This window comes from Cyprinus carpio, chromosome A12 (genome assembly GCF_018340385.1).
Source record: "Cyprinus carpio isolate SPL01 chromosome A12, ASM1834038v1, whole genome shotgun sequence".
NCBI lineage: Eukaryota > Metazoa > Chordata > Actinopteri > Cypriniformes > Cyprinidae > Cyprinus > Cyprinus carpio.
In genome coordinates, this window is record NC_056583.1 from 18,562,232 (window position 1) to 18,779,828 (window position 217,597).

General features: G+C 36.2%; 6 protein-coding genes across 23 annotated transcripts; 2 read left to right on the forward strand and 4 right to left on the reverse strand.

The window, feature by feature from the left end:
- Positions 1-4,666: 4,666 nt before the first annotated feature.
- LOC122147042 lies at positions 4,667-9,886 on the reverse strand. Its single transcript, XM_042767964.1, has 5 exons — positions 8,836-9,886; positions 8,659-8,763; positions 6,976-7,098; positions 6,595-6,720; positions 4,667-5,685 (listed from the first exon to the last, which is right to left on the reverse strand). Exons 1-5 carry the CDS (start codon positions 8,879-8,881, stop codon positions 5,210-5,212), a joined length of 876 nt encoding a protein of 291 aa, XP_042623898.1. The 5' UTR covers positions 8,882-9,886; the 3' UTR covers positions 4,667-5,209.
- Positions 9,887-9,971: 85 nt separating this feature from the next.
- Positions 9,972-13,742, reverse strand: LOC109073689. Of its 2 annotated transcripts, none has more exons than XM_042767963.1 (4): positions 13,564-13,742; positions 11,488-12,177; positions 11,058-11,187; positions 9,972-10,968 (listed from the first exon to the last, which is right to left on the reverse strand). In XM_042767963.1, the coding sequence occupies exons 2-4, from the start codon at positions 12,125-12,127 to the stop codon at positions 10,557-10,559; spliced, it is 1,182 nt and encodes a 393-aa protein (XP_042623897.1). In that variant the 5' UTR covers positions 12,128-12,177; positions 13,564-13,742; the 3' UTR covers positions 9,972-10,556. The 2 variants fall into 2 exon arrangements, with proteins under 2 accessions (XP_042623897.1, XP_042623896.1); XM_042767962.1 differs by having other exon boundaries at positions 13,579-13,733.
- A 5,708-nt stretch (positions 13,743-19,450) lies between these two features.
- LOC109099857 (neurotrypsin-like) lies at positions 19,451-61,252 on the forward strand. Its single transcript, XM_042767976.1, has 14 exons — positions 19,451-19,829; positions 23,052-23,094; positions 29,478-29,720; positions 31,581-31,719; positions 32,158-32,336; positions 34,461-34,608; positions 39,346-39,524; positions 39,948-40,089; positions 40,940-41,151; positions 52,891-53,032; positions 53,189-53,470; positions 54,709-54,831; positions 57,110-57,390; positions 58,533-61,252. The coding sequence occupies exons 1-14, from the start codon at positions 19,770-19,772 to the stop codon at positions 58,865-58,867; spliced, it is 2,508 nt and encodes an 835-aa protein (XP_042623910.1). The 5' UTR covers positions 19,451-19,769; the 3' UTR covers positions 58,868-61,252.
- LOC122147045 (cannabinoid receptor 2-like) lies at positions 42,438-43,774 on the reverse strand. Its single transcript, XM_042768004.1, has one exon. The coding sequence runs from the start codon at positions 43,526-43,528 to the stop codon at positions 42,572-42,574; it is 957 nt and encodes a 318-aa protein (XP_042623938.1). The 5' UTR covers positions 43,529-43,774; the 3' UTR covers positions 42,438-42,571.
- A 1,196-nt stretch (positions 61,253-62,448) lies between the features above and the next one.
- Positions 62,449-120,127, forward strand: LOC109079785 (bifunctional heparan sulfate N-deacetylase/N-sulfotransferase 2-like). 2 transcript variants are annotated; one of them, XM_042767974.1, is made up of 14 exons: positions 62,449-62,684; positions 108,359-109,763; positions 111,319-111,406; positions 111,487-111,641; positions 111,737-111,922; positions 113,115-113,243; positions 113,352-113,534; positions 114,655-114,751; positions 115,045-115,168; positions 116,239-116,413; positions 116,800-116,970; positions 117,879-117,988; positions 118,198-118,297; positions 119,357-120,127. In XM_042767974.1, the coding sequence occupies exons 2-14, from the start codon at positions 108,729-108,731 to the stop codon at positions 119,480-119,482; spliced, it is 2,679 nt and encodes an 892-aa protein (XP_042623908.1). In that variant the 5' UTR covers positions 62,449-62,684; positions 108,359-108,728; the 3' UTR covers positions 119,483-120,127. The 2 variants fall into 2 exon arrangements, with proteins under 2 accessions (XP_042623908.1, XP_042623909.1); XM_042767975.1 differs by lacking the exon at positions 62,449-62,684 and adding an exon at positions 62,721-62,891.
- Positions 120,128-122,274: 2,147 nt separating this feature from the next.
- camk2g1 (calcium/calmodulin-dependent protein kinase (CaM kinase) II gamma 1) lies at positions 122,275-198,986 on the reverse strand. Of its 16 annotated transcripts, none has more exons than XM_042767978.1 (23): positions 198,769-198,986; positions 197,437-197,531; positions 159,502-159,561; positions 152,487-152,541; positions 149,842-149,907; positions 146,462-146,534; positions 142,904-143,006; positions 141,742-141,825; positions 141,395-141,489; positions 138,334-138,456; positions 137,416-137,499; positions 137,275-137,317; positions 136,721-136,783; positions 132,201-132,241; positions 131,763-131,849; positions 130,410-130,454; positions 129,617-129,671; positions 128,158-128,262; positions 126,823-126,966; positions 126,361-126,436; positions 126,008-126,102; positions 125,648-125,894; positions 122,275-125,002 (listed from the first exon to the last, which is right to left on the reverse strand). In XM_042767978.1, the coding sequence occupies exons 1-22, from the start codon at positions 198,894-198,896 to the stop codon at positions 125,662-125,664; spliced, it is 1,953 nt and encodes a 650-aa protein (XP_042623912.1). In that variant the 5' UTR covers positions 198,897-198,986; the 3' UTR covers positions 122,275-125,002; positions 125,648-125,661. The 16 variants fall into 16 exon arrangements, with proteins under 16 accessions (XP_042623912.1, XP_042623913.1, XP_042623916.1 ...); XM_042767979.1 differs by having other exon boundaries at positions 129,626-129,671; positions 198,769-198,985; XM_042767982.1 differs by lacking the exon at positions 131,763-131,849 and having other exon boundaries at positions 129,626-129,671.
- Between the last annotated feature and the right edge of the window lie 18,611 nt (positions 198,987-217,597).

Below are 217,597 nucleotides of genomic sequence, written 5' to 3' on the forward strand. Positions count from 1 at the left end.
TAGCGCTTAAAAAATGGCGGCGGACGAGAGAGAGCCTCGGGAGGATGATGTTATATCTTTAACACTTTCTGATACTGAGGTTAGTGCTCTGCTGGGTTTTTACCCAGGAAAAGCAGGAGATATTTGAGGATGGTGAAGAAGCTGAGGCTGAGCCTTCTCAATTCTCCTGCCCTGCGTATGTAGAGCTGTTGGAGTTTATGGATCGCGCCTCGATGAGCGTTATGTTTCCGACCATAGCCCTCCAGCTCAGGTGAGCCTTCCATTTCTGCCTGATCTCCGTACAGAGATCGAAAGGAAATGAAAGAGGCCGTTTTCTTCTCGCATCCATTGGTTTCGGCATAAGAGTTTTTGGCCGACATCGAGGCGATGCGCGAAAACGGCTATGAGAGGATGCCCCCTGCAGAAAGAGCTTTCATTCTGCGGGGGAGACATCCTCTCTTAATCTCCCTCCTTGCCATCTAAGCCCCTTCAAGCAATGCATCTTGCTTAAATGGCAAGGCATACGCAGCAGCAGGTCAGGCTGTGGCTTTATTACAAAATAAATGCTTCAAGCATATCAGACTGATCTGCTAAGAGACCTGGATAAAGGCGAAAGCCTTTTTCCTGATCAGGTAGCCGAGCTGCGCCGCACCACAGGCTTCTCTCCAGGCTACCAAGCAGGCCGCCTCTGCCAAGTGCAGGACTATGGCGGCCATGGTGGTGGCGGAGAGACATCTGTGGATGAACCTGGCAGGCATCGGGAAGAAAGAAAAGGCTTTCTTCTCGATGCTCAGGTTTCGCCCTCTGAACTTTTCGGTATTTCCGTTGAGACGGTGATCGAGAAGTTCGGGGAGACGAAGGCGCACTCCGCTGCTTTCAGATCTTTCGTTCGTTCCACGAAGGTCCAGGTCTGAGCCCGAACAACATAGGGGTCCTGGCCTGTCTCGATCTGAGGATCAAAGACGGGCACAGAAGGCTAGTGTCGCGACTCACGCTCCTCCCCCACCTGCGGCAGGGTTAAGAGGAATGGTGGGTCACAAGGGGGTAAGCAGAACCTAAGGGATGTGATCCAGACGAGGCAGCGTTCTCGTCTGAGTCAGAGTGATACTGAGGTATCTACTCGTTCCCTTTAAGGATTTTTAACTTCTGCTTTTATCCTCCCCTTCCTAATTCCCCTGTAACCACCAGCTCTCCACCTGATCGAGGTTAGGTGGAAACCTCTAACGCATAACAGTCTCCTATGCTGGACCTATAATGTTTTTGGCTGGTCCTATGTTCATAGCAACCACCTTACTGATGGTCCGGACTAAAAGGAGGCGCCCCTTGAGCGGGGCTCCAGCGCAGGAGGGTGGGAGTATAAAAATAACCCTTTCTGTATATACTTATGTGTAAATTGCTGGTGGTTATGTCTACTAATAAACTCTGTGAGTTTCCTTTGCAGTGCTCAGTTACAGTGTTTACTAAACACTCGTCAGCACCAGCCATCCGGCTTCATGTTCCGGTATTAGGCGGCTGAGATCACAGGTTTCTGCGGGAGCCTCCTTGATCATCAGGCCTGGCACAGCACTGCAGGGAATTTCATGGATGTCCGGCCAGGTCACCCTGAGGGGTCTCCTGGCCGCTTAGGTGCTGTCGCATCCAGCGGGAAGTGAAGGTGGCAGTTACAGAAGTCTTCTTGTATATGCTGCCTCAGGTGATGCTCCCCTCGCTAGAGGTTTATAAAATTTGAGCTTGCCTCTCCCGTGCGGTTCAGCGCCTCTGCGATGCTTAGGAACCTTTAGGTACACACGCTAAGCTCTGTGTACTTTCTGAAAACCACATGGTGGTCAGTGTGCACGTGAACACTTTGCGCACTTTCTAAAAATCCACATATTGGTAAGTGTGCACGCAAGACTCTGCGCACTTTCTGAAATCCTGTATGGTAAGGGTTACGCGATCCGCCTCGTTCCCTTTCTTGAGATGATTAGACCTTGGTTCCTTGGGCTCCATTCAGCCAGTGTGTATTTGTTTATACACTTCAAGCATCGCTTCCCTCAACATGAGGGGCTATTGGGGCGATTCTCGTGTGGTAGTTTAGCAGCGCTCCCCTTTTCCAAGAAGGGTCGCCTATGAGCGTGCTACTCTGGATTCAGGAGTTCTCCTCTCATATGAGACTGAGTTCACTGTTTTTTTTCCCAGAGCGCTCCAGCATTATTTCCACAGATCGAGTTGATGACTCTCAAACATACTTTTTTGAGATGCACCATTCCATCTATGAGCTGCTCTATCAGAGTGCCACGAAAGCCCTTCCTTAGAACAGTATTTGAAAATCCATGATATGGTAAGTGTGCACGTGAAGTCTTTGCACACTTTCTGAAATCCACACTGTGGTAAGATCGCACGCTAGTACTCTGCGTTCTTTATAAAATCCTATATGGTGAGGCTTCGCGCGGTTGCTTCGTGCCCTTTCTTGAGTTGGTAAAAGCCCTGTTCATCTTGGGCGCCACTCCACCCATGTATCCTCGGATACCTATCTAAACAGGGTGTTGCTACTGGAGATCTGTTGAGACAGCTCCTTCAGCAAGCTTTTGCGGAAGCAAGCTGTAGCCCCTGTGTGACAGGCAAGACTTAGTATAAAATGCTAGGTTCCTAGCCGTATCCCTTTAAAGGAATCTTTCCTGATTCCAAGCCTTTAGCTCTACCATCGGGCCGAGGCCCTAACAATCAAGTTGGGTATGTAGCTTAGGCCTTTGGCCGTAAGGGGTATTGTCACAGACAGCCGTCTAAACGTCCCAGGGGGCAACTCCCATTGAAATGGTAGAGTTGGTACTTAGTGTTCGCCATGATTCTGGCCTGCACTCCCCTCAGCATGGGCGGCGTGGGTATACTGTTCCCCATAGCGACCCCTAGAGGACGCAGTTCGAAGTTCCCTTGAAAGGGAACGTCTCAGGTTACGAATGTAACCATGGTTCCCTGAGTAGGGAACGAGACACTGCGTCCTCTAGCTCCCTGCCATGCTTCGGACGCAAGCTTCAGACGAAGAAGTGAATGACGTGTTTTTCCCGATGCCTGTTTTATAGTCGCACCGGTAGTGACGTCAGAGGCTGTCGCCGGCCAACTCGTTGGTGTTTTTTTCATTTGTATGCTTCAGACACGGGTCACGACGAGGTGTTCCCCATAGCGACCCCTAGAGGACGCAGTGTCTCGTTCCCTACTCAGGGAACCATGGTTACATTCGTAACCTGAGACGTTCATCCAGTAGAAGACTGATGTCAGAAAATCAATTGGAATTAAACAATGTTTAAAGAAAAAGTTTATTGATAGCAAGTTGTGAATGAGGTTTGCATTTAATTACATAATTTTAAACTGTTTGCTCTTCAAAGTCCCTTCAGAACAATTGTGTGACTTGATGCAGGAGGTAAAAATACAGTCCAGTTGTACCACAGTGTTCTCACATTTTTAACCCATGAATTTCCATTAATTTTTTTTGTGATTAATGGAGAAGGATTTTGTTTCATTTGGATTCATTTGATTTGCATCTATCCATCCATATTTCAATCCTATTTTTCTTATGTAGGGTCGCAGTGATTGTTACTAAATTGTTCAGACCAATTTGTAAACTGGTTTGATTGATATATTGAAAATAATTATTCACTCACTAATTGGACATATACTACCATTCAAAAGATGGGATCTGTAAATTACTTAATTGATCAAACAAGACAGTAAAAATATTTGTAATGTTACAAAAACCTTTTATTTCAAATAATTGCTGTTCTTTTAAACTTTATCAAATAATCTTGAAAAAAAATAACCACATTTTACAAAACATTAACCAGCACAACTGTTTTAAATGACAATAATTAGGAGAAATGTTTCTTGAGTGGCAAACCAGCATATTAGAATGATTTCTGAAGGATCATGTTCTTTGCTATCAACGGAATAAATAACTTTTGAAAATTCTAAATTAGAAACCGTTATTTTCAATTGTAATACAATTTCAAAACATGACTGTTTTTACTATATTTTTGATCAAATATATGAAGCCTTGGTGAGAAAATTCAAAAAAATAAAAATCTTAACAACCCCCAACTTTTGAATGGTAGTGCAGCAAACTACACAATAGCAAAATCTAGTCATACAGTATTAACAAGCCTAATAATCCCTTAATATTTCCTCATTTTCCATGTCGGAGGGAACCCTGCACACAGTGTGAAATCCCCCTTCCCCTACTAAGCCTACATGCATGTAATATGGATTTAGGTCACTTTGACAGGGGTTTTGTACATGGTTATTTTTGCAGTTTTCAATCCATACTGAAATTTAAAACACAAATATCCTAAACACTACACAATAGGACACCTGTGTGAAGGAAGTCATGGCCTAATGGTTAGAGAGTCGGACTCCCAATCGAAGGTTAGTTAGATCCACTCTCCGGCAGGAATTAATTGTGGGGGGAGTGCATGTACAGTACAAATATCTCTCCACCTTCAATACCATGACTTAGGTGCCCTTGAGCAAGGCACTGAACCCCCAACTGCTCCCCGGGTGCCGCAGCATAAAATGGCTGCCCACTGCTCCGGGTGTGTGTTCACAGTGTGTATGTGTGTTCACTGCTCTGTGTGTGTGCACTTCGGATGGGTTAAATGCAGAGCACGAATTCTGAGTATGGGTAACAACACTACGCAAAACAAAAATTAAATTTTTTTTTTTTATTTGGTACATTAGGTAAGTCTGCTTTAACCTGGACTGTGTTTGGACCCAAAGTCTGTAAATATAAGACACAATTTTCATCTGTTAATCTATTTCCATTGGTGCATGTAGCTGCTCTGACCCTGAGCGCTGGGTCTGGATAATCCACTACTGTAAGGCCTCTTATAGACTAATCACAGAGTTCAGAAAGGCTAGCAGATTGCAGCACGGCGTCCACCTGTTCTCATGTTCTATGTACAGTCAGCGTAGATCTATAGGACTTAAACTGCCTGGACACAACATGTCTTGTGACCTGGCCTGTGATTTTGGCTCTTTTTTGGTACCCTCGGGTTCAGGTGGAACGCATTCAGACATGACATCTGAGCTATTGGAAAACGAGAGCAATTATATTCTATGTTTGTGCTTTCAGATCCATTCTTTTTACGAATGGCTGAAATGAGCTCCTTAAATGTTGGGACATGGTTCACACCAGATCACCAGTTTAGGCCACCTCAGATGTTCATTATTATTGTGAGTCCAAAAGCACTACAATGAAGCCTCACAAAAGGGTATGAAGCACTGCTGCCCTCAGATTCCTCTTTCTCGGAATGTTCTTCACTGAGCATCTGATAACTTTATACAATTTGGGGCAGCTGCCTAGGTGGGCAAAGTTCGGTAAGCGGTGTCCAGTCTGGTGGCCACTTTTTGCGCCCCACAGCAATGTGGGGCACCTTTGAAGCACTTCTACTGCCACAGAGTACTGGCCGTTAGTCCACTGTTTCAGCCTGACCACCATCACAGCTGAAGAGAAGCTGAAAGAGTACCGTGAGGTGCCACGGAAAACCCGCTCCCCCTCAACGAAATACGCCCCTTCTTCCCAGGAGAGCATGTAGCCATCTTCTTCGCCCATGTTGGCCAGGTTACAGACGGCCAGAAGGCAAGAGCTCAGCAGTGCCTCGTTTTTACTGTACTGGAGAAGAACCGACACCAGTCGTGGGACAGCTCCAAGCCTCAGGAATCGCTCTTGTTGCAAGTCTGGCAAGAAAAAAAAATCACTCTTACATTCCAAACTCAAGAGTCAGCATCGAGACACAGATTGCTAGACTCTACCTAGCTCCCTGTTTTTCCTGAAAATCTGCAGTGAAGTTATCAAAGGGACACTCCACCCAGAACTGAAAATGTCATCATCCCTCATATGGTTCCAAACCTGGATTCATTTTGTTTTTCTGCAAAACACAAAATAATATAATTAAAAAAATATTGTGAACCAAACAGCACCGGAACCCCTTTGATTTCAATTGAAAAAATAAAATAAAATAAAAAAACACTGAAGTAATTCTCAAAATATGTTCTTTTGTGCTCAACAGAATTAAAAAAAAAGTCACAGGTTTTAAACAACATGAGAGTGAGTAACTGATGACATAATTTCGGTTTTGGGTAAAGTATGACTGTAAAAGTATGTGTTTATGTTATCTCTCTCGATGTTTTTGAGCTATTTGAGGTTATTTGGTATCGAATCCTACCATTAAATGTTTTACAGTTAAATTATATCTGGCATTATTCACACAGCTCTTGCGCACTCTACTTTTCTATCTCTCATATGAATGTCACCTCTTCCAGTGAAATCACAATATAAAAGGCGTTCAAATACGCTATCATTTCCAATGACAAACTTGTGCATTTTCAAAAGCTTTCAAAATGGAAACTATTTTAAAACTTCATCTTTATTTTTTAAACTATACGTTGTTGTCTCAGATTCAGGTTTGAAGCTAAAATCAAAAAATAACCTCTTATACAAATCAATTCAGATCAACCTTTGTTATGGCAAATAGTGTGCTTCAAATTTTACTAAAATTTGTCTTGACATACTAAAGTATGACCAATTCCACTCACAACAGTAACACTGGGGTTAGAAGAATAGGGCAAAAGTTCAGGTTCACTCACTACTGTCATAGCAAATTCTTGCGATGGCCTGGCTAACGTGAAGGAGAAGGTCCTGGTCTTGGCTTAGCAGAAAGGTCACAAGGGCAGACACAATTCCTGTCTCAAAGCATTGCTCTCTCACAGGAGCTAAAGAAAGATGGAATTATAAAATAATCAGTAGTCAGCCAGTGATCTTTGACTATGAATATTAAGTTAGATGCCAAGCTCCTATTATTTGCAGTTTATACAGCTTATTAAAGGGACAATCCCACCAGCAACCTGATCTTGTTGTAGCTAAGGTCTTCTTCAACCTTTTCGGTTACAGCTCAGCCCATATTTTAACCACAAGGCTATACCAACATACACACGTATTATATTTGTACATAAAACATTTGTTCTTACCGTCTCTGGCCAGTTCAGCTACCAGTCTGGCTGTGTGAGTAGTGAGCGTGCTCTTTATTCTTAAAATCTGAGCCAGAACAGGCAGAATACCGCTTTCTACCACCTGCTCTGATGCACCTTTCTCTAGGTCAGGAAAAACACATTACACAAAGTTTGGGGTCAGGAATATATATTGATGTTTATGAAAGAAGTGTCTAATGTCTGCATTTTTTATGATCAAAAATACAGTAAAACAGTAATATTGTGAAATATGATTACAATTAATAACAGTTCACTATTTTAATATATTTTCAAATGCAAATAATTTCTATAATGGCACAAACTTTCCAATATGCTGATTTAGTGGTCAAGAAGAAAGTCATTTCTTATTATTATGTTGAAAACAATTGTGCTGCTTAATATTTCCAGGATTCATTGATTCGTTAATGAAGAAAAACGTCAAAAGAACAGTATTTATTTAAAAAAGTATTTTTTTTTTTTGTAAAATTATAAATGTCTTTACTGTATTTTTTTGATCCATTTAATGTGTCCTTGGTGAACAAAAGTATTCATTTTTTAATTGTAATGACCCCAAATCTTGTACGTTGATGTATATAAAACCCATCCCTCTGAAAGTACAACACATTGGATAAACTGTGTACATCATGCTAGACTATTCTTGTCTGTAGTGAACATATGGATGTACTGTACGCACAGATTAACAAATGATGTTTCCACAAACTACAGAGGTCACTCACAGCTGCCCACCTGGTTGCTTGTGTACAAAGGAGCAATCTGGCTAATTGTTTGTGTCACTTAATGGCTCTCACAGAGACAAATGCGGATTACAGCATCTCTGTTTTCAAATCCACAGGAGTTGAGTATCCTTCTCACAACCATCCCGGTTGATGTGTTAATAATGGTTTCTCACCTGTGCCTGGGTGTTTCGCGATATGTCAGGGAAAATGCACAGTCAGCTGGTCTTTATCACAAAATAAACCTGACAGTACATTATCCTGCTTTTTACACATAAAACATTGATTTAAGTCTGTATTATTTAACTATGTGAGAATAAAGTTAATGCAAAATGATCCCAAAGACATAAAACTAGCATAGCTATAAAAAAAAAACCATTTGCTTAGGATGACAGCTAATTATACTGTTTGGAGGTCATTATGCAAAAATATTCAACCTTCAAGTGTTGCAACTGACCAGGCAAAATCACATTTTCCAGAGAGACACATAACTTATGATAGTAGCCTCAGTCATGTCTAGCCAAAGTGTAAATGCAATACGCACTAAGCAGCTTTCAGAACTCACTCAAAGTGCTGGCACATTCTGCATTATCTAGCTCATACCAATTGACAACAGTTAAAATTTACTTTATAAAGGCATAATCTATTAAGAACTGTCACAAAATATTATAAATATTATAATTATAACATAATATTGTTATAGCAATATTATAACGATTATTATAACATAACATTATATTATTATAATGCTCAGAGGGCCTGGTTTTTTGTTACATAAGTGCTCAACTAGTCCTATGCATGTCTGAATTGACTCTGCATTGAAGTTTATTTAGACATTTACACTTAGACACACAAATACAACCACATGTAAATTTTTCATCTGGGCTTATCCTGTCTTAAACAAATAATTTAAATCTTAAATTATATAACAAAAACCTGAAATACTCACTTCTTTCTATGGCAACATTCAATACGGTGTCCAAATATGGCTTTAGTTCCTCCTCGACAAGTTCTGTGCTCACACTGATGGCCTCTATTGCAGCACTTAGTGAATCTGAGAAAAGAAAACGTACATAAAAATGCACATCCTTCAGACAGTCTTCGCATTGTGCCTGTTGTTACTTACCCTTGGGCGCATTGGGCAGTGGACGACTGGCCCCCATCATGTCCATATGTCTATGTGAGGTTGTGATGACCTGTTTAGTTCTCAGCACTGCCTGTGTCCCAGATTACCACGGCAGTCTAAACTGTGTTTCTGATCTAAAATCTCACACTGCTCCATCTCTTGCTCTGTATCTGTAAAGTACAACCATTTGTGCAATATTGTCCTTTTTTGTCCTCCACCTGTTTTTTTTCCACTCTTATCCGGGCTGTGTATATTTGCGACTCCTCCCTCCCACACTCATCACATTTATTTTCTTCCTCTCAATCCCTGTCTCTCCACCGCCTGCTCTGATTCAGACCTTCACTAATGCACTCCAAATCCTCAATCTGATGAAAGCCTCACAGTGGACAGGACACCTGTAGGAAACACTGGGAACTGCAGAAAGCCCACATCAAATATCTCCAAGAGGGCAGAAGAGAGAGAGGAACAACAAACAGACAAACAATATCACTGGCTCAGTTACAAATCTAACTACATGGTGAGGATTTTCTCTGCTTTTTCGCGAGGGCTTCAGAAAAGTGGCTTTGTGGGGAAATCTTTTGTGAAAATACAAAAGATTACAAAGTAGTTGAAGTGAACATAATTGAAAACAAACCAATTAGCCATTATTGACTTCTTAGGGCACTTATAAAACAGACAAATTACTACAGTAACTACATGTTATTAAATTAAACAGTTTTACATGTTCTGAAATACTGTTGCCACCACAATGCTAGTATGATGCTATGTGGCTGCAAAGCTGTTCGGAATGGTTGTAAACGTATTGTTACATGTTACTTACTGGATCATATAAAAAATATCTCTATGATGTTCTGGATTGTGTCCCTCCTGCCTTATTTTGTTGTTTAAGAAAAATTGCAAGATGCTTCACAAAAAATCCACCGTTTCAGATATCTCTGGCTCATTGCACAAATAATGTTTTTTAAATTTTAACACTCGTAAAACGTTAACACTTAGGGTTAAGGGTTTGTTTAAATCCCTAACCCTAAATATGTGCAATAGCAATTGCAATAAATCCATTTAATAAATTTTAATCTTACATTAGAGTGGATGCTTTCACGCTCTGCAAGCAATAAAAAAGTAATAAATATACAAACTGCTTTGTAAAAAGGTAATGCTTTTAATACAAGCATATGATGAGCAATCTGTAAAACTTACAGAGTACAGGCTACAGTCATTCACATACACTACATATCAGACACAAACAGAAAAAGTAAATAAATAGTCTGAAAAATTAAGAGAAGGTATGTTCTTACTCAAACTAAATTGCTAGGGGTTTGTAGGATTAAGTAAAACAGAAACAAATAACACTTCAGAGATAAAATTCTAAAATGAGACTAAGAGAAACTGATATTGTGATTAATTTCATGAGAATACAACATAGTGCTTGAAAAAACAAATGCTTGCCTGCTACTTTAATAGCATACGCTGTCTGTGTACATTTGTTCTTTACCACAAATGACAAAACAAGAGATTGAGAGCGACACATGATTGGTAAAGTATAAATCAAAACAGCTTCTCAGACCCACATTATTTTCTTGATCAACCAGTTTGTGAAAAAAAAAACCCAAAATATATTCAGAGAGAAGGAGAAGTCTAATGTTTATAAAAGTAAAATTTTCTATGAAAAACTTTTTGCACTCTGAATTCAGTGTCTCTCAGCACCTTTCAGGCATGTGATGTTACACGAGACCTGCATTGGTGGCGTTAAGTCCACTGGAAATAGTTTCGTATCCTACAGAGACTAGTGTTAACACACTGCTCTCCATCTCTGTGGACTGCTGAACTTCAGGAACAACAGAATCCAGCCGCATCTGTTTTCCTTTCTTCTGTCCCCTTTTGCCCTTTTCTTTAGGTTTGCCGTCTTCCGTGGCGGCTTTGGGCTTGCGGTTGCGTTTCCTTATCCTTCTCACCGGAGGTTGGGGTTTGGGGTCAGTGTTTCCTGAGAGGATTCGGATTTGTCGGTCGATGACGGTATCTATGATATCGAGAGCCACGTCCATCATGCCGTTACCAAGACCATGTGTAACATTGGAGAACAAACGTGTATTCACTGGATCATTAAAAGTCTTCCGCATCTCCTCTAGATAGTTCCTGTTTAACAACAATAAACAACCAAAATTACTGGTTGAATCACATCAGAACCATTTATTATTCTTTTTACAGGACTACTAATGCTTTACCTTGTTTCAATGATTTTTGACCAGTGCTGTACTTGGTTCGTTTCAGGTAGCAACTGTTTCGCCATATTCTCATAATCAACATATTGCAGTGCAAAATCCTTCATGTCTTTGCAAAGGGCAGCTGTGTCACCTGAAAATAATGAAAATTCATGTAATTATGTAGAATTAATTTGCTTCAACCAAGATTTTAGGTCATGATTAAAGAGTACACCCAAAAATTACAAGTCTGTCATCATTTACTGACTCTCAAGACTTCCTTTCTTCTACAAAACAAGATCTTTTAAAGTATATTTCAACTGATTTTTCCCATAAACTGGACGTCAATGGGGTCCAAAACAACACTGATGACTTTCATTTTATGTACAAAAAGCCATTTTATGTTCAAACAGGTTTGAGTTTTCATTTTTTGAAGTATATTGTTCAGACGTACCTTCAATTAGTTTAGAAAAGGAACTGGATACTGCTGTATTGGTGCTTGGTGACAGTCCAAAGACATTTAGGGACTCCAAGAGTGTTTTCTTACTAGCAGGACCTCGACTCACTCTTGTATAGGCAGCCAGAGATCGGAGAGACATCTTCTCAGGCGGCTCTAATCTCCTCTTCACCTCTTCGTAATGGATCTGATACTTGCGGGCCTTTGAGCTCTTCATGTTAGGATCCAGGAGGGAGGCTACCTCTGCAAAAGGGACCTGCAGTGAGTTCACTGCACCATCTTGAGATGGCGCGGCACTCTGGCCTTCTGATGGACCTTGTGTTGATAAGTGGTCTTGGGTCTGAATATGAGCCTGTGCCTCCACGTGGCCTTGCAGTGGAGTCTGCAGATGTGGAGCGGGCTGGATGTGTGACTGAGTCTGGATGTGAGTTGGCATCTGGACGTGCGATGGGATGGTGTGCGGTACAGCGTGACAGGAGACTTCTTGAGGTACCACGTGCTGCGTGATGATCTGTGCGATGTTTGGAGGTTGCGGTTGTGGCTGATACATGGTTATAATGGGGTTCCCGACAGAGACGTGCACGATATCACTGTTCTGGGGAACAGCGGACATGTGCATACCGGCAGACGGATCCATCTTTTTCTCACAAGCACAGTGATGAACAGCTTTTTAACGCAAATTTGTATCTAAAAAAAAAAAAAGTATAGTTAGATAAACACACACACGTGCACACACATATACATACATACATACATATATACATATATATATATAACACAAATTTTGAGATTGTGAGTTAAAATGCTAACATTTTAGGAACATGCATTAGAAAAGTAAATAGTCAATTTAGATATTATTTTGACTGTTTTTTTTTTATTAATAATTCATTTGATCACTTTATTTTTATTTATTTATTTTAAATTCACACTTTGCTAATTTTATAGAATTTTTGGTAGTAATAAGACTTTATACTAAATTAAATTAAATTAAACTTATTTTTTATTCAGTGCCACATGAACCAGAGCTAACACACTTTTACAACATTAACTGCCAGACAAAAAACAAACAAACAAAAAAAATGCCTTACATTAATTTCGGTGTCTTTAAAACACTAGATTTATGATTTATTTTTTTTAAAACGAATTTCTTTAACATATTGATATGCTAATGTTATTTTCATTTCTATCACATTTCTATCATACACACTAGTTTTCTGTTTATTTTTTTAATCCTTAAGAAAAAAAGACAATCTTGAGTATACACAATGATAAAACATGCAGAATTGTTTCTTTTTCCAGTCCACAAAATTCACAGGTCTATGAAATGTTCTTTTATGTTTCCAAACATGCTAAACTTTACGAATCCTATGTAGTATTTTGTAGGATTCAATTCAATTCAATTCAAGTTTATTTGTATAGCGCTTTTTACGATACAAATCATTACAAAGCAACTTTACAGAAAATTAAGTTTCTACAATATTTAGTAGTAGCTTATCAGTGATGACTGTCAGTATGCTTCTTTAATTTTATGCAAGATTTGTTTAGCATTTCCATTATTTATTTCAAATAAAGAAGACCACAAAACCTTGCTGTAGGAAAGGAGACAGAACAAACAGCATTTCTCATGTCCTTATTGCTTTTATCACATATTTGTTCAAAGACACAGGTGGGAACGCGAGCCGATATGACGTTTTTGACAGCGTCACCGGGGCGCATGACGGCTGAAGTTTGGAGCGCGCGACTGTATGTATCTTATACACTCTGTGCATCCAGTAAATAAAACTGGGTTGAAGCCCCTGCGTTTGATAAAGAATGTGTATGTGATGTAATGTTTCGTTTATTTCACATGAGGAGACTGTATATACACAAAGAGCCGAGTACAAAGTCTGAGCTGACTTTGAGAGGAAAGATAATCTACTTGTTTTGATGAATAGTAGGACAGGCCAAAGCCACCATTATGTTTGTAACGTGATATTCCACCGTAATTATGTGCTCAAAAGCATCCAAACCTCCGTTTAATTCGGACTGTTCTGGTTACGAACGCTAACCTTGAATCAGACACAAGTTACTGACCGTATTCTCACTTACCGCTGTATGGTTAGAGTCGTATTTAAACCGCACTGATCCTAGAACAGTCCATGGCGAACCGATCGAAGGTCTCCTTCTTCACCGATCCTGTTTCGGCGGGTTGCAAATCAGCAGACGGGACACAGACGCCATAGCTGCCGGAGCTCGAACGCTCATTGGCCAATGTCGCTGTCAATCATGTTCACTGGAAGCGCTTATTCGGGGAGGCCCGTGTCAGTCATGTTACGTCAGTGTGAAAAGGCGGAATATCCGGAGCTTAAAATGGTAGGGCGTGAACAAAGCTTCCAGGTGTCTGTCAGTTTGGTATGTAATGTTATTGACAAAAACAAGCAATGGAATCTATTTGGCTTGGATTTATTATATTGAAGTGATCAAGTCAAACACACTGTGGATTTATAGTTGTTTCCTTGTCAAATTTGGCATGAAAATAAATACGTTTTCATGTTCAAATAATAGGTAACCTCTTTGCACTACGGTATACTGATCACAGCTTACTGTTTTTCTTGACAGATATGAAAACTTAAAAATCTACATTCTTGGACACGGGGTATTATTTTTGTACAGTTCACTACTTATTTTCTGCACTAGATGGCAGTATTTCTTCTTAAATGGCTTTCCTTCACCATCTCTAATGAACTCATTAGATGCTGCCCATCCCAAAGCTATAATGTTTATTTGCGTTTTCAGCTAGTAGGAAAATTAGTCTTAAGTGCTTATTATTAAAGCCAAATCCATTATCTTGATAATCTTGCTAGTGGCAGACAGAAAGAGGAGACCAGGGAGTAAATGAGAGTAATTGTTTAGAGATGTTTCCATGGTAAGAGAGGTGGTGTCTCACCATTTTCAGTTGTTGTCTCTTGACACAGAGAATTCATTTATCTGCCCATTATCAGTTGGTCACAAGTGTCAGCACAGTAGGCGTAAGGGGACCAGAGATGGAGAGAGGGATAGAATATGTGCTGGAAAAGCACAAATATCTCCTTCTTCAGCAGCCTCTGCATCAGTGTCAGGTCAGATTGAAATATAAATCAAAGGTCTGCCAGGACTCATTACTTTTTTTTTTTTTGTATGCCCAAGCTATAAATCTTGCATGTTTTACATGCATCAGATTAAAGACTTAGTATGCATTTTTTAAGCTGATGTTTTGGCTTATTTTAAAGGTGAGGTTTGTTTATTATTTTTCTTTGATCAGCAGACAAAGGCTCTCTGTGGTGCTCTTGAGAATACTGTAAATGCAAAGAGATTTTAATTAAGCTGCAAAAATCTATCTGTCTATCTGTCTATCTATCTATCTGTCTATCTATCTATCTATCTACACTTATATTTATAACAAAATTATAAATGCAACACTTTTGTTTTTGCCCCCATTTTTCATGAGCTGAACTCAAAGATCTAAGACTTCTCTATGTACACAAAAGGCCTATTTCTCTCAAATATTGTTCACAAATCTGTCTAAATCTGTGTTAGTGAGCAATTCTCCTTTGCTGAGATAATCCATCCACCTCACAGGTGTGGCATATCAAGATGCTGATTAGACAGCATGATTATTGCACAGGTGTGCCTCAGGCTGGCCACAATAAAAGGCCACTCTAAAATGTACAGTTTTACTGTATTGGGGGGGTCTGAGGGGGGGGGGGGGGGGGGGGGGGGGGGGGGGGGGGGGGAGGGGGAGGGGAGGGGAGGGGAGGGGAGGGGGGGGATCTTTCTATCTATCTATCTATCTATCTATCTATCTATCTATCTATCTATCTATCTATCTATCTATCTGTCTATCTGTCTGTCTGTCTGTCTGTCTGTCTATCTATATCTATCTATCTATCTATCTATCTATCTATCTATCTATCTATCTATCTGTCTATCTGTCTGTCTGTCTGTCTGTCTATCTATATCTATCTATCTATCTATCTATCTATCTATCTATCTATCTATCTATCTATCTATCTATCTGTCTTTTCTATATATCTCAATCATATTTAACTGGTTATTTCAAAGCTTTAATGGAGCAAATCAGTTTAATTCGCATTCTGAACGTATTGAATGTGAAACAAGATTGATGTTTGGTACATTAGCAATGTTGCTGAGATCCTCCATTAACAGAAGCCTCAATAAGGCTGCTTGCATCTTCGACAGCATGCACCACTTCAAACACTAACTTACAACAGCAGCCAGAGTGCCTGCGGCAGCCAACACTTTAGCGTTCCTAATGTTGTCCCACTGCCAAACTCTGGGGAGGGATATAGATAGAGGAAGCGAGGAAGTCTGAGTATTTTAGTACACAACTCTAAATATTTACACCAATAAGGAAGCCTGTATCATGTTGGAAATTTGAAATGAAATTTATAAATGTAGAACACACTAGGTTTGCCATCTTTTTTATGTGTATGCTGAATGCGAAATGTGACAATAAACATCAACAGTTTAATTATGTACAAAAAAAAAAATCCAAAATATGATGCAATAGGACTGGTGCATTAGTTCAGACCTGTCTGAATAAGCAAGATATTTGATATGCTGTAAATATCTAACACTAATATCTCACCTTCATGCTCTCCTCTGTGGTGTGATTTGTCACTTTTATTCATTGCCTGTAATGACTGCAAGACTAGTAATACTTCATAAAAAAAAAAAAGCAAATTCTATCATTATTTATTTAACCAGTAACACTTTAACTGACAATGACCAGTTACGGTATTTAACCTTTGATAACATTATTTAATAAAATTACAACTTGTCATTGTTCATTGTTGGTTCATGTTAGCTCAGGTCTATTAAGTAACATTAACAGATACAACTTTTTATTTTAATAATATTTTAACTAAGATATAAACTAAGATTAATAAATGCTTTAGGATTTTTTTATGGTTAGTTCATGTTAAATAATAATAACAAATGGAACCTTGTAAAGTGTTACCATTCAACATTGTTCCAAACCTTTTTAATTGTTTGTTTCTTTTTTTTCCCCTGTTGAACATATGTGTATGACCTGGAAATGTTTTGGAGCATGACAGTTGCTAGTCACCATTCACTTTCATTGTTAGGAAAATTAAAATAATAAAACAACAAATGTTCATATTTTGTGGAACTATTACTTTAATATCTGTTAATAGTATGTGGAGAAGAAAAAAGATTCTGATTACTTTCTTCTTACTTATCTGTTTCCATACCAACTGGGTGGGGATTGGCTGCTTTAGAGGGGGTTAATGAAACTGAGAGCTGTTAAGACAGTTCTGATAGTCATACAGAACCCCTAAATCGGTGTGTGTGTGTGGATGTGGATTTTTACATTCCTGAATAAAATAGAAAGACTTTGTGAAGCATTATGACTCACCGAGGTATTTGTTGGCAAGATAAAACATGCATCTCTTTTAAAATCGTCCTTTTTAATGTCATTTCTAGTCAATACCACTTTCAGGTTCTTACTCTCTCTTTTTACACCCCCCACCCCTTTCATGACCCAATTTTACAGAGAGCACAAAGACAATTGTCTCTTAAAAATCCTTAAGTGTGGTGTTAGAGTTGGAGGTACTGCTGGCAGTTTAACCATTGCGTTGCCATGACAACACTGCATCCATCAAAGAAGTGCACCAGTAAAATTCTTATTTCCCCCATTACAACCACAGATCATCATGCAGCAGGTGTCTCTGCGGCACAGAGATATAACACGACTGTAAAACACGTCAGTGCCAATGATCAGGTCATGAGTGTTGTGGGAGAAAGGGAGGATTGAGAGGGTAATGTATGCATGCTTGTGTGGGTGCGAAGACTATGGGTGACTGTGCATGCCACCGGCAGAAGGTCACTCATGCTGGGCTTCCCAGCTGTAGCTTTATTATTATGAGCAAATATAAAGCAACAAAATCTATTATGCTCTGCTCTGTTTGTTTTTATTGAAAGTAATTGAACTCGTGCCATCACATAAATGCTTCAGAATGAATAGCTGTGGCTATAGAGTGGATGGATATATATATGGTAGAATATTGTTTTGTTTTTTGGGGGGTTCCATGTGAAACACTGCTCAGATGTAATTTTCTAAATTGCTACGTTTTCTGGAAATATCCAATCAAAAAATCTTTTTAGGTGTTTTTTTTTTTGTTTTTTGTTTTTTTTGTTTTATATTACTGTGTGTGTTAATTATGATAATTTGGGAGGAAAATATTCTGTTCTTCCTGTCTAACACCCACACAAAAAATAAATGTTCTTATTTTTTCCCCTCTAGATCTTTTCTGCAGTTTATAATGTTCCCTCTGCTAGTTTTATTCAAAATCCCTCCAGGTGTTTTTCTTTTGTGATGATTCAGACATTGGTTTCACCTCTCTACTGCTGCGTGTAAAACAAACATTTGTTGAGAAAAATCCCTTTCTTATATGTATGCACATTTAGAGGTTAAATATACAATAATAATAAAAAAATGGGGAAAATGGCTTTTGAAATAATCTCTTATATAACAAAGCAGATTATTTATTATAAAGGGTTTTATTCAGTTTATGACTTTTAACAATAGAGATTATTTCAAAGTGGTTAGACAAGTTTTAGGATTGAACTAAGGACTAAAATTGGTGTTCTGAGATATCACACCTGTCTCTATGACATCCTTAGGCTCTGTGAATAACAAAAAAGAGTCATTTTAAATGCATATATGCTGTATTCTAAGTTGTTGTTGTTGTTGGGGTTTTTTTGTTTGTTTTTGTTTTTTGAAAATCTTTGCATCCAGCCTTGCTCTCCATGGAACATTTATGAGAGTAGTTGGGAGAAGTAACAATTGGATCTTTTCAATGAATCAGTTGATCTGATTCACAAAATTTATTGGAATGATTCGCTCACAACTCAGACTTATTCGGTTATAAAAGTCAACTCACTGACTCAACACTGAATAACAAACAGTGAATAATTACTTATTTTAGTTCCTCAGAACACTAATATATGACTCCATTGTTGGAAGGCAAGCCCGTAACCATGCCTTGGACACTGGAGGGGACCAGCTTACATTATATACACACATACATAAAATCGTTTAATGCACAGGTTCCAAGTCACACACACACACACACACACACACACACACACACACACACACACACACACATCACTCACCCACAGATATAAAAAATCACGTAAACACAGACACAGAAACATTAGCGACTTTTATTATTAAAACAGCTTCGATACTGAATTGCTACATTACTATGAGCAATGAGGGGGTAAAATCACTGTTTTTGAAGTAACTAAACTCACAGCTTCACCTTTTGTAGAGAGAGATGCACTGATATGCAGGTAGTGTTCACAAACACACACACACACACACACACACACACACACACACACACACACACTTGTCCCTCTCAGTGTCTATGGTGTTTATGGCCCTGTTGGAATAACCACTGTAACATTTTACAATTTTACACATTGTAAACTGAACTGATAAAAAATATTTTTGAAAGAATTTTCTCTCAGAAATGGCTAATAAATCTCAAAATTAATTACAAAGAAACAGCAAACATTGAATTAAACAGAATTTTGTAGTTCTTGTAAAACTTACTCCAATAATCTTCGATATATATATATATATATATATATATATATATATATATATATATATATATATATATATATATATATATAACAGAACTTCATTATTTATGTCGGTATATAAAAATTTAATAGCATAGTTGGGCAAGAATAATAATATTTTACTTATTATTGCACTTAATAATAATAATAAATAATAATAATAATAATAATAATAATAATAATAATAATAATAATGATAACAATATAGAACAGTACTTTAATTGTCAATTTAGACACATATTTCACAAATTGTTATATGTTATTATTATTATTGCCAGGACTGCACTAAGGCAGCAGTGACGCCCAGTTTGTTGGCTGCCGGTTCATCAGTGCGGCGCGCGCGGGGTGCGTGAGCGCTTGGAGACGTAGCGCTGCGCGTGGGTCGCTACGAGGGGTGTGTGCGTCCGTGACACTACTCTACAACACCGATTAGACATCATATATCAACCTACGGCGGGTCACGGAGCATCGCATCACTCACCCTGGAAACCAACGCTCTTAAACGGCATCAGCGCATTTCTGCCATTCAATCCGTTTGAACAGCGCTCATTCGCGAATACACCCTGCTTCGGAGGTGGCTTCTAATACCGGACAATGACACTGACCCATAGCCGGAGATAGGGATGTATCCAAGAGTGTGGAGGATGCTCGCCCTGCTCGGTGTGTTTGCAGTCTTGCTGGAGGTAAGATACGCCTTTAGGGCTGTTCAGTAATAGCGCGGAATAAATACACCTAAATGGCTTTATTACATTTGCTAACACAATGTGTGCTTTTGCGTGCTCTTGCTTGTATTGCTTTGAGCCACTAACATTAATGCAGCATGATTTCAAAGTGCACCTTTTGGCCAAATCTAGTTCAGCATATTATATCTGTCATTGTGCAATAAAACACTGACATGCTGTTAATAGATTCAAGCAAAGCCACCTCCCTCTAATAGAGGATCTGACATGCTGTAGGGAGGAAATGTCGCTTAAATGATACACGTTTAACATGGGATTTGTACGTGGAGGATTATTAGATGTTTAAATTCAGTTATCATTTAATAACCTTATTTTTCGTTTTATTTTTCTACTGTGAATGCACAAAGCTCAGAGCTTGCAAACCACAAGGATTCAAAAATACAACACACTGACCCATATTCTGCTGTAAGGCTAATGAGTTTGATGAGCATGCTAAAGTATAATGATTGACCCACACACATAATGGTATTTCAGGGGATGTGGAGAAGAATTCTGTATTAGGATAGTTTGAAAAGAATGGCTGATTTTGGGGGTAATAGAGCATATCTCACATACACTCAGGATTCTCCAAATTCAGGTTCAGCACAGAAGACAAAGAAAAATTCAACAGAAGTGCTTTGAACAGGATTTTCAGTTTTATTGTGGCATTACCTACTAAAACACTCCTAAATGGCTTGTTTTTTTTTAGCATATCATAAGGAAATTTACAGAGAAAGGCATCAGCGTTATTTAACAGCTATAGACAATTGTACCTTCATCTCACATCCACTACAGAGCTGGAGTATCTTAACATCTGTTTGGGCGGTGAAACAACAGCACTATTGGAAGGAATTAATGAGTAATATGCCTGCCGTGCTCCATTAGAGACTTTATGCTCCTCTTGATTGTGAAAATTTTACAGCACAAACAAATCTGTTGAAGGGCTATGCTCCTGACATGGTGTCATACCATTAATGGATTGATGCACCGGAATGTGCATTTGCAATTAGACTCCTGGGATACTATAAAAACAGCAGCACACTGGATGTGTGCTATAGGCTAGACATCAAGGTTGGTGTGTGCCTTCTTGTGTTTGCAGCTGTCAGTAAGACACACCTGGTCATATGTTCACTCATCTGTGCTATATTCCATTACCACAAGCTGTTTCTTGTATAGGTGACATTTGAAATGGACAGCCAAATGGGAGTAAAAAAAAAAGATGCTGTTTAAATCAAGGGTTTTGTTTAATGTATATTTTAGTATTATGGGGAAGGGAACATAATAAAGGACAGTGTCAGTCTGGCCCCAGTTGCTGCTGTGGAATGAGAATGACAGATGCAATTATGGCTGTAACTGACCTGAATGTGTTGATATGAGCACAAATATCAGAGCGCATAACTGGAGCTTGTTATCTATAATGCAATTAGCCTTGCTGGTGATGCTAAATCCCCAGATCAGTTTATTGGTCATAAATTAATGAAGTAAGTCAATAGCATGTTTTCATCTATAGAGGTGTTTGAAAAATTACTGTGCAGTGCAGCATAGAAACAAAGGGGTTTTGATAGAATAGTTCATTTAAAAATTTAAATTTGCCGAAAAGTTTCTCACCCTCAGTCCATCCCAGATGTAGATCAGTTTGTTTCTTTATCAAAACAGATTTGGAGACATTTACCATTGCATAACTTGCTCACCAGTGGATCCTCTGCAGTGAATGGGTGCCATCAGATTGAGAGTCCAGACAACTGCTAAAAACAAAACAATAATCCACAAGTCCTCTATCCATAATATTGATTTCTGCAGTCTTGTCTAAAGCATAAAAAAATATGCACCTATCTAGGACAGTTTACAAGCGAAAACATTTCAAAACAAATATGTGGGTAGATTTTGGTATGAGAGGACAACAAATTACAGACTTTATTGTGACGTTTTAGCTGTTTGAACTCTTATTCTTCATAGGAATAGTTCATTCAAAAATTCAAAAATTGTTATTTACTCACCTTCGTGTTATTCCCAACCTGTATTTTTTTCTTTCTTTTGTGGACCTCAAAAGAAGTTTAACAGAATGACTTGCTCTCTTCCATGCAAAGAAAGGACTGTCACACTCAAGTGTTCCATATGACTCATGCTGGAAATTTTATATAAGTCTTCTGAAGCCATATGATAGCTCTGTGTTAGAAATAGACTGGAATTTAAGTCGCTGAAAATCTTGTATAGAAAGTATTGCTTGAAAACCATCAAAACTCACTGTCATTGTATGGATAATGGAGCTTGGGTTTTCTGCTATAAATATCTCATTTTGTGTTCCACAGAAGAAAGAAAGTCATACTAGTACTGAAAGACTTAAGGTTGAGTTTTTAGGTTGACTCTAATCCTTTTTTGTAGAACTGGTAAACACTATAAAAGAAATGTTTAAATATTCTTATGGATCAGTGATGAGTGCTAGGTCAAATTTAGGATTACAAGCTTCATGGTTTCTGTATGCTCAGCGAAAAATCAGTTGGGAGTCCAACTGGTTCTGGAAAACGTGGACTGCAAAACCCTTTACAGCCATTTTCCTGCCTTCAATCGCTCATTGCATTTCAAGTCACAGAAGCAGCTTTAGTTCCTTACTACTGCCAAAATGACTCTATATCAGCAATCCTCAGATTTCTAGGGTGTACTCAGCCTTGACAGCTGCCCAAATTTTAGCTGAATGGTTTGAAAACCTAGTAAAATTAATTTCATGATTGTGTCATGACTAATGGTTCCTCTATTTAAAAAATATTTGTGTGATGTGTGTTTAAATATGTAATTTGGACTTAAAACCCTGTTCATATCATACTATTCGCATCCCAGTCACGTTTCATTGTAAGACAGCAGTTACTTTTAAAGATTACAATACTAACTCATCTGCTAATTGCACTTCAGTCGCAGTGCAGAAGAAGGAAACGCATAAATAAAATGTCAGTGAAAATATTAACAGCTATTATCTTGGTTCCCTGTCAGAAGTGACTCTCACAGCTTCCTCTGAGGCAGGCAGAAGGGTAGGCAGAAACGGAATGTACCGCTGTTCAAATGTGTGTCACGTCTAAGAAGATAAAACATCACTATTCTGGAAAAACAGACACTTTAGTGTTCTGAACAGATCAATTCATAATTCTGTCAGCTTTCTGCATTTGAACTCATTTCCTTTTTCCCTCTCTGCAGGTGAATGGTGATGACAGCTACCTGAATGCAGTGCAAAATACAGGTGAGTCGATACGAGTCTTCTCTGTTTTAGACCCTGGATCGCTTGATTTCGCCAGTGTAGCTGGTTAATAAGGGCATTCACCCTGTGTTGGTCTCCCATCTTTCTGAACTCAAGAACTCAGTCCTGATGAGTCTTGGACAACATTAAAGAACTGGCTTCTCATCTGTCAACCACTGTGCTAAAATAAGTTTTAAATTGACTTAAAAGAGAATTATTGTATATTTTAAAAGTGAATATCTACTGAAGGTCACTTTTATAATTTTTCAAGAGTAGGCCTACACTAGCAGATACTGTAGATGGCTTCAAAGTACTAAAAGCAACAAAATGTTCATTTCGTGCATTTACAGAGATGCATGAAAGAATAAAAACAAATGCTTGTTTAGAGTTACATTCCACTACATCTCATTCTCTCAATTCTGCCTGTGTTTGTAATGAGCTGATGAAGATGGATTTGCGATGGGTTGTCTTACATAAATAATTCATAAATTCCCTAGAGCTCCAAAATATGACATTTACGCCACATCAATGTGCGCTGGTCGCTGGATATCGCCAGTGTGGCTGGTTAATAAGGGCATTCGCACTATGTTGGTCTCCCATCTTTCTGAACTCTGTCAGATTTTCTCCCTCATCTCATTCTCATATACTTCGACAGCGTGAAATTCCTCAGTACCAATCCCAGAGTGCTAATGACTGTCAGCGCTTTGATGTCACTGCATCAAGACAGATAAACAGCCTGGCCCAGACCAACCAATCAGACGGCTTTATGATGCCGGGAGCCGAAAGGACTTAGATTGAGCGATTTGGTTTTCGCTTCTCAATGAAAACATAAACTGTGCCAGAAGCATCCATCATACATCAAAAGAAATAGGTCAGTTTATGATTCTATAAGTTGTGTGGTTATATTTCTACCTAGATCTAATATGAAACATGCCACAGTGGTGGTTGGAGATACTTGGACCAAATAAAATAAAAGTTATTTTGATATGAGTTGTATCCTACGACACAAAGTCTTTGTTGTGCAGCACAGAATGTCTGAAGCTTTGTAGATGAAACAGTTGCGATAAGAGACCTCATTTCTGTTTTATTTTGGAAAAAACCCCAAAAAACTGCCAATGCTAATGTGAATACCCTAATGCACTCATGTCACTCCCTGGCACACCATGCGTCTGCTCTCACATTCGCTTAACACGCCAAAGCACGTTATGTGAACCGTATCAAATATTCATTGTGGTGGAGAAATGGATTATTTGGGGAGGGAGAATGAGCTCTCCTATGGCGCAGAGCTGAGAGTGTGTGTGTCCAAGTACGCCATACGGATGCTTTGCGTAAATGACTTGATTTCTGCTGCCATTCGTTCTGCCAGTGTGCTTCCATTAGCTCGGAGCGGCACAGAGGGTGTCAGTGGCTGAAGGTGAATGAATCCCAGTCAAAGAGCTCTAATACAATGCACTGCATTATTTATTTTTCTTCTTATGATTTTTTTATGATTTTTTGCTTATTTTTGCACACACTGTTAACTGCATATTGTATAGAAGTTCTGTTATATCTAAGCTATTTTATCTGATTGTTCAGATTTGATTGCCTGTAGGTTTGTTATTTGCTTTTAAAATAGTTTTTTGTTGTGCAAGAAAATTAAAAAATTTTCCACAGATGGAGGACACGTTGGATGGCTCTCTTTGTGTTGCCCAAGCTTTGAGTGAATCACTTATGTCCTTCAATTTTGATAGTTGACTCATAAGGTCATTTTTAATAATTCTTTTTGGAATACATCAAAACATCACAGAAAAGACTCTCTCAGTCTGTCTTCTTCTTCCGTGCATCTGTGCCAGTCTTTACTTTCTCAAACAGCTTTGATGTTTCATCCCCAACCTTATGTGTCAGATCTGTGTGTTTGGTTTAGAAAGGAGAAGAATGTCAATATAAGATGATTTCACAAGAGTTGATCTTTCAAAGAATGGCTATTTTTGGAATGAGTTGGATGCATTGCATTATTAAATCAATGGTAGAGCATGCATCCTACATGCATCTCTCTCTGATTTCCCTTTGTGTCCCTTCCCCCAACCTTTTCCATGTCGTAGGAGTCATTAACACCTGGTGATCAGCCATTTTTTCTTGCATTGTAATGGAATGGGTTTGAAATGTCTGAGCCTTTCCTAGTTTAGTGTTGTTGACCCTTGGTGCTGGTCCTGATGCTCTGACTGCTCTGTTTTACACCCTTTTACTACCTGACTTTCCCTGTCATTCCTGTTAAAATTCTCTCTGCTTCTTTTTATCACCAAATGTACTATTCCATCATGCAGAAGATGTCTATCTCCTCTGCTCTCTTTTAAGGATTCAAATGTAAGCTGAATGTATCAGTCCTAAAGGGATAGTTAATTCTGTCATTATTTACTCATCCTTATAACATTCCAAACCCATAATGTTGTTGTTGTTGTTTTCTTTTGAGCACAATTGTTTTTAAAGAATCATTATGGAGATTTCCATATAATGTCACTTTATCATGGCCAGGGGTGGTAAAATTCTAAAAAGAACAAAAATAAAAAATAAACCAAAAATAAACCAAAAAAAAAACCAAAAACAACAAACATGATTCAAGAGCTTTAATATAGGTAAAGAAGAAGATTGTCATTGAATAATAAATACATATTTTTATAGATTACATTTATGGTCTACATTTAGTTCTATTTACTATAAGGAAAAAAAAATACATTGTGCATATTCTAAAGAATCTGTGTTGTTCTTGCCTATACAGAAGTTGTTTTTGTGTTGCTGGGGTGTTGTCAGTTGTTCCTAGGGTGTTGCTATGTTGTTGCTAAGATGTTCTGGGTGGTTGTTAGGCTGTTGCTAAGGTGTTCTGTATGGTTGTAAAGTTGTTACTTACTGGGCCAAGTCAAACAATCCACACCAAGATTCTATGATATTCTATACCATTCAAACGTTTTGACACAGTATTTTTTTTTTTTTTTGAAGAAGAAGAAATTAATACTTTTATTCAGCAAGGGTGCATTAAATTGATCAAAAGTAACAGTAAAGACATTTATTACATTACTGAAGATTTCAGTTTCAAATAAATGCTGTTCCTCTGAACTTTCTATTCATCAAAAATCTTGTTAAATTATATTACAATTTCCACAAAAATATTAAGCAGCAAATACTGTTTTCAGCATTTATAATAATTAGAATTGTTTCTTGAACACCATTTCAGCATATTGCAATGATTTCTGAAGAATCATGTGTTGCTGAAAACTGGAGTAATAACTGTTAAAAGTTCAATAAATTAAATTTTAAAATAGATTGTAATAATATTTCACATATTGCTGTTTTTAGTGTATTTTTGATATACATAAGTATAGCATAAGAGACTACTTTCAAATAACTGAAATAATTTTACCAACCCTAATCTTTTGAACAGTAATTTAATTATTATTTTTTTAACTCATTATTAGAGATATTCTTAAAACAAGATTGCTAGTGGGGTAAGAAAAAAAAGCCTTAATTAAAGAAATATTCTCTGAAAACAAACCTAATTCTCTAACACAGTTTTGCTTCTCAAGTAAATTGATCTGGTTTAAAAGGACGTTTAGATACTTTACTGTCAAACAAGACAAAATACTAATTAAAATGAAAATGAATGTAAAAAGCAATCAAATGCTTTTTATTCTGTGTCACTCTCTACGGATGAAATATTTTTCAGTTTGTTCCAGACACTTTATCGACAGCATTATGGCGTTTCCAGCCCACACATCTTTATGCATCCAATTAAGCAGAAACGCAGAGAACAATTTCCCTGAGGTTGGCACAACTCTTTCTGAGAGTGCTCTCTGTCATCCTGTTTTAATATGTCTAATTCAGCTCTGCCCTGATTGCACTGAGTCTGTCTGAGCTTGCAGATGGAGACATTAATCTACTGCTGCTCTTACACACACTCACACACTCACACACTGTTCCTTGGTAATATATGTTTTTCTGAAATCACTCGAACGCAGAAGCCTGGCTCAGAAAGTGCAGTGGTATGAGTATGCAGACAATGAAGACTGCAGATGTGCTAGTCGTGACTGTGATTAACAGCCTGTTCTTTCTACTGTCGGTGATGTGATTTCAAAGGCAAATGGAAGGTGGAGGACCCTTCATATCTACAGAGCTTTATGGTGACAGGCTGGGAATGACATTCTGCTAAGTCATGTAGTGCTGGATTCTGGGACTTAAGGAACTGTGGCTGTCTTTGGGTCCAACTCACAACAAAGATCCTTAAAAATTGCAGACAAACGTGGAAAATCTGCTGGCATCTCTCGAAGGCTTTTTTGTGCAATGTCTGCAGCATTTCACAGTCCATATGGACCTCACCATCTAAACTCTCCATGAGTGCTTCCCATAGTTCTGCTCTCTCCATGTGTTCAGTCATCCGGCGAGAGATGCATCGGCACAGTACTAAACTCAAACGCTCAATCCCCCCTTAGCAAAGTAAAGTTGTGTTCAAACTGTTTAAAAGTTTAGAACAGCTCCACTAATAATCTCTCCGACACTTTATCTTGCCATACTAAGCGTGTATGATGTTACATAAGAAATGCAACTTGATCCTGATTTTCACAGTGGTACAACACCAAAATTGAGTTAATATAATTGAGTTTGAATTCTGGAAGAAGACCAGCTCTGATTTTCCATCCAGCTATCTATGATCCAGGCATAATCGTGTGAGGACTTCTGTTTCCTTCAGTCATTTTCCCAATCATTTCTTCTTTTTTTAATTTCTTCTTCTTTTTTTCTTATGTGCTTAAACAACATCTTAGTGATTTTTTTTTTCACTGTCGCCTTTAGCTATCTCTTCTTTATACTGCTGCCATGGAACAATATGCATTGTGAATATAATAGTTGTATAAAATTAATTGTATTTTTTTGTGTGCATTCTTTTATTTTCTGTGTTTGTTTTTGTTGTGCGCTCAGTAGCCCTGCCCACAGTAAAATCTTATAGGTTTAAAATCCTGGTCTATATTAAAAATCAAACATACTCAATTTAGCTGTGATTGTGCCACGTCATGCAGATTTTTTTCTTTCAGTTTGGACAGACAAATCACTTGTCACTGGAAGCTTGTCAGCTCATACCTGCTGGGACTCGTTATAAGTCACAGTATAATTGCTAGTCATAGCAGATGTCTATCCATGAATAAAGCCTTGTGATAATTTTAGTTTTATTGACTTCTGCATTGCAAATGGGTCTTGTAGCTTGAATTTAATCCAGAAATATCACATTAAGGGGCATATGGTGTGATGATTCACTTCACGTCCAGAGTTTGTCGAAAATGCATGTGGCATAGTGTAAACACTATTTCATTCTGATGCATCCCTGGTGACATAAAATAACTGCCTACTAGGACTGCCTACTTGTCAATCAAATGCTGCTTTAAAACAAAAGGTTACATGAGCGATGTATAAAAGTTTTTGTGCTATTGTTTTGCAAACATTATTAAAGACCAGACAACTTTGCTATTAATGTGACTGGAAGAACGTTTGTTCATTACTTTGAGAGAACCTTAACAAAACATTAGTCAAAGTTTTGAGAACACTCCCTGTTATCTGTGTAGAAACCATAACTTTTCCTTAATAAAAGGTGCAAGTTTGAAATAATTGTGCCTTTAAATCCTGTACGGGTGATGTAGCTCTTGTTGGTGAGTCTCAAGTAGGGCAGGTCAGTGAGAGTTCGGCTCCGTGCCGCTTTATTGGCTGCTCATCTCAGCTTCTCAGCACCTGCTTAGAGCGCAGCCTTGTCTAATCCCTCATCCTTTATGCTGGAAAAGGAGGCTGCAAGAGGGATCCAGATGTCCACTTTCTCTCTCTTTTAACTCTCCTGCCCAGGGCCTGAGGAATTAGTGCTCATGGCTTGGAGGAGATGTGGAGGCCAAGTTGGGTGTTCCGGAGAGATAAACAAAAGGGCCGCTGTTAGATACAAGATGCTGGCAGAAAAACCATATTGAAAAGCTGCATCTGCAGCTCTACAGATTGCCAATTTATACAACAGGGATTATTATTTTGGACTCTAGTAGGGGATTTAGGAAGGATTTTGGTAGATAGTGAGCACTCTTGGAACTAAATCTAAAACTTTTTTTTTTGTGCATGTAGAATAACAGTTACTTCTTTAAATGTTTCAAGATAGATAGATAGATATACACTGCCAGCTACTTTCCGTTGTTAAATAAGAAATTCTCTTGGCATCATGCTGATACTCATATTATGTAGACACACTCGATATTGACTACTGTTTGAACAAACAAATCAGCCTTCATCACTTGCAAAATGTCAGTTTGAACAGTCACCCTTGAAGATGGGATTTGAAAACTAAATGGGATTTATGCACAGTATAAAATCCTTTTTCTCTTTCTTCCCCCCAGTTCCTCTGTCCTGCTCTGAGGGCTTCACTGAGCTGGGCTATTACAATGGCACAGTTTCTCAGACTGACTCGGGTTCACCCTGTCTAAAGTGGGCCGAATTCCCAGATTACGTGCAGCAGTATCCGGGCAGGGGACTTGGAGAGCACAATTTTTGTCGAAATCCTGACCGTGAGTCCAACCCATGGTGTTTTTTCAGGCAGAGCTCAGGGGCCATTGGTTGGGCCTACTGCGACTGCCATCAAGGTGAGTACTTCAGCATTTGTGACACTGGACCACAGAAACAGTCTTAAGTGTCAATTTTTCGAAATTGAGATTTATACATCATCTGAAAGCTGAATAAATAAGCTTTCCTTTGATGTATGGTTTATTAGGATCGGACAATATTTGGCAATATTTTGAGGGTGCAGAAAAATCTAAATACTGAGAAAATCGCCTTTGAAGTTGTCCAAATGAATTCTTAGCAATGCATATTACTAATCAAAAATTAAGTTTTGATATATTTATGTTAAGAAATTTACAAAATATTTTCATAGGACATGTTCTTTACTTAATATCCTAATGATTTTTGGCATAAAAGAAAAATATATAATTTTTTTGGCTATTGCTAAAAATATACCCCAGCGACCTAAGACTGGTTTTATGGTCCAGGGTCACATTTAATTAGAGGTGGCTACACTCCACTAGTGAGTAAATTCAAGTATTAAAAAATTTTTTGTAATATGATTTTTTTAAATAATATTCCTTAAGGCAGCGTCCTACTAGCCAAGTCGAAACAATATTTTTCTGTCTGAGATCCGTAACGTTCACTGATTTCAAATTTGATGTAAACAGCAATCTGCAGTTTCCTGTCATAGATTGCAATACCTAATTTTGGCAAATCAATGTGAAACTCGCCAAAATAACAACAGAAAAAACAACAATTCACATCTACCCCATGAATCCCTTCGGATTTGGCTGCGGAATATTCATGCACAGCTTCAATGAAAAAAAGATGTGCTTTCAATAAACAACCCTCACCGTTTTATTTTATACATTTTAGTGTCTGAGAATTCCAGAAAAACACAATCAGTCTTTGCAATATGTAACTTTGCATCTGCTAAGAAAAAAGTTTGGGTCAGATCCATTAACTCATCAGGGAGTTGAGTCTCTGGGGCTGTTAACGCTTCCCGCAGAGAAAAACACAGGAGCTTATGACTGAAAATCAGCTAGTGGGACGACAGCCTTAGATGTTAGAATATTCTAACATTCTTCAGATGATAAATAAGTGTTTTAGTATCTCTATGTGTACTGTTGCCTTACTTTCCTTTTCCTCAGTCTCTTGGAAGACAACTTCATCATCTTTACGAAGAATATTCTGTATATATCTCAGGATAATTAGAAAAGGGTTATTCTTAAAGAAAGAAGAAGCTTGTGTAAAAATCATCTTTGCATTCTGTGTGCAGTTGAGACAAAAGGTGACTGTGACTTTGCTAAGTAGGACATGCTCCTGGATCAACATTCTGTTCCTGTTATCAACCAATCACATATTACTCTTTAGGTTTAGGGCTGGGATTAGGGGGAAAAAAAGGAGATAAGAACAAAGTTTTTGATCAGAATTTACCTCCAATTTTAGGAGCTTATGCCAAGGATCTGAATAAACTAATTGCACCTCCAATAAACTGGATGGTACTGGATCTCCATAAAAAAATCTATACTGTTAATTTCCATGTTCATATTCAGTTCTCCAAAAGATAAAATTATATGTAAATACAGAATGAACAATGCTGTTTTGGTTTTGGTTTAATAAATAAAAGATAATCTAAATCTTACAATTTTGTTATCCTCCCTGTAAAGAATAAAATGGCCTTGTCTTTTCAGTAAGATTTTATAATTTACTGTTAATTCTTAGTAAAATCTAGAAAATAGTGAGGAGATGAGAATGCTGGTTGTAAATAAGTTTATTTAGGGGTTTACTGGGATGTGGTCTCTTGGGCGAATGCTGTAAGCAACCACCCTGAACTCCCTAGCAACAACATAGCAGTATGCTAAAAAAATAAAAACCCAAAACAACAGCTTAATATATAATAATAATAATAATAATATATTTATCTCTCACTTGTTCAGGAGCAGTCAGGTTAGCAGGAGGTTCATCCCCAAAAAGTGGCCGACTGGAGGTCTACCTGAATGGCCAGTGGGGGTCGGTTTGTGACAGACACTGGACAGACCGTGATGCTAGTGTGGTTTGCCGACAGCTTGGACTGGGGTATGGGAATTTATGTTTAATTCTAATTAGGGCTGTCAATTTACCACATTAATTTAGAACAATTAATTAAATATAATATGAAAAATTATGCTTCAACTGAAACAGTAATGTAATGTCTGTGAATTATAGTTTATTGTTTTTTTTTTTCAACAAACATTTGATCATTTGCAGTTCATTTGAAAAATTTGTAATGTAATTCAGCCCTGCTTTAATTTATCTGTGAGTATCAGATCTGATTTTCCAGATATTTATGGATCTGTGCCTCTCAGTGTGGACAAAGCAGGGGTACTCATTTATATATTGAAATGATTAATTAAAATTCACAGTGTCTTTATTTTTTACTATGTCTATTTTTGATTTAGCCTTTGTTAAATCATCTAACAGTGGGTGGAAGGACTCACGTCGCAAATATTTCATATTTCTTTCCGTTTGTTGTAGTGAGATTGGCACGGCTCTCCAGCATTCATATTTTGGCCCCGGCTCCGGGCTTTTTCACTACGCCCGCCTTGGCTGCCGTGGTGATGAGAAATCCCTGCTGGATTGCAGAAGCAGGAAGTTTGTTACGAGTGACTGTAACCATGGAAACGAGGCCGGAGTGGTGTGTGCACCACCTGAAGGTCAGTGTGCTTTCTGTGACAGTGAAGCTAATGACCTTAAGCAAAAAAAATAAACACTCCTGCATCTAGATGCCCTCGCAAAACCACAGAGATGCCATAAAACAGAAAAAATGCTTTTAAATTGGATACAAAGATCATCAGAGTTATTTAAAGTCTGGTTTCAAGAATTCAGTGTCTGCATCCTAAGTGAATGCTGCAGTACGACAGCTAAGATTGCTCCCATTATAATAAACAAAGCTGATGTCTACAAGTGCTTATAATGTGAGTGTCTTGTTTTTTTCATGATGTGTCGTGCTGCACCTCGTTGCTTCTAGCAGTGAAGACCGGCTGTAAAACCTGTTAATTAAATGGCATCCAGTTGCAATTTTAGGTGTTAATTTACTCGTTTTTATAATCTTGACGCCAATCATTACAATATCAAAATAATGTCATTGTTGATTGATAAAATTCTATAAACAAACCCCCTTTATGCTTTATTATGCTTTCAGCTACCGATAAGAATGGACTATTCTCAGCTCTGTCAAATTTGAAATCAGTTCCACAGATTTTGCCCTAAAAACTGCTCTGAAGATCTAAAAAAGTGTCTGGATAATAACTTGTGACACTATGATTTTTCTTGAATATTGTGATATAAATATGAAAAATATAATTAGAAATTGCTGTAATTGTCAGTTTCTGCACATTTTGCTCTATTATTTGTTCCCTGTTCACCCTGCATTTTCTAAAAGTGGCCCTCGAGCGATGCCATTTGAGTATGTCTGATCTACCTGAATACTAAGACAGAAAACCGTGGGGTGTGTGATGGAACATCATGAGGATGATTATGTTATCTTTGAATTGCCATTATTGCTGCTTCTTTGTCCATTCATATTGACTTATTAAACTGGCGCTTACTGAGATTAGAAATTTTAATGAAACATTTCAGTGGGGGCTTATACTTTCTTTTGTGGAATCGAAAGAGCCATACTTTCTCTTGTAGAATGGTACAAAGGGGGAAGAAATGAGAAAAGAGTTTGAAAAGCAAATCAATGGCGTCTGAACACATGATTGCCTACTGAGAGCTTTATTGAAGACACAATCTGAGGACACACGGACAGATGTGCACTGTGCTGCGTTACCCAGACAGCAAATTATGTGTTTTAGCCATTGAATTGAAAATTCTACATATAATGTGTTCCTGATATGAATTATTATTATTATATGTGAAATATTACCGGCAACTGTGCATATATCTGATCATAGTGGTTGGTTTTGCTTGCATGTATGTGTGTTTGCCTGACGAAGGTTATTTGTTATTTTTAACTTTTTTGAATTATGGGAGAATAACAGTGTGCAGATATTTTTTTATTTGGTTTTGCCTCAGGACCTAGTTTTTAAAGTGGACATTAATTGATGACCCAACACATTACAAATTGTCTACTGAACAGAATTATTATACTAAAATTATAAAATTGCATAGAACCCAAATATGCAAATATACATCTGGGGATCGGTAAGATGTGAAATATAGGGGGGTAGTCGTGGCCTAATGGTTAGAGAGTCTGACATATAACCCAAAGGTCTCAGGTTTGAGTCTCAGTACTGGCAGGGACTAAACCCCCAACGAAATCAATGTTAAAAATGATTTTGCTGCTTTGTATATGTACTGTATATATGTCTGTGATGAATAGAAAATTCCACCATGATAGTAATCTTTGGTAACTTTATAAATGTCTTTACTGTCACTTTTGATTAATTGAATGCCTCTATGCTGAATAAAAATATTAATTTCTTTAAATAGAAAAATCTTACTGACACTAAATTTTAGTATATAGGCCTATATCATAAAGCATATATATCAACAGCAGATTTTTCCATGAACCAGTATTTAATGTAGCCTGGGTTGTATTTTTATTTTATTTTTTTTTATCTAAAAGGTCAGATTTTATATTGTTACTCTAACTACGCATAATTGTATGGTTAGTTGTATTTAGCATAATTGTTTCCACTGCCCTCTGCGACCCAATTAAGAGAAGACCTGCAACCCACTAGAAAGAGATTTTTGCATGCAGAGCATTCTGGGTGTCACTACATTTATTGATGTGTTTGTGGCTTTGGGTCATGATTCCTGGCTTGCCTGCTCAGGTAATGGACCGCCGCTGCGGTTGGTTGGTGGAGAGGAGGACTTTGAGGGACGAGTTGAGGTCTTCCATGATGGGCACTGGGGGACCATTTGCGATGATCAGTGGGATGACATGGATGCTGAAGTGGTCTGCAGGCAGCTCGGATTGGGGTGAGTCCAATATAGAACTAATACATCAAATACTAATCATTCACACACCCTGTCATAAATATACAGTGGATGGTTTCAGAGTAATACAACATACTTTTAACTCCTACCTTTTCTAAAATGCCTTTTGCAAACATCTTGGCAAGGTTTTAAAGAAGCAGTAGCACATGTTGTCTCTTGTGATGTATTTTCAGCCTTCAGTGCTCTTATCTCGATGAGAGGAAGATTGAATTATTTATTTTGCGCTGTTGTATTTTTTGCTCTCATACACCATCTCCATCATGTTGCTGTAACAGTTGTAGAGAATAAAGACTGTGAGATGTCACATGAGCGCGGACTCCCACCGCCGCTGCAGTGATGATATGCATGACTTCAGTTACTGCAGCATTAAAGCAACTGAATGATGTGTTTGTTGGTTATAGTTAGAACATGTTAGCTTTCAAACTGAATCTGTAGTAAGAAGCATTTTAACGGTCTTTCAAGTCAAGTCAAGTCACCTTTATTTATATAGCACTTTAAACAAAACAGATTGTGTCAAAGCAACTGAACAACATTAATTAGGAAAAAAGTGTCAATAATGCAAAATGGCAGTTAAAGGCAGTTCATCATTGAATTCAGTGATGTCATTATCCAGCTCAGTTCAGTTTAAAAAGTATCTTTGCAATCATTTGCAATCAAGTCAACAATATCACTGTAAATGAAGTGTCCCCAGCTAAGCAAGCCAGAGGCGACAGCGGCAAGGAACTAAAACTCCATTGGTGACAGAATGGAGAAAAAACCTTGGGAGAAACCAGGCTCAGTCGGGGGGCCAGTTCTCCTCTGGCCAGATGAAACCAGCAGTTCAATTCCAGGCTGCAGCAATATCAAATTGTGCAGAGGACTCAACTGGTTCCTGTGGTCTTGTCCCGGTGGTTGTCTAAGACAAGGTATTTACAGGGGATCTGTATCTGGGGCTCATCTAGTTATCCTGGTCTCCTCTCACTTATCCTGGTCAGGGCTGTCGAGGTCCTTTCTAGGTGCTGATCCACCAGCTGGTCTGGATACGTACTGGATCCGGGTGACTGCAGTGACCATCTGATCTGGATACAGACTGGATCTGGTGGCTACGGTGACCTCGGAATAAGAGAGAAACAGACTAATATTAGCGTAGATGCCATTCTTTTAACGATGTAGCAAGTACATTGGGTGTTATGGGAAGTGTTCCCGTTTCCGGTTTACCTAATTAATGTAGCCTAAAAATCTTTTAAAGGATTTGGATATTAGAAGCGTATTAGTGTGTTATGTGTAAGCTAGGTTAAAGAGATAGGTCTTTAATCTAGATTTAAACTGCAAGAGTGTGTCTGCCTCCTGAACAACGTTAGGTAGGTTATTCCAGAGTTTAGGTGCTAAATAGGAAAAGGGATCTGCCACCCGCAGTTGATTTTGATATTCTAGGTATTATCAAATTTCCAGAGTTTTGAGAATGCAGTGGATGTGGAGGACTATAATGTAACAAGAGCTCGTTCAAATACTTAGGTGCTAAACCATTCAGGGCTTTATAAGTAATAAGCAAGATTTTAAAATCTATAAGATGTTTAATAGATAGCCAGTGCAGTGTTGACAGGACCGGGCTAATATGGTCATACTTTCTGGTTCTAGTAAGAAAAGTTGCTGCATTTTGAACCAGCTGGAGTTTGTTTATTAATCATGCAGAACAACCACCCAATAAAGCATTACAATAATCTAACCTTGAGGTCATAAGCGCATGGATTAACATTTCTGCAATTGAGATTGAAAGCATAGGTCGTAATTTAGATATATTTTTGAGATGGAAAAATGCAGTTTTACAATTGCTAGAAACGCGGCTTTCTAAGGAAAGATTGCTATCAAATAGCACACCTAGGTTCCTCATGAATCGCACACAGACAGGTAGATCCATTTGCAGTGTTTTATTGGGATAATCCAAAATACATGCAGAGTTTTTAGGTCCTATAATTAACACCTCTGTTTTTTCAGAATTTAGCAGTAAGAAATTACTCATCATCCAGTTTTTTATATTGACTAAGCATTCTGCAAGTTTTTCAAATTAGTATGTTTCGCCGGGCCACGAAGAAATATAGACCTGAGTAACATCAGCATAACAGTGAAAGCTAACACCATGTTTCCTGATGATATCTCCCAAGGGTAACATGTAAAGTGTGAAGAGTAACGGCCCTAGTACTGAGCCTTGAGGTACTACATACTGCACTTGTGATCGATATGAAACCTCTTTATTCACTGCTACGAATTGATGGCGGTCATATAAGTATGATTTAAACCATGCTAATGCACTTCCATTAATGCCAACAACATTTTCTACTCTATGCAAAAGTCAGTACTATGATACGGTCTAAATCCTGACTGGAAATCCTCACAGATACATTTTTTCTCTAAGAAGGAATATAATTGTGAGGATACTACCTTTTCTAGTATCTTGGACAGAAAAGGGAGATTTGAGATCAGTCTGTAATTAACTAGTTATTTGGGGTCAAGTTTTTGATGAGAGGCTTAATAACAGCCAGTTTGAAGGTTTTGGGGACATATCCTAATGACAGTGATGAATTAATAATAGACAGAAGAGGATCTATGACTTCTGGAAGCACCTCTTTTAGGAGCTTAGATGGAATAGGGTCTAACATACATGTTGTTGGTTTAGATGATTTAACAAGTTTATACAATTCTTCCTCTCCTATAGTAGAGAATGAGTAGAATTGTTTATCAGGTGATCTATGGCATGCTATCTGATACGATACTATAGCTGACAGCTGCATGGTTACAGTTTTATCTCTAATAGTATCGATCTTAGAAGTAAAGTAGTTCATGAAGTCATTACTGCTGTGCTGTTGGGAAATGTCAACACTTGTTGATGCTTTATTTTTCATAATTTAGCCACTGTACTGAATAAATACCTGGGGTTATGTTTGTTTTCTTCTAAAAGAGACGAAAAGTAATCAGATCTAGCAGTTTTTAATGCTTTTCTGTAGGATAGGTTACTTTCCTGCCAAGCAATACGAAATATCTCTAGTTTTGTTTTCCTCCAGCTGTGCTCCATTTCCCGCTCTCTTTAGGGTGCGAGTGTGCTCATTATACCAAGCTGTCAGACTGTTTTCCTTAATCTTCCTTAAGTGTAAAGTAGCAACTGTATTTAAAATGCTAGAAAAGAGAGAGTCCATAGTTTCTGTTACATCATCAAGTTGTTCTGAGGTTTAGGATATTCTAAGGAATTGGGATAAATCAGGAAGATTACTTACAAAGCAGTCTGTGTGTGCCTTTTTGTGTGATACTGTACTCATTGCTTCACGGGGCCTCTTGGATTCCCACTGAAAATAAGCAGTGTTGAGGCTGGTCAGCACCTGGATGGGAGACCACCTGGGAAGTTTAAGATTAAGGCTGCTGCTGAAGAAGTGTTAGTGAGGCCAGCAGAGGCAGCTCACCCTGAGCTCCCAGAACATTGATGGGAACAGTGTTCAGCAAAAAGGCACTGTTTTTAAGATAAGATGTTAAATTGAGGTCCTGACTACCTGGGGTCTGTAAAAATCCCAGAGGCGTTTCTTGGAAAAAGAGCAGGGATGTAATACTGGCATCTTGGCCATCAGCCTTTTTCCATCATCGTCTCCTAAACAACCCAATATACTCTCTTATTGATTGATTGATTGATTGATTGAGGGAAGCTGAATAAAAAAAAAATTATAATCTAGTTTTCTTAAAGTCAATTCAAGCTTTTGATTGCCATTATATAGGTCCAACAAAATATTATTGTATTAATTTATACTGTATATTTACTGTAGTATTACAAAATTAATAGAAATAAAGTAAAAAAATTAATAAATCATTTTCATTTTTGTGTATATAGCATTACAGCAGTTGTAACGAATGACATTTAATATTCAAATGTATTCAAAATCTAATTGATGTGATTATAAAATCATCAAATTGAGATGTAATTTGTCAACATCAAACTGACATTTAATATAAAATTATGATAAAAAAACACTTTACAATAAGGTTCCATTTGTTAACATTAGTTAGCTACATACTGTAAGTTTAACATGAACACTTCTAAAGCATGTATTGATCTTAGGTAATGTTCTAAAAACGAACAGTTGTATTTCTTAACATAAATACAGTAACAACAAATTGCTAGCTAATATTATTTTACGCATTAAATAACATTAATTAATAGGACCTGAAGGTAAAGTGTTACTTAAAAAGTAGTCTCACAATACAGACAGCAGAGATAGAGCCGGAAATGATGTAGAATAGGATCAGGAAATGTTGCAAGCCAGACTAAAAAAATATAGCTGGGTTCTGAGTGACAAGGTCACAACGCACTGTTCCCTATTCCCCTGTGCACAGGATAGCTGTTGAAATTCACTTCACTTGACAAAATGACTAATTAAATTCAATAAACTGTACTCAATATAAATGCTGTAATCTCAGTTCATTTCAATGCATTTATTTTAGTTAAACTTCTTGCAGTTCCAGGCTGATGCACAATTACTGGTGGGTAAATTTCCCTCTCCGTTTCATGTGAATTATCGATGTTCCCTTATTCTCTATTCACTATTCCCTTCGAAAAGAACATGTTTGCTTTCTTTGGATTTGAATCTTTCTTAAGATGACAAAAGTCCAAATCTTCTTTGACCATATATATATATATATATATATATATATATATATATATATATATATATATATATATATATCTTTGTGTGTGTCCAGGGGTATCCCTAAAGCCTGGTCATGGGCTCATTTTGGGCAGGGCAGTGGGCCGATCCAATTGGACGCAGTACAGTGCACAGGCAATGAGCTCTCTTTGGACGAGTGTCGTCACAGCGGATGGGAACAACACAACTGTGACCATATGGAAGACGCTGGGGTGTCATGCAATCCCTATACAGGTCTCAACCTACACATAAACACACACGTACAAACACTTACAGCCTTCACTCTCTGGAATCTGATTCTGATTGGTATTTCACAATATTCTGTGCAGTTTACCCTAATATACACAGTTTTCAACATAAACTGACTGTCCTAGTTTAATATCTCTTGTATTGTTACTTGGTCTCTTTGTTCTCACATAAAAAATTACAATAATTTCGACTCAAATTAATATTTCATGTCCACTTATTTATTTATCTGGTAAATAGTCATGTAAATGGGGTGGTGTACAGCAAACAGGTTTTAACACAAAATAAACCCCTTCAGGATGACACTAGACTTTATTTCAGTTGACTGTATGTTATCACTTCCATTGGCAATACAGAAACTGCCCAGAGATGCAATGTATGTATATAGTATGTGTTTACATATGCATTCAGATGGTGTAGTGAGACTGGTAGACGGTGATAACCCATGGGAAGGTCGTCTGGAAGTATATCACTCTGGGGACTGGGGCACGGTGTGTGATGACAGCTGGACGGAGCAGCATGCACAGGTGGTCTGCAGACAGCTGGGATTCAGGTGTTATTCTTTAATCCTGCCAGTAGCTGTGTATATACAGTAGCTGTATTACTAAAAACTGAGGAATGATGTACTGTCAGAATAATTCAGACAGTTGGGCCTTGATTAACTAAGATTTCATATAAAAGATTTGGTAATGCAGTCATGTATATACATTTTTAATATACACTACTTAAAAAAAATCTCATTAAATTAAGATTTTTATTTTAAAACTAAAATCTGTTGCATTTACATAAACAAAAACAAAAATACAGTAAAAACCACATTATTAGAATTACAATTAATTATAATAATTGTAATATTTTAAAATGTAATTTATTCTTTTGATTGCATAGCTGCATTTTCAGCAGTCATTACTCCAGTCTTCAGTGTCACATGAACCTTCAGAAATCATTCTTTGTAACACTGTAAAATTCTTCACTGTCACTTTTGATCAATTTAATGCATCCTTACTGAATGAAAGTTAGTTTAAAAAAAAATCTTACTGACCCCGAAATGGTAATTTTCAAAACAATTGCCAAAAGCTCACAATAAATAATTTTATATCATAGCATTTTTGCATACATTTAAATATATAGGTATAGAGAAATAAACAGAAGTATATAAAATGTTAATATTGTAGATCAACTCATCAAAATTTTCCAGTAAATCTTCAGTAAATTAGTGCCCAGTATCAAATGCCTTAAGTTAGGAATATTATCACTAAGAGTTTGTTTTGCAATCGGCTGCAGGGATTTAGTAATTAAATTCACTTAGAAGTGTCATACACAATAAATTAAGTATTTTGCAGGAGAATTTAAAGTGGCTTTATGTTTTTGGGAATTTATCATGAGTGTGTGTGTCCATGTAGGGGTGGCGCAGAGGTCGCTCCTGCTGGCGCTTTCGGAGAAGGAACAGGGCTGATTCTGCTTGACGATGTGGAGTGTGAAGGCAGCGAGAGCTCTTTGCTGGAGTGTAAACATAGCGTGTGGGGTCGACACGATTGCTCTCATAGCGAAGATGTTGGAATACGCTGCCACAGGGAAGAAAACAATGAGGTCCCACTGGCTCCAGAAAGTACTGGTAAGTTATCTTGAACCCACACCAACATAGACTTCAGTGTGTGAGTAAGGCTTTGTGTGAGGTGCAGATACGTTTTGCTGATAGACTTCTCTGTGTGTGCACTGCTTTGACCCTTTCTGAATTTCAGAGGGGATCTAAATGTCACTTGTTGACAGAGGCCAGGAATAAACACAGCCATTGTAGTTTCCCAAGTGCTTGCTTTTATTGATAAAAAAAAACTTCCATTTCAATTTCAATAAAGTATTGTGTAGCACTTGGCATCCACAATGCTACCTTTGACATTTGACAGTGTAACATTAGAGAAACATGATTTATTTTCCCCAAACAAACAAAAATTCAATCTAAACTCTATTATCATATAACATCAGTAGTCTTTTTGCTCACAGTCAGTGACATTTTGAGTATGTTTGAAATGTTAGGTTTGAATGGCAAGATTTGTCAAAATGTTGTGGCTGTGTGTCGCTTGTAATGTTCTGCTTGCATTGTTTTCTAAGAGATGAAAGATGACAAAGTAATCAAAATTCATGATTTTATTGATCTAAAAAAAATTATACATTAGAGCCTTTGATGTAGCATTGGATTTTGCACGTTCAGTAGCAACGAAGTTTTCAACTTACAGGAAAAAATAAAAAATAAAAAGCTACTGTAATTGTCACTTTATTCTAATAGGCTTTATATATCACAGTTATGAGTATAATTGCAACTTTTTACACTAGTACAATTACTGTCAAATGAAACTTATAATTTTATTCAGCAAAGATACAATAAATTGATCAAAAATTATATTAAAGATATTTATGATGTTACAAAAAGATTTAAAATAAATGCTGTTCTTTTGAACTTAATATTCACCAAGAATCATGGAAAAGAAAATGTATCACGGTTTCCACAAAAATATTAAGCTGTAGAACTGTTTTTTTTTTTCAAATTGATAAAAATAAGAAATATTTCTTGAGCATCAAATCAGCATATTAGAATGATTTCTGAGGATCATGTGACACAATGGCTGCTTAAAAATTAGCTTTTTCATCACAGGAATAAATTAAAATATTTTAAATGCAAAATATATTAACGAAGAAGAGTTATTTTTAAAATAAATAAAAAATTATGATTATATATCACAGTAATCACCTGTGTATGTCTCATAACAAACAAAAACCAGTGAAAATGAAAATTATAAAAGCAGATTGTGTATCCTCAGATCTTTTCCTTGTTACCTTCATTTTTTACAGATATATGTATATGTATATGTATATGTATATAAAGCTCAATATACAGCAGACATTATATTACATTTTAGGCAATATTTAATCAAAATTTAAGAAATGATAACTGAAAACAGAAATAAAGCTGCTGTTGTTTAGAAACCTACACTAGGGGGAGATAACACTTCTGTTCATTAGCCAAATGTTGTTAAATGTCATACACTGGTATTAGTCACTAGCTGTGAACTACAGCCTTTGCATCCCCTTAAACCAACTACTAATGATTTAAGTGCTGCACGTAGTTCACGACAGCGCAGGGTGTATAGCAATGGGTTGATGCCTGAGTTCAGCAGGCATAGTGTACTGCAGAAGGCAAATGCCTTTTTCTCTGGTGTTAAAAGCTTTGTCCCAACTGCATCTGTCATCATGAAGGAAAGGACAGGCAGCCAACACACTAACAGAATTAGCATAACACAGCTAAAAGTCTTTGCCAAATGGATGTCCACACGCATGCGTGCTAGTTCTGGATGTTCAGCGGACATATTGGCTTCATGTTTGTGGGCCATCCACACTATCAGAGCATAGGCTACCAGTATGAGGACGATCACCACCAACACAAGACTGGCAAAGAATGCCAGGTAGTAACGATCCACATATGGAAAGAGACTGGAGCATGATTCACAAGGCTGACAATTCCAGCCCATCAGAGGAAGGAAGGAAATGAGGGCAGCCATAACCCATAAAGTCACAATAGCCATAAAGGCTCTTTTACGTGTCAGCAGCACCTTGTAGGTTGAAACCTTGTAGATGGCGTGATATCGGTCAGCTGCCATCACAAGCAGACTTCCAACTGATCCTGTAAACGCCATGGTCACGCCACCCAGCTTAAGCAGATACTCTGTTTTCCCAAGCAAGTTGTCTGATTCAGAAAGGTGGAATTCCAGGAAGTTGATTGTGTAACAGCTGCATGCAATAGTGTCCGCCAATGCCAAGCTGCCCATAAACAGGTATGACGGGTGTTTTCGTAGGTTCCTAGAGCAGCCTATGACAACCAGAATGAGCACATTGACCAGGAGGCTGAGAGGTGTGATCGACACACAGATGGTGCTGATGGCTACCTTTTCTGTGTAGTTTAGCACTGTGTAGACATTTTTGCAGGAACTATTCATCATTTTAGTTATGGAATCTGTGAAAATTCAGTATATTGTATCATTTTAGATTTCCACAATTTGCTTTTGTAGTTATTTTGTAGTGTTTTACTCACCTGTACGAACCGGTTATGAATTGTGCTTCTTCCTTGTTGTGTTGTGTGGTCTAACCCTGTGTTGTCGCGTCTAACCCTGTAACACTATGTTAAACAGAAAGAAAAAAAAACTTTAAAAACTATATACATACTTAATATAGACACATACATACACATAACAATAATAAGTATAATGTTTAAATTAATAATAATAATTCATTCATTGCCTTTCTTAGGAGAGTAGAAGCTTTACAGACCCATCTGTCACAAAAGCGTTTTTTTGAACAAGTGGCAGATCTGTGGTTAGAGTGGTTGTCAACATGAAGGCTTACACAACTACAATATGCTATTTATGTGTCTGTTCTGCCTGTTGAAAAATGTATTTTATTAATTTGACTTGAACATCTTTACACGAAAAGGCATGCACAATCCAATATACTTTTATCCATTAGGAGCTGACTGAATTGTGAAAGTTGGGACATTACATATTAGAGAATGAAGGGACAGAGGGGTTGAAAAATAACAGATATTTAAGTTAAGTTGATATTTAAGATATTTAAGTTATTCAAGTTAACTGAAATAGAAAGTTTTTTTTTTCTGTAAACGTGCATTTGTGAATTGCATACAAAAAGATCATGAATTTGAATTAAGAATATAAATAAATAATAAAAGGTCTATTTTGATTTCATGTTGATTTTAAGATGCTATAAAACACTGACTGTTCATTCTGAAAATAGAAACCTTATTTTGAAGTTCTTCCTTTTCACTGACTGTTAAATTCATGTGCTTACATGTTGTGGTTTAAGCTACACTGCCAGTAACAGAGCCTCTGTTTCTTTTACTCCTAACACCAGTTTCACACATACTCCGTCTGCAGTGTGTATGCGGTAGTGCAGAAGCAGCATGGACTCATTGTGCTTTCACACAGGATGCGTTTGCAGTCTGCTACTGATCTGCGGCTGTTTACCACAAACATTTTTCCATAATTTTGATTTAAAATCCAAACGTTGTTACTGAAAATGCTTTTTCAGCATCGTGATCATCGTGATCCTCTTTTATCACATTACAGTAACAATCTTTCATAGACATTAGTTTAAAATCAATAAATATAAACTAGGGTGACCATATTTTAGTTTTCCAAAAAGAGAACAGTGGGGGACTGGATTCATGGCTAGGAGGCAGGGTTTCACCTAACGTAGCATATGTAACGTATGCATTTTTTTTTGTTTGTTTGCTTGTTTTGTTTTTAGAATAAATAAAATGAAAACAAGTAGATAGAATAGAAAAAAGAATAGGGAATGCTAATGTTAGAGGTTCATTTTTAAATAAAAATAAAACAATCAGAATCAGAATGAGCTTTATTGCCAGGTATGTTTACAAATACGAGGAATTTGTTTTAATGACAGAAGCTTCCGCAGTGCAATAGAATGACAGTGACAGGACAAAAACACAGATAATAAAAGAATAAAAAATGGAATAAGTAAGTAAGGAATAACAATATACAAATTGACAGTTGTATGTGCAGGTATATTACAATAGACAGTTTTGTATGTACAGGTATATTATGTGAAAATTTGAAGTGTAGACTAAGTATGTGTGTTAGATAAATAAGTGTATGAGTGTATAAATAGTGTTGTGTGTTCCACAGTTATTGTCAAGTGTCCATGAGATGGATTGCCTGAGGGAAGAAACTGTTCCTGTGTCTGGTCGTTCTGGTGCGCAGAGCTCTGTAGCACCGACCAGATGGCAACAGTTCAAAGAGGGAGTGTGCTGGATGTGAGGGGTCCAGAGTGATTTTGTCAGCCCTTTTTCTCACTCTGGATGAGTATAGTTCTTGAATAGAAGGGATGGTTGTACCAATAATTAGCTCAGCTGTCCAGACTACCCTCTGTAGTCTTCTGAGGTCAGATTTGGTAGCTGAGCTGAACCAGACATTTACTGAAGTGCAGAGGAAGGATTCAATGATGGTGGAGTAGAACTGTTTCAGCAGCTCCTGTGGCAGGTTGAACTTTCTCAGCTGGGGAAGGAAGTACAACCTCTGCTGGGGCTTTTACACAATGGAGTCAATGTGAATGTCCCACTTCAAGTCCTGAGAGATTGTGGTGCCCATGAACCTGAATGACTCCACTGCAGTCACAGTGCTGTTCATGATTGTGAGTGGGGGGAGAGCAGGGGGGGTTTTCCTGAAGTCCACGATCACCTCCACTGTTTTGAGCGTGTTAAACTCCACGTTGTTAAGACTGCACCAGACAGCCAGCTTTTTAACCTCCTGTCTGTAAGCAGACTCGTCACAGTCCTGAATGAGGCCAATGAGTGTGGTGTCGTCTGCAAACTTCATGAGCTTGACAGAGGGGTCTTTAGATGTGCAGTCATTGGTGTACAGGGAGAAGAGCAGTGGGGAGAGAACGCAGCCCTGAGGAGCTCCAGTGCTGATTATATGGGTGATTGATGTGTATTTTCCCAGCCTCACTAGCTGCTGTCTGTTTGTCAGGAAGCTGTAGATCCACTGACAGATGGAGGTTGGCACGGAGAGCTGAGTTAGTTTGGGCAGGAGAAGGTTTGGGATGATAGTGTTAAAAGCTGAGCTGAAGTCCACAAACAGGATCCTCACATAAGTCCTTGTCTGTCTAGATGTTGCAGAACATAATGCAGTCCACAGACTGGTGTAACACAATCTGGGCCTGCTGCTTTTTTCCTTTTCTGCTTCCGGAAGACCTGGCGCACCTCATCTTCACTGATCTGAATCGCAGGTGTGGGGGAGAGTTACATTACATGAGAATTGAATGGTGTGAATTGTTGTTCAGAGCAATATTCAGGTCAATTTTTGGGTGTTCAATCAAACCTGCAGTAAAACTCATTCAGCTTGTCTGCCAGTTGTTGATTCTCCGCGGTGCTGGGGGATGGTGTCTTGTAGTTGGTGATCTCCTTCAGACTTTTCCACACTGATGCTGAGTCGCTGGAAGTGAACTGAGTCCTTTTTTTTTTCAGAATAATTCCTCTTTGCCACTCTGATCTCCTTTTCCAATGTGTATTTAGCCTGTTTATACAAGACATTGTCCCCCTTCCTGAAAGCATCTTCTTTGGCCTGACAGAGCTGTCTGAGTTTTGCAGTAAACCATGGTTTGTCATTGTTGTAAGTTAGATGAGTCCTGGTAGGAATGCACATGTCTTCACAGAAACTGATATAAGATGTTACAGTCTCTGTGAGTTCGTCCAGCAGCTTCAAAAACACTCCAGTCAGTGAGGTCAAAACAAGCTTGTAAATCCTGCTCTGCTTCATTAGTCCATCTTTTTACAGTCCTTAATACAGGTTTAGCTGATTTTAGTTTCTGCCTGTAGGTCGGTATAAGATGAACCAAACAGTGATCAGAGTGCCCCAAAGCTGCCCGTGGAACAGAGTCATATGCATCCTTTATTGTGGTGTAACAGTGATCCAATATATTACTGTCTCTGGTGGGACATGTGATGTACTGTGTGTATTTTCCAACAGTGAATAGAACGGCAATAGAACAGAAAAATAATAGATAATGCTTGTGTTAGAGGGTCATTATTTATAATAAATAAAAAGAAAATAAGTAGAAAGAATGGAGAAATAATAGAGAATGCTAGTGTTAAAGGCTCTTTTCTTTTTAAATAAAACAAGTAGTTTGAATAGAAATAGAATAGAGAGTGCTAGAGTTAGAGAGTCAAATGAAGATGAAAGAGATGTATTTTCAGTAGTTTCTTGAAAATGATTAAGGACTCAGCTGCTTGAATTGAGTTGGGTAGGAGGGAACAGTTTATCACAGGTTGAATGCAAAATGTTTCAATACAGGCATTTCAGTCAAATGTATTTTATGCAATATTTCAAACATTTGACCCACTTGGGAAAATCAACCCATGGCAACAGTTTAAAAGTAGCCTAATTCTGTGAAAAAAAAAAAAATGCGGACATGGCAACCCTGCATCCAAGAAGAGCTGCCGGAGTCAGATTTGATTGATCACAGCCAGCTCAAGAATAAGGAGAGATGACTGACAAGATCATGCTGGAGTATTTGCTGCTTAACAGATCCTGAGCTCACTGACAATTATCTCATCTTGCAAGATGTGCTCCTTTTACAACAGAGTGTGTGTGTTCGCGAAATCGAAAGTTTACAGAGCGAACGCTCATTCAAAAGACATTTAAATACTCTGCATATTGAAAGTGGCTCCCTACTGCACCAAAATTATACACAATATTAGAATGTTTAAAAGAGTGGACATGAAAATCGCGGGACACATGTTGCGAACCTCTGACATTTTGGGTGATTAAGTAATCCGACTGGGCGCTTTATTTTAGCTCCAAAAAGAGGACATGTCCAGGGAAAAGAGGACGTATTGTCACCCTATATAAACAACGTATTATTCATGCATTTGACTTCTAGGTTTGTATATTGTTGAGCTTGAGTGTGCAGTTCACTATCACTCAGATACGAAGACAAAACGTTGCTCAGCGTTTATTCACGTCTTCAGCATGCTCTTTTTATTCAGCATGAACTTTTCACAAAAACCTCTGCATCAGCTTAGTACAACATTGAGACGTGAAACACGTAACAACATATGTCATCACTCCCATACCATAATACCTTCAAATAAAACAATAGGAAATTTGATTGATAACGTAATAAGAGTATAAGAGTATAAGAGTGCAATCCTTAACACCCCCACTCACCCTTAGCTTATTGCATTACCAGAAGAATAACAAAAACAAATAAGACTTCTCTTTTACATAAATAATGTAAACTTACATACAGTACGTCTTAAGTGCCAAACATGTCTCGAGCAAATCTCTTTAGTTTTTGCCTAGTGGCTGGCTTTGTCATAATGTCAGCAATCATTTTCTCAGTGGGACAATATTCCAAGATCACCTTACCATCATTTACATTTTCCCTTATAAAATGGTACTTTATGTCAATGTGTTTGCACCTTTGCCTACAGATTAGGTTTCTGGCTAGTGCTATGGTACCTTGGTTGTCTTCGTACACCCTTGTTTGTGTATATTGCTATGTGTCCATTCCCCTGAGTAGCTGCTCTAAGTAGATACATTCCTGCATGGCTGATGCTAAGGACATGTACTCTGCTTCACAAGTAGACAATGCCACTGTTGGTTGCTTTCTGGTTTTCCATGAAATCAAAGAACTTCCTTCACTCAGATTTACACAGTATCCTGAAATACTACGCCTGTCTTTTGCATCTGATGCCCAGTCAGCATCACTATATACTCTTAGACATAGTTTCTCTGTGTCATTTCTTTTGAAGAATAATCCCTGTCCTGCTGTATCTTTAAGGTATCTGAACACATGTTTTACTGCATTCCAATGTTGTTCTGTTGGTTCAGCAAAATGCTGAGATAATTTACTGACAACAAAACTTAAATCTGGTCATGTGCAAGTGGATAAGTAGATTAAACTTCCCACTGCCTCCCTGAACTTCCTTGGCTCTCTTATATTTTCAGAATCTTCTGAATAATCAAGCTTTAGTTCACATGGTGTTTCTCTTGATTTACAGTTCTGCATATCAAATCGATCTAGTATTTTCCTTGCATATCTCTCCTGCGACATTTTGACTAGACCATCTGCTTGTTCAAAATTTTGAACCTCTCAGTCAGCATTCCCTTTACAGTCTCCAGTAAGCTTTCACTGTTAGCTGCTTTGATTAGGTCATCAACCCATACTATCAGGATTACTTTTGTCGTCCTACTTTTCCTTTGTTTAAATACAGTTATCAGCTGGGTTTTGTGTAAAAACCATTCTCAGTCAGTCATTAATGTAATACAGCATTCCAATTTCGACCTGATTGTTTAAGACCATAGAGAGATTTTTCTAACTTGCATACTAGCTTTTCACCTGTTTGTTTCAGAATTTTGCTCATATCCCCCTGGCTGTTCAGTATAAATTTCTTGATCAAGTGGTGCATGCAAAAAGGCTTTCTGAAATGTCCATCTGATGCAAGATCAAATTTTCTTGCGCTGCTTTCTGTATAACCACTCTCACACTTGTCATGTCTGTTGTGGGTAAGAATATTTCATCATAGTCAGTCCCCAATTTCTGACTGTAGCCTTTTGCAACAGACCTTGCCTTAAACTTTTCAGATCCATAAAGTGAGTGTGAAAGTCTTGTTTTCTTCCAATGAACGCATTTCTTTGTCCACGGCATTTTTCCATTGCCTTGACTTGGTTGACGTTATGGCATCCTGGTAGGTTTGCGGTATATCGCATACTGCAAAATTCTATGCATGTTTGCAGTTTGTCCTCCATATTTCCAGTCTCAAAATCCTGTAGATGAGCTAGTCTCCTCCTATTTCTTGGTGGGTTCCTTCTGATTACAGTCTCAGTAGCTCCACCTGGCTGTGTGGATTCAGTCTGTTCAGGCAAAGTCTCAGAAGCACCACTCTGATTGTCTTGGCCTGTTACATCTTTCACACTTTCATCAACATTTTCCTCACTGTTAATGATATTAGGATTCTTATCCTCATATTCTGTGTGTCTCTCAGATGTTTGTGTTTCTCTTTCTTTGGTTGTTCTAGTTGTGAACTTCACCAACCTATGCTTTTGGACCTTCTTTGTGTTGGGATAGAACACTAGATAAGCCGGACTGTTTTTATCATAGCCAATGAAAATACCCTGTTCGCATCTAGAGTCTAATTTGCCTATCTCTTTTTTTGTAAGCAAAACTTTCTGCATTTTGGAAATGTCTGGCTTTCTGTCTGTGAATAACTCATATGGTGTTTTCTTTGTACGTCTACAGTAGCACCTGTTTCTCACTTAAGCTGATGTTTGCATAGCGTAGTTCTAGAACTCATCTGGTAACTTGCTTTCTATCAGTAAGCACCTGCTCATGTCATAGAGTGTTCTCCAACCTCTCTCTGCTGTGCCATTCTGGTGAGGCGAATAAGGTGCAGATGTTTCATGTCTAATCTTATTCTCTGTAATCAGTGCCTGAAAGTCTCGACTCATAAATTCAGTTCCATTATCTGAACGGATGCACTTGACTTCTCCATAAGGTGCTATGCCTGCCATGAACATTTCTGTGGCTCGTTCTGTGTCTGCCGTAGGACTTTAGAAAATACACTAACATAGTACCTGAGTAGTCATCTGTAAAAGACTGTGCATACCTGTACCCTTCTTTGCTCTGTTTTGGCATTGGGCCGGCCAAATCAATGTGAATTATTTTTAAAGGTTTCTCTGCCTTTCTGTCTGGCTCTCTGTTTCTTGTCTGAGTGAATTTTCCCCTCGTACACACTTCACATAACCGGTTTTGGCTTACTGTGCTTCCTTTTATCTCCATGCCTCTAACCACACCTTGTAACTTTCGTATATCTTCATAGTTACAATGACCCAAAATTTCATGCCACATTTGTAAATCATGACATAATTTGCACTGGTCAACACTTTCTTCAATAGTTGGCAAATAATACAAATTTCCACTTTCGTGGATGTCAAACCTGCTACCGTCTTTGGTAACCATGTGACTGTTACCCCTTTTAAAGGTAATTGTTACTCCTCCATTTGTTGCCCTTGCTACTGAGAAAATGTCATGTGGGTATGAAGGCATGTATAGTGCGTCCCTTAGCTGAGCTCTGTGATGTCATCCAGTGTCTTCTAGGAAATAAATCACCGCTGTTCCTCTTTGTTGTGACATTCCGCTGCTCTTTGTCCCGTGGCTAGTTCCACTGAATGAGTCTCAGGTTGAAAAGAGCTGTCAAAGTTTTAGAACTTTCTGATGCCTTTTACAATGTGAGATGTCGCTCCAGCATCTACCATGATGTCGTTCTTCGTTACGTGGCTTGCGGTCTTTCATACTCTTGAGTGTTCAGCTTTGAAGAGGTGGTCCTGGTCACTGTCTCGTTCATCTGCAACCTTTCTGGCACCATCTTGGTCACCCTTTTTCTTGCACAGGAATTCAGCATGTGTACAATTTTTACAATGGTTGCACCACACCTGCTTTTAACAATTTCTTGCTTTGTGTCCTTTTAATCCACATTAGCGGCATCAGTGGGCTCATGCAAAATAGTTTCTTTTAGCTTTAGAGTGTGCATATAACCTAGGAATCCCAAAGGTCATTTTTATCTTAGGATCCATCAAACAAAAGCTGCGGTATCTGGAATCCTGCCACTCTGCTTGCCATTTTGTAGAGTCGCTGTCTTTTTATGCATCTTTTAAACAAGGCCGTTAGCTTTTACTGAATAACGGGTAATACGTCGCGTATAACTTGCTCAAAACGCCCACTTGCTTCCGTGACTGGCCCCATCACCTGTTGAGCTCGAGTGCGCAGTTCACTATCAATCAGATATGAAGACAAAACGTTGCTCAAGGTTTATTCACGTCTTCTGCATGTCAGCATCTTTTTATTCAGCATGAACTTTTCACAAAAACTTCCGCATCAGCTTAGTACAACGTTGAGATGTAAAACACGTAACAACATACGTCATCACTCCCATACCATAATACCTTTAAATAAATCAATAGGTAATTTGGCTGATACCGTAATGCAATGTATAAGAGTGAAATACTTAACATACATTAAGTTGCTCAAGCAAGTGGCAACACATTTAAACACATCATATAGTCTACTTTTCTTACGGTACAAGTAGGCTATCACAAACATTTTAAATTAAAACTCACCACTGACAGAAACAGTCGACTCTCGTGCCTTTTCTTTTGCATTTAAATCTTTATTGCAAGCAATCCCATGCTCTTAAAGAACTTTGTTTTTCTACCATCACAAGTGCATCTATTATGTTGCCTTATCTAAAAGTGCACTTTTCCTTGTTTTAAACCTAGCCAAAAAGCCACGTGTTGACTGTGGAACACAGTAGACTTTAATCATATCAATTTATTGTGAAATTACTACATTTTCAAGTCAATCTATGTTAATTTTTACCACGAACAATGCGCTGTCACTTTAATTCAGCATGTGCAGCACAGCAATAATAGACCCGGTGCGTAAACAATCGCTGCACTGCTGCAAACCGCTGCTGGAATGCAACGCTTACGCACTGCAGACGAAGTATACATTATACAAGACTGAGGTGGATGTGCTTGTTTTGTTTTTGTTTTTGTTTTTGTTGGAAACAAAATAAATTGAAGTTTGCAGTCACACCAAATTTCTCAAATCATTCATGTCTTTCGGTTCATTCCGTGTAACTGGCTGTATTATAATAAGCTTTAATAGAAAACTACTACTGAAAAACTACTTTCTGAAGATGCACAGTACTCTAAGTGACAAAATCTACACTGAATTCTCTATTTTGCTTGCTGTTCTGTGGTTTCAGGACCTCTGGTACGACTGGAAGGTGGCGACAATAGAAAAGAGGGCAGAGTGGAGGTGTTTCTTAATGGAGAGTGGGGCAGCGTCTGTGATCATGGCTGGAATGATGTCAATGCTGCCGTTGTCTGCAGACAGCTCGGATTCACGTACAGAACCATTTGCATCAGTTTAAAACAAAATAGCTCAAAAGCATCTCATAATCAGTACTATGGAATATGATTTATTATTTCTCAGGAACGATGAATACAGATAGCTGAGTAGAAGAAAAGTACTGAAATGTATTTTTTTGCTCTCTATGGCAGTGGGGTGTCAAAAGCAAGGCCGATGGGTTATTTCGGAGCAGGGAAGGGGACCATCCATCTGACCAACGTGAGGTGCACTGGGAAGGAGTCGCTCCTCGGAGAGTGCCCTTCTAAAGGACAAGACAGCCACACTTGTAAGCATGGACAGGATGCAGGTGTTGTGTGTGATTATTTGCCAGAGCCAGAGGCTGACATAGCAGTGGTGGGCACACACACCTGCGGTTTGAGAGCTGGCGCTGAGAGACGCAGCAAGAGGATTATTGGAGGTTATAAATCTCTCAGGTAAGCAGTCATCTAAATTTTACTGCTGTTAAATCAGTTCTAGAACACATGTTGTGGACATTTGTTCAGATACAATTTATTTTATTGCATATAAAGATCACGCTTAATTTAAGATGTAAACTATTGTCATAAAATGAATTCATTAAAATGTTTGAAATATAGCTATAACTAAAATAGCTATAACTAAAATAGTTAAAAAAGTTAGCTATAACTAAAATAGCTTCTAAAAACTTTCCAGATACCCCCACACTGTACAAAAAGTACTTTGAAACAATTTTCACTCAGAAATTGCTAGTATATTTCACAAATAATTACAAGGAAACAGAAATTATTATTATTATTTTTTTAAATAATTTTTTTATAGTGCATATGCAATTAAACAGATTTCACCCCAAACTCATGCCATTGCGGTGTTGTTATTGTCAACCAAATCTAAAACTATTAAAAATTTGTTTTGGTAATCATAATAAAGTTTAAATAAAATGAAATATATATATATATATATGTATATATATATTAAAAAAAAAAAAAAAAAAACAGGATTCAAATAATATGAAAAACAAAAATCTGAAATGTTCAGCAAAAGTCAAAAACTTTTCTTTTCAGCAAATTGGAATAAGTTGAAGTTGAAGTACCAAAACTAAAACTGTAATCAAAATAAAACTAAATAGAAATATACATATCAGTGGTGACTGTCAGTTTATGTGCAACCGGCAGAAGAACAACAAAAATACTAAAACCTAATAAAAAAAAATTGAAAATATGCAAATAAAAGCTAATTCAAAATATAAATAAATACAGCAATAGTGTTTAAATACAACAATAGGTTGAGCCAGTGTTTCTGTTTTTTTTGTTTCTGTTTTTTTAATTGCACTACAAACCCTCAGTGATTGTACTTTTGTGTTAACCGACATAGAAATAGCCTACTTTGCCAGTTGTTTCTAAATATTAATCTAAAATGATTTATTAATTTTAACATCTAAAAATTAATATGCTTTAAATTAGAATTGTGTTTATAAGTTCTTTGATTGTTAAAATTCAATGCTGCTACTCTCTACTTTAAACTGCTCTTTTACTGCAGATAAATATGACTCTATTTCTCCACCACATCCATTGTGTTTGTGTCTGTATGTGTTTGTTTGTGTGTGTGTGTGTGTGTGTGTGTGTGTGTGTGTGTGTGTGTGTGTGTGTGTGTGTGTGTGTGTGTGTGTGTGTGCGCACATATGTATACCCCACAGGGGTGACTGGCCCTGGCAGGCGTCCCTGTGGCTCAGATCCCAATCTAAAGGGAATCAGCCTCTGTGCGGAGCCACTCTCATCAACTCCTGCTGGCTGCTCACTGCAGCTCATTGCTTCAAACAGTAAGAGAGACACCTGCTGGACATCAGTGCTATTAACTGCTATACTTAGGCTCCTCAACTCCTGAATCCAATTCCATAATCATTTTTAACTGATTTTGATTGAAATGAAGTCACTGAGAGCACAAAAATAAGTGGCCAATTTAGAAGCATTGTGAACATGTTTTCCAGATATCATCAGTTAACATATTAAGCAGCACAACTGTTTTCAGCATTAATAATAATAAATGTTTGTTGGACACCAAATTAGAATATTAAAGCATATTAAAGTGATTTATGAAAGATCAAGTCACACGGAAGACTGTAGTAATGACTGCTTAAAATTCAGCTTTGCCATCATAGGGATTAAATTATATTTATTAAATAGAAATCAGTTTAATACAGGTCCTTCTCAAAAAATTAGCATATTGTGAAAAAGTTCATTATTTTCCATAATGTAATGATAAAAATTAAACTTTCATATATTTTAGATTCATTGCACACCAAGTGAAATATTTCAGGCCTTTTTATTGTTTTAATACTGATGATTTTGGCATACAGCTCATGAAAACCCAAAATTCCTATCTCAAAAAATTAGCATATCATGAAAAGGTTCTCTAAACGAGCTATTAACCTGATCATCTGAATCAACTAATTAACTCTAAACACCTGCAAAAGATTCCTGAGGTTTTAAAAACTCCCAGCCTGGTTCATTACTCAAAACCGCAATCATGGTTAGACTGCCGACCTGACTGCTGTCCAGAAGGCCATCATTGACACCCTCAAGCGAGAGGGTAAGACACAGAAAGAAATTTCTGAACGAATAGGCTGTTCCCAGAGTGCTGTATCAAGGCACCTCAGTGGGAAGTCTGTGGGAAGGAAAAAGTGTGGCAAAAAACGCTGCACAACGAGAAGAGGTGACCGGACCCTGAGGAAGATTGTGGAGAAGGACCGATTCCAGACCTTGGGGGACCTGCGGAAGCAGTGGACTGAGTCTGGAGTAGAATCATCCAGAGCCACCGTGCACAGGCGTGTGCTTTTGAACCAGAAACAGCGGCAGAAGCGCCTGACCTGGGCTACAGAGAAGCAGCACTGGACTGTTGCTCAGTGGTCCAAAAGTACTTTTTTCGGATGAAAGCAAATTTTGCATGTCATTCGGAAATCAAGGTGCCAGAGTCTGGAGGAAGACTGGGGAGAAGGAAATGCCAAAATGCCTGAAGTCCAGTGTCAAGTACCCACAGTCAGTGATGGTCTGGGGTGCCATGTCAGCTGCTGGTGTTGGTCCACTGTGTTTTATCAAGGGCAGGGTCAATGCAGCTAGCTATCAGGAGATTTTGGAGCACTTCATGCTTCCATCTGCTCAAAAGCTTTATGGAGATGAAGATTTCGTTTTTCAGCACGACCTGGCACCTGCTCACAGTGCCAAAACCACTGGTAAATGGTTTACTGACCATGGTATTACTGTACTCAATTGGCCTGCCAACTTTCCTGACCTGAACCCCATAGAGAATCTGTGGGATATTGTGAAGAGAAAGTTGAGAGACGCAAGACCCAACACTCTGGATGAGCTTAAGGCCGCTATCGAAGCATCCTGGGCCTCCATAACACCTCAGCAGTGCCACAGGCTGATTGCCTCCATGCCACGCCGCATTGAAGCAGTCATTTCTGCAAAAGGATTCCCGACCAAGTATTGAGTGCATAACTGAACATAATTATTTGAAGGTTGACTTTTTTTTGTATTTAAAAACACTTTTCTTTTATTGGTCGGATGAAATATGCTAATTTTTTGAGATAGGAATTTTGGGTTTTCATGAGCTGTATGCCAAAATCATCAGTATTAAAACAATAAAAAGACCTGAAATATTCAGTTGGTGTGCAATGAATCTAAAATATATGAAAGTTTAATTTTTATCATTACATTATGGAAAATAATGAACTTTTTCACAATATGCAAATTTTTTGAGAAGGACCTGTATTTCACAATATTACTCATTTCTGTATTCTGTATTTTTGATCAAATAACATTTAAATAAAACATTAGTGAGCATAAGAGACTTCTTTCGGAAACATAAAAAAATCTTATCAACCTCTCTTTTGAATGTTAATGTACATATTAATGTGTACAAATCATTGCTCTGTAATCAACTCGAGCAGAAGTCGTGCTCAGTTTTAGAATGATTAACATAAGACAGCTCCTGTAAATCAGCACTAAAGTAACACTCAATTAAAATGAGATTAGCAGAGGAATGATTGAAATGGTAGTGTATCATCTGTAATATGAATGAATGTCTTGATTCTACAGGTTTGGAAGTGATGCTTCACGGTACATGGTGAAGCTCGGGGATTATAACACACAGGAGCAGGATGATTTTGAACATGTCCTCTCTCCAGAGCGCATAGAAGTGCACAAGAAGTACCGAACAGAGAGCTGGGAGCATGACGTGGCTCTGATCCGGCTGAAGGGCGCTGAGGGGAAGTGCGTGTCCTTTAACCCTCATACTAACGCCGCCTGCCTGCCTGCACCTGGCAGCAAGTGGGGCAAGAGACCTGCATCATGTGTCATCACTGGCTGGGGAATGACAGGTAATATTGTGTTGTTCTTTTCTTACAAGGGCACAATTTTGGCACAACATGAAATGTGTATATATATATTTTATATAAAAAATCCTTTGAAAAGTTCTTAAAGAATCTTAAAGATTTTTTATGTTTTTGAAAGAAATCTCTTATGTTCACCAAGGCTGTAAAAAATACTGTAAAAACAGCAATATTTTGAAGTATTATTACAATTTAAAAGAACTGTGTTCTATTTAAATATATTTTTAAATGTATTAAGTTTGTTCCTGTGATGCAAAGCTGAATTTTTAGCAGCCATTACTTCATTCTTCAGTGTCACATGATCCTTCAGAAATCATTCTAATTTGCTGATTTGGAGCTCAAGAAACATTTCTTACTATTGTCCATTTTTAAAACAGTTGATGCTGCATTATATTTTTGTAGAAACGGTGCTTAAGAACCTTTTAAAGGTTTATGCTTTAAAGTAAGATTTTTTCAAAGAAATTAATACTTTTTTTCCCAGCAAGGACACACTAAATTGATAAAATGTAAATGATTCTTGTATTGTTACAAAATATATTTATTTCAAATTAAAGCTGTACATTTGAACTTTCTTTTGAATCAGGTAATGTTTCTTGACCACCAAATCTGCACATTATAATGATTTCTGAATAATCATGAAACACTAAAGACTGGAATAAATGGCTCATGAAAATAAAACTTTGCCCTCATTTTACAATTTATTATATATAATAACATTTCTTATTTGTAATATAATTTCACAATATTACTGTTTTTACTGGATTTATGATCAAATGTTTGCAGCCTTGGTGAGCATAAAAGACTTCTTTCAAAAACATTAAAAAAAAATAAATTACGATTCCAAACTTGAGCAGTCTTCATTACATGTTATTCAAAAAAAAAAAGAAAAAAAAAAAGTTTCAATTTTTAATCTTTTATCAGTTATTATTAAAGTTAAAAGAGATAGTTCTTCCAAAAAAAATTTAATTAACTTTCATTGTATGGACAAAAAACATTTTTTCAAAATATTTACTTTCATGTTCAACATAAGAAAGTCATACCGTTTTGAAAAAACATTGGGACAAGAGTCATTTTTGAGCAGCTGTCCCTTTAAATGGATTGCAACATTTTGTCTTTCCCTTATTTTTCAGACACTGAGCATCCCAGCACTCTTCTTCAGGCCTGGGTACCTCTTCTGCCCTCGTGGCAATGTAAGAAGCGTTACGGCGAGCGTTTCACTAGCCACGACATGCTGTGTGCTGGCAGTATGACGTCTGATCTCAGAAAGCATGCTGACAGCTGCCAGGGCGACAGCGGGGGTCCGTTAGTGTGTCAGGGTGAGGCAGGGCGCTGGGTACTGACAGGGGTCATTTCCTGGGGTCACGGCTGCGGTGACCCCTCGTACCCAGGTGTATATTCACGGGTCAGTCGTTACCTGCCCTGGATCGAACAGGTGACGCACAGCACCGCCCCTCTCCAACACTGAAGCACAACTCTTTCCGAAAACCACCTGCACGTCACACTTCAGAGAACTAGGACTCTGTTAAAGGAAAAACAAGATCCTGAGAGTGTTTGACACCTGCTATAATCTTTGAACACCCTGGATCTTAATTCCTCTGTATTCTGTAAAGTTCAGTTTTATGTCTTTAGCATTTAGAGATTAGGATCTATTCTTACTCGCAGAGTCTGTGAAGGTTGATACTGTGGAATGATCAGTGTGATGGTAAATGGACAGTTTACTTAAAAATTAAAGTTCTGTCATCATTTACCCACACTCTAGTTCCAAACCTATATAAACGATGACAGAATTGACATTTTTGGGTGAACTGGCCCTTTAAAAGAGTGTGATTCTACCATGCATTTAAAATGTTTGTAGTGCCGTCCAGAGGCTGCAGTGCATGTCAATGTATGTATTGTATTTAAAAGCCATTCGATGCAGCTGCCCAGGCCTTCTGCATGGTAGAGAATGATAGTATAAGCTCCGCAAAAGCAGGTTTATTTCTTATTCTGTGGGGCGGAAGAAAACTGAATGGATTCCTCTGCTATCCTTATTTAACAGAAGGCTTGAACTGCTCCTCTAATTTTCAAGGAAACATTTTCAGTGTTGTGGATTAGACAAGTAAAATGAATCACGTAGGCTTTTTTTAGATAGCGACAGTCGAAGTGATCTTTAAAGCCATGTGTCTTCTAGATGTGTCATACATCTAATGCAGTAATTTGATTTTAATCATGTACAGTAAATCATGATATTTAACACATTGGTTTACCAAGTATGCTCTGTATCAGTTTTGATGCATTAACATACAGCTCTTGAAGATAAATACTCAGTATGTTTTGATTTGTCTCAATCTTAGTAGACGTTTTATGACATCAATGGCATTTTAAATTCATAATAGTGGAACACCTAATGTGACTTTTCTCTTATTTGTCATTGTGATTTACAATACAATGTGTGTCATTCTGTAAATGCAGTATAGCAGGTGATAATGGATTTTATCCGTTCAAAGGGTAAAATCAAGAGGAGTTTTTCACTTCTAATGTATTGAAAGAGCACGTGACTATGTTTTGGTTGACAGTCAGTAAAGTCGTTCCTGTTCTTTGTTCTATGAACTTTGTGTTTTCATCCAGTGGGTGGCGATATTGTGTGTTTTTTGTTTTACTCAGATCTGTTCAGCGCTGTATCTAGAAAAAGATTCTTCAGCCTGTTTCATATTTTAAACCCATTTTGACTGTTTCTTCATTACAGAACATAATTTCAGTGATATTCATGCAAATAATGGTAGATTTCTGTAGAAGAAAGAAAAATGTAAATATCAAGGGCTCTTTAAAATTGGTCATTAAAAAAGGCAATAGGCATCTAAGATGATGATGATGCATGGCTGAGAATGTAAAAGCCAAGAGTGTCAAATACAATCAAATTTGTATGGCCAGTTTTATTGATCGCACATTTGGACTTGAACGATTTCCATTTGTGTAAAATATAAACGGCTGGGGTGAAAGTAATATGACATTTAAAAAGTCTAAATGATTATCTTTTCAGGTATATCTCATTGGCTGATATTTTCATATGGGCATGAATGTCCATTTTTATGGGTGCAACAAAAACGAATTGCTCCCTAAAACACTGACTCAATTTACTTGCAAGATCTGAAATGAAAGCTAGTTCTTAACATTAGAAAGTTATATTCAGCCTGCTTTACAATCAGTGTATATTGTCTTACAGATTCCTCTAATAATCTGGTATTGCCTGCTAAATTAGTTAACAGGCATATATTATTCATGTATTCTTAATGTAAGTGGAGCTATGCCTTCCGATGGGCCTTCATATTTCTACAGCATTATATTGCTATAAAAACCATTAGGCCTACACATTCATCATGGATTTGCAAAAGAAAAGAAAAAAAGAGTGGTTTGGTTTAGATCTCAAATTACAACTTTTTTAATTAATTTATTATTTATTTATTTATTTATTTGCTTAGTTGGTCTTGTAGGTTAATTCTGGAGATGTATTAAATGCAAACCGCGGACTGTACTGAGTGCTCCTCCTCTCTAAAGGCTAACGTCTTTCTGTGTTTTGGATGGTGCCTGCTTAGATCTTCAAAAGCCATTCTAAAAGTAAACTACACAGAAGACTGTTCAAAGCAGCCAATCACTGCATCAGAGCTTTGGGACTCTTCATCAAGGGCCGTGATAAGAGCTCATCTCCCTGACACACTGGAGAGGGCTGATGTCTGTTGCATGTCATGCAAGCATCTGTTTGTATGTTGATGTTCTCAGTCATTACCAAGTCTTTGATTTTCTGTAAAAAAAGCTTTGAATATTTAATGTGTGACAAGTGCCAAAATAAAGTGACCTCTTCTTGTGGCATTCACATGGTTTTATTATTTTATATATTTATTAGAAATACAGTTTTGAAAATTATTGGATACATTTTAAATGGATTATAGTTAGAATTTAGGACATTCTACAACTGAACTGTTTTGTGCTGCAAAAATAACATGCTAAATAAAAAAATCCAAAAAATAAATGTTGTTATAATAAATGATAAAATAATCTTTGCCATAAAGCAATATGAGTTTTAACTTTTGCTTGGATTCTACTGTAATTCAAATTTACTGTACCTCATCAAAATTTACATAACTGTAAATACTGTATTGGCAGAAAAATACCATTGTAAATTTTGTAAGGGTTATATAGTTTTTAATTTTTATATATATAATATATAAATAGTATATAATTATAGTATATAATTTTTACTCTCTTTTTTTCGTTGTTGTTGTTGTTACATGTAAGAACTTGATGTAAAAAATAATGTGACCCATACTCAGAATTCATGCTCTGCATTTAACCCATTCAAAGTGCGCACGCACGCACGCACACACCGTGAACAGCCATTTATGCTGCAGCGCCCGGGGATTAGTTGGGGGTTCAGTGCCTTGCTCAAGGGCACCTCAGTCGTGGTATTGCCGGCCCGAGACTCGAACCCACAACCTTAGGGTTAGGAATCAAACTCTCTAACCATGAGGCCACGACTTCCCCATATATATTTATTAATAGTAATATGTTTTATTTATAAACTGTAACTATGTCCTTCATAAAAAAAAATAATACTAAAAATGACGCTAACAATGAATAGCTGATGCCAGGTTAATATGGTTATTTTTCTATAGATTTTAAGAAAAATCAAATAACTTACTTTTAAAAATGTATTTATTTTGCACATTTTGATTTAGTTATCACAGCTATGAACCATGATTTTGTACTTGGTGATTGGTTTGCAGGGTGCATTGCTCAATATAGACAGCATCTATTCGACGACATTGACAATTTTTTTTATTTTATTTTACTCTACAATTAGTTAAAATACATTTATTTTTGCAAGTATATAATTTATTAACTTAATCCTCAAGTCACATATAACATTATATATATACAAAATACAATATGCTATTTAAAAAAAAAAAAAAAAATTATTTAGCTATCACCAAAACACATTGTTGATCTGATAGAATGTTTCATTAAAAAATCACCTTATTAATCTGCAAAAACAACTAGTAGCCTAGGTAGCACACAACGACAGGGGTGTAGTGCATGGATGGAGGAGCTCAGAACTTCGGGCTGTTGTGAAGAACCCTCCCCGACCGCGCGCCCGTCAGCTGCTCTCGCTCATTCGATCTCGCACGCTGAAGATGGCGGAGCAGCGCGAGCGGCGAAGGATGCGCTCACGAGACATCAAAGTTCTTTCTGTGGCGTTCAGATGAATCGGATTTTCGCGACCGCTCTGAAAGTGGACATTTCAAACGGTAAGGGGATGCGTGTATGCGCTATGATTGCTGCGTTACATGCGCGGAGTGTATAGGGCTGCTCTAGAAACACACGAGCACACTGGTTTAGCGTTGACTTCAGTTGCAATGTGGCAGTCCCGACAGATGCAGGAACATCTCGCCTTCAGCCTTAAGCAATGCAATGCACGAGGACTAGAGTGTTGCGTGACATGTTTGAAGAACTAGGTATGTACTAGGAGATTGCTTATAGATTGGAGACAAATCAGTGCTATTGTTTGCAAAGTTGTAATGTTTACAGTTTCCTTGAGACCATCAAATTCTCTACAGTCAGTACAATAGCAGGGGAGAGACCTGTCAAAATGTTTAAATGCCTCTTGAAATGCGTTTTGTCGTTTATTTTTTGTTTTTGTTAGGCTTTTATAACTCAAGGGACTGTTGCACATTTATGCGGTGGAATGGGATTATTTATTTATTTGTAGCAGAGATTTTCAGATGTTGCTTATATTTGACCGATAACGATTATTTTTATATTAAAGTGTTCGATTAATTTTATACATAACTGATTTTTAATTTTAGACAGTAATGTTGATTAAAATACAAAACATGGATATATTTATTATGAATGTTTGATAAATAATATTACCCTAATAACTACTGTTTTGTGATCTAAATGTTCACAAACATTTATTATTGTTTGTAATAATTTTGCTGCTAAAAAAAAGCCTTTACCTGTGAATGCCATTTGCTGTGTTGTTTTTAAATACTGACCAAATAGTGGCATTTATCAGTAGCCTAAAATAAAGAACCGATAACCAATTAAGTTTGTAAATGTGAATATCGGTTACAAAATAACATTTAAACCAATTACCAATCTGTGTCTATTATAAAGGACTTTTTGTCTGAGTTATTCCCATGTAATTCAAAGGACAAATAAACCTGTTGATGTATCTTTTTGCTAAAACATGACTTACAGCCTTTAATTGTTTTGCTCTGGGCATTTGCGGTATTGTCAACGTGCATTCTGTGACATTCTGCCAAGGTGTGTGGGAAGTTTTCTCTTGATGTGTTTATTTTGTTTGTGTCATGCACATCGAAAATGTTTTCAAGAGAAAAGCCAAGAGGAAGGCGTGCAGTTGAAGTTGATATCATTTGCTGTCATTCTGACATAAGAATATCAGTTAAGTGACATATTTCATAGCACAAGGGCCTGTTTGCTTTTGAGATGCTTGTTAAAGTTCTACGTTTTCAGGGAATTGCAGGACTGTATGATTAGGAAAGCATCTGTTTTCTTCCCTGTGAAGCCTCACCGCAAGATAGTTTCATTGGCTGTGCATCCAAGCACATCAATTTCTGTGATTTAACACTATAAATTATAAGTCAAATAAAAATTAAGTCTCATTTAATGTGCTTTTGATATGATGTTTGTGGTTCCATATAAAAATGAACCTAGAGTGGAAAGTCACAGAAGGCTGTATTGAAGATTTGAAAGAAAAGACTACTGTTGCTGGTGGAGTGATGGAACATTTGAAATGAAATTATGAAAGTCGTTTTTTAGACCTTTTAGCTTCAACTCAAAAGTAATTACATTCGGCCAGTATTGAAGTAGGAGAAGAGAATAATAAAAGAGCTTTCGTCTCCTTTGAAATGAACCTATTAATGCCTCTCATTCGACTGAGGAACCCAATGAGTGCTGGTCAGAGAGCTGAAGATGAATACTAGTCACTGAGTGCCTCATTGATGTCCTTGATGAGTCAGATATAATTAAACATTGTTGCTGGAAGGCTTCATTCTCCTGGCTGTAATTTGCTTCATGAAGAGATTAATCAGTGCTCGATGAAAGTGGAGCCAAACCTGTTTATGTGCTTACTGTGTAAATAGACCTACCTTATCTGCTCACGACAACCACCTCCTATCTGTCATATACCCTGGATGCACATTAAACACAGTCACACATGCACACACACTCTTATAAACTAGAATTAATTAGGCTACCTTATTTGTAATGCACTTTCATGCACATATAATACTGCGTGCTGGACATCACCAGCTTACTTGTCAAGTTGACATCAAGTAAATTGTAAGGATTTTTCTACAGTCTGAATAGGTGAGTCAACAAAGCTGTTCTTTTCTTAGGAGCCAAACGCATACTTTATTACTGTATATGAAAGCTAATTCTTGCAGTGCAAACCAAGGCCATGGTATATTAGTGGCTGATAACACAGTGTGTCAGACCAATTCAAACACAATTGGCCAGTGTTTTTTTTTAGCATGAATAATTGCTATATTTAAAGGAACTAAACAAAGTGTGGTTGGTTTGTACAGTACATGTCTTGTTTTATTAATTCATGTTCAGTAGTGTAGTAACCACAGTGCACCCATTGTCTGCTAATAATTTTAGTGTTCTGTTGTCATTTGGCTGTTCCATAGTTTAGACTTAATGTAATGCTTTTTCATTATTGTTTCAGAGTTTATTTTATAAGGGGGCTTGCGTGGTGGCGTTCTGTTTGTGGTGTGGAATGCTGCAATGCCTGGTTGCAGTCCTAACCAATATCTATAAAACATTCCTTCTTCAATTCCCAAGGACTGAGTTGCTCTGAGTCACTGAATTCTGAGAGTACTGATTTCATTTTGAATTTATTAACTATAAGATGTTTTGTTGGATTCTGTCTCTCTGTTAGAAGGAAGTAGACAGCAAGGTGGCTCACTAAGTTTGGAAAAAAAGCCTCTGTCTATGTCTTAGGGCTATCAGCCTCTAGAAATATGAATAAACACCCTGATATTTTGTGTTTCAGCTAGGTTTGCCGTGATAGACGGTGCTGACGGTGAAGCCGTTGTTTTGATGATTTATAGTAATAAAAGTTAGCATTGTTTAGCCAATATTATCGGCTGATATGAGCCTGTCGCCGATATATCAGTATCGGCAAATTTGCCACCGATATGATTTTTTTTTTTACAGAACATATAACACAGATTAAATGCTTCTGAATGGTGTTATTACTAAGCCGTGCCTCCAAGCTTTCTTATTAATTTTGCTAATAAACATTCTGCGTTTCTTATTTATTTAATTATATACAGTATATTGCACAGTGCTTTTAAGCTATTTGAAGGAAAGCGAGGAAAAGAAGGAAGATTCAAACAAACTAAAAACGAACAGTTGCTTTACCCCAAATTGCTGCTATTTGAAAGTGAAAGTAAAATGCGCATGCCACTTTTATAAGCTATTTAAACGTTTTTTATAAGCTATTTAAAAGTGAAGGAAAGTGAGGAAAGGAGGGAATGCCCCCGCCCCCATGGTGATACCGGTATTACCGGTGTTGTCACACGCCGATTAACTGGTGGGAAAATTTCCTCACCATCACGACCCTAGTTTCATCATGATGTGTTTAGTAAAATGACAATGGGGAAAATCACCCAGAATGTCTAATCTGTATTTTAGTTGCCAGTTGTTTTCCGTAGGATGACATTTCATTGTAAATCTAACTGTGGAGGTTTCCAATTAAAGTTGGATCTCTTGGTAATGTGCACGATGACGCTCTTTGTAAATGGCTGAGGGTACTTCTTCTGGTTGTAAAAAATCCTTTTGTTTTCTTATCAGAGCTGCAAACCACTCATGGTGGAGTCATCATGATCATCTATGTGGGAACATTCACATTTAAACCAACAGGTGCAAATGTCTGCTCAGTTTAAACTAGGATCAAGATGCTAACAATAGAATGCATAAAGAAAGTCAAAGGTAGTGTCTTCAGGTCTCCAAGACGAGTACGTCCTGTCCCCAGGCAGTAGTCTCCAAGTCTCGCAAGCCGAGAGTTGCTGCTCTCTCTCTCTATGAGAAGGAAGTTAGGAATGGATGCAATGTTGAAAAACCTGGTGGGGGGAGGGTGACGTGCTGCTCCACGGGGAGCCAAGAGCTGTCTGGTCAGGGATCAAATTCTCACACTGTTGGCTTGCTCGCATCCATAATTCATGTGCTTTTTTACTTGCAGAGGAAAATGTGCTGTGCTTTTTCTTCTACTCTCTCCTGCTCTCTTTTGCTCTTGTATTTGCTTTTGTCCTTTCATTTCATCAACCCGTAACAACTATTCTCTCTGACATGAAAGAGTCCGCTTGAAAGCAGGCATTATTTGCTGGGAAATCTGTAGATTTTGGGGGATTTTCATTTTCATTTTTCTGCCTGTACTCCTTCCTGTGGCTCTTAGACTTATTTTTCTTCACAATGCATTTTACATAGGTTAGGGATGTGAAAGCTATGTATTTTCGAAATATATTAGCCTGTGGGTTGCATGAATGACTAGTTGAATAGTCATCTGACCTTGATAGCATGTGTTTCTTCAAATATCAATTTTTACCAGAAGCACCTGGAAGTTTAGGTGTGTTCACTTCACGTCATGTAGGAATTACTGTAATTATGAGATTACAACTTGTAAACTTTGTAATTAAAATTAAAAAGGGGTCAGTCGTGGCCTTTGGTAACCCAAAGGTCACGGGTTCGAGTCTTGGTACCAGCAGGGATTGTAGGTGGGGGGAGTGAATGACCAGTGCTCTCTTCCACCCTCAATACCATGACTGAGGTGAGACCTTTGAGCAAGGCACCCAACTGCTCCCTGGGCACCGCAGCAAAAATGGCTGCCCACTGCTCTGTGTGTGTGTGTTCACTACTCACTGCTGTGTGTGTGCACTTGGATGGGTTAAATGCAGAGCACAAATTCTGATTATGGGACACCATACTTGGCCACACGTCATGTTACTTTCACTTTAAATTAAAATGCATTATAATGTTGTTAAGCAATTATTTCATTTTATGTATGTTTAATAATTCCTATAATTCACTGTTGTAAAAAATGTAGAAAAATTAACTTGAAAAAAAATGAACAAAATGCAGCTTAATTTGGCTAGTACATGGTTGAAAAGATCTAATATACCAGTAAATAAATGATTTAGTAAGTATATTAATAAGGCATTTGCAAAATGAGATATTTAGCTACATTGTGATTTTGTCTATTGATTACGAGATTACGTATTCATTTTGCAGTTGTTGCCATAGAAATCCATTATTCCAAGGACATGAGCAACTCTGAATAGAATACCTTGGTTGTCATTTAGTCATTTATGAATGCAGCATTTGACATGAGAATGTTGCTAAGCTAACAATGTGATACTCTGAGCATCAAAATACACACACACACACAAAAATGGCTAAAATAGTCAGTTTTTATCGGATGTTTTATATCGAGACACGGTGGTCATGTGTTAAAGCAAGAAAAAAATCTAAATAAACTAGTCAACCATTGTGACCCTTATTCATAAAGGCCTTTTCTGCTTCACTTATCTCTTTTGAGTGAACTTTATAGAATAAAGATTTTTATGTTCCCACAAAATGAGATATTCTGGGTCCTAGAAACCTCCACCTTGTCAAATACAAGCTGCACCGAGCACAGCAGGGAATGTATTTTTTTTCTCCAAAATCTGTTCACTCAGATAAATCAATTCTCGTTCAGTTCAGTGGTAATATGTTGGCAAAGAAATTGGTTTATCGTGCTTTTTATCCAATCGATCACCAATTATGGCTTATTTGACCAGCTGCAAAAGCTCACATTGTCATAATAAGGTCAGCCCACAGAATGTTATACCACTGATCATCTCCTTATTGACCCAGTGAAAGAAACAGTGAATAGATCTACTATAGAACAGAATTCACTTTACCCCTTAGTGGATTGATCTGTCACCACAGGCTACCAATGAACATTCGGCTTCCAGTGCTCTCGGAGCACAAGGTTACAGTTACCACTTGTACACATATTTAGACACTCATTTTAACTGTCGGTGAAACTAATTTGAAAAGCTGCTCATGATTTAAAACACTACAGTCAAGCTACCACTTTAAAAAAATAGTCCGCTATGCGGGTAAAACTTTATTTTAAGGACCAATTCTCACTATTAACTATAGTTGCTTATTAGCATGCATATTACTAGCATATTGGCTGTTTATTAGTTCTTATAAAGCACATATTAACATTCTGCATGACCATATTCTACATCCCTTAATTCAATTTCATATCAAAACCTAACAACTACCTTACTAACTGTTAACAAGCAGAATATTAGGAGTTTGAGGCAAAAGTCATAATTAAATATATGTGTTCTCTAATCTAACGTGTTACCACTACACTAAAATCTGAAGCTATACGTTTGTACACATTGTGATTTGTATGGAAATTTTAGATTTTTAGAAAAAATCGAGCATGAAGGCCCACACTTTTGATTTTTTGACAAGATTGATGAAACATCTCCACTTACTTCCACTATAGAAAAGTTGTTTATGAGCTATACTGCAGCCAGCCACCACATGGTGATCAAAATGTTTTGGCAATTTATTTATTTATTTATTTTTTTTTACAGTTGCATTTCTAACTACTGTACATTGAAGTTTTTAGAGGGAAATATCTTTTTTTAAATATATAACAGTTGAATGATTTTAATTAAGTGAATGGTATAATTTAATTCTACAATCAGAGCAGTATTGATCTAGCAAAAAAAAAATCTGTTTCTTAATTAAGGTTCTTGCATTCATTAATTCCATTCAATTTGAATGGATAAATTCACACCAGTAAAACTAGAAAGCACATACTGTAAGTCAAGTAACATAATTAAAACCAGTGAACAGCAACATAATCTTTTGTTTGAACCTGTTTGTTTATATGAATAGTCTGAACAAAGACATTCAAAAGTCTTGTTCACAATGACGGCCAGTAAACAGATGGATGACGCAAGTCGTTATACTACTGATTGCTAGTAGGCGTTCATAATTGACTGTAACTGTATCCGGTAGTGAATCACTATTTGCACTCCCATTGGTACTCACCGCACCACGTCACTGCTCATTTGCATACACATGAATGCTGCTTAGAATTGTTTTATGATTTGTGGTCCACCCGCCAACTGAACTGAACTGAATGACTTCAGTTGCTTTGTGGGTGCAGTCGCTGTCAGTGTGAACACCCTCAACACAGACTAATTCACATGCTTGCTATATTTGTTATTTCATTAACAATGGGTGTGTCATCCTTTTGTTTTCAGTGCCCATTAGTACGACCCATTTAGATCTGCCTTTCATTAACCGCAGAGCCTTTCTGCATTCATCACTTTGTGAAACTCCACCATCTACAAAACCATTAGTGTATTTTTTTGGCGAGTCTGTATGTATCTTCATTCCCTTGAAATGACTGGGATTGAAATGACTGGAGGTTTTCTTCATGCTGGGTTGCTTTCAGTCTTGCATCATTTTCTTATGTGCTTTGGACTGAAGGCACTTCAAAGACTGTCATCTTCATGCCATAAATAGAAATCCTTCATTATGGCCTTTCATATTTCTTGGCTATCGTTTATCACACTCCGTTTTCTGTCAGAGAAATCTGTATGAATCAAAACATCACTGCAGTGTGTATGGCAAAGCATGTTGTTGATTTCCGTTTTTCCACAGTTAATCCAAATCACTTTTATAAACTAAGATAAATGCACCCTCCGTCATGGTCTATGTCAGTGCCGATCACATAGTTCATTTATTTTCTGTTAGCCAGCTCAAGAATTATAATTCCTTTGTATTTCTGCAATGAGAGCTTGATCTTTGTTGTTTCTACATCATTGGACAGACTTTCTTTTTTTTTTGTTTTTTTTTTTGAGAATGTAATGAAAGCACCATGTTCAATTTGTCTGATATAACCAGAAATGGATCATTCTAAACATGTTCTTGAAATAATGCACTAAGAATTTTAGTTGTGGAGCTCCGAAAACATATTAGGGTCAGTCAGTTCTCCCATGGTAGCAAATCCTGTTTCCCTGTGCAGCTGCACCGCATGTCTTCAGCTGTACATATGAATCTTCATAGATCATATGAAGGGATAGTTCACCCAAAAATGAAATTTCTGTCATAATTTACTCATCCTCATGTTGTTCCAACCCGGTTTGTTTTTCTTCTGTGGAAAGCAAATAATATATTTTGAAGAAGTGTGTGACTTTCATTGTACTGTAACAACAAAGAGGTCCAATTTCTTCAAAATATCATCTTTTGTGATCCACAGAAGTCATAGGTTTGAAACAAAATGAGGGTGAGCAAATTATTACAGAGTTTCATTTTTGGGTGAACTATCCAATTAAGTATTAGGGTCTGAAGCTTAATAACTCAAAAACTGTCATTTTCACAGTACTCTAATGTATTTCTGTATTGTAAACAGATGATATTTTATTTCACCTTCATCTTGAACACATGCCTATGGGACTGACCTCTGCACAGAGAGCAAACACTGATTATTGTGCTGCATAATACTGCTTCGACTTGTTGTGAAGCAGTACTAGCCATTAACTATAAAGATGGAGTGTATGAGGTGCATATATTTGCATCTTTAATACCATGGCTAACTTTTTTTTTAATATTGTGTAATTTGATGGATTGTTAACCGTACACAGTTCATTCTAAAATGGCCAAAAGTATTTATATTCTTAGCAAGGAACCAATTTGGTTGCTCACAGGATGCCATGAAGATCTTGTAACACATCATGTCATTTTGAATCACTTCACACAACATTTAAAAGTTTCTTTGTTCTAGTTATCTGGTTAAAAAAATAAAATAAAATAAAAAACAGAAAGCAACACAAACACAAAAAAGACTCACTCAGTTTTCTCATTCAGCAGCATTTGGCTGTGAAATAGGATACTCCACTTTTCTTTAGTCTTTCTGAATCCACAATGAGATTCTCTCCCTCGTTCTGCCTTTTGAGTACCGGCATTAGTGAGGGCTTTGTCACTGCAGGATTGTGTGAAATTATATGCTTTGAATTTGAAGCAGGTGCTTTATATTTTAATAAGAGGTCGGAGGAGGATAAATGCATTGTGGTCAACAGTTAGGTTAAAGGTTGTGGCTGTCGAGCAACAGTTGGAATGATTGCTAGTTTTAAATTATCCGGTCACAATGGTTCCTCTATCTTAATGGTTAAATGTGGAGGTTTGCAGCTGTGGGGCGTCCCACAGGGCCACTAAATCCCCCTGCCTGTACTTAGACTGAGCCGAGTATCTCAGAATATCCCTAATGCTCTGCCTGTCTCCCGGGGCGCAATCAACTGCAACTAGCCCGTAATCTCACAAAGAGAGAGAGAGAGAGAGAGAGTGCTTCAAACTCAGCATCATATTATGAAAATCTTCACCTGTGGTTTTTGGCAAGGAGTCTCACAGCCGCACTGTGCACGTGTCATAACAGCTGCTTCACCTAGTCATTCTGCACTTTCAGCGCTGTGAGAACATAGAGTACACTAGATAAATAATGTATGAGTTACGAGCATCCTCTGAGAGACAAGTTGTACTTTTGAAGGAGATGTCTTGATCGTGTCCTACTTCTAAACACTAAAGATGTTGTCTAGGTCCTGCGGAGCTGTGCTCTGACTTTGCTGCATCTGCTCTGGTTCGCTGTCTTTAGCTGTGTCCTCCTGCATCTCACAGTAGTAATAACTCTACCGCGAGCAGTAGTTGCTCTCAGTGACAGGATGGAACGCTTGCCAGATTAAACCTCAGGCCTGGTTTATGGGAGGTCGTCCAACAGCCAGTTTTCTACAGCATATCTCCATAGGGCCTCCACAAACAAGACTGATTAAAGGTGTTCTGCTGTGCTTTGAGAAACAGGGGACAGGACATGAGCTCAAGCCCGACAGCTGTTGTCAGCTGGTTTAATGAATTTCTTTAAGGTGAATTCGATAACTTTCCATGTTCTCTGTATATTCTTTTTTAGCTTTTTTGTGCATATTTGAAGGTGATTAAAAAACAAAAACATGGAAGTGGTCTTCTTTAGGCCAAGGACCTCAGAAGGATGGAACAGGGCCATGTACTGTATAATATATACACTTGCATGTGTGATACCTTATTAAAGAATTTATGTACTGTGATTTTGACATTGCAAAGCCATTACAGAGTCATACACTTAAAATTTATATTTTAATTACAATATTATACATGTAATTTATTCCTGTGATGGCAAATATACATTTTCAACAGGCATCACTCCAGTTTACAGCGTCACACAATTCTTCAGAAATATGCTGATTTAGTGCTCAAGAAACATTTCTTATTATTATCAATGTTGTGCTGCTTAATAGTTTTGTGGAAAACAAGGTACATTTGTGAATATTTTTTAGGATTATTTGTTGAATAGGAAGTTAACAGAGTAGAATGGTAGTGTATATGGATAATATAATGTATAAAATATTTGAAATCTCTACCTAAAAATAAAATATTAATGTGAACATGATGTTGCATTATAAACAGCATCATAACAGATACTCCCTTTATCCTACATTCAACGCGGTTCTTGAAAAGAAATTAAAACTTTCCACATCTCTTATTTTTGGAGTGAGATGTTTTGAAACTCATTAAACGCTGTCCACTGAACCCTCTCTGGACTTAATTAACTCCATTCCATTGTTTGAGATTGAATCAGCAAAGCCATGACTAACCATCAACTTGGCTCTTCATGTGCAAAAATCTAGTGTCTTTTCACATGCTAACAAATTTAACACATGCCACAGGCACTATTAATCTATTCAGCCTTCTCTTGGTTGGACCTCTTGCTCAGAGCATGGCTCTTTTTCCTTCATGAATCAGAATGCTAATTGCTTTACCCCGTAGTTCAGCAAAGGTGTCTCGTATAGGATTTCCGGCAGGCTGCTTGACCCCATTAGGTTTCTTTTCTGGTGTCTAAGCTCACATCGGAACACTAGCCATATTGATGCATGCAGCGTGCGTTGACTTATTGTCTCTGAGACTCAAGAGATTAACTTCTTAGTCCCACACGCCTGAGGAGGGGGTCCTGTCTGAACCGTGAGAAAACTTAAAGCCATTGTGGCTTCACTTTAATAATGCCACGTCTGCGGTTAAATGTCTTTTTTGCGAATTTTACATAGTTATTTATCTGCACAGGGCCCTGCGATTCTTATGTAGGACTATAAAAACCACAGTGGGAAGGACCACAATGTGTATTTAATTTATTGGACGTGAAATTTCTCCAGACTCTGCAGTGAATTATTGAATTATAGCAGTCTGTTGTCTGGAGATCGTCTGATCTGTGATGTGGGATAATACGTCTGGATGTTTGGTGGACTCGATGGCTAAATGCTTCATTTTTGATGGCTTAGCCGATGCCAAATCTTGTTCTTGTCCTTGAATCCTAATGTATACCCTGATTTTTATAAAGGTGTCGTTTTTAGTCTTTCTCATGTGTAATTTATCTAAAAGAACTGAGAAGGTTTTGGTCATACTATCTTGTTAGTCCTGGACTGTTTATACTGGATATTGTACCATTTATCAAGATGAAAAGCCTCTAGTTGTCGGCAAGGTGAAAAAAATTGAAATCTACTTCCTGCTCTTAGGGAAGATGTCAACTTTCTTCAAATATAAACCTGTCTGGATATAGGAAAAGGCATAAAATGGCTTATTAGACTGCATTATTGTCATTTGTTGCTCACAGGTCTGGGTTTTATGTTCATTACACAAGGTAATGATTTTCTGTGCATTGGCCTTGGATATAAATGGTTTCCAAAGCACAGGCCTGCCATAAATTCCATGTTTCCACATCTCATGTTGCTTAGGAATTGAATCAATACTAATACAGTTAACAGCTACTCTGAGAAATGTCCATTTATCTCTGTCAGTAAGATATAACTTGCCGTCAATGTTTGTATTTAGTTATTCTTTGTATTGTGGTTGTTACACGGTGGTGGTGAAGCATGAATTATTATAGGCAAAACAATTTTAGAAATTTTTTTGAGATGCATAAAGACCATAACATTAGTAAATCATAGATTTTCGAAAGATTATATAGTAGTGTATGTTTTATATTTAATTAGTATTATTAATTAGTAGCTAATCCCTAAAAGTCAGCGTTAAATCCTAAAAATATGATGTGACAAATATATAAAAATAATTGGGGTGCTCCGATTTGATTGGCTACTGATTACAATCACCCGATAATCGCTTTGGGATGATTGATCGGCGGTCTCTGAAAAGGCGGATCTCATAAAACCGATCTCAAGCTGATGGCACGCCTGCCGTGAGAGGTTTGGCATGACATGCAGAGGCACCATCTCAGTCTCTGTCCGGCGCAGGTGAAATAATTATAATGCTTTAGGTGAGGTACAATTCATATTTCTTCATTAAATAACTTAGAAAGTAATTTGAAAAAGTTTCTGTGAGACATAATTTCACAAACAGCATGAGTGAATCACCGCGCGTGCTTTCTTTCTCTCTCAAAATGCAAATGGCTTCAAATCACATCGCGTCTGCTCTATAAGAGAGCTGCACAGTCGACACAGGAATTGTCACTTGCACTATTGAGGCAGTGTCGCATTGTCACTAAAGTTTATAAATTGCATTTTTTCTTTTTAATTCTTGCCAGTGTTTAAACCATTCAACGCTCACACGCATTCCTGGAGACCGTGTGCTCATGCACACTTGCAGCACACAGACATAATAATACCTGGTTCACACACACTCTGTATGCAGTGCGTATGTGGTGCATATTTTTTCCACACTCATGTTAATGGATTAAAATGTTCACACTGCACACGGTTGCGGTTTGGCAGTGCGTTTAGGAGCGGTGCATCTGCAGCAGTGCAGAGATAAATGTTGTGTTTGTGGTAAACAGCCAGGGATCAGGAGCAGACTCCTGTGTGAAAGCACAGTCCGTGCTGCTTCTGTACCACACATGGACTACATACGCACTGCAAACAGAGTATGTGTGAACTTCACATACAGCTCACGAAATCAGGGTTGTGCTGTGTATAAGCTATTGTGCAACAATTAAACAACACAAAAAAAAAAAAAAAAATACATTACAAAACAAAACATTAAATAAAGATAAATATGCCCCCCTCCACCTCTCAAATGAAAAAAATAAATAAAAAATCCTCCCACAAGAGTCACATAAGAGAGGGATTCTTGCATGTTATATGCCTGATAAATCAGTGTTTGTGAGCTCAGTGCTGCTTTGTGTACAGCAATTACTGGGGAAACCTCTGTTTTTCCCTCTTTAAAACACCTCCTGCTATATTTTTAAGTCGCGGTATACCTTGAAACCGGTAATTGGCCCATGCCTAGCTGCCTCTATCTCACTGACTCCACTGATGCCCTCAAAACCTATCCTCCGCATTCATATCTGTCCCCATAATATCACATCAGACTGACAGACCCACCATCCTGAACATCAAACACAGTGGAGGAGAGTATTATTACATTTGATGACTGCATGCGTTGAACCCACTCTAGTCTGAGCCCTTTTGAATTGAAGAATCTTTCCTGAAGCTGGTGCTGGAATTTTAAATTTATCAGCATTTAGCTGAGCCATTTCAAAAAATACCAGGAAAACCTCAAAGATTTCATATCCTCAATTCCAGACATCAGAAACGTGTTTTCTAGACATTATGCAGAGAAACAGTGTGTCAAATGGCGTATCAGAGCAGCTATTATTCCATCTCTCCACCTCCTCCCTACATGCTTCACAATGGAACCTGAAAGGTCACATCCACCCTGTATTTCTGTACATTTCAAATGAAGTGTCATGTGGTACGATCTCATACTAGATAGCGGCGGGGAAGTTTTGTCGAAGTTTAAACCATCAGGGAGATGAGGAGCTTGTCAATGGAACATCTTCCCTGCTGTGAACCCTGTCAGTATTTTGACACTCTTGAGATATTCAGACGTCTCGCAATGCAACAGTCTCGCTTCTATCAGCGACCATAGATTTGTTTTGCAAGTTGTACCACATAAATAGCACTGTATTTGGCAAGAAAACTTCTAATTAAGTTTATTATTTTTTTCTCAAAGGATGTTTGAATTAGGGCTGCACAATTAATTGAATTTCTAATCGTGATTATAATTATGGATGGCACAATTACGTAATCGTTCAAAGCGGCAATTAATCGTTCAAAGTCCACTTATGTTATTATGCATGCTTAAGATGCGTTTTTTCTTTCTACATGTTATCTTAAGGGTTTTTCCCATTATTTTAATTTTAGTTTTAATGTAACATTAAATAATACAATTCATATTTTTACTTTTTTTATCATTTAAAGAAGAAACCAATCCAATGTATAGTTGACATTTGAGGCTTAATACTATAGAAAAGCACTAAAAGTTTTTCAGTAAGAGTGTTTTCAGCTTGTTTATTTTCATCAAAAAATACGTCATGCAGTTGCATCAAACAGTGGTATAAATATTATTTAATGTAAATTGCGATAATCGAAAATAAAACAATTATCACCAATTAAGCAATCGTAATTACAATTTCAAGTGAATAATCGACAGTTATGATTTTTGTCATAATCGTGCAGCCCTAGTTTGAATATTAGTTGAGTATTAGACTCAGTCTAGACGTGTGTGAGTGAGTGTGGTGTAGGGTGACATTATTGCATCATTGCATGATGCTTTATTGCAAAACGTCCCACTCTTTTATTTTTGCTATCATTTCAAAGTGCAGTCATTTTGACAAACTTTTAAAAAAAGATCAAATGATAGCCTGCCATTTGCAGAAGCATGCCATGTAGGAGTCTGCCTGTGGTTTCCTGCTGTTCAGTGTGTGAAACCCTTTGATTCGTATGAAATGGTTCCTGTTTATTCTGTAATTCTTGTTTAGCATCTCCCAATACATGTTAATTGATTTTTAAAGGGGTATTTTACTAAATACAAAAATTCTGTCATCATACTCCACACTCAAGTTGGTCCAAATCTGCATGATTTTTTTCTTCTACGTTTTTGTCCATGCAATGAAAGTCAGTGAAGTCCAAACAAAACTAGACCCCATTCACTTTCACTGTACGGGCAACAGTGTTTTTATTGTCAGTTAAAGCTAAAATTAAAATAGTTTTTATTAAAAATAGTAAATTCATTGAAATAAAGCTGAAATATTGGTGGAAAAACATACAAAAGAAGGAATTTTGTCGTAACTAACTGTAATAAAATAAGCTGAAGTGGACTAAAACTGACTAAAATTGAAAGAAACAAAAAAAAATTTTTTGATAAAAATTAAAAATTACAAAAGCACATCATAAAACTGCCAAAACTAAAAATACAAATGAAAACTAAAAATATAAAAATAACAGCTAGTTCAAAATTTGAATAAATACTATAGTAGCATATTCATGGAAGAAAGTCAAACAGGTTTGTAACCACACAAGGATGAGTAAATGATGACAGAATTGTTATTTTTGGATGAATTATCCCTTTTGAAATGTTACATAGCACGATTTGGCACATGAAACCATGACTATTATTACCGCTATCCATATTTCAAATCTCCAGTGGCTCTGAAGCTGTTGACCGTATCATGTTAATATGAAATCCAGTCTCCGGCTGTCTTTCCCTGTCTATCTTCCTCCAGTGTCTCTTCTCCATCCAGCTGTTGAGTTAATTGGTTTTCCCTCCAGCCTATGAAGGAAAGTAATGAGACTGCGGTTGGTACGACGGTACCAAAAAACTAAATTTTTCAGTGCTGTTCCATCTCATTCCTCAGCTCACCGGTTCCATCACGAAGCCAATTCACACAGTTTCCTGTCCCCTCCCTACCTCATTACTCACCCCTCTTTGACCGACATGTATTTTCACATTTCACGTCAACTTTTTTTCCTTTATCGCTTCTGTTAGCAATCAGAGCCGGGCTTTAATTAGAAGTACATAGTGTTTGATTGCTGGGACATGCACGGAACTGTTTGAAGAGCTGTAATAATGACTTTCAGCCACTGCTTGCCAACACCTACAACAGATGTTCCGGAGGCTGTTTTTTCCCCCAAGCGCAAAGTTAAAAGGAAGAAAAATTAGATGAGCACCTCTTAACCCGGCAGAACACCTGAGGGTCTTTTTTCTCAATTCATGTCCTCGCCCTACTGCACCGGGGCGTGTTGACGGCGGAACGTCCTTCCTTAGGAGCTGAACGGGATTACATGCCTGCCAGTGTCGACAGGTCTCATATCAACGGTAAACTGTTTCCTAATGAGACGCTAATTACAGCCTGATAAGGTCAAAGCCACAAGGTCTCATCATAATTAGAAAAATATTCAGCATTTCAGTTCTCCGTATAGTTGAAGATAAACAAGAATATTAATATGGGCTTTGAAGAGTGATTTATTCAAGGTGAGCTCAACCTTTGACAGGCATTGACAGGCATATATAATTGCAAAAAATGCTCTGGTCACACTCGACACAATAGCTGTTGACAAATTAGATCTTTAAATTATAGGCTTTCCTTGAATAAAGAATTTTTGGAGCCGTAAAACTGCTTTGTTTCTTGTTGATGAGTGTATTCAAAGTTTCCAGGACGACCAGAGAACTTCGTCTAGATGTCGTTCCTGAATTAAAAAGTGTGTTAGTTTTGAAATAAAGCAACAGAGTCTGACATTTAGATGGGGCTGTGAAGCAATGCTAGCTATTTACAGTAGAATAAGTTACATTTTGCCATCTGTGAACGTTTCCTCATTTTGACCCCAACTGGTTGGGCCAGGCAAAATTTGGGCACTGGAAAGTGCAAATCATTGACTCCCATGACAAAATTGAAATCAAATATACATTAAATACTGTATATCATGGATGATATGGAATGTTAATGTGCAGAATTTTTGGTCTGTATTTAGTTTATATATTTATCAAATTTTTTTTAAACTAAAAAACAGCTCATGCTATGAGTGCAATATTGTATTAATTATGAATTAAAGGAATAGTTCACCTGAAAATTAATTAGAGACTTACTTTGTTACTTTCTATACCCGGGCCTAAGGAGCGATGCGGAGCAGACGTCAGAGGATTAAAACATTAGGGTATTTTTATTTTTTTATTGTAACATATTATCCAACACCCATGTTCTAGCCTCTTTAATCTATTTGAATTATAATAATTTTAATTTTGATCGCAGGGAATCATGATGCCAGCTCAACATCATGATGTCTGTCAGTCATCGTCTATCGGCTAACCCTAGTGCAGATCTGTTTTGGATGTTTGTTTGTTTTTTATTGTAAAAAAAATGGCTGTAACATAAAGTGGTTTCTTCTGAAAGAGTTTTGCAGATCTCCCACTTGAGCACTGACACCAGCTTAACTTTTGTATATCACAATGCAATTCCTTCTAAACCTCATCAGTCTATGAAACCTCTCATTTCCTTTGGCCTGCATACTGTAGCAAGGCTCTAAAATCACATGCAAGTCTTGTTGAGCATCTTTTTTTTCTTTTTTTTTTTTCTCCTCGCTCATTTCCATGTCGGCTTAATGCGTTAAAAAGTGAGAGACTTTGGCACTGTTTTGACAGGCCAACAAGTGAAATACCTTCAGTGGAGGAGATAAAAGAAGTCTGGTGTCCACCGCTTATGGAGGAGGCACACATGAGCTTGTTTCTGAGCACTTCAACTTACAGTCATGGTGTGGGAGGAAAAAAAGAGACACATTGAGCTTCTTGTGTTGAGATTCAGGCCAAGCCTGGGAGGGTCCTGTCTCTGGCAAGTGCTTCATTTTCGCACCATTGCGTCCAAGGTTGTGTGTAAGAGAGTTTGTGGGAGAGTGTGCACCAATGTGAAAATCAAATGGGAATCCAGACCTCCCTAGTCTTCCTCCAGAGCCCTGACAGCACTCAGCGGGGCAGCCTCAACTCACACATTAAAAGCGCTCCAACCAGACGGAAATGACTGAAGCCATTTCTGTTTGTGAGAAAATTACACAAGAAGGACGAAATGTTTACTCAGACGTGGAATGGAATAGAGATGAAATGAAGCCAAATGACTCCTCGTACCTGTCTCAGGAGCTGATTACAGCCTGTTCTGTTTAGTCAGGGCTTTATGGATCTCACTGGGATTTGCCAGTACGACCGTCAGTAATGTGAATAGTCTAATGGCCTGTGAAGGACAGTGGTCTGAAATGGGGAAGCAAGAAAGTGTGAAGCTGGCGGGACAGCGCATTTATCAAAAGCCCTAATCCTTGAATTTAAACGTAGTGTGCACTGCAGAGTGCTTGTTCCCTGAGGCCTATCACAGCATCAGCCATAACTGTCTAGAAAAGATGAATAGAGAAGATCAGCCTGTTGGGTCTGTGAAGTAGGAAATATCTTCAGTAATATATTGATGGAATGTCAGATTTTTTGATTTAAGCGAATTACATTTTTTGTAATGTGATTTCTAAATTATCAATACATAAAATTGGACACTGTATATTTTCAAAGTTGGTTGTCCATATGCACCTTTTAAAAAATGTTTTAGTATTGGTAGTTTCTTTTTTTTTAATGGTTGGTCTAGTATGTAAACATGCACTATATTTGCACTGCATTGCAACATTGCATTGCATTGCATCTTAAGATTTTGTCAGTAATTTTTTTGTTCATTAAAATATTAAAATATTTTTATATATTTTTAAACCTATGACTTGTAAGGATTTGGTTTTATTTACTTTGTTGCTAATTAATTTGATTGCTTCTGGGATTTCTATCTGTGCAGTGTAGTACAGACACTTATAAAGTACTTTAGGAATGATGGGATTCTCATTTCCACTGCATGCACAAACCTTGTATGCATTAGAGAATATAAACCTCTTATTCATGCAGTATTCAAAAGCATGCTTAGCTCTGACTCTGTGATAATAATTGCACATTCAATTATTTAAAGGTCTCTGGACTCGTGTCTCTGGGAAAACAGAACCACTCTTGATAGTTCATTGAAAGAATGCGCCTCATCAATAAGCATCAAAGTCTACTGCAGATCAATGTAATTAGATTTTGCATGTGTGTGTGTTATGCTTCTTGCCTGAGGTTGTGGTCTCCCACTTAATTGACAACTGATTTGAAATGCAAACAGCAAGATGGGTGAAGCCAAATCAGCTAGGTTTGGTGTCAAGGATGAGATCCGCTGATGTTCTGAACGGCTGCCATATGGAGGCACCATTTTGGAGTCACTTTATCTTTGAGCTCCATCAAGCCATCTTGTGTTTGCGCCAACTTCAGCAGTAGTCATGGCAACCGTCGCAGAACATAATTTGGTTCTCTTTTCATCCCCATTTTCTCTCGCAGCTCCAGTCTGCATTTAATGTCCTTTAATGCTCCTTGAGGAACAGAGCTAACTCAACTTAGTAAAGCAGACGGAAACGCAAGCCAGTCAGTAGCCCTATTTCTCAGCTGGTGGGTTGGGACCCACTTTAAAGTCATGAATATTTCCAGCAAAGTGTCATTTCCTTCACATTTCAAACTATTCATTGTGCATTTTGTGTTGGAAATTACATTTATTACAACTTTTTAGAATAAAATGGAAATGTTTGACTTGCTAAGGCTAATTTCATATAATTTTTTGTATCCTCACAATTAAATATGTGTATACTTTTTGAGAAAATTAGGAAATTAGAGAGCATTATTTTTATTAATGATTAATTATTTTTGCTTTAAGCTAATGTTTATTAACAAGTATTTAAGATATTTGTAGAAAACAGTTTTTAATAATATAGTTTTTCCCACCGAACACTTGTCTCTTATTTTAAAGTATTTTTTTCTCTGACACTGTTGTTCATGGTAAACAAGTACAGTAATAACTGGAAAACTTTATTGGGGCAAAATTGTTTGGTGTGTTTGACAGGACTACTGTGGGACAATTATTATTATTATTATTATTATTTTTTTTTTTACAAAATATCCAGATGTGCTTTTTTATTATTATTATTCGAAAAAAAAAGAGAAAAAATAAAATTCAAAAATATTATAAAAAATGTCACATATAAATCAATGATAAAACAATATTTTGTGACAAATTTTTATATTTTAAGTCTGGGTCTGGTCTATAACTAAGGAAAAACAATAAAATCAATACATATGTGGCATTTGAAAAGTAGCATAAATAAATGATGATGGCATGGAAAATAATGAAGGGTCTATTAACCACACACACTCTAACAACAGATCTTTGATACAATTTAAAAGACTTTGTCCTTTCTCATGGTACCCACTGCTTGCCTGATGAAATGAAAAAAGTGCATGGTTACACAGATTGGACCAGTGCTCTGTAATAAGGGGCCCATTCAGACGCCAGCTTTGCCGTCGTGCCTCTCTGCTCTCATTAAGCGACCTGTCAGTCACAGCACCGCTGGAACTCCTCATTGGCGTGGGATCTCTCGCTCTCGCCCCTCATATCGTTGGTGGAACGACACTCAGCATCATGTAGTGGGAAGCAGAATTAATGAATCACAAACATCTTTGAATTATAATGTTTAAAAGGGGTGGCCCTCTCTAATAAATCTTATGCTTCTGTGGCGGCAGGTAATTGAGCCTCCCCTGGCCCCATTACCTGAGGTCGCATGAATATGAGGGCATGAATATGGATCAAATTGGAGAAATGGTTGCAGTGTGTGCTCGTTTGACTGACAGGTGAGGATGGTGTCTTGAGATGCCGCCCTTGACCTGCATTTGCATTCTCATTTGACAAAGTGCGATGGAGGACGCTTGTGTCTTGAGTGCTGTGATTTCTGTCCATAATGAAGTGACTGATGTGTGTGAGCATTTCTTCAAGTACGACAACCTTTTTTTTTGTCCCAGGAGTTGAGGTTTATTAAAATTAAATGTTTTTCTTTTTCTTTTCTTTTTTGTGAAGGTTATATTAAAATTGAAAACTTTCCAAATGGATTTTATTTATAAATATAATTATAGTAATGATTATTCCTGTGATGGCAAAGCTGAATATTCATTGTCTCACAGTATTCAGTCAGTGTCTCGTGATCCTTCATTCTATATATGAAATATTTCTTAACAATTTTGAAAACGGTTACATATTTTCACCTTTTTTAGGATTCTTTAATGAATAGAAAATTAAAAATAACTGCATTTATTGAAAACTGATTTTTTTTGTAACATTATAAATGTCTTTTATAGACATGTTACTTTTGATCACATCACAGTGTATTCCTGCTCAATAAAAGAAAAAGTTTCAGTAACACTTTATTTTAAGGTGTCCTCGTTGCATGTTACATGTACTTACTATTATAACAACAATTAATTATGCATAATTACATGCAAGTACCCCTAAGACAAACCCTAACCATATAGTAAGTGCATGTACAGTAGTTAATTAATATTACTCAGTACTTAAATGTATAATTACACTGCAACAATTACACCTTAAAATAAAGTGTAACCAAAGTTTCTTTCCAAAAACAAAAATCATATTGACCCTAAAATTTTGAAAGGTAGTGTATATTAATTTAAATTCTGGTGTCAATTCAACCAAGGACAACAGTTTTGCTAATAATTAGTTATAGTTAAAAAACTAGTGTACAAAGTATGTTTGAGGAGCTACGAGAAATATAAATAAATAAAAGCAACATAAATATGAGGTAATATGAGCTGTAATTTGATCAAACTATGCTTAGTTTATTTTCTAAAAGTTCACAGGGCCAAAAATACCCATAGTTGAGACAGTTATGAGGATAATGGGCTCATTTTGTTATGACGAATAATGACCTTAATTTTTCTCTTACCAAGCCTTTAAAGAAAGCAGCTGAAATTGGTTTTATTTTAGGTAGTTGAGATCTGTTAGTCATTTTTTCGTTTTTGAATAATAAAGCCAGAAATGGACCGTCTCTTCACTCACACTCATTTATTCTGAGCTAAAGTGGTTTCTTGACCACTTCTTCTTAAGAATTCATTTTAGGTCATCAACACCTCACTGAATGAGAACTACCTTGAGATTGACATCTCAACTTCTTTGAATATTTCTTCTTTTTCACTTTTCAATGAGATTTCTTGTTCAGTGCCATTGAATTCAGTTGCTCCTCTGCAGTGTAAGAATCAGTATGTTTTTTTTATTTTATTTTATTTATTTTTTATTCTTGTTGCTGAAAGATTCTCTAGGTCATTCCCAAGGTGAATGTCTGTTTATCTGCTGAAGGTACATAAACTCATTTAGAACTGGCAGAGGGCTTAAACTCAAGTGATTTATAATGTGTGCATAGAGCAGTTGATGTAATGACGATGAGCCCAGGATACACAATGGAAGGCTGAAAACTTTCACAGCCAGTGTAAACCCTGTAGCAGTTTAAAAAGGTCCCATTAGCACAAAATAATAAATGACAGTCTGATTGATAATGGTATACGCTAATTGTGCATTTGTATTTGGGGTATTTGTTCACTTCTAGTTCAAGTGCCAATATATTACATGCTGCATAAATTTCTAATAATGAAGGCATCCTTGAATGTGTCCTTAGCGGAGATAGAGTCATCATCTGATAGAAATGTAATTAATTCCCTCATGATTTTTTTTTCACATGAATAGTCTCAGTATTAAGAGCTACTTAGCTTGAGTGTCTGCAAACAGTTCTGCTAACTAGAGGTTCATGTTCGGGGTACAGATAATATAGAATGAATGTTATGAACTCACAATGCAGTCACACAGATGTTCCTCTTGGATAAGGGCCAACTGTAGTTTGTGGTCTGTATTTTTTTATTTAATTAATTTTTTATAAAATCTTTTTTATTTTATTTTATATGAGATATTTGAGAGAGATAGTTTCTTGAAGGTTTTAATGTTTAATGTTAAGAAATTTAAATGTCCTGAAAATGTACTTGCCCTCAGAACATCGAAGATGTAAATGAGTTTCTTCGTCAGAACAGATTTGGAGAAATTTAGCATTACAACACTTGCTCACCAATGGACCCTCTGCAGTGAATGGGTGCCGTGAGAATAAGAGTCCAAACAACTGATAAAAGCATCACAATAATCCACAAGTAATTCACAACTCCAATCCATCTAGTGAAGTAAAGAATTATGTGTTTGTAATCAACAATTACAATTTATTTTAGGAAGATCATGCTCAAATAAATGACAAAATAAGACACATGTAGACACATAAGACAATAAGGTTGTTTTGGATTTTCATTTCTGCCGAATGCACCAGATGAAATCAGTCATGTTTAACATTTGTTGCTTGATACATTATTTAATCAGAATGCTAAAAGATAACACATTTTTACAAATGGTAATTACCCAAATTTATTTCAGTTAGGCTATTATTACTGGACACTTTATACTGAAATGCAATGCAATGCAACAGTGTAACATGTTATAAAGTGTAATGACTTTCATATACTTATTTTAAGAATTTGTATGCAGTATATAGTACAGTACTGCACAGTACTCAGAAGGCTTGTATTCCAGCCTTTGACAGTTAAAGCGATATGGCTCAGTGGTTTCTGAGAGATGGCATGTCAAGCTATTGGTTGTTTTTATAATTGCTTCATAAGACTCACTTCCAGTGGTCTTTGAAGGAATAGTTCACCCACTTTGTCATTTACTCACACTCATGTCATTCCAACTTCATATTATTTTCTTTCTTCCGTGAAGCAGAACAAAATGAGACTTCTGTTTTCCATAAAGAAAGTAGATTTTTTTTTTTTTAACTGTTAAGCTCCAAAATGGACAAAAGCACCAGAAAAAGCACCTTATGACTTTTGTGCTGCATTCTAAGTCTTTTGACACCATATGTTATATTAATGTGCAAATTCAAAAAAAAAAAAAAATAATAAAAAAAAAATTAAAAATTACATTAAAAACTGTATTTTGTCATGTGGCCAATCGTAATGCATCAATTACAAAAAAAAATAAAAATGATTTGGATTTGAGAACTAAGAGGAAGGTTATCAAACAATGCCTTTTGGTTTAAGTCAGTTTAAGGGAATAGTTCACCCAAAAATTTAAATTCTGTCATCATTTACTCACCCTCAATTTGTTAAAAACCTGTATGCATTTTTTAAAATGATGTTGGTAACCAACTGGAGAATTTAAATTTTTGGATGAACTATCCCTTTAATAATGATTAATAAATATACTGTAAGAGGTTATAATGACATGAAGGTGAGTAAAAGTACTTTTATGGAATAATCAGACTGTGACCGTCTATCAGACCGTCTGTCTGAAGCTCTAGTCTGGACTGATAATGAGGGATGCTTTGAATAAGGATAGATGGCAGAGAGGGAGGTGAGAAAATTTTGGTGGACTTAGTCTAGTTTTACTGCATGTTATGGCTCATTCAGGCTGACAAGCCAGTACATGTTATTTTTGTCTAATCCTTTCCTTTCACTGTCTTTTGTGTATGTGCACACACACGCAGAACATAGAAACGTATGTGACATTTTGTTTGCTTTTGCTTTATATCAGAGGTCTAATGTGTAATAATGTTTGTGCCTGTAAAATGAGGGGAAGGGAAAACAAGACAGAAACAGAGAAACACATATATAAAGTGAACGAGAATATACATTTTCCCACTGGGCAGCTTTCTGTACTGCTATAACCGGCTTATGGCCTGACCTATAGTAATGTGTCCCTCTGCAACTACACTATGCTGTTATGGACTTCATAATCTGATCCAGCCAGAACATTTCCCAGATTTTGTTATTGTGAGTCCAGCTGAGGTCATGCAGTGAGGGATTATGGGTAAAGAAATAATGGCCAATTGGATTCCATACATTTTTCAGTATTTCTCAGCACTGGATGTGCCTCAGGTTGCATGCTTTGTTTCAACATTTTTATATAAGCTGGATTGGAGGTGAAACGGCCACCTGGGAAGCTTCTAGAAGGACTGTCGCATCTGTCTGTATTCAGCACTGACAGTATTTCCTGTGGCAGGACGGGGAAGCTGTAATCTATTCGTCTTGGAGTGCTAGTGGTGATTTGTAATGTTTCTGTAATTCATTCTTTTCCCTTAAAATGCGGAGTATGTGATTTTATTCAGGATGAATTAAACATGCTTGGCGTTCTCCTGCTGCATCTCAGGCTTAACGCTGGATAAGACGAAATGATGACTTTCTCTTTCCTTCAGCTGAACTCTGTACAATAGCTCTTTAGTCAAAAATAGAAACACACACTCTGCTTTTAAAAGACAAGCTGGGAGTGAATATCAGGTTGTGTGTTACTTCTAGGCTTAAAGGCAGCCGTTTTACATCAGTTGTCACTGTTTCAGTCTTATTTATATAGAGTGCAATTGGTGCAGAAGAAGGGGCTGTCAAGATTGAGCTGCTTCTTCCGCTGAGGCCTCCAGAAAGCCATATGTTCTCCTTCAGTTGAGGGACAACCCAACATTTTGCGGTCCTCCCCTCTGTCCTGATAATTAAAGGGACAGTTCACCCAAAAATTTAAATTAAACCCTCTATGGACACCTTGGCAATTGAATTGCCATTGGCTAATACATTTTTTAGTTTACTCGCCAGATTGATATAATATATATATGATTGGCTATATATATAATAAATGTTTGTAAAATGGCTCAGTTTTTAAAATATCTGAAAGTACACTCTTAACATCAGTCAGTCAAGCATTATAATATGATAATCAAGTATTATTTAATGATAGAACTTTAGTAAGTAGAATTAAAACATTATAACCATGTATGAATGCATATTAGTCATTTAAACTGAACTTAAGACTGGTGGTGGTGCTTTTTGGTCATTCAGTGTTTCTGTAAAAAAATGGGAAAAAACTAACAAAAATACTGATAAGATAATAATGATACGAATTCTGCTAATAAGAACAATATAAAACGCACTAAGGATTAACATGGATTCATGAATGTTAAGCAGGTTGTGTGCATTCACTCGAACTGATTTACTGAAATCAAAACATGGATGTTGATTGGTGAGCGCCAGCCAATGAGATTGCCGTTTGCGCATTAGTTCCACCCACTACCGGAGAAAGAGGCAGTTCTTAAAAGCTGAAAAATTCCAAAGAAACCGCTTGATCGCTTGACAAAGAGTGAAACTCTGAAACACTCAGTCGGTGTGTTTGGCGAGTGAAAATATATCTGTGCTAAACTTATACTTAGCCTCCAACTCACACACTGGTTAGTAAAATCTGAGAATTTATTAGCCGTTGGCTAATATTAGACATCATTTAGTCGCCCAGAGTGAAGATTTAGTTGCATATGCGAGTGATTTACTCTCAATGTATTGGGTTGGTTATCATTTACTTTTACTTTTACATTTACTCATATATGTATGACTTTCTTTCTTCTTTGAAACACAAAAAAAGATATTTTGAAAAGTGTTTTCTTTCTAGTCCAAACTATATGTAATTCAATGTTAAACCCAACTGACTTTAGTTGTGTGGAACTTTTTGAAAGAAGTCTATTATGCTCACAAAAGCAGCATTGATTGGATCTAAATACATTATAATATGCTGATTTGCTGCTTAGGAAACCTTTCCTTATTATTATCAGTGTTGAAAACAGTTGTGCTGCTTAATATATATTTCTGTAAAATGTGACACATTTTCAGGATTATTTGATGTATATAAAGTTCAAAAGAACAGCATTTATTTCCTTTGGAAATTATAAACACCTTTACTGTCACTTTTGATCAATTTAATGCATCCTTACTTAATAAAAATATTACATTTAAATTAATTAATTAATATTTGGTATATCTTAACTTTTAAACTCAAATTTGTAAAATAGTTTTATGACACATATAGTGCATTTTTTGTTCGAACATATTTTTCAAATATGTTCTCTATTTGTCTGAACCGTGGCTTAGCGGTTCCTGTATCTGGTGATCATGTGAGAAGCATATGTTTGAATCTGGGTTGCGTCTTGTCCAACTCCATTTCCTTCTTTATTTCCGATAATTTTCCATCCCCTCTCTTCTGCCTTTGTCTATAAAAATAGTTTAAAATATCAAACAGAATGCTCTGTGGTCTTTTATCACTTTATCTGAGAATTTTTATAGCATTTAACTAAGTCTCTCTCACAACAACACCAATTTGAAATATTCCAAGTTTTAGTCCTCCTCACTGGCCCTGCTTACATACAGCCTGAGGTTAACCTATGGCCAAAATCCAACTTCTGTTTATAACTCTCTGTGCTCTATGAGCTAAACTTATCCTCCACAATCCATTGATTTCACCCCAAAAACCTTTCCAAATATTTGTAGAACTATCTCCACAGTTTTGAAGTTGCTAAGTAGAGTGAAGGCAGAGGGAGAGGTGAATATAGCTATGTATAAAACATCTTTGAGTAACATTTTTTGTCAGTATCTCCTGGTGGCAGAGGTTTGGTCACTTTGGGAACCTTGAGCTGTTTCATGTTTCCCTCTGGTGGGTTTTATTAGCCACTTGTATGTTCCTTTGGTGATACTGATGTGTTTTGTGGTAGTTGGTTGATTCACACATCACACAAACAGGTTTGTGCTAAACATCCGTTTGAGTTATTATTACTAAGATATCCAAATTGTAAGGGCTTGAGGGACATAAAAGGTCATTTGTTGCTCCATGTATTTCTTCTTGAAGTAAGCACTTTGATCTTCTTTGAAGGACCACACATACAGCGACAATCTCTATTTGGTTCACTTGCTTAACATAGTTTAATATGTGTATTATTTTATATATTTATATGATATTTTATGTAAATTAAATTTATAATATATAACAAATCCAGAAGATAAGGTGTCAAATATTTATATTTTATGGAATAATTATATAAAAATTATATAATATTTTCTGTATTTGTTATGCATTTAAAATATATATTTATATTTTATGAAATTTCTATTTTTTCATATACTTTTTAAATATAATTTTATATATAATATATTAAACACACATACAAGTATACATTCATTTTTTTTTAATATATTTATGTTCTTGTATGTTCTATTTATATTATTGTAGTTTATTTATATTATTTTAGCTACGCTGAATGTTTTCCTTCAGATTTGCCACTCAAACTTGTTACACACAAAACAGAAATTGTATTTGACTCTTATAAGAAATGCATTAAAACATGAAAACACTGTTTGCTTGGGTGAATCATCAGCAATATGGGAGATTTATACAAACTTCCTGGGCTGAGTGAAGTGCAGAAGAGTGAGAGCGTATTTCGGGCTGAGCCCAACAGGTGAGCTAGATTTTCAAAAGCCTCAGATGAAGTGGATCTGTCTCAAGAGGATCCACTTCAAAGAACACCAGCAGACTTTATTAAAGACTAATGTGCATGCGCTGGCTCCGAGACATCAACAGACAGGAAGTGATTTTACCTTCAAGCTAGATTCCCCAGTAGACTTTATCATTTTCTTTATGTTTTAGATTCGCTGAAATGCTTAAAGGAGTAGTTCAGTCAGAAATGAAAATTCCGTTATTGTTTACTCATCTTAATGTTGCTTAAAACCCATGTGAATTTCTATCTGCTGTAGAACACAGAATAAAGAATATCTAAACTGCTGTGAAAGTATATTGTGGTGATTACATGCTCTAAAAAGACAAAAAAAAAAAAAAAAAAAAAAAACGTCCATAAAAGTAGGGGTGGGCGAAGTATTGTGGAAGTATCACAATCATCAATTTTCTTGTTGGTTTTCAAGACTATTTTACTGAGTTACTGAGCAGTACAAAACAAAAAAACTAGCAAGCCCTAAAACTAATATAAGTAAAGTTCCCCAGCTTATTAAAGACAAGTAAACAGTCCAAATAAAAATAACACATGACAAGCAATAGATCAAAGAAATACAATAGAAGAAAGATACAAATGAAGCTGAACTGTACTTTAAATTTGTCTTAACTGTATTTTGGCAAGAATACTGCAGAAAATGAATAAAGTAATCAAATGTAAAATACACCACTTTATGAATGAAATATACAGTGATTTTTAATAAGGCGACAACAATTATTTGTGCAATATGCAACAGACAGCTGCAGTTTTATAAGACTGCTGTCACTTTGAAAACTAATGCATGGGTCTAATATACTGACAAACATCCTTTTTCCCAGCTGTTTATATTCATCTAAGACAATACAGTGTTTACATGCCAAACAGGGCATTCAGACATATTTTTGTGTGTATATGACTGTTTAGGCGCACCTGAAACCCAAAACATACTTTGTGTGTTGCCATATTGATTTATTTTTCACAGCTTGTTACACTTTTTATAACTCCTTTTATTATAAATCATATCACACTCTTTGCTTTCTCATCCATCCATGTCTCTTTATCCTTATAACGTGTTAATAACTTACAGAAGTCCTGCCAACTGAAAAATGTAGATATATTTACATACAGATATAAATAGGACATATTTGCTCACAATCCTTACGACTGGTTTGAAAAGTAGGTTTTGGCCGTCTTCAAGATCTATCACAATTTAAAATCATCAGATCTCCCATCCCTACATAAATATGATATGATTCGTGTGCTGTATTCCAAGACTTCTGAAGATGTACACTAATGAAAAATTAAATGTGCGCATACATAAGAATTGAGAAGAATTAAGAACTGAGGGCAACACTTAAATTTCTATATTCAGAAACTTTGATTATAGAACAGTAGTTATTAGTAACTGCCTTTATGGTACTTTTTGTCCTTGAACGGCCCTCAACACATTATGACAAAAAGATTTGACTTTTTGTGTTCCGTGGAAGAAAGAAAGTCACACAGTAGTTATTGAGTAAAACTGGCAGAATTTTCTTTAAAATTTTAAACTTTTAAAAATTTACAATTAGTTGGTATTGAATTAAAGCATTTTTAGTGTCTAATACAACAGCACAAACATGACAGATTATGCGATAGGTGTCATAACAGATGGTTGCAGCCTTCTTGCATGTTCTGTACAGAAGGAAGCTCGCACCTCAGACCGAAGGATAATGCTATGCCAGCTGCACCAGCTCACTGGAGGTTCTCCTGCTGTAAATATGGAAATGGCAGGCAACCTTGGGCACCCCTCATTTACACACACACCCCGTTAGATAATCTCATGGGAGAGCTGGGGCCTGTTTGATCCCATCCAACAAGGCACAGCAGACAAGGTGTAATCAGCCAGCTCGGCTATCCCTCCATTTCCCACCTTTCCCTCTCATCCTCCTTTCATCCCTCTTCTTTTGTCAGTGCATAGAGATGGATAGGGTGCCTGTGGCAGAGTTATAGCGATTTCTGTTTTTTTTTTTGATGAAGACTTGGCGCTGGAGATGCATCACAAACCACAGTGTGATGTTAAATTAAATGTTGTATTTGTTGGGTGAGGATGTCTTTTTTTCAGGTTTTTACACATGAAAGAGATTATTCAGATATTATAACAGGATGTGTAACAGTGTTTACAGCTTATTTAATGTTTGCATACACTCAACCTTTGTTATTGTTGTAATAAAAATGTTAGGATTCATGAAAATAAAGATGAAAAAAATGAAAATGTTTCCAACTATGTAGATATGTTTGCAACCTATTATTATTATTGATAATAAAAATAATTTATCGTTTTCATTAGTTTTTATAAAAATTAAGAGCGTAAAATTAATAATGCTTATTTTGTTTATATTGTATAGTTGAAAAGATTATTTACAAGTTATTGTGTCAGAAAACCCTGAAGTTATAAATAAAAATCAGTTCTGTGTATTGGACACTGAGAGATAAAATTAAATAATAGTGGTATCAATAATATAAAAAACATACTGTTCATTAAACTATTCATTAAAAACATTAATTATTGCATATTTTAGTTTCTTGATCACAGATTGCTTTCACATGACCAATCTCTGAAACGTGAAATTTACAGCATCCTTTTAAATATTTACTAATGCCTCTTAAACAAGAAACTGGTCATTTTCATGTCCATTTCCTCTCTCCATAACAGCCAGTAATGTTCTGTCAGTGGGAGAAAGCTGTCTGAACTACAGAATGCTTTGAGTCTATCAGCCTATCATGAATATTTCAGCGTTTCATCCAGTTCTGGAATGGCCTGATAGCCTTCAGGGGAGCAGTTGTCTGCTGCTCACCATGCGAATTATGAAGTCAATGAATATCGAAAGCGATGGTTACGGAAGATGTTTTCGGGGTGAAACTCAGGTGTTAAAGTCAAAGAAGTTATTGGGAATAAAACCATTTTGGAGTGAGCTATTCCTGGAGCAAAGCTTCAAAACAGACGTTCACACTTTGGCAAATGTTCATTGACATTTTCTGTGAAAGTTCTCAGTTAAAATGTCTCCAAACAGTGTTATTGTGAGTGTTGTTGGTTTCAGTCTGTTATTAAATTCATTCATGGCATTTATCTTTTGTAATATCTGAAAAATACTATAAAATATTTGTCCCAGGATAGCAGGTAATTTAGTTTGTCATGTCTGATCTTGCACACATGATGTCTTCATCTCACAAATTACTGAACGGTAATGAAGAGAACATTACATTCTGAAAGAGTAATTAATGAGTGCATTCCAGATGGGTCAAGCTGATATAGTATCATTTTCCGTGAAGCGAAATGTCAGATTTTGCCTTAAAGACACTGAATTCATTCAGCCGTGATGCTGAAGTGCTATTCGGGGTTGTCATGGTGACAGACTTAACACTTGTTCCCATGACTCCAGTAATGTGTTAGTAACCTAGCGCCCAACCCCCATGACAGTAAAATATAGATTGCCTCCAATCGGATTTAAGAAATCAATAATTTCCATTGTCAAGAAGTATTCAAGCCTTTGGCGTTTGGATGGAGCTTGTCACATGATATAAAGCCTTCCTGTAGTTCAAACATTAGAGCATGACGCTAGCAATGCCAAGATCATGGGTTTCAGGAAAATCTTCAATTAAAAAAAATGAGCTTGAATGCAATGTAAATCACTTTGGTTAAAAGCATCAGCCAAATGCATAAATGTAAATATTGTATCATTTCAATCTTAATTTCTTGATCTAATGTAATCAATTTTGTAAGTCTATTTATAAATGAATATTTGAAATTGACTAACCTTGACCAGTGTTATTTTAGAATAATTGACTTATTATTATAGTTTTTATCCAAATTTTGGATTAGTTTTTATTTGTATATTTTCTGCTTTAATTTTATGGAAAGTTTTTATATATATACAAATAATTGTTTTTTTAAACTATATGAAAATGAGAATTGTTGCCTTAGAAAATAGTTGTTCAGTTAATTTGAAATTTATTTCAAGTAAAACAAATATTTTTTATTGTTTTATTTTAAAAACCCTGACCTAGACCATAATGGATCAGTCACTAGCTGTGCATTAGATGAAGAAAAAATGTTACATATATATATATATATATATATATATATATATATATATTATATATATATATATATATATTATATATATATATATATATATATATATATATATATATATATATTAATATATATTCTATGCTGTTGCTAGGGTGTTGCTACTGTAGGTACAGTAGTTACGTATTGGCCTAAAAGAGTCCATTCTCAGTTCTTTGTGATGCTCTGGTCCCCAGATGTGGCTTGGGTTCTGTCAAAAAAGGTGTTTTTCAAAAATAATTGTTTGAGTAATAATACTTTTTAAGACTCTTTTATGCCAAAAATGTCACATTATGATATTATCCATAATGTTGAAACATCCTCTTTTGGAAAGCCCCTCCTGTAGAAGTGGGGCAAATGCAGAGCAAGAGATCCACCGTACATTAATGCCGTGTTTGGACAGGAACTGGACAGGAGTGGGAGGACAGATTTATGCGGCCTTTTAAACAGTACTCTATGTGCTTGTGTTAATAAACACCCTCGGAACACTGGTGATTGTTGGATCGGAGGACAGAGGTGGGGAGTATTTTGCTCTTTTGTTCCGGGGGAAGATGCAGTTTTGTCAACAAACTTCACTAATATGTTCATTTAGAAAGGCAGAGTATTACTAATACATTCATTTTGTGGGTGGATGGTACATGCGAATTAAGTTACAAAACAAGGCTAGCAACATTCATTACCACTGTAACTGAGAAACTAAGAACCAGACTGAATATTCCTGGACTGACATGGGTTTGTTTGACTTAAGTCAACAATTTTTGGTTTATCATCAGCCTGCCAGTAAATAAATAAACTAAACACACCTTAAAAAAACAAATAATAATGAATAAAAAAACATAAAAAAAAATAAAAAAAAATTATTTATTATTGTGTGTATATACATATATTATCATTATATTTGTAACAATATTTATAATATGATTACACTTTAAAACATAACTTTTAACATATTTTAAAATGTAATTTATTCCTGTGATGCAAAGCTGAATTTTCAGCAGCTATTACTTCATTCTTAAGTGTCACGTGATCCTTCAGAAATCATACTTATCATACATTGGTGTTCAAACATTTCTTATTGTCAATGTTGAAAACAGTTGTGCTGCTTAATAGTTCTTTTGTGGAATATAATAGAAATAGAAAATTCAAAAGAAAAGCATTTATTTGAAATCTGTATATTTTTGTAACAGTGTGAAAGCCTGTAACTTTTTTAATCAAATTAATGTGTCCTTATAAAAGTAAAAGTATTAATTTCTTTAAAAAAATGTTTAAATAAATATGCATTTGTATTGTGTTGCTACTTCAACAGTATAATACTTTTTTTTGGCAAACTCTGTTTTTTTTTTTTTTTAGTTTAGTTTTTACAGATAAAAAGCACCCCTTGTCCACCTTCTTTAAAGGAAGCCGTTGAGATTGTCCTAACCTCTGTGCCGTCTGCTCGCAGATTCAAGATGACAGCAGTGGGAACAGTCTGCTCTTTGTTCTGTCATCTCTCATGTTTGTTTCAGGAAGTTGCCTGTGTCTTTTGTCATCCGGCGTTCTGATATGAGTATACAGAGGTGTTGAGGATGACATTTGTCAGAGGACTAATGTGAAAATGAAAGTGGTCACACAAGGGTATGTGTTGGTGCAAACAGGTTTGGCATTAGATTGCTACAGTGCTTGCAAGCAACACTTTGGAAATCCCTTGTGCTCCTTTTTAAATATTTTTTCTCTGCTGTTTAATTTTTTTGTACTATGTAATACAGTATATATATATATAATTATATATATATATATATATATATATATATATATATATATATATATATATATATATATATATAGTATATATATTATGTATGTTAAAAAAAAAAAAAAAAAACATAAAAACATATATATATATATATTATGTATGTATGTGACCCTGGAGCACAAAACCAGTCTTAAGGGTCAATCTTTCGAAATTGAGATTTATGCATCATCTGAAAGCTGAATAAATAAGCTTTCCATTGATGTATGGTTTGTTAGGATAGGACAATAGTTGGTCAAGATACAACTCAACCCAATACAGTAGGAAATTTACAAAATATCTTCATGAAACATGATCTTTATTTAATATCCTAATGATTTTTGGCATAAAAGAAAAATCAATAATTTTGACCCATGCAATGTGTTTTTGGCTATTGCTACAAATATACCCCAGTGACTTGAGACTGGTTTTGTGGTCCAGGGTCATGCATACAAGCACATATATATTACAGCAGTAAGCCACTCGAGGCAGTTTATTACAGTGACTTTACCAGGGTAAAGGGATGTTACCTCTCTTAAAACCCCATTTTAAATGTGGTAAAATCACTGTTATAAAATCCTCTAGTTGCTTTTTTCTTTCATAAAATGACTGAAAATGAAATATGACTATGATGCCAGAGTTTAATAAATAATAGGATATATACAGAAGACTGCAGAAAGAATTAATATAAATTCAGCTGATGTGCAGTCAGTATGAACTCAACCACTGAGATTGTAAAGCAAAAACCATTTTATAATGTGCATGATTTATATACAAATATGAACATATAGCATGATTTGCTTTTTGATTCCAGTTATCACAGTTATTGTTCCTCTGTACCCTGTGGTCAGAGATTTTTCCTCTGTATCTGAAGAGATGGAATTAAATGGTAGCTTGAGTTCATTAAAGAAGCTCTTTTGATCATTTCCTCCAACATGGGATGAGTGGTTTTCTGCGAGTGGAAGAATACCTTTGGTGTAGATATCATATCCTTCTCTGCCCTGTCCAGGAGCCTGGCTTATCCTTTGTCCATGCATTTTAATTGATAGCTTCTGGCTGTAGTCCTATTCCACCACGGCAGGAGTCTTCCGCCCGTCCTCACGCTGCCACATTGTTTCACAGGGATGTAATTAAAGTTTCTCTTTTGAAATGATGGCAGAGAACAGTTAATCTCATCTGTCTCTTTTACCACAAAGAGAGTTTTTTTAAGTGTTTTTAAAATGCTGGATATGAAATTCCTGCAACTTCTAGCAGACAGCATGGCACAATGTCATAAATATGTTCAGAATGGCCAGACTTTGCAGGCAGTTGCTACTGAGCACATCTCCTTGCAAGGTTGGCTGTTAAAAAATACCCATAAAGCTGATGATTTGGTGAGTTTGTCTATTATTTATACACCAGCTTGTCAAATTACAGATGAGTTTCAGCATTGGGTAAACAACACTGTTTTATGGAGCTGCTTATTTCAGAAGCAAAGCTTATATTTTCTATGCAATATGTTCCTTGGAATACTGCTGCAGTTTATCATGAAGCTGAGATTTTGAGGTTTTTCTTAAACTTAACCCTGGGTTACAGTCTTCCAATTTTGGTAGCTGGAATTTGTTTTGTACATTTTTAAGTGGCTTAAAAACAGCCACGAGCAGTTATTAAAAGAACCTGTGCACCTTCTACAAACTGTATTCCTCCAATCAGTGTTTTTGACCTCATAAATATGCGAGTAAGAATATTAAACTGGGGTTTACAAATGCACAGTCTGACATCTTGAAATGATTAATTACTAACCCAGGGGAAAATGTGAAAAAAGATAAACAAGATAACTCATAATCATTACAATTCAATAAATTATTAACATTCATACACAAAAATACAGTAAAGAGAGAGATAGAGAGAGAGAGAGAGAGGGAATGAGATCAGGACGTGATGTGACCCAGACTGAGTTTGAACCTGTGAGTCTGAGCCAACAGCTCTTACAGTAAACATTCATTTTCAAGAGCTTGGTGTCAGTGAATTTTTTTTAAAATGTTTTTAAAAGTCTCTTATGCTTACCAAGGCTGCATTTACTTAATCAAAACCACAGTTGTGAAATATTATTACAATTTAAAACAACTATTTTCTTTTTTTATGTTTTAAAATGTAATTTATTCATGTGACACAAAGCTGAATATTCAGCATCATTACTCCAGTCTTCAGTGCCACATGATCCTTCAGAAATCATTCTAATAAGCTGAATTGCTGCTTAAGAAACATTTCTTATCAGTGTTGAAATCAGCTATGCTGCTTAATAGTTTTGTGGAAAGAGTGTTGCATTTTTTTTACAGGATTCTTTGATGAATCGAAAGTTCAAAAGAACAACATTTATTTGAAAAAGAAATCTTTTGTAACATTATAAATGTCTTTACCGCCACTTTTGGTTTAATGTGTCCTTGCTGAATAATAGAAAAAAAAAAATCTTATTGACCCAAAACTTTGAACAGTAGTGGACGTCCTGAGTAAGTGCACTATTTGCAAACCACAACTACAGCAGGATAACACTTTCAATTGTGGAAAGCTCATTTTAGTCAATTACTGCTTAAATGATCTGCATTTCCCATCCGTGTAACCCATGATAGACTCTCTGACCCTTAGACAAGCTCCAGAACCTGTCTGGCCTGAGCAGTTCACTCATAGAATGCAAGAAAAACCCATGCTCTCGACTTTCCTTTGTCTTTAAACAGAGGCCTTGATTTCTAAGAGCGGCAGAGAAAATCACCAATGATCTTCCTATACAATCCAGCCTTTTTTTGTTTCTGAAACTCCTGAGTCAGTTTGTTTTCATGTGCCTGTGACAGTTGATTGAAATTCTCAGAATGAGGTTTAACATGGATGCCATTAAAAGCCTTTGTAGAAGATTGATGTCTTGATGTTGTTGGTGTGTGTTTTTTTGCAGTCTTTTGCACTTTTATTTTAAGTGCATTCAGAGGGACGAGGAGATAGTGCTCACCACCCCTAAAGGTTTAAACACAGATAACATTTGAATTTGAATGGCTGCTGAGAGGATATCATTTCCTCTTCCTTAGAGGTTCAGCTCTTACCTTTGGGCTCTTAGAGGTGGTTCATGGATTTTGTTGAAAGAGAGTCTCTGAACAGTTGCACTTTCAGCGCATTTTATGTCTTTGTGCTCAAGGCTGCTCACATTGCCATTAACACTTGACATTTTGAATGTTAACCAGTTCCTGTGAAAACACTACAGATCCGATAAAAAAAAAAAAGATAATTATCAGCTTTTCCAAGTGCGTATGTGCATAGATTTACACAATGTCACATGTTGGCATAGACTGTCATGTTAGTGTTAATGTATTTGATATATGTGACAGCAGATTATTATGAAACTTGTTGAGCAGTTGTCTCCTGAAGATGTTTTCATTGTTGTGATGATTACAGCTGAAGTGTAATAGGTATATATATTGAAAACAATTAACTGAAATGAAACTATTGAAAAATTAAACAACATACTTATTCTGACCCATAGTTATTAAAATATATAAAAGAAAAAAAGATCATACTAAATTATATTATATTTTAAATGATTAAAAACTACTTGCTGAAAAATGGGTTAAACCTAGTGGTTTGAAGGCTAGTGGTAAAAATTGGTACATATTTAAAATGACAGTTAATTAGTATTTTGGGGTTGCATTGTGATCCATAAATAGAGTCTTTTAATGTTATCTAATAATGATTGTTGTTCTAAATATGCCTGACCAGATTTGATGACAATGTTCTGTATAATTTGCTTAGAAATAATAAATAATAAAATTAAACAGTCTTTGACCAATAATATGGAGATTGTCATTTAAGAGAGCATCTGATTGGACAAAAAAAAGGAAAAAGTCTAGTGCAGGATGAGTCATCAAAATGTTTTGTCGATAAGAGAAGAGACTATAAATTAAAAACGCATAACTATATGGGGACTAAAACCCTAACTCCTCTTGTTTCCATGGTTAAACATGGTGAAACATCGTGATGGATGATGTCATCGGTGGGCGGGGTTAGGGGGTGTGCCCGAAACGTCAATCTGTATGCAGAAAAGCAAGGTAAACACCAACTGACTGATAGGACAATGGCGAATGATTTGCAGATACTGAGCACCGCTGGCAAATATATAATCTTATAAAATGTGTGGTAGGTACTGCCGCTCCGTAGTATAGAGTCCGTGTGATCGCAAATCTCAAAAGTGAAAGTAAAATGAGAGCGCGCATTCGGAGGCGGTTGTAATTTCCTGCATATTAGTAGTGGCTTCCTGATGGCCGCAATTTATATACAGTATAATTACCCAACAATATAATTGTGAGAGAAAGTATTGAAATATTTTTTTAATCCTCCCATCTCGTAGGTTATTTATTCCCTTTTAGGGTTCTGTAGGACACTTAATTTCCTTTCCGAACACGGAGTTGGGATGCGGCGGATTGGGGGGGGGGGTTTCACGATGCCGGCTCATTCAGCCATCAGCGATGGACGATGGCATCATCTATTGGCCCAACCCTAATGTCTAGTGTCCACCAATGTCTTTCTGACTAATCTTGTGAAACTAAATTGACTAATTTGTGGCTACTGAAACTTTTGACATGTTGACACATACCTATATTTCAAAAGAACATGAATAATATTCCCTCCAGCCTTCTGTTTTGACTTTTTTCTTTTTTTGGGCGATGGTGATAAAGCCTTAATTAATGGGATCAAATATTATTCCCCTCTCATAATTCGTACCCTTCTATGAAGAGATTTACAAGTAGCTGTAAATCTTTGATTTACAATGCAAATTTAGCGGCCCATCTGCGCTTTATCTTTTTTAATATGTCGGTTGCCATAGAGGATTTATGAACTGTGTACTTTAATTTCCTTTTTTTTCCCTTTCAACAAGTTTGTCCAGCTTCTTTTGTCCTTCAGCACAGTCTTTGTGGCATTTGACTGCAGAAAAATACGTTCTCATCATCACTATTCACAAATCATAACAATTAAAAAATCAACAAACAAAAACTCCAACAGACAATCCAACACAAAAACATCATACAAGACACAAAAAAACAATTATCCTATTTAATCCTATTTAAAAACTTTCATTTATATTGTTATTTATGACAAATATAATGCATCGCTAGTATAGTATTTCATATTTGATTAACAGACTGGTATCAGCATGGGATTTTTTCACACATTTAGCCATGAGATATTATCTAATCTTAGACATACACGCACATACAGAGTTGCTAATCTGGTTCTACTGTAGAATCATGTTAAATGTGATTTCTTATTTTCCCCTCATTATCTATCTTCACTCTAGTTCTTTTCCAGAACCTTGAGTTGTCTCATTACCTAGCGATTGCTGTACATAGGCAGCATCTTAACACATAGCTCAAATAACACCACTCTAGTAAAGAGCATTCAAGATTCATTCAACCCTGACAGTTAAGTCCAAGAGTTTGACATTAGCATTTTGCTTTGCTTCTGACATTACAGTACACAATCAGGCAACTTTTTCATTGTAGGTAACATGCATATTCTGCTTATGCTATCTCTAGTGATTTTGTTAACACAAAATACATATAATACATAGATATTATGGGTGAAATAGTGCAGTTTAGTAATATTAAACTACTTAGAAAATATAATTATGCAGCCTACCAGTGTTATAGTTAACTAAAACTATTTAAAAACATTTTTGTTGTTTTTTTTAACTAATATATATGAAATATTCATATTTAATATTTTCATTTGGAATTTAAAATTAGTGAAATAAAACCATGGCTAAAACTGAAATACAAATATTTAGAAATATTAAAAACCAATAGTAAAAGTATATTATTTGTATTTATATTATTAATATATATTAATTTTGTACAATAATAAAAAAAAAAAAAAAAATTCAAAATATTAATAAAAAACTATTTAAAAAAATACTAAAATAACATGGATGTCTACTTTAAAATGTCTAGTTAGGTAGCTCACTAAGTTTTGGATCATAGGTTTCCTCTTTTCACATTCTCTTTCCCTCATCTTCTCTTTCTCTCTTTCTAAATCATTAAGATTGATTATACAGGGTCTATGCCTTGAATTGATTGACTGCTGATTTCCAACATCTCCCCCTGGCTGTGAGCTGGACACATTGTGCTATAAATCAGAAAACTCAAGCCATTCTAGCTAATAGAATATCTCAGACTCAGCTATAAAAGGATTACAGTTCATCATCTGTCCCTCCTAAGAGCCCGATCCGAACTGCTGAGAGGCCGTTAACATTCAACCTCAAAGAAATCCAACTCTTAATACAATATCCCAGAGATGGAGGGCGCAGACGAGGGGCGGAGTGATTGATCCATCACCATGGAGATTTTGTAAAGGAGGAAGGGAAGCTAAAAGCAAGAAGATTGAAATTGATTTTAGTACTTAATGCTGTGCAGAGCTTGATTCATATCCCTCTGATGGAATGTTTACCTGCTACGCTTGTTTTTGTTTGTCTGCATTAATGTGTTTATGAAGGACTGTTGAGATGAGGGGAGAGATACTGTCAGTTGCTCCGTCTGTGAATGAGGGCTGTTTTGGTTGTCTGTCTGAGGGAGTGTTCTCCAAAATGGATTTGACAGCCGTTAAGGGTGTGTACGCCACTCTAGTCAACTTTTATTTGACTGACAGCTGTTTTGGGACCGGGAGGTAGATTGCGGGCCTTGACCGCTGTGTAAGTTCCACTAAAATATCTATGACCTTGTGGCTACGTATCCACCGCAGGCTTGTTCTGGCATAGGCAGCTACTGGAAGACCCCGGGGAAGATGCCCTCTATCATGCCTGAGCTAGTATTGATTTGGATGCAATTTCTTGCGCAAATATGAAATGTTGTTTTATTTCCTGCACAGTTAGACAAGACGAGATTTATTAGGGATTCTGGCCATGTGGAAACTGAAGTCTTCCTGAGCATGATGTGCTGTGTGATTTAAAGATGTCGAAATACACTTGAAATACACTTATTTTGGTCATTACTAAAATAAAAACAAGTAAGAATACCAGGTTTTCTGTGGTATTGATAAAAGAGGCACATTCGGCACTCGTACAGCAGTCAAGTCAGTCCGGTTTTGAAAACATGCAGTCAAACCAGCTGTGACAAAAATATTGCTGTTTGGTAATTTCCAGGAAGAAAGATCTCCAGGAAGAAGATTTATTAAAAAACATAATCTAATAAATGCATGTGTGAATGTCTAAAGTATGTATGAATTTTTTTTAAATTCTCAACAAGGCTGCATTTATTTGTTTAAAATACAGTAAAATATAATACTGTAAAATATAATTAATCTTTTTTCAAGATTCTTTGATAAATAGAAAGTTCAAAAGAACTGCATTTATTTGAAATATACTGTATATATTTTGAAACATTATACATGTCTTTACTGTTTACTTTTGTTCAATTTAATGCATTCTTGCTGAATAGAAAAAAAAACATTTTCAAAAATTGCACTGACCCCAAACTTTTGAACGGTAGTGTATATAATTTTTACACTTTATGTGTTTATTTATTTATTGAAATTCAAAAGCTTTCTAGTGAGTTTCATATATTATTTCATATATTAGCCCATGTTCATAACCCGTTAGGTGATACCATAATTTTTTTTGACTTAATTTATAGCGTTCAATAAAGTGTAAGTTTTTGCTGTGGTATTAAAATTGGTAGCAAAAAATCATGAAATTTCATTGCTATAGGTATCCACAACAAACTTCCCCCAAAATTGCCATTGTTAAATGAAGTAACTGAGGTTGTTATGCTTGTATTTTTCAGATGTCTAAGTTATGACCTCAGGGCAAGCAGAGCACCATTCCAGTGTACAACTACAAATACAGCATGTACATAACAGCTTTGATAGACATGCTGGCACATGTTCTTTCTTGAAAAACCCAAACATGCACACTGTTTCTTCTACATCCCTCCTCCTACTTCCACTCTTTCATTTATCATTTATTTTCACCTTCTTTCAGCTCTCTGAAGTTCATTATTTCAAAAAGAAGCTCTTCATCATGTTGAGAGTGTGTATGTGTGTGAATTGCCAGAATAAGGCAGCATTAGCTTGGGCCCAGATGAAAACACACTCTTGACAGGTGATTGGTGAATATTGACTCTTGAGGTGCTGGCAGATGTTTTTTTTACGTGGCCTTCAGATTACTGTGTGTGTGTGTGTGTGTGTGTGTGTGTGTGTGTGTGTGTGTGTGTGTGTGTGTGTGTGTGTGTGTGTGTGTGTGTGTGTGTGTGTGTGTGAAGAAAATCTGACTGAGCCTGATCGACTCCTGCAAAAGCCAGGTTAATGTCAACATCAAAACATTCAAAGCCTGTATTTCAGGGTGAAACCGGATATTCAAAAAGAAAAAATGTACTTCAAATACATTTTACACTTTATTTACCCACGTCTCTCTCTTTCATTCACACTTACACTCTCATTCCATCTGTTGGGCATGTTTATCTTTTGTGAATACATACTGCTATTTCCCATAAACACCTCAGAGTTGTTTAATGGAGATATCTTACTGAAGATTACCTAATTCTAATCCTAACATCAAATCTCTTACTAAATCTTTTCCTTTCTCACACTTTTGGAAGTCTTGTGATGACTGACCTAACTAATGGAGACCTATTTAACTGTAATATTCCACTGTTAAATATTTATCAGTGGTTAATGAGAGCAGTTATCTCGGCTTTTTAGAAGATAGAGAGATGGAAGATTAAACTTTATCCTTGTTCTGTAACACTTGCCATCTGCTCTTATTTCCTGCTTTTGTCCGTCATACATGCTTAACAACAACAGTGGGTTTTCCCCCATTTGAAATGTGCTGCAATGCATCCTTCTGATTCAACAGACCCATTTTTCTAAATGGATGTTTGTGTTTTTATTTAGGGTCTTGGAAGTCTGGAGCCAGCAGAAGCTCTTTGAATGGCTTTTTATCTCTTTCAGTGTGTAGACTTTTGTGGGCCTCCAGTTAATGCATGTAGTTGGACTTGGCAATTATTGGTTAGCACAAGAAACGATACATTTAGCTTTGGTCCTCACGTGTGCCATCTGACTTGCAGCATTTTGTAGTCTTTGTTTTACCCATCTTCCTTCATATTTTTTGTCCTCTCTATGTTATGAATAAAAATGAAAAAAAAAAAAAAAAACAGAATAACAAATTCGGCACATAGATGTAAATTATACACAATATAAAAATATTTTTATACAAAATATATTTTTGTTTTAAAAGACAATACATAATATATATTTTTTACAATGTTTTAGTGGAGGCATAGCACTAAATTTAACTGAATATGAATAAATATTTGAATAAAAGATAAATGTGAATAAAAATGAGTAAATAATACAAATATTTTAAGAATAATCTATTTTAATTATTTTTAAATATTTAATTATTTAAAACACATGATAGGTAAAAATTGATAGCCTGAATGCACTGTAAGTCGCTTTGGATAAAAGCATCTGCTAAATGCATAAATTTTAATTTAATTTAATTTAATTTAATTTAATTTAATTTAATTTAATTTAATTTAATTTAATTAATTATTTATATATAGATTTATACAATAATATATTAATACAATATATTTATATTTATTAAATTTACAACCTTTTTTTTAAGTATAGGTATTTTGCAAAATTCAGTTAGCTTAATTTTATTATGTAAGAGTATGTGGTATGTAATTTTATTATAGCAAAATGCCTTATGGCCTTTTTTTAAGCTCAAACTGTGGAGTATGGTATTAGCATGCCAAGGTCATCATTTTAATTCCCAGAGAAAGCAAGCTAAAATATGTACCTTGAATGTAATGTAAATCACTTTATGCAAAAATGCATAAAAGTAAATGCAAAAAATATCCACAGTATAGTGTAGCCTGTAACCTTATTTCTAGTATGCCTCAAGCTTTTATGAATGGCTTTTATTCATCAGTTAATTGACTTGTGCCATTAATACTCAGACAAAATTGTATGATTCAAAGCTCTAGAGGCTCCTGCTGAATTAATTGTCCATATGTTACCTGGAGATCAATTATCAGCCAGAGGGCATGTGACACTTTGTCTTTATATAAAGATAAAGCCATCCACATACATCATCCAAAAATGGCCAGACACACTGGCAGAGCAGAAACCCTACTGGTCAGAATAATGGTTTCATAGAGGAAAGAAAAAAAACACAAGTCAACACTTAAGTCAAAGAAAAACCACAAAAACAAAACCAACAATAGAAAAACACAAAAGTCACACTTAAGTCAAACAGAATATGTGCCGAATCATTTGAAGTGTTTCCGAGTGCTGAAATAAGAGAGTGCACTAAGGACTCTTGTAGAATGTCATCTGATTATGCGTGTCGTGACGCTGGCGGCCCTGAGGCACCCCTTGGACTGAACTGATTCTGCCCTTCTGCGTTAGACTCTGTGGAGCTGCTCAGTGCTCTACAAAGCTCTCGCTCCACACTGTGGTCACAGACTGCACAGCTTCAGTTCAGATCATCTCGAAAAGCCTCTTTGACTAGACTAGTAAAGAAACATCCTCAGATAAGGCACCAGCATTGCAGTGCATTTTGATGCTGTCATGTTAAGCTAAATCCTGTATTAAAGTTATTCTTGGCAACTGGAAAGATCCATTTACATGCTATAATGTAATATAAAACTGCTAAGTCAGCTTATGTTTTATCTTTCAAATTCTTCATGCTCAGCCATTCTGCTTTTTTTTTTTTTTTTTTTTTCAGAGATTAATCATTTAAATTGGATCTCTGGTGCAGAAACAGCTTCACGTCCAAAGCTTATTCTGCACTTTTTAAGTAATAAAGGCATTGAGTTTGAATTTTAAGCCATTATTTAATGGAAGCTTAATGCAGTTTGTCAAACTTAATGATTTTTCCCTGTTCCCTTTGAATACAGGCATTCTAAAATTACATTTCATGTGTTTTAGCATATTCAAATGAAGGTAATGCTAGCAAAGGCTAATATTGCTGAGTTAAAGGAGATAATAGCAGTGGCAGAGTGACTTGTTTGGGTTGTTGCTTGGCCTACTTTGTTAGAACTCCCATTTCTCATGGTGTCCGGTTTCTCTACAGGTTGCATGATGGATCGACCAAATGTAATCACATGAAATTGAGGACACCACTTAGTTCATGGTAAACAGACCATGTCCCATAACTAAATAATAAAAACTTAACCCCCCTAACTTTTATACACATACACAATAACACTCACAAAACACCACCAGTTACACCTGAAATCTTATATCGGGGGAGCATGATTAAGGGATGGCATGGGGTGGAGTTATTTTAGGATCCCTGGGAAAGGGTCTCACGTAGACAGTAAGGGAGATTTGATGATGGGTACATTGAGTGTTAATGAGGTAGGGGAGTGTTTTTGTGTGTACGTGTATGAGTGTGTGTTTATGTGTGTCATCTAATGGAAAAATCAGAAGATGGCTTGACTACATTACTCCCTCTGTGGAGATACTGTGTGGCCCCTTCTTGTCTGTCTTGACCCCTGGGATGGGGAGAGGCTGGAGTTTCGAGCCTGAGTTTCAGAGGTTAGGAGAGTCCATGGTACAGTTCCGATAGCAACATGACTCCATTCTGAAATTCCCATGTTTGTTTTGTGACTCTTTTTGTGAGTATTTATGTACTGGGTGGATTACTTTTTTATGCTGTCCTCATGAGTGTATACCTAAAGAACTCTGACTGGCCAAAATCTGGCTCTAAATTTTCAGGACTACAAGTTGTGCCAAAAAATCTGGGCAAAAGTTGTGCAGTGTATTCCATTCTTATGGTATACAGGCTTAATTCTGATCCTTGTAACCTTGTCATTTTTTGTTTTTCCCCCATCTTTGTTTCTCTTTCAGGATGGACAGGCAGTTCTGCTAGACAGCATTTCTCTCATGCCAAGTTTGTTCTAGCAGATACATGAAGCGACAGAAGGTTTTAAGCCAAAGCAACAACACTCTAAAAACAAACAAATCACATGATGCCTGCAGCTACCTACGAATAGGGTTGATATATGGACGAGAGGAGTACGATACAAAAAAGAGACACTGGAGCGGCGATTCCGTCGCAGTCTATGCGGGCCATGGTGACCTAGAGTCAGTAGTCGTTTCCTGGCAGGACAACTTCATTCCAGTTTAATCCCTGCTTGTTCTCTTTTTCTTCTACCTCCCTACCAGAGTGAGGTGCCACCCTCTCTCTGTTCCTGCCACCCACTTGGCCAAGATAGCTATGGCTGGAGTTAGGAAGTTGGCACGAGTAGTCAGGCACCAAGGTCTCCACCACCTGATCTTTGCACTCATCCTCTTCTGTCTACTCTCCATGGCCTACTTGGCTTATCACGTCAGTGCTGGACCCAAGATCAAGGAGGCCCCTGTGCCGTTACCACTGGGAGACTGTGTAGCTACATCGGTAGTTGGTGGAGGAAAAAGGACTCCACTGTTCCTGCCATCGCAGGTCAGTCAGCGGCGACACTCAGTGAGGACAGCAGACACCTCTCGGACAGAGCCTGTGGTGTTACTCTTTGTGGAAAGCATCTACTCCCAACTTGGACAAGAGATCATTGCCATTTTAGAGTCAAGCCGCTTTCATTACCGCACTGAAATTGCACCGGGGAAGGGGGACATTCCTTCTCTGGCTTGGCGAGGTCGAGGCAGATACACACTCATTGTCTATGAGAATCTGCTCAAGTACGTCAACTTGGACTCATGGAACCGCCAGTTACTGGACAAATACTGCCAAGACTATGGAGTGGGAATCATTGGCTTCTATAGGGCAAATGAAAACTCCCCATCCAGCGCTCAGCTTAGAGGCTTCCCTCTGTTCTTGCGTTCAAACCTGCCACTTTGGGATTACAGAGTCAACCCTGCTGCCCCCCTACTCTACATCACCAAACCTAATGAGCTGGAACCTGGCCCTTTACCTGCAGACAACTGGACCACCTTCCTGTCCAACCACAGTACTTATGAGCCTGTGCTGTTAGCTAGCCCCAGACCAGCAGAACCCAATCAGCTCCCAACACACTCACACCAACAGCGAGCTCTCCTGGCTACAGTTATGCAGGACCTAGGCCTTCACGATGGGATCCAGCGGGTGTTCTTTGGAGGTAGTTTGTCTTTTTGGCTGCACAAGCTGCTGTTCGTGGATGCCGTAGGTTATTTAACTGGCAGAAGGCTCAGCCTCTCGTTGGACAGATTTTTGCTTGTGGATGTAGATGACATCTTTGTCGGGAAGGAGGGGACACGCATGAAAGTGGCAGATGTTGAGGTAAAAACCTTTAAAAGTTATTGGATATGCTTGCTTGCTAAAACTACCATCCCTGTTGCTATTAGTCATATAAAGTGACAGGGCTGTATGATGTGGAGAAAAAAGTAGAATCATGTTTTTTTTTGACAAAAAAAAAAAAAAGTTTTTAAAATGCATATGAAGTGCAATTTTTTTTAAAGCTTCAGCTTTGCTGTGCTGCACAATTTGCCCAATTTTTTTTTCTGATTATAAAGGAACATGACTATAAAAAATTATAATAACAATAATAATAATACAATTAGAAAATTTACTATTGTAATATTTCACTGTAAGTTAAAAAATAAATAAATAAAAATCTTGATTGTTTATATGAAATCATCACTTTGTGGGGTTGACAGGGAATGAATCCTTCAATCAGACCTGACCCAGTTTGTCTTTCATCAAAGGTATCTTTTGTTTGAATAATCCGAACTCTTTATTCTCAGAGCTTCTCTCTGACCGCTGTCACACTCCCAGAGCTCCTCCATGACTGAATTGAAGCTAATGAATTAGCACACTTAATACGGATCAGGGAGATGTATTCTCTCTCTGCAGCTGTTTGTAGAGCCGTGGTTATTGTGCAAGAGAGAGAGCTTGTTTGTAATGCAATGGAGCATGGTATTCTTCTTCTTTCACCATCTCCCTCTCTCTCTCAAGCTCCCTCTCTCACTTCAATCTCCTGAGAGTGAAAGAAGGCTCTTGCTGAAGGCTAGCATGGGGCTAATTAGACTGGCTCACTTTTTAATTTGAGCAGATAAGTTCTCATTGGGGGCTCTGTGTGGCCCACCACAGCAAAAGCAATGTCATGCCTGAGGTTTTCGGTTTCACATTTTCTCTTTCATTTTCTCTCTTTCCCTTGCTATTTTCATCTTTTGTTCTACCCTTATTTCTTCTCACCCTTTATCGTCCTTGCCTTTCTTGTCTCTGCAAGATCTGCCCTCTTTTATCTACCTTTTCTCCAACCTGCATCTGTATAATGTCAAAATAAATACTTGATTTAACTAGGACTGCCAGTATTGCTGGTGGACTATGTGATGGTAATACGTGTCAAACCTGAAACTTTTATACTATGCTAAATATATTTGTGTGGCTATCAGGACCACTTCATGTTATCTAAACTTAAGGGGAAAAAAACAGTAATGAGTAATGTGAAAATAGAGGGCAAAATGGGTCCAAGTCAGGATGAAGAATATAAAGTTTAGATGATTACAGTTGTTTATGTTGCATCTGCCACATTAATAGAGAATTGAAATGATGAATGTGACTCATCCAGTCAGAGTTTAATACTTATTCAAAATAGGTTTTAATGCATAGTAATAGTATATATACAATAGTCTGCTAAATTCCAGCAAAATAACTGTTTTTGCAAGATATCATCACTGATTTATATTGTGATATTCATTCCACCCACCCTTAGTTGTAACCTACAGTAGCTTCATACAGCCCAAAATAATGATGCGTATCTTCTATTTTATTTAGACAATATATGATTAAGTATGTGTGAGCCAAGTTGAAATGTTTTTTTCCTCCTCACTAGGCGCTGCTTCACACACAAAATAAACTCCATTCTCTGGTACCTAATTTCACCTTCAACCTGGGATTCTCTGGCAAGTTTTTCCATACAGGTATGCTGGAGTTGATGTTGTGTGAGTTATAGAGATAAAACACTCTCCACCTCCACACACTCATTTATTGTCTCTTTCAGGCACAGATGAGGAAGACGAGGGTGATGACATGCTGCTCAGACACCGGCAGGAGTTCTGGTGGTTCCCGCACATGTGGAGTCACATGCAGCCTCATCTCTTCCACAACGTCAGCGTACTCGCAGAACAGATGAGACTTAATAGACAGTTTGCAATGGTCAGAATCTGCCCTGATACAGTACATGCCAAATAATGTTGTTGAATTTTAGATTCTGAATGGTTTGCATGGCTATACATGAATGTCTCTTTCAGGAGCATGGGATCCCCACAGACATGGGTTACGCTGTAGCCCCCCATCACTCAGGTGTGTACCCTGTGCACAGTCAGCTTTATGAGGCCTGGAAGAGCATATGGGGCATCAAGGTAACCAGCACAGAAGAGTATCCTCATCTCAGGCCTGCACGCTACCGCAGGGGCTTCATTCATAACAGCATACAGGTGGGAGCTCAAGTTCAGCTGTCTCCAATCAAACGTGTCTCGTGGGGCAGTTACAAAGATGTTTGTGTGCTAGACTGAATGCATCAGAATGCAGCAGTCACAGGATGCGTTTTTAAAAGTGCTATTATTAAATGCTCACAAAAAAAAAAAAAAAAAAAACTGCGATGCAATGTATAAAGACATCCATCTTAATGCATATGGCTCAGCAGAGATGGTTTAAAGGAGATTAATTTAAAGACGTGTGTAATGATTGCTGTCTAACTGCTAATGCATGCAGCACGCTGTCAACAATGGCAGGTATTAATGTGTCAATTTTAAAGTGTAACAGTTCTGCAACAGTTTGGGTATGCTGACACCTTAATTCAGAGCAAATGGGCTTGGTATCTTTCCTTGCAGTGGAATATCTTTTTAAAATAGTGGTATCACTTTACATTAATGTTTCATTTAATCAAAATTAGTTAATTCATTAAGTATCATACACTTTTACAGCATTTCTTTAAAAAGATCAATGGTCAAATGTTTTGAATAATAAGAATTTCTTAAATTTATTTGATAAAAAAAAAATACAGTTATATTTTGAAATATTATTGGAATTGCAGCATTTCTATTTTAATATATTTAAAACTTTATTTAAAATGCATTCATATGATGGCAAAGCTGAACTTTCAGCAGCCGTAACTCCTGCTGTGTCACATGATCCTTCAGAAATCATTGTAATATGATGATAGCTTCTCAATTATTATTGGGGCTCAATTACTAATAATGTTTTTATTATTATCAACATTGAAGTTTTTGTTGCCTAATGTTTTTGTGGAAACCATGATAATTTTTTTCAGGATTTTTTGATGTACAGAAAGTTCTCTCTCTCTTAAAAAAAAAAAAAAAAAAAAAATTATTCCAAACTTTTGGGTAGTATTGTATATGCCAATGCAGTAAACGTTGTTTAAGTTAACAATAAATGTATTATGAATGAACATGAACAGTCAATAATATTTATAAATTAACATTAACCTAGATTAATAGTGTTGTAGGAATGGTTCATTTTTAGTGCATGATACCATTGCATTAACTAATTTTAACAAATCAAGCCTTATTGTAAAGTTACCAAAATAGCTTTAAAATTTTCCATTAGATATTCCAAATATAAGAAAATAAGTCCCAAGATTGCTCTCATTTCTGTTTTGTGTATCAGGTTCTCCCCCGGCAGACCTGTGGGCTTTTCACACATACCATCTTCTATAAAGATTATCCAGGAGGCCCTCAGGAGCTGGACAAGAGCATCCGTGGAGGAGAGCTGTTCCTTACAGTTCTGCTCAATCCGGTTAGTGTCACACCCGCAAAGACACACTAGTCCAAACACCTAATGGTGAAATAATATGACGAACGTTGCCTTTTTGACCAACTTGTCCCTGTCCTCTCCCATGGGTAGGTTAGTATATTCATGACTCACCTGTCAAACTATGGCAACGACCGGCTGGGCCTGTACACCTTTGAGTCACTGGTCAGGTTTGTACAGTGTTGGACTCACCTGCGCCTGCAGACACTTCCTCCTGTCCGCCTCGCTCAAAAATACTTCCAGATTTTCCCTGATGAGAGAGACCCCTTGTGGCAGGTTTGTGCAATCACATTTTCATGGTCATTACTGGGTGAATCTCACAGAGGCTGCCAAAGATATCATATTTTGCCCCAAAATCAATCATCAGTAATAAAGTGCCATTATTTTAAATATTATAATAAAAATTTAATTTTATATTATTTTGCATGTCATTTACAACCAACATGGTTCTTAAAATAGGCTTATTTATTTTTTCTTTTGAAAATTATTATTTAAAATTATTCAGTATTATTCTCATCGGGTAATATTTATTTTTTTATTTAGTACTGAGCTGAATATAATAATTCACATAAAAGACTTTTACATATAGTCCACAAGAAAAAATAATAGTATAAATAATGTATATATATATATAAAAAATAAAAATGACCCCCTTCAAAAGTTTACATACGTTTGATTTTTAATACTGTGTTGTTTCTAGAATGATCCACAACTGTTTTTTTTTTTTTTTTTTTTGTTCATGAGTCCACAAAGAATTTGTGGGACCTGAAGGATTTTTCTAAAGAACAGCAGGTAGTTTAACTGTTCAGGACAAACAAGGAACTCATGAACAACTATCATAAAAATAAAATAAAAATGAAAACACCTGGTAACAACACAGTATTAAGAATCAAGCATATGTAAACTTTTGAACGAGGTCATATCTATATGTAAAAATATTTTATGTGTAATATCTTAATAAAAAAAAAAAAAAAAAAAAAAAAAAAAAAAAAAAATATATATATATATATATATATATATATATATATATATATATATATATATATATATATATCATTATGCTTACATTGTAAAACAATTAATATAATAACTGATGTACAGAGTTTTATACTTAATACATCTCAATAAATAACTTTCTAATGTGGGAGGAGCAAACATTTAACTAAAGTTTCTTTGTTTTGCTTAAAATATTTTTTTTTAACACAAATTTTATTTTTTCCCACATCCTTTGTTTATCAAAGAATAATTGAAAAACTCTCTGCAGTACCTGTGGATCTGCTGTTAAAATTAAAATGAATGTTTTCATGTTTAGGTAATGAACAGGAAATTGATTTATATTAGTCTCATATTCATTTATGCTCACATTATACTTACAAATACTCCTCCTGATAAACAGAACCCGTGTCATGACAAGAGACACAAAGACATCTGGTCCAAAGAGAAGACCTGTGACAGACTGCCCAAGTTTCTAGTGATTGGCCCTCAGAAGACTGGTAACACAAAACCTCTAAATATGAATGTTTATTTCTTTAGTTTTTAAGTTAGCTGTGCATTGTGTTTTGAACATGCATGTGAAGTTGTTTGCAGTAACAGATGCGTCTACCCATGTTGTTTGTCCATCATTGAAACCATAAGAGACTAAAATACAATTTAATAATAAGCCAGGCTATATGATGTAGAACACTTCATTTTACATACAAGTCACAGAACAGAGAACATTTCCAAGAAATGTGATTCATATTTGATCAAAGCAGCTTGATGCTGTGGTGTCATGCTCTTTCTGCAGGAACTACTGCGCTGCACTCGTTTCTCGCCCTTCATCCTGCAATTACCAGCAGCTTCCCCAGCCCCGTCACCTTTGAGGAGGTGCAGTTCTTCAGCGGACCAAACTACCAGCGTGGCATTGACTGGTAACCATGGAAACCCCATCCATACCTCATTTTCTTTGTTCTTCATTTTCAAATCACATACCAATTTTTAAAAAGCCTCACTCACATCACACTGGCAGAAATGATTTTTGGATCATGCTAAATAAATTTTTGATTGTTAGCGTGTATGTTGTGTCTTAGAAAGCATGATATAATTTATATATCACTAGATGAGAATAGATAAAATATTCAGATATGCAGTTTTGCATGGTAGACAAAACAACAAGGGAATAATTTCTGTAAATTATCCCTGATGGACCCTTTTTATATATATATTTCAAATTTGGACCACCTAGAAATACCTTAGCAATCACTCAGAACACCCTAGCAACTGCATAAGAACCTGTTCAAAACAGCATAGGCAACACATCAATTATCTAATTTACCTATTATAATATCACCTAATTTGATTATGCTCAGTTCATAAATATCAATAAAAACTTCCCATCACATACAGTTTTAATTTCTTTTTTTTTTCACGGAATAAGAATGAAGATTTTCAAAGTCATATATATGTAACAGATTTAATGCACATAGCAGTCAAATATTAAACATTTTTAATTTAATGACAAAAAGAAGTTTTCAAAATGTATCTATTGTCATGTTTGCATTTTCTTCTGTTAGTGGCCATAATTCTAACCTTGAAATCAGGATTGGGCATAAAATAACATCTTCAGAATAATTCATACATAAAAATCAGCTGAGAATTTAACAAATAGCTGTATGCTGGCTCAATGGAAGACAGGATTCATGTCATTGTTGCTGTTTTTTGGGATAATACAAGACTTCTTCACCTCACAAATGGTCTACAAAGTGTACATCATATTTGTCAGCAAGAGTGAGTTGCTAGAGCAAAACAAGCTGTTTTTGAAGTCTGCACCCCAAAATCAGTAAGAAACAAGTATTGGATTTCATTCAGCAAATATTATGCTACTGTGATTTAATGCATTAAAATAAACACCACAATTCTTAGTGAATTCCCCTCTTAATCTTTTATTGATATGGGATATTTTGCATGAGAGAGTATGTTAATTCTGTCTGTCTTGTCTCAGGTATATGGATTTTTTCCCCATACCCTCAAACGTGAGCACAGACTTCCTGTTTGAGAAGAGCGCAAACTACTTTGACACTGAAGTTGCCCCGAAGAGAGCAGCTGCCCTGTTACCAAGAGCCAAAATCATTTCTATACTCATCAACCCTGCTGACCGTGCGTATTCCTGGTACCAGGTGCGTTTGTGTACACAAAGACTTAGCTGTTAGTTAGCATGATTCAGAGCTCCTGCTGGTAGATGTAGTAACTGCACCATCTGATGCAAAATTGCCTTATTTCCGTTGGAAACTGAACATTTTCAGTTTGCTGCCTTTAATGTCACGTTAATTTTTGAGTCCTTAGTCAAATTTAAGCCTCAGTTGATTGGCTCAAAAAAAAAAAACCCCCGAAAACACAGCAGATTTCAAATCATCAAGGATATTACACCAGCCAAGCAACTGCCATTGAAACGAAGGGGAACGCTAAAGGATAGCATTTTCAGGATATTATTGACTTCCTTTATAGCGACACATCAAATGAAAACTACAACTGTTCACTTTCACTTCTGCCAATCTGTCTTTAGCATCAGAGGGCTCATCAGGACCCTGTGGCACTAAACTACACATTTTATGAGGTGATCTCTGCAGGGCCGTCGTCCCCTGCAGCTCTGCTCTCTCTGCACCACCGCTGCCTGCAGCCTGGAGCATACAGCAGCCATCTGGAGCGCTGGTTACACCACTACCAACCCAGTCAGGTGTGTACACACACACACACACACACATGCCTACAGCCGACTATAGGAACTAGTTACACTACTATTAGCCTAGCCAGGTGTGCACAGAAAAGATCTGTCTCTTAAAAGAACTCTTTTCATCTTCATCAGCAGCTATGACATGCTATTAATGTAACTACTAACTAGCTTTCATTTCAGTCCTGGATGTTGATTGGTCAACAGTGTTCAAAACATGCCTAAATAGACAACACTGGTTCAGCTGGAACCAGTAACTTTTTTACCGTAGTTGATCTGTTAGTGTGATTAATAAATAAAATAATGTCATAATGACATGTTACATTTTAAAAATATAAAAGTATTTTTACACAATTTCTACTTGAAATTTATACTCTATTTCTAATGTTTTTGAAAGAATTTTAAATTGCATTTTAAAATAATTGTTTTAATTAATTTCAAAATTGAATGGATTTCTGTAATAGCAATGATTTTTTTTTTTTTTTTGACTAAATCATTTGCAAGTGTTTTTTTTTTTTTTTTTTTTTACCGTTTTAGCTTATTTTCAAACTTGTTTTGGTCTTATTTCAAGTCATTTTAAGAAATCTTAAAGTCCCCTTGGAAGTTTGCTCTGGACCCCAGGCCCTTGTTCATTTATAAGTGTATTACTGTAAACACTGTGTTTACATTATTTTTACACTGTTTACACAGCTTTAGATTATTTTGAGAATAACCCTTGAATATTCAGACATAAATGTGTGCATGCGCGCGCACACACACACACTTATACACACACGAGCACGAGTTTGGGCTTCCTAAAGTCATTAGATCGTGATAAGTGAATCTACACTCGTTCAAAATCATCCCATAATGCTCTAGAGCAGGTGTGTTGAGCTGCATCAGTGTGTGTGATGTGTGTTTTATCCTGTGAACAGCTGCTGATCGTGGATGGTGTGCAGCTGCGCTCCAGTCCTGCTCAGGTGATGGATGGCATTCAGAAGTTTCTTGGAGTCACACCATACTACAACTACACACAGGCGCTGACGTACGAACTCTCATTATTATTACACACCCTCTCACTCAGAGTCCAAGAGCACTTACTACAACTATATTTGCTACAGAACTAATAATCTCAGTCCTCAATTCAGTTTTATGACATTTTAATTCAAATATGTCCTTAAAAATGTATTTAATTGGATTAGATAGATTGGATTGTTATTGGAGACGTAACTAGTCCCTGCTCTCTGTTTAAAGGTTTGACGAGAGTAAAGGTTTCTGGTGTCAGAAACTGGAGGCAGGACGTCGCTGTCTGGGAAAAAGCAAAGGAAGGAAATATCCAGAAATGAGCCTGGAGGTACAACTTACTTCTCAATGTTACAGCTTCTGATATGAAGATAAGATGGATATACTGTAACTGAACTAAAATAGACATTGCATTTCAATTACAGCCAGTGAAGTTTATTTAGTCCAGTTTTACTTTCTATAATTGGCTGCACACTGAAAGCTGATGGAACAGAATGTATAAGATCTATTTTGAGGGTGTAGAAAGAGTCTGTTTGAAATCAAGTGGGAATAGAGCAAACTGCATTTCAAAAGCAACTTAAATGCAATCACAGAGTGCTGATCAGTTTGTTGCAGCATTCTGTCCCATTATTTTATTTACCCTTGTGTCCAGTCTAGTGTGTAAATGCAAAAAAAAAAAAAAAAAAACTAAAAAAAAATTATCCTGGGTGATCTCTATTATTCATTCATTGATTTTTACATTGTGTATGTATAGAATATAGAATTGCATTGTGTATGTATAGAAGACTATTTCCGCCACATAAGAACATTAAATTATAAAAATGTACATTTTTGGTAAATCATGACACAAGGCAAAATTGACATGAGAAGTCATAATTATGGCACAAGAAACTGACTTATGTCATGACTTTTTCTGTTGATTTTGATTTCATAAGTGTAAATTAGTTTGTCATAATTTAACTTCTTGTCACATGAACTTTCTCAGAATTTTGACTTGATAAATTATTTCAATCATAATTATGAGATAAAATGTATAATTATGACACAAGTTAAAATTATCAGTTTTAGTATCTCATTTTGACTTGTATCATAATTATGACATCACAAAATTGACTTTATCTCAACATTTTTACTTGTCAAAATTGACTTCTCATAATTTCAACTTTATCTCTTTAAATTTGACCTCAACAATTGTTCAGAATATGAGATAAAAATGACAAAAGCCAAAATTATAATAAAAAGATAGTATCTCATAATTTTGACTTTTTGTCATGTGAATTTTTATCTTAAAATTGACATGTAATATATCTCAGAATTTTGACTGTCATAATTGTATTCTTCCATAAATGTATGTGTGTGTAACTCACATTTAGTTTCTTCCTCACTCCAGTCGAGGGTGTTTCTGTCAGAGTATTACCGCGAGCAGAACGTGGAGTTACTCAGGATGTTGAAACGTCTGGGTCAGCCGCTGCCCATTTGGCTCAGAGATGAACTGCACAACTCCAGCTGGAGCTGATCAGAACCTGCGTAAGGAGAACCACGGCAGAACCCTGCTCCACACTGGAGAACTCAGGGCCCGTGTGCGGCAGGGGCCAAAAGAGGACTGACCCCTCTCGCCCTCCATACTCCGCACAGGCTCCGATGGACTGTGCAGGCCAATCACGCTTTCAGTCTGAATGAAGCCCTCAGAGTAAGAGGAGAAGCCCTCATCCTTGTTATGGGAACTAATAGTGGACGTTCACGGAGTCATGGATATGGAAATGGGAGCGACCTGATTGGACAGCTTTAAAAAGACTTCTAGAGCGGTTGAATATCAGTTGTGAACTAGCTGTTTTTAAATGCAAATATAGTCTTCTAAGAAGAGAGGGAATTGCACAGAACCTCTAGGAGCTTTTTGTGCAAATACCCATAAAAGGAAGGGAATATGAGAGGATTATTTAAATTTTTAACTCTGCCAAGCAGAGAAATATTTAAATATGTGTCTCATAAATGTGGCTACTTTTAGCAGGTTTTCTTCTTTATTGAATGAACTCAGCAAATGTTAAAATTCTCATTTTTGACTAGCAACTGTACATTATTGTTCAGGAGTTCGGGGTTGGTAAGATTTTAATGTTTTTGAAAGAAGCCTCTTGTTCACCAAAGCTGTATTTATTCGAGTAAAAATACTGTTTTGCTTTCTAGTTTAATCAATTTTTAAATATTTTATATTGTATTCCTGTGACAGCAAAGAAAGTTACGCCAGTCTTCAGTGTCACATGATCAAATATGCTAATTTGCTGTTCAAGAAGCAGTTCTTCTTTTCAGTGCATCAAACTTTGATGTATTTTTTTTTCTGGATTCTTTAATGAATAGACAGTCTAAAAGAACAGCATTTATTTGAAATGGAAATCTAGAAATTATGCTACAAATGTCTTACGTTCACTTTTTATTAATTTAATGCATCCTTGCTGAATAAAAGTATTAATTTCTTAAAACTAAAATCTTACTTACCCCAGACTTTTGAACACTAGTGTATGCGATCTGCAGATAATATCTGTTCCAAAACCTAGCAAGGATTTCAAAATATCATAGCGATTTAGGCAGGAAATATAATTAATCTGTTTTTTAATATTTTAAAACTTTGTTTTACCACCAAGGAAGCATTGAATTTTATCATAAGGCCATTTAAAAAAACAGCACAGTGATCTCAGTGATGCAAACTAGGTTTTGGAACAGTATAATATCAGTGCAGACCCAAAGTGAAACTCTTAGCTGTGCCTCAAAACCCTTTTTTTTTTCTTCTTTGGCCAACATGAGAACTGCGTTATGCTGTATTGCCAGTGAGTGAATGTGCATTGTGTATGTGTAGCAACAGTTGGATACATAAAAATGAATCAACAGTAATGTGATCCCAAGTCATGTCTGGTGTTCAGTTTAAGTGCACACATATTGGGAAATAAAGGCACAGAATGGACACGGGCATCTCATTTTTCTCTTCTTCAATGTGTAAAGTGAGGTGAACTAGAGGGTTGAGTATCTTATCTGTGCTCCTGCAGTCTACTTTATCAGCTGAGAGTAAGGGTAGAGAGAGAGTTTGATTAATCACTGCACAGAAACAAGAGACTCGCCCTCCGTCTGAGAGCTTTGGGGCCCAGTCGCTCGAATGCAAGAAACAAAGCCCTTAAATAAGACTCGCTCAGTTCCACTGGGAGCCACCACAGACAGTACACAGTGTGCTTGAGGGGAGAGAAGGAAAAAATAAATGGTGTGCACTCTATAAAGTGCCTATTTACAGGTATCTGAATGCAGACATGTGCCACTGATGTTGCTTGTATTAACATATTACTTTGGGGCCGTTTCCTAGTACATCTTTACAGTTGGGCACCTATCAAAGCTATAAGCGCTTCCACGTTTCATTCCTTTTACCGTGAAGGTACATAAGTGTGATTTTATGGCTGTTTCAAACAGAAGACCCAGGCCTAATTCACACTACATTAAACATGGACATGTATACTACATTTCATGGTTATTGGTTCATTAAGCACAGGTCATGCACTGAGGCAACAACCAGAATGTTCAACAAGGAATGGGGCCCCTTGAGACACTAATGTGGTTTCAAAATATTATTGCTAACTCTAATCAGCATTACATTACTGCATTTGAGATAGCATTAGCATTGCTGTTCATGTGCTTTACACTGCACTGCCATCTATAAGTGTTTCATTAATATACGCCATACAACAGTATGCTACTAGCAGATGACTTCACTTAAGTACAATTAAAAAACAAAACAAAACAGCAGTTGGTTCGCTTGTGGTGGCCAAAAACTACAGATTTTTATTGAAGAATATTGCTGAAGTGGAAAAAAGTTTAAAGTGAATTAAAAAAAAAGATACAGTTTGTTTACTTTTATGCATAAAAATACTATTTTCAAATTTTATATGAAATGTTTTCTACAACATGCTTTACTCTAAAACTGAGAAAATCAAAGCCATATATCTAAAGCTGTTTCCAAATTTGAGGCTGATATCTCAAAAAATTAGCTTTCAGTAAGATTTTGTTTGGGCTCAGTACCAAATATTTCCAATGCAGTCATTTTTTTAACCAGGAGTAATTTTTTGGGAAAAAAAAGACGTAGAATCACCAGAATGTTAATGCATACAACATTTTAAATCTGCACCAAACTTCTGAATGCACCTTTACATATTATCATGCACATTGTAATAATGTGCATAGATTAACAAGTCCAGTGACTTGTAACAAGCACATACAGTAAATGTTGATTTTGTGTTGAATTTTACATTTGCACAAAGAAAACACAGAATCAGCTGCAGAAATGCTCATTTTATTAAATACTTTCCAGATCAAGTTTCAATAATAACAAAGCTATGATGAAGACCTACTAACATTCAGACAAACACTTGATAGTTGTCATTTCATGGTTTTATTAAATGTATGATCATGCAAAAATCCAGCATCCATGTTTAAACTCCAAGTATATACGAAGCCCAATAGTATACCATTACAATGCAATAGATTTACTTAGAATGAGGGGAGCATACCAAGCAGAGGCTTTTGTTTTCTATATTTTCACTATTTTCTACTTTTTTTTTTTTTTTTTTAATTTTTAATATGGTACATCACTTATAATTCCCAATAATGTGAATTTCATGTCGAGATGCAAATACTATGAGATTTTTTTCCCCATTTTTTATTAAGTAAACAGACAGTGGAAAAAAAAATATTTACCAAGAAAAGTATACATGCATTTTCACCAGTTTATTTAAACTGCGTGTTTGATTTCTCCTGTCATTGGACGGGTGGGCCAGAAGACTCATACATTCGCCGTCTGGCCCAGGATTCAGACCAAGCTTTCAGGGGTGGGATATTTATTTCACTAAATCTACTAGTTAACGACTCCTCATAGCCATCTCAAACTTTTTCATTTTCATGGAGCTGAAGATGTCAATCATATACAGAAAAAGGATGCATTTAAGTAAAAATAAAAATAATAATAAAAAGTGTAATCTAGTTTGGCCAGGCAAGGCAGCAGTTCCCCATAGCACAAACAAAGGAAAAAGAAATCAGCGATTAAAAAACAAAACAAAAAAATGCAAGAAATAAGCACGAGACATGAAACCAGCATCATCACATATAATCTAACAGCATCACTACCATTGTAAAGGTGATAAACACGCACACACACTTACACACGTGCGGATGTATAGTCCTGATATGTCACGAAGCCCAGCACACGATGAGGGTGTGCAAGCACTACATGTATTTACAGACCCATACAAAAAACTGATGTGTTCCAAGGAGACGGGGTGAACTCGTAGTTTGTTTACTTCCTCACGTAATATATAGCCTCAAACAAAACTATACTAAAATCTATCTAAAGACAAAACCATAGCAGTGACGAAAAGCATTCGTGCAACTACAGATGAACTTAATAGAGTTGTGACAATCAAACCCTCACTGAAAACTGAGTTTAAATAGTCAGTGCCATAAAACCTGCGTAATATAGTTTGTGGTGAAATCTAACAAACCACTGTGAACTGAAATCGTACGAACATTAAAACTGTGATTTTAACTTAACTATGGCAACTGGACGTGTTTGGATTTTCCCACACGCTCCTTGTGATCAGATGAACTAAACGACATGTATTTACAGAGCATGTTCACCCCCGTCACCGACATGAACCACGACAACACTGAGGACAGGGTGAGTCTAACCTTACTAAAACAACTGAGTACTTTTACAATGAGTGTAAGAAAAGACGGCGAGACTTAATCACAACATACTCGACTACTGACGCTATTTTCACCATGATGTAGTTTGTAAAAATGACTAGTCCTCCTTTGAGCTCAGATCTGAAGATTCAGTCACCGAGTTCGGAAACTGGAGAGAAGTTTGTCTGACTATCACAGTACGTCCTGCAGAGGTTTGTCTATGACGCTAACAAAACAATAAGATCAAATCTACTGGTCGGTGTTCTGTTGCGTGCTGTTCACTTGGGCTTTTGTTCTACTAAATCTAAATGGGGGATACAATTTCTACAAGTTCATATCACACACACGCACCCACACAAACGTATCGAGCACTGTCAGGAACGACATCTTCCCCTAAACCTGGATGGCGAGCATTTATATCTCCTTTAAATATTTCTGTATATCTTATGTTTATTTAGATTAACTTAAAAAATAAAAGCGTCTTAAAAATTCTAAATGAACACAAAATACTTGTGTTATGTCAGTCCAAGGAAGAAAAAGAAAAAAAAAAGTAAATGAAGAGTTCCACATTAACACAAGAGATTACTAAAACCTGGGCCGTACAAACCTTCTCTTAGACCCCGGGTTACATAAAAAGCCAACACCAAACAGAAACACTCCTTAAAAAGACTAAAAACTACACTTTGGTTCTTTTTTTCGATATGAAGAACTTCTGAACATTTTCACTGCCTTGCTCTCGGATTAGTCGACCCCTTCCCTAAATTGATTTTGTGTCCAAAAAGCTGCAAAGTATACAAGAAGGACTGTGATGACAAAACTTGTAAACTTTAGCATGTTTTTGGGCACTAGTCCATTTTGAGATTTATTTTTTTGTTTGTTTGTTTTTAAGTTAAGCACCCCCACCCTCCCAACTCCCACCTTGGATTACTTACATAAATGATTTTCAAACTTGATTGTAGCTTCTAGTTCAGCTAGTGATTTTTTACAATAAACAGTATATTTATGATTTCATAGATCAGTACTTACAACACCTTCTGAACATCTTTAACGGGCAAAAAAAGATGGTTCCGTGGGAAAAGGACAAAACAGCACCCCCATGTGGGTGTCAGATACATGCACCGTCCCTTGGGCGGGGCCACAGCCGCGGCCAGCTCCCATTGGTCAAAGATTGGACAGGATAAGTGGTGTTGACAGTTGAACTGGATGTTGTCAGAGTTCCTCACTGGTGTGTCTGTAACTTTAAGAGCTGTCATCCAGCTGGCCTTCACGTGCCCGTCCAGCCACAAAGAAGAAACACTCCCATTATCTTGAGAATCCAGGTAAGCTGGAAAAAATAACGTTTTTGTGAACGGAAATGTGCATCATCGGTCTTACTGCATACAGTCATGCATTTCTATGGAAGTCTATTTGTGGCTTAAGTTTTGGTAATGTTGCCAAAATTGTTATGTATCTAAATAGTGTAGCGATGTATGAAGCCCAGCTCACATTAAAGTCACTTTCAAACCAAGCAGCTTTCTGTTGCACATGATCAGATTGAATACATTGCTAAATCTATGTGGGAAAATTGTTACGTAATTACATCACGTAACCCATAAATGAAATTCTAATCATGTGGATTTCTTTTAAAATAACAAAAAAATAATAATTGTTCAAAACAGAACAACAGTAGAGTAAAAAACAAATGTATACAAAAATTAAGGTTTTTAAAATAAAGTCGCAATTAACTGATAAATGATAAATAAATTCACTAAATAAAAACTATCAAAAGCCACATCTTAAGATTTCAAATTTACAATAGAAGTCATTTTTAAGAATGACAAATTGTCAATCATGAAAAACAACATCACAATGGTGAGATTACCTCTACAGTTACCTTTTTATTTAAACTCTGAGGTAGAAACAGGCATCCATCCATTTCTGAGTGAAGATATTAAAGGATAGAAAAACGTAGGCGTGTGAATGTTTTTACCTGTCCTGTGTGGTTCACTGTAAGGGGGCGGCTGGTGCCCCTGAGCAGTGGAAGTGGACGTTAAGCCACTTGGCGTCACGGCGATGCCACACACGTGTCTCCTCCGATTGGCAGCTACGTGGGCGGCCCTGGCTGTCGATGTACTGCGTCAGCCGGATATATGCGATGCAGGCAGCGTCCTCCCCGATGAGATGAACATGAGGATTGAGGATAGTGGTGTGCACAGGCTTGTTGTTCTTACTCAGCACTGAAAAAGTCAAACACATGGATTGCATCTGTTTACATATGGTCAAAAGACAACTTCCTGTATATGAATATTCTGTAAGGTAAAAACTATACTGATAGTTAGACATGACTCACAGTGCTCAAAGTAGAACTTGTGGAAGTCCATGCCCTCGACCAGGTTCCCCAGAGCTTCAGGCTCAAAAGAGGTCAGACCAGGGTCACAGATTCTTCTGTAGAACATAAGAATATAATAACAGTGTTCATATACAAACGTTCATATAGCATAAAAAAAGTGATCATTTAATTTCAGAGTGAATATATGCTGTGTTCAGCATTTCATGGCTAGATACAACATTCTCCCAAAAGAACAGGAGTCTCTTTTCAAAGCCTTGCATGTATTCACACGATGACCTATAATTTTATTGGTAGCTTTGTTACAAGCAAGCTGAAGTATGTGTTGCTGTCATGTGCAGGTGGGCTGTGCTTACGTGTATGCTTCAAAGTCTCCATTGTTGACAGCCTCGATTAACTGCTCCGTGATCTTTATAATCTCCTGCTTACGAGCTACTCAAACAGGACGTGTGAAAGATGAGGGATGATGGAGGGAGAGGAAATGAAATGATAAAAAAGAAAAGCAAAGTTAATAAGCATAACATACACTGTTTACAGAACAGATACCTATGAGAACTGACACCAAGAGAAAAGTGAAAAAGAAAAAATAAAGACAAACATTCATGATGCAAATTTGTTAGACAGAACACATACCTGAATTTAAAAAAAATTCAATACCATTACAATACTAAAAATCAACCCGTCAAGTCAACCTTGACTAACACAATAGCAAGTGGCCACTGTGACATCTGATAGGATGTCACTAGTTAATTCTATTATTGATTTCCTGTTGACATCCTCTGTGTGTGTGTGTGTCCTTGTCTACCCCACACACTTACACTGAGCTGCGGACCCACTCGCCGTGATACCGCCGACCCCATGGGCTGAGGCACAGGGGCCAGAATGAGTGCGCTCTAACTCTGGACACGAGGCATGTTCTGAACTGTTCCATGCCAAGCGTTTAACGTCATGCACAGGGACGGCTGCAACACACAACGTAGCACACGCAACACGGTTGATGATGCATGCAGAAAGAGAGAGGAATGCATGAACACACCGAGTATGAAGTACAACATCAGAGCCCAAAGTGAAAATTCTGTCATCATTTGCTTAACCTCATGTTTCAAATCTATTAAGCGTTTTTTCCTTCCATAGAAGACAAAAAGAGAATATTTAATGTACTGTAGCTCTTTTTCATACCATGAAATTACATTATGGTTGGATGCTGCTGAGCTCCAAAAATGTATCATAAAAGTGATTATGACTTGCATAGTATATTCAACAGCTTTTTATATTATTTTTGGAGTCCCTGCTCACATTTGTATGAAAAAGAGCAGTGTGGAAACTAGGCTAAATTATTCCTTGTGTGTTCATGTAGGTTTGGAACAACATGAGAGTAAGTAAATGATAGAATTTACATTTTTGGGTAAACAATTCCTTTAATGCATTATATAAAAGCATATACAGTTCAACAACATGGTAATTTTGTTGTACTTCATAAACAGTGTTACATAAAGAGATCAATTAAAAAGAATGGAAAAGATAAAGAAAAGATTATAATGGAAATCTGTAGTTAATTAGTAGAAAGACAATTTATCGGAATTTATGAAGTAGGGGAAAGGGGGAAGGTTAGAGGAAATTGTTAAAGACAGATGCTGACAGATGTTAAATGAGGTGTTGCAGCTGGCTTGGATACAGAATCGAGTCTATTTTTTTTTTATACCATTGCTATGTTATTTTATATATGGAGTATTGTTAACCAGCAAGAAACTGATTCACGAGTATGTAGCTTAGATGTGGGATATTAAAATGTTTGCAAAAAAGCATATTAATTACAAATTCTGAAACCTAAAAGGGGTAGGTTCGAGACTTCAGTCACAAGCTGGGAAGGAGAATGTAGGGAAATCAGGTGTAGAACAACTAAAAGATCAATCTAGCTACTATAAAGCCAATTTACAACAAGACAGATCTGTAAATAGTAGTTGAGCAGCATGCATGGGGGGTGAATACATTTGTGAGCAACAACTGTGACACAGTACTGTTCTACACAGAACCTTATGATAGTATACTAAAGGATAGAAAGGCTGGAGTTGTGGGGGGACAAAAAGGTCTCGACTTGAAGGTTTGAGGAGGGATTGAAGGTGCCCAGGTGGTACGAGAGGATCTTAACTTACTGGCAGGAGAGCCCTGTGGTGAAGCCACCAGAGCGGGCAGCTCTTCCCCGGCACTGCACTGACTCATCACGGCACTGTCACTGCTCGCTCCCTGCGCACTCTCGGCTGGCACAGCCCCAAAACCACACGCCACCAGGAGGAAAAACACACACATCTCTCATGTCCTTCACCAGCCGAAACACACTATCAAACACCACAGCAATGCTGGCACTTCATCATGACTAAATAGGTCACGAAGACGCTGGATGGGATGCGTTTAGATGAGCTGTTCTCAATAAAAGCAGAACTGTGTTTATGGGAGCAGGACTACAGGTGATGATCCTAGATTTTCCAGTCGAGTTATGAGTGATGGTGTGACGCAGGTCTCTATCTATAGGTGTGGTGAAGCGGAGCCGTATTTGTTGTGCTTGGACAACAGCGCGCTCAGAAATTGTTTCTCCAGGCTCCGCGCCAATTTCCTGTCCTCATCACCTAACCTCAGACGTGACAGAGCTAATGATAAGACTCTTTAAGCTGCTATTGTCCGTCCAGGCCCAGAGTGAATAAGGAGAGGAAATGAATTTCGAGCCTGGCCCTTTTCAAAAACTTTTACAAAACTGTATCGGCGAGAGTCCTTCAGGAAAAACAGTTCGGTTCACAACATGCTACACGACACGGCACATCAACAAACATCTAAATAAGTGGGGTGAAAAACACAGGACACACACACACAAACATGCACAAAATCTACAAGGAAACCTACTGAGGCACTGACAGCTCACAAACAATATATATATGACAAATTATGTGAGTGATATGACAGAGCCGCTTATTAAAGCCCTGTTTGGATGGGACTAGTTTCTTTGAGGACGACAGGTAAATTTGTTTTTCACAGATGTACTGACTTTTTCATTCTGAACTGATCATGTCTATGTTTTTCCTCACACAACTATCGTTCCCTTGGAGTTCAAAGAAATCTAATCCCATCCAAATAGGAATGTTTGAATAGGCTACATTTTTTTGAGAGTCTGCCCTCATTTACTTCTTTGAATACTGTAGCTAAATCTCTCTGGTGCACCATCACTTTGAACCTTTGCTAACTCTAAGCTAGCAATTTAGTTGTAAACACAAAGGGTTGTGCCGTCATGCATGTTAAACGGGTGAAGCACAATCCATCTAACCCCGTCTCAATGCCCTCTACCGTAATTCCCCTCCTGTCGTCCGGCAGTGTGCTTTCATGACCCTGCCTTCAAACCACAAAGCCTCAGGTGTCACTGCAGCCTCATATTTTATATTTCAAACCGATACTGACTGACGTGACATGTATATTGTTTAATCAAAAGCTTTTTTGGTGTGTTTTGGTACTGTGGTAGTATAAGTGTTCAGACTGGAGAGGGATTACTCTTCTGACACGAGCACTGGGAGCTGCAACCCCACAGTGCTGGAGGCATGCAGAGAAGAGGAGAGAAGATCTGTGTACCTTTCCTACCTTTCATATCCTCTTCCTCATTGGTGTTACAGCTCTCTGTGGAGCCCTGGAGACAGATATAGAGAAAGACAAAGAATATACAGACAAACCAAACATGAGACGTGAATGAAAAGGAATGAATAGCATTATATACTTCCAGAATTAGGAACCTCATGATTCAACATGTTGATTCTGAGAATTCTCGATAATCATAAGGTAAACATTAATATAATATTTAACATCAATATATTTTAAATTATAACAACAAGAGAGTGATTACAAAATTATTCTAAAACTTTGTAATATTTTTTGCAACAGTACATGCTCGCAAATATTTTGCAAGTTTTATAATTATTATTATTACATATCAGGATTATTATTATTGACTAAAACTAAAACCAAAGCCATAAAAAAAAATCTCTGAATTGAAATAAACTAAAAACTGAAATCAGATAAAGTATTAAAAAATAACAAACTGAAATAAGAATGGATAAAAACTACATAGATGTTATTTTAAAAATGACAAAAACAACAATTAATCTAACAAAATTTAAAATGAACTATAAAAATATCATTCAAAGTATGAATAAAAAATATAATCTTATGTTAATGATACTAAATAAAATGATTATTTGGTCCACAAATCTTTTATGAGTTAATAAAATAAAAACCTCATTTTAAAATCCAATAAGGAATTTTAATTGATCAGTCAAGATTTATAAAAAAAATAAAAAATAAATGGTTTAAATGTGCAATTTGTGAATCGCTCCCCCACTGCTATAACAAATGCTCTTGAAAAATGTACCTTGGGTCCATCGACAGTGTTGTGCACAACTGTAGTTTGTGGCTCCTGTAAAATTGAACAAGATTTCACATCATGATTAAAGTAGTAATACTCATCCACAACAATCTGGTCAAACACAACATCCTCCAGAAATACACACACACACTTTACAAGCTGCTGTCTTGGCTAAGACACAAACTGAGGGTTTTGAGATCAAGTAAAGAAATAATGATCTAAATAGACAATTACTTTATGTGGAAATAAACACAAGGTTGGGGTTCATAAAGAACATTCACAGCTCACCAAAGAAAACAGACCACACGAGTACACTTATAAAAATAATAAATGGCATGCGCACAAAGATTTAAAGATGCAGTTTCTCAAATTCAACTGAAATTCTGCTGACACCACAGAAATGGAGAATCAAACGTAAAAAAAACATCCACCTTGAAGGATTAAATGCACTATATTTTTCCTCAGATTAACTTCCGGTTTATTCTCAGAAGTTCTATGACCCAATTGAACCCTCCAAAACGTGAATATGATGTATTTAATTCCAACTGTGGCTTCTGTTGCCTTGTATGTGTCTGATGGCCCAGTGGTTGCTAGCTGTCCATCAGCACTGTGGAGGCATTTAGAGGCCTCAGGAGGGGTCGGGGGTTAACTTGTGCTCTTAATGGATTGTTTCAGAGGTCCCAGGATGCTCTTTGCACAGCTATTTGGGTAGTCGAGCAAACAAGGCCCATCTAAAGTGTCAATCCACTTTCCTTTTCTTAAACCTCCAGGGGACACTGCTAGTTTCCAACACGGCTGACAGCTTTCTGTGTGGGACACTGCATCTTTACTCTGACTGGTTTATGCACTCCGACTCAAATGACCAAAATCCATATATTCTGTATGGTAGCATAAACGATTGGACAAATACCAAAATCTCATTTTATACTGTTAACTGTTAAAAGTCACAGACAGTCTCGTTCAATGACTATCTTTTGTTTGTACTGTACTTGTAATAGCAGTGTGAATACACCTACAAAGACAAACTAAGGACAAGAAGAGTGCAGAAGGACATAAACCAGCAGCTAGAGGCAGGCAAGAACAAATCACTCCAAATGACACGTTTATAAAACACCACGATCATGTGTACCAGATGTGCTTCGAAAGACATGAGTGCCCCCAATAAACACATAAGGAGAAAAACAACTGGTGACATCTAGTGCACATCAAACTATAGGTCTGAAGTATTTAGTACATGCAAAATGGGTTCAAAAACTTCTGACATGCACCAAACACTACTGCAAACACTTGATCATGTTCTATGGGAAACGGTCAGATGAGTAGATGGGTTACAAAGAATACTGAATGTAGATGAGGTACCATCGGTGTAGAAGAGGCCGTGTTGCTTTCTTTCATGGCGTTCACTACAGCGCTCACTACACTGTTTTTAGTGTTGTTTGTCTGGGGCTGAAATAGAGAGGACAGACACAACTTCCTTTTCAGAGAAATGACAGCATTAGGGACATGATCGGAGCCGATCCTCCTGCGAGTAAAGGTTTCATGCCAGACGTGGTAGTTAGAAATCACACAACAGATGAATCGCATACGCCAGGAAGATGACTGTACAAAGATATCCATCATTCACACAGACGGCGCCGATTACTAATGGACATTTCATAGAACTTTATATTATTAACAAGTGGTGTTTATTTTAAAAGCAGTTAATGGAAAGCCCCGGTAGAGATGGGAACCTAAGAAGGAAGAAGAATCTCAATCTCCAGGAGAAAGTAGGTATATAAGGAACATATTTGTGCTTACCTTGACTCCATCTGCCTTTTTGTTCAGTAAACTTTTGCATGCTGTAGGGAACAGAGAAAGACTAAATTACTACATGTAGCGAAAGTGACAGAATGCTCACATCTGCACATATTTCAAATAAATCCCCATTTAAAACAATTAACAAACTGCTGGCTTGCATTCCGTCATTCATTAGCATACAGGGTTTGGGAGGCAGTGCTGACTAGCATCATTTTTCCCCACAGAAGACATTTCTTATAGATCTACTGTATATATATCAAGTTTAATCCAGAGACATATGAAGCTTTGGGAGATGAAGGTAAAAAGTATGTAGCTTATAAATAAATAACTTGCTGCAAATGAAAATAATTCAGTTTGGTGAAATTTACTTTAAAGGGGTCATATCTTGAGAAATCAAATTTTCCTTGATCCTTAAGAGAGATCATTGAACTGCTACTGTATGAAAACGCATTGTAACTTTAAACTCAAACTTCTCAGCAGTGACAGAAAGATCATTTATCAAAACTCAACCTTAGAAACAAGTAGCTGCAGTTGTCAAAAGTGACAAATGTCACAAAAGTGACTCGTTAAAAAAGATTTATATTTTAAATAAATGCTGTTCTGTTGAACTTTCTATTCATCAAAGAATCCAGAAAAAAGCATTATACTTTCAACAAAAAATATTAAGCAGCACGGCTGTATTCAACACTGATAGTAATAAAAAAAAAAAATGTTCCTTGAGCAACAAATCAGCAAATTAGAATGATTTCATGACACTGAAGACACTGCTGTTGAAGGGTAATGACTTTTCTGCCGTTTTTACTATTTTTTTATCAAATAAATGCAGCATTGGTGAGCATAAAAGCATTTCAAAAACATCTAAATAATATTACCCATCTCAAACTTTTCATCAATAGTGTATTCATAAATGCATACAAAATCAATAAGTGCAGCGAAGTGCTGTTTCTCACTTCACATTTGAGGGAGCATTTCTTACAGCAACAGAAGCAAAATAAACAATTCCTGCTTAATTTTAATGAAGAGAGTGTGCGTGGGAAATTATGAAAATTACCTAAATTATGACCGTTTTGTTGTCAGAGAGAGAGAGAAATAAAGAAAACTTTACTTACAAAAAACAGCTAAAAATGCATGATATAACCCCTTTAAAATTAATTAATTGCATGGACTTAGAATAAATAGCCCATTTTATTAAATTTTTCACCAATCTGAGAGCAAATAAAGACAATGAATTTATTATCCATTTGTGGCTGCAGACGTAATGAGGGGAAATCATGCCTAATATATGCAATTGATTTTTCCTTTAACTGCAACTGTTATTTCCCAGAGGGCATGTTGGAGAGGTTTTGAGTCAGTGTAGGGGAAATGGCCTTCGACACACTTCAGGATCCCTCAGAGAACAATCAAATGACTTGAGTAAGGCCTATAAAACCCTCAATAACAGAAAAAAAAAAAAAAAAAAAAAAAAAAAAAAAACAGGTTTCAAATTCGGTTGTCCTGCTAAGCGCCTTACCTTCCATAAACAAGTGGGAAGAAAAAATGGCAGGGTTAAGAAGAAAACAAAACTATTTAGTAGCAGAGAGGACAAGCTGGACGATAGCAGGCATTGTTTGCATTGCAGGCCTGCTTTCATGCTTCACTAATCATGAGGTGAGAGGTGCTGGTGGTGGATGCAATTCACCATACGGTCAGCCATGCAGTGCCAACGGCATTAAACCATGGGTCCCATAATGCAATGCACTGATGAAGGAGTCATAAAGCTAGACCTCAACTCATTACCATTCCACTGTCTCTCACATATCTAACTATGTCTCATAGGATTCACAGACTGTGACTGGGAAAGCTGAGCCAGCAATCTTCCGTTATATTGCTCAACAATCAGATGGATATGGGACCCCAGGACGGCCACACTGCAGTCATACCACTAATAATGCTGAGTGGAAATAAATTATAGAGAGGGAGGAAGAAATCATTTTCAAACAAGCTCTTAAAAGAATGAAGAAACAGTGATGAAATGTCATTACTGGTTATGGGTTAACATCTTACGTCCACTGGAGGACTGGCTTTAACAATAACAGAATATAAAGAGTTATAAACACTTACAGTACTAGTTGAAGCCAAGAACTGATGGAGAGCATTGACTGGATGGCTCAAAAGAACATTGAAGGAACATTCCAGGTTAAATACAACTTTAAACTCTAGTGACTTATCCTTCATTTAGTAAAGAAAGAAAGAAAATGTCTATAGTAATCCCCTTCCAATGGGATCTTCTGCGGTAAATGAGGCAGTCCATAGAGCTAAAATCAAGAAATATTTGAATTTTTAGTTCAATTTTGTGTCAGAACATCAAAACTTTTGGCAATGTTATTCAAACAATAAGTCAAGAGAGCATTTTCCCAGCATCATCCAGGTTGAGTACTTCCTTAATGGGAATGCTAATGGATACCTCTCGACAGGTATGTTAGTGCTCCTGTACCATGTACACACTGCAGAAACATTAAGAGAATAACTAACTACCAAAACAACGAAAACAGTACATTTAGCAGGCTCAACAAGACAGTGAAGATCTCTTGTTTGGATTCCATAATCCTGGAGGATCTGAACAGATGCTGCAATTTTTCTTAATTGTTCTCCTTTGACCATTACGTACATATGAAGTATTCTCACCATGCTGACAGCTGCTCAGACACAGCTTGTTGAAAATGGCAGCTGGCTGACATTTACTGAAACTGACAGACAGATGTCCCCTACTTTGGTAAGAGTGGGACAATTCAATTTGATCAGACAACACAACTGGAACCAGAGATCTCCTCTCCACTTTCTCCTGACTCAGAGACACTGTCAACAGTGTTGTCCATCTGCCCTCCAGAGGGCCTCCTTCCCCGCAGACCACCTGACGCTCACCGGACCCTTGCGCCGGCTACATGGGGTCTGACGACTGGCAGCAAGCCAACCCCGCTCCTGCCCGTCCATGTGGTTAAGCCCCTGCGCACTGGGCGAGGGAAGAAGGAAGAGTTGAAAGGAGAGTGGTAGGGCAATGGTGGCTTGGCGAGGCTGCACAGGTCTGCTTTAGCTGATGATACAGGACACAGAGCTAAAAACCTCCAAACCTCTTCATTCTGCCTGAAGTGGAAAGCACTGAGGTGGGCTGAGCACAGACACATGACTTGGGTCCTATATCTTCAGCTAAAGAAGACTTCACACTTAAATGCTATTTAACCCAGTTGCACAAAACACCAGCTGATCAGCAGGGAAGGAAAGAGCCAAAAAGGGCTGAAGCAATTTAACCGAGAGGGACAGAGCGAGAGAGAGAGAGAAAAAAAAAAGAGAAAGTCTAATCACAGGAGGAGAAGCGACATTTGCATTTTTTTTTTTACTCCATGCAGACAATAATGCATGCCGGCCCATGGGGGGTCTTGTGGTGGCGATCAGTAACATGAATGCAGTGCTGCGGTATTGATTGGATTGTTTTGCCTAGAGCCACTGTGTGTAAATTGAACTGGGGACACTTATGAGACGAAACGAGACATTGTTTGTTCACAAATATAAAAAGAGCCAATCTATGCCGACGGATAAATAAATAGACCTGAACAAAAGCTATAATGTGTTGCTATAAGAGTCATTCTCAAAACATGGTAACAAACACTGATCAGTCAAGAAAAGGATTTCAAATAATTAAGAAATCCATATCAAAGCAAAAGCATAATTTTGAATGCAAGAAAATAGTTTCACTTTTGAGCATTTTTCTTTAAAAAAAAAAAAAAAAAAAAAAAAAAAAAAAAACTTAATTTGCCAGATGCCTAGAACACCACTTCTATAAAATGTTCAGTTACAGCAAATAGTGATTTGGCCACCAAACTGAGCAGGTAATTTAATTTTTTTATTAAATAAAATATTTCACAAGTATAATTTACATTGGATTACATTATTTAAATGTATTAATTTAAGTCAGATCAGTGTGAGTTGATTTATTAAAAAAGTAATAATATAATATAAAATAATACAATATTATCAATATTAAATAAAAATACAAAATTTTTAAAAATGACCCATAATGGTCCTATAGCATTTAAAATTATTTAATTGATTAGACCCATATTAGACAACTGAACCTGCACTAATGCTTCTTACAACTTTTAAGGTTAAAAGCTAGCTAGATGAATGTTAAAGTTAAATGGTCATGGTAAAAGCAAAGCAGTAATAAAAACATGGCCAAAAAAAAAACCATGCTATTCCAGAAACTCTTACACATCGCCCAAATGCATGAGATGTATGTGGGAAATGGAAATTCAGCAGGCCACTATCCTTTTAAACGTGAGAACATCTCCAAGACTATAAAAGCAGAAGTGGTTCATGAGAGTAAAGACTAAATAATTTTTTGCAAGTGATGGCAAGAGAGGCAGGCTTCTCATTGGCTGCATGCTGATTGGGGAGAGCAGAGGGAGGGCGGGGGTTTGGAGATATTGTGGAGGGGGCTCGCTGGTCCCCCTGGTGGCGAGGTGAGGAGATGCACTCTCACATACCTTCCTGTGCAAGCGCGGCAGTGCTTGTGGTGGGAGCAGCAGGGCTGGTATGCTGCCGGCCCACTAGTGGACAGAGAGGTGTTGAGTTGGGAGAAGCTATGGAATGGTTTTCAAACCCTCTATTGAACAAATTACCTTTGTTTATTACAAGGAATCAAGGTCTAGAATAATAACAAGAAACTAAAAATCTCAAACCTGCTATATCAAAGACAAAAGAGTCACCTGCACAAACGGTAATCATCTTCTGTTCAGGAAGTAAACTGATATTAAACTGAAAAGGAAGTTATTGATATTCCTTAACTGTTATCCTCAAGCCTCAGAGAAAACCTTAACAGCTCAAAGAAATCGAGATTTGAAGCAGAAAAATCCAAAACTTTACGCTCCTTTAATCCAAAGCTCTAGATCCCAAGTGAATTTTCCCTCCATTTAATTACTGAGCCAGCCATTAGACATCTTTTTTACAGTGAAAACTGGAGCAAAACTTCAAAGGTGGGCAAAGTTTATCCATGATTTTGCACTTTCCTACCTGATCCCAGGAGAATGAGGGAACTCACCTGAGAAGTTTCTAGAAACCAGCATAGTAGTGAGAATGGCTCCCTGAACAAAGGCAGAGAAAAACAGAGTGTTTAATCCATGGCAACAGGACTTTTAGCTCTAATTAGTTAGTCTAAGGGCCCTTCAAACCCATCACGTACCTTGAGTTTTCTGCGGGCGTTGAACTTGCGCAAGCACTCCACTGTCTCTTGGCGATGCATCATGGATGCCACTGTGGACCGTTGCTGAAACCAGCAAATGCAAGATGGAAGAAAATATTCCACATCAGCATTACAAGATCAAGTCACATTCGTGAATAAATCATTCAATCAGTGCATTCAAAAGATCTGACTCAAAAGTATGATTCACTCATTAATCAGACACTGCTATTCTCGAAGAATCAGAAAATAGAGCACAAGTCGTATGGACCATGTTTAAGTTTTTGTTTTTTTTTAGCACTGCACAATGATAGTTAAACTGATAATCATGATTATTTTGCTCAGAAATTATAATCATGATAATTAATCACAAGTGTTCTCATTTGAGAAATTTCGTTCTACATTTCACCATGATTGGGGGATTTAAACTCCTGAAATCTGGCAACCCCAGGAGTCAACAGAAAATGTTAAGAGAAAAAAAAAAATGGATAAAGACCCACTGGGTCAATATTGCAGACGATTATGCAAAATTAATTGAGAAAAGCAGAAATTATGATTAAAATGTGATTAATCCTGCAGGCCATTTTTGAAGCTTAAAAGCTCCAGTAGTTGTAGTAAACTCATCGCTGTTACAAAGTAAGAATCAACACTCAACTTAAATAAACTCCCTCCATTCACCATCCAAAGAAAAAAACAAAGCCATACAGGTTTGTGAGTGAGTAAATAATGGCAATTTTCATATTGAATGAACTATTCCTGAAGTACCTTAAGCATCAAAACAAACACATCAGTCTATTCTGAGAGCACAAAATATGTGAATGTGAAAGCTACATTTCATATTAAACTCTAAAAGAGCTCAGATTCCCCAATGGATCTTTTTTTGCTTGGAGCTTGCGGTAGTCTTCAGCAGAGATAACTTACACAGACCCATGGGTGCTTGAGGGCCTGTTCTGCAGTGATTCTCTTTGCTGGGTTGATGGTCAGCATTTGGTTGATGAGGTTCTTGGCCTCGGGGGTGACCGTGTCCCACTCTGGAGAAGGAAACTGTGGGGGCAAGCATCATGAGCGAGCGTTAGACATGAAATCTAAATGCAGGAGAATGCCTAAAGAGCTTTTCACACCACAAGATGTACTGACACACATACAGAGCGGTCTGCACCGGGGCCTAATGAAATTAAACGTATCACAAGGCAGCGTACAGGATCCAATGAGTCACAGCAATCAGTCCTCTTATTGCTGGCCTATTCGGCACGGCTGGTGCTTGAAACATGTTGCTTGCGCATTTCACACCTCATGGCTTCATTGCAGCCCATAACTAGAGAAAATTGCAGTTGTAATTAGCCAATAAAAAGCTGTGTCTGTATCCATGTTGAATGTGTGTTACACCTCCTCTTTCGTACCAGGAGATCTTAATGTGGCCGTTACAAATCCTTTGTCTGTTCCAAGAAAACCTTGGGCCGGTTCCAGGAAGTATAATTTGTTTTGCGCATCAAGCTGTGTTGCATCAGCTAAAACGGGCGTGTGGATTGTACTTAGAAACACTGCAGGTGCTCGCAAGTCCTTACACACACCGATTCAGCTGCGCTTTTGGCTCAGGGCACTGTTAATACATTTCATGGCTGGAGCGTTTTTGCACCGGTGTGCATTGCTTCAGCAAAGATGGCCATTCAGGATTGTGGATGGTGCATCCAAACATGGCCAGAAGTTGCAGAGACAGAAGCTGGTAACAGATGAGGAGGCAGAACTACACCTCATTGATTGTGGTCACATGACGGAAGGTTACAAGGGTACAAAACAAAGAAGCAAGTTCATTGTGAGGTTTCCCAATTTGATTCTTATGGTATATACTGTGCATAATGTACTGTACACAATAGCAATGTGTCAGCCTGTAGAGATTTGGAATAACATTTATGCCATAGTAGATATATTACCAATGTTAGTGAGCAGGGACTACTTTACACTATTTACATATGAAAAAAAAGACAACAGTCAACAGAAGGAATCATCCAATTAGAATTTAGTAATTAAATCATTAATACTTTAATTTAGCAATTATACATATAATTGGTGACAGTTAAAACATTTATAAATGTTACAAAATATTTTTTATTTAAAAAAAATGTTGTTCTTTTGAACTTTCTATTCATCAAAGATTCTTGAGCACAAAATCAGCATATTAGAATGATTTCTAAGGGATCATTTGACATTGAAGGCTGTGATACAATGGCTAAAAAATCAGCTGTGCCTTCACAGGAATAAATCCAAATGTTAAATATACTGAAAGCAGCTATTTTAAAATGTAACGGTATTTCATAATCTTAGTTTTTTTTTTTTTTTTTAACTGTATGTTGATCAGCATTGGTGAGCATTAGAGAAATCGTACTGACCCCAAACTTTTGAACAGTATTGTATATAACATTTTTGCACTGTTTATTCATCATAATTTTTTGGCCACTAATTTCCAATTACAAAGAGAAAATAATCAAATTAGAAATCTAAAATAATCAACCTCTTTGAAAATCCTTTATCTCTTTACCAGCACTACCACATTTAATATACTGTCTAAACCAGAGATCTTATATATTAAGTACAATGAAAATATAATACAACTATATGCCTACGCCTATCTATATTTAACTATCTATTTTGAGTGCTCCGTATTATGTCACTACATCCACTGAGGGATCACTGACCTAAAACAGGCCAAGACCCCTGATATCAACCATGTTGTGGTTGAAGTTTCAGCAAACATTCTAACATTGTGATAAAGGATTTGTCATATTGTCCATTCCCTGAGGTAAACTCACCTGGCCTGCCCAACACTGTGACACCAAAACCATCTAACATGCATTCAATCCATTTTCACAATAAGTTCACAGTTACATCATCTCTTCCCTTTTATTTGTCACATAAAATTTAATGGAATGAGCATCTCTCTAGGCTAGTCACTCACTCCATGTCATGCCACACACGTCTGAGGGTGTGAGACTGTGATGCAACAGATGGACAATTCAAAAATGCACACACACATACGCAAGCAAACAAGCACATACACTCTGGGAAAGAGGCAGTTGTTTCGAAGCAAAGCTCATCTCTCTGCAATGCGTCAGGGAGGGCCTGACATAATCAATAACAGTACCAGTAGCTCTAAATCACATCCAATCAGAAATTAAACAGGAAGTTGGACCACAGTGTGTGTTGCCACATCTGTTGTAATCAAATAATGCATGAACAATTAAGCAATAAGCTGGAAGTTTATTTATTTTATTATATTTTATTTTATTAAATAAAATTAATAGGGAAATATGATCATTCATTAAAGGTTGACTGACTCAGAAATAAAAGGAATCTAGATTATTTTATAAAATTATTTAAAAAACTATAAAAAAGTATTTTATAAAATAAATAAAATTCCAGCTCATTGATTAATTGTTCCAGCATTTGATTATTTTATTTTATTTTACTTTACTTTTTAGTTTATTTTACTGTTTTGTGTCTTTAACCCCTCTTGGGCCTATTATCGCCATCAGTTTAAAACATTTTTTTTGAACAGTTCTGCCTTGAATTTTATTCCATGTGATTTCAGAAACATTCACAGCAAATGTTAACCAGCTGGGAAATTCCAGTGATTTTCTGAAAGGATGTAGAGGCCTTGTGATGTGCAGTCTAAAATTAAATAAGTCTCACTAGACTGATTTATTAAATGGCTTGATGAGTTCACACAGGCTGGACAAATTAGAAACACCCAAAAATATGATTTTAAGTTACAAGATCACTTTAAAAAATGTATTACAGAAGTTTGACAGAAATGTGGCAAAAGAGGCAAATAGGTTTTACACTCCTAGTGAATGCCTCAGTTGAAAGACTTGATGGTGCATTCAAAGACCAATCAGATGAAGGAGGTTTTAGAGTAGCTAGACAGAACTCCCGCAGACAGAGACAGTTAGAGAGAGTGGCTCCATCGAAGGACAGATGTACTTACATCATAAGCTCCAGCCTTGATCTGCTGGTATAACTTGTGTTGATCTTCATCCCAAAATGGAGGATAGCCCACTAATAGAATGTACAAGATTACACCTATGAAAGAAAGACAGAAAGAGAAAAGGACTCTGATTGGCTGACAGAAAGAATATTCGATTGGGAATGACTTACAGAAATCCTGAAGTGTTTATTAATTTTCTGCATCTCCAAGTTGATTTCACACACACGTGCAGCAAAAACAGGCTTGGTGCCAAAACTTGTGCAGTGTGAATACTGCAACCTGTTAATATAGGAAGCAGAATGAATATGCAAGAGGTCTAATGATTAAGGACCCTGTTGAAAACTCACCACAGGCCCATATGTCCACAGGTTTGCCGTAGGGATCCTTCCTCAATACCTCTGGAGACAGGTAGCCAGGTGTTCCAGCAAAACCTATGACAAAAACAGGTTGAAAAGTGACCATTCTGCACTCTGAGAATAAGATAAAGTGGACTCAAACTGCAGGCGCCTGTAGGCAATGTAACTCAGCCAATTAATATTCACTGAAATGCTAATAATTCCTAGCAGGTTTGTGTGTGTGTGTGTGGATAGTTTGATAGATGGATTTTTCCATACGCCAGAACCATTCAGAGCCAAAATGGTGACGTGCCAAGACGGCTGCCTCCCTCCAGCACTGGCAAGACTGAAGTGGACTGGAAATAGGTGGATTTTAAACAGCTGTGGTAACATGATTTTGAGCTGTCCAATCATATAGCTTATATACAACAATTATTCCAAGCACATGACTTTGTTCTTCACAAAGCTCAGCATACTTCAGTCAAAACAAGATGATTACCTATTAAAAAAAAAAAAAAAAAAAGCTGTACTGTTACTTGATTTGCACTAAAGCACCAGCTACTTCACACCAGCAGAAATAACCAGCCGCCAGTAGGGGGCCACAAGGCCCGAGAGAATCCTGCCTGATGGTTTTATCCAGTAGAGGCAGCTACGGAGGGGCATTTTCATAGTTAAAGGGTCTTTCACACATAGACAGGAATGATGTGTGAAAGCCAAACATGAAATGGGCTAAGTTTGGCATTTAGCACGGCCTGAAAATAAGTCTTTACGGCCAGTCCAACCCGTTTCAAACCAGGGGTAATGGAGCGGGAAATGTTGCAAAATCCTTTTAAGATAAACTGAAAGAACGTTACAAGAGGGAATCAGCACAATTGTGTGGGGGGAAATCCTCACTAATGTAGGAAATCCTGTCAAATCTAAAGCAACAGTAGTTAAAATATTTAAATATATGAAAAGTATAAAAAGTATTCATGAATGGGCAAAATAATATTTAATTAGTGATGAATGCTAGGGCCATACGGCAATGCCCTAGCAACCAATCACTACATCCTTTAAATCTAAAGATCTCTAAAAGTGTCTGTAAGTGTTAGGGGAAAGGTTTGGATAGGTGTAGCTAAATTAACAACAGTTGTGTGAGATGAAGAATTACAGAGCAGAAGTAAAAGTTCTTTACCAAACCAGGCCTGCTGATCTCCCTGCACCTCGATGGCCAGCCCAAAATCAGCCAGTTTTACTGCCGCCCCTTTCATCTTACTGGCCAACAGCAAGTTCTCGGGCTGAGGAGGAAAGCACAGGAAGCCTTTAACACACTAGACACTCACAAACATTTCAAAGTGAGACTGCAAAGCGAGGTCACAACGATCTTTTAGGATTGACAGTGCCCAGTGTGCAGCTATGTGATTTTATAATTCCTAACATTCTCATTACTGTAATTTTTACTGAATTACTGTAAATAAAAAAAACGAAATCATTTTTGTTCATTAAAATAAAGGTATTACAATAGAGACATTTTAAGTGAAATAATATACACAGCTGTTCAAAAGTTTGGCATTGATAGTTTTTCATGTTTCTGAAAGAAGTCTCTTATGCTCCCCAAGACTGCATTTATTTTTTTATGAGTAAAACAGTAAAATACAGTAAAGCAGTAATACTATGATTACAGAGCAGTAATACTTTTATTAGTTTAAATAAAAAAATTAAAAAGAATTATTCCTGTGATGCAAAATCTGATTTTTCAGCATCATTACTCCAGTTTTCAATGTCACATGATCCTTCAGAAATCACTGAAATATGCTGATTTGCTGCTCAAGAAACATTTCTGACAATTATAAATGCTGGAAACCATTGTGCTGCTTAATTTTAAAGAAACTATGATAATTTGTTTAAGATTCTATGACAAATAGAAAAAGCTAAATAAATTATTTAAAATATAATCATAAATATCTTTAATTTAATACATACTTGCTGAATAAAAGTACTTATTTCTTTTTTTTTATGTACTAAACCCAAACTTTAGAATGGTAATGTAAAAAAATTTAATTACAGTAATGAGAATATGATAATAAGAATTAGAAAAAAATATGCTGAAATAATCATATTAAACATAATGAGACAAAAATATTATTCTAAAAAAAAAGGTTAATTTTCTTTTCTTTTTTAATCTGAGTGAAATATGAAAGTTCACCAGTAACATTAAGATATCCAGCAGAAGTAACACCTACAAGACCAACAATACAGCCACTTTGCAACCTGCAACACTGTCAGTGTGAACAGCCATTAAAGAGAAGTACATCTCTAGCAGATGTGCAGATGAACACTAGCCAAACCTGAAATATGACAGATTTTGGGGATCCCAAAACCGGTAAGGTCCCCCCTTATTTTCGGCATGGAGACACAAATGACATACCCAAAATAAAAAGGTTTCTGCTCATGAGTCTTTCTGACTAGATACATAATCAACATATGTTCACAAAGCTAACACTTCAAAGTTTACTGTTCAACAATCAGAATTACTCAGACTGTCATGATAATAAAGATATACAGTATAAGCTCAAACATGAAAACAAAAATAAAAATATTAAAAACATATTTTTTTAAATATAAAAAAAAATGTTGATGTAAGATATGATTTTAGAAACATAATGAAACCAAAGCCACAAGTCTACTAATGCTTCATTTGAAAATTCATAATATAATCTGTAAAACTGTGAATTTTATGAAACATTTTCTAAGGCCATGTCATGTGTGTTTTTAGAGAAGGCTAATAAAAGGCTAATGAAATTGATTTATGGCCCCTGTAAACTCTTCTGTGTGCTGTCTTGTCATGTTTGGTTCTGCAAACAGCTTCATTCATGATTCTATTGTTCTTACGAAATGAGACAAAATGCATTATGAAGAAGAACCGCCCCTGTTACGTAGCTGCATTAGGGCTAACAATAGCATCAAGCTACATAAGACAATTTATGAAATTATTAGTACACTTTCACTCAAAACTCACTTTAAACCACCAACGAGTGTTTGTAATAACTCCCAATCACGTGTGGAATCTGGTCGTTTACTGTTGTTAAAATATGCTATTTATAGCCTTTTATATCGCTGCACAAATTAGCATTACAGATGTGCATAATAATTACTGTTATAAAAATGCCCCAAATCTCAAGAAAATCACATACAAACCATATACTATCATAATCGTGTGTTTATTATTTGGATATTTCGTGGGTACAGAGGTTTCTCTGTGTTGTTGTGGTCAGATATCAATGCGGAAGAGTGAAGGAAGCATGTGACACGATGAGACACCGTCTTGTTATGAGACACAAAAGATTGACAAGGCGAAGGACGAATCAGAGTTTGTCTGAGTCACAGCACGAACACGGAGGAGTATACAAACAGAGACAGCGCTGGGAGCGGCTAATAATCATCAGATCGCATAAATCAGTGGGAAATGAATAGAAATGATGATTCTGTCAGAAGAAATATGAAGTAAACATGAGTAAATATATCTGTATCTATCTATATTCTCCATGTACATGCATCTTTGCACTATAATCCCTTATTGACGCTGTTCAGTGAATCTATGTGAACACAAATAAACACTGACGTGACTGAATATGAATGCATGGTGAATTTCTTTTCACAACTTGACATAATACAGATTTATTATTTTGCACTCCTGACATAAATTACTAAATTACTGTTACTGCAACAATGTTTTATCAACAATTAATATTAAATATCCAGGAGCTTCGAGTAGACGACTAAATGAAGAGGCCCAAAAAAGATAAATTAGGCACAATGGAGGACTTTCACACTAAAATATAGGCTGGAAAAGTCCACTCCCTTGTGTAATATACAACTCAATAGGCTTGATTTATTAGCCGCTGCACATATATCTTCTCAATGCACAGAGTTCATCCTCGAGTTCTACATTCAAGCACAGAATTGAAATGCATCCGTTATGAGGATGCTGGGAAATTTATGCCCATAGGTGTGAATCTCTCGCTCTCCCTCATTAAATGCACAGACTATAAATGAGGATTGGTGAGACTCATGGTGATCCCTCCCACATCCCTCCGTCTCTCAGGCAATACCAGCAACAGTTGTCGTATCACGTTCCTCACTATGGCAACCAGCCTGGGCACATCTCTGCTGCTCAGCATTGGGCTCACATACACACGGGGGAGGGCAGTGGATGTGACTAATGCACAATAGGAGGGCATGATAAAACTGTGTCTGTATGCGTTATCAAAGACATGCTGCTACAATCAAGACAACACGTAAGAGAAATGTCTGAAGAACAAATAATGTTGAATAATTATCATTTTGACCCCCCCCCCCTTAAAAAATAGTGGTTTAGTCAGTAAATATACATCCATGACATGTAATATTTGGTTTTTATCACAGTTTATGTTTATCTTTCTTTAGAAAAAATATTAACAAAATCAAAAATTTGAGCTGGGGTTGTTTCTGAAATTTGGTTGATTTGACACGGAATGTCTTAAAAGTCTTTGTAACAAGTATCTGGGCATATCGACTAGTACCAGAAATGCATACTAGCATGAGCTTTTGAATGCAGTATTAAAGAATTGTAATCAAACTGAGGGGCATAAATATTTCTGTACATGTATATCTGTGTGTTTGTGTAGAGCAGGGCAGGACATCGACTCAGAAACTCTCAGAGGCAGGCGGGTTGCGGCGTGTGTGGTTGTCATGGCGACAGGCTCTCGCTCACCTTAAGGTCTCTGTGCACGATGTCATGCTGGTGAATATGATTGACACTCTCCAGGATCTGATTGATGCACTGGCTGAAAAACAGAATAATAAATCAATCAGTGGCACAGAAAGATCATAAGGATATGTGAGGGGGTGAGATAAGTCTAAATATTGAATTCAACCTTTTATTTTTACTGTATCCCAAAGTCAGTTCCATCATATTTACATTCTTTTTCTTAATTTTGCCATCTCTGAAAGGTGTAGTTTTCCACAAGTTATACGGAGCAATTTTATAGTTTGTATGTGTGTGTTGTCCTTTTGAGCACTTGAAAGCCCCTGGTTAATGCTTCTTTCATTTTAAGAAAAAATCTCAGAGATTCTTCAAAAAAAGTTTGGGCCAAAGAGGAAAAAAGCCATATGTGTATGGAACAACATTTTAATTTTTGGGTTAACAATGCCTTTGAAAATACACTACATTTGAAGAGTATTCTGCAGTTGATATCAGATATAATATTGTGATATTAAAATAGCCGTTCATAAAATTGCCAAACAAGAAACTCATATTACCAAAAAACAGTTATACAGTCTTATATTATACAGTCATTTTGTAAAGAAATAAAGTCTATCATTTTAATGCCTTAATTATAATAAATGCTCAACCAAAATAAATAGATTACTGTAAAGTTAATCAACAGCCGTGGCTGAACAATTCAATTAAGCAATTAAATTAAACACCATGACTGGATAATTGATGCTAGATTTGAATGTACCATTGCTACTTTTACACTGAGCTGGGGTCAAGTGTAATGACTGAGGCACACGAGGTAAGCGGAGCAGGGGATTGTGGGATTGCTGGGGTGGGCGTTACTCTTGGAAAAGCACCTCACTCTCTGACAGGTACACACTCACATGCACACGCGTTATCTCATCCCTCTTAAAGCTGTAATCCTATAACAGAATGTTACAGAGGACTAACCAGGACAGATGAACCAGAATGAGTGTGTGTGTGTGTGTGTGTGTGTGTGTGTGTGTGTGTGTGTGTGTGTGTGTGTGTGTGTTGCTGTGGTGTCATGCTGCTTTATAGATACTTAGTATTAATGTGAAATTCTGCATGACTTTCTTTAGATCCTTATTGAATTTGTTCTGAGGAAATGGCACAGATGATGGGTAGGACATAATTGCATACAACAGACCTTAATACATAGGCTTTAGCAAAACAGTTGGATAGCTTAGTAGTATAGTATACACTGTGTTCCAAATTATTATGCAAGTGCCATATCAACAGGATTTCGGTACAATAAAGAGTCAGAGTTTTGTTTGTGTTGTTTTTCACTTCTTTTTAGATAACTGGTATCAGTTTCAGACAGGTTTGGTCAATAGTTTGCCAGGTCTTCTTAGGTAAATGGAAACCCTACTTAAAGAGGTTGTACCACATTATTAAGCAAGTCACAGTTCTCATGAAATATGGTGAGGAAGAAAGATCTTTCTGAAGATAAAAAATACGAAACAATGCAATGTCTTGCAAAAGGCATCAAAACAAACAATATTTTGCGAAAAGCTAATAGAAATTAGAAACACAGCTTTACACACAACTGCCAGTCTGCATGGAGAGGATCTTGAGACTCCAGTGTCTTCAAACACCTGTCTGCTGCTCAGCAGTGGCTTTTTTACACCTGCCATTACAATACAGTTCATTTGTTTGACAGAAACTTTCCTTAATAAATCTTTATCTGACCAAGATCTTCTGTGCTCTAAGTCACTCACAAATCTTTTGACAGTTGACAAAATATTGTTTGTTTTGATGCCTTTTGCAAGACATTGCATTGTTTCATACTTTTCATCTTCAGAAAGATCTTTCTTCCTCACCATATTTCATGAGAACTGTGACTTGCTTAATAATGTGGAACAACCTCTTTAAGTAGGGTTTCCATTTACCTAAGAAGACCTGGCAAACTATTGACCAAACCTGTCTGAAACTGATACCAGTTATCTAAAAAAAGATGTGAAAAACAACAAACAAAAATCTGACTCTTTATTGTACCAAAATCCTATTGATATGTCACTTGCATAATAATTTGGAACGTTGTGTAGTATATCATAGCATAGTATAGTATAGTATTTTTAAATAATAATTTCTATATTATATTGCATTCTATTAACTTGGCAATTGCTGACTCATACTGTGTATTTTAATTGCCATTTAAATTATTATATTGCTATGCAATCCACCTCTTTTGCTATAATATTACTTAAAATAATAAGATGTATAAATTATTTTAATATATTAATTACATTACTATTTTATTTTATTTTATTTTATTTTTTATTTTCAAGTGCAGACTCACACCATGTACAATGTCCAAATGGTCCAAATTGGAAATTTGCAAGATCCAAATTGCTATCAATGTGTTTTGCCATACAACACTACACAACTGTTTTAAAATAATCATTTAAATTGAATGATATTATATTACGTTATTTTATAACTTGATAGAAGTGCATATACAGTGTCCTAACTAGGTGACAAGTTTCCAGTGACAAGCCACTTTACCATGCCTTGTTAGGACATGTCACAAGGAACAAAAGAGTGAGTAGATAAGATAAGAAAGTTGGCTGAAAAAGACTACTGAGTATATTATTATTACAAAAGAACACAAAAGCTATTTGCCCAAATTTGGTTACATTTTAAGCCCAGCATTCCATTTTCAGGATAGCAAAAATCCCACTGGACACAAAAGACCTGTCTATATCTCACACAAATACATGCTAACACACACAAATAAGACTGACACACAAAGCTGGTCTTTTTATAAAACTACTCTTTTTCCCCACTCACCCTCTTTTTATCGGTCTTTACCTATGTAATATTAAAGCTTAGACGCTAAATTAGCATCATGCAACTCTTGTTAACTAAATTTACCATGAACTCTCGTATGAGCGCATTAAAACACAGATATCTGCTGGAGGGTGTTTGTGTTGGATGCCTGGGGCTTTAACTTGGATACAAAGTCCCTTTGAGACTTACACACTCGCTGCTGGTTCCTGAAGACACTGTTCAAATTGTGCAATTTCTGTGCTACCAGAGTTTCCACTTTGAGAAACCGGTTTAGAAAGAATCTTAATGTTTGCCATTTATTGGCAGTGCTGTTAGTGCTGGAGAAGTGATGCACTAGAAAGGAGGGGCCAACAGAGGCCAAATGGATGCGATTTTCTGTGGCACCTGTTGGTTCTGCAGCTCCACCATCCTTAAAGGATCTCAGTTTTTCTGCACAAAAGGGATCGTCCTCTCTCTGTGCTTTTGAATCAGATGTAAGTGTGTGTGTGTGTGTGTGTAAGTGTGACCTGCTCACTGCAGGCTGCAGCACAGTAACCACAGCAACAGTAAATTGGAGAGCCCACCTTGCGTCAGCTTCACTGTAATACTCTCTGGCGACGATGTCCTCAAACAACTCCCCCCCAGTCACACTGCGGAAAGAGAGAAAGGGAAAGAAAAAAACAGCGAAACAAGGGATGAGAGAGTGGAGAGTGTGCTGCGGTTTGGGATAATTTGGTCAGGAGCAAGAGGCAGAACCAACATTTTACATTTACATAAACATGATCGCAAATGTATGTGATGCTGCAGTAAAACACGTATGCTCTGATTATACTATGGATATTCTGTGTATATTATCAGATTCAGGGATGTAGTTATAATTTTACCACAGTAACCATAGTTTGAGACAAAATACAAGAGGCAATGCAAGACAGTGGTGGCTCTTACGAAGTTACCAGAGTTTAACTGTAGTAACCTGTGGTAACCTGTATTTTAGCCCAAACTGGTAAATTTTGGTAATGCAAAACACAGAACATGGAAAAAAAAATCCTTATGAAATAAATACAAATGACTAAACACAACAAAAATGACAGTAATAATAATTACAATTAATATACAACAAATGTAATAATAATAATAATAATAATAAATATTTTCATTTGATTTTCATTATATAAAATGTAATAAAAATTTAAATAATAATTTTTATAAAATAAAAAATAATAAAATTTTAAAGAAAAATATTATTTCATTCTATCATTTTATAATCCTATTTTTATCTTAATTTTATATATATATATATATATATATATATATATATATATATATATATATATATATATATATATATATATATATATATATACATACACATAAAAATTACTCTACATGTGTGTGTATGTATATACGGTGTGAATATTAAGCAGCACAACTGTTCTTAAAACCAATAATGATAAGAAAAGTTTGATCAACATTAAAGGCCCGTTCACACCAAGAACGATAACTATAAAGATAACGATATTAGCGTCAACACCAGCGAACGATATCTTCTGTTTATTCTAAGCGCACGCTCGTCTGGCGCTTTAAATTCTCGAGCTCGTTACAGCAGGAGCGAATCTGATTGGCTGCCAATTTTTTATCGTTCATCAGCTGGAAAAAAAAAATCATTTTGAAAGTGATTCCAACGATACTGTTTTTCTTTGTCTTTATCGTTATAGTTGTGGTGTGGACTCTGCTGTTCTTTAATACTGAAAATGATTTTTAGAACTATATCTTTATCCTTATCTTTATAGTTATCGTCCTTGGTGTGAACGGGCCTTTAATCAGCATATTACAATAATTTCTGAAGGATCATGTGACACAGAAGACTGGAGTAATTGATGCTGGAAATTCTGCTTTGCCATCACAGGAATAAATTACATTTTAAAATATATTAGAATAGAAAATAATTATTTTAAATAGTAGTAATATTGCTCTGTATATTGTGAGGGTGGAGTGCAGTTGGCACTGAGGTGAGGATGAGACACATAAAAGGAACATTAGTAACGTATCCTTTGTTCCACATAAACTGAGTTCCACAATGATGCCTGGAAAAATCTGAGTAAACTGGACTGGTTAATCCCAGGCCACATTCACAGAAACAACAATCTTGACAGCACTAAATCGCATTTATAGGGCCACCCAGAAATGTCTACCCATCAATTCTGCTGGCAGATCCCATAAAATTTGAAGGATATATTTTTGACACCCGGGAAGGTGCGTACAAGGTGTTTTTGTCAAACATATTTCAGCTGCATTTATCTGCCTGCAGGAATGGGGCTTCTGACATGATTCACTGGATCAAAATGTCTTCGGTTTGATAACTTGTCCATCCTCATTCAAAAAACGGGAAGTACCTTACAGCTATTGAGAATTATAAACTCACCTGAATATAGAAACTAGCTCCATTTCTAAATATGTCATTATAATATTATTTATATACTATTATTTTACTATTTATTAATAATTTTAATTGTTAGCTGTTATTTTTTATTTTTCAGTATTTTTACTTTTATATTTCAGTATTTAGTAATACTGTGTAAAGTGCTTTTGTCACATTTATTAGTTTTTAACTAATTAGTATTATATACACATTACTAAACCTAAATAATTAATTAAAGCTATATATAGCTTTTAATTATATTAATTATATATATATATATATATATATATATATATATATATATATATATATATATATATATATATATATATATATATATATATATATATATATATATATATATAAACTTTAATTATTATTTAGGTTAAGTCTTTTTAGTTCTTATTTCCATTAGTTGCGAAGACAGCATTTCCTATTTTCACTTACATTTAAGTTTTTATTCTAATATACTGTATTTTATTTTAGATTTATTTCAATTACCAAAAACAAAGATGCCTTCTTTTTGCTGAATTCTTAAAGAAAAAACAAATCCTGTTGTGTTGTGTTGCTGCCTATGTAGAATGTTTTAAATAGTTTATTTATGAGATTTCATTTCAGTTAGAATGCTGTCTTAAAAGGCAGTTTCCTAAGTAGGCAGCGAGGTAGCTCACTAGGTTTTGAAACGGAACCTATATAATGATGACTTAAGTTACAGTGCAGCATATACTGCTGAGTCACACAGCACAGGTGTGTGTGTGTGTGTGTGTGTGTGTGTGTGTGTGTGTGTGTGTGAGTTTCGGTCATACTCACAGGTCAAAGACCAGGTAATGGAAACCTTCTTCTGAGATACTCTCATGGAGCCGAACTGGGGTTGAAAAGATAACAGAAGAATCAGCATTAAACAACGTCAACACAGAGTTGCATTATGAAAGCATTTTTTAATAAGAGGGACATCTTGAGCATTCTTCACTCCATCACACAGCGTTCATAACATCTGATGAGAACATATGGCATACGTCCAATTACACACTATGATAGTGATGCTTACAATTACGAAGCATGTGACTTAAGTTAACCATAATGAGCACATGGCGAAATGAACTAACAAAAAGAGGATCCATCGAAAAGAGAGAGAGAGGATGGATGACAAGCTCACTTATGTACACAAGCAGCATGTCACGTAGACAGTGACACACACCGAGTGTATTGGGTTGGGGGTTGGATGGAGAAAGAGAGAGTGAGAGAGAAATAAGGAGAGAGAGTTGAGTAAACACTGCCCAGAATAGCAGGGGCCTTATGAGAGCGCTGAGAGAAAGAGCAATATAGCTATAACTAGTTGAAGGAGGGAAGGAAAGAAACGGAGGATAAATAACAAAGGGACTGAGGCAAATCTGATGCTGTGAAATACATATATTAGATAAATTACTTCTACATTATTTGAGTAATGCAGCGAGTCAATAGCCTTCAGAGTGATTGTTTGACAAGCAAGGCCCTAGCATGTTGACTCTGGGACTGTAAACACGAGCCACCATCATGCCATTAATTACAGAAGCTCGAGTTTAATAAAGTCCTAAACATTCAGAGAGAGGTTAAACACAATGTAAATTGGCATCTGCACTTAACTTCTTTAGAGTAAGGTATATCAATGTTTAGCGAGAAACAATGTCTGAACTGGCAGAACCAGAAGGCACTAAGATTTGAGAGAATAGAAACAGGTTCGGCTATAATATTATTGGGTTTATTTAAGTTGAAGTTCATTTTTTAAGGTGATTTTTCTTTGAAGATACGATGAAGTTCCCCTTCAGTTTCCTTTCAAAACATCGCTCTGTTTGTTTAAGCATCCCAACCGGCAACATGGATTCAACCAATGGTATTAGTTTGGAGGCGGGACTGTTTATTTTTTTTTTTTTCAACTAATGGAGAAGAGAGGAAGCATTCAGGGACCCGATTAAAATTATTGCCATTATTTTTATGATTTCTTCTGCACAGAAACTACACACAAAACCTTATTACTTTTCCAATTTAATAATAATAATAATGATAATAATAACAACAACAATTTGAAGTGTGTAATTTTTTTTTGCATCAAAAGAAAATAAAATCTTACTATTGAATATAATAATATATTATTTTTTTCAACCAATGGAAGACAGGGGAAGTGTTCAGGAAACCTGTTGCAATTTTGTTGAGTCAGAAATTACACATTTCAACTAAATTTTTTTTTTAATTCCTATAATAATAATAATAATAATAATAATATCAATAATGTTCTTCTTCTTATTATTATTATAATTATCAGCATCATCATTACACACATCACCTTCTTAAAATATTTTGAACTTAATAATAATAGTTACTAATAAGTGTTTAATTACTGCAAAAATAATGACTATTTAATATGATGATGATGATTAGTATTTTTAATATAATGTATTGCTGACAAAGAACATTCTACAAACTCACAGTAAATTACAAACACATGACTAGCTGAGTGAAAGAGTAATATCCATTAGTGTGTGCCAACTGTGCCAGTGGCGATGAGCACTCAGTCCTCTCTCCTCTTTAACCTTTCAGACTGTCTCTCTCTCTTTCCATCTCTCTTCCTTCATTGGCTCTATTGTTTAGCACTTATGTGCAGCCCAAGCAGAAAACATGACAAGCTGTCCACTTGAGGAGAGACGACAGAAGGGAAAGTGAAGGAGAGAGAGGCCGATACAGGTGATGGAGCAGGAGAAAGGCGAAGGCATCGCCAGAGGGGGAACAGAAATGAGAATAAGAAAACACATCGGATGGAAAGGCGGCGAGATAGTGGGTGGAAAAAAAGAGGAAGGAGTGAGACAGAAAATGGAGGAGAAAGAAACTGGATAGAGTGTGAAGTTGAGGTCAGTGTGGGATATGATTCAAAAGGTGTGGAAGATGCCAGACAGTAGAACGATATACAAGTAAAAGACAGCGGATGTAACTTAGACGAGTTATATAACATTAAATGTAGGGATGTAATGATTAACCATGAGCGGGTCGAAAATCGATTCAAATATGTGACAATTCAAATCGGTTGAGATGCCAAACAAATCGCGATACAATCGGAATAGTAGTTTATATTAATGTATCTCTGTGGGGAACTGACTATCTTTAGAAAAGATCTTGCCTCTGAACAATGAATTTTAAAATAGTGTTCAAAAGCAGCTCTGCTTTGTTTACAGCTGTAACCTAGGAAACACTGTATCACTGCTGTTCATAAGCGCCACCTGCTGTCAGAGAGTGAATCTGCATCTCTTTCAGCTCGTCTGCTGATTCGTTCAGACATGTTTAATATAGTATAGTTTCACAAAACTAAAGTCAGACCATTCTGTTTTTGCTTCATATTTAGAAATTATACAGTCTTTGTTTGGATCATGACTAAATCCAGTGGTTGCCTCCCATTTTAAATGGAAAGAGCACAGACAAAGCCATAGTTTGTTCATATTAAGAGATTTCATTTATTTGTGTAACTTACTTGTTAAACGTGAAGCAATAGCCTAATACAACAATTTACTGTATTATGTCTTCAATCTCATTTTGTTTAAAAAAATCATGAGAAAATTGAATTGTGGAATCAAAATCGTGAATCGAATCGTAAGTTGAGTGAATCGTTACATCCCTAATTAAATGAATAATTTAACCCTCTGGAGTCGATTAACGCGTATACGCGTTTTGGGGTATTTTCTCCTGATAACCCCGAAAAGAACTTAAATTACACTTTCAGTTTTGATCGTACAGATAAGTGCAATACATCAATCGAATCTGTAAAGGGTCTACTTTTTTTTGTATAAAGACATAATAACAACAAAACTTTGTGCACTTATAAAATAAAGATAACAAACAAGGAGTGCTGTCTGCAGCCTTTGTCTGCGCTGATCTTCAGATACAAATGCGTCATTAAAATGAACTGTAACTCAGTGAATACTCAACGAAGAGACATGAGAGAGATATCTATAGAAAGCCTGACATGTCTACTTTTAAACTAAACAAGTGCTGCTGAAAACAAATATTCTGTGATAAAGTAATCCATATGAAAACAACGCGATGTCCGTTTTTCACATCCCCCTTCATTATCTTCTAATGCGACCACGCCCCCGCGCCGAGCGCGCTTTTGAGATTCAAATGTTTCACTGAAGCGCGCGGCTTTTGAATACGCCCACACAACAGAAGACACATGTTATCTGTTTGATCTCCTGTGCTCCATCAATTTACTGTTTGCTTCGCGATGAGAGGAATAAGACATAATTCACCCCAAAAAGATGTGATGTGGTTGAGGATTTGAGATTTGGATTTCCTCAGAAAAAAGAATGAAGCACTTTATTCAGCAGAGTTCATAAACATGAGTAAGTCTCTTTTTATTTATTTATATACTTGTACTAGTTTTCACATAACGTGTAAACATTTTACTAGTTAGACTTTTTCCAAAGACTTTTTCCAAACTATAATTCCTGACTAAATGTATAATCAAGTGAAATATTATAAAGTTTCAATAACAATATACACCACTATACCATTCAAAAGCTTGATGTAAATAATATAAATGTAACAATAAATGTAACTGTAACCAAATGTAACAATCATTGCTGTTCTTTCAATTTATCCCCCCTAAAAAACCTAAAAAAAAATATTCTCAGCTCTTTTCAACATTAATAATAATAATAATAATAATAATAATAATAATAATGATGATGATGATAATAATAACAATAAATGTTTTTTTTGTAGAAAATAAGATTGTTAAAAGGATTTCTGAAGGACTGTGTGACTGGAGTAATTATGCAAAAAAATTCAGTTTGAAAGTCAGCTTTGATTTTTCCTAATAAACTGTTTAACTGCACTCACAAGTGAATATTAAATTATGTTGTGGGATAATTAAATGTATTCTAAATAAACTACAAACATAAAATTATATAGATTTATTTTGTCCTCACATTCTTTCTTGTAACTCACCCCTCTCAGTGACACAGCTGACTGAATGGCTCATTATGCAGCTCATTATGCAGGTCTTTTGTCTTCTCAGGTGTGAATTCATGATAGTTGACGCCTACTCGCATATGACTTTTACCAACAAAAAGTGTCTTAGAAATTTTAAATCAATATATTGTTTTCTGTAAGTGAGTAAACAAGATGATTTTCACATCATTTAGAAAAAAAAAAAAATTCTAGGCTACAAGCTCCAGTTCTCAAAATTCCTGGGAACCAATTTTCTGTATGTGTTTTATTGCCTTTTTCAAGTGATTTAACATTTTTAGTTTTTCACTAACCACGCATAACATTTTTTTTTCTCAAAAAAACACAATCATGTACATTCATGCTGCTCACATATTATTATAGCCTAGTTTGTGCTGATTACAGTGAGATTAGACTTTAGCCATTTAGATATTTATAAGAAACTGAAAAAAGCACAAATGTCAGGGCATGACAAAACTTCTCCAGGCCCCAAAAATACCCTTAGACTCCAGAGGGTTAAAGTTCAAATACTATTCTTTTGAGCTTTCTATTCATCAAAGAATCTTGAAAACATTTTTTCACATTTTCCATTAAAATATTAAGCAGCACAACTATTTTTAACACTAATAATAATAATACTACGAAGAAGTAACTGGAGTAATGGCTTCTCATATATTAAAATACAAAACAATCATTTTACAATATAATTTCCTACAATATTACTGTTTTTACTGTATTTCTGATTAAATAAATGCAGCCTTGGTGAACATAAAAATCTTTGCGGATTATTTTAAGATCATTGACTTTATAAATGGCAGCATTAGACGTACAACAGAAGTGTTGTATAAAAACTTATTTCAGCAAATCTGCATACATCTCATACTGCCAATCTGAAATGTACACAAATATTTTCTGAAATATTTTTACACTATTTTAAAACTTAAGAATACTGAAAAATAAATACTGAAAAAAAAAAAAACATTTAATTGTGAAATGTGAATTTTTAAACTCATATTAATCACCCAAGCAGGCAAAAGCAATAACCTCAAAATATATATCAGGGAGTGTGTTACATAAACTTCTTGTCTCAAGTCTTCTGTCCTATATGAGATCCTTACTGAAATCACCATGGTTACCAAACAGATAAGAAAGGATTCTAGTGTTGGATGTTTCTGTAATACAGCCCCAGGGGTATAAAAATATAACACAGTTCGACTAATTATCACAGTAACATAACAAAATATGTCACAATGTAGTTGTTTTTGTTGAAAAGTAATAAAGATTTATTTAATTATTCTCTCTTATGATTTGATACTTGATGAACACAAAGCAAAAGATAAGACCACGTATAATTAACGAACATCTAATATCATTTGCATCATACACTATTTCAGCCAAGTATGTCTTTCTTCATCTTCTTCGTGCTTTTTTCCACTCTCTCGCCTCTTCTATTGCTGTGCTCCGGAGCTCATTGGTGATAATGACGGTATTTGGGCTGAACTGCTGCCCACCAGTATCTCCCACCTCAGCACAGTTATTTATAGAGCTCCACTCCTCTTCTATCCCTCTCCATCTCTCTCTGCTGATCTCTCCATCCCTCTACCTTCACCTCTTTCTTTGTCGCCATCGCCCCCATCTCGATGGCTCCGCTCGGTTTTTTCAGTCTCTGTCACTTTCTGTCTCCACTCATCCTTCTAATTCCCTCATTGCCTTGTTTTTCATTCTCCTATTGCTGCCTACTCAATTCTGCCCTTTATTAGCTAATTTTTCCCCTCACAATACTTTTGTTCTTTTGTTCACACATTCTTTAAGACAATGACTTTTGGGAGAGGCTGTTCCGCAGGACACTGTATGTTTTGCCGCAAAAATACTTCAACCTAGTTCATTCTCAGTCATCTCTGGCACCAGCTTACATACAAACTTGTAATACACACACACTCATAAACACCACACAGCTGCAGATGCTCGCGGCATCAAACTCACATGTACACAACCATTTGAAAGTTCAAACTAAATTGACAGTCTCATTTAAAAATTTAGGGTGAGTAAGATGTTTAATGTTTTTGAAACATATCTGTTATGCTCATTAAGGTTGCATTTTTTTTATCAAAATACAGTAAAACATTTCTATTTTAATATATTTTAAAATGTAATTTGCATCATTTGAACGCATTTTCAGCATCATTACTCCAGTCTTCAGTGTCACATGATCCTTCTTATCATTCTAATATGCTAATTTGGTCCTGAAGAAACATTTTTTATTCATGTTAAAAACAGTTGCTTAATATTTTTGTGGAAATGGTGATACATTTTTTCAGGATCCATCGATGAACAGAAAGGTCTAAACAGAATTTATTTGAGATGGAAATCTTTTGTAACGACATAAACGTTTTTACTGTCACTTTTGATCAATTTAAAATAAAAATAATAAATTTCTTTTAAAATCTTACTGACCACAAACTTTTGAATGTTACTGTATGTTTTGTAACTTATGAATAGTTACAAAATGATATAAAGAGTTAAAATTAAGTTTGTAGACAAAAAATACATTGTGCATTAATATTTCTTTCCAAAACCATTTTCAAGGACGAGACGGACTAGAAAAGCAGCTAAAAGCATCCCATGATGCACCTTATGAGGTTTGTTAAGAGAACGAGTAGAGCTAGGTCATGAAAGGGTCATGATCTTGAAGCTCAAAGATAAAATAGTTTTTATTTGTTAAACATTTTTAGAACTCATAGATCCCAAACTTCAAATATTCTCATTGAATAGTTTTGATGGCTTTACTGTTATTCTAAAATAAAAATAAAAGTACATTTAAAAAAAGATAGCACATAATGAGGATCAAACTCACCAATATTGGGGTGTTTGAGTAGACGACAGATTCGGGCTTCACGTTCCAGTTTCTGATGATCTAGATGACAGAGAGAGAGAGAGAGAGAGAAAGAGAGAAGCAGGTTAGATATTTGAGGTGGCTGATGGCTTGTTCTCACAGCTATAAAATAAGAAGGACACCTCATCTGAGGTGCAAGCAGCTATGTCCTCTCCTCCAAGAAGAGAGAACATTTTTCCACAGGTGTCATAGATGTGAACCGCAATGCTGGAGAGGTAAGGGGATAAACAATTCAGAGAGATGATTTACATAATATGAATTTAAAATAAAATAAAAAAGTAGATCTACAACCTACATGCAGAAAAACTATTCTAATTGTATTGGCAAAGCCATAAAAAAAACTGCAAAAATATATCCCAAGTTATCCAGGGTATGCAAATTTGGTCCTGTCATGATGATATTGTAAATTGCTTGTGTGTGTGTGTGTGTGTATGTTTGTTTGTAAGAGTGGGTGTGAGGTTCAAGCTAATCTAGGGCTTATTACTGAAACTTGTAATATAGTTGTGTGTGAGCTCAAAAGATGAATGTTGTGTAAAATTAAACAAACAAGCCCGGGGGCTCATATTCTGTGTGGAGAAACTAAACAGCAGCTCAATGTCGTGACTGGGGTTTATTCATCTTCCCAGTGTAAAAATCACCCACTATGCACTGCTGGAGGCCAGTAAAATTGGATGTGATTCATATTTTACAAGAAAATAATAGGCTTTAATGTCAAATAAACAATGTTTTGACAGATTATATTCAGACAGGCTGTGCAAGCTTTTTATATTTTGCTCACGAGACTTTGCAGATCAAATATTAAAACTGCTTTAAACTTACCTGCATGAAATATTATTTATTTGAAATCCCTATTTTTATCTGGATTTCCAGCTCTAAAAAGATCTAAAAATCCTTAAAACTTGATCAATTTACTTTTCAATTTACAAATGACCCCATTGGCAAAAGGCTTTGCTTGTTTTTTGCATTAACGTATCAAATGTTTTTAAACGAAGAAAAGTGAAAAAAAAACAAAAAAAAAAACAGTTAATTCAAGACATTTTCTCTTAACTGTAATGTAGAAACATGCATCTCCTGTAAAGCTGCTTTGAAACAGTATAAATTGTGAAAAGTGCTATTCAAAACATGAATTAATTAAAGTGCCCCTATTACACCACGATAAATAAAGTTATTGTCTCCGTGTCGTAAGTACTTTGAATCCCACTTTTGTGATGGCTACACATCATGAAGTAACACATTTGCATAATCCCCGCCTATGTTCTACGTTGGCTGTCCGCGAACAATTTGACCCGCCCCCTCACAGTATCTTGTTGTGTGCTTAACATCATGTTGAGAATACGCCATGAAAGTAATTTTTTTTTATTTTCACTTCCTAAAGAGAAGGCTGCAAAGAATCAGTGGTTAAAATTCATTTTTCATTATACAGCAGTATAACCCCAATCTTTCTTTGTGTTCCCATCATTTTACTGCCGACTGCTTCTCTAATCTCAGGGAGTTCAATGCGGGATTCACAAAATGCTTGCTGTTTAAAGATGGTTCAGTACCCAGTTTATTTGGACCACCTGGCTCCACTGAATCACAACCTGTAAGTATGATAAATAATAGATGTTTATATTTTTTATCGAGTGTTCAAAATATAGAACTATGGCAATTTGCGTATCGTTTCGGACATGTGCTGTACACGGTAAACCATTCACAACAGACTGGGCAATCTGACCAATCAGAGCAGAGTATGCTCATGGAAAAGAGGGGTTTAGAGAGACTGAATCTTAGAACTGCTTTGAATGCATCGTTTGAGAATGGAAGTGGAAAATGAGGTGATATCAAATGCATATTTTGGGTAAACAAAAGCATTTTTTGACCTTGCATACATGTAAACCTATTGTAGGAGACTCGCAAAACAATATTAGAAACCTTAAAAATGGCATTATAGGGGCACTTTAATTATTAGTGTACACTAATCTGCTTTAAACTGATCTTGTCTTGGCAACAACATAAAAATACCTTTGCTAAGTTGGCAAATATATTTGGTTAAATATCAGGGCCATCTCAAAAGTCTCAAACAAGTCATGTCCTTAAGTTAACTTGCATCGGCTGAAAGACTGTGCCATCTTGCTTTGCAGTCATCATGTACATGAAACACCATTACTTCCAAACCCGCCCCTTCTTGAACTTCGTCCCTAGAATCTCTGTCATTACTTAAGCACTCAGGAGTGGAATGACAACTGTACTATGTATGTACTTATAGGATATTATGAAGAGTGCTGAAAATTACCACATCAGTACATGCATGTTGTGCAACCGGCATGGACAATGTAATACTGATGGCTTTCATCCGCCCAGATCTCCACAATTAACACATCAGCTTGAGTCAGTCTACAGTCTTAATGCTGTCTAATCCGACATGCTTGAGCAAGATGTTTTGGGAAGCGGAGTCTAGCTGGCCTTCTAACTGGCTCTGGTCCAAACCTAGTGGGTTGTCTACGTAGGCGGCATTTTAAGGTGTGCTCTTGACATGAAGACTGTTCCAAAATGTAGGCAGCATAAAAGACACCTTCTTTCTGTCAAATTCTAAAGGCAGCATTGCATGGATGATTCACAGAGAGGTCAATAGCAGCATGCACTGCTTAGTTAAAATCAATGACAAACTTAAAAAATAAAATAAAATCATTCAAGATGGTGGAAGAAGAGATTTTAAATATATAAATATACTTAAAAATAATGAGAATAAAATTCACTGAATACAAAAGTACCATTAAAAACTTCAGTCTTAAAAAACAAACAATTTGTGTGTATTTTTATGCTTATTAGGATATTACATAACAATATGATACATTGTTGAAACATTAGGAGAATGCTAACATCGAAAACTACTTTTTTATTTTTTTCATTTTTATCACTACCCCACTCTGTCTTGTTGACTTTCTTTCTCTCTGAGCTAGATTAGGTGTTACCCTTTCACACATGCAACACCACACACACACACACACACACACACACACACACACACACACACACACAGACAGAAGACATGCTCCAAGCTAACAAGATTACATCTTCTCCCATCTTGCCCTGTGACCCAGTGGAAGATTAACCCTTAGCACACCACTGGCACAAATACTGTTTTGCTCCACAGCACTTTCACTGCTGGCCAACTGACCACACACACTCCAACCGCAGAAGCAGAAGGGTGCCAGGATGGCACCAAATCCCTGTTACTGGATCAGCAAAGAGACAAAATGAACCCATGTGATCCTATGAACTAGCAGCTGAAGCAAACTGTATAAACAAACATGTTGATGTTCCTCCTTTCAGTTCCCTATTTCTGCTTATCTCAAAAAACAGCCATAAAGTGAGGATATTTCAGGTCTTCAGAATATCTACATCATCATTCCCACACTAGCCAAATTTATGACTACTGTCTGTCAGAATGAGTTGGTTTAGCATTAAAATATAAGCTTTAAACTCTAGATCCTTCCTCATGATATTTAGGTTTATGTTCACAGCCTACATTTATGCTCCAAAAATATACAAGATGATACACTGCACTGAAAAAAAAACTACTTCAAATAGCAGCAAAATATGCATACCAATATGAAACTTGCAAGTGCTATTACAGCATTAATTCAATTGCAATCTTTTCGTTATCAGAGTAAAAGAAAAGCCCTTGGTTTTCAACCTGTCTCCTTCAACCATCTGCCTCTATTCCCATTTTTCACAATCCAATCAATTCCAGACGGATAAATTCAAATTTTGCTCTACATTCTCTTGCTGAATATCCTGTAAAGTAAAATGAGTTCCTCTAGCTCAAACTAGTAACACCAAAGTCAGGGGTTCGATTCCCAGGGAATGCATGAACTGATAAACTATATACCTTTGGATAGAAGTGTCTGCTAATTATGTAAATGTGAAAACTGTAAAAAGTTTCACACTGACTGAAAGTGTTATCCGCTGAATGGACTGATCTTCTATTCCTCACAGCCTCATTTACATGACGACTGATTAAGCTCCACCAAGGCAAAAGCTGAATACATCAACGGCAAATACATTTTAAGATATTCTACTGCATCTCAGAAGTTTCAGACTCCCAAAAGTAACTGGAGAGGAAACTCCCTTCTATATTACAGAGAGACACAGCAGCATGGTGCTATCAAAACTACTTCAGTTTCACTACGGAAGATAACACACTCTCATGCTGCAGTAATTTTATTACAGACACACACAGCTCTCTAATCTGATGCATAATTAAACGCAGGGTAGAGATAGGAAGGGCCTTCTGTCCAGACACTCTGTGTAAAGGGTGAATAAGGGCAGGACAGACAGGAAGACAATGGGGGAAAAGGGAGCCATTGAAAGGTTAGAGAGAGGAGGCCAAACACTAGAACAAAAACCCTGAATGTGAAATAGAGCTCTTAATACAATGTTCATAGATATTGTGCACACAGATTTTCAAAACAGCTGTAATATTCAAAACAGCTTTAAATGATGCGTGTAATGGAAATGTAAACCCTTGTTTGTCAAGTTAATTAGGATCAATTTAATTAGGATGCTTCAAATGGACAATGAAGAAAATAAGGGAACAAAAAAATTAACTGGAATTGGAAATAAATATAATTTGAATAAACACTGAATAAGAACTGATTTGGAGCCACAGAAATACTTGGAATGGAAATTTAAATGAATTGTTGTTTGGAAATTGGAATTGAACTGAAACCGAATCAAAAGTGGATTACCTGGAATTGGAATTGAATATGAAATGACATTAAATAAGAAGTCATTTGAAATAAGGTTTAGAAAAAGAGAGGCACAAAAACACTTTGAAACAGAATAAAACAAAATTATAGTTGAAATTGGAATTAAACAGACAATGAAACTCAATTGAAAGTGATTTACTGAAACTAGAATTGAATAGGATTAAGGGTGCTTTCACACTTGGTTCGCCTGCCTGGTCCGAACACGAGTTCAATGGCTCCCCCCCTCCCTCGAGTTCGGAAGACAGCGTTCACATCATCCAAAGGAACCAAACTCTGACGTCAATCGAACCTGGGTGCGCACCAAAAGTGCTAGTGTGAAAGCACCCTAAAATTACAATTTAACTGAAAGAGAAGGTATTAATAAAGTAAACAGTTTAAAATTAACTGAATTAGAAGAATTTTAAGTGGAATTAAAATTCAAGTTGGCACCGAAACTGGTTTGGAAGTGAATTAACTGGAACTGGAAATGAATTGGATGGAATGGGATAGAAAGTGTAGAAAGATTAGAATAGTGACGCAAAAGTGCCACTAATCACCAGAGGCAGTGTGTGTTTGTGCGTGTGTGTAAGAGAAAGGATTACACGAGACATGTACTTGATGAAGCAAAGTCACAACTCCCTTGCGTGAGCATCTGCACTGTAAGCCTCTGCATGTGCGTTGCATGTGTGTCACCTCATCAGCTCAGATGGCGGGATGCCTTTCTTCCTTTGTTCCTTCACTCATTCATTTATCTATGAATATGAATAATCCTGGGTAGAGCAGAAATCTCCCCTTATCAATGACACTTCCTGTTGACATCATCCACTGACTTAGTCAACACAAAAACCCATTTTACTTCCACAATGGGATACAATGGGATGTATTTAAGTAAAATACAAAAAGAAAAAGGGAATCCGCACACCAAGCAAATGCAAAGTTCAAGGTCCTTTGAACAAAAATGTATTAGTGAAGATTTATATGGAAGTAACAACAAAATCTAAAGTGCACAAACAAAAATGTGTCTGCACACACAGGCTCACAAAAAAAGGAAGGAATGTATTTAAAGGGGTCCTATTATGCTCTTTTACAAAGTCTTGATTTTGTTTTGGGTGTGTACTAGAACAGGCTCTCATACTAGTTTGTTTGAAAAACATTATTTTTCATATATTTTACATTACAACAACACCTCTCTCCCCAGTCTGGCATGAACGGCTCGATTAGTTCCTGTATCAAATGAAGGCCTGCCTTCTGAAATACAGAAATTCTCCTTACCATAGCCGTCTGCGAGCTTCAGTGTAAATATTGCATCAAAATCATATCAATTTTATCACGATTTAAACCCGGATGATTGTAACCACTCTAAGTTCGTCTGCCTTGGGAAAGCTAGCGTGTCTCTGACATTGTGATAACACTTGTTGCCTTCGCTAGTGCAGCTCAACCAGGTCTCGTCCCATTCGTCGATCTTTGTGATATCACAAATCCCAGAAAATATGCGTTGTAGTCCAAATGAGTCATTCCTTGTAGTTTTTGAAAAGTGATTTTTTTTTAAATAAAATATCTCCTTTTGAATTGGACTTTGAGCTTTGTGACTTTGCAAATCTTTTTATGCTCAAACAGCAACATTACAGACTAACTAAAGCTGAAAAAGTGAAAAAGCATAATAGCATTTACTTTAAGTAAAACAGGATATTTTAAAAAGTAAAACTTGCTGAATAATTTTATCTATAGGGAAGCCTCCTCACTATCCCGATGAGCCACCAGTTCATCCAAGAATCACTTATGCACATCCACACTCAGTGTCCAAGCACAGATGTGCACACCTGCTGCATTATAATGGAGTGTTTTCCTGTGAAGTACATTGATTTGAACATCCTGTGCTAGGGACTTAATGTGGATAGCAACAATCTCCAGGTCCTCTTATCCTCAGAGAAATAAATGAACCACTGTTGTGACTTTGGGTCTTCAATAAAATAGAAACATTTAATAGAAGAAATAAACTCACACAGGTTTGGATCGACATGAGGTTGAGTAAATGACAACAATTTTACATTTGGGTGAACTATCCCTTTAACTGCAGTGTGGACTAGATCTTATGCAGTCTAGTCAAAGTCTGATTATGTGAGGCAAATCAAGCCCTAATGTCATAATGTCATTTCCCATCAATCTTCGAAAAAGAATAATCTAAAAAAAAAGCATGAAAAGGTGTTCTGCTTTGATTTAAGCTGGTAAAGATGTTTCCCAACCAGCAAACACATTGATAAAAGCCAAATTACAGCAGTTTCATGTTCCGTGACTTGTCGAGATAATGCCTTCATTAGGATGCCAGAGGGAAGGAGGAGCTCAGAGGCAGTCGACTGAAACGACCGTAACACACTCTCACAGGTAACCCATTCCCAAAAGAAAATGCTCGTTCCTAATATGGATACGGATGCTGCAGTGTTTAATTGCTTCATCACCCGTGCCATTTAGAGACTCTGTGCGCGCGTGTGTGTTTTAGTGTGGGTGTCAGTGTTTTGCTTTATTGTGCTGAAGCTCAGAGATCTGTGGGCTCAATTACTGGCCCACAGACACTCCTGTGTTTGTCGCAATCAACAAAACTGCAGTGGCTGAGAGAAAAGAGCAGGCACAGAGGAGAGCAGATCCGCCGGGACACAGGTCTGGATCCAGAGCGCAAATCGGTATGAGCCAGGACAATTAATAGCCTGTCAATATCTGCTAGAAGCAGCTGGTCACCGATGCTCTTCCATTTTCCAAATGATGAAATGACCCAATTTTTCCAATGACGAATGTTAAATATGACAAGAGGCCATTATGTTGAAGAAGCAGCCCCAAGAAAATAACATCATGCAGACTTAGAGTTTAGTTACAGAAAACACTGAATTATGTGCATTATAAAATAAAACCAACTATAGTCATTTAATACTCCGTGCTCTGTGAAAGACTTTCTTCACCATCAGAGGGTAAGGCTGAGGTCAGATGGGCTTTAAAATAAATAAATAAATAAGATCCAGGCCAAATCCATGCTGGGCACACTGCCACTCACCAAACCAACCACAACCACACAGACATACCAAGTCACCAAATTGAGTAAGTGCCACACAACGTGACATGATGTATGTTTTTATCAGAAGATTTTATTACGTAGAAATAGTGCGATACATACAAAGTCAAATGCTAAATTATGGCATATAGAAAAAGGGCTGGTTGATATTTATTAACAAAGCATCTAATAGAAAAATCAAGCACCACTCAGTAAGATTAAGTCGCCAGTGGACTTTTTATATTTATATATATTTCTTTTAATCTGTGCTCTTCATTATCTTGTACTACAAACTGTAGATCCATATAATGGATTGAATTAAATTTGGACTCAGTTGAGTGCACCTTTAAAAGAAAAGCTCACCCATGAATGGAATGCTAGCTAGCAACATCGATATTTCCCTAATTAACATTCATGAGGAAAGCCATCTTTTTTGCAATGTGACGTCATAAAAAACGTCATGAGCCCTGAGCAGCAGGCTATCAGAATGAATCTGACCCAGACAGAGCTGTCCCTAGGCACTGGCCGGCAAGGCCACAGCGTCTGCATCTCAAATCTCCACTGCTACGTCCTCCTCCGCTTCTATTCTGCCCTTTTCGGTTTCAGAATGCCCCTCCTTGACTATTCTGAACTAATATTTTTTCAACAGATGGCCCCTCAGCGTAATTCCTCTTTTCTGTCCATGATAACAACACCACAATACTGCTGTCCTGAGGGAAATATAAAAGTTAAAATGGTATAAAAAAAATAAAAAAATAAAAAGTGGGAGTGCACGTCAACAATGTCAATAAACAGACTGCATGAATACATACAGAAAACTTTCAAATCAAAGAACGACAAACTTTTAGATTCATATCTGACTACACAGACAAACATGGAAAATAATATTGAACCTGGGGTAAAAAGAAAATCTAAGGAGCAAGAAATTACTCTCTATTAATATTTATTAGTTAAAATTAAAATTAATCTGCAATTATACTCTTGAAACTAATTATCTGACCCTTGAAAATTAAAACTAGCTAGAGCACAAAATGTCTTTGTACTGAGGATTCAAGCTCAAGATTGCTGCAATTCAGTGCGATTCCTTCCTAGAAGTCTAACACAGGCACCACAATATCTAAAATGGCTGGTAACAAAGACTTTCCTGATCTCTTCCCATTACTCAAACTGTATTAGACTCCTGGTGTAATTGCTGTGGGAATACAATCCGCTGCGGTATTGTTGAATTAGACCTGATGCACTAGGCCAAGACAACTGACAATGTTCTGATCTGGTCCAGGTCTGGAGGCCTGAAATACGTTACAGTTAGTGTCACGGCAAAGCTTGTAAATATGCTTGATTCAGCCAAATTTATATGAGAAGCAACAGATGCCACCTCAAGGGACAGACAAAGAGGCACACTGAATGAGTATAAAAAGAAAGAACACTGAACCCAACTTTATTTGTGGTCAGCATTGTTAAAGACCTTAGGGCAGACGTCATTAAATTATACAAAGATGAAAACGAGGCTGTGAGAAATAGACTAAAGCTGAACAACTGTCATGTTGTTAAACAACATTACAATCCATTAAACAAACTGTACTTCTATCACACACAGCCTCGTTTTCATTCGTCAGAAATTAAATATGGCGCTACCTTGGTTACCTTAAGTTTTATTATTACCTAAAAATAACTATTAAAACAGGTTTTTGTTAACTGAAATAAAGCTATAATAAAATAAAATACAAGTATTAGATGACAAACTTAAATGAAAATTGATAAAAAAGCAACTAATACGAATAAAAATAATAAAGCAACTAATACAAATGACAAAACAACAAAACAAAATGACTAAAATTAAACAAAATATAAAAATAAAAGCTAATATTAATATTTAATAAAAGCTAATAATACTTAAAACTAACAGCAAAATATTAAATACTATAATAGTACAAAAATACTGGCTAAAATACTAATACTACTAAAATAACACTGCCAAAGGTGTTAATAATTTCTTTCACAAGACTGTAACTTGAGTTAGCAGGTGTTTACAGGTTTTTATGTGTTCTAAGGATCTACTTCTTGCTAGTAACGGCACCAATCGAATTCCAAATATATATGTAATGCAAGTTCTTTTTAATATGTTGCCCCAACATGGCTGTTTTTGCACATTAAGCTGAAATAAGAAAACTTTTTTTTTCATCAAAAACATTACATTACCAGTCTAAGTGATTCAGCACTTAGTGGAAATGGTTCGGAAGTGTTGAAACAGCATTTGTACAATTACGCCATCCACCAACAGGACTCTGAATCTCCAGACAGCAGCATTCATACTTTCCACAGGGGCTAGCAAAATCATCAGAGAAGGGGATTCTGGGTAATGCGGAACTGAGCTCAATGCTCACACTGCACCTGTAGTGCCAAACAACGGTAACCAAGCTGCAGGAGGTACGGACGCAAACAATACATTCCCAACATACACCTCAGCCCCCGCCGTTGCCTGAGGGGGCAAATTAGAGCAGATTATTCCCTTCAGACAAAAAACCGAAAGCTACAGCTCATCAGAAAGAGCCTCTCAATGAATATTTCAGAGCAGCGGGCAAAGGTGGTGTGCGTCACGTAATAGCTTTTAGCTGCGCATTGCCCTCATCTCTGCATGACGTTCTATAACCCCGGTCATCTCTCAAAGGCCATTTAAGCTTTTCTCTTTGACATTTATGACAGATCTTCTCTTTTCCAAATGCTCCTGTTATTAGAGTCTCAGTAAAACAGGACGGGCCATGCAAGACAGCCTTCCATATGTAGTAATAAAAAGTCCCAAACCAAACACCCGCCACAACACTAATTAACAAACCAATGACTGAATGAAAAGATGTATCTGGTCGAGCTCTTTTAATGTGATAAAGGCCACCATACCACTTAGTGGTTCCATTTTCAGAGTTGCATGAGTAAATGTGCATCCACAGATATTTGTATGCATCCAAATGTTCATTTGTGCGTGCAGCACAAGTAGTGCACTCTACAGATGAGTATCACTACACACTGATGACAGTGACTTTAACCTGGGGAAGAGGTGGATGCAACATCACAAAATTAACTTTTTGTCAATGCTGCCAAAGGCTGGAGATACCATACACACGCTATTGTTCAGACTGCATTTATTTTAACAAAAATACTGTAAAACTGTAATTCTGTAAAACTGTATTACACTTTAAAATAACTGTTTTCTATTTTAATATATTTTAAAATGTAATGTATAAGTGCAGCTTCATATTTTTGTGGAAAATATATGTTAAAGATTTTTTTTTATGAATACAAAGAACAGAATTTATTACAAATAGACATCCTTTATAACACAAGACATTTCTTAACTGCCACTTTTGATCAATTTAACACATTCTTGCTAAATAAGTGTAATTTCCTTAAAAAAAAAAAAAAACCTCTTACTTGCCCCAAACTTTTGTTTTATACAAACAGAGATTTGTGTGTACAACATATATATTTGTCCCTGCAGTACATAAAAAGCAGCTAAAAGTGATTTTCAAATGTATAAAACGAAACTTTAATAGAAAAACATTAACAAAATAAAAAAAAAAAACAGTAAGACAGATTAAGATAAACGTAGTAAAAAAAAAAAAAAGACGCAACAATTCAAGTGAAAAAATAAATAAAAAAAAGAGTAAAGAACAAATAACAAAAAATTATTATTATTTAATACAATGAAGTTGTACAAAAGCTAAACTAAAAATATTTCCTTACCTTTCCTACACTAATGCTAGGAGTTTGTCTAATTCCAATTGGTTAGAGCTTGTCTAAGTGTGTCCAGTTCCTAGTCCAGTTGTTATATCTCCTTATGATTAATGCTGACAAAGAAAATGTCAGTTCATCGGCATGTAGTTGTTTTTTTCCCCCAAGAACTTGGCATTCACCCATAGTAGGATGCAGAACAGATATTCAGACAGTTTCTTTAAAGAATCAATGTCATTAGGCAGGCATAACACTGTATCATCAACATAAAAATGATAGTTCATCTCTTGTTTATGATTAACGTTGCCCTGAGGTATCATACAATGTGATTAGATGAGCCAGTCTCCACCACTCAGAGAAACTGCAGGTGTCACAAATACATTCTGATCATCACATTGCAATTTTTGTGGCTTAATGTGAAAAATATCTTGCATGTGTCACCACATGGAGTTCTAGAGGGAAAAAAATGGAACTTTAGGCATAGAGATAAACTTGTGAGTGAAAAGCTGAGGGACACATGTCCAGGGGCGTAGCACCAAATTTTGGGCCCTGGGTACAAACCATCTTGCTGGGCCACCGTACCAAATACCATAGTGATACCAATGGCCTAAGTCTCTCATTTTCTTCTCTTTCCTCTTCAGCTCTGTCCTCCTTCTCCTGACTACCTTCATGTAAACTTCTGACTCTGGGGAGAACTGCAGCAGAAGAGGAGACCAGCTGCGCAGCTGCCTGGAGTGGCAGTGTGTTGAAAAAAAACCAACACCACCGTCTGCTAGGGCTGTGCAAAAAATCGAATACGATTTTCATGCTCATCTCTTCAGTAAAGACGCTCCTGTGATTAGTAGTATATCTACAGCACGTGCGTTCAGATCAGGGTTGCCAGGTTTTCACAACAAATCCTGCCCAATTGCTTCTCAAAACTAGTCCAAAACTAGCCCAATCGCGTTTCCAGGAGTTTCCCCGATAAAAATTGCATCCCGGGGTTAAAATATACGTTTTTTTTGTCAGGGTTGCCCTGGTAATATTCACATTTTAGGGGCTAAATATCACTTTATTGGTATTGGGGTCGCTTCAACCCGCGGACATGAAAAACAACCGCAGACTTGGCAACACTGGTTCAGGTGGAGCGGCATTTACTAAACAGAGCCGTAATTCACTGACAAGCTACACAAAATCGCTTTCAAAATCGACAAAGAATCGCCTGCGATTTTAAAATCGATTTTGTGTAGATTGTCAGTGAATTACGGCTCTGTGTAATAAATGCCGCTCCACCTGAACCAGTGTTGCCAAGTCTGCGGTTGTTTTTCATGTCCGCGGGTTGAAGCGACCCCAATACCAATAACGTGATATTTAGACCCTAAAATGTGAATATTACCAGGGCAACCCTGACAAAAAATGTATATTTTAACCCCGGGATGCAATTTTTATCGGGGAACCTCCTGGAAACACGATTGGGCTAGTTTTGAGAAGCAACTGGGCAGGATTTGTTGTGAAAACCTGGCAACCCTGATCTGAACGCACGTGCTGGAGATATACTACTAATCACAGGAGCGTCTTTACTGAAGAGATGCGCATGAAAATCGTATTCGATTTTTTGCACAGCCCTACCGTCTGCTTCTCACTCCCTGTTATTTACCCAGAAATATTGTTTGCTCGCTATGAAGGATGTGATACTATAAATTATTGGTATATTATTCAAATAGAGTACGAACATAAATGTATGCTATTCTACCTGGAGTAGATATTTATGTTAAAACAATGTCAATGCTCGATGATGCATTTGGAGCTCACCTTTCTTTTCAAAAATCTGAATGAGCAACTGCTTGCCCTCATTTGCCTTTCTCTCTTTAATCTTCTTTTCTTTTCGTTTTTGAGCCCCGATTTTCCTTTCTTAAGGAAAGACATGACTCTTCCCCTGTCTTCCTAGTTCATATCACAACTAACTCCAGCTCCTGTCTCATTAACTGATTCAATTTCACCGCAGGTCCGCAGCAGAAGCACCTGACCTGCGGGTCGTACCATTTACATTGATTCGAGAGGGGTGGTGGGGCACTGCACAGCATGAAAATTGCTTTTTTTTTTATACCAAACCAGTGCCTAACTACAAGTTTAGTTTTGCACAGGAACTTTATTATTTGTACATAAATGCTATACAAATGTTAGTGCATGTATATGTATGTATAGAAAACTGACTTCTAAGGGCCCCCCCCCCACCTCGGGCCCTGGGTACTCGGTACCCTTTACCCCCCCAGTCCGACGCCCCTGCACATGTCACACACACGTCCCAGCTGTAAGAATGGATGAATGCACACGGTGTCAGATTAAAGACAAAACCCCACTCATGTACACACGCAGTAGTGAGTGATAGAGAGAGGGAACCGTAGGAAAGACTAGAACCCAGAGGCAGAAAGACCATGGGCGTTAAATGGGTCAAGGAGAGAGGGGTCCAAAGAACATCATGCTAACACACAACGACACGAGAGGACAGAGAGAGAGAGAAAATGCAAGCTTCGACAACAAACTTGGAGAAGCTGCAGTTAATGGAGTCAACCCCTGACCTAATATGAAATTCATTTTAACATTTCATTACAGTATGCATGCCAATTAGATTTATGAGAACTCATTTGTCCTCAGCAGCACCCAGTAGTCATAAAGAACAAACCACTGATAACTAGATTTGCTATAATTTGCTAATATTTTACTATAATACATTAGAATGTACTTCTTAAAATAATAACAATAAGTTTTAATAAACTGTATTAAGGAATATCACACAATATCACAACTGTCAATGTTTTAAATAAACCTTCATCTGCAATAGTGATTACCACCGTTTCTGATAAATTTGTATTAAATTATAAAATACACAACACCTAAATTTAAAACAGATATCAATGAATATCTGAAAAATAAAACACATTTCAGAGGGCAATATTATTCAAATGTTTAGAAATCATTCAATTGTTAAAGTTTTATGGACTAGACTGATTAATAAAATGTAATTAATCTATTAAAACAATGCAAAAATAAAACCATACTTTTAGAGTATATACCGAGTTCGATGAGGAACTTAATTTTCAACCATAAATAAAAGTTTATATTTTAATTATTATAAATTTATACATACTACATCTGCCACTGTTGCATTGCTTGACCCAGAAGTCTAACAATAACATCTGCAATAACATAAGCACTGCCAAATCTACAATTTAACCACTTTCTTGATACATGCTGAACTGCCAGATCACAATGCTCTGCCATATATTTCCAGCTTTTTTTTTTAATCTGACAGATCTAAAAACTTCTGCAGCCTCATGGGACAGTAAAGTGTCCACTTCAGAATCTCAGTGGACACAGTACTAAATCTGGGTATTTAACTATTTTTATCATGAATACTGCATATTTTGACAACACACCCATTTGCTGTAGTGCTTCTTGCACACTATGTAGTAGGAAAGTGCACATTTTCTGAAGCATGGGATAGTCAATGTGAGGTAGAGCTGGCTATAAATTGTTAAAGGGTTCAAATGTATGCAAAAAAAGACCAGTCACATGTCAGTATGCAAACAGATACAAGAAAGATTACCAATCACAACTCTGTATACAAATATTATGACACCAACACTGACAGTTACATTTTATTTACTGAGCATTCTATGAGTGTCAGTCAATGGAAATTTAAAATGTAGTAGGACAGTTTACTCAAAAATTAAAATTATGTCATTTACTCTCTCTCCTATTATCTTTTGTAGAACATATTAAACATTGTTATTTTGAGAAATTACCTTTGTAACAGGCTACTATGGAAGATAATCACATAAAAAAAGCCAATATTTAGAGTTTTTTAAATATATATATGTAATGATTTATATATGTAATGGTTTAAAGGAGATAAATATTAACTGGAGAAGATTAATACTGAGGGCAAATCAGAATGTGTGAGGAATATCAGTACAAATTTGCCTTGTAAGCAATCTAATGACTTGAGCCAACAGCTGTAATATCTTCACAGAGAAACATGCAAATCTGTGTGTGATATATCGTCCGATTGCATCATCTTTCCTCAAACAATCTGACAAATCTGAACACATCACCAAACATAACTTGTATCATGTTTCAAATGCGCTTAATCCAATTCAGCTCATTTCATCTGCATTTTAACTGCATCAGGGAGGCGTGTGGAGACGCGTCCCATAGCATCTGATTACACCTAAACGGCTGGCTCCAGCAGTGCACCTGTGAATGAGGCACAGCGTTTGTTTGTTCACGCTGTAATAAAAGAGATGGAGCGAGTCACTCTCCCTTCCTCAGAAAACGCAGACCCGTTCTGTAATGTAACAAGACTGAATTATTCACATGTAGCCCTCTGGAGGAAGAAAGAGGAGAAAGAAGTAAGACGTGGGACAGAGAGAAAGTGGGGCATGCAGGAAGAAGAATGGGAGTGTCAGGCTTGAAGAACAGGAAGAGGTGCCGTCAGGGCTGTGAGGAACTCTCAAGGTGAGGCAAACCTCTGGAACAGTAGCTTTAAAATATGGTTATTATACTTTGTTTATACAAGCCTAAAAAAGGATTGTTTATTGGCATCCATGAAGAACATCTCCATTGCACAAAATGTTCTTTGCAGTGGTTAAAGTTTCTTTAGACTATTAAAACATATGACAAAAATAAAAATAAAAAAAATAAAAGATATTAATCAATCTAAACACCCCAACACACGTCAACAACAATATATAAAAAAATAAATTAAATAATTGATATTACTAAAATATTATTTATATTTAATATAAAATACAATTAATAATATAATAAATAATACATAATAATATAAAATACAAAATAATATTTTATATAAAAAATGTGTATACATACGTGTGTGTGTGTGTGCCATTTTTTAGTGTCTGCTGACTGTTTTCTTTTGTTAGCACACCACTCATTTTTGCATTATATCTATTAAAAAAAATGTTAATTATTCAATTAATTCAAAGATGTTTTTTTTTTTTTTTTTACATTTTTGAGCAATTATTGTACCATTTTTTTTTTTACCACTAGACTGGTGTGCCTGGTGTGCGCGCCTAACATTTCCACGACGGGATAAACCAACGACAGGACCTGAGAAAGAGGTCCTAAGAATAGCCCAGGGAGAAGGTGTGCGTCCCCTCAGACGTGAGCATAGATATATTTGGAGAAATGAGGCCCTCTGGGAGTGACCTAAAGCAAAAACACAAACAAGCACACACACACACAAACACAAACTGTTTAGTCCACTGTTTTTCCCTCCTACGCAGTCATTCATACCTGCAGCAATCTTTCCTATAGGGAGGGGAAGATTGCTTTTTGAATAAATCCAGACAGGGCAACAACACAAGTCCATTGAAGTGTATCATATGAGCTTTCTGATCTTCAGCAAATTAGATGTTCCATCAGGAACCGGGAACAGCTGTTCGCAGTAACCAGCAGAGCCATATTTGAAGAATCATGACTGTGCAGGAGAACCTTAGAGGGAAAGCTCACTCCGTGTTTAATGAGGCAGCACAACAAAAGCAAGGCGGACGCCCCATGCCAAAGAACAGCAACCCATGTGTGATGCTGTAAGTGGTGTTCATTAAATCAGAGGGATTATATAATGTAAACACCAGAGGAAAAAAACTCAGTTCACTACAAAAAGATTCACATTTGAATCCCACGATGTTTTGTTTTGGGCAATTTAGTAAACTAAAAAGAGAACTTTTTCCACTAAATAGTGCATCAACATTTTGCCTTTTGCTGTACACAAAAAAATGATGTTACTTGGCAGAGCTTCTTATAAAAAGACAAATTTCGCACTGTATATATGCATGCTGTCATTTTTCCTTCACTAAATCCTAAAGAGATCTGCACCATGTTTTGCATTCTGTTTTTCATATCTCAAGGCAGAATGTTCATTTCAAAACAAATATTAAAGAGTCGGTGAACACTATACCCTGCTGAGAGCGTGTCTGCCATACTTCACACACACTGTCTTCAGACAAATAACTACATATGAGATAAGATCACTGCTAACAGGCCACTCAGAACGTAAACACGTACCGAGTCCTATCAGGTATGACAGCACAAATTTGAAAATCTCCATGAGAGCGCACCTTATCTTGTTTGTTAAAGATGAAGTTCTTTGTTTTACTCGTGACTCTTGCTAAACTGATTTTGAATGATCCAGCTCCGATAATAATAATCCCTCTCTCAGCTCTGATAATGCTTTAGTGAGGCGCAAGAGAAACAATGTTTCAAAGTGTTGCGTTATTTCTCCTCGTGAGTCGTGACTGATATTCTCACACTAAGAACTGATATTTTCTGTTGATTTTTCTTAATATATGAATATTTAAAAAACAAAAAAAAGGAAGACAAAAAACAACAACTAGCACATATGTCACTAAACATCAAACAAACAATAAACAAAACAAAACAAAACATTAAAGAAGCTTCAGTGAAAGTGTCAAGGCCAAGATAGGCAACCACAGAAGGGGAAAAAAGTAATTATGTAATTGTAAGCAATTGAATGAATGAATGAATTAATGAATGAATGATAATGAATGAATGAATGAAAATATGGATAAGTAAATAAATGAATACCAATACTATTGTTTCATGACCCAATGATTCTCACCATTAGGTGAGACTCCTTCAAACAAAACTTTAAAATGAAACGAAATGAAATAAAATAAAACAGGAAAACAAGCCTTTCTGCGAAAAAAAAAAAAAAACACAAAACACAAGAGAGCATCCTAATAAAAAGAGAAAGAAAAATCATGAAAAAAAAAAAAAAAAAAAAATATATTCTAACATTACTGCATGATGACCCACTGATTATGTGAGACCCATTCCAAACACTTCAATCCCATAATCCTGCAGGGCCATTTTCTGCAGAGCTGCTGCAATACTGCTTTAAAGAACACAAACACAACAGCACAGGTGAAACAAACCCGTCTAATCAAGCAAGCATACACAATTTCACAGCTACTTCAGCTCCTGGTTTTTCCAGATTCAGGTAAAGATTAGCAAGATAATGTTGTAAAAGGTATTCATAAGAATGACTGAGATAGATACCACAAATGACACTCAACAAGAAACAATTCACTCTTCTCCACTCCTCTGACATTCCTCTAAAGGCAGAAGCTGAGATGTCCACAGATAACATCTCATTAAAACAGCCAACGGCAAAGGTTTTAATCCTCATGAAAACTCAGAGACAGGGCGGGGGAAGCGATAACTTACACTGCCCTGCTTCTACAAGCAGTAGGTTTTAACTAACCTCTTAAATACAAGATAGAACAGGGCGTGTTGTTATTAATGGATTTCCTGTCCAACATATCGGTTTAATTAAAATAACCCCACTTATTTCAATAAATGTTCCTGGATTTATTGTGCAGGATTAATTTACATTACATTCAATTTTATGCATTTGGCAAAAGATTTTAATAAAAAATGAATTTACGTTGCATTCAGCAGGTACGACATTTTTTTCGAGGAATCCATTCAGGATAATTCACGTTGCTGTATAAGTAAAAGAAAAAAAAAATTAAATAAAAAAAACAAAAAAAAGGGGGTTTCATTAAAGTTCTTCTGAATGGGCCTTTACTGGTAATGCAACAAATCTTACATTGGTGGGGAAAAAAAATGTATTACATCCTGAGCATGCTTCCACATACTTTCAGTGGCAAAGGAGTGAGAAGAAACAGTAGGCACGTCAATTACTCTGAGAGCACCCGTCCTTTCCCTAACACGTACAGCAGGAATGAGTCTGGTTTTGCAGGGTCCTCTCTCTGAACCCCCCAGCACCACACTACACAAATGAAGCCATTAAAACAGCTCTGCTTAAACAGATCAATACAGATTTCAGCTTATCAATTAGACCAAGACTCACTGCTATTAAGTATCCAATGCCCTTAAGTCTTGCGGTAATACATGGCAATCAGAGCAGAGAATGCAGTATTCTTTATGACTCTGCTGAGAGATGATTTTCATCGAAAATTCAGGCTTAAAATTTAAAGATAATGGCATTCTGGCCATTCCTCCACTCTGGTCGAATTAATTTAACCAATTAGTAAGTTAGTTCCATTATTATAATTTTTTTAATTAATACTTTTATTTAGCAAGGACATATTAAATTCATCAAAGGTGACAGTAAAGACATTTTAGAATGTTTACAAATGAGTGTCTTAAACTCTTTATCAAAGAATTCTGGCAAAAAATGGTTTCCACAAGCAGCACAACCGTTTGCAACACACTGATAATCATAAAAAGGTTTGTGAGCAACTAAATTATGCAGCTATTAGAATGAATTCAGAATTTCTGAAGGATCATGTGACACAGAAGACTGGAGAGTAAAGGCTGCAGAAATTCAGCTTTACCATCACAGGAATAAATTACATTTTAAAATTTCTTTGTCATTTTTTTCCCTTCAGATTTAAAATGTAGGGCTGCTGATAATACCTTCACAACTCAATCATTTTTTAGGACTTTTCAGCCAGAACTGTCTTGATAAACTTTAAATGACACTTAGTGCAGTATATGAATTTCTTTGTATTTCAGTAATTTTTAATCACACCTTCCTTAAATTTTAACTTCAATTGTGCAAGAACTGTTTGATTCAAACTCACTGCAATGAGGAAATGAACTAGATTTGAAAAAAAAAAAAAAAAAAAAAAAAAACTTATTTCAATTCTGAATGTTAATAGCCCTGGTTAGAAATGGGTCTCTGTGTTCTGGGAGCGGAGGCAGTTCTGTCTCTAAGGATCAGGGATGGATCTTGAGCTTTGTTCTGTGTGAACTGTGAAGTATTAAGGGACCAGATAGAGGACGGCTTCACAGGATTAAAAAAAAAAAAAGAGTGAGGGAAATGTGTGTTTTTAGGTCAGCATCTTCAACCCAGAGAAAGAGTAAGCGCTCAGTGGCATTGCATGTTTTAGAACAGTGTGTGTGTGTGGGTACAGAAACATTGCCCCTAACAAAACACACCGCAGATCAGCAACACAACCAACACATAAAAAGAAAGAAATGAGGATAATAGGGAAGAAAACAAAAACAGATATATGGTGTGAAAAAACATAAATAGAGCGTTTCAGATGTCACTAAATAAATTGTAATGATAACAATACAAATAAATGTAAAAAACATGAATGACACTAAATCAAGAAAGAACTAACACTTATGTAGGTGTGGGGCAGCATGACCAAATTTTGAGCAATTTTATTCATTAGTAGATAAAAGGGATGCCAGGATTTTTTTTGCTTTTCCTGTCCGAACAACTAGTGCTGATTCCGATGCATACGATGACGAGAAAAAAAAAGATTGGTTTTTCATTCCGAGCAGAATCGGTATTCTGAACGTTTCTGTTCTACATTGCAGTCCTCTGTGATTTGGGTAGAAAACATACCGTTAATAACGTGTATTTTTTTTTTTTTACTTTGGCAATAATAATAATAATAATAATAATAATAATAATAAAGTACAACGTTTCATTTAATAAAATGAAAAAATAAAAAAAAGTCTTGATTGATCTCTCTTAGTCATAGCCAATAGAGCATCATCTTTTCTAGATTTACCAAAGACCAAATGTATTAGCCTAAACTAAAGAAAAAACTGTTAACGCAATAAAAACATAAAATAATTTTTTTCAAGATATTTAAAAATGTTATAGCATGGATAAAAAAAAAACTCTACTCCTATAAGCGTTTTGAGATGAAAAAAAAAGGCTTAATTAGTAGGCTGTGCATTGCGCTTTTTATTACACATTCATTATTATTACAATTCAACTGAAAGCACAAGAAATCCTTCTAAAGTTGTTATGGAAAGGCTAAATATAGCATCAAGCCAAAACTAACTAGCACTAAAAAAACTAAACTGAAGCCTACCTCTCTCATTCTGCAACAAATCCAAATGTTTCCACATTCGTGAAGTATATGGATTTCCTAACCTATTATTTATTATGTAAACTATAGGCTTGTTCTTCACTCGCATTATCGACGTATAAACATCATCCATCACATAGGCTATAGACTATAAACAGCACAGTGAGGCGGTGATGATCACTGATTATTGCTGAATAGCACAGGACTGCACTACGAACTGTTTACAGCATGGAGCAGGTGTAACTATTATGAACGTTTCTTTTAACGTGTATTTTAAACAATCATGTCATCTCACCCCGCCGCCTTCAACTTAATAAACCATCAGTATCAGCCCCTTTTGCATGCGGGATGGTCACAATATGCTGATGGCTTTAAAACGGCGAAAATAGGTGGCCAATACATTGGTGCTCCCTTATAAAAAAAAAAGATATAGTTCAATGCAAAGTCCACTGTTTTTTTTTTTTTCCCTCCTACGCAGTCATTCATAACTGCAGCATAGCTTTCCTACATAGGGAGGGTAATATTGCTTTTTTGAATAAATCCAGAGCAGGGCAACCAACACAAAGTCCATTTGAAGTGTATCATATGAGCTTTCTGATCTTCAGCAAATTAGATGTTCCATCAGGAACCGGGGAAACAGCTGTTCGCAGTAACCCGAAGCAGAAGCCATATTTGAAGAATCATGACTGTGCAGGAGAACCTTAGAGGGAAAGCTCACTCCGTGTTTAATGAGGCAGCACAACAAAAGCAAGGCGGACGCCCCATGCCAAAGAACAGCAACCCATGTTGTGATGCTGTAAGTGGTGTTCATAAATCAGAGGGATTATAATAATGTAAACACCAGAGGAAAAAAAACTCAGTTCACTACAAAAAGATTCACATTTGAATCCCACGATGTTTTGTTTTGGGCAATTTAGTAAACTAAAAAGAGAACTTTTTCCACTAAATAGTGCATCAACATTTTGCCTTTTGCTGTACACAAAAAAATGATGTTACTTGGCAGAGCTTCTTATAAAAAGACAAATTTCGCACTGTATATATGCATGCTGTCATTTTTCCTTCACTAAATCCTAAGTAAAGAGATCTGCACCATGTTTTGCATTCTGTTTTTCAATATCTCAAGGCAGAATGTTCATTTCAAAACAAATATTAAAGAGTCGGTGAACACTAACTACCCCTGCTGAGGAGCGTGTCTGCCCATACTTCACCCACACACTGTCTTCAGACAAATAACTACATATGAGATAAGATCACTGCTAACAGGCCACTCAGAACGTAAACACGTACCGAGTCCTATCAGGTATGACAGCACAAATTTGAAAATCTCCATGAGAGCGCACCTTATCTTGTTTGTTAAAGATGAAGTTCTTTGTTTTTACTCGTGACTCTTGCTAAACTGATTTTGAATGATCCAGCTCCGATAATAATAATCCCTCTCTCAGCTCTGATAATGCTTTAGTGAGGCGCAAGAGAAACAATGTTTCAAAGTGTTGCGTTATTTCTCCTCGTGAGTCGTGACTGATATTCTCACACTAACCCGAACTGATATTTTACCTGTTGATTTTTCTTAACCGATATGAATATTTAAACAAACCTACAAACAAAAAAGGAAGACAAAAAACAACAACTAGCACATATGTCACTAAACATCAAACAAACAATAAACAAAACAAAACAAAACATTAAAGAAGCTTCAGTGAAAGTGTCAAGGCCAAGATAGGCAACCACAGAAGGGGAAAAAAGTAATTATGTAATTAAGCAATTGAATGAATGAATGAATGAATGAATGAATGAATGAATGAATGAATGAAAATATGGATAAGTAAATAAATGAATACCAATACTATTGTTTCATGACCCAATGATTCTCACCATTAGGTGAGACTCCTTCAAACAAAACTTTAAAATGAAACGAAATGAAATAAAATAAAACAGGAAAACAAGCCTTTCTGCGAAAAAAAAAAAAAAAAACACAAGAGCATCCTAATAAAAAGAGAAAGAAAAATCATGAAAAAAAAAAAATATATTCTAACATTACTGCATGATGACCCACTGATTATGTGAGACCCATTCCAAAACACTTTCAATCCCATAATCCTGCAGGGCCATTTTCTGCAGAGCTGCTGGGGACATACTGCTTTAAAGAACACAAAACACAACAACAAAGCACAGGTGAAAACAAAAACCCGTCTAATCAAGCAAGCATACACAATTTCACAGCTACTTCAGCTCCTGGTTTTTCCAGATTCAGGTAAAGATTAGCAAGATAATGTTGTAAAAGGTATTCATAAGAATGACTGAGATAGATACCACAAATGACACTCAACAAGAAACAATTCACTCTTCTCCACTCCTCTGACATTCCTCTAAAGGCAGAAGCTGAGATGTCCACAGATAACATCTCATTAAAACAGCCAACGGCAGGTTTTCTCCTCTGAAAACCTCAGAGACAGTGCGGGGGAGCGATAACTTACACTGCCTTGCTTCTACAAGCAGTAGTTTTAACTAACCTCTTAAATACAAGATAGAACAGGGCGTGTTGTTATTAATGGATTTCCTGTCCAACATATCGGTTTAATTAAAATAACCCCACTTATTTCAATAAATGTTCCTGGATTTATTGTGCAGGATTAATTTACATTACATTCACATTTATGCATTTGGCAAAAGATTTTATAAAAAATGATTTACGTTGCATTCAAGGTACACATTTTATTCCGAGGAATCCATTCAGGATAATTCACGTTGCTGTATAAGTAAAAGAAATTAAATAAAAGGTGGTTTCATTAAAGTTCTTCTGAATTGGCCTTTACTGGTAATGCAACAAATCTTACATTGGCTGGGAAAAAAATGATATTACATCCTAGCATGCTTCCACATACTTTCAGTGGCAAAGGAGTGAGAAACAGTAGCACGTTCAATTACTCGAGAGCACCCGTCCTTCCCTAACAGTACAGCAGGAATGAGTCTGGAGCAGGGCTTCTCTCTAACCCCCAGCACCACACTACACAAATGAAGCCATTAAAACAGCTCTGCTTAAACAGATCAATACAGATTTCAGCTTATCAATTAGACCAAGACTCACTGCTATTAAGTATCCAATGCCCTACAGTCTTGCGGTAATACATGGCAAATCAGAGCAGAGAATGCAGTATTCTTTATGACCTGCTGAGAGATGATTTTCATCGAAAATTCAGGCTTAAAATTTAAAGATAATGGCATTCTGGCCATTCCTCCACTCTGGTCGAATTAATTTAACCAATTAGTAAGTTAGTTCCATTATTATAATTTTTTTAATTAATACTTTTATTTAGCAAGGACATATTAAATTCATCAAAGGTGACAGTAAAGACATTTAGAATGTTACAAATGAGTTCTTAAACTCTTTATTCAAAGAATTCTGGCAAAAATGGTTTCCACAAGCAGCACAACCGTTTGCAACACTGATAATAATAAGAAAGGTTTTTGAGCAACAAATTAGCATATTAGAATGAATTCAGAATTTCTGAAGGATCATGTGACACAGAAGACTGGAGTAAAGGCTGCAGAAAATTCAGCTTTACCATCACAGGAATAAATTACATTTTAAAATTTCTTTGTCATTTTTTTCCCTTCAGATTTAAAATGTAGGGCTGATAATACCTTCAAACTCAATCATTTTAGACTTTCAGCCAGAACTGTCTTGATAAACTTTAAATGACACTTAGTGCAGTTATATGAATTTCTTTGTATTTCAGTAATTTTAATCACACTTCCTTAAATTTTAACTTCAATTGTGCATACTGTTTGATTCAAACTTCACTGCAATTGAGGAAATGAACTAGATTTGAAAAAAAAAAAAAAAAAAAAAAAAACTTATTTCAATTCTGAATGTTAATAGCCCTGGTTAGAAATGGGTCTCTGTGTTCTGGGAGCGGAGGCAGTTCTGTCTCTAGAGGCAGGATGGATCTTGAGCTTTGTTCTGTGTGAACTGTGAAGTATTAAGGGACAGATAGAGGACGGCTTCACAGGATAAAAAAAAAAAAAAGAGTGAGGGAAATGTGTGTTTTAGGTCAGCAGTTCAACCAGAGAAAGAGTAGCGCTCAGTGGCATTGCATGTTTTAGAACAGTGTGTGTGTGTGGGTACAGAAACATTGCCCCTAACAAAACACACCGCAGATCAGCAACACAACCAACACATAAAAAGAAAGAAATGAGGATAATAGGGAAGAAAACAAAAACAGATATATGGATGTGAAAAACATAAATAGAGCGTTTCAGATGTCACTAAAATAAATGTAATGATAACAATACAAATAAATGTAAAAACATGAATGACACTAAATCAAGAAAGAAATAACACTTATGTAGGTGTGGGCAGCATGACCAAATTTAGCAATTTTATATCATTAGTAGATAAAAGGGATGCCAGGATTTTTTTTGGCCGAACAACTATTGGCTGATTCCGATACGAGACGAGAAAAAAAAAGATTGGTTCATTCCGAGCAGAATCGGTATTTGAACGTTTCTGTTCCTGCAGTCCTCTGTGATTTGGGTAGAAAACATACCGGTTAATAACGTTATTTTTTTTTTTTACTTTGGCAATAATAATAATAATAATAATAATAATAATAATAAAGTACAACGTTTCATTTAATAAAATGAAAAAATAAAAAAAAGTCTTGATTGATCTGCTCTTAGTCATAGCCAATAGAGCATCATCTTTTCTAGATTTACCAAAAGACCAAATGTATTAGCCTAACTAAAGAAAAACTGTTAACGCAATAAAAAAACATAAAATAATTTTTTTCAAGATATTTAAAAATGTTATAGCATGGATAAAAAAAAAACTCTACTCCTATAAGCGTTTTGAGATGAAAAAAAAAGGCTTAATTAGTAGGCTGTGCATTGCGTTTTATTATTACATTCATTATTATTACAATTAACTGAAGCACAAGAAATCCTCTAAAGTTGTATGAAGGCTAAATATAAGCATCAAGCCAAAACTAACTAGTTTAAAAACTAAACTGAAGCCTACCTCTCTCATTCTGCAACAAATCCAAATGTTTCCACATTCGTGAAGTATCTGGATGCTAACCTATTATTTATTATGTAAACTATAGGCTTTGTTCTTCACTCGCATTATCGACGTAAAACATCATCCATCACATAGGCTATAGACTATAACAGCACAGTGAGGCGGTGATTATGCTGAATAGCACAGACTGCACTACGAACTGTTTAAATGGAGCAGTGTAACTTTTGACGTTTCTTTAACTGTATTTTAACTCATGGTCTCCACGCAGTTAATTAATAAACCATCAGTATCAGCCCTTTTCATGCTATTTCCAATATGCTGATGGCTTTAAAATCGGCCGAAAAATATAGGTGGCCAATACATTGGTGCATCCCTATAAAAAAAAAAGATATAGTTCAATGCAAACATATAAAATTATTCATCATGGTTTCCCCAAAAATATTAAGCAGCACAACTGCTTTTAACATAATAATAAGAAACGTTTCTTGAGCAGCAAATCAGAATGATTTTGAAGGACTTCTGAAGACTGCAATAAAGGCTGCTGAAAATTCAGCTTTGCCTTTAAAGTATATTTAAACAATATTTAAATAATTTAAATTGTAATATTAACAATATTACTGTTTTACTGTAGCAAATAAATGAAGCCTTAGTAAGAGCAATGTTCATAAAACATTTTAAAATCTTTCAGAAAAAGAAATGTATTTCAAGTTTTTTGGAGCTTGATGGATGCAAACAAAGTGGTACAATTTCAACCATCACATGATATATATCATACTACCACCCAGACCTTAAAATTAAATTTGAAAAAGTTTGCAAGACAAAGAAAGGCAAAACAGTGATAAAAGCAACAAGACACTTCAGTACACACTTCAATACACACAGTAAAAAGTAAGGGCCCATTACAAGTAAATACAACAGAGAGCAGTAGGCAAATATTTATCCACAGGAGGTTGGAGTGTCAGAGGAGTATGTGAGGATTACTTTACAAACACTTGAGAGAGAGAAATAAACCAAACATTAGTCTGGGGCAGTGCAACAACGGTCTTTACTTACTTCACAATCCCAAAAGGCCAGAAGCACTGAATTACACTCCAGATTCAACTTTACAAGACGAATTCACATATTCCCTCAGCATCCGTGTCATTTCTGTTATTCCAAGTTGGTTTCAAACAACTAAAAAGTGTTACAAGTCATTCTCTGCTGGGTCCCTCACACTCTGCTGAACTAGCAAGCTGACTAATTTAGCATTTCCATTGCGTCTGAGTGTGTGGGTAGACAGAGCTCTCCGATGTGGCGTGCCAGGGCCTGTGCAGATCTCCGAGGACCCTGGCTTAACTCAACCACACTGTTAGAAAAGATCAATGACTCAATGCCACCCAGAGCGCCAACTCACTAGCTACAGTTTTAGCCGGATAACATGAAATGCAGCCCAGGTCCTGAATGCTGCAAATTACAAAACAATATACTGCTAAAGTTGCAAGAATTTATGGCCATATTAATATGAAATTCAACTGATATGTGGTAATTGCAGATATATTTTTAATACGTAGCCATATTTATAAATGTTTTACAGACACATCTTTCATTAGTTATGAATAGTTACATTTTGGTTTTAAAAGTTCCAAAACCAAAAACATTAACAAGTATTTTTTTTTTCATTAGATTATTAAAAATGGACATAGTTATGCAACATATGGAAATATTTTCATCAGAAAATAACTTAATATTACAGTTATATAAAATGACTGATATGATAACTGCATAAACAACTGCACATACAGTGGATATTTTACATTTAGTCATATTTGTAATGTTTTACATATATACTATTCATTTGTTATGAATAATCTGGCATCAAAACAAAACTGGTTTCAAAACAAAAACCAAAAACATTTTTATAGTATTTTTAATTAACATATCAAATATTTGGGTGTTGAATTTTTAGAAAAAATAAACTATATCATGATAAATAACACTGTAATATAAAATTACTGATATAATAATTCTAATGATATGTAGCCACTACACATACAACTGCACATATAGCGGCTAAAGAACAAAAGAAGTTGGCTCCATTTTTCATTAGATCATTGAAAAACGTCTGGGAGCTGAATTTTGAACAAAAATACTATATCATGATAAATACTATCATCGAAATATAAAATTACTCATCCAGTGATGCAATATTTTGTCATAATGCCCACTCCTATCCTAACCTCACCTCTGAATAAAGGTTTTCTCACATTTCCAAAACTAAGCAACGAAAGAGAACACACTAGTGTGTACGTGATCATCTTCAGGTAACTATTCCGACCACTATCTGGACAGGAAGTAACCTTTTCCCTTCTGGTTCCTCATGGCTGTCGGTCAGAGCACCTCATCCATTAATTGTGGATTGAACACTTCTCATTAGAGCAGAATCATATCACACTTAGCAACAATCGCATGCAATCAGCTTGGCAGCTACACCGTCCATTAACATTTTATTACAGCCCACGTCTTCACCTGATTAGAAAGGGCCATTTGCATGGCAGTCAACATTTCAAAAGATACAATGACTCACTTTAAGTTTCCTGAGTCATTCTAGCAGGTTCTATTAACTTTCAGACCAACTTGGCAAAGGTTTCTGCCTGTAATCACTCTCTTGCTCTTTCCGTCTCATTCCGGTCTCTCTCCCTAGAAGGATTTATGCAGTAGGTACCAGACGAGGGTCAGAAATTAACCAGTGCCCAGGGCACAGTCACTATACCAATAATGACAAAAATATCCTGAATATTTGCACTGCGAAGGCAAAAAACCAATTGTTTCTTTAATGCTTAAAGGGGTCATGACATGGGTTTTTTTATTTTATTATTATGGTCCCCTAGGTGCAATTATAGTATTAACTATAGTTTTTTTAAAAAAAAACCTTTTAAAATGTAGTGAATTACGACATTTTCCCACCCTGTTTCTCATCCTTTGATTCAAACAGTCTGTTTTGGGGTTGTTTCCTCTTTAAGAGTTAAGTGTTAACGCCCACTGTTATGATTGGCTAACTACAGCGCCTATGGATCAATTATTAACATCCCCAGCCAGAACATTTGTGGATTGAGCGTAACTGTTTAGTAACGGGTGATGCATTCGAAGCAATGGCTCTTGCAATGATAAAACCTTATATGTTTGAGCACATCTGCGTGGCATTGTAATTTTTCCTGTACACAGACCCACTCGCTGTCCGTCGACTGAACACTTGTGAGGCGCGCGGCGCGACAACGATACGAAATGAGCTTAGTTGTCTTGTGCTGGAGGCGGTCATATGCAAATGGTTGTAACGTCACTTCGCACCGGGGTGACGTCACTTCTTACCATGGATCTTCCAGAACGAGCTGTATTTAGAGTTTGATTAAATAAATGGCTCGTTTATAATGGGGAGGACGTCTTAAGCTATGAAACTTGCAGGATGTTTTAATGGTACAAAGACCTCTTATATTCCAAAAAACAAATTCAAAAACTAATAATAATTTCATCAACGCATTAAAGGTGCACTGTGCAATAATGCAAGGTGCAATGCGCCAAAAAAATTTTTTTTAAAGAAGTTTCCTAAACACTTTTCTCAACTTCTATTGGTTGGGTTCACGCCGTTGTTTGAGCAAATGTTGCTGTGTCAGACTGGTCGGGATTCTAAAACAAACAGCACAAAAATGTGCTACACAGTTTACAATTACAAGAACTCAATTACATACGTTTTAAAAATTTTAATATATAGTTAACTAAATGAATGTTAAACAGAGTACATTTATATTAAATATTTCAGTTGAATAATTTAATTGAAATGTAGTAGTAGTTAGAGATAATAATGCACAGGATATCAAAAATAGGGTGCAGTATAATCACAGCTTCTATTTAATGTTGATTTTTTTATTATAAAAATAATGCAATACATAAAAATACAATAAGTAAAATGATAAATAAATATTATAAATAAGTTATTTTATTTAATTTGAATAATTGGCAAGTAGCAACCATAAACAGTAAGATTGAGAATTAATTTAATTAAATAAGTTATGTAAATGATTCAACTGAACTATGATATAAATCAGTGGCTCTCAATGAGGAAAATTCCAGGGGGTTTTGTTTTTTAATAACTGACATTTACCTATTTTAACATAATTAAAATTATGACATTGGATTTGAGTTTATTCATTTTTGTTACAAAAGAAATACCAGAAGTTCATATCATCATAGATAGGAGGTCAATCAAATACTGACATGGACAATATTTTATTCAATTAAAAGTGCCCTCTGAAGCCTCATAAATTTTTTTTAAAAGTTAAAAAAAAGAACAATAATAGTTTAACTTAATTATCTAAAAATTAATTTCAGACAAAACCACAAACATTTCTGAGCAACCATAAAAAACTACATTCCCACATCCAACAGGTGAGTAATCACATTTTTCTAGCTCTGCCTCCTAAAGCCCCTTTTTTTCATAAATGAAGTGTGCCGACCTCATTTTGTCGGGAAATTAGCAAAGCGGTTGTGCAATAACCTGATTTTAATAAGGCTATCACAGCCGAAGAAATGAGGAACAGAAGGGATGCAGAGCGAAACAAAATGGGAAAGAACAGGAGGGAGAGCAATCGATGAAAGTTCTACTAAAGGCGCAGTACACAGCAGCTCAGAACAAAGAGTGCAAAATGAGTGTAGCTGGAACACTCGCGGCTCCCATTACAGAAAGGGAGGGAAGGAAGAGAAGAGTTTGCCACTCCGTTCCCTGTAGTGAGGACATCTTTCTATCAGTCCTTGTAGCACCTCTACTTTCACACAATGAGACAGTTCAGAATGAGACAGAACAAAGGGACCGATGATCCCAGAGGAAGGGGGATTAAGATTTGGGCTGTTCTATACACACTCAACACACTAGGAAAATTGAATTCAAACATGCAGCGTGTGTTCCTCTGATTCATTCCTATCATGTACTACACTGCCTGATAACAACCAATTGTTGAATATGCTTTATGTGTTTGCACTAGTGGAAGACCAGCATGGGTTTTTCTATTGCTGATGCCGAGATTTAGAGAGCAGAGAGGCAGATAGCTGATATAATGCCGGAATACACAATTAGGGTTTAGAATCGTAATGATTAAATTAATTAATTAAAATTATTTTATGATAATGATTTACTCACCCTCAAACCATCCAAGGTGTATATTAGGGCTGCACGATTAATCGCATGCAATTGTCATCTGTGTCTCGTCAGTTAAGCCGGTTCTGTGATTAGCAGTAAATCTCCATCACCTGCTTTCAAATAGAGCGGCATTTACTACACAGAGTCGTAGTTCGCTGACAAGCTACGCAAAATCGCATCATAATCACAGATGAATCGCATTTGTTTATGAAGGCGATATTATATAGCTTATCAGTGAACTATGGCTCTGTATAGTTGGATTTACTGATGAGACACAAATGACAATCGCATGTGATTAATCGTGCAGCCCTAGTGTATATGACTTTCTTCTTTCAGACGAACCCAATATAGATATGTTTCTTACAAGAACGTGTCGAATTGCTACAGGATGTCTTTATTCACCCCCCGGAGCCATGTGGGACACTTTTTTTTTAATTTTATTATGGATGGATGCACTTCATTGGACTTCTTTTGGACTGTTGAACAGAAACACCCACTGCCATTATAAAGCTTGGAAGGACCAGGACAATTTTTAATATAACTCCGATTGGATTCATCTGAAAGAAGAAAGTCATATACACATAGGAAGCTTTGAGGGTCAGTAAATCATGGGCTAATTTTCCTTTTTGGGTGATCTATCCTTTTAAGGATTCAAAACCCGGAAAAAAAATTATCAATTTAATAATAAATATATTTAGAAGAGTTCTTGCAAAAAGTACACAGATTGTCTAGATAGAGTTTTTTGTATGTTTTTGAAAGAAATTTTCTTATGCTCGCCAAGGCTGCATTTATTGGAGGTCGTATGTACAACTAGTGAGTAACTACACAGATTTAACTCTCACAATTAGCTGTAAGATGCATGTGTTTCACTGAAAAGACTGGCTCATAAGAATAATTTGGTTGAGGTGTTCTTTAAAAATTGCAACCTGTTGTGAATAAGAAATGGTTCTTGGTTCCCAATCCTATACACAATACAATGACAGTGAACACATTCAAATTACATTACAAAATCTCAAAAATATTGACCAATTTATCAGCCTGAGAGAAATACATTGTGACAAAGAGACTTTATCTGCAAAGCATGTGCTACTTCACAAGCCTCCTTTGTGTTTTTTGCAATCTCATCCAGGGGAACTAGCAGGATGGCAAAAAATGTGAACAGGGCAGCTGGAAATGACTACGCCAATGATGAAGTGCTGGGGAGCGAGCAGTCGGGAAGATGCATGCAGGATAACTGACAGTGATCTTAATGGCCCACGACATAAAAATGCGTTATAACGCTTCTGGTCAGATCAGTCAGAGGGAGAGTATGATGTCGTAGGGCAGGCAAAGCAATTCACATAGCAGAGGACAAGTCTTCAGACAGCACTATTTGATCATTTTACTGCAGGGTCACACCCTTTTAAGCCATTTCAGAGGAATAATGCAAGTGTACACACAACATATATGCATTGTGGGTGTATGTTTGTGTGTGCAAACACTAGGATAGAAATCACACAGCTCTTTGGACATCTGCCAACTGAACTGTGGTGTTACGATCCCAGAGAATCACAACAAAATTCTGAGGTAATTCAGACTCCATGCCGATTTTTGTCAAACAAAACAAGCATCTAGTCATTTAGGGGACTGGAGCTCAAGTCGGCCTTAGGGAGGTTAAGTCCTCTCAATAGCAGCTTAAACTGAATCCAGTCGATCTGAGGAGCTGTTCGGATCTCCTGTGCTGCTTTCGGAAATGTTTAAGGTGAAGTTTAAACAACATATATCTGCAAAGACAGAGAAAGTATGAGCACATGGCCAAAAAAACTAGTGCAGTGTAAGAGATGGTTATGGCATCCCCCACTCTGGTCTGAGCCTTTGAAATACAATTAAATAAGTGGATTAACCTCAATACAAAAGCAATCCCCCTCGCAAGGTAAGAGAGAAGAGGACAGTTACATAGATGCGAAAGCCAGACAGTGCAACAGCGGGGAAAACTAATTTCTTAGAGTAAACAATTTAGAATTTATTTTTAAATGAAATTAAAAGTAGCTGTCACACTACAAACTGAATATCCCTAAAGCACTTAGAATTTTGTGGGATATGGTCGTCCTTGTATCATAAACGCTAGGGATTACATTAATTTTCACCAGGTTTGTTAAATTCATTTTATTTTCTATAATTCATATAAATAATTTGCACTACCACTAAAAAGTTTGATATATAAATATAATTTTAAATATATTTTAAAGATAAATTCATAATTTTTCTTTGCAAGGATGCATTAAATTGAATAAAAGTGACAGAAAAGGCATTTATAATTATTTAAAAAAAAAATCCATTTCAAATAAGCTGTTGTTGTTTTATTATTAATTTAAAAAAGTATCACAGATTAAAAAAAATATTAAGAAGCATAACTGTTTTAAAAGTTTATGATAATCAGAAATGTTTCTTGACCACAAAATCAGCATATCAGAATGATTTCTCAAGGATCATGTTGCTGTCTTTGGAATCAATTACATTTTTAAATATAATCAAATGCAAAAAGGTTATTTTACTGTTTTTACTGTATTTTTGATCAAATAAACCTTTGAACTGTATTTATCTTAATATTATCTTTTTTTTTAAATATAATATAAATATGTCTCAGTTATTTGCATGTTTCATCTAATAATAATAATAATACTATTAATAATAAATGTATTAGTTATTTATATAAACGGTTATTTTTTATATTTGTTATTATTCTTTTCTATTTTAAATATACTTCATAAACAAAAACCAGGAAAAAAAAAACAGCAGAAAATCCCACATTTTTTTGCCAGTTCTCAAACTAATAGATGTAATTTGGCTGTATTAATTTGTGCACTATAACACCGCCTCTTTATAGAACATGAGTCAGCAAAGACCCTTTGGAAAGCGTTTGCACCCCAGTGGGGGGAACACGTGCCTTCCAGACCTCTGCTGCTATTTCTACAACCATTCATCCTTTGTGTTTCCGAAAGACAGAAAATAAGCCAAGCTGCAAGCGTTATGCACACAGCTGCTCTCATTACACATGCATTTCCTTGGCTCAGAAAACCCCTCCCCCACCTGATAATAAGCCCTTCATATGCATATGACCTGGCCAGAAAACTAATCACACAAATATTTAACTGGGAAATAAGTAAAGGGATTCCTGCATATGGCACAGGGTCTGTGTGTGCCGAGGTTGCTATAACGAATGAACCACACTGACCTCAATTTCTGAAAAGCAGTGGGGTTGTTTGACAGATCTGGGCACTAAGTGTGCGGAGCGAGACTCATCTACTCTAAGCCCCTGTCAGCCTCACGTGTTGCTTCTCTGCAGACGTGTGGTGAATATCAGGGCACCAGGCAGTAAGGGATTATGGGAGATTTTTGTCCGTTCTCATTCGTTCTCATCCACAACACAGACTATCAACTCAAGTCTCCATGTTTGTGGCAGCCAATCAAATACAGCCAAAGTAAAGCGGTTGCCTAGCTACTGCAACAAGCTCTTGGTCAAAACCACCAATGAGTGAAGCATTTCCGCAACACAACTTTAATCTACCTATTTTTTAATGAACAAAAGGCCTTAAAAATGTGTTGCAGGCAAAAGTTGCTGCTACTTTATTTGTTTTTTTTAAATACTAAAGTCAAATAATTTAATGATGTTTGGTAATATTAATGTTTTTTATTTATATAATATTATATTTATTCCTGTGCTAGCAAAACAGACATTACTCCTTCAGAAAGTCTTCAAAGTACAGTGAATACAGAAACAGTATTAGTATTTCTGTCCATAAATATATAAATAAAATGTAGTAACTGGAATAATAAATTTAGGATAAATTATTTGCCACTTCCTCAGAAACACTAAGAATCATTAAAAGAGTCGCTAAGGAACAAAACTCATTAAGCGGAATCTGAATCATTGCATTAAATCGAATCATTAGATTCCCATCCCCTGCAAATTAATCTATTTAAGATGAACTAGACACATCAGCCCACACATCAGTTGAGGGAACATTAAACCGAGCATTCTCTCAAACGAGACATGGATAAATCGAATATAGAGTTACACCAGTATGACAAGAACCACACCTTTCCTTCCAGAATCTCTGTATTACCGGTTAAAGGGGTTCCGTCACGCCCCTCTTGTTCTGATAACAGGATGGCTGAAGTGCAGTCTGGTCTCTTAATTGGCCGGGCTGCTGTAGACGAGCACTCAACAAAGAAAACAGCTTCACCATAAACAAGACCCTCACTGTCCATGCGCCCCACTTAGTTTCTCATTAGCTGCATGGAAAACTGCAAATCAGCAAATCGAGGAAGGCGGAAAGACGTACTGCACCAGACACTTCACTTACTAACCTTCCACCAATATGACAAACGAGCTTCTCCAACCTACTGAGCCAGCTACAATTACATAATGCTTATTTTATTTAAAAAATGCAAATCATTGTACATGATTCACTTTCATGTCAACCAATCATCAATGGCTCAAAACAGCTTCACCCTGGATGCAACACAGTCAGAATTTCACACGGCAATAAAAAAAAAAAAGTTTACTATCAGCTGACCTGACCCAGAATCCTCCTCAGTGTATGACTCAGCTTATAGGCCTTTCTGACATTCCTACAATACCTCAAGTTTTCCCATTTATCAGGGCAGCAACTGAACATTAAAATGAGCATGATAAACGAACACATGCCAATGAATACCTCCAACCTATGGCAACTGCCGCAGGGCCTCTAAACACACCTTAAACCTGTCTGTTCCTGGAAAAATCCATTTTTCATTCTTCAACTGAAATGACTTAAAAAAGAGATCCTTTTTCCCTTTTAAGCGCCATCGCTTTTTTCTCTAATCAAAAGCAGGTTTCGTCTTCAGGAGCTGCACAACAAAGCATGCAAGTTCTGCGACACCACATGGTATTGATAAACACATGCTTGCGCAAAAAGGTTTACAAAATTATTGCAAAACTGCAGGTGGGACTATTTGCCAGATTTGTGCTGTAGGGCACAGCACGCATTCTCATGCATCTCTTCAAGTTGCGATGAAAAACAGGGCTGGACAGAGCCAGAGGCAAACACTTTTGCATGCTTTTTCCTCTAGAAAAACATGAACACACTGGGCTCTATCTGAAGGACTGCGACCATCCCAGCAGGCTAGGTTTCAACACACAGCTACTGAGCTAAACAGGTCTGTCAAGCGGCCGTCAAGGGGAGTTCAGTTTCCTTTCCAATGTTGAAGTATTTCCTATTGAAGCTGGAGATATACATATTAATGGACTTTTGTTAAACACCCAACAGCCTTTAGTCCAAGTCACAGCCATGAATTCTGGTTTACTGTTTGTTACTGCTACAGTGCAGTTATTGTTATTTTAAACTAAAACTTAAAAAAAAAAAAAAATCCTGTTTTGTAATTGAAATAAAGCTGAAATAAAATAAAATATAAATATTACATGAAAACTTAAAAATTAATAAGTTTGAGTTTATTCGCTAAAATTACTGAAATGAAAACTTAAAAGAAAAACTAAAATAAAACTTAAAAGCTATATAAAAATAACAAAAAAAAAATTAAAAATTAAAAAAGCATATAAAATTACTAAGACTAAAACGAGTTAAAATATAAAAATGAAAATAATAATAAATGTATGATATGATATAATAAATATGATATGTAAAAAAAAACTAAAAAACTGTTAGTCAGAAGTAGTGGTCAAATAGGTTGCTAAAATACAAATTTAATGTAGTGAAATATCAGTTTATTTACAGCAAATGAAATATACACAAAATGTTACATTTTGCTCTATATTTACTAAAATTTCACTAAAAACATTGTCCATTGACAAGGCTGTTAGTAGATTTTAGACATGATACTTGGTTAAATAACTACTTCTGTTAACCTTAGGATGTAATAACTAAAAAATTGACAAATACAAGCTAATTAATTGGCCTGATCACTATATTTGTCTAGTGATTATCACAAGTAGGTGGTATTAGGAGGAGGAGATGCTCTCATTCTAGAGAGTATTTTGTTGGACAAATAAATGGATATGCCTGTGAATGTAAGATGAATCATCTATATTTTTGGTCTGTTTTCCCAGATGACTTAAACAGTTATATCTGCTACAAGGTAATCACTCAACTTTTACAAGTACGCAACCATACAGACGGCCTCAAATGAACAGACAAGGACCAAAAGCCACAAAACTCAGATTTTGATTTTAACAACTTGAACAACTTCAGGAGCCAATGTCTTTTCATTAAACGCTGAGCGAAATAAAACACAAAGCACCTTCATCCTACTGCACCGCGTGCACTGAAAGAGTGCCGGATCGAATGCCTTACCTCTCGCTGAGAGTTTCTTTGTGTTAATAATTTTAGCAGCATATTCCTGGCCAGTGGATTTTTTCACACATCTCCGCACCACGGAGAAGGCACCCCTGCAAATGAAGAACACACAGAGCTCAATTTCCCTCAAAAGTGAAAGATGCACCTGACTCTCGCAAACTCTAAAGAGCTGTCATTCATTGATGACGTCACAGCGGTTCCATTATAAAAAGAACCATTTCATCCAGTTCCACCATGTTCTAAAAAGCTGTTTATTTAGTTATAAATCAAGGTGTATGTGATTTAATGTAATTAATTTAATGCAATTTAATGTGTTCATTGCTTACAACTCAAATATAAGTTGAATTTACATGATTCTACGATAGCAATAATTTACATTTGAGTCCAGAGTCCTTTCACCGATTCAGTCCGATTTGGGAACGAATCATTCAGACCAATTTTTTGAACTGGTTCAACCGATTCAGTGACAAGATTCGACACAAGAGACCGATTCGCTCACAAATCGGACATCGCGAGACTTTAAACATCTAAGCATGACAAAAAAAAAGTGTAAATCAGAAAATGGTCTCATGTCTGCACAAAATTAGACTTAACACAACACTGTCTACTACAATTCTGACATTTGCCTCTAAAAATGGGCGGCGTGCACAGCACTTCACATCTGCATGTCAGAAGGCTGTAATTCTCTTCCCAAAAGTGAGATTGAATTCTCAGAAAGGCGTCACTGCTCATTTATTGATTTTATAATCCCTATTTATCAGTCCCCTCCTAAGATATTAAAGTGTGATTAACTGTGTGTGCGAAGTACACGGCTACATATTATTTAGTGCACTAGATAGTGCACCACGCTGCAATAATTATAAGCAGCTGCAGGACAATGTAATTTAACCTCTGGTTACTAGCATAAAACAATCCACGTTGCTAATGTCAGGAAAAGTGGCAGCCAAATACCCAAAGTAACCGAGAAAACCTTCTTACCCATCAGCAACCCCTTAAAATAAAACAAGGCGTGAACATAAAACACAGTGTGTGCTACATTCAACATTCTATAACGTACTAGATACGTTACTCAAAAACCTGCCATTAAAAGCGTTTCGAGCTTAGATCCGCACTGAGGGGCTTGATCGGATCAAGTCCAAACCTGAGTGCTGTACTCAGTTCTGGTCTTGATCCTATCAAGCCCCCTGTGCGTGGCTTTCCTCGAGGTTTAGGGGTCTCTTTGCAAGTCATTTCCCTTGCTGTCAACATCCAAATAAAAGAATGGAACGAAACAAACAAGAGTAACTTGCGCCGATGACGTCACAGCGCTATAACATTGCGCGCACTTACTTCCCGAGCTCTTCGTAAAGCTGATACTCGTCCGTAAACCTGGTCGAGGTTACAATTGTAGCCATGTTGTGGGGAGGGGGGTCGATGCCTCTGCTGCTGCGGTTCAGGTTTCGGGAGGAGAATCTCATGTGTTCCAGAGAGAGAAAGAAGGGAGATACAGACGGAAAGAGCCGAGGGGAGGGGCTGGATGGTGGGGGTGGAGAGAAAATCACGCGAGACAACGCGAGACTTCCCTGCAAGCAGCAAAGTCACGGGTAGGGTGACAGACTGACAGATCTTTTTCATTGATATGTGCGTATTAACGATGGCAAGACTCATTTTAATTCATAATATACAATGAAAAACATTTCACTGGTTAAATAATGTAAAAAGTACAATAAAAAAGTACCAGAATATAATACAAAGTATTATAGAGTATAATAAAGCAACACAAAACAACATTAAATAAATAAAAAAATCAATTCACTTATCTATCTGTAATGTTTTTAATAATAATATACCAAAAAAAAACAGAAATCTATCTATCTGTCTGTCTGTCTGTCTGTCTATCTATTTCTATATCTTTTTTTTTAACCTGTGATGCTTTCTTCAGGAGTCTTTGATGAATAAACAGTTTAAAAGAATAGCATTTAAAAATCTAGTAATCTATTTTTTTTTTGGAAGAAATTAATACTTTTATTCAACAAAGAAATGTTTAATTGATTAAAAAAAAGATGGTAAATACTTATATTTATTAAATTCTTAAGATTTATCAACACTTTGGGTATTTTATCCATTACAAATGGCAAATTCCTGAATGCTTAGAAATTTCGTAACTGCACTTCTGTAGTGTATTATGATAACAAAAGACCAACAGACTCAATGATATATGAGAGCCAAAATAGCTGGAAGTATGCAATGTTCCCTCTCCCTCTCTCTCTCTCTCTCTCTCTCTCTCTCTCTCTCTCTCTCTCTCTGAAGTTTAATTTCTATTTTTGGTAATGTACTTTGTTATGTTTATTTTTTATGGACAGTCTGAAAATGTTTAGTTCCAGCTTTAATGTGTTTTAAAGTGAGGTGTGTCCTGGATATCACGATAGAAATGACCCTCCTTTCACTTCTGTCTGACAGGACTTTCTGTCACATTGGATCTCATTAAAAAGTTTTTAAATGTAATAATCAGTAGTTTTTGGATTGTAAGAGCATACATAAAAATAAAGAGTTGTGGGTAACTCACATAACATAAATCTTTTATTTATAACAAAGATTAAAGTTTAACATTTCTCATAATTCCAAGATTAATGTTTTTCATTATTTTAATTTAATTATTTTTTACTAAATTATCCTGTTGCTACTTTCAATGTTCTCTCAATGAATATGAGGTCAAAAACAGCATGTTTAGTGATTATAAAAAGAAAGATTTTAGATGAATAACAGCATGCCAGAACACAGGAACACTCGAAAATGTATATAAACTTAGTTCAGTAAAATTTTACAAATAATAAATAATCTCCAGATTGAACTCAGTATACATATATCATCGTCTGGCCATAATGCTCTTATAAACCCCACTGCATGCTCCAAACACACTTTCAAAAAGACTTTGCTTGTCAGGTTCTCACCTTGTAAGTGCTTCCATTCCTTCGCTCCAGGGACAGTGTGTTCTCTCAGATTGCAAAGATGAAACTCTGCTCTCCATTTAAAGCATCAGGAGTTTTATCATGAAAACAAATGATATAGGACCATTACATTTAAGTATTACAGTTAATGACAGCCGAAGATATTTTTGTGATTGATTCCCACAATGATGAAATCATGGCAAAAGTCATTATAGTGATGATGAAACATCGTTGAGCACATGTCATGGTTAGCATTCAGTAGTTTGTATACATTTAGTTACAGCCTCCCAAATGAAGCTTATTTTCCAAAAACATTTCTATAAAAAATTGCTTTTATGTGTTGTTATATTGTTAATGTTCCTTTGTAAACTCACACTTACTGACCTGTGTAATCACTAAATACAAGCCACATTCATAATTGATGCAGTTTTACTGTTCATCTGAAATATTCAGCACTTTCATCCATTAGCCTGTCATAAACATAAATCCGGTGTGGTCCATGAGAATGCCTTTAGTTCATTCAAATTCCAAAACTGTTTGTTAAGATTTTATTTTAATAATATATTTCAAATCAACAATAAAATCTGACAGCAATGCTATCATATATTTTACTTCAATCGTGCTAAGAGCATCACAAAAACTGCATAGTAAAAAATGTTAATCAGTTTTTGGAAGTAAAATGAATGTCATCTTATAATTTACAATGAAAAAATGTAAACTGACATTCCCAGAAACTTCGCATTTGATGGTTTTTCATTGAAATAACTGTTTCTTTAAAAAAAATTATATTTTAGAAACTAAAACTGCATCTAAACTAAGTTAAAACTATTTTTTTTAAAAATACAAAAACAATTGCATTACTAGAAATAAAATAAACGTTAACTGAAACAAAATAAATAAAATATAATAAAAAAAAACTTTAGCTAGTTGCCAAAGTAACATTTTTCATTTTAATTAAGTTCAACTTGATGTACTAAAACAACAAACACTAAAACTTAAATGAAATAATAAAAACATTTATAGACATATAAAATACCTACTAAATAACTACAAAAACAACAAAATTACTAAAACTTAAAATTACCACTTTAAAATGAAAACAAAAAGTAAATAAATAAAAGTTTATTAGGGGTTTATGTTACTTCTTCTGTTGTTAAATGAATGTTTATTGCAGCATGTGGAAAAGCTACTTGTGATTAACTCTGATTCCTCTTGTGGATTTCTCTTTACCGCCTGTGCTGTTATGGTTATTTTTTCATCTCCTCCTCCTATACTTTTTCTGTTGACACCTGCACCACCATTGCCTTAACAGAATATAAGCAGAGATATCACACACAGAAAACATCCAACCAATGAAATTACAACCTTGACCTGAACATGCAAAACATGCAAATCATTTGATTATCCAATATCATAATACATTTGTGCATATCAGAATATGTACAAGTATGCACATGACATCACTCAGGACATTTAGCCAGTGATATCAGAGGCAGAACTCAAGAGCAGATCAGACAAATAAACACATGAGATGAGGTTTTATCAAGAATTAACCACTATCCAAAGCACCCACATTAGGCCATCTAGATGAAATGACCAAACTCTATCATTAAGAGCGATTACAGACAAAGGGTTTGCGGTTCTGATGTTGATCGGAATCCACTGCAGTTGACTTGTTTGCAGACTCTACAATGGCAGCCAAATGAAGTAAACTCCCCACACTGCAACTCAAGCTGCAAGACATAACACTCTGGATGGAGGTACATAAATTAGTCATCAATCAATAGAGATCAATGGCCTTATTTTCACCAGGCTGAAATTAGGAGCACAGAGTTCAACTCTTGTCTGGGAGATAGAGGGAGAGCTCAAAACACACGGAAACACACACCATTCACTGCAACTGCATAAACTCTATGAAACATTCAACAATTCTAATGTATGGGCGGAATGGTTTATAATCTCAGTTTATGAAATCAGGCATTGAATACAAGATTACATTTTTTTTTTTTTTAATTATTCAAACAATTAAATGTAAAAGCTTGAAACTACTATATATATATATATATATATATATATATATAGATATATAGATATATATATATATATATATATATATATATACATGTATATATATATATACATATATATATACATATATACATACATATATACAAATATATATATAATATATATACATATATGTATATATATACACACACACGCACACACACACACACACACACACACACACACACACTCAAACACACACACACACACACACACACACACACACACACACACACACTCACACATACACACACAACAACAACAACAACAACAACACAACAACAACTATTTGAGAAATGTTTCTGAAATTTTTTTTAGAAATCTTTACTATTTCTTATTCATTTTATGTCATATTGTTTCTTTAAATCTTCAAAATTCAATTTTTAAAATTCTTATTGGTTTTTACACATTAAACAAATTTAAAAAAAATTAATTTGTTGAAATAAATTATTCTAAATATGTATATCTATTTTTTATTTAAAAAAAATCATTATTTTTTTATTTTTCAATAAAATAATTACATGTAAAAAAAAAAAAAAGTATACTGTTTTATACTGTATATCTTATTCATTTTATGTCACAGTGTTTCTTTGAATCCTTCAAGTTTATTTACTTAATCAAAATCCTAAAACATATTCATATCCAAATTATTTCGATGTGGTCTCAGATGAAAAAAAAACACAGTTGAGAATGCAAATTCCAGCTGCTTGGCATATGCAACACTAGATCTTACTTCACATTATAAATCCCTGAATGAAGGTCGCGTGAATCATGTTAAAGAGCAGTCACTCAGGCCTAACCATTTTAACACTGCATCAGGTAGTGTTGCAAACATGTAGTTTCTTCTTAACCTAAATGTTAAGGATACCTGAGATAGAAAGAGTGTGAAAGAGACTGAAAGTGACAATAAGAGAGAAAGAGATGTTAACAGGTTAAAACAACAGAAGTGTGAGCTTTTCTCAGCTGTTAATGTCACTAGTTGTCATTGAGCAAGACGCTGAACTCATTCTTGATGACTGAGACTCCACATGCTCCCTGCAGAATTACTGTAACTTACACCTCCACTCACAAGTGCACCACATTATCACATGTAGCATGAAGTGCTGGCCCTTATCATATGCTCAATGTGTCACAAATCCCAACTGTTCTCGTATCAGTAGCTATTAACTAGACGGCAAGGCTATTAACTACGACTTTTGCCTCTATAGCTCTTAATTTGCTGCTTATAAATAACTAGTAAGGCAGTTGTTAAGTCTGGTATGAGAAAGGATTGAGGAATTTAAAATATGATCATGCAGAATAAGGCATTAATATGTGCTTTATAAGTACTAATAAACATACAATATTAAAATAAATGCTAATAAAATAAATAACTAGTTTAAGTGAAAACTGGTCCCTAAACTGTTTCCATTTGCAGTCGGGGGAGGCAGGGGAGGCACAGCTTCCCCTAAATTTCACAGTTCATTTCAGTTAATGTCTCAGAATGTGTATTTTTTGTTCACAGCTGTAATACCATAACATGTAACTGAAGTTGGAAAGCGCAGCTTTTCTATCTCAAATGTGCCGAATCTGCTTATGTAATTACAACCGCTAAGTGATAGAGAATTTTTTTTATTGCAATAATGAACAACAAAGAAAAGAAAAGGGGAGGGGGAGGCAGAGGGAGAGCTGAGCTCTCTTGTCTCCGTTGGTAAAATTAATTAGCCAATCAGCACCGAGTGATTACTTTCAGCGCTGAGGAGTGTTGAGAAAAGAAACCTCGTAGGGGAGGCTATCCTCCCTTCTGGTATCAACTAATCATCATAGAGACATCATACAGTGCTATTAGTTTAAACATCTCCTGCTGCGCTGATAATGTACCGACCATTTGCTGCTCAAGAAACATTTATTATTATTTCTTATCAAGGTGAAAACAGTTGTGCTGCTTAATATTTGTGGAAATCTGAAAACATTATTTTTGATAAACAAAAAAACTAAAGCCCAAAGAACATATTTAAAACATTTATTATTAACTTTTTTATATAATATAATATAATATAATATAATATAATATAATATAATATAATATAATATAATATAATATAATATAATATAATATAATATATATAATATAATATAATATAATATAATATAATATAATGATTGTGTATAATAATAGAATGATTTTCCTTTGCTGCATCCTAAATTCTCTCAGTATAATTCAAGTGTCACCCCCGAACAGCCCCGTTGAGGGGTTTGTGTATGGATTTGTTTGGATGAATGCATTTTATTCTCTGCTATCATTTCTTAAGCTTTCTTTATGGTTCAGACATGCCCCAGAAGTGACTTAAAGTGACTCAATGTGCTGTAAGTGGTGTTTTTTCACTTATTATTGAGTGGAGCCTTTGAGTGACAGGGTTTGTGTATCAGTTGAATTAAGCGGGCCGGCGGGCCGTGGAGGGGGTGTATGAGAACTGAGCGCTACATGATAATGTTAGCTTCAGCATTAGTGAGCAGAGGCCTGTGGGAAGGTGTCCGGAGGTTCTCCCACAGTGTTTATGTAACAGTGCAGCACACTTCAGCTTGTGTTAGCATCTTCCCCCTCAACGCCCGTTCTCAACTGACCTGCTTTACACAGCAAACCGCAGAGAAATGAGGAGAGAGGTGAAATAAAGCGAGCGGTGGAGGAGGGCGAGAAAGATTACGCTTTATACTGAGCCTGGACTCAGCAGAGATAAGACTACAGAAACAGAAAGAACGAGAGAGTGAGATGGGAAGAAAGCAGTGAAAAGAGATGTTGCTAAAGCATATTCTGCTATACGACTAATAGTAATTTAACTGTATGGAATATGTTAAAATTTTAAAAGTGGTGTATGCTGTATTTATTTACTCTAAAAATACTGTAACCATCTAATCAAATGATGCATCAAGAAAGGTGTTAAAAATCACGAATGATATCACTTCTGATTCATTCGTCAATCTTCAAATAGAAGGTCGAGTCAAACACATTGCATCAGGGTTCCATGCTGTGTTCTCTGGTTGCATACTGCACATTTTGGCAAACACAGCCATTCATTTTGATATGTCATACATACAGAAAATGTTTGGAATAGTTTTTAAAAGTATTTAAATAACTAACATAAAATTCTTACTCTTTCTGCAGTATGCAGCACAGTTTCTGTATGCACTAGATAACAAATCTGCAAAAACGAGCTCTATGGAATAAGCAAGATGCATGAAATACTGCATCCCACAATGCAATGCATCTGAATTAACCTTTGATTTCCGTTTCTCCTTTAATATCCACTACAATCTGTAACATCTTTATTGACTCATTACTTGACTGGACTGCCAAGAAACAAGATATTTTACACCAGACTGTATGAAAAATATTTATTTTATATATATATTGTATCTTTAAACGAATAATTTCTTTGGACTGCCAAAAATAACATTTTACATGAAACTGAATTTTAAAAAAAAAAATCATGTGACTACATTCATACGACCTTATTGTAGAACAAGATTTTATTAATTATTTTAAAAATAAAACCTACACTAAATAATATGCATACTGTGCATTTTGTAAGCAAAGAAGGTACACATGCATAGTAGATAGACCATATTAAGCCAGTGTGTGGAATACTGTATCCCATAATGCAATGCACTTGACTTCACCTTTCATTTCAATGTGACAAATGCACTGGAAGTAATATCCACTGCCATTATAACATCTTTCTTGACTCGTTACTTGATCAAACTGCCAAGAAATAAAAGGTTATATCTATTATTTCCAGTATATATACAGTATATATATCCTATTCCAAATGTAACCATACATTGCACATACTGCACATTGCAGAAATAGTATGAGTATTGTGGTGGTATGCTATTTAGACAACATGCACAGCGTGGTGGAGATCATCTCAGTGGCCTCTCAGATAAAGAACTGGCCACTGTAGCTTTACCACGCACACCTCTTCTGCTCTGAATTATTAAAGAGAAATGGAAAGAGCCTTGCTGGACAGAAAGAAATGTGTGGAGAGATTGTATGAGATGGAAGGAGAAAGACACACCGGGAGGAGAGGTGGAGAGGTGAAACCAGATATAAGTAGATAGATGCAGAAAGACAAAATGAATGCAATTTTTTATGTTCTCTGTGGAGCGCATCACAGTGCACATTGGGCTGTGATTCTTGGATTATTATCATGAGATGTGAGCGTACAGTGCTTCTCTGACATAGACCGTGCATCTTCATTTGGTAATGCGAGTCTTAGAGGGATAGTTTTACCCAAAAATGAAAATTCTGTTTTCATTTACTCACCCTCATCATTCCAAACCTGCATTTCTTTCCTTCTGCAGTACACAAAAGTAAATATTTGGCTGCAAAATATGGTCCAAACAACAAGCAAGCAATATTTTTTTCTGGTCTTACATTAGCAGAAAAAAAGGTTCAAATGTGGACTAGGTTTTAATACAATAAAACATTTTGCATGTTATTAAAAAATTTAATATTAAATAACCACTTGTTGTAGCACCTTAACATTTGCTAACACTTCTAATCTACTGCCATGCATTTCATTGCCATAAACAATATTTAGACTAACATTCAAAAGGCCTTCTTCAATCTACAAATTATCTACAATTTCCTATTTGAATATATTTTAAAATGCAATTTATTCCTGTGATGTCAAAGCTGAATTACTCCAGTTTTCAGTGTCACATGATCCATCAGAAATCATTTTAATATTCTGATTTGGTGCTCCGTGATATTGTGTTTCAGGATTTATTTGAAATGTCTTTACTGCCCCATTTTTATTAATGCATACTCTTTTTTTTTTTTTCAAAAACTACTAGATCTGTAACTACTGTTATAGATTTTAGAAAGGCTGAATTAACAAACTGAAACCTACAATAATGTATAAACAGACATTTAACTATTTATTTCCATTGTTTTTCCTACCAGAGCAGCCTGTGACATCAACTGAATAGGAAAGTTATTGGATCAACTTTTTTTTTTTTTATCTGCAATAACTGATTAATCATTGACAATACAGAGTAATATGTATGAAGAAAGTAAATGATAAATCATTTTGATTTTACATTGATTTCAAGGCCTCTTTAAAGTCAATATGACTCATCTTCCTGTCAGTTGAGGAGGCTTTTGAAGCAACCTGGGTGTGCGGGTGTACAGTATATGTGTGTGTGTGTGCAAATTAATGGAAATGTTATAGGCTAACAGCATGTTTGAAGAAGGCCATGCAAATGAGTGGAACAGTCATGTTGACAGATGTTTTGACTGTACATGTGAATAATGCATGAAGACATAAACAGTGATGTACACTTAACATCCCCATTACTCCTTGTGTGCGTGTTTGTGCTTTTTGCATGAATGCAGACAGAGAGAGGTCATCAGCAGCACAAAGAAAAAGTCGCTTGTGTTATCTGTTGCGTGTGTGAGCTGCGTGGGTCGCTGCATTGCTCTGAGATGGGCTATAGTTCTGATGGTACATGACAGTTCAAATTTCTTCCTTACACCCACAGAGAAACAAAAGAGACATCCCCCATCTCTCTGCACATCCATAACAAATTATAATGTATAACACATGAACAAATCCACAATATTACACAAATGAGTTTCATCATTTTTCCATGGTATTTTCAAACCTGAAAAGTAATCATAGATCAGTTGGCCAGGCTGATTATTCTAGCAACTTTGAGTCAATATTGTTTAAATTAAGTTTTTTTTTTCTCTTCATATTTTTATACATTGTGTGTAAACTATCAAAAGTCTGGGGTCAATAAGATTTTTAAATGTTTTTGAAAGAGGTCCTTTATATTCACAAAGGCTGCATTTATTTGATCAAAATACTGTAATATTGTGAAATATTACAATTTAAAATAACTTTTTTCTATTTTCTATTTAGTTTTATATGAATGTTGTACACCCTCTTTGTGGCTCTTAAAACTAAACAGGCTGGTTTTCATATACTTTTAAACCTGAAATGATATTCCTGTAGTGTGACCACCTGGATGGGCTTTTATAAACCCAGAATCAGAAATGTGTCTATTTAAGAAAATAAACAAGGTCCATTTTGATTTTCGTCTTGACTTTGAAGGCATCTTATGCTGACTTATACAGTATATTGGTGTTTTGCATTAATATTATGAATCTTCTTCATCCTTATTATTTTATGAGTGGGTGAGCCAAGCTTCTGAATAACAAACAGACGCTGGGTCAATATCTTCATTTATTATTTTCATCCCTATGACATAAAAAAGAAAGATTTCAGTCACGTTTGCATAATGTTTATTTATTTATTTATTTTTGGACTAATGTGGTATTTTTTATTTTTTTTTATTTATTAATTTTTATTTTTTGAAAAGAGTATGTGCACATAGTACACCATTGTTCAAAATTTTGGGCTCAGAATAATTTTTTTTGAAAGATACAGTATTTACAATGTTGCAGATTTATTTGAACCTTTTTTCAATGTTAAAGAATCCTGAAAAAATATCTCAGTTTCCACAGAAATCAGCACCATTATCTAAGAAAAGTTTTTTGAGCAGCAAAACAGTATATCAGAATGATTTCTGAAGGATCATGAGGCATTGAAGACTAGAGTAATGATGCTGAAAATTTAGATTCACATCACAGGAATAAATTACATTTCAAAAGAAATCAAACAGAATACAGTTATTTTAATATTTTATAATATTATTGATTTTACTGTAGTGATCAAATAAATTAAGCCTGGGTGAGCATTTTACTTCAAAACATCAAGAAATAAAAATAAATATTCTGACTCTATTCTGATTATTAGGCAGACTGAAATGTTACAAAATTTTACTTCACCTTGAAATAAAGATCAAGTACTGAAATTCACTTGTTTTAAAACATAGAATCAAAATCAACCCCATTACCTTTCTTAAAAAAAAAATATCCCTGGTTTCATGGAGCACAATTCATCAGTTTGAGTTTTTCTGAAGAAATATAAAATGTTTGGTTCCATAGTCTTTTAATAAAATGTAATGACTTTCTCCATCTCTGACACATATTTTCTGCGTATATAACCAAGGCCATGCCAATAATATCAATACAAATAACTAATCAAATTCATCTTAATTGCAAGATCTCAGCTAGTTCAAGTAAGCAACCTTCATACTGCCGTTATTGCTAATGGCACTTGAGCTCTATATTCCATGTGACTAATTCTTGCTCTGTATCCACAGGAAAACAACATCCTGCATCTTTAATTCAAAATGCTTAGGATTTGTAACTGAGGAAAAGGCCACAACGTATTCTCTTTCCATGAAATTACCATCCTTCTTGTCACAGATTTATATTTGTGAATCCGCTGTTGTATGTTTTGATAAGACGATGCTCCTATATATATTCAGAATCCTCTCATAATGAAACAAAGAGGCGAGAGGCTTCATATTCATCACAGTGAATAGCAGAAGTTTTAGTTAGCCATCAGTTTCATGATTATACCACAAAAAAAAAAGTCACCTTGAGTCACAGCATGAAGTCGACTCCTCATCCACTCTGACATGAGGCTGTGAAACAGACAGACGGACTATTACAGAGTCAGAACTGACTGACAGAAAGACGGATTGGACCGATCAACACATAGAACAAAACCACAGAGGTTTTTTATTTAATTTGCACCCATGCTGAGAGGGAAATATAGACCCAACATGAAGTTATTCTACAGCTGTCCTCTATGCAGCAGACATCAATAGATGGATGACTCAGGTGGAGCTTGTGTTTGCTCTGGGGGTAGCTGGCTGATGATGACATCTCAGGAATAACCATCTGGATAAAGGACACAACACATGATACTATCAAGTGAAGCATAAAATATTAAAATAGTGATGTATCCCATAAGCCCCATCATAATGGTTAAGTACCCCTTCATTGACATTAAACCTGTTTCTTGTAGCTCGTATTATACTGGATGTACAGTAATTTAGCACTATCATTACTAACCAAAAAAAACGTTACTCATTTTTACAATGATTCACTTTCAAACTGAAAACAACTGTGGGTGAAAAACTGACTCACCGAGCAGCTTCCTCCGTCTTCAGCTGGTTTGTCTTTCACTAGTTATAACTTCATTAACTGAGATTTGAATGACTTGATGGGAAAAGAATATGAAAATGCATTATATTATTGTAAAGAAGGAAGCAAGTGAGCTGAATAAAGAGCACATCTGTTCAGTGTCGTGAATAAATACATTTTTAACGTATTTGAAAGTATCTACCTTCTTTGTTCAAAAATACATTAAACACAGTAATATTGGGAAATATTATAACAATTTTAAACAATCTTTTAAAGTGTAATTAATTCCTGTGATGCACCAGTCTTCAGTGTCACATCCTTCATAAATCATTCTAATATGCTGATTTGGTGCTCAAGAAACATTTCTAATTATTATCAATGTTGAACAAAGTTTTGCTGCTTAATATTTTTGTGTAAACCGTGATACATGCCTTTCAGAATTCTTTGATGATTAGAAAGTTCAAAAGAATGGCATTTCAACATTTTGGAACATTATAAATGTATTTACTGTCACTTTTCATCTATTTAATTCATCCTAGCCAAATAAAAAATATTAATTTAAATTAAAAACAAACATTACTGACCCCAAACCTAAATAGAGTAGTAGTTTATTTCATGCTATGTGTGTTACATTAAATGTGTGTCCTAACATTAAAGATACTTAAGTTATTTAAAGTCATTAAAGTTAATTATAACTAAATGTTCCCTAAATAACCATGTATGGTAAAACCTGACATTGTAGTTTTTAAAGATGCGTGAGTCATACTATAAGGATATCAGTCCAGAGGATTTTTATATTGTTCTGCCACACTGCATGAGAAATGTGCTCTCTTGTATCGAAAAGCGCAGGCAGGTTACGCGGTAAAGTGTTGAAACCATGAGGCATGAGCTGTTTGGTGCCCTTGATGTCCAGATAGCACACGTAAGTCTGCAAGATGTCTGGAAAGCAACTGCTGTGTACAGACATCTGTTAGACATCTTTAAACATACATTCTAAAACATAAGCATCTTAAAGACATCTTCTTAATGTCTATTTGACATCTGATAGGAAACGTCCGTATTGCAGATGAGAAAACAGTCTAGTCTTGCAGATGTAAATGCAGATGTCAAACAGACATCTCTGTGATGTATGTGTGCTATCAGGGTGGGGAGTCGCTGAGACTGAGAGTAAAGCGAGCATCCGGAGCAGCAGCGCGAATGGCCTGATGACAATGTGGATCAATCCGAGCACTTTAATAGCTGACTCTGAATTACTTCATGTTTTCGCTTTCACGTTGTGGCTTACTGCACCCGGTGCATCAGGACTGATCTGAGGTCAGGCGCTGGGAGGTGTGCTCCAGGGTTCTCTTTGGCAAGTTCTCGGCAGGGGCTGAACTCAGTGATAGACGAGCCAAGGGACCGAGGGAGTGCAGAGGAGTGCAGCATCCCTGCCTTCTTTTCTCACTCATTCTTTATTCCTTTCTTCTCCTCTGCTGTTAGCAAAAACGCCTGCTATCTATATCACAGCTCTTTGACCTCTCTTTGATTAAAATGCACACACCTGCAATGCCTCAGCAACAAACTGCATGTTGCTGTTTCTGCATTGTATCTGTATTGTTTCCGCAAGATCACAAACTTGCTCCTTCATCTGTTTCCTTTTGTGCCCAAGCTATAATAAGCAGGGGAAGTGTGTTATTTCTGCTCAGCATCAACAACTGTAAATAGTACTATTGCGGTTTTCTAACAGGTTTTTTTAGACCACGCCTCCTGCATATCATTGGTCAACAAAATTTAATATCATTTAAATTTCATATATAACAATAATAAGTTATTAATTATAATTAATTCATGCTACAATATAGAAACAAAATGCAAAAGCAAGAAAAGAAAAATACTTAATATTAAATTAATGTCTATATAATTGAGTCAAAAAGGTTGAGAACTATTGAAATAGAGCTTTTTTTCTTCATTCTCTGACTGAATATGAAACTAGATGTGGAACTATATATTCTGGCTTATTTTGGATTCAGGGTTGAGAAAAGCAATGGCTTGCACACGCGTGCATATGCACATCTGTGACCCATATAGCCGATAGGTGATGATACTCGGGTAGGCAGGTGGTCATCCTCGTGGGTGGAGAAATCTGTCCTGACAGACAGACAGACAGACAGACGGACATGTGCAGATGGCACAGGAACTCTGCCTTCATCCTGTCTCCTTAAGAAGAATCTTAAAGTTCATCTGCAGGTCTTAATCGAGGACACACAGATCTGAGGCTTCCGTGTGAACGCTCGGTTATTTCACAGTTATGACAGAAATAGGCTACAGCAGGACAGAACAAGTGTGTGTGTGTGTGTGTGTGTGTGTGTGTGTTTACTATCCTCCACACTGTCACCGACACCAGCAGCAACACCTGCTGGACAAACTCTGCAAATTATTCCTTACAGGAAAAAGAGGATTGCTTTTATTTTAAAGGCTTTATATTGATACACTCTCTCTAATTTTATAGCCAATCTTTTAATTTTGTTTTGTAGCATTTTTTTTTTCACTGCAGGGGAAAGCGCTTACATTGTAATACTACTTTTTGAAAACATTTTAATCTTATACATTTAATAAATGTAAATATAATAGGTTTTTTATTTATTGTTCATGAAAATTTCTTCAACATCAGTCACTTTTATAGTCATGTGATTCATATTAAAACTCAGATTTCAAATGTTTTGAAAACCGCCTTCATCATTTGTTACTTTTGAAATGCACAAAATTATTTTATGTAAATATTTTATTGTTTTATATTATTATTGTTTTATATTCAATTTTATATTTTTTATGTATATTTTTATTATTTTTGTGTGTGAATTAAACAATAAAATAAATATAAAAATATAATTAAATATTTGTTTTTTTTCAAAAATAATATTTTATAATATATGTATACACACACAAACACACATATATATTTTATAAAAAGTAATAATAGTAAAAAAAAAAAAAAAAAAAAAAACTATTTTTCCTTAGTGTCATTTCCATAACTACAAATTTTGCCACAATTCTTGAATTTATTTTATTTTTATTAAGTGTAATTTCTCACACAGAAGGCCATTTAACAATACATAGTTTGATTCGGTTATAAAATTGTTCAATTAAGCAAGAAAAGTAAGAGAATATCTCTCCCTAACAAGCCGTTTGATTTCAGATATCATTTTAATAATTAGGGTTGTAAAAAGGTGATGTATTGAACTGAAAACTGAGGAAGAAATGTTCAGCAGGATCAGTGAGAAGATAGCTGAGATAATACAGCAGTCACGCACAGTCTCTTCAGCAGGCCGGCTAAACATCAGTCCCTTGGGACAGGGGCTAATCACTTCTGCTTCGGACTTAGAGAGTCAGGCTTCAAAGCAGGACGTGAGGTGTGTGTGAGAGATAGGGATGAGGGTGGCAGGGGCGTTGTTAATGCTAAATGTCTGATGTGGGTTGTGACTGATCTCACAGCAGGTGTCAAAGCCCTGATTTGCTGCACACAAACAGGGATGTCTCCATGAGCCCCAGTCTCCACGGGTTCACTCTCCATTACGTCACAGAGCAGGCAGCAGTCACTGGACAGAACATACAAGCTCCAACCCACAAGATGTGCATGTGATCTATGTGTTGCAAAACAAAAAAAAGCACTTGTATTCCAACAATGCTTTAATATTAAATCTAGTCTTTTGTCCCTGTATAACACTATTGCAACTTTATTGGTTTTTAATTAAAAGTACACAAAACGTATATGTAAAATATAAATTAAGTATATAGAAATTTATGCTGAGAACTGTATACACACACACACACACACACACATATTGTTTAACAGCCTGAGACTCTGAAAAAAAAGAAAAAAAATCCAATACTCTTTGTATTTTATACAATTCATATACATTTTATACAGTATATATATATGGACTTTTTAACTGCCCTATATGAAAAAACAAAAAACAAATAAAATAAAATAAACAACCTATATACATACTTTGAATATTATAAACAAATTGATCAATTTTATATTGTATATTTTAAATATTATATTTCTTATTTCCAAATTCAGTGTGATTTGTCTAGACACATTTCTGTGACATCTGTTAGGCAGTAAAGGGACATTTTATGAGTGGTATTCCAAGAAAATGTAATAACATGAATAATAATGTAAGCCTCTTATTTTATCTCCTTTAAGTCCTTCATGTAGTTGACTTCAATGTAATATACTATTTACATGTAATATATTGTAGAGGTCATTCACATGCACAGTGGGATGTTATTAAGCCCTGTTCTGCCCTCTCTAATACTGCTGCCTCACTGACATATACTGATTTATTACACAGGAAGTTTAAGAAAACCTTTTAATGAACAAAACTACAGGAGAAAGGCTAAAAAAAATTGTGAAAGGAAACAGTTTTGTCCTTTAATGAATTTGGATATTAGAAGTTTATTAGTGTGTTATGTATAAGCCAGGTTAAAGAGATGGGTCTTTAATCTAGATTTAAACTGCAAGAGTGTGTCTGCCTCCCGAACAATGTTAGGTAGGTGATTCCAGAGTTTAGGTGCTAAATAGGAAAAGGATCTGCCACCAGCAATTGATTTTGATATTCTAGGTATTATCAAATTGCCAGAGTTTTGAGAACGCAGCGGACATGGAGGACTATAATGTAACAAGAGCTTGTTCAAATACTGAGGTGCTAAACCATTCAGGGCTTTATAAGTAATAAGCAAGATTTTAAAATCTATACGATGTTTAATAGGGAGCCAGTGCAGCGTTGACAGGACCTAGGTCTAGTTGGGTTTTTTGATGAGAGGCTTAATAACAGCCAGTTTAAAGGTTTTGGGGACATATCCTAATGACAATGATGAATTAATAATAGTCAGAAGAGGATCTATGACTTCTGTGTGAGGCTTGCCAGAGGAGCTTAGATGGAATAGGGTCTAACACACGTTGTTGGTTTAGATGATTTAACAAGTTTATACAATTCTTCCTCTCCTATAGTAGAGAATGAGTGGGACTGTTCCTCAGGGGATCTATAGTGCACTGTCTGATGCAATACTGTAGCTGATGGCTGCATGGTTACAATTTTATCTCTAATAGTATCGATCTTAGAAGTAAAGTAGTTCATAAAATCATTACTGCTGTGCTGTTGGGAAATGTCAACACTTGTTGATGCTTTATTTTTCGTTAATTTAGCCACTGCATTGAATAAATGGGTAATGTTTGTTTTCTTCTAAAAGTAATCAGATCTAGCAGTTTTTAATGCTTTGCTGTAGGATAAGTTACTTTCCCGCCAAGCAATACGAAATACCTGCAGTTTTGTTTTCCTCCAGCTGCGCTCCATTTTCCGGCCTGCTCTCTTTAGGGTGCGAGTGTGCTCATTATACCACGGTGTCAGACTGTTTTCCTTAATCTTCCTTAAGCATAAAGGAGCAACTGTATTTAAAATGCTAGAAAAGAGAGAGTCCATAGTTACTGTTACATCATCAAGTTATTCTGAGGTTTTGGATATGCTAAGGAATTGGGATAAATCAGGAAGATTACTTACAAAGCAGTCTTTTGTGGTAGAAGTGATGGTTCTACTATACTTGTAACAAGAAGTAGAATTTACAATTTTAGCTATATGAAGTTTGCACAAAACTAAATAATGATCTGAGATATCATCGCTTGGCTGCATAATTTCAACACCATCAATATCAATTCCATGTGACAGTATTAAATCTAGAGTATGGTTTCGACAATGAGTAGGTCCTGAGACTTGTTGTCTAACCCCAATAGAGTTCAGAATGTCTATAAATGCTGATCCCAATGCATCTTTTTCATTATCAACATGGATATTAAAATCACCAACAATTAAAACTTTATCTGCAGCTAGCACTAACTCGGATATAAAAATCACCAAATTCTTTAATAAAGTCTATATGGTGCCCAGTACAAACATTACAGGGGATTTATCATTAACACTTGATTCTCTGAACAATGGTATATGAAGCAAAATTACTTCAAACGAGTTATACTTGAAGCCTGCCCTCTGAGAAATACTGAAACCATTGTTATAAATTGAAACAACACCTCCCCCTTTACCTTTTGGACGTGGCTCATGTTTATAACAGTAATCTTGGGGGGTAGACTCATTTAAAATAATGTAATCATCAGGTTTTAGCCAGATTTCTGTCAAACAAAGCACATTTAGGTTATGATCAGTGATCATATCATTTACAAAAAGTGCTTTTGTAGAAAGGGACCTGATATTCAATAAGCCAAGCTTTATCATTTGCCTCTGTTTTTTATTTGTTGAACCTGAATTAAATTGTTACTCTTAAATTGGTTTGGACCTTTTTTGTATTTTCTAGTTCGGGGAACAGACACAGTCTCTATAGTGTGATATCTAGGTGAAAGAGTCTCTATGTGCTGAGAATTAACTGACTTCTGTGACGTGAGGTGACTAGCAGATGGTCGGTTTAGCCAGTCTGTCTGCTTCCTGACCTGGGCCCCAGTTAGTCAAGTACAAACTCTATGACCACAAACCACAAACTGTACTTTGCAGCTTGCTAACGTTAATCAGAGGCAGGCAGTATTGAGAGAAGGTTTGTTCTTATTCTAGAGAGACAGGCATTTGGAGTGCAAGATGAGTTACCAATATTTTTGTTTCTTTTTCCCAGAAGAGAAAAACTGTATTTTTGTGTGCAAAATGTTATCTTTGTCGACTTACAGGAGTGCGCAATCATTCATATGGGCTTCATATGTGACTCTAGCATTACATATGTCAGGATAGAATTGTTATAGACATGACCACAAAATACACCTCAAGCTGATGAGCCTCAACAGATCCTTTTTAATCAAGTCCATGAGAGAGAGAGAGAGAGAGAGAGAGAGAGAGAGAGAGAGAGAGAGAGAGAGAGAGAGAGAGTCCACAGCAAGACAGAGACAGACTGCAGCTGCTAGGGTTTACTGGCTCATAAAATATCATGTCTGCACTGGTAGATTACTGTTTATTAAAAAGTAATACAAGTTTTTATTAAGCTCACATGCATTAAATTTAAATTATAAATTATAATTTATTTACGTATTATCAAAATGGCAAACAAAAGACTAGCAATCAAAATTACTAGAAGCAAACAAAAA

Coding starts and splice junctions, on each gene's coding strand:
- LOC109099857 (XM_042767976.1), top strand. CDS start 19,770: ATGTATCCAAGAGTGTGGAGGATGCTCGCCCTGCTCGGTGTGTTTGCA. Junction 23,095..29,477: donor GAATGCAGTGCAAAATACAG/GTGAGTCGATAC, acceptor TCTTCCCCCCAG/TTCCTCTGTCCTGCTCTGAG. Junction 40,090..40,939: donor TGCAGACAGCTGGGATTCAG/GTGTTATTCTTT, acceptor GTGTCCATGTAG/GGGTGGCGCAGAGGTCGCTC.
- LOC109079785 (XM_042767974.1), top strand. CDS start 108,729: ATGGCTGGAGTTAGGAAGTTGGCACGAGTAGTCAGGCACCAAGGTCTC. Junction 111,407..111,486: donor TGGCAAGTTTTTCCATACAG/GTATGCTGGAGT, acceptor TGTCTCTTTCAG/GCACAGATGAGGAAGACGAG. Junction 115,169..116,238: donor TACCAGCGTGGCATTGACTG/GTAACCATGGAA, acceptor GTCTTGTCTCAG/GTATATGGATTTTTTCCCCA.
- camk2g1 (XM_042767978.1), bottom strand. CDS start 198,896: ATGAGATTCTCCTCCCGAAACCTGAACCGCAGCAGCAGAGGCATCGAC. Junction 146,535..149,841: donor TACAGTGAAGCTGACGCAAG/GTGGGCTCTCCA, acceptor TCTGTTTTTCAG/CCAGTGCATCAATCAGATCC. Junction 132,242..136,720: donor TGCCGCGCTTGCACAGGAAG/GTATGTGAGAGT, acceptor TGTTCCCTACAG/CATGCAAAAGTTTACTGAAC.
- LOC122147042 (XM_042767964.1), bottom strand. CDS start 8,881: ATGGACATGATGGGGGCCAGTCGTCCACTGCCCAATGCGCCCAAGG. Junction 8,764..8,835: donor ACTGCCCAATGCGCCCAAGG/GTAAGTAACAAC, acceptor TTCTTTTCTCAG/ATTCACTAAGTGCTGCAATA. Junction 6,721..6,975: donor AGCTGAACTGGCCAGAGACG/GTAAGAACAAAT, acceptor ATCTTTCTTTAG/CTCCTGTGAGAGAGCAATGC.
- LOC109073689 (XM_042767963.1), bottom strand. CDS start 12,127: ATGGATCCGTCTGCCGGTATGCACATGTCCGCTGTTCCCCAGAACAGT. Junction 11,188..11,487: donor CTTTTCTAAACTAATTGAAG/GTACGTCTGAAC, acceptor CATTATTTTCAG/GTGACACAGCTGCCCTTTGC. Junction 10,969..11,057: donor TCAAAAATCATTGAAACAAG/GTAAAGCATTAG, acceptor GTTGTTAAACAG/GAACTATCTAGAGGAGATGC.
- LOC122147045 (XM_042768004.1), bottom strand. CDS start 43,528: ATGATGAATAGTTCCTGCAAAAATGTCTACACAGTGCTAAACTACACA.